The 243793-nt window shown below is 32.2% G+C and overlaps 6 protein-coding genes across 7 annotated transcripts; all 6 read right to left on the bottom strand.

The window, feature by feature from the left end:
• Positions 1–1081: 1081 nt before the first annotated feature.
• On the bottom strand, positions 1082–80037 carry LOC148283201 (uncharacterized). 2 transcript variants are annotated; one of them, XM_088223877.1, is made up of 5 exons: positions 79697–80037; positions 72403–72511; positions 10368–10539; positions 6103–6224; positions 1082–4470 (listed from the first exon to the last, which is right to left on the bottom strand). In XM_088223877.1, the coding sequence occupies exons 2-5, from the start codon at positions 72433–72435 to the stop codon at positions 3283–3285; spliced, it is 1515 nt and encodes a 504-aa protein (XP_088080003.1). In that variant the 5' UTR covers positions 72436–72511; positions 79697–80037; the 3' UTR covers positions 1082–3282. The 2 variants fall into 2 exon arrangements, with proteins under 2 accessions (XP_088080003.1, XP_088080004.1); XM_088223878.1 differs by having other exon boundaries at positions 2343–4470; positions 79897–80020.
• Positions 80038–96458: 16421 nt separating this feature from the next.
• Positions 96459–128824, bottom strand: LOC148283200 (uncharacterized). The gene is made up of 4 exons (XM_088223876.1): positions 128592–128824; positions 102635–102776; positions 101517–101648; positions 96459–97720 (listed from the first exon to the last, which is right to left on the bottom strand). The coding sequence occupies exons 1-4, from the start codon at positions 128604–128606 to the stop codon at positions 96678–96680; spliced, it is 1332 nt and encodes a 443-aa protein (XP_088080002.1). The 5' UTR covers positions 128607–128824; the 3' UTR covers positions 96459–96677.
• Positions 128825–153494: 24670 nt separating this feature from the next.
• Positions 153495–162803, bottom strand: LOC148283199 (endocuticle structural protein SgAbd-6-like). Its single transcript, XM_088223875.1, has 3 exons — positions 162777–162803; positions 160218–160336; positions 153495–153783 (listed from the first exon to the last, which is right to left on the bottom strand). The coding sequence occupies exons 1-3, from the start codon at positions 162783–162785 to the stop codon at positions 153594–153596; spliced, it is 318 nt and encodes a 105-aa protein (XP_088080001.1). The 5' UTR covers positions 162786–162803; the 3' UTR covers positions 153495–153593.
• A 13595-nt stretch (positions 162804–176398) lies between these two features.
• Positions 176399–190237, bottom strand: LOC148283198 (endocuticle structural protein SgAbd-6-like). The gene is made up of 3 exons (XM_088223874.1): positions 190187–190237; positions 185073–185188; positions 176399–179224 (listed from the first exon to the last, which is right to left on the bottom strand). Exons 1-3 carry the CDS (start codon positions 190193–190195, stop codon positions 179038–179040), a joined length of 312 nt encoding a protein of 103 aa, XP_088080000.1. The 5' UTR covers positions 190196–190237; the 3' UTR covers positions 176399–179037.
• A 1578-nt stretch (positions 190238–191815) lies between these two features.
• On the bottom strand, positions 191816–197077 carry LOC148283197 (endocuticle structural protein SgAbd-6-like). The gene is made up of 3 exons (XM_088223873.1): positions 196987–197077; positions 194101–194222; positions 191816–192878 (listed from the first exon to the last, which is right to left on the bottom strand). The coding sequence occupies exons 1-3, from the start codon at positions 196993–196995 to the stop codon at positions 192698–192700; spliced, it is 312 nt and encodes a 103-aa protein (XP_088079999.1). The 5' UTR covers positions 196996–197077; the 3' UTR covers positions 191816–192697.
• Positions 197078–208265: 11188 nt separating this feature from the next.
• Positions 208266–234884, bottom strand: LOC148283196 (uncharacterized). The gene is made up of 5 exons (XM_088223902.1): positions 234591–234884; positions 224727–224854; positions 222977–223337; positions 209884–209984; positions 208266–208538 (listed from the first exon to the last, which is right to left on the bottom strand). Exons 1-5 carry the CDS (start codon positions 234882–234884, stop codon positions 208343–208345), a joined length of 1080 nt encoding a protein of 359 aa, XP_088080028.1. The 3' UTR covers positions 208266–208342.
• Positions 234885–243793: the final 8909 nt, after the last annotated feature.

Raw genomic sequence — 243793 nt, 5'->3', positions numbered from 1 at the left:
TTTCGTACTCTCCGGGCGGATATAATAAACGTATCTGAATGGGGAAGACTAAATAAATTATTGTTCAATATTTCAAAATGCTCAGTTATGTCTTTCACCAGGGCCCACAAAACGCTTTTCTTCCGCTGTAGAATGAATGACCAGAATCCTTTGCGGATTGCGAAGATTAAAGATCTAAGCATCACTTTTGTGAGTTTCCTGACATTTCATGATCAGATCGCAACAGTTTGTAGTAGTTCGTTGAAGATGTTAGGATTCGTTTTGCTTACTGCCAGGGTTTTTGGTAGTACACGAGTACTGAGAGTTCTTTATAACTCGTTGGTGCGAAGTAGACTCGAGAGTGGCTCGATGATTTGGGGACCGTGTGAGTTGAAGTACTCTCTTATGGTGGAGAAGAAATTTCTTCGGTTTCTCTATATGAGGGTGTGCGGATATTATCCATGGCTTTATTTCACGGAGTTCCTCCAGGGTATGCTTGGTTATAGCAGTTTGAAGACTAGAAGGAATGTGTATTTAACAACGCACTTCTTTCGATTGTTGCGCGGTATTATTGACAACCCTGAAATTATGCGGAGCATTAGCTTTTATGTTCCGGATAATTACCTTAGACAGCGTCAGCATAGACTGTTTCACATTCCAACATACAGGACCAACCTGCCAATGGTTATGTTTGTTGGAAGGGCTATCTCTATGTTAAACAATATCACTTTGGACATTGACATTTTTCACGTATCTGAAGGAGTTTTTCGTTACAAGATTCTCTTACTTATTTAATATATTATTCTCTGGATATTATGTAAGATTATGTGTTTTTTTAATATTTACCTAATTTTACCTAATTATTTTAATTATTTCTTTCTATATGTATGAATTAAGATATTTCATTTTGTAATGAACATATATTTGAATAAATAAAATTGAAATTGAAAATATCTTTTTACTCATAATTATACCAGTACCTACCTATAGTAAAGAAAACAATTGTTGGGTACCTACTGATGTAAATTAGAATTTCAACAGATATTCGCGATTTTGAAATTCAATCTGAATAATTATTCATATTTAAAATGAAACACAACTATTTTATAAAAATATTTATTTTTATTAATATACAGTAGATAAACAATAAAGATTTTAACATAATATTTATGTTTTTACATACAATTGACTTATTTTAATGACTAATAAGATTTTGTAACAAGATTTCATTGAAAACATAAATACATGCTGTTATTTAGGTACCACTACCGATGTCACAATATTATATGCAATGAAAAATTATTAACAAAATCGTTTTATTTATTCATTTCGTTAGTGTAAAACAGTTCAAACTTATTGTGTGAATGTTGTCTTATTGTTGGTATAATAACCAGCCAACGTAATTAGTATAATTTTCTGGTCGGTAGTACCATACTTATAGAAATAATAAACGTAGTAATATACCTACCTTTAGTAAAAAATTGTTCTGGAATACGAATTTCTGATATTTCACACTAATTTCTAATAGGCCCAAAGTACAAGACATGACGCGGCAAAAAAAAGATGGGTATCAGGATTCGCGTTTAAAAATATAATTTTATTTAGCATTGATAAATAATTAAATCATGATTATCAAAATTATTAAGTTTAAAAAATATAGCGGGTGTTTTTAAAATTAAATTATAATGGCACCACTTTTAAACGAAAATCCATTTTAAAATTTTCTAAATATGTCTGAATTTATCCTAGGCATTATGAAGTATAAATAAATTATTAATATTATGTGACTTATAGTAGAATAAATATATTTAATTTTTAGTATGGTTAATAATCGTCTAAAAGTACTTACTAGAGAAGTGCATAGATGATACATTAATTCGTGTAATTTGAATTAAGTAGGTTTTGAAATACATAACATAGTCGGTAAATGATTACCAGTAGCGCGATTACTAACGTTATCTTCATCGGTGCATATCGAGACGGTATAAAGTAAAATCGATATTTGTGTACAAAAATGTGCATAATTGTACGAAAATTTCAAGTATATTTGTCAGTTACCCGTAATTGAACATGTTTAGAAAAAATGAATACATATTTAATTTTTCATACAGAAAACTTAATTTTACTTTGTAGATAAAAATGAAGATAAACGTTAACATCCTATTGTAATACGGGCCAAACCTTAAGTTCCCATAAGTAAGAAAAATAATTTATCCGATTAATTGAATGGTAAATATGCGCAGACACATTGAAGTTAAAGGCGCGTCGCTATAAGAAGCACGCGATTTCCATTATGAATCGGATATCTTTTTTAGTTCTCAATGTTCGATAGTTTTTATTTGTTTCTATCCTCGATATTTTTTTTCGAGAAAATATCAGATACGAAGAATGAAATGCGATTAACGAACAAACATAGGAACGGAATGGTTCCGCGCATGATTCCCGCATCGTCAGTCGTCAGCTGGTCATCTCCTACGCACTAATCGAGCCCTAAATGGTGATCTTTCGGAGGTCGAGTCGATATCATATAAAATACAGGGTTGCCATCACTGCCTATACAGTCAACAGTATTATTTGTTCAACCCCCGTCGAAATCAAACTTAACTCTATCCATAAAAGAATTCGCCGTCGTCATCGGTAAATAATTTGATGTCAAAGTCGAAATTAGATAAAGCCATTTTTTCTTCGTACCGATAAAAGACAGAATTAGCAACCCTGAATATCGCTAATCAAGACTCGAACAGATTGCGTCGCTTCGGTCCACTCGTGCTACCTACGTGCTGAGGATTTTGCGTCCCAATGGCCGCTCGATATTTCCCTCCGACCGACGAGTGTAGGAAGCATAAGGCGCGGGGGACGCAGTGATACACAAAGCAAAATGTAACAGCTAACTGATTACTGAACTCGAATCTGAGATGCGTTCTCACAATTAGATATTTCGTATACTTTTCTACTTGACAGCGCTAGATCTCAGTCGTCCGTTAGGTCATACGGTGAGTATAATCTGTACATATAAACGTAGAGTGTAGAGGAACGTGTAGAGAAGCATGTGCATATTGTTTTCTAATCATTAAATAAGAACGTGTTTCTACAAGCGAGTGTATCGTAAATTAAATGTAATTTTGAAAATTTTTCGCGTTGGTGGTTCAATGTCAAGGCGGCTGACTGCGCGACTGACAGCCATTGCAAACAACATTCCGCGTGTTATTATCTGATACGGTAGGCGTTTGTTACAAAACAGTTGTTTTCGAATGATGTAATAAATCCCTGTCAACCGCTTTCGTCAAATCAGAATAATGTCGTCTATAATGGCCTAGGATCATATGGCGTAGCGTCGAATCCCACATATCTGTTGTTTTTTCTGTGAACGAATCCCGATCCGGGAGAGGTGTTGTAATATATGACTCTCCGGATGCCGAACGGATCCACGTATCCGAAGCTGCCAGCGCGAGTATCGCTGCCGGAGTTTTCTTCTTCGTGATACTGCTTCGGTAAGTAGTACCTGAAACCGTTCTTGGTGACAGATACGCCATCGTACAGAGGATATTGCGGGTTATATCCATTCCCGATTTGGTTACCCGAGTACGATGCGGGGTCGGTGGATGGATACCCGAAGTGTGATTGTGGTTGTTGATGTCGATATTGATCGGCACGGTCGATCGGAGTACTTTGCAAACCGAATGGGTCTAAATTCAAAGTATTCGTCGAGTACAGGTTTCGGTCTCCGTAGTCGGGTCGCGTTTCATGATTAGTTTTATATGCGGCTACGGGACTAAACCCGTACTTCTTTCTGTAGTTTCCTAAAACATTCGAAGTGATCGCCACGACCGGGGCGGGAGTCGAAGAATACTGAATCAGAGGAGAGTAGGTAGACGACACCGGGGGTAAATATGTGGAGGATTGAACCAACGGTGGAGTGTACGTGGAAGACGACGGCTGCGAAGCGGGCGGTAAATACGTCGAAGATGAGACTTCTTGAGGCGCCGGCCTTTCGGTAGAAGAATAATATGCCGGGGGTTTCTGGGTATAAGACTCGGCCGCGATAGGTGCCACGGTCGGTCTGAAATCGTACTCGGGCTTCTGTGTGCTGCTCTCTATCGAGTTGTGCGAGAGGAGTACCAGCGGGGTGCTGGAAGGTGGCGGGTAGGAAGAGAAGGCGGGCGTCGAGGTGACGGGTACTCCAGTCCCATAAACGGAGACGGGGTTCGCGATAGGCCTCAAGTCATATTCTGGTTTTTCTGTTATGCTGTCTAGCGAGTTGCGCGACACGAACGGCGCCGGAGTGCTGGACGGCGGCAGGTAGGCGGAGAAGGTCGGCGCGGGAGTCACGGAGACTCCCAGTCCATTCGCCGCTGTGGGATGGACGGGAGTCAGGCGGGCAGCCGAGGGGTGTGCGGGAGTTCCCCTCGCCGGATACACGGACGATGGCCTTCCTGCCCCGACCAATATTCCTGCTTGTGGTGCTACCTTTTTGGCTGACTTGATCGCTTCCTAAAATAAAAAAAATAAAAATATACTCGTACGTATTTAGTTGTTATTGAAAATGGTGAAATTATACTGAAAAATCAATGAATAATAATGATTATTAATTAAGTTAATTATTAAATTTAATTAATTAAGTCGGCCTCGTGGTGCAGCGGTCAACGCGTTTGCCTACCATGCAAGAGGTCTCGGGTTCGATTGCCGACATGGTTGACATGAAATATTAATTTAAAGAAGTGTTTTAACACTACAATATTTCATAGTCCCTGGACTGGCACCGAAGCGTAAGCCTGATCATCTTACCTTCATGTAACAAAAATGATCAAGATACACGTCGATCGGTATACTAATACTGTGTCCTATGCACCATTAGGTGCGGAAAGATAATAATGATGATGAATAAGTTGTATAAAAAATAAAATGTTTAATTCATACAATGCAATACTTCGATTGCGTTTTACATCAAGTTAAAACGAAACAATTAATTTTAAGAATTTTTAATATTTTTAAGAACAAAATTTTCTCACATTTCACGGCCATTTAGATGCGTAATGAGTTTTTCTGGGTTATCATGCCGTGTGTTGTTCGTACTCATTTCAGACGTTTAATACATGACGCTGTAATGCTTTCCTAAACGTCGGAAAAGAGAACGATCGACACACGGCATAATAACCCGAAAAAACTCATTGTGTATATTCAGATACAAAACATTATTAATATAGTAAATCCATTGGTAATCTTTTCATTAAATGATTTATAGTCTCAAATTGAAAAAGAAATTAAGCATCAGAAATGTTATGTTTCTGTTTATATTCATAAAAGTAGGTTATTATTTTTTGTTATCTTGTACTGCAAGATGTGTAATCTTGTAGAATAAAAAAGTGTGTTCACGTCCGGAAAAGATAAAATCTAGGTAACATTTTTGCAATTAAACTCGTTTTTATTCGTGTTGTAATTTAAGTTCACTCATATTAAACACACCCATATGCACCCTATAAATCCACCCTCACACCCATGGACCCTCAAATAAGTTTTTAGTATTTTTTACTTACTTTCTTTCGTGAAGTTTAATAGATTTTTAAAATTGCATTTTTGTGCATCACGATATCGGTTTGTTTTTATGCTTACACATTTAAAATGTTTGATATACATATAATAATTGGATAATTTATATAGCACAATTTTTGTGTTATAGTAAATTGTATCTGTATTGTTTTTCCGTAAGAATCAAAACAAAATACATTAAAAATTAAGTAAACTTTATTATGTACATCTGTTTAGTAAAATAGTAGTGAAAATTAATCAATCATTCAAAATTCAAACTCATAAGAGTTTGAATTTTGAATGAATGAATGAATGAATTTTTGAATGAAAACATTTAAAAAAACAATGAAATATTGCAGCGTAAAACCATCTTAGGAAAAACTTTTCATGTCGACCTTCATAAGAATCTAACTCGGTACCTCGAGCATGGTAGGTGAAAGCTGCACTACGAGGTGGGTTTTTCTCCACTCGAATCCCCCCTTTTTTTATTCAGTATTTTTACCTGGGAGTAGCCATCGAGTTAAAAACAACTGTCGAGGGTTCGGATTCTATTTCACATTGTTATTTTAAAAAACCTAAACGAAATACGTGATTTACCTCTATGGGACGATTTTGTCCTACATACACAGTCTTCGACTTGAGGATTCTGTAGCCTTCATCGTCAGCTATATAGTCGCGCAGGCGAAGGTAGCCGTCAGCGTCAATCCACCCGTAGGAACCTGAAATTCGGAAACAGTCCATGTACTCGTATTATATATAACAGATAGTATACGACGAGCGAGAAAGGAAGGGTTGTCCAATTAATCACAAAGTAATTTATTTATTTATTTATTATTTATTTATTTATTTATTTACGGACAAAGTCCATTATAAACATTACAATTAAAAGAAATTTTTACAAAGGAATAAAAAAATATAAGGAACAGAAATAAGCAGCAAAGACAGATGATAGATTTTTTAGATTAAGTAAAAAGCATAGGCTAACTATACAGATTCTTTAGCTGATTTGTAAAGAAAGACATCCTTACACCATAATAATCAAGATCTTGATGATCGTTCACCCGCCTGATCATTCTGGGCAAAGGCGACTGTGCACCATAATTGGTCCTGTAGTGACCGAGGAAAAGCATTTCATTATTTCTTAGTCTACGGGTGGGAACGTTAAAAAGAATCTTTTGCAAAATTTCAGGGGCATCAATGAGACAGTTCATAATTTTATACATGCAGATTATATCTGCAATGCATCTGCGTTTTTCAAGACTTGATATGCTTAAAAACCTCTCCATATCAGAATATGAATAGTCTCCTCTTTCCAATCCCATCTTCCATGCAATTTTTCTTATAAAACGATGTTGAACTGATTCAAGGCGCTTAATATGAACAGCATAATGAGGGGACCAGATTACAGATGCATATTCAAGAATAGGGCGAACTAAAGAGCAATAAAGTGTTTTAAGTGTAAGCATACTTTGGAAATCAGACGTAGTTCTATTAATAAAGCCTAAAATTTTTAAGGATCTGTTTACTATATTATCAAAGTGTTCCAGAAAAGTTAGTTTATTATCTAGGATCACTCCAAGATCTCTTATAGAGGTGACAATCGAAAGAACTTGGCCATTAAGTTTATAATCAAAAATAAAAGGATGTTTACATTTATGGTATGAAATAATTTTGCATTTATCGATGTTAAGTTCCATGTTATTAGTTTTGCACCAAGTATGAAATGCATTTATGTCTTCTTGGAGTCTGACACAGTCATCAATATTTTTAATTAGCTTAAGTATCTTGTTATCGTCAGCAAAAAGCCAGAATTTTGTAAAAGAAAAAACATTAGCAGCATCATTAACAAACAGATTAAATAGAAGAGGGGCCAAGTGGGCACCCTGTGGTACACCAGAAGTTACTAGGAAGCTATTTGATATGAAGTTATTGATTTTTACACTTTGTTTTCTATGTGAGAGGTAGGATTTTAAAAACGATAAAAAGGGATCTCTAATGCCTACAGCACGAAGTTTAGCACATAAAATGTTGTGATCAACTTTGTCAAAGGCCTTGGAGAAGTCTGTATACAGTACATCAGCTTGAAGATTATTCTCGAACGCTGTAAAAATAGTATCAGTAAAAGAAAGCAAATTGGTCGTCGTTGATTTGGCTATTATAGATAATAATTTATTAGAACTACTTCCACTACTATCATCACACAATATCCCGGGTAGACAGGGAGGATAGACCGCCACACACGTCTATCCTGATATACGTTCCTAGCTACTTACATATTCATACATCCCTTCGCTTCTGTCTGCTTTTTCTTCTTCTTCTGTCTTGGTTTAACTAATCATGCCACGTCTTTCTTGGCCGTCCTCGTCCGACGTTACACTTACGTTACATTTCAGTGGCCCTTTCTTAATCTCAGCCTGTCTCAGATTTGCACTCTCGCCTAATTTTATAATTCATAGCCGTGTCATACATTGATTTCTCACACATTCACAAGAGATCCCATTTCTACCGCGTTCACACTGCTTTCATCCTTCCTCTGCCAGTTTCACGTTTCACATCCATACATTAGTGTTGGGACCGAAACTTTGTTGGGCACTGCCAGTCTAGCTTAAATTGACATAATTTATTGGAAGCATCATAATTTCCCTTCATTTTTTATATTTTTTATTCCTTCTCTTTCCTGGATCCTCTTCCCGTCTCTTTCCAAACTCATTATCCGATCCCACATTCCTCATTATTTAATAAGTATTACATTTATGTATTTTTACTCGTTATGTTTATATGGGCAAGTTTTATCTGCTCACTAAAAAACATCTGTTATATGAATTTAATTATTTTGTCTTATTTTCAAGGTAAAAATTTTGTCAAATTTTTCTTTTAACAAGCCTGTTTTTTGGTTGGCTGAAGATATTGCTTTTACCAGTAAATCCGACAAAGTGCATATACTTTTTCACAAGATCTAAATAAATAGGTCATTAGATTATAAATTATATTGTATAAACTAGTCAGCATTCTATAATATAACTTTATGCATATAAAGTATTTATAGTTGATCTGATATTCAAGATCATACAATGACGTTGTGGTTTAATGATGGCCACAAAAGAAACATAAAAAATACAAATTATTAATTACGAGATAGAGATATAACGCTTCCAACTGTACAAGTAAGTTGATGCTTTTCCCCATTTTTATGCATAACATACATACGTTATGATCAGTGGCGCTACCACCAGTTGTGGGCCCTGACATTCTCCAGAATCTGTTTCCATTCCTCCCAGTACCCTGCGGCTATTTCGTAGTCTTAACAGATGAAAGGTTAGTTACTCGAATATGAGGTTAGTGAGCTAGGGTTAAATAAAGTCTACCTATTACATTTTCCCACCACAATCTAAGAAACCCAATTGTATGGCGTATTACGCCGAAAAATACCCAGGGGTGTTGTTCTGAATCTTTTCTATCCCCCAGAGAGTGGTTACTTTGGGGATTTTTATTTTTTGCATGCGACTACACTTTGATTCCTACATTGACGAATGTTTAAAAAATCGGAAAAAAAATAATACGTTCACCGAGGTATAATTAAATAATAACGTGAATTTGAAATCGTGTTCTAAAAATCATCGAACAACACTGCTATGCAAAACACGTAGTACGACTAACTGTTTATGCCGCTTACTCTGAATTCAAAGCTGTACGTTGCGCCCTTTTACCGCCAATTACAAGAGTAGCTCCGGAACTTATGTTGAATGGAACACAAGTCGGGTTCTTAGTGCCGTATCTAGTATCTAGTGTATACATATATATATATTGAGACATATATATATATATATATATGTCTCAATAAATATGGTTCGGTCAATTCAACCTAATTCAGTGTTTTGGATAATTAGTCGCCATAATGTTCTAAATGAAAATCATCATCAATGTTTGGGTATGTCCAAATGCTTGCAGACTGGCTGGATTTCCTATCTAGGGAGTTATTCATATTTAAATTTATTTCAACAGAGAGGGAAAACATTTTTTAGAAGGGAATATGGAAGTCTAAGCATTTACAGGGCTTATGACCTGTCATTGGCTGGTATAAGTGGCCACTTTACACACTGTGTAACATTCACCATTCTGCCCATGTTTGAACATCCACATTTCCTCAAATCTTCCATCTGTTGACTTTTGTGAAGTAAAAGAGCTGAAACCTTTATCACGTGAGTGAGATTCATCCGGCTGAATCAAATCACCTACTAGGCAACGCTTGAAAACAATTTTCCAATTTTTATACTTCTTCTTTTACCACGTAGTTAATTCAACAATGTTTGAGTATGTCACAATGCTTTCAGACTGGCTGGTTTTCCTCCCTAGGGAGTTATTCATATTTAAATTTTATTACTTCACAAAAGTCAACAGATGGAAAAGTTATGAAAATGTGGATGTTCAAACATAAGCAGAATGGTGAATGATACACAGTGTGTAAAGTGGCCACTTAAACCAGCCAATGACAGGTCATAAGCTCTGTATATGCCTAGACTTCCATATTCCCCTATCAAAACTGTTTTCCCTCTCTGTTGAAATAAATTGAAAATCATCATGTTTGATTTCATGTGTACGTATTTATTTGACATTTAATCATCAGTGTAGCCTGTAGTATAAAGCAAAGTGCACCCGCATGAAAAAATAAAAAAAACCCACAAATTTACCACTTTATTGGGGGCAGAGAAGATTCAGAATAGCACCCCAGGCTTGAGAAAAATTCTGATTTTTCATCGGGATCCTATTGAAAATCGACGTCGGATTGTTGTTGATGTTGTTGACGAAGCAATGCTGGAAGTAATCAGCTAAAATATATGAAATCGTGATCAGGAGCTTGTTACCAATGACGGTCCCGTCCTGAAGCCGCTTCTCTTTGCGGTACTGTCCACTCTGGGTCTGGTAACGGAAGTAGCGCTCCGGTCCCTCGTCCGTCTGGATGTGGTACTGGCCGTCGGGGCTCCCCGCGCCCGGGGGGCTGCCCCACGAGCTCAGCGCGGGGCCCACCGTACACAGCTGAAAGCGAAAACTGATTACAAACTACACAATTTGTCGGCATATGAAATTTCTGCGCCTGATTTGGTAAAAAGCACCCGAGCGGATATTACTTGCAAGGTTTTAGGTATAATTGCAGGAAGAGACTGTGATTTAAGCTAGTTAAAATTCGTCTTTATTTCTACATACACTGAAAACACAAAATTGCAAAAAAAAACACTCCAATCAAGATTTGTTTGCTCTAGGAATAGGCCGAATATACGAAGCGTTTGGAAAGCCAGAATGATTTGTTTCGGATCCTCTATAAGCAAATGCCTGTTCTGAGGAACCGATTTGTTTCGGCAAAATACCTTTAAGTTCTTATTTTTTGCGACAGAGGGGGCAAACATTTTTGAGAAGGAAATATGGAAGTTTAGGCATTTACAGGGCTTATGACCTGTCTTAAGTGGCCTCTTTACACCCTGTAACATTCAACATTCTGACCATGTTTGTTTTGTTTGATGTTTATCCAAATTTCCTCAACTCTTCCATAAGTCGACTTTTCTGAAGTAAAGGAGCTGAAACCCTTATAATGCGGGTGAGATTCATTTCATCTACCAGGCTACGCCTGAAAAAAAAAATCCAATTTTTTATTCTTCTTCGTATACCAGTGAGATTAATCAACAATGTCCAAATATTTGTATACAGACTGGATACAAATATTTGGACATAGGTACTCAAAACATTGTTATATAAATTAAATTAAAAGAAGAAAAAACAACCTTTACTACTTAATTGTTGACCCTTTGTTCTTTCTAAAGATGCGATAATACAGTCACATTTCACTTGTACATTTTTCTGTGCATCAATTTGTGTAAATTCGACCTTGAATATGGTGACCGGAAGTTCAATAGAAAATATCGTCACGCTATATTATGAAAAGTGAAACCACAATACTACTATCGATTAAGGCAGACCGCAATTTCTCAGTGGAGTTCTAAATTAGGGCAACGCTCGCGCTGGAGGAATGTTCTCCGTTTCCTTCACTGGAGCGCGAGGCACGCACTTCAACTTGACACACATGGTCGCAGGACGCCGCTAGAATATTCCACACTATCGGACTATTCGATTTCTCTCACGTCCGCGAGGATCATGATTAGATTTCCATGACATCTGGCGTCATCACCGCGATCGACACGACTCTACGAACAAACAACGGACATATTAGCGTACGCTTTGTGTCTTCTACAAGGAAACCGATGCATCATTTCTGAATAATATTCAGGTTACGCGTTGACGCATCACATTACGTGCCGGAGTTTACCTATTTAGATAGGTCAAATAATATAAATGGTATTATTATGCGAGATTTTGACGTGACTTGCGTTCTGCGTTTTTCAATTCCGTAAAGGCATTGTAAAATTTGCAATTTTTTTGTCTTAATTCTGATGCGTAGAAGAAGACTTTACTTCGCTTTATTCGATAATAACCGTTAAAAAGAATTCAAAACCATGTATGGGATTGTATAGGACGACCATGAAACATTGTCAAACCGTGATGTTTTCGCTTCTCGCTACTGCTTAATATTCCGTGTGACAGAAGAGCGCGAACTTGGAAATTGGAACTACAGCGCGCGCTGGTGGCTGGTGTGACATGTCGACGTGTTTTCTGGTGTTTACGTTTCAATCTACGTTATGAAGAAAACCCTACAGCACTCGTAACGACCTCGAGAATCACCGCTGAACTGTTAATTGACACCGAATGCGCTTTTGGACCAATATTTGCAACACGATGACTGCTCAACGACATACACTGCCACTAAGCACTTCCCGTTAACTCGAGAAAAAATCATATAGTATTTTGAGAGGAAACGTGGTCTCACTTTTCTTCATGCAAACGTTTTCCCGTATCTTCTTCCTAGATTATGGCGCTAGAGCAATGTTTTTTTTACGCAACGTCAATATTTACCATTAGCGTCTGCATTGTTTTGCTTATTTGGTAAAATTGTTTCTTAAGCGAGCTAGGACCAACCAAAACCCCAAAAAAGGACCAAGTTTTATCTGCCGTCTTCGGACGTACAGTATACAAATATGATAAATAATTTTTAAAAACGGAATAGAGACCGGCAAAGAAAATTTCACTCTTATTCTGTTTCTTTAAAAAAAAAACAAATTGATTCAGTTTTGATGAGTGGAAAACGGGACACCGTAGCGACAGCTTTAAATCAACACAAAAAGTGCTTGGAGATATTTGTATTTTATTTATTTACTTCTCACAAAACTTTATATTTTTTATTTTTTGTATGAATACCTTACTAGACATAACCCGTATTTTCAGTACAAGAAGAGTAAATATCCCAGCCAGAGTAGTAAACAAAGCACGGAAAAGTGTCCATATCTAAGTTGGTACCGTCTCGACCTCGGCTAATTCTATTGTCTTTATGTAAGGACTCGAAGGTTGTTTCCACGCGCAGGAATACACTTTTTGTCTATTAATTTGTCACCGACTCAGACGTCAGACCGTAGATTTGCTGCAGCTAATGGTTACAGGAATAACAAGATGGGCGTTCACCGTTCACTATCGTGGGATATTTCTGAACAATGCACAATAATTTGCGTGCGTTTTACGTTCTTCATAACTTAGAAACCATTCTCTTTTATTTGTATTTTATTTTCGTACCGTCATTTTATTATTGTCCCATATAACAACTATAAAATGATTATGGTATAATAATATAGAATACTGCAGTACTAAGGGTAATTTAAAAAAATGTATTAGCGAAACCGATAGGAAGGCCTCTTGACTTTAAAACGGTTTTCGTGTATGCGGAGGACGCTGTTAGTTAAGAGACTAAAACATTCCAGAGATGAACCTCAGATAATAAACGTAATTTGAGGATGGTGTTACGATATTTTCATCTTATTCATAGAGTTAAACCATATAGAGTTTTAATTGAACACATCTATTTGACTGTATGAATAATACAGAACCAACAAAGAAACGGCTAACGAGCTGGGTTTTCTGAATGGAAACAGAAATCTTACATGAACCCTTTCCTGCCTAACGGGACTTGTAAGTCATGCTAAGTTAATTAGCCTTTATCTTAGATTTTTGGTATTTGTAATAATTTCCTATCATATTCTGCCTGATAGTTCTAGATTCATTTTCACACCAATCGGCAAAAATAATTATAGATTGCTCAAAATGGCGTCATTTATAACAATACCGGTGACATTTCGAAACGTTTGCTTTTTTGTGCTCAGTAATAACACGTTTTTTGCCAATTTTAAACTAGGTAAGTGCTTTAAACTTTATTTTATTTTTTGTTTACTTTATTTATGATGCATTTACCATATGTGTCGGAGATGCCTAAAGCAGTCGCCAAAGGACTGATGTCCTATGAACTTCAGAATCAAAAGCCCAAGTCGCCCCAGTCGTTTCTAAGACATCAGATCTGAACAATGATCATATTAAGAGAAGAAAGACGAATAATATGTCAGTTCCTAATGATGCTCGTCTATATTGGGGAAGAAAAGAGGTCGATGTGAAATGCCTAGTTCAAAGAAATTAGAATCAAAGCCTTACTCATCGTGCTCACATTGTAAAGTTAATTTATTAATTTTATATATGGCCCAAGTCAATAACTACGCATATATGAAGAAACATATATACAAAAAACTGAACAAATAGAACATAAAACTATTTATTTATTTATTTATCCAAATACATATATATTCCAAAAATAATAATAATAACGTAGCCCAAACTCTGAGGCCAAGAGCCCTGTGTTGAGTTGGGATACAACATAATGGAAAGTGGAAACACGTAAATGATTAAATAATAGCAAAAATGCGGCGGCCTCCTTAGTGTAGTGATCAAGACGCCCGACTCATAAACGCAAGGTTTCGAGTTCGATTCGCGGAACACAAAAAATAAATGTGATTTTTTTGTGAAGCTTGGGTGATCTGTACTGTAATTCACCACTGTAATTGGGCCTTTTGGCCTGTCTCGTTGTTGTAGTAAAAATATTTGAAAATACATTTCGTCTTATTCAACTGATAACTGAACCCAAATAACGACAAAACCATCTCAAGCAAAGTTTTTTGATACCTTGGACAGGAAACGATTAGATGTAGGTACACAAGTAATATTACGTACTTCTTTAAGGATGCTCGTAATATTAATGTAAAGTTGGAAATATGACTGTTTGCGGTTTTACATGACGGAGACTCGTAATTCTGCGCATACCCTCCCATTAAAACAATTTACTTCTAGAAACCTTGGCTGGTACAATACTTGTTCTATGACGTTTGACACAAATAGTAAATTATTGTCTTAGGTCTTCTATTTTCATTGAAACATACAACGAGCGTTTTACAGACTGCAACAATAATGATTACATAGCATTGTGCTGTTTTTCTAGGTAGAACAGATACGTTGCGAACTAGCAAATAAGGTTTGAAACGATCGAGTGTGTGCCTTGGGACTCTTACTTATTAAATATTTATATCGAAACGATTTTTGGGAAAAACGTCAGCACTTCAACAGTCAGAGGTACTACTACTACTACTACCATCGCGCCATTTCCCCGTAGGAGTAGGCAGAGAGAATGGACCGCCACACACGTCTATCCTGGCATACATTCCTAGTTTCTTCCACATTCATACATCTTGTCATGCATGACCTTCGGTTCTGTCTGCTTTTGACAGGCCACGTCTTCCTTGGTCGTCCTCGTCTCACGTTACCGTTCATTTTCGCCATATATACTTGTTTTGCCATTCTTTCGTTGTCCATTCGTTCTACGTGACCGAACCATCTCAGAGACCCTTTCTTAATCTTATCAATTATACTTAACTCAGATTTACACTCTCGCCTGATCTCATCATTCGTAACCCTGTCATACATTGATTTCCCACACATTCGTCGAAAAGATCGCATTTCAACCGCGTTCACTCGGCTTTCATCCTTCTTCTGCCAGTTCCATGTTTCACTTCCATACATAATTGTTGGGACTAAAACTTCGTTGTGCACTACCAGTTTAGCTTCGATTGACGTATTCTTATTTGCAATTACTGTGCTTAGTGCTCCGTTCATTTTGTTGCCCACATTGATTCTCCTTTCAACATATTTTCTACTCTTCCATCCCTTGAAAACACGCTTCCCAGATATACAAATTAAAACAATATTTATTAAGGTCATTAAAACAATATAAGTTAAGAAATTCATTTTGAATAAACAGTTAAATATTTCGTTGGACAGAAAATTGAATGCAGTTTTGCAGAAAGCAGCCAGTCCGCAATTTTGAAAACTTGAGATATTACTGGTTACGGGTGCAGTAAGGTCGATTCCATGTTTTGCTAAAAACAACCGGGCCGCTTTCATAGAAAAAACTGTAATGATCACCCTTTGAAAATAGTGGTAGTATAGATGCTAATGGGAAGATTGATGGCCCCTGAAATCTTGTTCTCTAATAAATTAAAGTGGAAGCATACGTATTTTAATTTTATAAATGCATTAATTCAAAAATGTCACCTCATACATTCAAAGTTTGAATGAGGTATCATTCAATATTAGGTTTAGCTATTTTCTGCAAAATGCGTAATTTAGGTTGTGTAGTTCGACAGACTTTAAAAAATCCATAAAATTATTTTCATAAATAATTAAATTATTTTAAAAGTAAGTGTAACAAATTCATTATATGATTCTTTATCCTCAAATAAATATAAAATAATATGTTCAACACATAATGACACGACATACATCAGAGTTTCACTAGAGCTGGCTGTTTTCAACAAAATGCACATTTTAGGTTGTGTGGTCAGCTAGACTTTAAAATCTTTAAAACTGGCCAAATACACCGTTAAATTCTTTTTTGTAATACAAAGAAAACGAATGTATGCATTATTTACCATTCGTCAAAGTTAAAAACATTCCAACTGTTGTGTAGATTTGAATATGCAGTGTTTTAACAAAAGTACTATTATCGCAGTTTTTACTTTTCTATGGCTGGTCGCTTTCCGCATAACTACGTTCTATTCGAGTTGACCGTATTCGTAGACAGACATTAGTAAAAGTCCTTCAGACCTATTTCGAACGATCGTAAAAATCAATACAGCACGATAAAATGAAAATGGATGGATGGCTTTTAATTATATTCTAAATATTTTTATATATTATATTTATTCAATGGCCGGCGATCGCACTAACTAGTAGGCACACCGCGAGAAGGATCAATCTCCACTCGATATCCTTTTGCAGGTGTTATCTTAAGAGTAGCCACTAAATGCTTGCAATATGGAATCCTCAATATAAGGGCTATATTAATAACCTAGAAATGATCCAGTTTTTTTTTTTTTTTTAATAAAATACACATTGGATTGTACTCCAAAAGCAATTCAAACTCTGGAGAACAGAAAATTGATTGCAGATCAATTATTCCTATTGAAACTTGTGAACAATGTCATAGATTGCCGTATACTTACATTGAGATATCACTCCATGGAAATCCGAGCTAAAAAGTAGTCCCCAAAGGACAGGGATTGACCAGCGGAGATTGCCAGTATTATCACGTCGACTTTGACAAGCAAAACAAGTAGTACAGGAAAAAGTACGGACTGTTTACATCGGTCTATTGTTAGTTCTATTAAGTATGTCGCTTCCTTCCGCATATGCGTCACCTTTGTTTGTCGTTTTGCTTTACGCCCAGATAACTTAGAAGGACGGAGACAGGAGATAACTTAGTAAGACGTTTTTTGACATTGAAATAGCTATTTTAAACAAGTATTGATTAAGGTAAGAACATTACTTGCCGGTACTTGAAAATAGTTTCATTGGGAATTCTTCAATAAGTTATATTTTCCTCCATCCTACTCGCTTTATCTTGCGATCCCACATCTCACGATACGCCTAATATTAAAAAGAAAAACCTCATTCAACGGTAGCGCACGCCGTCTATGGTAAGTTTGTTCGAAGTATTATTTAATTTGGTCGTTAAATTTGAAAATATCTACAAATTAATGGCTAATTTGACAATTTCGTTAAAACGTAGTTAGTATTATTGACTCTGGCAGTTATGTTAGACAGCTAAACATATCATTATAGAATCAGAAAAATAATGGAATTCTGAATTAAGCGAAATAACACCAATATTTAAATACCTGTCACCATAGAATTATGAATAGTCCAGAAACCGCATACGCGCATCAACCAAAAGACGACTAAACTACTCCTGAAGGATTAGTTTTACGTTTTAACGATTATTTTCGTTGTAGACGTCGCTCAATACGCAACTCCCGATTTGAATTCAACTATGCCGAGTTGTATCGTTTTAAAGTGTAGAAATACTGCTGAGATCAAAAAGAAACAGGAATAGATTACATTTCATGTGTAAGTAGCAAATGCATGTGTAAGTAACAAATGCATTACTTAAAACCCATCTGTCAGATTTTCAAAGAAAACGAAATGGACATTTTGTTGGTGCAGCCTGTGTAGTCAATTTTTTACGCTACTTTGCTCATCTAATGAGAGAACTAACGGAAATTGGACCTCTCGGATTAAACAACGCCGTGGTGGACATTTGAGTGACATTATCTTTTACACTTCAAATTTTATTTAACATGACATAAAAATATCCATTTTATGTAAAATAATATTTGTTTTATTTTTTAAGTTCAAAGTTCATAAATTCAATTACTCTTTTTAAATGACCCTTTACTTATCTATTCTGTTGTGTCAAACGTTTCTGCATGTACAATACAATTTTAGTGAAATGAAAAATTTTCTTTTTAAAAAGTATAATTATATTTTGTGTTATGATTATATTTTTCACGATCTGGCAACATTACGTGGCGACTGTGCGCATGCGCGTGGTGAAAGTGGTTTAAAGTTGCGTTTTTTTGGACACAGTCCGATGTATTCAAATATGATTCTACGCTCCTTCTGGACTATTCTTAATTTTATGCCTGTCACAAAAAAAAACGAAATAGTTCCATTCGATTGTAAACGGGAATTTCCCTCTTAATTAGGAGCCGATTAAATCACGATAAAGAAAATAAAATAAAAAATTATTTACATCTGGCGTAGTCAAATTTAATGGTCAGCGCGCTTGCCTACCGTTCATTGCCAACCGAGTTGTCGGGATCGATTACCGGCATCGTTGACATGAAATATTTATTTAAAAAAATGTTTTTATATAAAATATTTCACTGTTCCGGGACTGGTACCCGAAGCGTAAGATTGATCATCTTACCTCTTTGTTACAAAAATGATCAAAATACGCTGCGGTTGGTATACCATTGCAGTGCCCTACGCACCATGAGGTACGGAAATGGAATAAGGATAATGATATTATAATTAGGTATTATTATTGAAATACAAGCTTGTGATTCATTCCAAATATTAAGATTTATGGATACGATGATTCGAGGTTGACATAGAACATTATTTTTATTTAATATCGAAAATGCTCCTATAAATAAACTAACTCAATATAAGAAGTTCTATCTGTAATATCTGAGCCGGTATTACCGAATGATGATTAGATCTAATATTCCAACCAGGTAGCAGGTAGGCAGGTAGGCAGGTAGGCAGGTACCTACTCGTATGTACGAATGTTACGCAACTTGCCGTTTCGTTCTTCCGGTTTCTGGCTTTATGAATGGACAATTTAAAAATAATTCACACCATAGTAAGCTGTTTTTATTTTTTTACTTTTACCTCCAGTATTTTGTGTCGGCTGTTCTCAGGCTGATCATGAATGAGCCTGTAGTTCATGGTAGCATGTAGTAGTGTGTTTACTATCGGCGAAGGTAACACACTCTGCATATCGTCAGCATGCAAGGAAAACTGGCCAACTCAATTATTTTGCAATTTCGAGATATTTTCACCAAAAACCAAGTTCACTTATATCTCGAAGTTTGTTTACAAAATTGATAATTGCATCGATCAAGTTAGTCAATGATTGTTAAATCGGGTTTGCGGTCCTGTTGTATTATTATTATTATGGATAACTTATATGGCGCCATTTTCGTAGTATAATACCTCAAGGGCGCTCTACAAAGTGATTATAAAAATATATAAATTTGATTTTAACTTTTAAATTTAAGAAAAATAATGTACTATGTCACCACATGTTGAGAATTTATTCAAATGATTTAGAGAACAAGTGGGTTTTAAGTTTTTTTCGAAACATCACTTCACTCTCACAGTTTCGGACCTCTGCTGGGAGAGCATTCCATGCCGTAGGGCCTGCGACCGCAAATGCGCGTTCGCCGAATTTAGTGCGCTGTTTGCGTAGAGGTATAATAACTTTTACTTTCGACGTAGATGTAGCTGATCTAAGCGTACGACGTCTGTCAGCTAGTTCAGAGTTCCCTTAGATATTCTGGAGCAAAGTTGTGCGGTGACTTATACATAAGCCAACCGTTTTTGTATTCCACTCTCTGTGGAAAACGTAGCTAATGTAATTCCCGAAGTAGTGGAGTAATATGACTAAACTTAGAGATTCCAAAAATAAGTCTCGCTGCGGCATTTAATACAGACTGTAGGTGAGTTATTTTATTCATTGGTAGACCTGCGTAGATACCATTACAATAATCGACTCTAGACACTTCAAGCGCATTTAAATTGACGGGCGGCATCGACTGGCAAATTTTTGCGTATGCATTTAATCTGTCTCAGCTGGTAAAAGCATGAACTTATCGTTCTACTAATTTGAGCGTCAAGAGAAAGGTCAGAATTAGGGATGACTCTCAGTAGTTATTGTGAACTCACGGACCAAAGGTCCCAGGTTCAAATCCCACTCTACCACAATTCGATTTCCATTTTTCCATCGCAAGTTATTTACGACTTTTAGGAAATGGTCTAAAAATTTTAATATTTGAGTAAATAATAAGAATTCTAGTTTTTCTCTTTTTCCTTTAAATTTTTTTTTTTAACAATCTGCTAGAGGAAATATTGACAACATCAAAACACTTCCATTGTTATACACACATTGCTAATATTTTGTCTATGTAAAGCAAAATAAACTTAAAATCAAAAATGTGCTAAATAACAATGGGTGGTGGGTACTCTAGGTGGGTACTCTTGGGCGTATCTCCCTAATTATTATTTATTAATGTAGAATTAAATGCAACGCAAAAATATAGTTGATTTATTTATTTATAATTTTTCTATTATAAACAATAATAAATTATAAAAATAATGTGACCTCACTGGGGTAACCCGTGCCGAGGACACTTAACAATATACTTTGTTTTTGAACATATTTTTACATTTGCGAATAAACAATGAATACTAACTTAACAAACAGATATAATTAACAAAATGTTCAGACAGTTTAAAACACTACGTATTTATGTTTATAATTAATTTATGTACATCTACATTAATTATATTACAAAACGCCCATTGAAAGAACAATAACATAACATAAGGTATTCACTTGTGGAGCAGTTGATTCAATATTGGTTTGGGTGAATGAGATAATCCATTTTACTTCTACCTATCTCCGCTATCCAAATTTATACCAAAGGATGAATAAAATTGGAAAATTTGTTTGGTGAAGCTACATGTAGTATATATATAGTATATAGGGTGTTTAATATTATGAAACTACAAAGAGATAAATTGTTATACACCTACCTATATTTTAAAAAGAAAATCAACATTACGCAGTAAGATTGACAGGTTGTGAGTCATTTTCCAGAAGGGTTTTAACTTTTCCCCTTTACCTAATTCCGTCAACACGAAAATTGATAAAAGAAAGAACTGTGGTCGGTTGCATTGATAAAACTTGAAATTTATTTACATTACTAAGCTCCTTTTCCATAAAAATCGTGTGAAATTCTACATATTTATATAAAAAAACAATCATGATTCGATTATGGCCCGTTTATTTCAACAAAATAAATAAATATTTTTAAAACGTAACTTATATAACTTTTCTATTATTGATTTCGTTTTCTCACCCAATGATGCATTAGGCATTGCGTTGTCACAACAACGTGCAGGTAGATGTCGACAGTCCGGGGTCTTGAAATATTACAGTGAAAATCTTATTTGAAAATTATCACCCGTGCTGACCCCGCTGAGAATCAAAACCGAAACCTCAAGCATGATAGGTAAACGCTCTAACCAGTACACTCCGAGGCGGACTTATCTCGGCTCAGTTTCCTTTCTGGATTTTTTTACCGAGAGCAGCTGTCGACCCGAAAACTCATATCCTAAGTATGCATTTAGTTGAAAAATAAGAGCATAACATGCGATCTAATTTTTGAGTTTTTTTGTGTTATGTTTTTTATTTTATTTCAGTACTGTAGAACAGCCTTTTTTATCATATCTAGTAACACATAATAATTTTTGTTACCCACTAAGTCTAGAGACTTATTAAATCTATGGTCTAATATGATTCAGTATTATCTGAAATGGTTTTAAGTCTAGTAGGAATCTAGTTCTCACGAAAAATTGATAAACAAACTGAAAAACAACAACGTTAATTCTTATCGAATATTTATGTTATTGATTTATATTGAAAATGAAAACTTAGGTTTTCGTAAATTTTAAAAGAAAATTTTATATGGCGAATAAAGGCAAAAAAAAAAATTAATAAAAATAACAAATACAGACAACAATATCAATAATGATAAATAATGCTTTGAAACACCATTTAAAATGTTCGGGAATAATTATTGATATATATTTTAAATGGACAGAACACATCGAATATATAACACAAAAAAATAGAAAACTTGACCATATCTTCAAGTCGATACGTAACATCTTATCCCTAATCAAACTCAAACAAATATATTATATTGTTTGTTACTCAATTATAACTTATGGCATAATAGGATGGGGAGGCACTAATGAATCAATATTAAAACCTCTCGAATCTGCCCAAAATTCAATATTAAAATAATTTTTAAAAAGCCCTTCGGGTACCCCAGCGTTAAGTTGTTCGAGGAATTTGATATAGGGCAATTATATATATCTAGAATAGTTATGTTTGTAAACGCAAATTATTCTACCAAACTCCAAAAGGAACATTCCCACACTACTAGCAGTCAAACTAGAGGATGGGTCATGGGGTCTACCGCAAACTCTGTATTCGGGCAAACAAATTTCAGGTTTCTGGGCCCCAAAATATTCAAAATGTTACCCGACGTTGCAAAACCATGACCCGGATTAATTTAAATAAATTTGTAAAAAATGGTTACTGGATTTAGGGAGAAAAAAATCGGAAAACTTACAAAAAACATTCGAAAATAATAAATAGTATATTTAAATATCGTATAACTCTATAGTAAATTGACCAGTAGGTAGTCATGTTTTTGTTTATTTTTGCATAAAAATGTCTGCCTTAAAACATTTTGTACCTAGTTAGGCAGACTAGACATAATCCAGAGAAATCTATTATCTAAGTATGTATGTAGTAGATGAAGAAATTGTATTTTTTGTTAATAAACCACAATTATTATTATTATTATTGATCGCATCAAACCTCGGAAACTTGCGGATTGTCCCCGAGTGATGTGAACTGAAGCGTGGGATGTTATCGGGACTGTGTAGTAATGCGATTTTGATATTGCTTTTTTATGCTTCAGATCTTGGCTGTCAGTGAGTAAAGAGGTTTGAATGTCACCAACCAAGGCTAATTATGCATGATGTAACGATAAGCTTCACACCTACATTTGATTGATTTGTTGAGCCTTGTCACCGCGAAAACGAATCAAAATTTATTAATTATTTTTCGAAGATAATTTTTTTATAATTTCGTACTACCTTATTATAAAATATGTTGATTCATAAAAAATATGCGTGCTACACAAATTATTATTCTCCGAAATAATATGAATGTCGTATATTTTAATACTACTCAAGGTTCACTAAATTGAATTTGCCCCATAGAAGGCGTGAACTTTAACTTATCAAATAAACAAAAAATATAGTGAATCAATTACACATTATAAATTAATTGTTATTTGTCATTTCGAATGGATATTTCCGAGTGTCGAGCGTAAACACTGTTCCTTATACCTTGGGCCGTGATTTTTTTTTGATAGCGACACGAAAAACTGATTTTAAAAAGTTAGCAACTTGGCATCTTTATGGAGGAAGTTTTTTACTGATGGACAAATATATTTTTGTTTAAATTGCCCTTAACATACCATAAATACATTAGAGAATAATAAAAAGATTAGAAAAAAATTAAATTGCATAACTTTAATAATAGTCACAATAAAATATAAAAATTTTAATAAAACATACACGCATAAATATGAAAAAAAAAGGTTTTTTAACATAGATGAAAGTCTTTGTTATGACTAAAAAATAAATCACACTTTGTTATGACTATCGAGTTTCATATTTTCCATTAAATTTTTAATATTTTAATACTTTAAATTTGTTGCAACACAAGGAAAACATTTTATAGAAGGGAATATGGGAGTCTAGGCATTTACAGGGCTTATACCTTGTCATTGGCTAGTTTTAGAGGCCACTTTACACACTGTGTACCATTCACCATTCTACCTATGTTTGAAACATCCACATTTCCTCAACTCTTCCATCTGTTGACTTTTGTGAAGTAAAAGAACTGAAACCAAAATGGTGAATGTGACAGTTTGTAAAGTGGCCACTTAAACCATCCAATGACAGGTCATAAGCCCTGTAAATGCCTAGACTTCCATAGTTCCATATTCCTTTCTCTAAAATGAATGTTTTCCCTGTGTTGTGACAAATTTAGATCTGAATAATTTCCTAGGGAGGAAATGCAGCTCGTCTGCAAACATTTGGACATACTCGAAATATTTTTAATTACTTTAAGCTCATTTATTTGCCGTAATTACTCATTTTTAAATTACTGTACATATAATAATAATTTTTGAAACGTGCGAAATGATTATAATTATTTATCCGTTATAAATTTTTTACACTGGGGATATAACTCTGCAAATCCCGCAAGAAGTCTTATAAATGTAGCTTAACACGGTTTAAATTATAAAAACACCTACTTTGTACCAAGTATACAATGCGGCGAATATGCCTTAAGGTTAAACCGCACTAGAGCGGTACTGTGATTTGAATATTATTTTCACTGTTTTGCAAACAAACCGTTCTACAGCTGCGCTACACGCGCGGCACTTCATACAAAAGTTGGTCGCGCTGCGCCGCTGAAGTGCAGCGACGCTGTAGAGCAGCGACTCTGTAGTGCAGTTGGACCTTTAATATAACTACTGACAAAAAAATATTAACATGTATTTGCTTTTTTACGAACGTTTCAAAGCTGAAGATTTTCCTTTTAAACGAAAATAGGGAAGTATAGCTTTTTTTAAAAACATTTTTAAAAAAGGTCTATAAAATACTGTCCTGTACAAAAATTTTTTTTGCTAATTATAAGTAGGATGAAAAATTTGTAATTTTGAATTCCCGCAAAAACCGTGATTCCATTGGCCACGCCCCTAATACGTCACGATTCATGTTTATTTGTTCGTGGCCATTGATATTTGTGTAGAGCAATAACACGAATCTTGGCAACACAACAACCAAGGCCAAACACGTCGCGTTTTTCTACGAACGTATTTTTATTGAATTTCTTTTGTACATTTATGTATGAAAACATTTCTCCACAATATCCGTATTGATTTTAAAAATACAATTAATTATTCCAAATCCATTTCATTTATTTTTATCGGTATTCGTAGTATGTGATATTTCCCTATTACGAAGTATATATTGATAAAGATATGAGTGTCTTAGAAGCAAACTTAGGAGTCTCAGAATTTTTTTTTTTTATGCCAAAATAAACTATTTATAAAAACGTACCCACTTAAATAATAGCGTAATTATAAATCGTCTCTAAATCTTGTAAAAACAGATAATGATACTACTCGAGACCGTAAATTTAGCGATCCTTATTGAGTTGGTGAAGCATAATTAGAAATATCACAAAGAGCAACTTCAGCCCTACGGGAAATTGAAAACAATAAATGTTTTTAAAATTTGAGCATTAAATTGTACTGCAAAGTTTCCAGAAAATGTTCCAAAAAATAATAAAAAACTTTGAATGACGTCACTGGTTCATATGGATTAACCTATGATGTGAGAGTTATGGAAGATTTCCGGTTTGCTTGCCGTGGATGGACCGATGTGAAGAACTAATCGAGAATAGGTGGAAAAGAACCTCAACTTCACACGCGGAATTATTTCGGAAATACAAAACTTTAAAAATCGTAGCGCTGATAATACGGTATAAAAAAATAGAAAAAAATGATTGGCTTAGTTTGACGGTCTATTAACAAATAAAAAGTACAAAAAACCACTATACTTCCTCGTTCTTTTTTCAAAGTTTTTCGCAAATATCTCAGTAACTTTCAATGGACTTAATTAAGTTAGCTTCTAATACCCCCAATACCGGCTAAATTTAAAGGACAAAGCCCAAAGAAGAAATCGTAAAACATATCAACAGCAATCTATTTTATTTTGCGGTAGGCGACGTAGGCGATCGATATTGCAAATCGCCCACGCATTCGATCTCCGCAATAATTCTGCATACTAATTCGTGATACCATTTGGTCAGTTAATGAAGTAAGAAATTTTGAAATAAGCTACATTTTGGCCTTGCACGATTAACTCTACGTTCTTAATTATTAAATAATTACTTGGGCAAGGTCTTGTGTTTTATTTCAAGCGTTTTTAACAACCTTTTAAAGTAAGTGCACATAATTTATATTATATCACAAGTATACAAATAGAAATGTGGTCTCATCTTAGAGCAATCACCTTATAGAGTTGCCCTTGCGGAGAAAAAAGATTCTATGATTATTGACCACGAACTTAGCTACAGATTACAGCGATGCAACTGGCAGTAGGCACTTGGGTTTAAAATTGCGAGCGCTAACCGGAACCGCTCGTTACACGTCTGTTGTTAAACTTAAAACCAAACTTAAACCAAACCGAAAATTTGGGGCGCTTTTGTGGGCTTCTCTAGACTTATTACTTCGAGGGTCTCGTTCGGGGCGATGGTGGCTGTTGCTGCCTTTCCAAGCTAAAAAGCAGTATCTAGCAAATATGAAAAAATGTGTGTTTAATGCCATCTGTTAAATAATAGTAACATTTCTGAACAATTAACATTCTTTGATAAATACATGTAAAATATTTTTAAATAACGGTTTGATAAATATACAATGAAAAATAAAAAACACATGTTGTTAAATTATTTATTGAAATAATTTTCAACAAAATAATTATGAGATTACAAATGTTTAGTACATATATTTAATAATAACGTTTCTACCACTCTAATAAAGTGAAAACTCGTTTTCAGAGAGGGAGTTCGTTTTACATTTATTTTTATTTTTATGTGCCTATATATTTGCATTATATTTTATTTACACTTCAGTTTTATTATCTAAAACAGATTATTTAAAATTCGATATTATATTCTAAAAAATACACAATTTTCCACTGTTCAGGATAGGGTGGGTCTCATTTGTTTTTGAAATTTAGATTGAAACGTTTTTATATTAGCTATTGATTTTTGGAAAATTATTAAAGTTTTTTTCGCAACATACGAATAATGATTTAAAGCTACAGTTCTATAGCATCTCTGATTTAAGGGTTTCGAGACTTTTGTAAATTAGTGGTTTTTTTTTCATTGAAAGTTTGTACAATGGATGCCTTTTAAAAAATATCATTAATTGAGGGTATATTTATTTAAAACCTAAATTTTCTTAAAACTTATAAATTTTTCTGCCTTCTTGCTCGGAGCGGCAGTATAAAGCGCGCAATGAAAAATTTAGTTATGAAAACTGTATAATGTGGTCCGTGTAGTCTTCAATTTTTCAATTTCAATTAATAAATATGAAAAATACACTACAAGACCCATACCAATTGAGAAAAAACGCTTTCTTGGATTTTTCACGCAACTGGCGGAATTGAACACACGACAGCAGTGTCACAGTTGACCGTCAAACTAACTGCGCCACGGCACCTGACAAATGACGTATTTGGAGTTCTATATTATTTTCTGCATTTATTGTATTGAAAAAACAACTGTGTCCACATAAAAGCGTTGACATAGAGCTTTAGAACATTGATTAAACAGCCACACTATTACGTTTATATAGTATATGTATCGATAATCAATTATAGAAAAACTAACCAGTTATGTGTGAGAGGTTGCACTAAGGGTCGCTGCAAAAAACTGTTAAAACCTCGGAATGTTAAGTAAATACTATTATGCGAAAAAATTAAATCAAAAACAATCATTCCTTTTTTATAAATCAAGTGTATCCTAATTTCTCCATTTTAAAATAAAATATATTGCTGTAAGTTCAATGTAATTTATTATATAAATATAAAAAAAGCACTTAAAATAAAAAAAATCTGCATAATCAGTTTCATTGGATCCATGAAATCAAAGGTCATTTTTATTAAAGTTTTACCATTTTTTTTTATTAACGCAACTATCTTCATCATCATAATTCCCTTTCCGCTCCTAATGAACACTGCATCGGTACATCAATCGGAGCGTATCTTGATAAAAACAATGTTGCACGAAGATACGATGGTCAGTCTTACGCTTCAGGTACCAGTCTAGGGACTATGAAATATTCTGGTGCGAAAACACCCCTTCAAATAAATATTTCATATCAACCATGTCGGAAATTGAGCCCGAGACCTCTCGCTCGGTAGGCAAACGCGCTAACCATATAACTGCCACTCGTCTTTTATTTTCAAAATAAAATTAGAATTTACTAATACAAGTGAGGATATTGAATAGTTATGGATACACTTACTATTTTTTTTTCCAGACCTATTAAATTTGTCATCGGTAAAATATTAAGGTTTGGTTATTCGTCACGATATGATCAACAAAGAGCTAAGTGATTCCATAAATTACCCTAGGTCCGTCATCGCTATAGAATTATGGGTAAATTGTAACTATAGCGTGGCTAAAAAGAACGCGTTGTGTTTGACAAACGAGCATCGCATTAACAAAAGTAAAGTGGTCACTTTCCCGCTAATGTCACGCACACAAGAAGCACGACTTTTATCGGTCCGCAAAAAGTAACTCGATTGCCTTTCGCGTATAATACACCGCGAGATTACGTCACATCGTATTCGGCAGGTCGCTGGACTATAGAACTTGCTACATTAAACTTGTACCATTTTTTAGGCAATTTTCTGGTGAAACTGGACCGACTATATTTAATGTTATTTTAATGCTAATGGTAGCTTATCTAATCCATCAATTTGTGAAAACGCATACGCTTTAATTTCTCTTAAAAGTGACAAGGGAGTCGATTACTCACCACACTTTAAATGATAAGCAATCTCTGAAATGTATATGATCTTTTTTAATAAAAAGTTTGCCTTTGTAACATGATTATAAGTTACGATTATGATCGATCATAATGTTATGGATTAACCACCTACATAGGGCACATTTCGTATTTAGCAAGCTGTGGTAGAAATAACGTTCTCCGCAGAATGAAATATATCCAGAGTTCTGGTGCATTTGGCACTTAACCATCTCGTAAAGCCCTTGAGACCAAAATCATGTATTTTTATTGCAAAGGGTCTTTATAGAAAGCACATAAGCATAAGCTTTAACGTGTGAGAAATATTATTTTGCGTAAATCTCAGGATGTATCGTGGGAAGAATAAATGTACCAATTTTTCGTATCAAACCCACCCCTCCAAAAGTCCAAAACTTGTATTATATAAATCCATACGCAGTCTTTTGAGGAGGAATTAGAAATGTAATCTCTCGTGGTTACTACGTCCCTCTGACGTAATATTTTAATATACACGGAACCTTTAAGTGTAACAGTATAATCGCTTTTTGTAATGTCTTTTAAATAATAAAATTAATATCCAACATCTTCGTGTCTTCTCAGTTGATCTGTTGGACTTAAAATATTTATTCTCTGTGTGCTACACCACATCGGCACATAACAATAAATAAAAAAAGAACACTCGGATAAATTTAATGCAAAACTTTCTAATTACCGATAAAAATAATCTGACGTAATTTTTCCATTCTTCCCCTAGATGACATAACATTAGCATATTTATTTAAAAAAATAAAATTCTATGTACTACATGTTTACTCGGAGGTATTACAACGCTTCTAATTTATTGTTGTTGTTCAATATGTTCCGCGCAATGAATAATCATAAGATTAATTTAATACGTTTACTCCCTTTATTTATCATTTATATACCATTTCATAAAGGAAGAAGTCAAAAAATATGAACGTTCAATCATTGGCAAAATGATGAATGTTACGCAGTGTGTGTGGCCACTTAAACCAGCCTAAGCCTTAAACCAGCCAGTTTTTTAAAGTCTTTATAAAATACGAAGGAGAAATAGATAGATTTTGTAGCGAATTAAATTCTGACATATGTCACTTTTGAATCCGGACATCTAGATGCAGAGACAATGTGGATAGATGTTGTCCAGTTGCCCTATTAACATAATATAGTAGCATCTAGCCGTAAAAACATTGCCACAAAAAAAGAGGTATGTTTATTCCTTCTTTTTTATTATCTTCCTGAAGTTACGTATCGTGATATCAAAAGAACTGCCTTTGTAGTACCTCGGTAGATAAATACGGACGAGAGTTAAGCATACCATTTTGGTAATTGTGAAAAGTTATACAAAGGTCATGTTAAAGCGAGCATTTTTTGCTTTAATTGGGATTTATTTGAGTTTAAAATCGCTTTGAAGTAGCTTTTTTTTTATCACAAAAGTCTATATAAAATACAAAATAAAGCTATTTTAATTTAGTAAGGAAGACGGAGTAAAGATTAAGCGTCACTTATTGGTTGAATTTGATCATATGACGCCAGAGATGACAAGTCGGTAGACTGATGTAAATAAAGATAGTAGAGTAGTTAAGTGTACCGTTTCAGTATGTCCCGATGAAGATAGCATTTGTAATTGCCCTCAAGACCGAGTAGCTCAATCACAAATGACTATCGACGAGCTAATAAACGACGTGATGACAATTTCTCACCATGGTTGTTTATCGTATTCGCGATCACAATGCAACATCCGTGAACGCCTAATATTAAATATTAAAATATTTACGTTTCGCGACGTATAATCCTGCCACGCAATCAAATTTCACCGGTTGAAATATGGAAAATATTCAAAAACTGCTATTTTTATTTATTTATATATTATTTATCATGCTACTGATTGCATTTAGCTGGCGGTTGGCAAGCCAAATGTGAAGAAAAGCAGTCGCCATAGTAATTGTAATTTAATTTTCACTTGTTTGTATTAGACACTGCTTGAAATTGTAATCCTTGTAAATTCTATTTTACAAATTTATAAAAAATAAAAAAACAAAAGAATTTGAGATGAAAAATTTTAATAAAACATGTACCTTTTATGAAATTTATTAATAAAAAAATACTATTTTGCAAATGCAAAAGGAATATTGTATAATTTTTCAAAGCAAACGCTGATTTTTCGCCAGTGAACTGTATTTATTTACGAGGAAAACAAAAAACAAACCGACACGAGCGTTGCGTTATGACTGCGATAACTTAAGCACGTTCATTGTGATCGCTTAAATGCTTAGCGTGTTTTTAAGCGCGTCGATAGTTATTTGTGATTGAGCTGCTGGTTTAAGAACCATAAAATTGAAATGAAAAAATGTTTTCAAGTTTTGTCTAGTAAGAAAATGATTCAGTCAGTACTCTTTGCCAGTTGTAAATTAAGCGGCATTTCACATGTATGGTATGCGCGTTGCATGCGGCATGCGTCAGCCGCAGTCGGCAGCCGGCAGCCGGCAGTAGTCGGCAGGTCGCGGAGCTGAGAGATTAAATAATATTGACCAGTTCGCCCCACCTACGGTTTGTTTCGCTACTCTTTACCAAACAAGGCAAGTTGTCCGCCATGACGCAACTCTGCGCTGGCGGTGGCGCTCCGTACTGTGTCAGTCTAGAGTTATGGGTTTACAACTTAACAAAGAAACTATAACACGTGTATGTATTGCCATTAACTTGTGTATATTTAGAATAAAACGTCATCATATTAAGTTCTAATGTTACATTTTATACTAACGACAAATACCTATCTTATTAGATTCATTTCAAATTACATTTGTGTACATATTCACTAACATATTGCAGCTTTTAAGGCTGTGCCCGTGTTAAGCCATAATAGTTAATAACGACAAAATATAAAGTTAAAATAAATAATAATTACGTATGATACAATAAAAACACTTTGCTAGAATGAACCTTTCCGAAACTTCTGGATGTAGGTCCTGCAGTGCAAATGAGGAAACACCTATACACATTCTAAGTTAATGTGATGCTTTAGATTATAAAAAGAGCCTCATCCTCAGGTTAAACCTGAGAATGTTACAGAGCTCGCCCCTACCTAATAGCCCGATACTTTATGGATCTGGGCTTGGAGGGGGAGATTTAGCAAAATGTAAATTCTCGCCTTTCACACAGTAGTCAGGCTCTTTATAGACCCGGGTTTGGTGGGCGAGAACTTTTCACGGGGACGCGTCACAATAGACCTTCACAGGTCGCAGTGACGTCAGGAGCTCGCGTAGAACTGACCCCCCCACTAAAAATAAGAATAAGAATGATACAAGGCAAAAATAAAAAAAAACATTCCAAATATAAGAAATAACATTAAATATTTTTATCATAATAATAACATATGATGCGGTATTAAAAATAAAAATTGTTATCCTAATAAAAGGAAAATCAAGAAACATCAAAATATATAAATTGGAAATAAGGATAAGTATAAGAAAGGAAGGAAAGCAAAGAGGGATACGATAAATGTTTTCATTCAATGAATTAATCGTGAGAGAAAGTTTTCACTATTCCTGAACCTTAAACAACTCAGCAACCTCGTCCCCATCCATATGCAGCAGCCAATTGAAAACGCTTTTCGTAAATACGTCTGCACTTGTAGAACTCTTTATGACTGCCGGAAGACGGTTAAAGATGAAATATAAATCTCCCATAAAAACAAAGTAAAGGTGCGAATCTTTCAAAAAACGAAATTACTAATATTTTTTGCCGTCCACATGTTTATTTATTTACGCTTCAATGAAATCTTTACAAAATAAGAATAAAAGAAGTGAAAAAATTACAACAAAAAAATCTTTTTTAAAAACAAAAACGTCATTAGTAGAAATAATAAATAAATTGAGTGGAGATAATTGCGCCTCGTTGTGTAGTGGTTGGCGCATTCGCCAACAATTCAAAAAGTTCCTGGATTCGATTTCTAGCAAGGTGGACGTGAAATATTAATTTTAAAGGTACTTTAAACTTCATCATTTTATATTCTGTATAATTGAATAACCAAAGTATTGGTTTCTTACCAAGGTACTTTATTTTTATAAAATTTGCGTGTGATTAGATATATTATTAAAACAAATATTTGTTATTATTGTATCATACGTAATTATATGAATATTATGTTTCAGCGAAGGGACACAGTGTTAATCAATATCAGTGAATTGAACCCGGGCTCGATTCCTGACAGGGTCAACGTGCAATACTAATTTTAACGGTGGTTTACTGCAGTATTTCACTGTCCCTGGGATGGCCTAAAAGTGTACGTCCGATCATTTATTTATCTATTAAGGAAATCATAGTCTTTATATAAATACAAGGTACAAAAGAACAATAAAAAAAGTAAGACCAATTACAGATTTCCCTCAAGTTTATTATGAATGCAGGAGGAGAGGGGAAAAATAATTAAATTAAAAAAAGTAAAAATATGAATATTTAATAAAAAGTACATAAAAAGCAGAAGACATTGTATAGCTCCAACTCTACTTTCCTCCCTCTCTCTCTGCTTCCATGAACATTTATATTTCTTCGTAAAAATTCTCAACCAACAATAATTAATTCGATGCAGGTTGTAGATGTACATATGAATAAGTATAAATTAAGAGTTGAAATTAAAGTTAAAATTAAAATCAAAAGTAAAAGTTAAAATTAAAAAGTTAAAATTGAAAGATAAAATTAAAAGTCAAATTAGCAGTTAAAATCAAGCAGGAGATAAATTTAAAATGTCTTTAACATATCTGATAAAACTATGGTATTTACAATGTAATATGTCGATGTCACTAAAACTGTCATTATAGGTAATCTGTATTCTTCGAAGAGTGCTATTTTTCATATAATTAGTCATTGAGTTAGGAATGTCGAAGAGTACAGATTGACGAGTTCTACGGACAGGAACTCGGTATGAAATCACCTTACGTTAATGTAACAGATGCCCTATGCGCTACAGGGTGCGGATGGGAAAGTTATGGTGCGATGGGCACTATATTGTCAAAGTTAATGCGGCGTATCTCGATCATCCGCGTCAAAAAGCTAAGGTGATCAGAGTTCCGCTTCAGGTCCCGAATGAATGTTCCACTCCTTAAAAAGTGAACGTGTTTCGAACGGTATAAATATAACAATGCACCTTAATTTCATACAATTGGTATTGGCTTTGACCCTTGATTAATGATTTGAAATATAAAACAATTTATCGTTAGCAATAAATGCACGCTTAATATCAATTTACGATTTAAAAATAAATGAATGGTGGTCTACCGTGGAGTTGGGCAATATAAAATTTTCTCGTATTGCACGATCTGTTGCTACATGTAATCATTCCATAAACGTCGAGAAAAGAGCAGTTCGCTATACAACGGACAACACACTTATGGGGAAACGAATGAGGAAAGTAGAATAAAACGCGAGTAAAGTAGTTTTCTAGTAAATAATGTGTTTATCAACATGTGTTTTATGGTTTCTATACTAAGCTTTTGGACTTAAACTTATTATAATTAAAATTGTACACAATACAGCATCAACAATCTGCGAAAATAGAAACATGTTGCAATTTTTTTACTGTTATAATATTTCATCATTTCCCTTATAAATCATCAAATGTTTCGGACTCCCAAAAACAAGAATCCAGGCGACTCAGAACAGTTTTTACCATAAAGGACTTAAGATGCTTAATTAGTTGCCAAAAGAGATTAAGAATGTTGTGTCTACCGCATAGTTTCATGGGAAGGCAATGGTTTTTCTTAAAAACAAAAATTAATTCATTTAAACACTTTATATACCTATATATTCGATGTACATTTATGCACAAGGGCGGGCATATTGCCTTAAGGCACATTTCCTCCTACCTTCCCAAATCTATATGGGAAGATAGAGGTCATCGGAAAACGTTTGGATTTAATAACAATGTTTTGTTTTGCATATATACGGGTTATTAGTAAAGGTACAACTAGTTGTTCAAATTCATATTTTCTGTACGTCTATCGTAAATATAAAAACATTACATTACAAATGGAATTTATCTCGAAAATATATTATGTTGCCAGTCAAGAAACAATAAAATATTGCGGAGTAGACTGTGGAACAACCTTTGAACCGACATTTTACTGCCGGGAATCGAATCTAGGATCTCAAGCGGTAGGCGAATGCATCAGCCACTCTCCACGAGGCGCATTTATCTTCACTCGATGTTTTTTAAAGGATTTTACCTCAGCAGCCGAAAACAGTCGAGTCGAAAACAAACGTCCAGGGTTCTGGTTCTTTTTCACACACAGAACTGTTTATATGACTAGGTATATACGCACGAACAGTGAAAAATTATTATGATATTTACTTATTGAAAATTACGTATTACTCATTATTAGTGAAATATTTATGTGAAACGTGAAAAATAATACACATTTTTTCTTCCTGGCCAAACTGTGGGAGTTGGTCAATAAACTTTGCTGAATTTATGTGAAACTTACACCCAGGTTGAAAATCATTTATGCGTTTGTATGGATTTGGGATTGTCCAATAAGAATTATGTATGTGGGTTATTACTGTTTTAATTCCAGAATAATGCGGGCGTTTGGATCATGTCGTCATGATTTCAAATAAATGACCAAAAAACTTTTTGCACTATCGTGTACAATTTACAGGTATTTTACCCGTAATTATAAGATTTGTCATCACTCTCGGAATATATTTTTGAGCGGACAATTTAAAGCTTTAAGCATTGAGCTCAAAACGATGATAAATTCAAAAATTTTAAGAAATATGGATGTTAATCATAGTCATGATCCTTAATGTCGTGCAGTGTATAAAGTGACCGCTAAAATCAGCCAATGCAAACTACAGTGGTGCCTCACACAACGAACTTAATTCGTTCCAGGAGCAAGTTCGTTATGCGAAAAGTTCGTTATGTGAAACGCGTTTTCCCATAACAATACATGTTAAAAAAAATAATTCGTTCTGTAGCATAAAATATGGTAAGATGACATAAAAAAAAGATAAATTTTTTGTTATTATTTTTATTTATGTAGATACATCTAAAAACATAATGAAAAAAACACACATTTTTTAATTTTAAGAAATAATCGAATCTTGCACATCTTCATCCATTTTCCGCTTTTTGGCCGATGGTGCAGTGAAAAACCTGTCCAAAGTCGTTTGTTTCTCTCTTTTCTTCAACATCTGCCGGAAATAACGGACAAGAGTATCGGAGTACAGGTCGTTGATCCTGTTTGCTTCAGCGGAATCCGGATAGTGGGCATTGGTAAACTCCTGAACTGCTTTCCATTTGACCAGGATGTTCTTGATGTCAGCAGTTGGAATTGGTTGATTGTTTGATTGTTGCTCCTCGTTATCAGATGACGCTTCCCTTTGAGCATTGTCCTGTTGTTGGGCCAGAAGTGTTTGGAGCTCTTCAGTTGTCAGCTCTTCTTTGTGTTCCTCAATAAGCTCCTCTACATCCTCTTCAACGATTGCTGCGACACGTGCGTAAGTTAAGCGTACTGCTCAGTGACTAACGACTGCCTGCGCGGAAGGATGCAATAAATCGGCAGTGATCGTGTGAAGTGGGCGACTTCGTTGTGTGAAGCGAAGTTCGTTGTATGAAGCGAAGTTCGTTGTATGAATCGTGAAATGAACGAAAAGGAAGTTCGTTGTGTGCAGCGTTCGCTGTGCGAGGCGTTCGTTATGCGAGGCACCACTGTATGTATATGCCTAGACTTTCATATCCTATAAATTCTATCTTAAATCCTTGTCTTTACCCATATCTTAATAAAAATTCATCGAGGATCTAAATTTGGTAAAGAGTTATGAGTCGACCAGTTACGAGGTCACTGCCCCATCGGCAATCCTCAAATCGGCACTTATACTGACAAGTACTGTGATGAGGTAGTAACCTCGAAACCGGTCGATTTTTAACTCAAAACGTTTGTGCAAATTTATAAACAAAAGTTATTAAGACTGTATTTTGATAAAAAGTAAGGTAATATTACGGTTTTGTCGTTTTAAAAAGCCGGCGCCGTTCTTTCCAAAAGGCGAAATTAAAACAATGAAGAAAGTCAATATTAGATATTTATTTATTTACGGGCATTGTCCGTTTATACAATTTGACGATATGAAAAATATACACAAAAATAACTTTAAATAACCTGATGTAAATGATAATAACTTTTTCATTGGCAAATTACGTCTTTTGAAATTTAGACAAAATTTAGGTACATTGGTATTTATATAGAGGCAATGAGTTTAAGTGAAATATTTTGAAGATAATAAATTGAGCAGGAAAGTTAGAAAAAATAAGTGTTGATTAAGAAGAAAATACGAGCATTTTCAATAACACATTTTTTGATATTTTTTCTTAAATTCTAGATAAAATTGTGCCTTCGTTTTTTAATATTAAAAATACATATTGTAGATATTTTATATTATCTTGAATGCAAAATAGTTTTTTCGAGTTGCGTTTCAAAAATAGAAGCATTAAATTGCTTACAAAAGTTGAGTTGCATAAAAAAGTTACATGTGTTGAAACTTTAGTTGGCCTGTGATGATAATTTCTCGTTATCAATTAATCTCTCGTTATTGTGGTAGGTATTTGACCTGTCTATTATTGTTATACGTTTTTAGGTTCTCACGGACATCTTCAAACGGCGAAAACTGCGTTAATATTTTACACATTTCATTGTTATTTCCTCTTTTTGGGGGCAGAATGCAGAATGCAGAACCGGGTGCGTGGGTTCAATTTGGCGACCATTTTCTGCGTTACTTAACTCCGCTTATTAAGTAAGATTGCGCGAAGGCATTATGTACGTTGCGTCGAAGAATTTACCTTTTTGTGTAGGTTGCGGATTTAAACGAGAAATTTAAGTAGCTTAATGAGATTATTTAAAAAAAACGTGCGTCGAACACAAGTATTGGGTAAAACGCGTTCTATTCAAACACGTAGGTACTGTAATTTCAATAAAGATTGATTATTTGTAATTATATTAAATATATTGAAAACAAGTTTTAATTGATTTGTAGTTTTGCTAATGACACCGTTTCATTATTTAAAGATAAGGCATGGAAGGGAACATATGAGAATTCATTCATTAGACGTACCTGTAGAAATTATAACGGACTCAGTATTGATGTAGACATTTTTAACTGCACGTTGCATTTGTACAGAAAATTTCTTCATGGGGTCGATTATTTGGGATAGTTGCTGAATGTACATCTTGAGTGGTTTATGCTATGTATATGTGCCGCATGTAATGTATATGTTTGTGTATGTTTTATATGTGCGTTCATGTGTGTGCGTGGATGGCTCGGAGTGTACATTCGGTATTTTTTATTTATTTTAATTTATTACCTCCATGGAAAACGCAAATGTCAACAATTATCCTTTTTTCACTTAAAATTCTTATTTATTTTTTGTCACATTTAATGTTTATATCTTTTTAATTTATGAAAACTTAATTGGTCTTTTTATGTTAAAAAATTGTTGTTTTTAATACTGATTTTGTATGACTGTATGTTTTCTAAATAAAATAAAATAAATAAAATAAATAAAATAAATAAAATAAATAAAATAAATAAAATAAATAAAATAAATAAAATAAATAAAATAAATAAAATAAATAAAATAAATAAAATAAATAAAATAAATAAAATAAATAAAATAAATAAAATAAATAAAATAAATAAAATAAATAAAATAAATAAAATAAATAAAATAAATAAAATAAATAAAATAAATAAAATAAATAAAATAAATAAAATAAATAAAATAAATAAAATAAATAAAATAAATAAAATAAATAAAATAAATAAAATAAATAAAATAAATAAAATAAATAAAATAAATAAATAAATAAATAAATAAATAAAGCCTATAAAGGTACATACATAAATGTAATAAATATATGTATGTGTGTATGTGAGTGCTTATTCTTATTCATAGAGGTGGGGGTCAGTGCTTTTCAAGCTCCCGACGTCACTGCGACCTGTGAATATCTATTGTGACAGATCCCTGTGAATTAGTGTATTGTTTTTAATTACTTATCATTTTTTTTACATATTTTTAAATTGGATTTTAAGCCGGAGCGTTCTAAACTATCTTGACAATTTCACATCGATCGATAAGGAGGTCGATAGGTTTCCTCATTAAGGTTTTTAAAAAACCAGATATTTTTTGATAATCATTGTTCAATAAGTCCACTTATATTCACTAGACACTCGCATACATACAATACTCACACACCCATACACACCCTAAATATATACTCACCTTCACTAACATGTACAATAATAAAACGGATACACTAAATTATTTGTGACTAAAACTAGTACTTAGAGTAAATATTATTATGTTATAATAAAAGTTATACTTAACAAATTACAACAGGATCTTCAAACATAGGCAAAATGGTGAATGTTACACAGTGTGTAAAGGGGCCACTTAAACCAGCCAATGACAGGTCATAAGCCCTGTAAATGCCTAAACTCCCGTATTCCCTTATTTAAGGTATTCTCCATCCCTGTTGTTATTTGTTAATCTTAATGACTCCCGAGGGGGTGAAATCCAGTCTTTTGTCTACAAACATTTGGACAAACTCAAATATTGTAATAAAAGTATACTCATAATGTAATTGAGACACATTTAATGTATATATTTCCACCTATATATTGTAACCATTGTATGAAATTCACAATGTGTTTTGTTTTCATGAGAAAAATAAAATTTAAATTAAATAAAAGCCGAAAAATGTCTGAGTGTAGTAAAGGCATGGCTAGACACTAATTATTTAACTCTTAATAAATCTCAAACTAACTTCATTCCACTTCAAATCAGTTCTAGAAACTTTTCACAAAATGCTTATCTAAATATCAAACTACAAAATAATAATTGTCTTCAGAGTGTTCATAGTAATAACCCAGTATTGGGTAGGGCAGATAATGTCAAATACTTAACAGTAATTATTGATATAAATTTCAATCGAAAACAGCAGATATAACAAATAAACTTAAAAGCCTGACGTATATATTCTAAACAATTCGAAATATAATTCACGTAAATGAACTTTAAAAGATTTATTTTGCACAGTGCCAATCAATTTTGGAGTACGGTATAATCGGATGGGGTGGTGCGAGTGACACAGTTTTAAGTAGTGTATTTGTTGCACAAAAATCCATAGTTAAAATAATACTCAGAGTCCAGATACAGACATCTTCTGAAGAAATATCCCACAAATCACAATTTATGACACCAAAGCAATTAAACGCTAAAACAATACTCACTTACACATTAAAAAACTATTCTTACTCAAATGAAAGACCCCTACAATACATCACACACAAATTATATAATCACTAGATCCTCGACACAAAGAAAATTTAAACAAATACAAACTAATACCATAATCGGACAAAGGGATTTTAAGTATTATTCAATCAAAATCTATAACCTACTTCTACTATCTGTTAAAACAATTAGTAATGAGAAAATGTTCAAAAAGGCTTTAAAAAATGTATAGTGGAGCTAAGTAGAAGTAAAATGGATTGTCTCATTCGTCCAAACCAATATTGAATCAACTGCTCCACAAACGTATAGCTTATGTTATGTTTTTGTTCTTTCATTGAATTTGACATCATAAATAATATAGATGTACCTAAATTAATTATAAACATAAATACGTAGTGTTTGAAACTGTCTGAACATTTTGTTGATTATCTCTGTTTTTTATGTCTTCTTTGTTTATTTTCAAATGTAAAAATATTGAAATAAATAATGTAATAGAGATTAGTCTGCCCGTGGTTGGCGGATTCGATTACCATTTTTGAGGTCCGAAGTGTGGACGTGAAATATAGGTTTTGAAGGTTATTTAATCGGCGATATTTCACTATTCCTGGACAGGCACTCGAAGCTTAGGACTGATCACATCACATTTATGTAAAAGCTTATCAAAATACGCTACATTTGGTTTACGAATGGTGATATAAATTCAAAAAATATATTTAATGAAATCATCTTTTTTATATTGCGGTGAAATGAAACCTATTTTTCACTCAACAAATTAAATTCACAGGATTTAACACTAAGTATCGGTGACATCAACGTCCGCTCACGGAGAAAACCCAAAAAAAGTAACATTTTTTTTTTTATTCTGACGTGCGCACAGGCTGGCCAAATTAGAAAAATTGGATTTTTTATAAAGGCTTTTTTATAATTTTTTATACAGGAGTTCCTTTTTTATATACCTAGCTTATAATATACTAGGTTTATATTTCAAAAAGTTGATTTTTCTGCAGTTAAATATATTTAAATTTATCTAAACTATTGGGATCAGGAGGGATATATTAATGTGGACTAATCAGGAACTTCTCAGCATTTGTTCACGTGGAGAGGAAATCACTTAAAACTCTTCAAGAGAAGCCGGCCTGTTGGCAGAGGTCAACAGGCCTTCCGTTCCACTAGAGGAGTGTTCGGCATTTTGTTCCCTACTTCGGTTTATTTTACCAATTGCCTGCATTATATGTACATATGATCCTGTATGATACTACCTCTCGTGTAAATTCTTTATTACCTATCACCGATGGGATGTCGCATAGATCTTCACCCCGGCTTTTATAAGGGCTTAGGAACATATAACATATAGAATATCCGAAACAGCATGATCTTTTTCAAGCTAACCCCCATTTTACGACCTGACCGCTGCGCTTGGCTCCATAAGTAGTATCTAAATAACTATAGAACCATTTGTGGAGGTAACATGGAAGTTATTCGTTTGTTTGTGTGATCATTTTACATACTGTAAAACGATAATCATTCTACGCGTTTTGGAACATCCGTATTCCTTTAATTTTCCACTATTCTTTTTTATCGAGAAAATGAGCTGAAGTCTTTTTTGATGAGGCTGTTAATCTTATGTCTATCAATTTTGACCAAAACTATACGGGATTTGGTCCAGGACCTGTTTATAAAAAAAAAAAAATTACCAATTAAAACTAATAATATCGTCACAAGTCACAAGTCACGAGCAGCTTGCAAGCAAAAGAGAGGCATTAATTTGCTGAAATGAATGAAGTAAGTTGGTTTTCATCAGTGGATAAGTGCGGAACGGCGTAGATTATTCGATGGTCGGAATGCGATTCGAGGAATTTTGTCCGGCATTCTAAAACACGTGACAGACTGAATTAGAAGAAAATAGCGAGATAATGCAATTATTGCTACTTTTCCCATAGAATTTGAGGTGACGTAATATTTCTATAAACGATTAGAGGAACATGTGAAACTGGAATAAACTATTATGTATAATTAAAAACACAATTACAACACGGCTAATGTTAACAATGGACCGGTAAAACTGTTCAAATAAAGTAAATACAGCTTATAAATTACAAATTATCATAAGATAATTTTACAATTCATCACGAATTTTTTTAGAAATTTTATATTTGTAGCACTAACTTTTAGCTGTTAATGATTATAAAATAAATAAAAACAAATTTGTTTTCGACCATTTTTTTTCTATCGACCAGTTTCAAAACTATGAAAGCTTCTTTATCAAGGTATACTTAACTTATTAATTCTATCGTATTCTGATTTATAAATGTTTACTAAATAGATAGATCGGGTTGTGGTCCTGTGGCTAGTGTCTCGGACTCACGGACCAAAGGTCTGTGGTTCGAATCCCACTTTACCCCAACTTGATTCCCATTTTCTAATAGTGAGTTATTTACAACTCATTGAAAATGGCCCTCAAAATTAAATATTTGGGTAAATCATAAGAACGCAAATATTTCTTTTTTCTTTAAAAAAAAAAAAAAAAATTATGCTGCGTATGGAGAAATAAAATAATTAATAAATTATTTTTAATATTTTCTGCAATAACTTTGTGTGTCATTTTAAATTAATTTTAAATTAATATCATTCTAATTAATAAGATGATTCAATTAATTATTTTTTGTTACAAGCTTATTTTTTTAAACAATGTTTTAAGTATGTCGAAATGCTTACAGACTGGCTGGATTTTCTCCCTACCCGGTAAAAGAAGCAGTATAGAAAATTGGAAAATTGTTTTCAGGCGTTGCCTAGTAGGTGAATTGGTTCAGCCGGATGAATCTCACCCGCATAATAAATGTTTCAGCTCTTTTACTTCACAAAAGTCCACAGATGGAAGAATTGAGGAAATGGGGATGTTTTAACATAGGCAGAATGGTGAATGTTACACAGTGTGTAAAGTGGCCTTTTAAACTCCCATATTCCCTTCTCAAAAATGTTTTTTCTATCTTATCTGTTGCAAAAAATAAAATAATGCATTGAGTTTTTCAACAAACATTTTTTGGTGGAACTGCATTTTTAATGATTTTAATAAAAATACGTACATAGTTTTATTCTACTTTTATTTATAATTTTTTACCAGTGACCGGGTTTCGTCGTGACCGATATTGTCAGACTAGTGGGATACTAAACAAATTATGTTATATACAAGTGCAAGCAGGGTTTGTAAATCATTTTATATAGTTATGGAAAAATAAAATCATTTAAGTATTAGGTTATAACAATTTTATGAATATAAGTTTTGTTTGAATTAATATAATAAAAACTGGTGTAAATTATGACACTGAAATGAAAACTGGTGTAAAATGACGATGTCGGTCACTGATATAAATTTATAAATAAAAGTGGAATAAAACTATATACTTATTTTTATTATTATAATTTAAATACTGCATAATATAAACTTAATATAATAATTTATAAACACAAATGAGTTTATTTGATAGCGGAAGTGAAAATATTTATAACTTCATATAAAATACTACATTCATCAGCAAATCTACCAGATTATATGAATATTGAATAAGTTATTCCGGTGTTGATTCCGGGTTGATTCGATAATGCACATTGACTAATATTTGCAACAGCCTTTTAATAGTTATTTTAACAAAAAAGCTAGCCGAAATACCACTCGGTTATCTCGTAGCCTCAGTAACTTAATCTAGAATAAAAATGAATAGTCCAGAAATTCGATTAAGCTTTGAGAAAATTTATAGTTAATCCACCAGGATTCACGATGATCAGTTGGCAATGAAAAATTGTTGTACGTAATTTGGAAAAGTAATAAATTAAACGACACGACGACATCGACTGTCCGAATTCGAATGCTGACAAGATAATCGTATTCTAGCGAGAGAATTAGAAGCATTTTTTTATTTAAAAAGGAATTAATATTTTATACTCATTCCTAACTTGGTTATAGTGACGTGACTAAAAAATGTGCCCGAAGACAGCCAGTTAAAGTGACTGTCGACGTTTGCTCTCAAACGTGACCAAACGTCACGTAGGTATGGGGAAGATATATTTCTGCTTCGTAATCAGCAGCTTAAATTATTAAGAAAACATAAAATTTCTAGTGAACCAGTAAAACAGTGAACTTGAGTAAATCAAATTTGCGTGACAAAGATCGTCGTCCAATCGCGAGGTTAAGTTTCTAATTATTTTATTATTTGGCGCTTCGTGGGCGGCTTATTGTGAAGCTGCAGGTACTAAGAATAAACGTATATATTAACGTCTAAAAAAGTAATCCTTGACTCGGTTTAAGAACTGTCATTCGGAGAACTGATAGCCACTCGACACAAATGAGCGTTAAATAATAATGCAGAGTAAGATGGCGGAGGCCAAAGTTCAGCTCGTATCACGGTTAGGTATAATTATTATTTTCATGTCGACATAATAAATGCGGTTTAAGCGTACGATTGCATCAAACATTTTGTCATTAGTATGTGCATTAATGGTTTTGCATACACATATAGATCAGGGATGCACTCGTAAAATATGCAGTGTCGAAAAAAATTTTAGTTACTGGAGTAAAATATCGAGGTCAGACCGGCCTGCCTATATAGGTTGAGTTACGCACTTAGGGGAGCGGAGGGTGATGCCGTATACCTAACTTTGAACGTCGTTTTCTTGAAATCTATTCGGTGCAAAGCTAACTTTTGTGTCCCAATTTACCCTTAGTTTTATTTCACGAAAGCTTATTAATACGTGACTACCACGGAACCCTAAAAATAATGAATTAAAACTAGAAGTTTTAATAAAAAAAATTTAGGGTTCCGAGTAGTAGTAAGTACGGAATTGCCCGACACATGCATGTGATTCCGTACATCGTTCGTCTAATGTCATACATTATTGCAAGGTTAAAAAAAGCACGATTAAAGGTATTTTTAGAAATAATATTTTTTTGATTGTACCTTCTCAAAAATCTTTTCCTGCTCTGTGGCAAAAATTTAAGTCAAGTGGCGATAGCTTGGCGTAATACGAATAGTAATGGTGGAGGTGCTTTAGGGGTTGCAGCACTTGTTACTTCTCATGGCTTTAACTGGCGTCTGGCATTTAATATCGTACAGTATCACAATGACATGTCGCAATTAAAAAATATTACTTAAATCTTTTTAATAGTAAAAGTAATGAATGTAATTTATATTGATAGTAATTTTAATAATAAAAATTCGTATATAGTTTTATTCCACTTTTATTTATAATTTTTTACCAGTGACCGGGTTCCGTCGTGACCGACATCTGGACGTAACCTGGTCACTGGTTATAATTTATAAATAAAAGTGGAATAAAACTATATACGTATTTTTATTATTATAATTAATAATGCAGTTCCACCAAGAAAGGTCAGTAGAAAAACTCAATATATTATATTGATAGTGTATAATATTGTGTATTTTGTTTCTTATATTATATTTTCTTACTGTTTTGAATTGTATTAACTGATATTATGTATTGTCAGTTCATAGGAAGAAGAAGACCTGAAGTCCCTATATGCTTAAAAAGACAAGTTTATGTATCGTGCATATTGCCGGTGACAACATACGGACTAGAAACCATGTCTGCAACACAAAAAAGTAGCCAGAAATTAAAATGCACACAACGATCTATTGAAAAAACAGATGCTCGGTGTATGTCTATGAGACAGAGTAAGAAATGAAGAAATAAGGCACCGACCGGAGTCGCGGATATCATGGATCGTGCAGCGAAATTGAAATGGCAGTGGGCTGGACACTTCGCGAGGCAAAATGATGGCATGTGGACACCCAGAATAATAAAGTGGAGACCATGGGCAAACAAAAGAAGTGTTGGAAGGCCACAGAAAGGTCGACGACATTGCATTTATTGACGGCAAAACGTGGATGATGAAAGCGGGTGATGGGAAGGAATGGGGACGTTTGGAAGAGGCCGCCATCCGTCATCCAGCAGTGGAGAGAATAAGGCTGAAGAAAAAAAAGATGAAGATGTATTGTCACAAAAAAAAAAAATATGCACGATCCCAAGTAAGTTTTTTTATTATTCCTGGGAGTACAATATCTTGTTCATGTATTACAATAATGTTTTATTAATAATAAAAAAATAAAATAATAAAAAAAATATGCATCTTAAATGTTTTTGTGAAGAGAAAAAAATGTTTAAAAATTGGCAGGCATCTCAGGACTCTCAGGAGGCACCCGCAGTGTGGGTCCCAGTTAACCGTGCCACATCCGCTTGATTTGGTTGTTTCTTTGTTCCTTATAAAGTCAAACTACCGCAAAAATAAAATTCCTCCGAGGTGTTAATTATCAAAACTCATTGTTTGCTTTATTCGTGCCGCATTGTGCTCGAAGATTAGCATCCATACAGATAAATAATTAGTCATTCCTCATACAACATCGCCGTTCCCTTTTCTGCACCCAGCGGTGCATTTACCACTGCATTGGTAAACCAAATGAAACATCAACAATGTTTTGAGATTGTCCAAGTTTTTGCAGACAAGGACTGGATTAAACCCCCTTGGGCAGTGGTCGGCAAACCGCGGCTCGCGAGCCGCATGCGGCTCTTTAGTCATTCGAGTGCGGCTCGGCGCAAGTTACCCTTTTTGTTCAAATTATTTAGTCCACAGGTTCTACGGAAGAACTTATAGCACTATTGCCTTTTGAATTATTGAGGATATTGCAAATACTGTAATTCAACGCATGGAGAAGCATCATATTAAACTTGTTGAAATTATTTTGATAAATAAATAAATTATGAGCGAATTGGGAACGGTTTTTTTTCTATTTTCGAAGCAAAAAACAATCACGAGATGCTTTTTTGCATCATTCATCAAGAGGCGAATTTTTTTTAAAGATTTTTATGGATTGGTGATCAAGATTGTCAACATAGTTGTCGTTAAATCTCCTTTACATCACTAATTAAAATAATGTTTCCTTAATAACAAAGAGTAAATACGGAAATCTTCACTGCATAATAAGGTTCGTTGGCTTTGAAGAGGAAACAGTTTAAACGAAAAGAAATTTGGCTCTCTAAAGAAATTTTAACCGTCGTAATGTTGATCTTTGTCTCTTTTAACTAATGAGTTTGCCGACCACTGCCCTAAGGAGTTGTTAAAATCAACATATTGCAACAAATATGAAGAACATTTAAGAAAAGGGAATGTAGAAGTCTAGGCGCCCACAGGGCTTTTGACCTGATTTAAGTGGCCACTTTACACACTGTGTAACATTCACCCTTCCGCCTATATTTAAACATCTATATTCCTTCGATTCTTCTTTCTGTTGACGTTTGTGAATTAAGTTTCAGCTATTTAACTTCACAAACGTCAAAAGTAGTGACGTAGTGACGACGTGAGGCTACATTTTTAATTGCCTCCAAAGAACTGTACTCTATTTTTGGTAATACAGATAATCTTAGATAAGTTAGTGTTACTCCCTAGGGAGACGCATCATTTTTAGTAGATGGGTAAATGCCAAATGCATCAGGGAACTAGGTACCTACTTTACATCCTGAGTGGTGCGTTATTATCTACCGCCAGCTGATAAAATGCAACATGAACCTACGTAAGATCTATCTGTACATAACAACTGCTCTGCGAGGCCGACTTATTTTTACTCGATTTCCTCATTCAGGATTTTTACCTGAGATCAGTCATTGAGTCGAAAGGACTCGTTCAGGGTTCTGGTTCTATTTCACACACATAACTGTATTCTTCAATTGCCCGGACACAGAGGAAGTCAGTAAATATTTATTTATTTAACACTTTATGCACATATATAATGTTGAGAAAATTACAAGTACATGGATATATTGAATCTTATGATTTTATACAAAATTAAAACAATAATTAATTAAAATTTGAAAAATTAATACGAAGGATAAAGGAACAACTTAAATATTTAGAGAGTGACATTTCAATCTTGACTTAAATTTTAATAAAGAAGAGGAGTCTCTAACATAAGTGGGTAGATTATTCCACAATTGAGCAGCTACTACTGTGAAAAAGGAGGCAAGAAAATAAGTGCGATGAAAGGGTATGAAAAGGGTTCTCTCGTTACTAGAACTAAGAGTCCAGGTTGTGATAGAGGTTGGAAGAGCTCTCTCAGATATACAGGCGAAGTGGGATTATTAAAAATATTGCGAAGAAGTGATAGAATGTGACTATTTCTTTTATGCCTGATACTGAGCCAGTGTAGTACTATCTGTTTTATTTATATTTTTTAATTTAAAAGTTGAAAAGACAAACATTAATAAGCTATTGTTGAAAATGATTGTATTTGAGAACTTTTTATATTATCATAATGATTGAATGATTATAGTAAAAACTATTTTCACGGGATTGAATTATGTTGTACCTTATTCGAAGCGTAAACACGGTCTATTAAAAAGTAAGTTATACCTCGTACATATAATGGGCGCTGTCGACGTGTTGACACAACACACAACAGAACGTAATGTTTTTACTCCTGCATTAATAATAATTTAAGTTCTCACAGTGCAAAGCTGTCACTGGCCAAGGTATCTTGTCAATGTAAAACGTTTCATGGAGATTATGGGCAGAACGATTATCTACCTACTCGCCTGAGATCCGGGTATACTGTAGGTATGCTTATTTGACTTCAATATTATTCATTCATCATTCATCATTCATCATTCCTTTTCCGCACCTAATGGTGCATAGGACATTGCATTGGTACACCAATCGCAGCGTGTCTTGATCATTTTTTTCACATGAAGGTAAGATGATCAGTCTCACGCTTCAGTTACCAGTCCTGGGACTATGAAATATTTTAGTGTAAAATCATAATTTTAAATAAATATTTCTTATCAACCATATCGGGAATCGAACCCGAAACCTCTAGTATGGCAGTCAAACGCGCTGACCATTATGATGAAGAAACATTCCCTACGAAAAAAATATAAAATTGTTTGCTACGCATTCATACAGTCTATTCTGCAGTATGAAATCATAGGCTGAGGAGGAGCTTTAAAAAACATCGCTAAAATGATATGGAAAACCCTAGAAATTATCTTTCAAATTATTTTTTTAAAGAACAAGATATACCCCTAATTGACATCTAAAAGAAAGCATCCACTGTTTAAACTTTCATAGAAAAAAAACCCACTAATTTACAAAAGTCTCGAAGCCCTGGATTTCAATATAATTAAATTAAAAAAAGATGCAATATAATTGCAGCTATAAATCATTGTTCATACGTTGGGAAAAAAAACTTTAATAATTTTCCATAAATCTTAAAATCAATAGCAAATATTAAAGCGACCAGTCTCGAAGATGTCGCGAAAGCGATGAAACCGGTCACTGGATATTCCAAATTTGTGGATTAAAGTATCACTCGTGTTTTATTTATATGATAAATTACAATGAACTTCCATCAATAATTTTTACTTACAAACTTAAATGTTTTAAATATTAAAGCATTAAATTATATTAATAAAAAAGGTACGAAGGTTTAATTCACTTTTATTTATTATTTTTACCAGTGATTGGGTTTTGCCGTGACCGACATCGTCAGGCTGGTGGGAGGCTAAACAAATTTCTATTTGGATCGTTCAATAATTTTATCTGAGCAAAACAATTCAGTTAATAATACGCGTTTCTTCCCGATTATTGTATCCATTAAAATACAAACAATAACACTACTCGATCAGAATTAACGGCCGGGAATTTTGCTTTCAGAGAATCACTTAATTACTCTCGGGACCGGGGACATGGCTGTCGAAGGAACTACCAACCAGCGACCCCTGTTATAGTTTTAAAAAAATTGAATACATATAATTCAAGTTCATTTTTATTATAAAACATCATAAAATTATAAATTTTACATCAGTTTTTATTATACAGGGTGTTCATTAAACCCTGTCATATCCGAAACCACGATAATCAGTATGAGCAAAAAGACATATTGGGACATTCAAATATTTTTTTGAACGAATAAGACTTAAAAAAATAAAATATCCAAAAAAGCAAAGAGTTGCTTACTTCTGCAGGGGAGAAACGAGGGGGAGTCTGATACGCTGACGACCGTATGATCGCGCTCCTCTTACTTCTCCTCTGCAGAAGTAAACAACCATTTGGTTTTTTAGAATATTTTATTTTTAATTTTTTTTTGTTCTAAATATTTTTTTAAATATGCCAATATGTCTTCTTGTCCATACTGATCATCGTGGTTTCGGATGTGACAGGGTTTAAAAAACACCCTGTATATGTTACATTCAAACAAAATTAAAATTCATACAATTGTTATTACTTCATATTTAAATTATTTTAGTTTAAACTCTTTTATTCCTAAAATTAAAATTAATTATACTAAAAAAAACCATGATCTACAACCCCTGCTTGTACTTGCATATTTCATTTAAATTTGTTTAGTCTCCTAACAGTCTGACGATGTCGGTCACGATGAAATCCGGGCACTAGTAAAAATTGTAAATAAAAGTGGAATAAAACTATACACGTATTTTTATTGTTATAATTAAAATGCAGTTCTACCAAGAAATGTCATTAGAAAAACTCAATACATTTTTTATTTTATTAATTTTTCACGCCCATAAGGCTTTTATATACTCAAATGTTATATAAAACATGAGTAAATAAACAACATAAAATTCAAAAAATACAATATAAAGCAATAAAAGATAGAACAGTGTTTAGTAGTAAAGTTGGTGTAAAAAAAAAACATTTAAATTTTCATATATTATGTATGTATATATGAGACCCACCTTATCTTGAACTCCATACAGTAGTAAATTGTGTATATTTTAGAATATAATATCTTATTTTAAGAAGTCTGATTAATGTTAGTAAATATTAGTATAGCTATAACCACTTACGGTAAGTAGTAAAATATTTACTAACGGTCAGTGGTTTTATGCTAATATTTACTCACATCAATTCAAATGTTAGACCACAAAGTTATTACTTTGAACATAAATGATATTAAGGAATCGGTTTTAGATAATAAAAATGAAGTGAAAATAAAATATAATATGTATTGGTACCTATCTTTATAAATATAATTTATATGTACATGTGATGTCACCGTACTCCTCCTAAACGGCTTAACCGATTTACGTGAAGTTTTCAAAGAAATATATATCTTTGCGCTGAGCGTGTTCGTAGATATTTAAATCTTCAATCGAATATGTAAAAAAGAAGTTAGGAGCATAAATGTTTTATTCATCGATCTACCACGGTTGTATTCGAGGAGAATGCATGTGCAAAAATAAAGAAAGGTGTTGTTTTTTGTGTATAAAAAAAGTTTGTTTTTGAATGTTTACAAAAAGCATTTGTTTTTTGTGGATCTCAATTAGATTCTTCACTTAAATTCCTTATAATTTCTACTCAATTATCTATTTTTACTGGATTTTCAGTAATACTTAAACAATATTAAATTCAATACATTTTTAAAAATCGTATTCTCACATAAGTACACCCCTTTGTTGGTGAGACGACCGGAGTTTGACGTTTGCAAAATGAATGCCATATTTGAAAAAAATATTTATTTTATGTTTTGGAATTCAACTATAAACAAGTACCTAGGTACCTACTAATCAATGAAAAGTATTGTTCCGTGCTAATAGCAGGAATGCCAACGTTCGGACAGGACAACGTCTGTCGGGTCCACTAGTGTACCTATGTATATATAAATGAAAAATGTAAAGCGAATTCCCTCTCTTAACACAAGATTTCAAACGAGGTGGAAACGTTATTATTAATTGCGTATGTACAAAACGTTTGTAATTTTAGAATTACTTCGTAAACAATCTGTTAAATAAATAAATAAAAAAGTGATCTTTTAATATATATATATATATATTCTTATTTAAACACATTACGAGATGTAAATTAAAATCGGTACCAATTTGTTATCGTAGGTATATTTATGAATGATCTATAACTGAAGGATTACGTAATCTAGTTTGGTAATAAGATTGTAATGTTCGTTACCGATTACTTCTAACTGAAGTTCGAGTACCTAAGGCATATTTAGGTCACAAATTGAATTCTCCGTATCCTTTGTTCATTGGAAATCGACAGATAATAAAAGCTTTTCCAAGGCAACAAAACTACATAATTACATAAATACGACATACCTTTTCAAATATTAAAGAAATATATTTGAAAATATCACAAGTAAGACATAGCGTAATTAATGTTCGTATTTGGTATTTTTTCTTCTTCTTTTTGCCACATCCGCTCCTCTCTGAAGAGCGTGGACATCAGCTGACGTGTCTATGAGACCCTATCGACAGCCAGCACTCTCGCTTCTTCCAACGTCAAACCCGTATCCCCAAGTCCCGCCGAGGGCAGCCGAAAAACTGTCGTCGACGGTCTTTCAGGACGTGAGAGTCCGCGGGTATGACAATGGGCAACTCGGGTTAAGGCTCTTCTTATGCATCGGCAGCACGTGTCATTTAAGCCAATAGAATATACAACGTTACCAATGAAAACTTACTTGCGTAACCCTTGACCAAAATTTCAAAAGTTATAACAATAAATAATACCATTTTTATTTTCAGATATAATGAAACACATCAGGATGTCGATATATCGGGTTTTCTTAAAATATTTATTTATTTAAACACTTTATATACGTATACAGTTAACGTATTTAAAGTTAAGTTAATAAATTTTACATGCATTTCAATAAAATGTAAGATACAATATTATATATCTGTTACGTATTTTTACTATATGTTCGTTATTATTTTATAAAAAAAATACCTTCTGACAATAAAGTTAGAAATCGATTGTAGCTAGTCCAAACCGTATCGTATGATAACAAAATAACGGTATTACCCACTTAACTTTAAAATGTTTTATGATTTATTTTAAAAAGTCAATAGTGGTGTTTTAAAAGGTCAAGAACTATAACGCATTATCTCGGAACACTATCTAAATATTTCTCATGAGTTTCAAAATATACGATACATTTTATTAAGTAGGTATCGTTAAGTTGATTGTGCAGGATATTATTAGGACATTAGGTATTGCCAATCTAGACGTGGATAATAAATCACATTTACAAAATACTACATAGTACATATTTATATACCTATACATTTTTCGTAGCTTTAACGTTTTTATAAAATGTTGTTTATTCGAATTGATATCAAACAAATCGCTCTAATAACGCTTATAAAAGTTCGTTGTTCGTAAATTCCTGTTCAATTTAATATTTTGAAATCACGATGTATGAATAAAATTGGAATAAATAGGGTTTTTGCTAACACACGACATACATTAACGAAAGTGAAATGAATAATCGATTTTTATATATTAAAGAACTTAATAGTATAATATTTTAAATATTAGACGACAGATAGCTGACTAAATGTTTTTATTTAAGCTTTTAAATGGCAATAATATTTTTTTAAATTTTTAGGTACCCTCTAAACATACCCGTTACACCATCTTTTTTACTGTCCTGACGTTAACACTAAATGCAGCAAAAAAATCATTCAAACAGAATTTGCAATTTGCATAATGACATTATTGAAGCCAATGCGAGCGATATATTCAACTTGAATATTAATAAATTCAAAAGAAAATTAGCGACAGCATACATGCATTATGGTTGTTGGTAAGTTATGAAAGGTAAAGGCAATACAATCTTTATTTCAAATTTAGAAAGACATAGGGTAAACCAGGGTATTGTCGCCACCCCCCCGGTAATTGGCCCTCTCTTATTCAAACTCAAAAAAGATGGTTAGTAATTTTAGTATTTTAAACGTAGTACTTAAATTTATTCAGTTTAATTATATTCTTAAATACTGGCCACAATTAGTCGTTGTTATTATGATGGTATTTCTATTTAAAACTGTCTGTCAGTATGTTCTACTAAAACGTGCGAGAAATCGAGAGTTTCTTAAGATTTTTTAAGGATAGAGATGTGTTGAATTTTTATTTTCAGCAAGGAGAGTACAAAAATGAACTATGTTATGTTTTCCAGTGATCAAATACATGTTTACTAAGTTAGTTTTCTATCAAACGTGATGATTTTGGTAAGATTCTTTTGTAATGGGTGCCAACTATACAAAGAAGAAATGTACAAAATCAGAAACTGGCACTGTGCCAATAACTAACATGTTATAGCGTTATTCGTTAATATTTGAATAATTGACACATGCCAATCAGTATTTTACATGCATTATTGATATTTTGTTAATTTATAATTTGCGACAAATAAAGTGAATTATTTTAGCATTTAGTACAAAAAGGATTGGCTTATATATAAAAAGAAATACTACGAAGCAAAAAAATTTAAGACCACTTTTTAAATAGAAAGAGCATTGCTATCTTTGTCTGATTCGGATTCAGTTATGCTTTGTCTTTTTGTAATAGTATTAATCCATCCAATAATTATAAAAAATACCACGTCTTTTATTTTTTTCCATATACACGGAAACTTTAAAGGTGTCAATAACTGACAAAAATGCTGTGGCAATTAATAACTAGAGGTGCCAATAAATGAAAAAAATAGTTTATTTTCAATCGTTTTTATTTATCTTTAAAAATTGAAAGATCCCCTGAATATCAATTAAAAGTTTAAAATCAACTAACATTTGTTGATGCAAGAAAAAACGTTTATATTCAAATTATAATAGTTTAATTTACAAATAAATATCGACTCAATCAATACGCTCTAAGTGCCAATCATTGATTGTTTTACCCTAGATATTAAACCTTTAATTTTTTGTCAATTCTCCTGTAATATAACTTATGCACAAATATTGTCAATTATAAGTATGAAATCATTTTTAGTCTGGTATTAAGTATCTTTTAAACTATAACTGTATCATTGAATATATGACTGTAGATTTTACATAATTGTAAATAAAAAAATATATAAAAAGATGTTTCGCTTAAAGGAATAGGTATATTAGCCTATTTCCTCTACTGAACTGAAGGAGAAAACTCGCCAGTTTGACATAAAATAATTGACGAAAATTGAGACGGTAAAAAATTTACACAAAATATGCAATACAATGATATACATTGACCAATAATCTGTCATACACAAATATAATACCAGGCAACAACAACACTGCCATATGAAAAGTAAAGGCAAGTGCAAGATAGACAAATATACTGGATATTTATGTGGATGAATTGAATAATTTATTTGCAAAGGTCGAATTTAAAATTAATTGAATGGAATTATTTATCTATCGGTTGCCTATCTGTAACAAAAACGAAATAAAATTCATGGGTAAGTCGTTGGAAAAATACATAAAAAATAGATCGTGTTACAAAAAAGGTCATATGTCAGTGGGCGTACTAGTTTTGACCTTCGATTGAATCTAATTCATTTTACTACACAGTTCTAGTGACCGTTTAGTTGGAATACAAAACGATTTGTTTATTATTTATGCACTCACATCGGCGGGCTTAATGCCAAATGGTAGTTTCTTCTAATTGACCAATAAAGTTAAAGGTAATGATCAACATAAAATTATAAATACAATATCTTGGTTTAGTTGTACTTTTATTTAATTTTGACCAACGAGCGCTTCCGCCTAAGAAGGCATCTTCAGGACTGGTAAATTGTTTACAACATTTTGGACTTTCATAATATTTGTTACAAAGTTTGAACAGTTTTTGCAAACCAGTTGTAATCATATTTATGTTGTCTGTGTCTTAATAAGATATTTACGTGAGGTTTTTTATGAAACCAAACCTTGTAACAAATAATTGAAAAGTTCAAAATGTTGTAAGCAATTTGTCAGTCCCTTAAATGCTTTCTTAGGCGAAAGCGCTCGTTGGTCAAAATGAGACAAAAGTAAAATTAAACCGAGAAGTTTTATTGATAATTTTATTTACAACTTTACCTTAGAAGTTTTATCTAGAAAAATCTACAAAAATATCAATATAAATAAAATAAAAGGCGATATTAAAAATGAAATAATTACTAAAATAGAACTTGCAATAGTTATTCGTAAATCAATTAATATCGGGACGTATCTTCAACGAGAAAAAGGAAATAATATAAAAGCAAAAGAGGAGATACTAAAGAAGAGAAAAGAATTGTTTGTTCAGGCGGGATTTGAATAAAGCTTCTGTAGAAACATCCTTAATGTATAATGGGGATAATTTTATTTCTGTATTCCGAAAAAAAATCTCCAGGAAAAACCTATTTTCTTATTGATAGAACCATGAATAATTTAAAACGGAACCCCCGTGTGCGATGTATCCGTCGCAACGAAACGAGTGGAACAAGCTAGGAAAGAAAATGTATTAAAAAAAGAATGATTAAGAAACGTTTACGTACAAATTATCATGTTTGTTGAATGACCACTGTTTACCGACCTACGACTCAGTGATGCAGCACCACGCTCATCTCCCGAGACAGTTATTATTTTTCGTCATACATCTGCGCGGAAGTTTCTGCAGCATGACGTCATACCACGTTTGTCCGAGAATTGCGGTCGGTGGTACTAAAACCGGTGTAACAAGTTGGACATGAACATGTCCGAAGTGCAGAGCTGGGAGGAATACTCCGCATGTTTATATGGTCAGCTGCCACTTTCACTGTTGCTAGAGCGCTCGTGGTAGAGCGGTACTTCCCAGAGTTGCAGAGAGACACCTATTTAATTAGATCAACAAATGTTTACCGTAAAACATCAGGTAGGTGGCGAAAGATCAGAAAATATTACTCCGCGAAATAGGCTTTAATTAAAAATAGGGAAATATCGCATACTACGAATACCGATCAAAATATATGAGATGGATTTAGAATAATTAATTGTATTTTCGAAATCCATATGGATATTGTGTTGAGAAATGTTTTCATACTTGGGTAAAAAATAAATTTAATAAAAATACGTTGCAAGAAAAACGCGACGTGTTTAGGCTCGGTTGTTGTGACGTCAAAATTTGTGATAATGTTCTTAACAAATTTCAATGGTAAAGAACAAATAAACATGAATCGTGACATATTAGGGGCGTGGCCAATGGAATTACCGTTTTTGCAAGAATTATTACTGGATTATTTCATAGACCTTAGATACTTTTAAAAATTTTCTTGAAAAAGTGATATTTTTATGTAAACCCTTTTTATAAGTATCTAGATATATAGTACGAGCTTTCGATTTTGTAAAGAAATTAAAATATAAAAACCATAAGTTACATTGAAACCTTCTGTAATACAAAACAAAATAATAAAAAAAGAGCATTTTCCGATCAAACATACTTGATACCAAAAATACTTTGCTATGGTGGGGTTGTAATTTGTTTATAGTACTCTCCAGAACCGGAAGGATCAATGTCGTAGACTTTAGATTTATGTTTTTCAAATGAATTGATGTGGAAAAAAAGAGTACAGTGCAAAAGGAAAAAAAATATTTTAAAAGTTTCTTAAATTGTAATTTTAGCCTGCGGACGGAGTTTTTTAAAATCAGACATTTCCGGGAGAAACGCTTTATATTTTTTTGTTGTTTATACGTTGAAAGAACGTCGATTTTTACCGTAATTAATACTTATTAATAGCCACAGATAAAGTTGTTCGATCGCCGAGTCGCGAGAATGCTATTCGAATGTTGTGAATTATGTCAATAGAAAACAATTGATATGTCCCCCTTTATGCCATGGTAAAAAAAACGAATTAATTTTTACAATCGATCCACTAAAAGAAGATATTTAATTCATGGGAAATTAAATGCCAATTTAAAAACACTTAATGACAGTCGTCGTAATAATTACATAAAATAATATTATTTATCCGTCGAGATCCGTACATTATGTAAGGCATTATCGACAAAATCAAGAAAGGAGTTTTGCGTTGGCTCGGACATCTAGAACGAATGTTGTATAAAATTATAAGATTCTGTTAAAATATATCCATGTACTTGTAATTTTCTCAAACTGAACGGTTTGGGTAGGTAAAAAGAAATTGCCCTAAGGCAATATGCCCGTTCTTTTATGTATACAAATTGTACATGTATATAAAGTGTATATAAATAAATAAAAATAAAAAAACGAATGAATAGCGAAAGAACGACTGAAAAAATTGACGATGCGAATGTCGGTGGATGCAGAAATAGAGGAAGACCAAGAAAAAAATAGCATGACCAAATCCAATTAGTACTTGAAGATGGAGATGTCAAAAGTCGGAATATGTAATCGGCGCGCGAGCACGTGAAGATTTATATATGTATGTAGAGGAAGCAAGTTATGTATGCACAGGCAGAGTGATATGTAATTCAATGTATTTATTTAGATAGTTGCACGAAAAAAAAATTAACACCTTGTTATACTTTAACTAATAAACATATATACAAAAATAATTTTAAAACAAAGCAGTGTTTTCGAAATTGGGACGCTTTTCGATGACACTCTAGATCTGCCTATGTGGATGTTTGTTTTTAACAAAAATCATCGCCAACCCTCGAAACGATGCGATAGACCCAGCTTCCCTAATATCTTTAGTCAACTCATTAAACATCTTAAGGGCGTTTTATCCTCTCTGCCTACCCTTAGGGGGGAAACTGCGCTGTGGTTTGTTTGTTTGTATCCAATAAACCCTTAAAAAACATTCATTCGACCCATCATCAAAAATGCATATTATTATGATATTGCCCGCGACGACGATAAGTGGATTTCCGTTTGTAAACTCCTTTTTGGTGCTTCTCCTTTAAGTCACTTACTTGTTTTTAATTGTTTTAATTGAAATTCAGTGTAGATGCAGTATTTTTTGAGAACTTTAAAGAATTAAACTGCGTCACCCGATGTTATTTTTAATGTTTTCTTACGGTTTGAAAAATATAGCGATTTGGACGTTATTGCTAATGTTTATTTTTTTAAAAACTTGCTGCCACGTCTCCTTATTTTCATTGAGTTTGCTATTTCTCATATCTTTAATATAAGCAACAACAAAACATATCGCATGCAAAAATATACCAGCCTACCGAGGCAATATGTTTAAATCTGATTGAAGGAAAGGTGTTTGTTGGTGCAAGGTACTTATTTCAGCAAGGCAGTTAGGTAAAACTAGTTTACCTTAATAACAATAACAATAGACAGCATTTCATGTAATGTGACACCGTTTTATTAGTACATAAGCATTTTGTAATACTGTCATTTCATTTGCATTGTTTACTTATGAAATAGTTAATCAATATACAGTCATAAATTAATTACATTTTACATTATTGTTCTTTTGTACTGACATATTGTCGACTTATTTTTTTCTTTATTAAACATCACTATCGATTTGGCACGGGTTACCCACTGGGGTACACGGTATTTTTAGTGGATATTGCGTACAAAAAAAAATAAATAAAATATCCTTATTTAAGCCTGACGGTGAAGAGGGCACTGTATTGGTACACCAAATCAAGCGTATAGTAATAATAATACTTGGCTGATTTATGTAGTGCCATTTGTGTGAAAAATCACCTCAAGGGCGCTTTACAATTGTATACTGAAACTTACATTCTAACTAAACTAAAGTGACATATTATATTTTCTGATTTAAAATTGAGGGTATGTTATATCATTCTATTCAGATTATTTTATAGAAGTGAGATTTAAATTGGGATCTGAACTGACTAAGACTGTCGATGATTCGTAAGTTTGAAGGCAGTTGGTTCCAGGCAGAGGGTCCGGCAACGGCGAAAGTGCGATCTCCAATTGTGATGTTTGGGGAGCGCCGGATTTCGATAAGTTTTCCTCTTCCTGAATCAAATGCTGACCTAAGAGTAGATTATCTTCGACATGTATTTTCCCTAATATAAAGGTCCGATAGGTATTTTGGAGCCATTTCATGAAGGGATTTGAATACTGACCAGCAAAGTTTGTATTTTATTCTCTCAGGGCTTTTTAACCAGTGCAAATCTCGAAGATGTGAGGTGTGAGAATATTTTTTTACTCCCGTAATAAGCATCGCTGCTGCATTAAAAACAGATTGAAGTTTATTAGTTTGATATTTTGGGAGATTTACGTAAACTCCGTTAAAGTAATCTAGACGCAAAACGACATAAGCATTTACAAGAGCTTTAGTTGCGTCTATAGGAATATTTCTCCACACGGATTTGATCTGTCGGAGATGGAAGAAACCAGTACTTACCGTTTTATGGACCCGAGAATGAAGAGAAAAATCTGAATCTAAATGAACATCCAGTTGTTTAACATTTATACAAGGGGTAAGATCACAACCTGTGATTGAAATTGGAGATCGGTCTAAAAGACGTTGTCGCTTTTTTGTCGCTGTCAATAGAAGCTCAGTTTTAGATGGATTGAGTTTGAGTCTGTTTGATATTAGCCAATTATTGACGGTTTGGATGCATTTGAGACACGCGATTTTTCAAATTGTTTATATTTTAACAATATGTTACATGTAGATAAGGTGATCAGTCTTACGCTTCAGCCGCCAGTTTGAAGGAATCGCGTGTTAGAAATAGAGACATGCATACCCAAAAATGTTTAATTATTTTTTTACTGATAATATTTCATTGATTCCAAACTATCCAAATTTTCTTTCTTTTAAAAAACATGCACTATCCTGGATTCAAGCTAAAAATATAAACTCTTTTTTTCCATGAGTGAGTTTCGTTAGAGCGAAAGAAAACTTTTGCAAATATCTCTTTAGTAGTCCCTTCGTATGGTGCTCACCATGTGCTTTTGCCAAAGCATTATGCTCCGCTTCCGGGCGCACGCGCCACGACCTAAGTTCATTATTTATTTGGCCTATTGGGGCTCTCCCACTTTTTTTAAATGTGTATATTTGAATATTTATTATTTATGAATGATGTCAATCATAAGTAAATATTTGTTTCTATTTATACTTCAGAATTATTTTGTAAAATGTTTTTTAACATTAGGTAATTTAACTGTTGTTTTCTTTTGTATATTCGGGTAATCAGTATTAGAAAATGTTTTGTAAAAATCCTCTAAAGTTTTGAATAGTTATAATAACTAAACAAAAGATCCATTCATGATCGCTAAGCATGTAAAATGTTTTGTCCAGCAGATATTATATGATGTCAAAATGTTTCTTTATGCTATAATATCCACCTGATGATTTTTCTGTATCGAATAAGAGTAATACTATAGAGATTGTCATATGAGATAAGGATATTAGCGTATTATATTGAGCAGATACTGGGCGTATCAAATTCAACAACATGATATGATTACGAAGGGCGTTTGTGCAGCAATCATTTCCTGCTTTGAGAAGCGTCATACCTCGCATGTAGTGTAGTTTGTAGGTAAAGGAATGCTTAAAACGTTTCTATCTTTAAGGCCCGGAAACTTAGAAGCCACTAAAAAGACAAATGAATAGTTCTTGGCGTACCTTTGAGTATGGGTCAAAATAGTTTTCATTAACTCTAGGGAAAAATATTCAATATGTTGCCAGTTAAGGTTAATTATGAAGAAACAAGATATTTTCAAAGTTTTGTAAGGTACTGACGGGTTAGAGAGGGTATAGAAGGAGGAGCTTCAGGGCCGCGATTATAAACGGTATCGTCATAGGTACCTATCAAGACGGTGTAAAGTAAAATCGATATTTATGTGCCCAAATGTGTATATTTGTATAAAAAATAAAGTATCTTCGTCAATTACCTGTAATTGAACATGTTTAAAAAACAAATTGTATGCGTGTTCTGTTTTTCATACGGAAAACTTAATTTTACTCTGTTGATAAAATTGAAGCAAAACGTAAACTTTCTATTGTTATACGGACCCAGGGGTGCTATTTTGAATTTACCCCCTAGAGAATGGTTAATTTGTGGATTTTTAAAACCAAAACACTAAATTAGTTTGATTGACTAAACCGTACTAGTTTTAAATGGCGAGTACCGTGTTGTTTTGAGGCGCATCCCATCATTTATGTTTTATGTTATTTCCATGGCCAATTTTATCAGACAAGCTTTGGAGTTTTTATGTGTTATGAGTGGCTGTTGAATCTTCCATTGAAAAAAAATAATATTATTGTGATTTTTTTTTTAAAGTTTGGTCTTTTGACATTTGGTATAACAATGTAAATACGGTGCTATAAACATATCACGGAAATGAAAGAATCTTGTTAATAATATACTAAATATGTATAATTATTAAACATCTACCTACCTCTCATACACTAACATTTTCTCACACTTTCGCCGAGTGTAAAAATGAGTTTCGTACAAACATCATAATTTTAGGAATTGCCCAATATACGAGTATATGCTGTTATGACAGCTGAGAAAAAAATTACATTTGCTATTTGCAAGTTTACTTATTGTGATAAAATCATTTTTTTTATTTATTAATTTATACAAATACTACATATTACAAAAAAAATAGCGTATCCCTAACTCTATAAAACTAAGAGCCCTGTGTTGAGTTGGGATACAACTTAATAGAAATTTGAAGCATGTAAATTTTTAATTAATGGAAAAAATTTATATTAAAATGATAACATAAACATATCTTTTAATAAATATCTGGATAACACACTTAAAAGTGTATAAATTCATACAACATCTCGCAGCAGTCTCCTGTAATGGTCTTTTTCCTGAGACAAACTCCAAACTTGTACACCTCTCCTAAGAATGGCTTTCGTTTTAGAGAGCTTAATATGTTCATCCGGGACATCGAACATTCTTTGGGCCACAAAAGAAAAATTTCTCTGAGCAAAAGTCGTTTAAAAGGTTCGGTTTAATCCTCCATCCTAATATAAACCTCACTAGGTGTTTTTTAAAACAGTAAATATGTCGAACGTCATGGTCTTTGAAAGAAATGTAACTATGACTGAATGTAAGATTGTAGTAAATGGAGATAGTTTGAAACAGGTCGAAGAATTTGTATATCTGGGTAGTATGTTTACTAGAGATGGAAATATGGACAAGGATATTGAAAGGAGGGTTAGTGCCGGTAACAGAGTTAATGGTGCCTTAAAGTCTGTCGTAGCAAATAAGTGTCTATCGCAAGAGGCTAAATTAGCAGTTCATAATGGAGTTCTGGTACCAACCCTAATGTATGGAAGCGAAGCATGGAGTTGGAAAAAAAGGGACTAAAGTAGACTGAATGCTGTTGAAATGCGATCCCTCAGGCGAATGTGCGGAAAAACAATGTATGATAGGTGCCCTAATGTCGAAATTAGAGCAGAATGCAAGGCTGAGTTAAGCATTATCGACAAAATTAAGAAAGGTCTTTTGCGATGGTTCGGTCATGTGGAGCGAATGAATGATGAAAGAACGGCTAAAAAGATTTATGATGCGAATGTGTCTGGTTGTAGAAGTCGAGGAAGGCCGAGAAAGACATGGCATGATCAAGTACAACAAATTCTTGAAAGTGGTCATGTGAAAAGTCGGAATAATCGACGTGCGTGCATGAGAAGATGTATGAATGTGAAGGAAGCAAAGGAAGTGTGCCAGGACAGAGTGGTGTGGCGTTCTATCCTCTCTGCCTACCCCTCCGGGGAAATGGCGTGATGGTTAGTTAGTAGTTAGTTAGTTAGTAAATATGTTACTTAAAAAAACACTAAATATAGTATCCTTGTCCGAATTAACTACAACAACAACAAGTGTTTTTGACTCGATGGCTACATCATCATCATCAACATTATTCCCTTTCCGCACCTAATGGTGCATAGGGCATTCCATTGGTACACCAATCGCAGTGTATCTTAATCATTTTTTATTACATGAAGGTAAGATGATCAGTCTTACGCTTCAGGTACCAGTCCAGGGACGATGAAATATTCTGATGTGAAAACACCCTTTCAAATAAATATTTCATCTCAACCATGCCAGAAATCGAACCAGAGACCTCTCGCATGGTAAGCAAACGCGCTGACCACTACACCACGAGACCGGATTAACTACACAACGTTGAATATCAATACACGGACAAGATACAAAATGCTTTGTTGACTTTTGAGAAGACGTTTCGTGTCCTTAGTATTTGTCCAATATTATATTTTAAACATTTGTTTTTAAAGCAAAGTTATTATGTATGCAGAATTTATTTTACTAATTTTGTCAAGTTCGTACTTGGTCACATTCAGACGAATACATGTGTCATACAAGAGGAAATCCCAGTAGAATGCCCGTACGAGGTTTTCCTGAAATTTGAATTATTCAATACTGTGGGGTTTATAGTCCATGATCGATGACACACACGTGCTAAATCATTTTACCTGAAATAGAGGAATTACCGATGAAGCGAGTCAGCATTTCCTATAGAATCCAATACAACATATTATGGAACTCTAATAGTATTGCACATAAAAATGAGATCGTCGTCCTACAGTACATTTACATCGTTCCTACTAAAGAGATATGAAGAACAAAGGAACGTAACGTATAAAGAGACCACAGGGCGCAGTCAACGCCCAGTCAGTGCAGTTCAATGCAGTCACACAGTTCCAGCATGTAGTTCAAATGCAGTCTCTTCAACTCCTCATCACCGTAACACTCACGCGACTCAATTCATTTTTTAATCGCCTTGTAATAATTCCGCATTCAAACAGCAACTTCATGTCTTCAGTGAATCTCTAACTGGGGTAGGAGCTTCAACCCTCAACAACTAAAATCCTACAATACTAAAAACATATGACGTTCGAGAAATTTCTCTTTTACAGCCCCGAGAGTGTTCAATGTCCTGGATGAACATATTAAGTTCTCCAAAACGAAAGCCATTTTTATCTAAGGGGAGAGATTATTGCAAGAGACTGCTGAGAGACATTGTATTGATTTATAAATGTTAACTTTTAAGCGTGATGTCTAGATGTTTATTAAAATTTGTGTTTATGCAATACTTTTTATTTGTAGTATTCTTCAATATGCATGCGTTTACTTTATATTATGTTGTATTCCATCTCAACACAGGGCTCATGGCTTCATAGAGTTGAGATACGTTATTATTATTATTTTTGGAATATGTATCTTTATATGAATATTTTTTTTTAATAAGAGTGGTTCATATTTAAAACATATTATATATTTCATGTATGTCAAGATTTGCTCATATTCATTTGTAAGGTGAATCAAGTGCGAACAAAATTGCAAAGCCATTTTTTTCATATATGAATAAGCATAAAAAACAATATTTTTATTATTAAATTTATAATTTTAAATTCCCGCGAAAACGGTCCATTTCATTGGCCACGCCCCTCATACGGAACGATTCAGTAAAATTTTGTTTGTGACCGTTTAAATCGAAATAGAACATCGTCACGAATCTTGACGTCACAATGGTCAAGGTCAAACATGTCGCGTTTTAGCAGACACATATTTTTAAACAATTTGATTTCAAACGTTATGTTTGAAAACATTTATCCATATTGATTTTGAAAATTCAATTAATTTTTCTAAATCCATTTCACATATTTTTATTGATATTTCCTTATTAGTTATGTGAGAAATTGAATAAAAAATAATGTTGTTGTTTGTTATTAAAACATCTATATATTGCCTCAACACTTTAAACACATCATTATCATCATCATCAGAGCAATTTTTGCTTTCATTAAGATTTATGAAAAAAAATAATAGTTTTTAGGTGGCCACTTTTTTTCTTGAAAGCCAATTTAAAAAACGCGAGAAATAAGTGAACTCTGAAAGCGAATTATTTTTATATGTAACTGCCAGTTTTTAAACCAAACGGCTAGATGCCGCTATGTGTTAATATAGCAGCATCTAGCTGTTCGGTTGAAATATTTGGGATAATTAGATCGTATGCAAAAGATCACGCGACCTTTGAGATGAAAAATATTGCCACTATGAAAAATTAACTTAATTATAATATTTTTTCCAATCTTCCTGAAAGCAGGTATCTACATATCAATAACAACAATATGGAGATAGATAAAGATGGTCAAAAAGTTAACATTACCGTATCGGGAAATGTCAAAAGTCATTTAAAAATCAAGATCAAGCGAGTACTTTTTGCTTTAATTGTGATTTATTTAAATAAAAAAATGTTTTTAAAGTGGCTGCTTTTTATTATAGAAGCCTATTTAAAATACAAAAGAGAAATGCTTTAATTTTACGGTGTTTTTAGGGGTGTTTCTGTAAATTAATTAGTTTTACTCGATGACTTCTTTGTTATTGAAAATTTGACTTAGATATAACATTAATTAAAATGTTTGTTTGTATTAGTTCCACAGACATTTATATTTTAAAAAATACTGAATTAATGTAAAAGTTTTACTGAATCATTCATTGTTTTATAATTATCAGTAGGTAGTTTTAAGGCTTTGTGTATTTATAAAATATATTACCATAATAATGACGAAATATCGTCACTACATTATTTCCAAAATGCAAAGAACAAAAAGATACATTAACATAGTGCTACATTACTAACAACGAGTCATTATTTGTTTGAAATAGTTTTTTTTTGTACTGAGGTTTGTTCAAATATTTGTCATCTAACAAATTATACGGATATGATGTAGCTTACATTAATAATATTGCATTGAGGTTATGTTCTTTATACCTAGTTACATGCGATTTTTTTCCCAATAAACATGATTAACATCATATAGCTGTTTTTTTGCGTAGCGCTGAAGATAGTGAGATCTTCTACATATTTCAAATCAGTAGTTGTTCCAATACATGAAGGTGCTGGATATAAGACAACTGTACCTAAAAGCAGACTTTACACACTTCTGGTCGAAAAATAGGGAGAGGTCTCAGCAAAATGTCCGTACAAGGTTTTCCCAGAGCATGAATTATGTCATGCCCAAAACCTGTACGACTTTTGCTCAGAGGCGTCTCTCATTTATCGCACCGAGAGTGTTCAATATTTTGGAAGAGCGTATTAAGTTCTCAAGGACAAAAACTACTTTTAGGAGTGTAGTTAAGGACTGGATTTTCCTTAGAAGGAGGGATTTGACTGCGAAACTCCTTGATGATTTTCCGAATGTTTGAGTTTGACCATATTGATGTGCCAGATATATATATATTTGTAAATATGTATTTTTGAAAAATTATTTTTTTATGTTTCTGATCCTATATTTGTGGGTGATATACTCATGTGTCTGTGTCAACTAATTGCTAGTCCCATCTCAACACAGGACTTTTAGTCCCATCGAGTTGGGACTTATGTCTCAAATAATGTAAAATAAACTGAAGTATGTGAATAAATAAATAAAATAAATTAATAAATAAATACTAGTGTGTATAATATATATTATGTTTATTATAAATGTAGCTTTAGAACAGGTATTTGTGATTATTATTGATTGTTTTCTTTCAATTCAATTTGATGTCAAATACATATTTTGTTTTATTTTGTATTGCATTTTTAGTTTTTGCCAATAAACGCCGTATTCCGGCACTGAATCTGAAACCTGGTAACGCCTCTCTCTCATCTGATATGAAATAGGTCAGGAGAGAGTATTGTGTCTTTGGTCTGAAAGGGCCAATGTCGTATTAAATTTTTTTCTTGTAACATTTTGTAGAGGGTTGATGTCAATTTAAAGATACACATATTTAAAAATGTAATTACCATACAAAACCAAGTCATGTAAAGTATTTTAAATGTTTGACAATTATTTTTGTTTTGATGTGAACATCCGTACTGGTAAACAAAATAAAATTCTAGGAATACATCAATTAGCTTAAAATATCCCGACCTCGCATTTGACCAAAACTGTTTAACCTACCAGCTTTTATTATTTTCATTTCTATGACAGCAGGCGAGAAAAGTACAACAGGAAGAAGTCTAAATATATCTTAAGATAACTATCGGCGCGGCGGGACGTGGAATTGACGTGGGATAGGCTCTCTGCCCTCCGGGAGGCGTTCGGTGATGTCCGCATGCTCTACTTAGGAGCGGATGTGGAAAACGGAGAAAAAATTAACGGACCTTTTTTTAAAATACACTGATTTCAAAGGGTATTAAAAAATAAAACCACTTTCATTTGTGTCACATATTAATAAATTTAAAATCGTGACTGCAAAGCGGATGATAGTAAATTCGAAAAAATGTATGTTTTTATGTTTTATGATCAATAAAATAGTTGATGTAATATACGGCAGTAAAACAAAAGCGTTATATTACGAAATTGAAAGCGAATTGCAGTTTTTTCAAAAACTATTTGTGTAGAGTTTTCTTAGAAAATTATGAACAATGAATCAAATAATGTTACTTTCTAATTAGATACAGTAACGAAATTATTGATGAGTCAGTTATACGTAATTAAAGTTAACACAAAGATTATAAGAATGCTAAATCAATAAAACAAATAAAGACAATAATTATCGACAATCTTTTGAGTCTATTCAAATCTTTGTAGACAAGAACTAGATTTAACCCCCTTGGGGGTTATTAATATTATTATATTATAATCGAGATGAAGAACATTTTGCTTAAGGAAATATATAAATGATATTCATGTCTGTTTAAATATATCAACAATACTTATCGTCTATTATCATGAAGTAATAAATTAATAAATTACCGGTGTCATTTAAGCATATGGTAATATGTAAGTGTGTGAATACACGTACTTTGGTTAAAAAATGTATAATATTATAAATGTATGTTCCAAATAAATATTAATATGATAAATATTAATAAAAACGAGTAATACGTTTTTTTCTACGGGTGATTATTAAACTCGTACCTTCTTCCTGCATAAATATACTATCTCACTGTGAACAATCATGCTACTTTATTTGTTATTAATTCAAACCAGTACAAGGTGCATAAGTAGAGATTTAATATGTTCACACCATTTTTATTCTAGACTACTCGAATATTTTCACCGTAAAGTATTATTTTCTCTTAATGAGTTTTTAAAAAAAGCAGAGAATTTAGAATTAATTTTTTTATTAAAAAAAAACCATTTATACTAGCCTTCTTATAGCTTGCTCAAATATTTCAATTTCGGCGACCATTTTCGACGAGTTTGACTATTAGAAAATGGAAATCAAGTTAAGGTAGAGTAGAGTGGAAGATTCGAACCTCGGACCTCTGATCCGCGATTCCGCAATACTAGCCACGGGACCACGACCCGATTCAAAATTGTCTTTCGGGAATTTGTTTTTCATGGAGAATTATTACGATTAACTTAAGAATATTTTAGTACATTGGGAAAAAATTAATTCGCCGAATGCCTTGGCTTTATAAAAAAATTAAATAAACACTATGGCAATAAAAAAAAAGTTTTTATCGCGGGAGTTCATTCAAATGTACACGGAATCTAAGGTTTATTTATTTCCATACCTACCGAAATTAAATATAGAGGTAATTTTTCTTAAAAATGGTAAAAAGCCGTAATTACTGGCGCGCGTGCATGATAAGATGTATGAATTCGGGAGGAAGCGAGGTTGGTATGCAAACACAAAGTAATATGGCGTTCTATCCTCCGTGTCTACCCCTACGGGGAAACGGCGTGTTAGTTTTTTTTTCTAAATAAAGGTTGTCTTAATAATCCTACGTAGTCGGCATTAGATATAAAAGATATTTTTTTTAGTTTTTATCCATCGTCCGGTGGGTTTAATTGTTTTGGATCCAATTCCTGGGTACGTATTCTTTTGGAAAAGTAAAAATTATCTTCAATGGTATCTATCTATAATGAAAAATCATATTTTCTTGTTTGAAAAAGAGAATATGTTTTTACAACCTTTTTTCCTAAACATGTTCAATTACCGGTTACCTTCGAAGATACTTGAATTTTCATACAAATATACACACTTTCCTACATAAATATCTATATTAGTTTATTCCGTCTCAGTATATACCGATGAAAATAGCCGTTCATAATCGCGGCCCTGACGTCTTTATAAATTAAATTAAAGGCATGTTTTAATAAACATTTTTCATCAGAACTGCAAACCTAAAATGCATCTCTTTTTTACTACTTTTCTTCTATACTTCACTGTTTTACCATAAATATTTTGTTCTTTTTTTACTAAACATTACTTTTACTATGTTTAACCATAGCGATTAACTTAATGTTTTCTAAATAATATATAACTTTTCATTTAACTTTAATTTTGTACAAATTGACAACGGCCGTTAGTTATAATAATAAATAAACACAATATTGTAAAATAATAACACTAATAACATGTTTCTGGAATTTTGCTGATTTGTTATTAGTTTAAGAAACTATTTTCGTAAGAAACGAAAGTTACTAATTTTTAAAAATATACTACTAAAAAAAAAGAATAATTCCTTTTATTCACAGAGAACACTGAATATTTTTAAAATCCACCGAAATTAATTCAGATATGAAAGGGTTAAATCTCGATCACAAGTCAAATGTATAAATTATTTGCCACCCATGTGTACAAATATTATGTATTTATGTAGATATGCTACATTTATGTAACGGTGTAAAGTTTGCATACTTGTCACCTTTCTTTGAGAAAGTAGGATACTATTTCGAATTGTAGCATCATAGTAATATTTAGAAAGCAAAAGTGATACGTCTATTGCTTCGTAATATTTATCAATATGTAAAATAGGTGAGCGATTTCAATTAAACAGACATCATACTACGTCACAACTCCACGGAAATTTTATTTCGCGATGTATTCCTTAACATCCGCATTTCTTCAAATCTTTCATCTGTTGACTTTTAGGTGAGATTCATCTGGCTAAATTATTCACGTACTAGGGAATGTCTTAAAATACTTTTCAATTTTTATACTCTTCTCAGACCAACTGATTTGATCAAAAATATTTGTCCAAATGTTTGTAGACTAAGACTGGATTGTATGTACTTGGGAGTTATCAAAATTGATATTTATTATTTGAGACATAAATTCACTTACTGACTGCATAATAAATGTAAACAAGGAATGTCTTGAACAAGTAAAAGAATTTAAGTATCCGGGAAGCATATTTTCAAGAGATAGAAGAGTAGAAAAAGATGCTGAAAGGAGAGTGAATGCGGGCAACAAAATGAACGGCGCACCAAGCCCAGTAATTACTAATAAAAACATGTCAATCGTCGCTAAACTGGCAGTGCACAACGGAATTTCTGTCCCAATGGATGGAAGTGAAACACGAAACTGGCAGAGGAAGGATAAAAGCCGAGTGAATGCGGTTGAAATGTGATCTCTTGATCGAATGTGGAGGAAATCGATGTATGACAGGATTACGAATGATGAAATCAGGCGAGAGTGTAAATCTGAGTTAAGTTTAATTGATAAGATTAAAAAAGGGTCTCTGCGATGGTTCGGTCACGTAGAACGAATGGACGACGAAAGCATGGCAAAACAAGTATATATGGCAAAAATGCACGGTAAAGTGAGACGTGTACGACCAAGGAATACGTGGCATGGTCAGATAAACCAAAATCTTAAGTCTGGTCATCTCAAAAGCAGACAGAACCGAAGGGCATGTATGACAAGATGTATGAATGCGGAAAAAGCTAGGAACATATGCCAGGATAGACGTGTGTGGCGGTTCATTCTCTCCGCCTACCTCTAAAGGGATATGGCGTGATGGTAGTAGTAGTAGTAACACAGATTAATATTTTCGAGAAGAGAATTGAAGAAATATTGATGTTCAAACAAAGACAATATGCCAAATGTTACACTGCGTGTAAATTATAATTTTGAACGGTTGATGATAAGTTATTAGCCCTGTCAATTTCCAGACTTATTAATGAATCTAGTTTGGCAATCAACTCTGGCATTTTGGAGTTCTTCAATTACAGTCCATTTTCCAACTAAGTCAAACGTATTTCGGTAGTCTATAAAAGCTAAATGTAGTGTTATGTTGTATTTCGTTGACTTTTCTATGAGTCGTTGCATTGAATAGATATGGTCTCTGGTCCCGAAGCCTTTGAAAAAGTCTGTTTGTTCTACAGGTTGATAGGAATAAAGTTTTTTTGTTAATCGATCAGTTTGAATTTTTGTTAACAATTTATAAAGGTGCGACAGTAGATTAATTGGCCTTTAATTTTCGAAATTGTGACTACCGCCTTTCGAAAACAATAATTTGATTTCTGCATTTTGCCAAAAATCGGGTACTTTTCCTTTTTTAAATATTTATCTAGAAATATTTAAGGCGTTCAGTTAGTTTACTACCTCCTAATTTTAATTTTGTCTCCATCTGGGGCTTTATTATTCGTCATATATTTCAGGGATTTTAAATTTCGTAGTTCTCGATTTCTTGCGATTCGTACTTTCTCCGACCTTCGTTTCTCCGGCCACTCACAAACTGTGTAGCATTTCCGCCTATGGTTAAACATCCACATTTCTCTAATGAATAGAATGATGAGTTTTATATAGTGTGTAAAGTGAATTATTTATAACTCCGTAAACATTTTAATATTTGAGTAACTTTTTTATAAAAAAAAGCAAACTTACCATTGTACAGAATACGATATAAAGATGTCCCATGGTTGTTTTTGAATTTTTCACAAGACTGGAAAATGAAAATATGTTCTCCAATACAGCAGAGTTTTAGAGCCCAAACCTGAAATCATTATCAAATCATTAAGGAATTGTGAATGAGGATATTCAGTGCTACGGGGATATAAAAATATTTTCTTAGACGCGGTAAAAATTATAGCATTTAATTGTTAGGCGAAGTTTCTTGAAAACGTATTAAAAAAAAATCAAAATACGTTTTCATAAATATTATCTACTTTAAAACGTCAGGGGTTCTGGTCATCCACTCTTTAGAATAGCCATTCAATTATGTGTTTTTAAGCGTATTTTCAAATGTACGGGGTTCTCTTTTTAAATGTCAGCTCAACATACCGACGACAACTCGTGACGTCACAGACGGAGTAATAAAAAATGATCAAATTAAAAAAATCGTGGCGGTTGTAAAATAAAACATAAAAATAAAAGATACAGTTATAATGGTGTAATAACTTATATTTACATATAATTTACTAATTAAAAATACTTGGTACACTTCCACTTACACGACCACTTAGCGCTTTCACCGTCTAATGGGTATCTTCAGACTGGTAAACATTATACATTTAGGACATTTTTGTAGGAAATTTTACATGTCTGACATACAAGTTATTACATCATTACAATGGAATTCCATCAAGAATTGTCAATAAATAATTTTAATCAAATACTGTTATAAGTTTTACTAAATTGATAATAATAAATAAATGCTGATTTAATTCATGCATTTGTGTCTAGGCAGATAAAGAACGCAGTTCAGAACCCTGGACAGGTGTTTCCGCCCGGATAGCTGCTTTCGGGCAAAAATCCAGAATAAAAAAAATGAGTAGAGATAATGCCGCCTATCGTTTCCGAGGTCCTGGGTTCAATTACTGGCAGGTTAGATGTGAAATATTGATATTAAACTTTGTTTCAACTACAGCATTTTATCGATCTTGGACTGGAAGCTCAAAGTCTGATCGGCTTTCCTTCGAGTAACAGATGATCTTAGTACGTTGCATTCGGTTTACTAATGCAATGCCGTATTGATTTTGGTTAAACTCTCATAACGGTTGAGATCAGTGTTTTTGGTCATAGAATTAGTAAGTTGATGTATTTAATGTTTAATTATGTACACACATCCGCTCCTAAGTGGAGCGAGTGGACATCACCAGTTGCCTCCAGGAGACCCTATCGCCAGCCATCACTTTTGCCCCCTCCTTCATCAATCTAGCGCCCCTTGGTTCCGCCGAATAAAGTAGAAAGATCGTCATCGACGGCCTTCCAGGACGGCGGTTTGGAACAGGCAACTTGAGGCATGCGTAGCACGTGTCCAAGCCATGTCCACTGCCGCATTCTTAAGTCGATATGTTAAACGAATTTAACTGATTAGACACAAAATAATCAACATTTTATCAGGGACTATGAAATCAAATATTTCTCAAACAAATAATAATTAAAAATGTAATAAAAATAAAATAAATTTATTTCGCTTAATGATTTCTAAATAAATAAATATCGTAAATTAAAGAATGTAAATGGATTATACCCATGGAGAAAGGAGAAAAAAAAGAAATAATAAATAAATAAAACTAAATACAATTTAGGATTTTATTTTCTCAATCAATATGAAAGTATGAACGATTAGGCAACACAATATTATTTTGTGAACAAATCTGTCGATCAAATCTAGGATTGCTTAATATAATAAAGACTTAAAATAACTGGGTTATTTCTTTAATTGAAAGTATTAATAAATTATGAAAGTTCCGTCCCCGAAAAATATTTGGTAAAAAACGACATAAGGCATCGGTTGATGTAATCGACTTTTTGTCCATGTAAAGGAATATGAAAGTGAAACGTCACGTAACTGTACGAGTGCACAGCGAAGGGTAAACTGGGGCTTACATCAATTAATTAATGCACTGTATAGACTCCCGTGTCCTGGTGGAATGAAAAATAAAGTTTTTTTATTTTTATTATTATTTTACACAGAACACCTAGGGATCGAAGGGAATCGAACCTGGAACCTTTCGGGCGTGAGTCAAGTATCTTAACCCATACACCATGGAGAGTTCTGTATGTGTACCTAATCGCAATAATTTCAGATGTTTTTTTCTGCGTTACTATATAACCTCCTGTTGAAACCTGTTGTTGTATACAAAGATTTGGAAACACCCCTTTCAAATGTTATTTATGTATTTGTTTGCTATTTTTTTCTAAAAGGAGAGAGAAAAAACGAATTGATAGAATATTATATTTATAATTATATAACGTGATTAATAATAACTAACAATTGATATTTATACCCTTGTCAACACTCGATGGTGTATGGGGCACTGCTTTGGAAGGTACACTAAATGCGGCAAATATCGATCATCTGTTAAACGAAGGTAAGGTGATCAACCTTATGCTTCAGGTGACAGTCTAGGAACATTAAATATTTCAGTGTAGAACCACCTTTCTAATCAATATTTCACAACTAATAATATTTTTATATTAAATAAATGTAATGTAGAAAATAAAACTGGGTACGTAAAAATAAAAATAAATAATTGAGTAGGAGTGTTGTTTTTTTCTTTTTATTTTAACAAAATACTCGACTTAGTGGACAGTTTATTTAGTTTGTTTAACCATCACGACCCCATTTCCTCTAACAACATTTATCAACAAAAAAAAACAAGTAGTAAAAATAATCTCTCCAATGACTTGTGATAGTTTAAAAATTCTTGTCTCGTAAGCTTTCGTTATTATTGCAAATGGCAAACGAGTTTGTCGAACGATAAAAAATACTTACGTAAAATGTTTTTTATACGAAAGTGCACTAAAATGGTAGTTTTTTTGGCGCTTTGCATTGGATAATAAATTATGACATACAATCGTTGACATTTAACGTATTCGTAAAAAAATATAAAATTTATAAAATGTGGTCGGTAAAATTAAGTCAACTAAAAAAAACTCCACAACTATTTAGCCGACTACTTGAAAAATTTATTTGGAGACAAATTTAAAATCAACATTAAAAAGTACATGATGACTACACTGACCAAATGAGACATAACTTTAATTGACCTAATAATATGTCATGTTTATATAACCCTAACAGGTTTTTAAAATTATGAAAGAGCGCAAAAAAAACATGTTTTTTGTATTTATATAATAGGTATAAATAGATTTTTGTCTTAACGTGAATTTCAGGTAGGTCATTACAATTACATGTATATGTTTATTAAATAGATGGTTATCGACATTCAGTTGCAAATATTTTGTACAATGGAAAAATAATACGTAGATACGTATTTAAAAAAAACAACATTTTCTTTGTTATTCCCAATGTATTTCTTTACGAATGATATAATATTACAGTTGTTTCGATAGAATTCGATAACAAATTGAAATTGTAGGAATCATATCACATTTTTAATTGATTTATTTTCACATCGCTGTATTTTTGTTTCTTAATAAAGCTGTAAATCAAAATCAGTTAAAGTGTGACTTTTTATTTCATATTACGTCTCGCACGTTTTTATGATTTAAGAAGATTGCGGTCCCGCGGTAGTGTGGCGGACTCCGGATCGAGAGGTCCGAGGTTCAAGCCCCGCTCTACCACAATTTGTTTCCCATTTTCAACGCTGTTGTTTACGACTATTATGAAACGACCCTTAAATTAAAATAATTGGGTAAATTAAATGTACGCTTCTTGAAAAAAAATACTACCTGCCTACCCATTATACGAATTTCTTAATAAAATGAATATGATCAGCGATTAGGTACCGAGTAATGATTATAATTTATATAAAAATGTGAACACGATGAGTTTTCATTTGTAAAACATAATTGTTATAAAATCAAGTTCTGTAGGCTATTAATTGTAGGCAACGACGCCCCGCATTAAATTAATTTTTGGGATTGATGTTACTCGCCATTAAGAATAATAAAATTTAACGCACAGCAATAATGTTATTAGTATTTTGATTAGATTTTTTTAAAACGTGTTGATTAAAAATCTGTTGTTATCACTTTAGCTTTAATTTATAGATTAATTAAACTATTGTGTTCAGCGATTTACGGGTGGGATGTAGAATAATGCGATAACTTCAATTTTAGAGATGACTGTTTCTGACCATGACCCATCGTCATTTTTGATCTGATTTTTAACCTATTTAGTATTTATACTTAACTTTGTGGGTTACTTAAATTAGTTATTTTACAATGAAAGGACAAACATCTTAATATATGCGGAGAAGTTGAACTGGACTGAAAAGTATTTGGTCTTAGTGGGTAACTTTAGTCATAAGTAGCTTTAAATATATTTAATACCTACTGCAGCACTGAAACTGAACCAAAAAAGGGTAAAATTTGAAATGGGATTATAAACGCATAGAATTAAGAATAATCTAGAAACCGCATATGCACTTCAAACAGAAGGCGACTAAACTACTCTTAAAAAAGCAGTTTTACGTTTTGACCCATTAGTTTCTTTGTAGACGTCGCTTAGTACGCAACTCCCGACTTGAATTTTAATATGCCGTGATGTGTCGTTTAAAAGTGTAGAAATGCTGCTGGGATCAACAAGAAACATGATGGGATCACATTTCATATGTAATTAGGAAATGAATGTGTAAGTACCAAATGCATTACTCAATTTTTAAATTATTTTTTCACCTTTCAGATTGTCAAAGAAAACAAAAAATTGATATTTTATTAGTGTTGCCAGGGTAGTCTATTTTTTACGCTACTTTTTTTATAAGTAAGAACATCGGTTTTCATTGATTAAGTGGAATTTTAGCTTAAACTTATTACATCAGAAATAAAAAAATAGTTCATAAGATGATTTTTATTTTTCTACTTAAGTACCTTGAATTATATGACTATATAATTCAAGGTACTTAATCATTCAATCCATCTAACCTTCACATTCGTTTGAAAATACCCTAACAAGGCGAAACAATTGTTACGAAGTTTTTGTTTTTATGTTTTTATAATAAATAATATTTGATGTTTTAAAGATAATGTCGTTGAAATTACCTCCACGGCGTTGTTTAATACGAGGTCTATTTTTTATTAGTTCTTGCATTAGATGAGCAAAGTAGGGTAACAAAAATTTACTACCCTAGCAACACTAACGAAATTTCCATTTTGTTTCATCGACAATCTGACAGATGGAAAAATAATTCATTTTTTAAGTAGTGCATTTGCTACTTAAACATTCGCTTGCTAATTACACATGAAATGTGATACCATCCTGTTTTTTTAAGATCCTAGCAGTATTTCTCTACTTTAAAAGGACACAATACGGCATACTTGAATTCAAATCAGGAGTTGCGTACTGAGCGACGTCTACAAAGAAACTAATGGGTCGAAACGTAAACCTACTCATTTATGAGTAGTTTAGTCGCCTTCTGTTTGATGTGCGTATGCGGTTTCTGGACTATGCTTAATTCTATGGTTGTGACGATAAAGCAATTGGATTTATGATAAATATAATATATTGAGAACACAAATCGGAACAAAATTGATACAATAATAACTAACATATTTTTTTTTATTTTCTGTACGGACACGTTAAACAAGGAGGTACCGCGTTTGGTTTTCGTTGAGATCACAATAATTCATTTTAATATTTTTCACGCCTGGGTGTCCTTTTCGTTTCAACAGAAAAACACAATTATCGTATTTGTTACTGAAAAGTTTAATATGATGTTATTCTTATGGATTTGCATGAATAGTGGGTGTACTATGTGGGTTATTGCAAACCGTGGGTTTTCTGGAAATAATATATTACTATTAGTTACTAAAACCAGAAATATATTCATTATGATGTAATTCTCGATTCAGCAACACAAAGCTGGAGTATTTCAATGTTACATTATTTAAAAAAATATTCACTCGAAATGAAATAAATGATTCATGATATTGTTCAATCAGGGTAAATCGAATTCTTAAACGCCTCTGTTATTATTTCTAGTCGAAATGTTATCTCGATCGCCAATTATTGGTGACGGGTTAATTGATTGTTTGAATAAAGTTAATGTCAGCATATTACGTAGACTTTTTAAAAAGTTTATTCCGAAAAAGAACACTCGCTGCTGTCGGACAAAAGAGAAATATAAGTGTTTACAAAATGAATCATGTGACGTTTTTTTATTTATTTCGTCTGATTTAAACGTTTCGCTGGCAGTTTTTGTTTACTAAATACCAGAATTGCACTGTAGTTCGAACTGATTTCTGGGATTTCCCAAACATGATATAGTAATCATATTTTTAACATTTTTTAAAATTATTTTTTTACGCCCATAAGGCTTTTACATACATGGAAGTTATATAAAACATGAATATATAAACAAGATAAAATAAAGTATTAGTGTTAAGAAGTATAGTTGGTATAAAAATAAAAAGATGTGTATAAACCAATATAAATTTAAAAAAATACAAAATAAAGAAGTAAAATATAGAACTGTGTTTAGAAGTTAGTTGGTTTAAAAAAATAAAATAATGTCGATTCTTTTTTTTCCTTGACGGTAAATATAATACAATTATGGGAGAAAAATTGGAGAAAAACAAACTGTTTGAAAAACGTATTTAAAATAAAAAACCTCAAACAAAAATGTTTTTTTAAGCAAAATCACCTTTTGAAAACGAACAGATTTAGAAATGAGGACAATATCAATGATTATACTTTAAAATGTTACATGTGTACGCGGTTGTTGTATAAATAATTTGATAGTCCTAGATTTTTAAAGATCTGTATAATAAGCTCGATTTACTATACATAAATGATTTTTTTATCTGTAAAGTATTCTTGAGTAGAACAAACAAACAAACAATAATTTTGATAAAATAATAACCAAATATTTTTACTGCAAGGCCTTTGTTTCATTTATTGGAATGTTTATTTTTAACAGTACCTTGCTACCCATGTATTTTTGACCAAACATTATTTCATCATCATCATTTCCTTTCCGCACCTCATGGTGCATAGCGCACGGAATTGGTATACCAATCGCAGCGTATCTTGATCATTTTTATTGCATGAAGGTAAGATGATCAGTTTTACGCTGAAGCGTAAGCTGACCTGAAGGTCAAATCAACCATGTCGGGAATCGAACCACGAGGCTGACTAAATTATATAGTGTTTGATTAATCAATGAATGTTAAGAATAATTATTAGACATTTTAGTTACGGTAAGTTGTTTAGTAATGTATTGTTGCGAGTAAATGTTAAAATGGCTAATTACATTAAATTAATACATACTTTGATTTGCGAATTTTAAAAATCGAAATATTCGTTCGATAATCGTAAGATGATCCGTCAGATCACGTCAACAACCGACGCCTATCGAAAAATTTAAGCAAGATTCAATATTTTCCTATTTTTTCTAAGGTAAATAATAGTTTTTTCACATGTTATAGAAAAGGATTGATCATGCAAGATAAAAAAGTAAAATAACACACATGTCTGCAGGAAATATCACACTTTTAATTCATCGTTTGCACTCATTGATCTGTCAAAATTCGCGCGCCGGTTAAAAATAGCATTGCGTTAGGAAATCACCACACGCGGCATCCACAGCGCCTGACGGACTACTGATTACTGATTACGAAACTGGCGACAAAGTGATACCGGCAGTCGAACTCCCGCCAAAGCGAAGCGCGCGATTAGCCGAGATCCCTCCCACGGGTTGCGAGCAGCGAGTAGCGAGTTGAGAGTTGCAACCTCCCGCGCGACTTCTCGGGCCGCAGTCAGCCCAGTCGGGAGGACCGCACGGCGTTTCGTTTCGTGCAAGCTGAGACGCTAGAAATTCACTTTTGCACTCTCGAATGATGCTGTCATGGACGTATCAACGTAACAAAGTCAAACTTAATAAGAGCCACGTTGCAAGAACCACAAGCTCAGGAGGTTGCTGACTACTTTCCTCGGAGAAATTGGTCGCTGAGAGTCTGAGGGGTTGATGGTGGCTGTTAGATGGCCAATACATGTTCTAATTTAAATTGTTAAAATATATTTTTAGTTTTTTACTGATTTAATTTTTAAGATCCTCGTGACTTTTTAATTTGCTTTAACAATGTATTATTTTTTTATTACATCTTTTACTTTATTTTTTAATATGTTTTTTTTCTCTTTCTACTCGGTATTTTGCTATGTTTTTTTTTTTAAATATGCTTTTTGCTATAAACATACATTCATTTTTTTACTATGACTTTAAATATGTTTCTTACTATGTATTCTGTTTTTAATTTGCATTTTACTGAGTTTCAAAATATTTTTATATACATATTTATATATTTTTAATATTTTTTAAATTATGTTTTCACTACATTTTTACTATGTTTTTAGTATGTTTTTACTACATTTTTTACCATATTTTTACTGCATTTTTTACTTTGTCCTCTATCTTTATGACCGTTTCTTTATATAGATCAATGTTTTTTAGATTTTTTTACTGTCTTAGAACGGGGTAAATAACTCTTGTTAGGCAGTCAAAGTAACTTTGTATAAACTATAATTTTGTGTATGTAATATAATGATAATAAATAAATAAAATAAAGTTGGGTGACCAAAACAAACGTCGACTAATGGGTTCATCCGAAAGTATTAACATACTTATGTGATTACTATTTGATTTATTCTCTCATTATCTCGCCACAATCGAGGTTGTATTTTGAGATTTAAGTGTTTGTTTTGGTTCCGTTTCTTTGAAAGCTATGCATTTTTTTTTCTAGCAACAAATTTTAATTATGAAACGTGCTCATCGGGGGCGTGCGGTAGGATTTTTTAGAGAAGCAATTAATATATAAGTAATTGGTACATAGTAATATACACTGCTCTTAAGAAATTAAAGACAAACTAAATACCATATACATATTATCAGAAATAATAACAATAATTCCAAATATCTAGTAATCAATTGTGATAACAAATCAACCAACTTCACTTCATAAACTATAATAAATAGCAGTGAAGTATTTTGTGGCGTTATATTTTATTTGACTAAAATGCAGTGAAACCAAAATAGAGATTATCTTGTTAAAAAACATGACTTTTCAACTAAAAATAATTGCTCATTATTTGAATCCAAAAAATTAATATTTGAGGTAGATTACAAACTTTTTTCTTATACCAAATCAACATTTTATTGATGTTATGTTTGGATTGAATTCTACATTTTATTTTGTATTCCTATTCTACCACAAAATAATAATGTTATGTTTAGCGCCAAAATACCAAAATCGTATCTGTGCTGCGCGGCGTTGCGTCCGCATCGCATCTAAACTACGAACATGAAAAATAATGTAATGGTATATTTCAATTGCTTAGTGAGAATTTTAGTCTGCGACTGCTCGCGGATCGAACGTTCAGTAGCGATTATTAATACAATTATCATTACATTATTTGTTCATAGTTATCTAAATGTTAGGTTTTATGACTGATGATTATTTTATTAAACATGCTATTTTATAAACATTATTTGGCTGAATTTAGGGGAACCAACGGTTCCATGCATTCTATGAACGGACTGCATATGGTGCTCATATACGAGTATATAATATAAAAGTACATATAAATTCAGTAACTAATTTAGTAGGTCACCTTTTTAAAAAAAAAGTTTGAGATTTAAAAAAAAACCGTTGAAACATGTTTTTACATTTTTTTATAATATAAACATGTACTTTTATCTAGATTTTAATTTAATGAGAATATTTATTTCAGTGAACAACATATCACGTAATTTTTGAAAAAAACATATTTCAAATAAATTTTGTGAAATGAAACACATCGTACGAGTGGGTTTCAAAACCTTTTAGAATGTTTAGCGTCGAGCGTAAAACGAAACACTGTGCGCCGGCGAGGGTCAGCAGAACCAGAAGCAGAGCGAAAGTCCGTCCATCCGCGTCCCCATCATCTACCAGTGTATAGACTGTGCGGCGCAAGGGTCGCTAACTATATTAGACCCGAGATCGACTTTTTTCTGTCCAGTGTCCGTGTTGGCACTGCGATTGCAGCGTGTCTAGATCATTTTAGTTAAATAGAAGATATGGTGAACAGTCTTACGCTTCAGGAAACCAATCAAAGGGTTATGACAATATCATAGTGTAAAAACAAATATTTCACGTTGAATCTTTGTCGGGGTCTGAATCCTGTCGGATTAAAAATTTGGACCCCGATGATTCGAAAATACTCGTATAGGGCACTGGTTATATTTCAAATTCAGTACTGTATTTTTTTAATATTTCCGTATGTTTAATTTAAATTCTATTTTCACAAATGAAAGCATTGAAAATGACCCCATAAAATTATCAAACTTGACAAATTCAAAATATTTAACTTAAATAAGTTGAATTGAAAAAAAATGCAATATCGTACATTTTGAAATGAAGAAAAAATATCATAAAATTTAAGCCTTTCCACTTAGAAAAAAAGTGACATTTCCTCAAGAAAAATTGCAGTGATAAAGTAAAATCACTCAACAGGAAAAAGCCAAGAACCGTTGATGAACCACAAAGCTACATCTAAGGTACCCCGTGACCAGCTCAAAGATTTTGGTTTTCATGTATCACCAGTTACAGTCAGAAGAAGGTTCTTTGAAAGTAGTCTAAAAGGATATCGTCCAAGAAAGAAACAAGATTACGCCAACAATGGCGTAACAGCAGCAAAAAACTACTATTTAAATAAAGGACTTAAGGTTTTAAGAATTGGATAATAGAAGACAGGAAAAACGTACAATACGTATAATTGATACCTAAATAATATGATTTTGAAAAAAACGTTTTTGTGTATTTTACATATTTTTATAGAAGTCATTCTGAAAAATGTTTGAGGATATCAAATATTTGAATATAAAACCATTATAAAACGTATGAAAATACATCCTTTTCAATGAAAATGAATCATATTTTTTAATGCACAATGTATATTTAATTATTTGTTATGCTTCAGTGACGAATGCATCTTTTCAAAATTGAAAGAGAGTAGCCAACACATTTGAAGAAAACCAGAGGAGGCGTTCAAAGCAGATTGTCTCAAGCAAACTGTAAAACATCCAACCGCTGTTATGGTGTGGGGTGTTATATCTGTTCATGGTTCAGGTAGACTATATATTGTAAAAGAAAACACGAATCATGTGCAGTACATAAAAGTATTAAAAAGTAAGCTTTTACCTCTAATCAAATAAATGGATGGTACCCATAGGGGGACGGTATTTTATGCAAGACGGGGGCTCTCCATCATAAAGCGGAAAATACAACATTTTTATCACAACATTTTTAGCAAATAAAGACGTCAAAACATTACCGCGACCAGATAATAGTCCAAACATGAATCTCATTGAAAAGCCATGGGCAGTAGTTAAAAACAAAAAGAGAGCATTACCAGTAATCTGAAACATTAAAACTTTGTAATAGCACCCCGATATCCACAATTACTGTAAAACTCTTATTTTAAGTATGCCCAAAAGGATGAAAATGTTAATTAATAATAAAGGGATGCATTAAAAGCAATATTAAATTATTACACATGGATTTGTGCCATTTTTCTATATATATATAACCTATATATTATAACCTCTTTTTGCCTTATATGCCCGTCGATATCAACCGCGACCGGTTGGCCACCGTTGCTGTATCGGGTAGCAATAGGAAGCCGCTCCGTACTGTCGCATGCCGCATGCCGCACGCCGCGTCGTCGGACGTCGGACGTCGGACAGTCACGGACGATAGTGAAAGTAAACCTTTGTTTTCTATACACTGCAGGAATGTACGTACTACTGTTGACTGGAATGGACAAAGAGAGCCATTTGTTTGTTTTGTTCAATAAATTTCATTTTGATTTCTGTCATTAGTTTCGCCAAATAAACATGCGCACATGTTCCTGTTGCACATACCAACACTATATTTTATTACGCCCGAGTGGAGAAATCCACAATCCTAACAACCAATTAATATATGACTATCTAAGCATTTACAAGGATTATAACCAAACATCGATGAAGCTCGCAACCCATCAAGCCACTTCTTCCGAGAAGGCGCACGCACAGAGGAGGAAGACGTTAAAATGCAGAATTGCGACATGGAATGTAAGGGGACGCTTGGGGGAAAAGATGAACGAACTGTGAGATGCGATGAAGTTATAATGTATTATGCTATCCCATTGAATCATATATAAATTTATTGTATTTTCGCATGTGCATATATATTGTGTATGTATATGTGTATATATATGTTATGTATATGTATGGATATGTGTGTATATATGTATGTATGTGTATATGTATGTATGTAGTATATTTAATAGTCTTGATATATTTAACACTCCATTCAATATGTACAGAAGAGAATTAATTGGCTTGATTCATGCTCTTCATTCATAATTCATTTAATCATTAAATCAAATGCAATTTTCCGCTCTCACTTTCCTTCAATCATCCTTTACCACTCCTTATCAATTTCCTTCTTTTCCTTTCCACTATCTCCTTGTTTTATCCATATTTATCTTATTTTAATATATAGTATATTTATTATTTATATAGTTTAAACTTCAAGCCGTCGTCGCTTTATTACAGTATTATTTAGTGAATACATATAATTGGATGGCAGGCCCTACTATGTATACATTTTATATGGTTTTTAAAAAAATATATTCATTTAACCTGTACATCTGTCTGTATTCGAAATAAATAAAATAAAATAAAATAAATAAAATGTATGCTATATATTTATATATTTAATTGTATTTTTACATATAATGTAAACTGTAATATTTTTTTTTCTTTTCTTCTCTTTTGGGCTATAACTGTTTTTCTATTTCTTCAATATTATTTTTATTCATAGGAAACATATTCGAAAACCATATTTGCCGCAACAAATCGGTTTCTTAGAACAGGCATTTGCCCATATAGGAACCGATTGCAACATTAGGCATACTAATATTTCTGGCTTGCCGACCCTTCATATACTGAGCCTACTCCTAGTACAAGCAGAATTTGCAAGAGTGTTTTTTGTTCCATTTTTGTAACAATGTATGTATAAAGTAATAAATAAAAAAATAAAAAAATGTGTGTTATGGAAAGCTCAAAAAGGAGAAGCGGTTCGATAGAGCGCGGTGACGCTCTAGTTCTTCGGTACGGGGGGATTTTGTCGGCTGCATTTTTGTCACCCAGAACAATATAATATTTGCAAGAGGATGTCTTTTTAAGTCTATAGTACAAGAGAATAGGCTCAAGGGTGGAATGCGGAAATTATAGAGCAATCAGCCTTAGGAGCGCTGTTGGCAAAACGAATGGACGAATTCATATTGAGAGAGTGACAAGAGTTACTAAGGATAGAGTGTGGGATATGGTTTTATGAATAGAAAAGGATACATGGATCAAATATTTGTTTTACGAAATACTATTTTGCAAAAAGCATTGACAGAGATAAATTATGAAAGGTGTTATCGGAGTATGGAGTGAACGGAAATCTGAGATGTAGAGCGAATGGACAGCAAAAGATCGAGTAAAAAGATTATCTCACGCGAATGTTGATGGATGCAGAAATAGAGGAAGACCGAGAAAGACATGGCATGACCAAATCCAACCAACGTTTCAAGATGGACATCTCAATAGTCGGAATAATCGAGGCGCGTGCATAAGAAGATGTATGAATGGAAGCGAGATCCGAATGCAAAGACAGAGAAGTATAGCGTTCTATCCTCTCTGCGTAGCCTTGCGGGGAAATGGCGTAATGGTTTGTTTGTATAACCAGTCAATGTCAGGACGCGATCACTTTACATACTGTGTAACATTATCCATTCTGCTTAAACATTCATATTTCTTTAATTCTTCCTTATGTTGATTTTTGTAAAGTAAAAAACCTGAAGCCCATATTATGGGTAAAATTCATCCGAACCATTAATTTGTTCTTCTTATATTGGTTATCAACAATGTTTTCAATAACTACAATTTTAACGATAAAATAAAAAACAATATTTCAGGAAACTGAAAATCTTTGTAGACAAATTATACGGGATTGACATCAAAAATAAATTCAATTTTAATTTAATTATAATTAATTTAGAAATAAAATTCTAATTTAAGTTAAAATAAAATTCAAAATTAAAATTAAAATTAAATTAAAAATTAAAATTAACATTTAAATTTAAATTTAAACTTAAATTAAAATATTAATTTAAATAAAATACAATATTAATTTAATTAAAATTAAGATAAAGTTTTGTTCAAATATTACATGTTTTTCCAACAGAAGTGAATATGAAATTCTAGGCATTTACAGAGCTTATGACCTTTAATCAGTTGGGTTAAGTAGTTCGATTCAAATATCAAAGTGGATCAAGATTTCAGGGCCGTATCAAAATGTTAAGTAAATATATTACAGGCTACCGACGCGACGAAGAGACTTTACATTTTCTTTGTAATTTTTATTTATATACATAAAAAAAAAAAAAACAATATTCAAAAGATAATGTTGTCTAATCGCGGCCCTGGACGCTAGTAAACGCTATGTTTATCGGTATATGTCAAGACGGTATAAAGTGAAATCGATATATAAATAAGAAAATGTGTTTTTTATGTGTATGAAAATTTAAAGTATCTTCTTTGGTAACCTGTAATTAAACGTGCTTCGAAAAAAAGTATTCATATTATACTCGTATATCGCACGCAGAAAAGTTAATTTAACTTTGTAGATAAAATGGAAGACAAATGTTTACTTTCTATTGTAAATCAGGCTCAGGGCTGATATTCCAAACGCAGTTAAAGAGCAGTATAGCGCGATTTTACGCACTAAATACCCGCTATAGCGCGCTGTAAATGCGTCCGGAATACCAGCCCAGGTCTTTAATTTCCGCCTTTATTTATTTAAATCTTAAAGTAGGGCACACATATCATACATATTGTTATGTGGGTTCTAATAATAACATTGCAAATATATTTAATTTATAAATTGTTTATCACATATGTCTTGACCATTATTTTTAATTTTGATATGTTTTTTTCTTCATAAATATTTTTTTCCATTTCGTAATACTTTTTAATTGCTTTAAATAAAATTGAATTTTGTGACTTTGCCTTTTTCCTAAATGGAAGTCTAATTTTGTTCTTTTCTCTAGTATTGCGATCGTGTTCATGCTGGTTCCGATCAATTTTTTTCCAAAATTCTGTTTTTTTATTAGAGTTTATAATTTTATGAAAAAATATCATTGTATTGTAAAATATTCCACAGCTCTATCGTTAAAAAATATCCAATATTGAGAAAATGAATATTCTTCTCTAAATTCGAGTAAGTGATTTGTACTATTTATTCATTGATAGCTTATAAAGTCTCATACTACAATGCAAACGTCAAGCGTGTTAAAGCGTGTGTATGTGTATGTGTAAAGATACATGTATACATAATTTGAATGAAAAAAGGAGGCGGCAATAATCATAAATACATAAAACAATTATATGTACGTACCAATTGACAGTGCCAAAATCCAGGTCCTCCCACAAGCGAAAAAGTGAACTCCTCTGAACTTGGAACGTCAGAACAAATAACACGGAAATATTTTCATTGCCAGAGAAGCCTACATACACTCGGAACAATGCAGTTACTAGGCTTCTGGTAATTTTCCTAATCGTTCCATCGAGGAAACACTGAACCGAAGCTGGGAAAACACCAATAAACAAAGGATCATAGAAACTTCGCTTCTCGGTCATCTATTTCTTGTATTTTGTTATTTACTGAGGTTGAGATACAAAAAAATTATCATGTTTGTTTAAATGAATCACCATCGCTATGGTTCCCTTTCCGCATCTAATGGTACATAGGGCGCTGTATTAATACTCCGAACACATCACATCTTGATCATTTTTGTTACACGAAGGTAAGATGATCAGCATTACGCTTCAATTGCCAGTCCTGGGACTACGAAATATTCCAGAGTGAAAAAAAACTTTTTCATGTCAACCATGTCGGGATTCGAACCTGAGACCGCATGCGATGCGAATATACGAACGAGAGAGTAATCGACAGTATCTCGAGTATGGTCAAACGTTCGTAGACATGGCTTGAAATCATTAAGTTTGAAATCTATTGCAAAAATGAGGGAAAACATTTTGGATCCACGGGCTATATAAATCCCTAGGGATCTATAAGTCTAGACTTCTATATTCCCTCACTGTAATGGGCATACTCGAGATATTGTTAATTCAACAAGCTTGTGTAAAGGGAAGTATGAAAGCGGATAAGTGGTTTTAGACGTTTCCTAGCAGGTAAAATAGTTCAGGCAGATGAATCTCAGATACATAATCAGAGTTTTAGCTCATTTTCTTCACACGGTTCAATAGATGAAAGAGTTAAGTGCATGCGAATGTTTAAAATAATATTGGTTAAGTCAATTTTTGTAGCGGTTGTCTCGATCATTTTATTTTCGGGTCATTCCCAAATGATCTTTAACCCTACGGTAAAATCAGTTTTTCAACATTATTTGTTTACATATAGTTTTTTAATATCACTCACTCGATTGAAAGCAATCGCAACAGAGAGTGAAAATATTTTTGAGGTGGATATATGGAAGTCTAGGCACACCCGTCATCGGCTAGTCCAAGCGGCCACAGCTCACCCTGTGACATTCACCATTCTGCCGATTTCCAAAGACTCGATGATGAAAAGATCGAGAAAACAGCTAAAAATCTGTTTTCAACAATATTATTACAAGTACTATTATAAATTTCGTTTAATTTCTGATATCAATAAAAAATATCAACTGAGTTCGTTACTTCTAGGAATAACTTGCGCGGAACCATAATGAACCGGAAAAGTGGCGCGGCTTTGGTCGTGCGACACGTTCTCGCAATAATAACTCGGATTAAGTTTACGATTAAATAACTTCTTTATTTATCGCCATCTGATAAAGGATGTTTCGTGTGTTCAAGAAGAATCCCGTTACACAAAGGATATTTTTAGTTAATGTGTCTGCTCTGTTACATAAGTTCGACGAACCGAGGTGAGCGTCGCGTCGCGTCGTTGGGTTAGTGTAAGAGTAACGCGTAGGATGTTGCCAAGGATCAGACGCCATGTTTTCTTAACACGGAACGCACCATTTATGGGAGGACTTAAGTCCCTCGATACAGTGAGAAATATTCCAACAAATGTATATGTCTCATTGCAGTAGTGGTTTTTTTCTCACTGGCTATTTCCGCGTCAAGATTAATCGTCCTGATCACATCCCACGCTGATTCGATACGATTACAATTGTTTTATTATTACACTACTATATAAATAAATACGTATTTAAAAAAAAAACAAGGCCATACCTAAAATTTGTAAAAATAAAACAAAAAAAATGAATACGAAGCAGTAGCGAACATTTATTTTCTCAGATTCAACAAATATTAGGTGCATATATATATGTAGCTATGTATATATATATATAACTATTATGTGGCTTGATTTGTTTATATATTTTTAATGGGTTTCAGTTTTATTTACTTGTTTGTTTATTTGTTTTTCAACAATATTTTGAGTTTGCCTAAATTTTCGTAGACAAGGACTGAATTCAACCCCTTAGGGAGCTGTTAATATTAATATATTACAAAAGGCTTGGAGAACATTTTGAGGAAGGGAATATATAAGTCTAGGCATCCACAGAGCTTATGACCTGTCATTGGCTGGTTTAAGCGACCACTTTATACACTGTGTAACATTAACCATTCTGCGTATATTTGAACATCTGTATTTCTTAGACTCTTCCATTTGTTGACGTTTGTGTAGTTAAAGAGCTGAAACCTTTATTGTTGCAGGTGTTCATTTGATTTAATTTTTTCACCTACATACTACACCCGCAACAATAAAGGCATAAAAAAAACATGCTTCAGGTCGTAGGTTCGATTCCTGGATGGGTGAACGTGAAGTATTGATTTTGAAGGTGGTATTACCCCACACTGTAATGTTTTATAGTTCCTGGACTGGCAACTGAAGCGTAAGGACTTATCTTTGTACCTGATCAAGATACGCCGCAAGTAAAGTATCATATCAGTGCTCTATGCACCACTGGGTGCGCATAGGGAAATCATAAGCATCGACTTATCACAAAATTCTTACAGATGCAATTCTGTAACTGACCAGCGTAAAATATGTTATTATGTTAAATAATTAATTTAAAAATTGCCGACAGAATTTTTAGGGAAATAATAAAATTTGACGTTTGGTTATTTTAAAATAACCGAGATTCGTTTTTTAATTTTGAATCTTTAAAAAACAATAATCAGTTGTTTAAAACTCATTATGTTTAAGTGTGAGTTTGGATTTTTTTTCCGCATGAATTTTTTTTTCCATGTTACGTTTTTAATTGCTTTAAGCTTGTATAAAATTGAATTTTGTGACTTAGCTTTTATCCTAGATGGGATGAGTCTGATTTTTACCCTTTTTCTGGAGTTGTGAACATGTCCATGTTGGCTTGGATAATTTTTTTATCATTTAGGTATCCTATATCATCTGTATGTTTTTACTTATGAAATAATACTATAATTTTACTTAGATAATACTCACCTTCGCTAAGAATTATAATGCAACATTACATTATGAAAATATTTTATATAATTAAAAAAAGTTAGTTTACAAACATTTATAAGTAAATCATTGATTTTGAGAAAGCTTTTGATTCTGTATAGATATGGGCAGTAATGTAAGGTTTAGATAATTGTAGAGTGGATCACAGGTACTCAGAACTCCCAAAAAACATATATAATAATGCCACCTCTATTGTACAGCTCCATGAACCGAGCGGAAAGTTCCGCATAAGAAGAGGAGTAAGACAGGGTAATACAATATTCCCCAAATTATTTACACTAGCTCTGGAAGATATCTTCAAAACCTTTGACTGGATCAACAAGGGTATTAAATCATTGGCAATCTCAGATTCGCGGATGATATAGTCCTATTTGCTAAAGATGAGAAAGAACTCGAAAACGTGATAAACGAAGTTAATACAGCATCCCTGAAAATAGGCTTAAAAATGAATGCTTCAAAAACTAAAGAAATGAGTGATGCCAACCAATCATGTAACATCTTAGTAAATGGACAAATCATTGAAAAGATTGATAGTTATATATACTTAGAACACGAAAATAAGGCGAGGTTTAACACGGGATGCCTTTGGTAAGCTCTCATATATCCTAAAATCTCCAAAGTATTCACATTACTTAAAGAAGAAACTTTTTGATGCTTGTGTTCTCCCTGTATTGACATATTTTTACACAAATTATCAGTGACCCAGAGAGCCATGGAAAGGAGAATGCTGGGTATTTCGTTGAGAGACAGAAATACCAATACATGGATTAGAGCGAGAACAAAGGTCACCGATGTGGTCCATAGGGCTACCAACCAGAAATGGAGCTGGGCTGGTCATATAGAGAATCACAGACTCTAGATGGACCAAAAAAGTCCTGGAATGGCGACCCAGAACGGGTAGAAGAAGTGTCGGCAGGCCTCAGACAAGGTGGTCTGATGACATAAGACGAGTTGCAGGAAGTGGTTGGATGCAGTTGGCTCAGAATAGGGAAATATGGAGACTGAAGGGGGAGGCCTATGTAAACCATTGAACAAGAGACGGCTGATGATGATGATGATGATAAGTAAATAGTAAAATACAAATATTTTTTATTAAAAGTACATTTAAAAATATATTTGAAGATCGTATCCATCTCTGTTCGCACTTCCCATCTTTCAAAGAACAACGTGACAAAAAAACTTGACCTATTAGCTCCAAGTGTATCGATGTAATATTTTGTAATCACTGTAAAAATAAAATAGCATAGATAAAAAAGTAGTTCAGTATACCTTGAAAAAAAAGCTTGCGAAGCTTTGAAATCGGTCGGTAGAAAAAAAATGTGGTGAAAAACAAAGACTTTTTTATATTTATTTTATTAGTAAAAATAGTTTTAAAAATACGTGTATTACTAGTTGTTCAGGAAGTTTATTTTTTAATTTGCCAACAGAAACATATAAATTCACTGTAATCCGGATAATCGGGTTAACTGTTTTTTCAGTTAAAGAAACTAATTGTTTAACAGTCACTCAATCCGACAAATCGAACAGTTTAATCTTATTATGACAGGAGTTTTTTTATGATTTGGATCAGTGAATTCCTTCGTATTTCGAATGTAGTTCATTTTGATTTTATGTCGTCTGAATTATTGAGACAACTAAGACAGCTTGTACATTTTAACTCGAGTAAAAACAGAATTTTAGATACATTTCTGTCGCTCGGGGCTTTGAACCGATTTACGATAAGGACGGAGAAGCAGAATTCATTCAAGCGAGAGAATAACACTTTTTATTATTACTTGGTTACAATTATTGTAAATTTAATTATTTCAATGACTTTAGTAGTATGCGCATTAAAACTTACGTCAATATGTGTCTTTTAATAATCAAAAAAAAAAAAAGGCGTAACTACTTACTTCATCAAAAAAAAAAATATATATTATTCCGAAATTATGTAGGTATCAACTACTAAAAATTCAAACTATTTAAAAAAAAGTTGTTTAAAAATAAAATATGTGAAAATTTATACCAATTTTTTATTTATTTAGTTATATACATATTGTTTTAAGTTGTAACCCTCTCTTTTGTGTTATTCTTGTCTGTATGTTATTTTTTTGTTTATCTTGTAATTTATGTACATTTATATACGACATATTATTTTTGGTAGCAGTATGTTATTTCGTTGTAATTTTAAAATATGCCATGTAACTTAACTAGGCTAGTGGTGGCCAAACGCGACGCATTGAACGATCACGGGTGGCGCATTGCATTCTTGTGGCCATCATTTTAAAATAGCAGCTATGACGTAAATGAATTAATTGAATTCCGTGATTGGGGTATTCATTTTCCTCTCATAAACGAAGCAGTTCCTATCCTATCTTTATTTTACAACCCTAAACGTGAACGTAATAAGGTAAAAAAAAATCGAGTTGTATGGCGCATCTGACCTTGTATGTGAAAAAATTAGCGCATGGTATACAAAATGCTGGCCACCACTGTTCTAGGCCGATATTATCATGTTTTGATTGAAAGCCTCAATAATGACAATAAGCTGAATAAGCTGGCCACCACTGTTCTAGGCCGATATTAACAAGTTTTGATTGAAAGCCTCAATAATGACAATAAGCTGAATAAGCTGGCCACCACTGTTCTAGGCCGATATTAACAAGATTTGATTGAAAGCCTCAATAATGACAATAAGCTGAATAAGCTGGCCTCCACTGTTCTAGGCCGATATTAACAAGTTTTGATTGAAACCCTCAATAATGACAATAAGCTGAATAAGCTGGCCACCACTGTTCTAGGCCGATATTATTATAAGTTTTGATTGAAAGCCTTAAAAATGACAATAAGCTGAATAAAAAAATGATAACTTGTCAGATTGAAACGCAAAACAAAATGTTTTGAAAAATACCTTTGCCTAGTAAATATTATGATAAATTATATCCAATCACATTTATGTAGGGCGGGGGGAGAATTTACAATATTTTATGTTTAATTTAAAATGCGCAAAAACCACCAGAAGGACGAACAAAATCGATTGAAATAGATTAATTAATTACCACCTGTTGTTTTAATATTCATTAATATCCCTCTTGCGTAAAACATGAAATAAAAAATCAATATTTTGTATAATCTAATAAATAATCCAAATATTATTAAACGAAATAACCTTAAAGTAATAACTAACCTATGGCTAATAGAGAAATAGAGTCGCCCATATGGAGAAGAAACATGAAATGATTATTCTCCGCGAAGTTAGCTACAGATTACAGCAATACAACGGGCCGTAGGTACTAGGGTCGAGAATTGTGAGCGCAAACCGAAACCGTCCGTTAAACGACACGTTTGTTGTTAAACCAAGAGCCAAATAAAAAAAATGGAACCAAAGTTCTATGCAATAGAGCTTAAGGGCTTCTCTATAGTCCTTAAAATATAGCTCGATTAGAATGAGCTGTCATTGTCACGGCTGTGTCAAACTAATTTCATTAGTGATGGGAAATTACTGATCACTGATGAATCGATTTTATCAGTTTTTTCATGCAATCATGAAACTCTGTTTCCGAAAATTGATACGAGTATAAAAACGCAAAAACAAGCCTATTATAGTATGTTTAACACAATTATTCACCAACAAATAAGACATTTATCCTTTTTTCATGAACAACAATTATATGAATTATTTTTTTATTCGATCAATTTACATTGATCAATTTGTCCCATCTCTAACGTTTTTGCAAAATGATGTAACCTTGTAAGAACGTCGTTAATAATTAGGTTTGTTTTAGTTTTTTTTGTTTTAAAGCTGATTTTATATATTTATGTTGATTTACGTGTGAAGCATTGGATTAAAAAAAAAATGAACACGCCAGATACGAATGATTCTTCGTGTGTCAATATAAATAACTACTCAGACGTCACTACCAAGTTATGTCGTCACTTTTTCTGACAAACGTCATTCTAATCAAGCTACATTTTAAGGACTATAGTAGATTGAACGTAGTTATACAAAAAGCAGCCAGCCATATAAAAGAGTAACTGAGATAAAAGCAATTTTGTGAAATGTGTAAATTTTCGAAATGTTTTGACTTTAACAAATGATAAACAATGAATACACAAGTTTTTTTTTCATATTACACAGTCTTGTTTGTTAAAAATTCTTATCTTATTATGACCAGTTTTAATAATTTTTAAATAAAAATAAGATTTTTCTAGTGATGTGGGTGTTTTCTGCAAATTAAGAAATGCTTTTTTTTGTAATCGACACCAAGTTCAGAAGGTGATTAATACAGTTTTTTGTCCGAAAGCGGTTTAGCTGTTTTTAGCAGAACATAGAATTGACCTTAATGCTCCCAATTACATCAATATCTCATTTTTCAAAACTGTGGACTGGCTGTTTTCTGCATAACTACGTTCAATTATTACTCTTAGGTAATAACGTATTATTTCGAAGTCATTAACATTTTAGCGACATCTTCTTTTTTCAGTGTGAGCGACAAAATATACAAACTAGTAAATGTACAGTAAGAATAATCGAAGTCACAGGCCCTGTTAATAGAAATAAATTTAAACGTATCTCAATAGATGGCGCTCGAAAGCTTTTAGAGGTTTTTCCATTTACTTTTCACAATTTTTTTTTTATTCTTATTCTTCCAAGTAGGGCTCAGTGCCATAATATTATAAGCTTCCGAGGTCATTGCGACCTATGAAGATCTATTGTGACGGTTTTCACACTATCAAGCATTAAAAATAGTAGAAATCGACTAAGTTTTTGTTAAAATATAATTTCTTATACGTGATGCCATCCTCGCCAGAATTATAATATTTTCAGATTGATAAACAATATTCTGTAGGTAATAAAAATAGTTGACGTTTTCTATTCAAGTAACTAAATGACTTAAAAATTCCTTTATTTCTCTTTCTAATAATTTTCACATTTTAAATCGTTATTATGTTTAACAGTAGATATTGAATACATATATTTTATATCATGTAAACCGTTAATTATTTTCTCATTAAAAACAACAACTAGTAAATGTAAATTCAGATAAAATGGCTTACAGCGCTTTCATGGTGCATTATATTGAATTATTTAAGATTTCCCGGCAGAAAGGTAAAAAAAATATACTGTCTTCACTTAGTAAATTAATAAACAGATAGACACATTCTTAAAAGAAAATAAAAAAATACTAAAATTAAAAATAAATGCTCACTAAACTTTTTAATAATATAAAAATAAATTGCCCACGCTCAGACGCTGAAGTCTTTGTGGGCATTTTTTCCAATTTATAATGCATTTTTCTGAAGTGTATTTTTGCAATTATATTTCTATGTAAATAATATATGTATGGAAAAATAAAAAAATGGAATGCGAAAATGTATCTTTGTACATTATAATAAAATGTCATCATTTAAATTTGAAAAGCGAGAGGAACTTATCGGTATTTTATATTGGTATCAGGTATAATTAGTTATGGGGAAACAAAACACCGGTAGATAGTTTAAAAATATAAAATGTAATAAATAATGAAATTAACTTAATGATACTTTCAAAACGATATCGTTTACATAAATATCTGTTATATTCCGTGGGTACAGCATAAATGTATTTATTAATAAACAGAAAAAATCAACAAATCAAAGAGTGAATGCAATGAGGCGATGAGAGAATAAAACGATAGATAAATGTGTAGATAATATTGTGTTTTGTTTTATCACTGCTGATTTAAATAATGATATTTTGGCACATAAAACCACGTAAACTCATATCCCTTCAAACCGTATTCTTCATTTTTCTCGGTTTCTTCCTTCGGAGTTTCGATATCGGATATTCTCACAGTTTTTATCTTGGGATGGAATCCGGTACTGTCTGCCACGTAACTGACTTTGGTAGCTAATCCGTTTCTGTGGTTAACATAGTACTCCCCTATTTTAACTCCGCTGGCGTATCCCTCTTCGTGATGGCTGTGAAAACCGACTGTATAGTTGAATTTGTACAGAATACCGACCATGTCGTCTTCCGTTACTCCCGCGGGTAGTCCGGGATTCTCCCCCGGCTTGAGACTCTGACCGGCTTCTACGGCTGCGGGGTTCACGGGACGCATCTGGGCGGATATAAGTATAGGGTTGAAGTTCGGCGAGCCGGCGACGTCATTCGGTGCGACAGAGTACGACGGGCTTTGCGTGGATGGGCCGGTCTGTTGATCGATAAGCTGATTCTGGTAAGCGGGATCGACTGGGCTTTGGCTTTCTGGCTGGAAATTCGATGTTAGCGGATATGATGGATTTTGAGCGAAAGAAGAATCCTGTGGATAAGCTGGATTTTGAGGATTTACCGAATTCTGCGGGTATGCTGGGTTTTGTGACAGGGGTTGATTCTGTTGGTACCGATCATTGTTTTGGTCTTGAGGATATTGAGAGTTGACTGCAGCCGCTTGGTTATTGGCCGGGGATTGTCGGGGAGGCGCTTCGAGATTTTGGGAAGGATTCAGTGGTCGATTGTAATTTGGCGGAGGGTTGGGAGGTGGGGGTCGAGTTGTGCTCGGAATACTGCAATGGGAGCATGCCCCTATCGGTAACGGCGACGGTGTGGTAAGAATCGCTGGTCGTGGTGTAGAATATGATGCGGATTGTTCGTAAGATGGTTTTACTGCTACAGAAGGAGAGGAAGGTCCGGAGACAACTGGAGAAAGAGAAGGTGACAGTGGAGGAAGCGTTGATGTGAGTACAAGTAGAGGTCGTGGAGTGACTTCGGGAGCTAGAAACAAAAAAAACAAGTGTTATTTTTTATACATGAATAATAACGAACGGTTTATAAAGATAAAAAAAAAAATTGCAGAGTAAATTCAAGAATATGGTAAGCTATTGTACAAGTATCTTTGAAATGTTCTATTATATACCATAAATGAAAAATAATGTATTTGTGATGTTTTTCTAGGTTGCTGTGCCGTGTATTATTTCTCTAGTGTTGTGTATTCATTCTCCAGGGCTGATCAGCCGAGACGGTGGACATTGTAACGTTTTCCGAAACTTCGGCAAGAAGGAAATATGATACATGGGACAACAACTCAAAAAAACATCACAAATATCTAAAACCCCATGAAAATTTACTCGCTTTTAATATATTGTGATTTGAGTTGTTAACATAATATCAAAAAGGTGATTAAAAATGCAATAAAGTAATAAAATTGTCGCTGGGAACTAATATTTTTGTAGATCTATCCACGTAATTAGCTGTATCAATGGATATTACCAATATTTTAGTATTAGAAAATTATGACCTTCTAAAGTTCCCTTCTCATTTGTCAACTTTGCGCATCGTGGGGTAGTGGGTAGCGCATTTAATTCAGGTTGCATAATTATTTACCGTAGGTCGTTATTGTATGTGGGTACCGTCTAGGATACCTCCTCAGATAAGTCCTCAGATGCAGTGTGCGGTGCGTGGTCAAGCTACACCAGTTTGGGGACCATGAAATATTGCGCCTTTTAAATAAATGTTACTTGCAGAGAATCGGACATGGGATCTTACGCATGGCGGGCAAACGTTCTAATCACGCGAATGTAGATATCATAGTGCACTAACACAGATTTGGTTTGGTATAAGCAGACTTTTCAAGTGTTTGACGATTCAATCAAGCGCTTTGCAATTCAGTAGGCCAGAAATGTTCACAAGGTATATTTTGCAATAGGTACTATAAATTGAAAACGTCGTTCTAAAAACATGAAATGTCGAAAAATTTCCAAAATGATTTTATTCGATTTTATCATTCTCTGTCTATGAGTCCATACAATCGCTTTTTCCAAGTATAAAAAAATAATCTATGGGTACTTTAAATTAGCTGTTAAAAAAACAACAATAATTGTCCATATTTATTTGTTAGAATGAACAAAAACATCCTTTAATTTAATAACATTTTGATTGTGCTTTAATTATGTAATTCAACACCGAGCACACGGGGCAGTCTTTATTTTTGTGTGGAGTTTTGTTTCGTCACACTGCTATGTTTAAGCATCCACTTTTCCTCAACTCTTTCTTCTGTTGACTATTGTGAAGTGAAAGAGCTGAAACTTTTATCAGGTGGGAAATATTGTTTTCAGGCGTTGCCTAGTAGGTGGAATGGTTCAGGCTGATGAATCTCATCTTGTTTGACAGTTCAAAAGGTGTTCGAGATAGTGCTGGATAATCGGAATTACGTTTTTCAGTGTTTACTGAATATTTTGACAAACCAAAATATGGAGAGTTCAATACTATTCAAGTTTCTGAAAAATCGCTTTTTTATTTCAGCGATTAATAATAAAAAAAAAATATGATTTGCACTGAAAACCACAAAGGTCTAAATATTGTCTAAAAATAGCAAACGTAACACTGATATTTTATTTAAAATTTAAATATACATTCAATAATAAATTATAACATTTTCAAGTTCTATACACCTTGCCGACCACATACCGCATCAAAGGACATAAGTCTCCCTGGTGGTGCCCACATACACGGAAAAATTGCTTATTGCCGAACGAGAAAAACTGCCCGAAAGAGCTCTGTATAATCCGGTAGCCTTAAAATTTTTGTGCTGAAAGAAAGTAATCCAGAAGTACATAATATGCACATCATTATATTGAGAAAAAGGGGGAAGTGAATCCTTTACTGACTGGTATTAAATTAATCAGACATAATCTATTCGCCAAAATGATTCAAATTCTTTCGAAAAGTCCTGCCTGAAGGGGAATATTTTCATTGCAATAGTGATATCATTAAAAAAAGCTATTAATAACTTTTTTATATTCAGATGAGACATTCCTGAAGTTGAGAGTAGACGGACGCCACCAATAACAGAGGAACGCTTTTTTTAAAAGTGAAAATTCATGAATCGTCGCTGGATCTTTAGATCCAATGGGGATAAGCCCATTAGAACCGGGAGTGCATCCGTCGAGCTTGTCCTATATGCTCTAGAAAGAGCCAGGAGAGGTTTTCCTTGTCAACTTAGAATAATTCAATTAAATTGAAATAATTCACCTAAAATATTTTTACTCACATCGGTGTGCCCAACAGTCAGCTGCATAGCACACAATACCTTAGAAAATGGTTGTATCATAGATCGTTGAAGTTTCAAAAGATAAACCCAAGCTGCTCTAGCTAAGCGTGCAACTTTATGGAAAGCCATCTTTCTTAAATTCACAGCTTTCCCTAGCACGAAAAAACAGACTTGTTTTAAGAATTATACTAAGGTTTGAAACTGGATTTGAAGCTCGAATAGAAGAGTCCAGGAATTTGACGGAAAGAGAAACACACCAGACCGCCTTTTAATAGTAAAATTTGAATTTTTAAGGAGCAAAACTTTATTGGTTTCGAATACCTCAATCGGCTACATTATTTGATGCATTGACTGTGTCACGCTCCAGAGATCTACGGCTATTGCCCTTAATCAAAATACATCCAGAAGTTCGAGAAAATCATCGAACAGTAGATTCTACAAAGGTGGTCCTAAAACAGAGTCTCGAAGACACCCACATAAAATCTAAATAATAAAATCATTGGCCATCCAGTTCTGTACAGTGTATTTAAAGTAAATCTATTATTTTATTTCATTAAAACACTTTAAAACACATTAAAACCACGAAAACCATAGTAAAACCGTAGTGTTCAGTTTACATACTCTCCTAAAAAATTGTCCGTTTGTGACATTTGAGGTTTTTAAAACAAGGTCTTCAATATTATCTATTTACCATAATTTACATGCGCGACAGTGGCATTGAGACACGAAGAAGGATTGCGGAAGCATAATAAAACAACCAAATAAAGCTCAGTATTTTGCGTTTTGATTCAAAAAGGATCATTATTTGTAAATGTATTATGTCACCGATTACATTAAAGCTTCGGACAAGCGGCTGACAATTGTTTATTACTCATACCGTGCTGTCGCAAATGAGTACTTAACGAAGAATTTCGCAAATATTTTGGGTTTATTGTCGATAGCGACATGTATTTATTTAATTACGTTTTACATCAAAATACATAATGATGCAGGACACGATATAATATGAACATTGAGGATTATGTGATATACGATGGACATTTTTGTACAGTTCCATTCACTATGAAGACCACGGTTCTGTGCGTGAAATAGAATCAGAACATTCGACAAGTTTTCGGACTAGGTGGCTACTGTCATTTAAAAATCCTGAAAAAATCCCAGCAAGAACTCTAAGGTCAAATGCGATTTTTCTCAAGCCTGGGTATTCCGCGTTGTAATACACCACCATTGTTCTCCAGCCTGTTCAGGTTTAACAAATATTAAAATAGAAATAAATCACGTTTGAAGAAACATTTCCCATTTCTTCCTTGAATACTCTTCTCCTCCCCTTTGAATATTTAGATACTAAATATTTTTTTTTAATGTAAGAATAATTTTGTACAAAAAGGCAAATGAAATAAGCATGGATAAAATTTCGCCTTTTAAATTCAGGTTCTTTTGCATCGCAATCCGACAGCAAGTTCTATTAAAAAAAACCTTCCCTTACAGAATTTGATTATAAATTGTTTAATAAATACTTACAAGGCCCGAGGCGTATGTTTTTCATCGATATTATCTTGAAATTTCCATTTTCATCTGTTGCATAAACAGTCACGTGATATACTCCATCTGCCGTGATGAATCCAAACTCTCCCATTATGAGTCCATTTTCATCTGAAAAAAAAACGATTGTTACAACCGTTTTATTGTAAAAATCCTCAAATGGAATAAATGACAATTTTTTTTTTCATCTATTGATATGAAAATATAAAATTGCATTAAAAGTTGTGCTCATAGAAAGGACATTCTTTAAAACACGTTGGTACCTATTTCTACATTTGTAAACCAGATGCAGCTTGTTTCATCAATTTGTTAAACTATGAAGGTGAGGTGAGTCCCGCAATTCACTTGCCAGTACAAAAACAATGAACTGTTTTACATTAAATAAGCTTCAAAATCATTATTTCCCGTCCACCATGCCAGGATCGAACCCAGGATCTCAAGAATGTTAGGCGAACACGTCGAACAACACGACGAGGTGGATTTGTCTCCACTTGATTCCTTTATTCGGGATTTTCACCTAAAATAGTCATAGGTTTTATTTCACAAACATAACTGTATTATTAAGCCAGCTGGATAAAAAAATAGGTTTAGTGAATTGTAAGGCTTTGATTCTGAATAATTTATTCCTCGCTTAGTTATATCATTGAATACCCATGTTCAGTTAAAGTTAATTAAGTGGCAGTCATCACTTGAAAATTCAAGTTTCAATTAATAATATGAATCTTGGTGATAAATTTTCTGTCATCATTTCATAGTCATTGTGAGCTGTCAGGAAATGGTTTATCATTATAGAATAATAATTATTATTATTTAATATTTCCTTTCATATTTTACAATGCCATCATCATTACCTTCGTTATCGAGCATCGGAATCGTGTTTTGTTGATTTGTTAATCATTTATCTCGGATAATATTAAAAAATGAATTGAGATTCATGGATGTTCATGGCTAATTATGCAACTAATAGGCAATTTTTATTGATTAGGATACTTTGTAAGAGATTTCAACTACTTTCCTTATTCGACGGCTCCACTGACAGCAAGTTCAAATGGCGAAATGTAAGTTTTACTTTTATTTACAGAAATTGATAAAAATACCTTTTTTCTCCCTTCTATGTTGCTGTCCTTCAATATTAAAACCGAATTCGTAAGGTCGATCTTCGTCGGTATATTTAGATTTAGCCAGAATATTTATCGGTACTACTTGAAGAAAAATGAATATAACGGCGAAAAGGTGCATCTGAAAACAGTTAGTTATTTAATATATTATGATAGATTAAATTATAATACATTTTATTTCATTTCACAAAACACTCTGTTATGGGATAAGTTGACTTTATTTTGGAGCATAAAGTTATAAACTAAACACAATAATGAATAATCTAGTTACTGACAGCAGTTTGAGGGGATGATGTACGATGGGAGAGCTTATTTACATCATGTGAGCTGGGCTTTTTTGATGCTTGCAGTTAGATGAAAAATTACTTAACTTAGTGTTATAAATGCAAAAGACTTGCGATGGTTTATTACGTCAAAATAAAGACTGCAACATATTATCTCGCCAGGAATAGAACCCGATATCATTTTCAAAAAGCCAGTGGCGATGTTTGAAAAATTGCATCACCGGATTCATTTTTTCCTCGACAAGACGGCGTTTGACTAAATATACATAGAACAAATTATTGAAGCAGATATAAAACTGATTGAAACACTCGATTAAGTATTTATAATAATAATAATAATAATAATAATTTATTATAGAAATAAAAGACGAGTTATAATTTAATCCACAAATTCGGAATATCCAGTGACCGGCTATATCGCTTTCGCGATATCTTCGCGAAAAATAATAATCATTGTTTATTAACAAAAATAACAACTTCAGTATCTACTTCATATTTATTTATTTAACACTTTATATATGTACATATACAATATATAAACATATAAGGGCGGGCATATTGCCTTAAGGCAATTTCTTTCTACCTACCCAAACCGTTCAGTTTGAGAAAATTACAAATACATGGACACATTGAATCTTACAATTTTATACAAAAATTGTATATTACATACAAACTTAGGTAATAGATTTCTCTGGATCATGTCTAGTCTGCCTAACTAGGTACAACCTGTTTTAAGGCAGACATTTTTATGCAAAATAAACAATAACCTTACTACTTACTAGTTAATTTATTATACAGTTATACAATATTAATTTATACCATTTAATAATGTTTTTGAGTAAATTTTTCTATTTTTCTCTACCTAAACCCAGTAACCAATTTTTCATCAATTTGTTTAATTAAATTCTGGTCGTGGTTTTGCAATATATATTAATATTGAATGTTTTGCAAGGCATCAGGTTCTCGGCGTCCTAAATGTTCACTGCTGACTGTTCGTCGGCAGTTCGTGTCAGAACTACAGGACACGAACCTGACTCGGGAAGATGCACTGGAGCTGGCAGCTGACAGAGATGCTTGGAAGGTCTTGGTGGATATCGCATGCTTCAACTAGGGAGCGGACATGGAATGATGACGATGATGATTAACTATGGTTACTTTTGGTTTTGTTGGATTTTGGTTTTGTGAATAGAATAACGATGCTTCGTCGTCATATATTAATGGATTGTCATATGTTTTTCATAGCGATCTTGAAAACATACATTAATCCATTGCAAAAATTCTTATTGACAATTATAACTGATTTCTCCCTTATACCACGTCAGTGAAGCCGCAGGTAAAATCTAATAATACATAGGTATATTGAAATTCGTATAAGTTCATAACGGCAGTAAAATATTAACGGTATTTCTAATTAATGTTTAAATAAAAAACAGTTGCTAAAGTTTATTGCACTTGCGCGAACATTATGAATAACATAATTTATGGAAGTCTCTTTGGTTTGTGAATTATAACGATATAAAAAAGTGTGTAGTGAATTGCTAAAGGTGTGTTTCTTTTTTGTCAAAAATCACGTTTTTCAAGGTCGGATTAGTTATTACACTAAACATAAAATAATAATAATTTCCACAAATTAGCAGGTTGCAGAGTTCGATTACCCAATGGCGGCACAGACGAAATTAATTGCTTAAAATGCATTTGCCATATAAAAATATGTCAATCAAGTTAGACTCGCAGTGCACAATTAAGTTTTAGTACCGATACTTACGTACGAAAGTGACATGGAACTGGTGACTGGATTGTGTGAATGTGTAAAAAATTGACGTACAACAGAGTTACGAATGATAAACCGATAATATTTGATAATATTAAAAAAGTCCAATCAATAAGTTAAGTGGTTCTTTTTATTATTTTTTTGTTTGTTAGTCAATATATTTTCCGAAAACCGGAAATCTATCACAACACTCTAACACTGGTTGATTTAGAAGAATTTGTAACGTCATTTCAACTAGTTAATTTAAAAAAAAAAATTGTTTGTTTCAAACATTTAAAAGAAACTTCGCCGTATAATTAAATGCTCTAATTTTTACCGCGTGTATGAAAATAATTTTTACATCCAATTTCCCGTATCACTGAACTTCCTTTTTGAAATAGATGGTTTGGTTGTGTGGAATTAATGGATGATGAAATAATGATATGAAAATACATAATATATATTTTTCAAATGGAGTTGATTTAGCTAAATAGTTACATATGATAGGTAAAATTTAATAAAAAACAAGTGTTCTTATTATAATTTTAATGCATGTTGGTTTAATTGGTGCCCTGACAAAGAGACGGGTACGCCTCGAAACCAGTAGATATTGGAACGTCGGTAATTGGTTATATATAAATATTTAATAACATTTAGTAAAATGTTTGACCACAAATTTAATGCTTTAAATATTAATAATATAATTTTAAATGGAAAATAAATAACCACAAATTTAGCACTTCAAGTACTAAAAAAAAACATATAAGCTTTTTTTGTAGAAAAAAGTTTACTCTAGTGAGAACTGACACCATTTTGTTTTTGCAACAATCGATCAACATTAAAAAAAACCTATTTACCTACCAAAGATTTTCGATACCTGTTATTAAAATGAACATACGAATAAAGGAGAACTAAATAATCTAATATTATTTTACTCCGTTGCTTTACTCCAACCAGAGCCTAAAATTTAGAATGAAACCAGTTTTTATTCAGCCATTTTTTGTTGGATAATTTAATAGATTTTTACAAATCTTACGCCATAAGTATAAAAATAGAAACTAGTTTATTTCAAAGAAATATTTTTTGCCGAGAAAAAAAATCGGAGCAGTTACGCATACTGACAATATGTAGCTTGTGGTGTTCTCTGACAAATTTTAATATATTTTTTAATGTATACGTCTAAAAAGCTTATTACAAAAATATGAAAAATAAAAATAATGGAAAAATACAGAAAATATTTTGAAATAAACAAAGCGAAAATACTTGAATGAAGCGTGAAAAAAATCCGAGTGTTCCTGTGGGGGAACCGGAAATAACCCGGCTAAAATTCTATAAACACGAAGAAAAATACGTCATTATGATTGCCATGGAGTGTTTATAAAAATGTTACGTAATATTTTGAGTTTTCTGCGATACACTTTTTCAGACAATTCTGTTGCGAGAGAATGCTGTATGACAGCGGTGGACATCCGGTCGATCGCGACAAGGCAAAAAAATAAGTAAAAAGGTCAAAGAAATACGAAGGCTTTCACAATTTTTTTAGCCATCTACATAGTAATATTGCATTTGTCACAAAACGGATTTTCAATCAGGTAAAGGAGAGGTAAATCTGACGATTGGCTGAAATAGAACCAGAAGGGATCCTAGGCCCTAGACGGCCTAGATTTACATTTTTGACTCCTTGAGGGCAAAGGTTCATATCCTGGCGAAGTCGATGCAAAACATTTTATTTTATCAAGAAAAAAATCATAGACACCGGAAACGTAAGATTTTAACCCCAACTTTTATACAACAGAAATGATCCTAGATACGCTGCAATAGGAGTTTTGATTCAGTGCCCTATGTACCATTAGGTGCGGATAAGGGAATGATGATAGGTAGATAACACTAGATCCTGACTGGATAGTGAAAAGTAGATCTCGGGTCTAATCAGGTTGGCCAAGTCTACCATATAACATCACGCTGCTCTCGCTGTGACACGTTGAGCAGCGCTGATCTAAATCTCACTATGCGTTTGCAGAGCGATACAGCGGAAAGACGGGAGGGGGAATGCATGTAAAATGTTAAGCATGAAATCCGGAGTTTTTTGGTTATGGTTGGAAAAATACGACTAAATAGCAAAAATCACACGTGCGAAATAACCAATATATAAAAGATTATTAAACTGAAGAGCAAAGAATTGTAATTTAGGCTGTTTGCACGGGTGGAAAGCAAAGACAAAAGGGAATTTTTATTGAAAGTTGTGGAAAAAAATATTTTTGATAGTTTTGATACAATCTTAACATAATCTGGTAGGATTATTCGAATAATTAAATTAATGTGATGATTAACTGGAAAAATATTTTAAATAGTATGCTCCTGGGGGACTCTAGTATCCCTTCTTACGCCCCGATAAGTTGTGCATGCACGTTTAGCGTCACTTAAATTCTATTTTGTTTACATTTTTATTGAATTGTTTTTTTTTGTATTTCAATTGTCTTCAGCCCAGTTATACGATTTATACTTATTTCAAAATACGTTTTTCCTTTAAGTTCTTAGAACTATATAAAAAACCATCAGTTGATCTTTTTGATGGTCTTCATTGTAAAAATCAGCTATTATTCCGAAAACACTAAGCAGGGACTGAATGAAATAGTAACTTGTAGTTTATTTTATTTTATTCTAACGATTACTAGAATGCTTTATTAACATATTTTTAAGAATTTTAATACGTATACTCGTTTAACTACTCCCAATAACATTTAAATAAAATATAATGGTTATTGTTTGTTTGGGTAATTATGTATGTGTTTAGTGCCGACGTATGTGAGATAAGTTACCGATAGCGTGACCAACTGTCCTGTATTTTTCAGGAAGTCCCGTATTTGACAACTAATTTTAACTGTCCCTTATTTTAATAATAAGAATACGGGACCATATATTGTCCTGTATTTTTGTACTTGACACCGCATTTACAACAAATATACGTAATTTACTAATTTCAAATGTCATATTTTGTCACGAGCGTTTCGGCCCCTCATGAATAAAAATGTTAATTATAATTTGTATTAGATTGAGTTTTTCTATTGACATTTCTTGGTGACACTGCATTTTAATTATAATAATAAAAATACGTTTTTAAAAATGGAATAAAACTGTCCATTTCTATTTGTAAATTTTTACCAATGACCGGGTTTCGTCATGGCCGACATCGTCAGACTGGCGGGAGCCTAAACAAATTTGGGAATTTTCGTTTTTAGAGAATCACTTAATTATCCCCAGGGACATAGCTGTCAATGGAACTATCGACCGGCTGCCCCAGTTATAGTTTTAATACAATTTAAAGACATGTAATTCAAATACATTTTCATTATAAAACTTCGTTAAATTATAAAATTTTCACCGGCTTTTATTATATACATTCAAACAAAACTTAAATTCATACAATTGTTATTACTTTAAACTTAAATTATTTTAATTTTAATTTTAACTCTTTTATTTCCATGATTATATAAAATCATGATTAACAACCCCTAATTCCACTTGTATATAACATATACATTTGTTTAGTCTCCCACCAGTCTGACGATGTAGGTCACGACGAAACCCGGTCACTGGTTTAAAATTTATACATAAAAATGCAATAAAACTATATACGTATTTTTATTATTATAATCATAATTTGTATACTAAAATGTTTATATGATCGAAATAATCATCAACTTTATATGATACCGAATTAAAAAAGCGCAAAAAATTTTGAAGAATTCGATTGATGAGATATCCAAGATTGTCGTATCAAAATATAACATTTTCAAACAGCAGCCTTTTTGCTTATGAGGACAATATACATAATAAATGCGTAAATTTTGATGGTATAGTGGCGATCTTCAAATAAATTTTTTTTTATAAGGTTAAAAGGCCGACATTTTACCATAAGAAGACCCACTATTAGTTAATAAATCAAAAGTTCGCCTGAATTCGAAGTATTGAAATCGAAAATATTGCTGCTGTAAACGATAGTGATATCGAAAACCCGGGAACATCAATTCGGCATCGTTCACAACAACTTCAAATATCACGCAGAACCACGTAGCAAATTTCGACAAAAGACCTCCACCTTTACCCATACAAGATTCAGCTCACTCAGGAGCTCAAACCAGCAGACCATGCACAGCGCCGGCGCGCCGTCCAGGGCCCCGATCACAATAGGAAGTTAACAGAGTTATCTTCGACTGTCTATAGAGAAACATCGATATTTGTGCACGAAAATGAGTAAATCAGCATGAAAATTTAAAGTATCTTCATCTGGAACCTATAATTTAACATAATGAACATGTTTAAAAAAAGAAAATGTATGCATATTCAACTTTAAAAAATATTAATTTTACTTTGTAGATAAAATTCAAGACTTTCCATTAAAATTGGGGCTCTGGAGGGCCGTCGATGACGATCTTTCGACTTTATTCGGTGGAACTAAGGGCCACTAAATTGACGTGAGAGGAGACGAGCGTGCTGGCTGGCGATAGGGTCTCCCGGAGGCAACTGGTGATGTCCACATGATCCACATAGGAACGGATGTGGAAAAGAAGAAAATACATTTTCTAATGCGTTAAACTAGTTAACTAATATGGTCCTTCCATTTGAAGTTTTGGTCTGTATACACCGAGATATTCAATTTTATCCGTTGTTTGAGTTTGGGATACTTTACAATTTTATGAAATGCATATGTTCTTTTGTAATAAATAAATCATTTAAGCACTCCTTTTTTACGACCCATAATTTTATTACCTTCGTTAAATGTAGGATACAGTTATATGAAATAACTTTTTTATGTTAACCTATATTATTTATTATTCCATTCTTAAATTTTTATATATTAAGTGAGTATTAAAAAAGTTTTTAAACACATTTCAGGTCTATTAAAAAATCTCATCCGGTTTTGTATAATTTGTTCTGTTTAATTTCAAGGCAATCGGCGACATTAAGATGGAAATAAAATCTTCGAGCTTTAGATACGAGTATTGCTACTTGACTGTTGCCGGGAAACAATGCTTTTCATAAATTACAAAATAATATAACCGATATTTAAAATTGGTCGTGACATCAGATAATTCTAAAGAATATTTGTTTTCCTTTCGAGGAATGCTTAAGTTTTATTTTTGTGTACGAGTATCTTCAAATGTTTGTAGACAAAGTCTGGATTCCACCCATTTATTAACTACAATAAATTTGAGGGTTAATTAATTTTTTCTCTGCTTGGGCGAATGAAAAATACAGTTCTATGTACGAAAAAGAACCAGAATCCGCCAGATAAAAATCGTGAAAGAAGAAATTGTGTGGAGATAAGTACACCTCGTAGTGTGGCGGGTGGCGGGTGGCCTAGCATACTTCAGGTCTCGAGTTCGGTTCCTGAGAAGGTCGACATAAAATAGTTGTTTAGAGGTGGTTTTACTCGACACCTGAAAAGTGAGACGGATCACTTTTAATAAACCATGCATTTGGTGTACGAATCCACTGCCTTATGCACCACATGGTGCGAATATGGACAAGATGATGATGATATTATGACTGCCGTCTTACGGAAAAAAGTCATAACTATATTAGTTCAGTATAAATCTGAAATCTACGAGAAAAGACAAACATTTGTATGTACAATACATAAGTAACAAAGTCAAAAGGTTTTTACTAACACGAAAGTGTTACAAAATAAATATCCTTGTCCATAAAGGTACGACAAGATTGGATCTTCACTTACCACAAAACACTGGTTCCCTCAAAATTGACTTCGGTGTAGTTACTGTCTTTTTTCTTATGACGGAAGATGTAATCTAGCAGATAAAAAACAAATCCCTAACTGTCACAATACACCACCCACCACCGGCTTATACAGTCGCCCATAGGGACAAAAACCATTATTTTATTATCAATCACGAAGTTAGCGCAGTTAACAGCGATACATCGGGCCGTCGGTAGTCAGGTCGAGAAACCGGCCGTTACACGTTTGCTGTCAAACCAAAAACCAAGCAAAAAAAATTGAACTTTGTTGTTCTATGCAAACCATCCCTATACGCAGGAGCAAATTATTACTCTGGGACAAAACCAAACTCCGCCCGCTAAAAACTGCCACTTGTACGGACTGTAGGTTTGTTACTTACTGAACACGTGTTTACTACACTATATAGGCATAGTTATGTCATGCATATTATTTAGATTTAAGGGCCATTCTGTTGGAAACGTGTCGTGTGGGACCCAAACAAAACTGATATACTATTATGTACTTACAATCTACAACACACATACAAATCAGGTTTTTATAAGTTCAGACACAGGCTCAGACGTATGTATTTATTAAGTTAAACGACGCAAGAAAACTTCACTGAAGAGGGTGTTTGACTAACTCATCACTTCATTCTGGTTTTTTTTACCTGCACAACCTCGTATCCACAAATTTATTTTTATTATATTCAACATTGCTTCAGAATACAGTTCGATGGTAGTAGCTACTGCTTGCAGCGCGCATTATACGTATACGCGGATTTAGTAAAAAAATATACTTAATATTTTACTTACGCAGTATTTATTTATTCGTTTACATAATCCGTTTACAAAAACAGATAAATATGCATATTCGGATTATAGGTCAAGTGAGCGTATAGATTATATCTATAGTTTGAAATTCCGTATCGTCTCGTAACCAGTCTAACAAGGGTTGGTGACCCGTACTTAGACCGGCAGCAGAGACGAAGGAGCATATGAGGCAAGTGAGGCCAAGCCTCACTAAGAACTCATTGCTTTTCACCAGTTCCTAATATGTATTTTAATTCGCACTATTTCAATACATTATGAAGATAAAAACTAGCAACCAATGAAAACATTCTTAAAGATGCCTACAACTATAGCCCGTACTGTGTTATTCACTTACTTACTTTTTGTGTACTTAACATTTACGCATATTATACTAGAACATGTATAAAGGGTACTTAAAGACCAACATCACTCGTCGTACTGTAAAAACGTGCTAAGTGCCGCAAGTAAAAACTTCATTTTTTTATAATTTTTTTTATTTGAAAATTTATTTTTAAACCCTTACGGATTATTACATTCATTTTACATAAAATAATATATACATTTTTCATTCATACTCTGTTGTTCAAAATAATATTTTTTACTTCTTTTGAAAAGTTTGTCTGAGTCTTTTGTTTAGTTTAATCTGGTAGTTTATTGTATAATTTCAGTCCCTGATTCATTAGTCTTGATTGTCCTTGTCTTGTTTTAGAAAGTTGTATATGGTATTTGTCTGATATTCTCGTATTATGTCCATGTTGACTACAATTTTTTACAAGTTTTAGTTCTTCGTCTACAATTACATTAGTGGCTAATTTATGGATAAATTTTAATAATTCTAGTTGAAAGAGTTCAGTTATATTTAATTGTTTAGTTTAATATGACCTTCCCTATTTAACTGCAAAAGTTCTCTAGTTGCAGTTAAATAGGGAAGGTCATATACTAACTTTAATATTTTATTTTGTTGTCTTTGTAGCCTGTTTATGTCATTTTGATATCCTGCTCCCCATATTAGTTGCGTAAAACATATTTTAGATTTTACATAGGCTTCATACATTAGAATTTTTTCCGTTTTTGGAAAAAAAAATTGATTTAAAAAAAAGACTCGATAATGTCGCCACTTTGCTAATTAAATTGTAGATATGAATTGTCCATGTTAATTGTCTGTCTATTGTTAGTCCTAAGTATTTAACATGTTAAGAGGTGCAAGAGGTGCGAGACTGTGAAAGTGAAGTGATGTTTCGGAAAAAACTTAAAACCCACTTGTTCTCTAAATCATTTGAATAAATCCGTAGCACGTGACAGCAAAATAAATTATTTTAATTAAATTACAAATTTAAAGCTTCAATTAAATTAACTTAACAATAGAATCACCATGTAAAGCGCCCTTGAGGTATTTTATTACGAAAATGGCGCTATATAAGTTATCCACAATAAATAAATAAATAAATAATTCGCGCTATGCTTTAGTTTTGCTTATAAATAACTAACATAAGCTAAAATAACACAAAACAGGTAATTACAGTTTTTGAAACGAGCTAAATACATCTTTACTGCCATTGCTTTAGGTTAAATTTTGAATCCGCGGGATGACATATACGTAAATATTAAGCCAACTGAAGGTGTTTTTTTTTAAAATTCTACATGAAAAGTCATTTCTACTAATAGTAAGATTGTATCTTTTATAGGATATCTTTAAATTCAAAGAAAAAAAAATAACACTTTAAACTACGAGAATTTAAACAGAAACAGTAAGAGTTTTTTTTGCCATTTTTTTTGTTTTCCTTCATAGTCATCGATTTCTCAGGCTCCCTCTTGACCAATGGCGTAAATAAACGAGGTCAGCACTCTGTTTAGCTTGACAAAACCACCACGTTTCCATATTATAGGGTTGTATGACAAATTAATGTTGTTGTCCAATGTAGTAGTGTTGCCTTCGTACTAAAGACGTGTTGACCATTCTCTGTTCATCTCTACTAATAAAATGGTTATGATTTTTTTTTGTATATTTGATACTATTAAAATGTATACCCGCCACCGCTCTAACGACATATTGTTGGCGAACATCCAACACATGTTATTTCGAATGATCAGGTTTTTAGTCAGTATATTCGGATAGCGTTTAGATTATTTATATTATTTTATGTATATTTAATCGACAAGTGTTATTTTTTTTCATGCGTAAAAATGCATTGATTGAACATGCAGAAAGCAGCTAGTCCACATAAAAAAAAGAGATATTGGTGTTATCGGGTGCATCAAGGTCAATTCTAAAAAACAGCTAGACCGCTTTCATACAAGAAACTGCAATAATCACACTGTGAAAATAGATTCGATCTCAAAAACGGCATTTCTTATTTTACAAAAAAACGCCTACAGAAAAACTGTTTACCCTGAAATAGTAGCCGAAACGTCGGAACAAATCCAACATACACGGTATCACAAAAAACGAAACATATTTAAAACAAAGTTGTTTAATTTTAATTTTAACCACAATAATTTCATCCTTCATACAACAATGACTAAATTTTCGTCCATTATTTCATCCAGCAATATGTTATGTGCATGGTATTCTGATTTTAATTTAAATAATGTTTTTAGTAATAATACTCTATTGGTCCCGAACCTTGACACAGGACAAAAGTCTTATGGAGTTGGGTCTACGAACGAGTTGATGTAATAAAAATATCATTATTTTCTCCATAAATTTGCAATACTGTATGCAGTTTAATTTGTGCTGTTATTTCGTATTTGGAAAAATACAGTGTTTATATAATTAAACAATGTTTAATTTAAAAACTGTAAAACGCTTTCTTAATTTCACGCGTACGTTATTATTTAAAAAATTGATCGGTATTGGATAGTTTTCTAGTCAGTAGCTAAAATACATGTTTTGAAGCAAAAATGAATATTTAAAAAACGCTTTAAAGTGAGGTAAGAGGTTCTAGTGAAAAAACAATATTTCAGACAATCCGGTTTGTGAGAGCATTGCGTTGCATTCAATAAATCCTAGGTCAATTTAAATTCATGCTAAACACTTTAGATTGCCTAAATTCTAACACCATACCCAATGTTAACGCTTTTAAATAATGTGCAATAGAAAAGATATAGTGATTGAATACTTATACAAAAATAAAATAGTCAAGGAGAAATGATGCATATTGGAAAACGCAAATTTACTCATTGTTAGCGATTATTTTAAATATTTTATATTAATGTTCGACTATTTTTCAATATTTCCCAATCAAAAATCGACGTTTCAAGGGAATAAAAATACACAGTTTCAATGAAAACTATTGTATAATCGTGTTTCGGATGGTATTTTTATAAGAAAATAACATTTGAGACATTTATTTAATATTCATGGGAATATAAAATTTAATTATATTTAAAAAAAAAATATTTCAATGATGTTGCCCTCGAGTTACTGACTATATTATATATTATAATTCTAAACTCTTACATATTATTATTCTAAAAGTGATTGAATGAGTTTGTCATGTACAGGCCCGTTTCACACGTATCGTGCCAATCCACTCGGTCAGGTAAAATTAGGGTGGGTGGATACTTATGTATTATTTTATTTTTTGGTTTCATTTATTTAAACTTATGAAATTAGAAATTCTTTCTAACATCATAAGTTTAAATTTTGTCACGAAATTTTTGTTTTTATATTTTTTATATTTGTAAAAATAAAATTAAGTGTTCAGTAGACTCAAGTAAGTGTTTGATTTCTAATATTATAAGTTTAAGTATGCAGTTCTACAAAATAAACATTAAATCAATCAATCAATGTATGTATTTAGTTTCTACTCGCGGGTGAAAATTTTGCTAAAAAAAATCAAGTGGAGATTAGTCGGCCTCATGGCGTACTGGTTTGTGTTTTTACCTGCCGATTGATAAATTAAATATTTAAAAAAATAATTATTAATAAGTCATTTAATATTAATAGACTTTAATGAAAGTGAATTAGATAAACCGACAATTAAATATAATTAACGTGAATACATAGAGTTCTCTCCAATGTTTTTGGAAGGAGACTCATTAAAAGATGTATCTCTTTTGTTTTTTTTATTTATTCATACAAATACATACATATTACAAAAAAATAAAATTAAAACGTATCCCAAACTCTATGAGGCCAAGGGCCCTGTGTTGAGTTGGGATACAACATAACGGAAAGTGGAAGCCTGTACATAATTAAATTCTAGCAAAAATAAATACTATTACATAAACATACATATATTTTAAAGGGCTTATTATGAATAATATTTTGAGCTTGTTCAAATTTTTGTAGACAAGGACTGGATTTAACTCTATAGGGAGCTGTTGCTGTGGAAGAACATTTTCATGTCAGCTTTTCAGTATGCATGCCGGCCAGCCAATGACAGGTCTTAAGCCCTGTAGATGCCTAGACGTCATATTACCTTCTCTAAAATGTTTGTTATCCCTGTTTTAGTATGTTAATAGTAACTGTTTATTTTAAACCGTGGCTTCTGTATGGTGCAGCTGTAAAAGCTCTTTATAAAATTTTCCTTATATCATGTGAAAGGATAAATTACACAATTTTGAAAGCAGCTCTAGCAAAATTAGTTTAGTCAACATATTTGGTATTTATCAGACGAGTCTTGTTCTATTACTCTTTGATGATGAAGTAGACATACAAATCAAAATCAAAATTGTAGAAAATTTAGCCTGAGAGAATCTGCAAATGAAAATGAAATATATTCCCCTTTGTGCAGAATTGAATAGACCATTTCATAGAAAATTTAATTTTATCCTAATAACCATTCTTTGATTCTCAATTCGTTATATACATTTCCTAATTCAATCTTATTTTCATTTCAGTAAAAAAAATGGACGACTTTGTTTTAACCAAAAGCGGAGATTTGTTCTCTTCCCTGATGATGGACGGTATTTTAATTCAAAAACACCCTTTGACATGGACGAGCGACACCTCACATTTAAAAGTTCAAGAATAGTTTTGGAGTTAAAAGCTGTGTGACAGTGTTGCAGGGGTGTCGAATTCATACAAGATTTTAATGGACGAAAAAATACAAAAAATAATTCTAAAAGTTATACTGAAAAAACCGTCTACTTTTCCCTCTGTTTAAAAAAAGGATTTGGTTATAAAATCATAACTTTAAAATAATTGTTTATTTCAAATTCATAAAGACATCATAAATAGTATCCTTTCTACGTCACAAAACGTAAGTACGCGACCTACAACTGGTAACATCATTATTCCAAATTAAAAACAACAATATTACAACATCAATAATAATATTTCCTCTGCAAATATAAATTTACAGAGGAAATATTTTTCTTTGATGAAATAAACAAAAGAAATGAAAAGTGCAGTCGGGAATTAGGAATACAACACATTTAAGACAGAAGTGAAAAGCTCTATTTATAATTATTTATTTAATATTTATTATTAAATATTTTTTAGTATTATATTTTCTCAATTTTTAAAGTTGTTTAATTTTTTATTTATTATTTTGTTTTGCATTTTTTTGTTTCTTTTTTATGTTTTTTTGTAAACTTGCCAAACACAAGAGCCAGACTCTTTTTTGGCAAGTTCAAATGTTTATAGATAAGCTCAATAAAAATCAAATCGATTTGTTTTGCTAAATAAAGGACACCTAATAAACATGTTTTAGACAATATTATGGTTCTATAACTTAAATTACGTGTAATTGTTTTTTGTCAATACATCAAAGATCTTCATTAAAACAGACGAAAAAACTGCCGGTCGAAAGTCAACCATATCTATAGAAGTAAAATCTTCATTAGGAAATAACAAACAATATCTGCAATCGGCACGCTATTTTAGTAGAAAATAACCGCAACTGGGTTAAAGATATAAAATATAGCGTACTTTTTTCTAGGGAGAAATAAGCTGGAATAAACGACTAGTTCTTTCCTTTATTCGAAACGGGTTAGCGTAATATCGATATTTTATTTATTTTTTGAGAGTAATAAAAGCGATGGCGGTAATTTATAAATAAAAACATAAAATCTGAAGAAGATATACTAGTTAAGCAACGCGCAACGTTCAGTTGTAGGTATATTCATTATACATTTGACTGTTTGTCGATTAAAATCATAATTAATCATTCTTAAAGGTGCAGTTCACAATATATTGTATCTAGCGCCTTGAACCGAGTGTCACGATCCCTTTATTGGTTTCATTGGCATAATCCTGGCATTCTGCTACGCCCGCGCTCGCGCTGGCTCGGCGTTAACAGTGTAAATTTGCCGGCTGACAAGTACGAATCGCTGTATAATGCTGCATTATATATTGCAGGTTTAGATGTTGTCTGATAAGTAGTGATTAGTGACAACAAGATTTTCAGCAGAAGCCGAAGCTTATTTAAATAGGTTGAAAGTCACTTCTAAATGGATTTACATATAAGTTTTGTTCTTCAATGTACACCAATGCTGAATCAACTGCTCCACAACTGTATGGCTTATGTTAGGTTTTTGTTATTTTCATTGTGTGTTTTGTAATATAAATAATATAAATGTACATAAATACCTTGTTTTTAAAACTGTCTGAATATTTGTTAATTATGTTTGTTTTTTAAGTTAGTCTTCTTTGTTTATTTTCAAATTTATTTATTTATTTTACATAAACGGCAGAAATTGCCTTTAACATATATTGAACATAAATATGAAAAAAAAATACATATATAGAATAATATTGCGAGAGAAAAAAAGAAATCAGACTCGTTTTATAACTATCAAGTCCAGAACCAAATATATCAGCCTTGTCCTCATACTGATTGCCATATCTATGGAGCCTAGGGATAGGCGAGTGCATGTGATAGTTGGTTCTAGAACTTGCAGAACAAAAAGGAGATCTGTGGCGGGTATGTCGACCAGGTACACGGAAACACACCAACTCCAGCAAATCTGGATAGTCAATTAATGAATTGATCACCTTAAAAAGTAATATTAGGTCAGTTAGGATTCTTCTATCAGAAAGTCTTAAAAGATTTGCTGAAGACAACAATTGATTATAATTAAATAAAGCAGCAGGAATATGAAGTAAATGTAATTTTAAAAAAAAACTAAATTGTTATGTGTCCTCGGCACGGGAAACCCCAGTGAGGTCACATTATTTTTATTATTAATTATAGTTTGGAAGCGAAAAATATGAATAAATAAATAAATAAAAATAAATAATAACTTTAATAATACAACTATAAAGGAATTACAGAAATATAAATATGAAAGAACTTTAAACTACTATAGTCAACAAAAAATCACAATCACAAAATCAATTAAGTTTTTATATTTTATGTTGGACTATGGCAAAACGATAACTAATTATTTGAATGGACAACTATCCTATTTCTCTAATTGTGTTACTTTTTTTAATATATGAAGCGTAATGTATATAAAAGTAAGCCGAAAGATACTGTAGGTCGCAGATCACGCGGCCGAGTCATGAGCCATAAGATGTACCGGAGTACAGCCGAACGTAAACCGACACATCCCGACCGCAGGTTTCAGCTGAGCCGATGTTTCACTCACTACTGATAAGGCCCTGTAATATCCCCGCTAACCTTTCAGCCAGCGAAAGGTTACCTCTGTAATTTAAGGATTTATTATTGTCATTGAGAATAATATATTCAATAATTTTGTGTGTAAAAACTGTTATTTTTAACAATGTTATAATAATAAGTATTTTCATTTGTTGTCGATTTTTGAGAGGTTAAAAGCGGTAACGTTTTTTCAAGCTGTATAAATAACTAGAAAATTTGTGGTCCTTTTATTACGTTCCGCAGTGCTATATCTCTATCTTTTTTTTCTTAATACTTAAAGTTAAGAGTAATTTGAGTAGCTGTTTATGTTCATATTAAACGCGCCGAGGAAACGAAGCCGCAACTCCATTCTCTAAACATAAATGAACGCTGCGCTTCTATCTAGTATTTACTTACCCACCCGTTACCTGGTACATATAATTTTATGATTTTCAACTGTATTCGATTTGTTCCAACATATAATTATTAGCAAAATTCAAAAAATAACTATCAATTCGTTCAACTTAAAAAATATACTTAAAAGTTTTACGTAACTAAAATATAATTACTTTTAGACCGGCAGATTAGGTATCTGGGATCTTAATAAAGACTTAGTATCGAACAAAATTTTGTTGTAATTATTCAAAGATAATAAATTGAACATGAAAGTGGCCGAAGCAACATGTTTTTTTTTTGTTTACGAAAAAAAATACAAGCATTTTAAATCACATCCATTTTTGTGACATTTTCCTTTATTTCTAAGTAAAATTATGCCGTCGGTAATACTTTAAAAAATATATTTATTAAAATATTTTAGTTGAAACCTTTTCTTTATATAATTGTTTTCTCTTTTTTTTTTAAAGAAGATAATTCTGGTTGAAATATTTAATTTATTAACGTTTTTATGACCCTTACTTAAACCTGCCCTTATCGGTATCATCAATTTATTGAAACAAATTTTCGTTCGATTCTTAGTCTTTATTGAGATCCCAGACACCTTAGTTTAGTCTAAATTTGATATGGCGTAATTTGCAGTTCTGAAAGTAATTATATTTTAGTTACATAAAACTTTCAAGTACATTTAAATAAAAATATACTTTTAAAAATAATTGTTGTAATAATTATTGCGCGATTAAAAAATAACATCCTTATTTTGCGTGCGTTTTACCAGACAACAGCCTTAAACCAGTAAATGACAGGTCCTGCGATAAATGATAAGCCCCGTCAATGCCAAGACTTCCATCCCCCTTTCAAAAATGTTTTTCCTCTCTGTTGCAAAAAAAAAAACCTTCTGCGCGTCCTCCGAGTGAGATCTGTGTCCCGTTGTTCAGAATGAACATCTCCTAATAATTAATTATTTTTTCAATCAAACATTTGTTGTTAATATCAACATTGATTATGTAGGTGCATCCTCCAAAAAATCTTTAAGCAAATATTTCAACCGTCATAATATTTTTTTTAGAAATTCCAGCATTGATCGGTGTGTCATTTCCAAATTGAAGGATGCTTAAAGAGAACCTTGTTGACTTTTGTCAACCACCAACAGTGAGGAAGCAAAACTATCAGTGAGACAAGCGGCAGGTACAATTTAACAACGTACGAGGCGCGAGAGTGAATGGGTACAGTGGTCTCGCGTTATGAGAAGCCGCCTCGTATTTAACACGGCTAGTAAGAAACGACTGTTACATGGTAAAAGATCCGGCCATTCAGGCCTCGGTCGATAACGTTATTTTTTTATTTATTTTACAGAAACAAACAGTCGACAATGATATAAGAAATGCAGTTTAAAGACAGTCCAGTGAAGTTTCTAAATAAAAATCATACATATTAAATTGTGGTACAACAAAAAAGTGTGTTTGGGTGTAATTTGATGATTTTCGGACTTTCAGAATAGGGAAATATCACATACTATGAATACCGAAAAAAATGGATTGAGAATAATTCATTGTATTTTCAAAATCAATATGGATATTGGGGAAAAATATTTTCATACATAAATGTAAAAAAGAAATTCAGTAAACATGCTTTCGTAGAAAAACGCGACGTGTTTTGTCAAGATTTGTGAAATGGTTCTACGCAAATTTCAATGGCAGGAATAAATAAACATTAAACGTGACGTATTAGGGGCGTGGCCAATGGAATCACCGTTTTTAAGTATTTCTTATGCCACTAATAATTATTAGCAAAAAATATTTTTTACTGGACAGTATTTCATAGACCTTTATTAGTTTGAAAATGTAAAAAAAAGTGATATTTCTCTATTAACGCAGCTTTGGGCGCTTACTACTAATTTTTTGTCGTTGTAGCAGTCGAAACGTAATAAAGAACAATGATCAACATCATCATTTTCCATGTTCGCTCCCTAGCTAGAGCATATGGTGTCCACAAACAGGTTCCGTGCATCTCTATCGACTTCCCGAGTCAGGTTCACGTCCCGCAGTTTTGACATGAACTGCCGACAAACAGTCAGAACTCAGAACTCGATCCCTTGTAAATTAGGCAAAGGTGGTTAAGGCTCTAAAAATGACTAAAATGAAATAATACAGAATCTGTTTTGTAAAATAATAACAGTCAGCGGTCACCGATTGTTACATCATTAACATTATTATTACATTATTTATCATTATAATTGCACATTTTTTTATCGGACTAATGTTTTTTTGTAGGTGTATCTAAACGGTCTGTTCAGAAAATTGCTCGCGAGGCTTCTTCAACAAAAATAACAACTCCTAGAAATAATCGGGTTGTGGTCCTGTGGCTAGTGTCTCGGACTCACGGACCAAAGGTCTGTGGTTCGAATCCCACTCTATCCCAACTTGAATCCATTTTCTAATAGTGAGTTATTTACAACTCGTTGAAAATGGCCCTCAAAATTAAATATTTGAGTAAATTATAAGAATGCAAACATTTTTTTTACTAAAAAACAAAAAAACAAAAAGAAAAAAAACATCATAATTGACAGCATTGATTGTATACACAAAAAGTTAAGGAGTTTTATGTAGTAACCAAGGAAGTACCTACCATTTCTAAACTTCATATTGATCTGAGAAACGATATTAATTTTGAAGAAAGCCATAAAAATCTAAATATGACTCTTCCGGAAACGAACTGAATATTCTTTACTAATTAAATTTTTTACACTATCCTGTATTTTGTGCACATAAATAATATAATTAAATTTAAAGAAACCGAAAGCTTTAGTTATTTTCTAGAGATGAATTTTCTTAGCTAAAGGCATTTTTAGATATATTCATAGAACTTCCATAAGATACGTCTTTAATTCAATATACATTGTGCATACACATATATTTTTTAATGCCCAAAATTCCATACGATATCTGGAAACATTTAAGGCGGGAATCGCGCCATCTTATACTTGTGGATCTGTATATCTGATTATTTTTTTACGTTATCTTCTTTGGAATTTTATGTTTACTTTTTTTTCTGGATTGTTATTCTATTACATCAAATGTCATTATAATTTAATTAATTTTGCCATGTATTTTTTATTGTTAATTATTATGGCTTAACACGGGCACAGTCTAAAAAGCTTGAATGAGTATATGTAAACGAGTGTGATTTTGAATGAATAAATAAATTGTTAATTGGAAAGAATAAGTCCGTAAATAATAAATAAGTAAATGACGTGCGGACGCGAAAGAAGAAAAATATTTGTATACTAAATTTTCGCGGCGGTTTTATATCGCCGGCCTACTATACCGGCACCAGCGCGACTATAGCAGTGGTCGGCAAACTCATCAGTCAAAAGAGCCAAAGATCAGCATTACGGCGATCAAGATTTCTTTTGAGATCCAAATTTGTTTTCGTTAAACTGTTTCCTCTTCAAAGCCAACGAACCTTATTATGCAGTGAAGATCTCCGTATTTACTCTCTGTCATTGATGAAACATTCTTTAAGTTAGCGACGTAAAGGAGATTTAACGACAAATTATTGTATTGACAATCTTGTTCATCAAATCCACAACATTAGAAAATTTTCGCCTTTTGATGAATGTAATGGTGAAAAAGCATCTCGTGATTAATTTTTGCTTCGAAAATAGAAAAAAAAACCGTTTTTACTTCGGTCATAATTTTAGCTCCATATGTTGAAATCGAAATAATTTCATCAACTAATGTTAGTAAATATTAGTATAAAACCACTAACCGAATGTTTTAGTCTACCGGTTTCGAGACGAACCCGTCTCTTCGTCATTAGTAAAAATTAACCAATCGGATAACTCCACTGCCCCCCCTCCCTCTCAATTCCCTACCAATTCTTCAATATAGGATTAATTTTTTTTTAATAAAGCTTAGTACATGTTGAGACATGGTGGAGTTCACATCCTTATAAATCTTCACGTAATTTTTGTATTTTTTGGAAATACTTTATATATACTACGGTGATGGTGAAGCTGGAGGTGAATTTTAGTATTTGCATGTTGGCGTTTTGAGTGTCCTGACAAAGAGACAGGTTCGTCTCGAAACCGGTAAACTAAAAAAGTCGGTAAGTAGTTATATACTAATATAAAATAACATTAGTTAAAATGTTTTTCCACAAAGTTAATGCTTTAAACATAAATAATAATTTCATCAAGTTTAATATGATGCTTCTCCATGCATTAGATTACGGTATTTGCAATATCCTAAATAATTCAAAAAGTCATAGTCCTAGAAATTCTTTTATAGAACCAGTAGACTAAATGATTTGAACAAAAAGTGTAACTTGCGCTGAACCACCGGCTCGCGAGCCGCGGTTTGCCGACCACTGGACCATGGAATGGTTACGTCGGGAGGGACGCATGTATAGTATAATAATATACTTGTATTACGTAAAGGCCAAGGTCGTCACATCCTGGAGTGATTTTGTTGACAGTTGCTTTCATTTGTTTGAAAAAGATCTTATTACCCGACAAACGTTAATTATTTTAACAATCTGTCAAATTAAATTTTATTTTAAACTTTAAGTTTGATACACCAACATTGTGGTTATGCATTACACAATAATAAAAAAACACTATTTTAAAACCAGTTATTATGTATTTCATGACCGATTGGTTTTTGACCTGCTAGTGCTCTTTTATCAAGGCATAATTGATCGTAGTTATGCAGATAGCAGCCAGTCAACTATTTTGAAAAATTCAAGACGCTCACTAATATTGGCTATACCTCCAATCGTGACGTCCACCAGTGACCTATATAATGCGCGAAAGAATCAAAATATTCACGTACCTGGATCACGCACGACAAGGTATGGTCTAAGGTCTCTGCTGTACCTTGCTTGTAGTGAGTACAACAGGCTACCGGACTCCTATAGAACGCCAAATATAAACGCCAAAAAAAATTTAGGTTTAAGTTTCTTCTTTTTCCTCGGATATTTCTTTCTTACTGCATGTAAATATTTAATATAAATTTATATTATAATTTGTTTTAATTTCTTTGGATTTTATACTTAATTTTCTATCTTATTTCAGTTTTATGTACATATTATTACTTACTATATTATTATTATTACCATACCTTTATGTAAATATTATTCGGTCCCAAAAAAATGTATGATTTAATAAAAAAAAACAAATAGGTAAAAAAATAAAAAAACATATATATGTGGTATCAAAAAGTCGATTATACGTTCTGTTTCATACAAAAAACGGTAATAATCACCTTCTAAAAATAGTTTTGATTACAAAAACGGCATTTCTCCATTTGCACTGGAAACATCTTACGGTATAAATGCTGACGGTAAGATTAATGCCTCACGAAATCTTGTCCTTGTAAGTATTTTAATATTATAAATTAATTTATTTAAAAATACCTGCAATAAAAATGCATGTTATAACAAAGAATGTCACCTCATACATTCAATGTTTGAATGACGTATCGTTCAATATTGGATCTAGCTGTTTCCTGTAAAATGCATATTGCGTATAATTCATCATCATCGTTCCCTTTCCGTACCTAATGGTGCATAGGGCACTGCATTGGTACACCGATCGCAGCGTATCTTGATCATTTTTGTTACTTGAAGGTAAGATGATCAGTCTTACGCTTCAGGTACCAGTCCAGGGACTATGAAATATTCTAGTGTGAAAACACCCATTTGATAAATATTTCACATCAATTTCACACGAGGCCGACAAAATATATGCGTATAATTAAGTTATTATAACAAATAAATGAGTGATTTTTTACAATTTAGTACTCTAATACAACTAAAAACATAACATGTTTAATACATAATAACACAACATCCATTACAGTTTTACGGCTGGCTGTTTTCTGCAAAATGCACATCTTAGGTTTTGTTGTCAGCCATACTTTAAAATCAAGAAAAAGGGTCAAATGCACGATAAAATTATTTTTTGTCAAATTTATACAAATGTTCGTATTTCTTTTGCACACGCAGGTTTTTTACATCTCTTTTACACTCGCAACTCTTTTACTTCACAAAAGTCAACAGATAGAAGAGTTAAAGAAACGTGGATGTTCAAACATAGGCAGAATGGTAAATGTTACACAGTGTGTAAAGTGGCCACTGAAACCAGCCAATAACCGGTTATATGTGTCAGGTCATACTTTAAACTTACCATTAGTGCCAAGCAGGAGGACAATAAATGACCTCATGTTTATTTATTAATTATTGAATAATAAAACAGATTGCCCCGAACTGTTAACTTTAATAAACTTTCTAGTTCCACATAGACCAACAAGACTTTAATTTTTTTTATTTTATTTAATTTTTTTTGCTTTTTTACAATAAACATAATAATAAAACAGAGTATTGAAAAAATAATGCATAATTACATATCAATGAAATACATATTAATAGAAACATAGTAAACGAAAAATTCCCACAAAGATATGGCCTGTTCGTGGGTATACAAGAAAATGTTAATGAATTTTTGCTCCTATAGTAAATAATGGACAGTTATAATATTTTTGAATAACATAAGAAAGAAAAAATAAAATATTCTGAAAAAGATAATATGGTATTTTTTTATAGTAATTAAAGAAGGAAATAAAAATTATTAAAAAAAACACAAAAATATTCCTTATTATTAAGGGGCAACAAAATAAATCATAGAAAAAAAGAGTTCATATTTTTAGTTTGAATCCAGGATAGTGCATGTTTTTTAAAAGAAGGAAAATAATTTAATTTAATAACTTAATTTTTTGTTTTACAGTCATCATCATGGTACTAATTATTCATTGAATTCACCGATTATTCGCATGCAGCGACTTGCAAATCAATACAGTGATGATTTAGATTTATTTTATACCACGCCGCTGATGATCAATTCCTGTGTTTTTAAAAATAATTAACAATTGAAAATTCGAACAATGATAGTTCTTCACTTTTTGTTTTAATTCTTTACATTTGTGTGGATAGTTATTTTTTGAAATTATTATTGTTTAATATCAATATTTATATTAAACTGTGAAGTAAACTTTTAAACTTTCTTTTTAAAGCACTTTCTTTTTTTTCCTCTTCCTCTTTTTTAAAAACTGCTATTTTCTTTTATTTACCTTTCTTTTATAAATGTAAATATTTATATTTGTTACAGATGTTACAGATTGGCGGCCTCCGTGGTGTAGTGGTCAAGACGCTTGACTCACGCTCGGAAGGTTCCGGGTTCGATTCCCGGTGAGAACACAAAAATCAAAATGAATTTTTCTCAAGCCTGGGTGTTCTGTGATGTAATTCACCACTGTAATTGGGCCTACTGGCCCGTAGTGGTGCAAAAATAAATGAAATGAAAAGATGTTTTTTTTTTTATTCACATATCCTGTTTACCATTGTATACATTTCTTTATGTTTTTGTTATTTTTTTAAATATTATGTTATTTTTTGTTGTATTTTTTTTCACTGGTTTTATTGTAATTATGTAAAAGGTTCATGGAATCTTAAAAAAAATAAAAAAATAAGCCCTGTAAAAGTCTAGACACTCATATTCACTTCTCAAAAATGTTCTCCCCCTCTGTTGCAACAAATTTGAGTGTTCGCATTATTTATCATTAGTAAAAGTTTAAAAAATCTATCTGTTGTGTAGATTTGATTATTCACTCTTTTCACAAAAGTGCAATTATCTGAGTTTCACTTTTCTATGGCCGGCTGCTGAATGTCGCACTTGAATGTTATTTAATTAAACGTAGGTATTCAGAAAGTATAATGTTTTTTTAACTTTAATAAATAATGCATTTATTTTTTTTTTTTCGAAATAAAACAAAAAAATTAAGTATGTATTTGACTGGTTTGAATGATTTTTAAAGTCCGGCTGGCTATAAAACCTGAGATGTGCATTTTGCAGAAAACAGCCAACCGTAAAACTCTAATGTATGTTGTGCTATCATGTATTGAAAATAATATTTTATATATATATTAGATTACTTAATTAATTTTTTGTAATAACTTCATTATGTGAAGACATTTTGATGATTTTCAAATTGATTGCAATTAATGCAAATTATTGAATTTTAATCCCCCGCTAAAAAGAAAGTAGCAGCACATAAATCGGTCGGTCAATAAATAAATAACAAGTCGTTAAAAAAAACGTTTCGTTTTACCAACTAATTCCATAATTTGAAACTACTGTAATAGATAAATTGCATAAGTTTTGCTCAGAGAGCTTCGTTCTTAGTTATATAGACTTAAAACCGGTTTCATCGCTCTCGCGACAACTACAGACTGGTATTTTTTTATTTAGCAAGAAATTTCGCTATCTAAATATATATATATAGAGAGAGAGAGGGTGGAAGAGGGGCGACAGCCCTGAATATATTTTTTTACAACACTAACTATAATAATTACCCTGACGTAATATGAGGTGGTTATCAAATATTCAATCGTGTAGAAATGAACACATTCGTCATCTGTTTCAATGGTAAACATGAATTTTTATGGCGTTAAAAGTTCTCTAATAAATCATTTTAGGGCCTTAGTAGAAATTCAAAGATTCCGCTTTTTTGATATATACTTCTTTATACAAATATTGTAATACAATGCATTGGTTAATAATAATTGTAGCCGTAAAAACGTAAGGTTTTAGCAAAAAAAATAATAAAATATACTTAAAATATTTACACGCAAAAGTATATTATGTGTACTTATTTATTATTTTTTTCGATGTTTTCCGTAATTTGCTACCAACTTTGCTTGGCAGTACGCTGTTCTTTAATACAAAATGTATTATTAGAAAATTACTCATTTATTTAATTCCGCAATACGTCCAAAGGGCATTTACAAAAATAACAAACTAAGGTAAGTACGAACATGGTAGGTAATTTGTAATAAATAAAAACAATAAGTTTTTTTAAAAGATGCGTAGGAACCAAAAAAGCATACTGGAAAGCAAAAAAAAATACAAATCATAGTGACAAAAGAGAGAAAAATGTGAATATAAAAGTAAATGCAAACATAATATTAGTTACTATATTACAATTATTTTATTTTTATTTAATAAATATTAAAAATAACGAAAAGAAAAAAAGAATGCACACATCTAGTTTAAAATTTTCATAAATATAATCATAGAACATTTTTTTAACAATAAAGAGAAAAACATAAAGTATTAAATGAGAAAATAAAAGAAGAGCATCGTTAAAAGGTTGGGATGAGGAAAAAAATGAAGGAGAGGAATTTTCAAATTATAATAATTTAATATTGTGATCCCTTTAAAATTTAACCTCATAAAGTAAAATTGAAACAGATAGTATAAATATTATACTATCATCGATATATCGAAATAGTTGTATTTATTTATAAATGTGTATTGTTTTAAATGGATAAAAATCGAACGAGAGTTTTTAAAAAAAAATCATTTTGCTTACCGCGAGTTTGAGCATTTTTATTTTATAATTGTGTCGAATTATAAACGTTTTTAAATTCACCTAGTTTTAACACTATTGAACACTTTTTATTTGTACTGCCGTGTGGTTAAATAAAACGGCACACCCTGGACGCGATTCGTTAGATTCACACTATTTTGAAATATTGGCAATTGGCACCCAATTCGGAGCGTCGCGTCGCGTCCAAGACGTAAATTAATTATGAATTGGGTAAATACTTGATTTCGACTTATATCACTTGTATAAAAGTAAGTGGACCGGGGCTTAACGTGCCTTGAATTTGGCGAACAGGGTCAAAGAGTCAATGTCATCAGTGTTGTAATATCAACATAAACATGTAAACAATGATCTTTTCTACTCGGTGACTGAAAATTGTTTGTGGCCAACATTTGACTAAAGCTCAATCGGTGCCTCGATGTCTTGATAAAATATGTTCACATACCTTCACGTACGATAAATTGTCGTGTACCTTTATGACCCTTTCTTTAAAAAAAAGGAAGATTTATGTTATTTCTTTGTGGGTTCACGATGCCCTGCGCTCTTTTTTCGCGTTTCTTGTTCCGAAGTTTATTTTATTTTAAATAAACAGGACGTTCATGAATTAAAAAATATTTGAAGTTCGCCAAAAGATTGATGGTAATTTTATTTTGTTCAAGAAGATCGAAATTAGAATTTTTAATGTGACCGCTTCAATTGCAAAGACGAATTAAAAATAAAATAATCTTCAAAAAGCAGTCGAAATAATTGAAAAAAAAATACTATCCTTTTTAGGATTTTAAACTTTTTTTTCTAAGTATTATGTTTTAAAAAAAAATTCTAATTCATGAGTAGTACAGAAGAAACATACTTTATTATTTTTCAAAGTTTTGCATATATAGAGATAAATAAATATATTAAATATCTATATCCGGTAAAATAATAATACTTACATAAATAAGTCGTCTCTGAATATTGTATATATCTACTCTTCAAAAGTTCAGAGAACCTTCTTCAACGTTGTAAACTTTTAATACGTCATAGAAATATATTTTTAAAATATGCCAGTGGGAAAAAAAACAATTCATCTATAAATATAAAAAATATGATTTTTTTAAATTTTTAAAAAAATCATGTTTTTTATATTTTCCTTAAAAAATTAGCATTATGGAAGGAAAGTGCAGTTTTTATTAGGTTATTCTGTGTAGATAAATAGATTTTTCGGTTCGATTTAGGGCGAGTTTCATAGGGTAACTCTGGAGCATATAAGGTAATTTAGTGGATTCTTTTTCGTAATTCAGGTTATTTGATTACATACATTTGACTTGTGAATCCGAATTGAAATAGTTTAAATGATTGAGAGAAGTGTCAATTCGACGGGGCAAACTGACATTCAATTCTCTAAACATGATTTTTACATCGACTCCACCTGAACTGTGGATCTTACCCACTGGGATCACACTCCTTTTGTACTACTTCGAGCATTCAGTGCACTGGACCCACACAAATTATTCTCAGAACTGACAAGATAGTCGAGCATCTGGATAGTCAGAATATGGCGAGGTTTGCCAGGTACGCTGAGAAAATGTTGTTGCTCTGATGCAGGATCCACAATTCTCGGTAGGGACTTTTTTTGAGCGAATTTCTCGGTATATTGAAGATATTATCAGCAGTCACTGGAGAAATTATATTTATTTTTATTACTTCTACTGCTTAAGTATTTTATGTTTTTCATCCCAAGAACATCATTGAGCATCTCTTGACCAATTAAGTATCATGTCTCTCAAAAAAATAATTTGGTTTGCATTAGAACTAAGTTTGATGCAACAGAAAAGGGAAATATTTTGAGAAGGAATATGGAAGTGGCCCCTTTACAAACTGTGTAATATTTACCATTCTGCCACTTGAATAGCAGATCGTAAGCCCTGTAAATGCCTAGACTTCCATATTCCTATCTCAAAATGTTTTCCCTCTCTGTTGCAACAAGTTAATTTCTAAATAATTCCCTAGGGAGGAAAGCCTGTATGCAAACATTTGAACATACTCAAAACATTGATGCTATATTACACACATTGAATATAATGTCCGTTTACCCTGTTTATTGCTGGCCGTTTGCCCCGGGAGGTAAAATGTTTTGTTTCTATTGTGAAAAAAAGATGTTACTAGATGTATCAGTTTAATCGCCGTGTAGAGTCACGCAGACATGCCATTTATCTGATCACAACATAATCTGAACAAATTCAAAACTTTGGTAAAACAATATTTTCAGTTGAAGTTTTAAAAATATCGCAAAATATTATATTGTGAACACTCACCTACTACAGCTCAGTACCTCAGTTGCCTCAGTTGTTCTAACTCCCATAAGAAACAATTAATAAAAAAAATAATGGTAAATATCTATATCTTCACCATCGCAACAAAATATCACGACAGGCATTTTAATAAGCAACCGTTACATGCACTAATTAGGTTATGAAAATATTTTGTGTTGTGAGAAAAATAGTTGAAAAAAGAGGAAGGAAATTAAGGGAGGGGCATGAGTTTAATAGATATGGGACTACCATTACAATGGAACTTCGTTTAACGGGTTATATTGAAAAGTTGTTTGATTTCTTATAATATTCCTCGTGGTAAACTTTTTTTAAATCCAATTAGGTTTTTCCAAAACCCAATTTTTTTAATGAATTTATTTTTATGAACAAATAACAATTACGTTGGAAGAACATCAAGAAATTTTGATATTCGTGTTAAAGAACATACGAGGTGTCTTCACATTAATAATTTCTCTGACTTCGCAAATCACCTAATCAATTTAAATAATGACTTTAATAAAAATACAGGACAAAAAATATTACATACAAATAATAAAGGGTTAAAAGTAAACAATATGGAAATATTTCATATTAGGAAAGCTTTAAAAAATAATGTTCGTTTGATCAATAATCAAACAACTTTTCAATATAGTCCTTTATACGATGTTCCACTGTAATGGTCACCCTATTAAACCTATTAAGCTTACCCCCTCCTTCCAACCCCTCTACCTTTTTTCAACTATTTGAATGTTCAAATATTAAAATGTTCTCTATCTCTGTTGTTATTTGTTAATCTTAATGACTCCCTAAGCGGTGAAATCCAGTCTTTTGGCTACAAGCATTTGGACAAACTCAAAATATTGTAATTAATTTTAAGTTTAAAAACGCTTATTTCTCGGTCTGGAATCCCTTCCACAAACCAATACATTTTCCGTTCAAAAAAGTTGAGATAAAAACAAATTTTACCTACGAAGCTATACGTACCTGACACGAACAAGGAAATCGGCTGGGTAGGAGAGGGGGGAGGGTTATTGTGGAAGGGATGCTAGACCGAGAAATTAAAGATTAAACGCATTTTCAAATTATAAAAATAAAAAACAAAAAATATTAGAATTAAAAAAAAAACCATCAAGAATGTTCCTTTGAATTTTTGCAATCTGGTCTTGAAATACCGGGTATAAGTAGCCTAGACATACCTACTTATTACTATTAAAGTAAAACACTTAAGACTTGTCGTAATTCACCCCATATCGCGGGTAATTAACACCACTGAAACGGGTAAATCGTATTTATGTGATTTATTCTCCCGCTGTGTACTGTACATGTTCTGTTATTGAATTGTTGATTGAATCTATCGACTAAGTAGGTAGTTAGTAGTTGGCATGGAATAATTTAATAAATTACATCCGTTTCCATCACGAATTTTCTCGACATTACGACCTCTGATGAATTCAATATGAACACGATTGATTTTGTCACACATAACCCCATAATTTTATGTAGAATATGTAATATTATTATCTTTTTTATCGCAAAAAACAGTTCCTTTGAAAAATATACATTTAAGTGCACTTTAAAAGTATTGTACATGTCTAGACGAATGAATAAGACTATCTATTTGTGGAACGGAGATTAAGAATTCGTTTTTCATTTCCATAATAAATTACAGGTGTTGTAATGAATTCAATTCGTGCGTGAATTAGCTACTGGGTCGTCTCGCACATTTGCTTTGTTTCCGAACCTGCAAAAGGAAATCAGATCCGGCAACACTACAGTCCGGTATTCTCTCTTGCAAAAGATTCGCTGACGACGGAGTTTAATATACAAGATGTGATCCTGTAATTTCGGCAATGCGTGCTTCGAAACGTAAGTTTATTTTAATCTACCCCTCCGGCAATATAAATAGCTGAATAACTAATTAAATACAAAAATTCCCGTAAGGTGTTCGAAGTTCATATGGGTTTAAACTGTCAGTAGGGTCGTAGTGAGTCACATCTTGCTGAAGGGTTTGATTCTATAAAATGCTGCAAACGCTCAGTTGCATTCTACCGGCAACACTACAGACTGGTCCAATTCGTTAGCGTCCACGTCACGAACCCTGGGCAATGAATGGGATCACACTCATAACGGTGTGATCACAGCAGATAACGAGAGGATGAAAGGCGAGTTTCTGGCGCCTCCAAACCAGAACCAACCAGCTAAGGGAAGGTAGCCCCGACAGAAAAATCCACCAGAGAAAGCAACGGAAAACCCTTCTGGTTCTGTTTTCCCAGGAATCACTACGGGAAGTACATTCATTTGTCCTGGCTGCGGAATAAAAGACCAGCGCATGACCGAGATGTTTTCGCTGTAGTGATCGCCAACGTCGGGGGGACCTGACAAGGCACCTCATGAAGAAGTTTAAAGTAATTAAACCTAGGTTTGAGTCATGGGTTATCACTTTTAGGAACAATTAATAGCTACTTACGAACCTGGAAAGCCCTAAATTTCTTCAGTTTTAAACCTAATTCGGCAGTGATTAATCGTTTTCTAGGAGTGTCCTTATTTTATTAAAGCAAAATGTCTACGAGTCTAAGAGTTTCATTAGAAAAAAAACCAGTTATTGTTCTATTATCTAAAAAATACTTTACTAATTGTGATAAAGCAAAGAAAATACAGTGCCACGAATCGATTATGAGGAGATTTCTGAAAAAAAAATCAAAGAAAGTGGGACAATAAATCGAAAAGTGGGCATAGGATTACGCTGCACTTTAAAACGTGATGATTGTGTTCTTAAAAAATATCAATGGACAGAGAATGATTAGGAAAGAGTTGTATTATATTTTGAACCGGGTTGTGGTCCCGGGGTAGGATTGTGGACTCGGGGACCAAAGGTTCCAGGTTCAAATCCCACTCTACCACAACTCGATTTCCATTTTTCTAGCACAAGTTATTTACGGCTTTTAGGAAATGGTCTAAAAATTTAAATACTTGAGTAAATAATAAGAACTCAAGTATTTCTCTTTAAAAAAAAATCTGTAGAATCTGAATTTAATTTGATTAGTCTACATGTATTACGTATACATACTTAATACATACATTAAATACAAACATTAAAGCTTAGAGGTATTTTATCGACGGATCAATTAAAGACAGTTTATTATGCTCTAGTACCGTCAATCATTCAATATGCAATAGTTGGATGGGGGGGGGCTTATAACGATCATCTTAGACCCTTAAAAATTCTACAAAAAAAAATCATTAAAATAATACTTTATAAACCATCCTTGTTCTCAACTACCGAACTGTTCAAAGAATTTAATATTTTAAGAGTGGAGGATATCTACGGAAAGTGCTGTATGCTCCAGGTGCATAAGGAGAGCCTCCCATCGGACCGTATTACGGGAAGGTTAAGAACAGGATGCCTCACTCTACCGAGAATTAAAACTACCACGGCCAAACATCATTATACTTACATAGGACGGAAGGTTTTCAATAATTTACCACAAAATCTATGTCAAGAAATAAATTACGGAAAATTTAAGGATAAATTAAAGAAAAGCTTCTTGACATAATTAACATTAACTGTATTTTGAAAAAAGAGATGTGTGATAATATGTGCCCGTGTTTATAAGTTTTGTGTTTTTATTTTATATTTTTTAGTGTAATATTTTCTCAATTTTTAAAATTGTTTAATTTTTTATTTATTTAATTATATTGTTTTGCATTTTATGTTTTCTTTTTATGTTATTTTGTAAACTTGACAAACACTAGAGCTAGACTCTTTTTGGCAAGTTCAACCTTAAATGTTCCATTTTTCTACTGAATGTATTGTTTATTTATTGCTAATAAAGGTTTTAATTAAAAAAAAATAAAAAATGTAAGTATACGTGTAAGCATAAAACGACAAATCCTACGTTCAACTGTGTAACTGAAAATAGTAAATTTTACAGGAGAACGTTTTAAAGATTTTTTAAAAATCAACTAGTGATATTTCACTGTTCTTACGTATTAAAGCTGTGATATTTGGCAAAACGCTCTTAATTGAGTTATTTAATAAGATAAAAAATAAATGTTCTTTCTGAGATCACTAGTTTTTGTTTTATCACACATACACACTTATACTTTGCTACGGAACCTGTCAGCAATACTATAAGTCGCTGATACAGGCTTATTCAATGGGATTCATTGAAATGTTTCACGAGTATCTGCCTAGTTACATAGTTTTACTCTGAACATCATTTTGAACTACACAGCCTTTACCAAAAAATTGTAATAAAATACGGTTTTTATTTGTTTATGTATCGCTGTCACAACATTAATATTAGATCATTTTCATTATTTTGATAAGTATACCCGTGTTTTTAAATTTTTTCAAATTTTTGACGGAGCCTGATCGCATTCTCTAGCTGTCCTAAGTAGAACTGAGCGACGGGCAGATCTCCGTCGCCCGCACCGCGCCGCATTACCCCCGCGTAATAGTCTGTAGCTGACACTTAGTTAGTTATTCATCGGATTTTATTTTAGATATGTGCAGTTAAACACTTATACGTGTAAAAAAACATGTTCCAACGATTTTTTATATTTTTTTAATATCTGATATTAAAGTTTCAAAGGTGTAGATTTCAAAAATGCAACAGTCGTATAACCGTGGATGAGGCAGTTACACAGTTGTACGTAGATGTGCCGAAAATTGGAAAGGGTGTTAGAATGGAATGGATATAATTAAATATCAAAGTTCTATTTTGTAAGGGTTCGGCTGTTTATGTTGCCGGAGGTTTATATTACAATTGATCATTTGTTCCAAGATTACAATTTTCTAACGTAAGGTTACCTTTTCTAGAATTTCTCGAATATATATTTTTTTGTCCGTTAGAAGACTTTTTAATTGTCTGGGACCAATTTTGTATTTATAGGTTGTGGTTGGAAGAGAAGATTTTATACGGTTGATTTTTGTCCGGCTAGCAATCAGTACCATGTAGATGATCCTATGAGCATCTACATGCGTAGGGAAGGCTAGAACATTTACGTGTTACAGTGAAAACCCAGAAATTTTAAATAAAGCATTATATATCGTACACTATTATACAGTGCGCGGTGATAATCCATTTCTGACTGATCGGTGCTCATTAGACCATTCATTAAATGGATAGCCACGTAAATTGAACCAAAAAGACCTTTTCGAATGTTTAAAAATGATTTTTTTTGCATATTTCCGAAAGCCCTGCTTGTCAGCCAGTAATAACTACTTGATATTGAACAGAGATAGTTGTAAAAACCAGTTTCATAAATTTACAATTCAATGTATTATATATTTAAAACAACCTAAATAAGATTTTTTAAGGAGGAACTTAAGCCCAACGGGAAATTAAATACATATTTTTTCTTACTAACGGTAAAAATAAGAGCATTAAGTTATACGCTAAAGTTTATTGAAAATGTACAAAAAAATATTTTAACCTAAACGAACTACTATGAACGACGTCACTAGTTCATATTAATCAACCGATGATAAGAGAGTTGTGGAAGGTTTCCGGTTTACTTACCGTCAACGGACTTATTGGTAGAACTGATCGAGAAGAAGCGGAAGAGAACTTGAAACGTCACACGTGGAGTAATTTCAGAAACACAAAACCTCAAAAAATCATAGCGCTGATAGTACGGATACATAAAAATAATATATCTTTTTTTGCTTAGTTTAAAAGTCTATTAACAAACAAATAAAAATTTGAAAACCACTTAACTTCCTCATTGTAGGAGCGTACAAAAAAATAAGAAAAAGGAGAAAACTTGCAGGAATTAGGAATGGCTTTAAAAGAAAAAGTACATATAATATCAATACATGGCATTATTGCATATAAGCCATTCGGTATTTAAAAAAAAAAGATTAGAACTTTCTTTTAAGAAGTGTTTAGGTATTTCACTGTAAATTTTCGGAATTATATAATTTTAGACATATTTGTTTCTAAATCTGTAAGCCTTTATTTTGTATAAGTATTGTACATGAGTATACTGTTTCTTATAAGTACTTTATGACCGATATCTGGTTACAAATTTAAGGCACGAAATAACATTAACGGACAGGTACCAGGGACTCTTTTATTTTGAAGAGTTCAGGTTCATCTTCCCTACCAATTCTAGCAAATATGAATTAATTTAAAAGCAGAGTTAAAAAAATTAACCGATACTAGCAAATAAATTGAAATAAAAAGGGGACAAAAAGCTGCCTCTTAAATACCCTAAATAAACGTTATCCCCGCTTCAGAAATCAATAAAATAGTTTTTATCTACAAATACATTTTACATTATTCTAATCTTTATTTATATAATTCCACTGTACGTGTAATGTCAATGAACTTCTAAATGGCTTAACCGATTTACGTGTGGTTTTCAGGGAAATGTAGATCTTTACGCTGCGCGTGTTCGAAAATATTACAATTTTCAAACGAATCTCAATAAAAAAAGTTAGAAGCATAAATCTTTTTTTCATCGACCTACCAGGGTTGCATTCAGCGAGAATGCACATACAAGAAAATTAAAGGATGTTGTTTTTTCGTGATTAAAAAAAAAATGTTTTTGTATATTTACAAACGAAATTCGCTTTTTATGGATCCCAATCAGATTCTTTCCTAACATTCTTTATAATTTTTTCCCATTTATTTCTTTTTACTGGATTTTTGGTAATACTAAAATAATATTAACTGACATTAAATACATTTTTGAAAATCGCATTCATGAATAAAGTGCACCCCTGTTGGTGAGAAGAACCGAGTTTGACATTTGCAAAAATAATTCTATATTTGAAAATGAATTATTTTGTAAGCCAATGTTCTGGCAGGACAACGTCTGTCGGGTCCGCTAGCATATTTATAAAAATAAACTAATCTCTGCTTGAACTAACCTTTATTATATATTTGGTTTCTGATAATCGCCCGATAAAAATAGTTCTTAAAAAAAATGTAATGATAATATATCGTCTCTTCATTAAAGGTGTTAGTTGGAGGTACTCGTGGGTGCCGCATGCCTGGATTATTATTAATGGACATTATTAAGCTTCTGTGCGATGTGAGTACAGCTGGATTTGTGTCACGAAATTAATCACCTTGGGTCATCTTTTGAACAAAATGCTTATTATCCAGTTGATGTTTAATAGGGAGGTTTATTTATTGAACTGAGAACAATTTATTTATTAAAAAAAATATCACAATCGTGTTTTCTTTTTTTAATAAAGGAGTTGCCTATGTTTTGCCTTCCTTATAATGTACAAGGCTTATATTAAATGTAAAAGGAATGTCCTTCTAACGATCACAATTATGTACATTGTACATACAGGGGTAGGCGCTAGAAGTGTTACCAACTTCACACTGCTGTAGCAACCAAACGGCTTACGACAGTGTGCTCATGTTTTGACACGTATTAGTCTGTTATATTGTTAATAATAATACCAAAGCGTATTGTTTTACGTCACAGCATAAAAAGTTATTGAAATAAAATTAAAACTCAACAGTGTTATTGTTCTGCATTTGACTGGTTGCTATTATTAATGAGCTACGACATTTACATGTGAACAAAATGTTTGTGTATCGGACCATTTTATGTTACAATGATACTGGTAGCTTAAGAAAACTCCACAGAGGTGGACATCCAAAAACAGCAACATCGATGGAAATGGTTCGAAAGGTGAAGGCCAGAATTAAACGTAATCCAAGACAAAACGCAGTTTAATTAGCGAAAAATCTGAATGTGTGCTCGTAGCATAGGGCGCGTATCAAAAAGAAGCCCTACAGAATACAAAAAGTACGCCTGTACCAAAGGCAATTCAAGTTAGTGGCGAGCTAGAAAATTTGGTCTTTTCTGATGATTTTTTTTATACGGTTCAGATTGCTGAACATACATACATATTGATGTAAACAAACAAAACGATCGTGTATGACTACCGTGCAAATTATAAGACAATTTAGACCAGCGAATTGCTCTACGAAAGCAAGCGCCTGCATCAGTGATGGTTTGGGTCGCGGTAACTGCCGTAGGACGCTCACCAATCGTTTTCATTGAACTATGTATAATGTATTTATATGGTGATATGTATGTTGTTAAAGTGTTATACATGTATTCGTCCCAACTCAACACATGACTTTGGTTCCATGGAGTTGAGATTTGTGTCTCAATAAATGTTACATAAATACATTTTGAATGAAATAAATAAAATACATATTTTTACCGCTGCCGTACCATTATTAAAGTAAAGCGAGTATTAGCGTTATGTTTTCAAAGAATTTTTTAATTTATTACTGTTAAATAGTTCAAAAACGATGCTTAACTACAGTAACCCCCGAACTGACAGTATTTGGATCGTTTTATATTTATTTATTTATTTTTGCACCACAACAGGCCAGGAGGCCCAATTACAGTGGTGAATTACATCACAGAACACCCAGGCTTGAGAAAAATCTCATTTTTATTTTCCGTATTCTCACCGGGAATCGAACCCGGAACCTTCCGTGCATGAGTCAAGCGTCTTGACCACTACACCACGGAGGCCGCTTTATCAAATTTTTTGTTGATACAAGACGCTTTATCATAAAATTAAAATATTGATGAATTCAACATTGAATTTGAAGTTTTATTGGCATTAATAATAAGACCATTGTCGTGAGCCCAATTTGACGATTGATTGAACTAATTCCGAAGTATCTCTTGAGATTTTAAAGGGTTTTTTTCACTGGAAAGGACCAGAAGTGTGTCGTCTGCAAATATAAATCTGCTAGATTATTTAAAAACATCACAAATTATTGATACATAAATTACGTACAATACCAGACCCAGTATAGATATCTGTAAGACAACCTTGATAAAAATACCCTTGCTGAAATTTGAAAGAAAAAATCTCATTTTCCTCGCCATTTAAAATTATAATAAAAAAAAAAACGTTCCCGATCTTCTTGATTATACAAATTATTAATTTCTCATAATATCAAAATTGGAAACTGTGCTTCTTTGATTATCAATTGATTGAATATCTTTCGTATTCATATCTTTTCACATTTATCAAAACGAGAGGAAATGTTTCCTTAAAACGTACCGCAATTCTTATGTTTTAAGAGGAAAATGTATTTTGTATAGCAAATATGATTTTGTAAGTAGTGAATAATCAGTAACACATTTAAAAGTTCGAACGAAAGTAATTTCGACAATATTTGCATGATCCCGGATGTTTTAAAGTTGCGTGGAGCTCTTTTATGGAGCATCGAAAAATTGATTCGGCCAAGTTTATGAACAGGTTTTCCCATTAAATTTATGTATTTTTGACACATTTTTTCAACGGTTTTAGCAGAATAATGTTCAATTATACATTTACGTTGGGTTGTTGTATAGTTCTAGCTTTGGATAATATCAAGTTACAATAAATACTTTAAATATAAACTTTATATTTGAAGACAAAAGGACTTGATTTATTAGTTTCATTGGCAGTATTCTGATAAAATAAAATAGGAAAGAATTCATTCGTAGAGTATACCTTGAGAAAGAAGCTTGTTTAGTTTTGAATCCGGTGGGTGGAAAAAAATAGTGGTTAAAAACAGAGTGTTTTGTTTTATTTTATTTTAATGAATAAACACAAAGTTAGTGCTTCAAATTCTAATATAAAGAAAACATTTGTTTGGTTATTTTTATTTCTTATAATGAATCTTTTTTTAAATTTATCCATCTCAAATTATGCTTCCTATCCTTAAATGACAAAAATACTCGATAAATTAGTTCCATATGTGTATTATACGAGTAATACTGATGGAATAGGATTCATTAGTATAGTATACCTTGATGAAGAAGCTTTTGTAACTTTGAAACCGATCGGTGTAATAATTGTATAGCGATTGTAATAAATACTTTTTTATGTTATCATAATAATGCCTTTTGAAATAATATCGGCATTCTATTATTCATTCAGATTATCAGTAAACTGTCAGGTTAAAAAAAAAAAACAATACCAATCGCATGGATGCGGGACGTGCACTGCCACCGCCGCACCGCGCTCCATCGCCGACTGTTCCAGTGTGGTGCTGGGGACCCCAACTACAGTACCGCCACTGTACTCCCCACTGTCACCATACAAAACAATACATAATTAATACGATTGATGTTAGTTGACGATTCTCGGTAGAATCCCATTACAATTAATAAAACGGACACTACTCTACCAGGATTATTATTCGTGTATTTTAAAGCTTGATCGTGATAAACGTTCGATAAATACATGGCTCCGACACCAAGAGGCTGAAGTTGATATAACATCCTTTTCCTTATCATTTACAAACAACAATACACTACCAAGCTACTGCAAATAAATAATATTTTCGTAATTTCAGCATATGTTAATTTGGTTTTTATTTTATTTTATAATATTATAAATGTTAAAATATTTGGCTGGGGGGGTTGAATTGACATCCTTATGAGTCTATTAAGTCTAAGAGGGTTATAAAAAGGAACGGTGCAAGGACGCAACCTTGACGAACTCCGGTGGTGACCTCAAACCAATCTGTGACAACATCGTTGATTCCGATTCGACATTCGCTATTTGAGTGAAGGGCTTTGATAAGTTCTACTAGTTTTATAGGCACCCCATATGCTTCTATTATTTTCCAGAGTGTGGGTCTGTGCAAAGGCGTAACAAGGTATAATCACGAGGCGTGTAAAAATTAAACTTTTAATTATTACATATTATAGATGGAGAAAATTTTGGAGATGGGAATATCTAGAATTTTAGGCATCTACAGGGCTTATGGCGTGTCGTTGATTGGTTTAAGTGTTCATTTTACACAGTGTGGAACATTCACCATTCTGCCTATATTTTAACACATATATTCCTTCTCTAAAATGTTCTCCATCTCTGTTGTGATATGTTATTATTGACAGCTCCCTAGAGGGTTAAATCCAGTCTAAAAAAATTTGGACTAACTTAAAACATTGTTCATAGTTTTAATCTTGGTGTGGGGTAAAATGATCCCCGAACGGTAGCAATGTCCTTAATTAAATCATAGGTGACTTTTTATTGCAACATTTTACAGTCTTAGGATTGGCTACTGAAGCGTAATACTTCATGTATTGTAAAAACGGATGATGTGTTTTATGGACAGTTATAATTATATTTTTATTTCGATCGTGTTTTTTTATTGAGCATGTTTAATTCGGTATATTTATGAGAATAGGTATATGAAATTATTTGAAAAATATTAAATGTTTAAACACTGTTATGTTATTCAGATGTTTTAGATAACACACGTTTTATGGAAATTATTTTAATGTCAAACAAATAAAATGTTTATTTAATTATATTCTGTCAGAATTCGCGGCAAAATTGCGTCCATGCGACATTAATTGGATGTACATACATTTTTAATTTCACATTTGAAAAATGTTTGATTAAGTACCTATAAATTAAAGTTCAGCTTATCTAAAAAAAATATGTAGTAGTAAGTAAAAGTTATAATATGAATAATGAAAATTATCATAGCTATTGACACATTTGTAAGTTTTTCTTTTGTTTCGTCTAGTTATTATATTTTTTTTATGTAACTAAAATATTTATTTATTTTAAATATGTATATACGAAAATGGCCCAAAACTGTGAGTAGGGGAGAGTGGGGTAATGGCGAATACCTAAGAGAAAAACGAATAAAACGTATAAATCGAAACTTGTTTGTTTTAAATAAACTTTGGTATTTTCTAGATAAGATTTAAAAAACATACGAAATTGAATGCAAAATATAAAGATACTCTGAAAAATTCGTTATTTTTTATCTCGGAAATGGGATTTTTGATCACTGATTTTCTTTATTACTTATAGCGTTGGGAAAAACATTTTAGTGATTTTACCTGTAGGAAGTATAAGAAGCAATGGCTACATGTAAAATCAGGCAATGACGAATATTAACGTTGTCGGCAAAAATCACATAGAAACCCTTTTGAACAGCTTTTATTTACTGCTTCATTTTTCATGAGCCTGTGATGGGCGTATCAAGCACATTATCCAATCTTCAGTGGGGGGATTATCTTATTTTTCAGAACAGAATAAAGAGAAAATCTCTTCATTTTCTTAAACTGTATTTTCGTCTATTCACAACTTTAAATTTTTAATGGCATTCTAATTTTCACTCATTTTAAAAGCCACTGGTTTCCTTTTTATTGAGTGGTCTTGACTCCTTTCTGATTTTCCTTTTTGTCCTATTTGTTTACGCTTTTTGTCTTATACATAGTTTGATTTTTACAATGCATAATAATATCATATTTCAGTCATTCTAATGTATTTACGTAATGGCATGTAAAAAAATAATTATTTTTCAGTTACTTTTGTACACTAGGGGAAATGGCGAACTATTGCCATTGCCCCAGGAAAAACATCATCTTAGACCATCAAATATTATATAAAAAAATATTTTTAAATCAACATTGTCAATTTTGATTTCATTTAAAACTATTTGAATCAGTGGGTAAGTGATAGCTCCTTGTATAAAATTGAAAAATACTTTACTACATTAGTTACAGAAATACCACCATCTAAAAAGGTGATAAATATAACAAAGTTTTAAAAGAAAATATACAACGGTTTACCCTGAACGGCGTGCGAGACTTCCGTTTACGAAATGCATTTCAGTATTGAAGAGAAAAGCGGCTTTCATATGGGGTGGTTCGTGCGAGAGTGGCGGTATCGAAATCTTCTAGAAAACCATCGTTGGGAGTTACCCGCAGTTCGCCATTACCCCACTCTCCCCTACCTACATTAGTTAGTTAGTAGGAAGTCCGTATAACGCAAACAATGGGAAATAACAATTTAAGGTATCTCAGGTGTGTTCTACACCTTTGTGTAAAATTTAATTACAGTTATAAAATGTACCATTATTCAAATATCAGAAAAGTTTAGCTATTAAATGTATTTGTAGTATTTTATATCAAATTATTAAAGAAACTTTGGCTCTCCAATAACAAAACTTTGTAAAAAACAGAATAAAATAAAATAAAACAAAATTAATAGCATACCAATGCCTATTTCACTACAATAATAGTATTCATGTTATTTTTTATTTTTTTTAAAGATAAAAAAATAATACACAAGTTCTTATTATTCACTGAAAGATTGAAATATTCAGACCATTTTCCGAAAAATGGAAGTCGAGTTGTAGTACAGTAGGATTTGAGTCTCGGACCTTTGGCCCGTGAGTCCACAATACTACCACAGATACATTATTATATGTAAGAACAGAGAAAATAATCTCTACACTTAAATTCATTTACAAGTTAAAAAGTGGACCACTTTAAGTGACAAGTCGAAGGATAAAGGATGCAACAAGCATTTCCAAGATTTCCGGCTTCCTTAGTGTGATGTGATGTGAGACTGGCTAGAACTCAAAACATCCTGTTTTACAGAGGCTTGGAAGTGTTCAATCATTGGCCAGCAAGTTTCTGGGAAGCTAAAAATTTCTCAACATTTAGTTGACAAATAGATCTTCCTATTTGAATGCCCTGTCCAGTAACCCCAACGTTGGCAATGACTCTGGCGAGTGTCTCTCCGTCCCGTGCTGCCCGGAAAATCGACTCCACGGATATTACGCAGCTAAGACATCAGTCTTCTTCTAGCCCCTCGGCGGCCCTCAATCTTACCCTTCAAATATAAATGTAGCATTATGTGCCCCAGATTTTTGATTATTTTTTTATTTAATATAATTTTATACAAAGTTACAACATGTTAACAAAAAGAAATACATAATAAAGCAAAAGTACAGAAACAAAAAAACTAAACGAAATACCACACCAAAAAAGAAGCAACCTCTTGTGCTTGCTGTGGGATTACAATATTAATAATTTAATATATACCTTTATTTATTTTAAAAAATAAATAAAGGCGTATAAAACATTTTTTATAAATAAGTGCATATACATATGCATGCAAATGAGTATGCATGCGCACGCATGTATAATTACACACACATATTCACGCACACGCACACGCACACGCACACGCACACGCACACGCACACGCACACGCACACGCACACGCACACGCACACGCACACGCACACGCACACGCACACGCACACGCACACGCACACGCACACGCACACTCACTCACACGCACATACACATTCATCGACATACATAATATAACACGATGAAGAAAATTATCAAAAAAAGGTTTTCAAGTAACTTAACAAAATAACTTCAAGTACTGTAGAAAAAAACATTGAAATAAAAACAAAAACAAAAAAACATTTTTGCTTAGTTTTAAAATAAACAACTTAAATATGATTTAAATGTTTAAAATCAACATTAAAGGAAGGAGGTTGATGTACAAATATTTTACCTTTAGTTTGAATTTTGAAAAGACATTGATAATTTTTACGTCGTCGGGCAAATTGTTATAGAAATTTATTCGCTGATATACGTAACTTTTTTCAAAATGTTTAGTTTTAAATTTTAGCATATTATTATAATATAGTAGATGTATTTTTTTATGAACTTTTACAGTTGTTAAGGGTTCTTTGTTTGTTCTAGACTTGAGTTCGTTATCAGGAGTGTCTAAAGCACTTTGCGATGTAATGACATCTCAAATGTTCGCTTTCAGAGTCCAAGTCTCGCAGCCACACAACAAGAAGAGAGAGCTCATGGTTGCTTTAATTCTGCATTAAATTTTTACATCTGGGTCCAGGGTTTTTGTTAGAATGCTGCCCAGGTGCTTGTCCACTTTTTAAATACTACTATCCATTAATTGGAAGAAAAAATATATGAGAATATATATGTTCATACTTAATGTGTATAACTAGGTAAGAAAGCGTTTATTGTTTAAAACTAAATAAACATAAAATATTTTTAAACACATTTTCGAAACACTTTTCAAGTAAGGTTCCAATTTTGATTTTTAATGGTAGTAATATCCTTTTAATGGTCCTGTCAAAATACCTCAACCGATCGTCTATTTTTTACACCCTGAAAATTTAAAGTAGACGTACAGCGTTTTGTTACAGAATAGACAGAGCGCCTAGTCCCAAGAGCCATTAAAATATTCATAAGATTTAGTCCAGAAATATTTGTAATTTCCGCAATAAAAACGTATTTATTGCGATCGTAAATTATAAAAAACTTTTGTTGTGATTTTAAAGTGTTATCGTACTAATAATCTGCGTTTCGAAGACATGTTTTGATAAAAATAGTTATAATTTTATTATTACATTGAAAATAACAGAAGGTCAACAATGTTCATAAATATGTTTTACTATAATATACAATCCCAATTGTTACGTTTTGTTTATTTTGTTTTACAAAGTATTTTGGTAGGTTCAAGTATAATAAGAATGCAAGGTTTCAAGTTTAGGTAAGTTCAGGGTTAGGAGTAACTGGATAACTTGCAGTACGAGCCGATTTCAGGAAGTCTCTAGTAAAAAAAATACATAAATTAAATGAAATATTTCCAATCGATTGCCACTATCCGGTATTCACGAAACGTGGGCGGTTTTATCGATTGTACATTATATTAACTATGCATCTATTCAATGGTACCTGTTTAGGTTTTAATTTTAATTGTGATTTGATTTACTTGCAGGAGGAACTTACCTACGTATATAATTAAGTCGAAATACGCTTTGGAATATTAAAAAATAAGGAGAGCTTTTATAATTACTGATAATGAGTTTGAAGCATTATGGACCGAAAATAATAAACGAAATTTATGAAAGATGGATGGATAAAAAAAATGGCTCTTTTACTACACAGAAATTAACCGTTTGACTGATTTCAAGATTGTACAAATCCACAAGACAAAGTAAAATTGAATTAGTGTGGATTAATTTTTACCGCATTCTTATTTGTTTTTAGTGACTAATTTCAATTAAAAACCCTGAAAAAGGAATTCGAGTAGAGATTAGTAACGTGCCTGCGGATTTATCCGATCTTCTGTTTTTGGCTATTAAAAATGTAAGAAACGTGGATGTTCAAACACATGCAGTATGGTGAATTTTTCACAGTTTGTAAAGTGGCAGCTTAAACAAGCCTATGAGAGGGAGAACTTGTAAATCCACAAAAAAATAATTAAGTCCCCTTTCTTAAGATTAAATAAAAAAAGATTCCTTTTCTACAGCGAAGAATCCATGGATTACAATTTATAACTAACTAGCGGACCCGACAGACGTTATCCTGCTTGAACGTTGGCTCGCCTGCTATTACCTTGGAAAAGGTCTTTTCATTGATAAGTACCTAGCTACTTGTTTATGGTTGAATTCCAAAACATAAAATAATTCATTTTGAAATATAGAATTCTTTTTACAAATGTCAAACTCGGCTCTGCTTACCAACAGGGGCGCACTTTATTAATAAATGCATTTTTAAAAATGTATTTAGTGTCGGTTAATATTATTTTCGTATTAGCAAAAATCCAGTAAAAAATAAATAAATGGGAAGAAATTTTAAGAAATGTTAGGAATGAATCTAATCGGGATCCATAAAAAGCGAAAGTTGTTTGTAATCATTCAAAAACAAACTTATTTTAAACATAAAAAAACTCTTTTCATTTTTTTTGTAAATGCATTCTCGTCGAATTCAACCCTGATAGGTTGATGAAAATACCCGTTTAACCCGTTAAGGAAAAGTTCAGTGACATCACACGTACAGAGGAATTATATATATATATATAAAGATAATAAAAAACACTGAAAATACTTATTTAAATAGGAATAAACAGCCCGCTAAGTCTCTATTTAAGAGGCTTGTCAGCAGGTGAAAAATTGAATATGGAAGGTACATACACTCCATAAAAATCAGACCAATTGAGAAAAAAATTCCTTGGAGTTTTTCTTGCAGTTAACAGTTGGCGGGAATCGCAAAATCAGTTTCACAGTAAGCTGTTTTATCAACTGCGCCATGGCACCACCTTTTTATTATTTCAAGGTTTGTTTTCAAACATCATTCGCAACCTTTATTATTTGACATTTCACCCCTATGTGGCACTGCGCCAGCACACTAATGTAATAAGAGTACTATAAGGAGGTCCACTCCGAGAAAACTATTTAAATTATATTTTAATATTATCGTTGCTGGGAATCAAATCTGGGCCCGTTTTACAATAGTGTTTTACAATGTCGTCTTCAATTTTATCAACAAAATAAAACAAGCTTTTCTGTATACAGATAAAATGTATACAACCGACGAAGATACTTTAAATTTTTATACAAATAAACATATTTTCATACTTAATCATCGAATTTACTTTATACCATCTCGATTATCGTAAGTGTATAGTATACAAACACTTACTGCAATTAATTTTTTGTTATTTATAATTATTAATCTTAATTTGTTAGTACCATTTTTTTTTTAATATTTACAATTTACTTTTGAATTTTTCTCATTTTCTTTATATTCCCACTGTTTTTTTAGGCATATTTTTACCTTAGTATTAATGTATCAATGTCCATATTTTTCTCTTTTTCATTGGGCAAATTTTTACTTCTGATTTTTTATTGCAGTATATTTTTTTGGTTTCTTCATGTCTTTAAAAAAAATTGCGTTGTTTATTTTTAAAATTATTACTCTGTTTGTACTTACCTGTATTATTTTTGTAAATGCCCCTTGTAAAATTTAATATGTTCCGATGAAGATAAAGCTTGAAGTGAAGAGATACGATATATTTTTTTTCCTTCATATTATTATTATAATTAATTCTTTTCAATGATAATTTATGGTGTCGTTCTTAATCTTATAAATATAAATATTTATCCTTTCGAGACCCCACTCTTTAAAACAAACTTTAATTTATAAAATAATTATTTGGAGGTGTTGGTACAAATTAGATACGGTAATTAGGAAGTTCAGTGGTTTTAAAAAAAATAGTTATCAATCAGACTATTCAACTTTAAAAAAAATATATATTATCGCATTATCAGCGCTATGATAAAGTTTTATGTTTCTGAAAATACTCCACTTGGACGTCTCCAGTTCACTTACGCTTATTTTCTGTCAGTTCTGCCGATTGGTCCGTTGACGTACCGTAAAGTGGAAATCTTTCGCAACTCTATTATCATCGGTTGATGCATATGAACTAGTGACGTCACTTGAAGTAGTTCGTTTTTATTAAAATGTATTTAAAAAAATTATACGTTTTTATGAAACCTTGCCGTACAATTTAATGCCGTAATTCTTCTTTGTAAGAAAACCTTTTTTAAATCAAATTTTTCGTTAGAATTAATATTTTATCCTGCCGTTACTTGGCCAATTTTACCTTTTCTGGCGGTGCTTGTTGATAAATTTAGAACAGAGATGAACGAGTATTAGTTAGCTAGATAAAAAGTTTCTCTAAACAGTATTCTGGTTTTAGATTTGTTAGATAGATGGCGCTAGGAACTAACCAGAATTTTTATTTATATCATTAATTAAAATTTATATGTGTTATTAAATCTTATTTGTACATGAATTTATTAATATTTAATACGTAAACTTATATTTTGTCCAATACCGTATTTTGTAAATGCCTCAACAAAGAAAAAAACAACGTAAGTAGGTACTAGTCAGTCTGCAAATAAAATTAAAATAATGTTTTTTTTCAGAAAGTACCCGTGAAATCTCAAATAAAAGTTTTCTAATTTGCTACTGTATCTTTACCCATTTTCTAGAGTTATAATATATTGGTACTAGTCAGTCTGCAAATAAAATTAAAATAATGTTTTTTTTCAGAAAGTACCCGTGAAATCTCAAATAAAAGTTTTCTAATTTGCTACTGTATCTTTACCCATTTTCTAGAGTTATAATATATGCTTATCATGAAAGTAAAACGTGATTACGAATATAATTACAAACTCAACAATATCTTTCATAAAATTAAAACTGTAACTTATTTAAACAAGTATAAAAAATAAAAAATAGTGTTTATTTTATCAAAATAACGTCATTACAATTTTGGGGGAGAACTCATCTCATCGAAGGTTGATACAAAACTGATACTGTTCAATAAAATAATCGTGTAACACTAATAGCAACCTTTTTATTCTAAAATGATTTGTCGTAAAGAGTAACGGAGTGAATGCCAATGTACATTTAGTGAGCATATTATATTATCTGTTCTGTGTGTGAAATATAACCAGAAACCTGGACAAGTGTTTTTGACTCGATGGCTACTCCCAGCTAAAAATCCTGAAAAAGAAAATTGAGCGGGGATATGTCGGCCTCGTTGCTTAACGGATGGCGCATCCACCTTTCCTGCTTGAGGTCTCGTGTTCGATTGCTGTCAGGATCGACATGAAATATTGGTTATGAAGGTGGTTTAATATTACAATATTTTAGGGTCCCTGGAATGGTGCTAGAAGCGTAGGACAAATGTAGCATCTTCTTACAATAGTGTTATGATATGGCGATGATTATATTGAAGATAAATAATTTAGTTATGAAAGAAATTGAAAAAAAATATTGTAAACAGTGCAATAAATCCTATTGAGGTAAGTTTTTGAAGATATTTATTTAGCTCGGTTCGGCCCAAATAATAATATATTTGCCCACGTTGGAAATGAACCTGAAATTGGACACCGGCCGAAACATCCCAAAACCCAACGCAACGGGGTGAATTTTTTTAATTTCAAGTACTCAGTTACCAGAAAAATAATTATGCTCTTAATAAACCCCAAACAAATTTTTCTTTCTCCTCAGTTGTGAATAACAACTGTTATCATTTGTGTGATGTGTTTTCAACTAGTTGAGCCGTTTTTAATTCACGTTTTATTGTTTTTTTCACATATTTTCATTGACTCTTAAAATATTATGGTAAATAATTCCTTTGCACGCGGTGATGTAACATCGTGTTATCACAAAGAAATGAAGGAATATTCTAAAGTTCAAGCACTTGAAAAAAAAACATGGAGATATTCTATTTCATAATGCCTTTTCAATAATTTAAAAAAATAAACATGTAAATTAGCCCTTTTATAGCAAAATAAATAAAAATTCATAAATGCGCCAGTCATTTTACACGCGTGCATCTCCCATTACTGTCAATAACCGACTGAATCAATTTCACACAAACAACGGCCACATAACACCGTCTCTGTTTTCCCTGTTACAAATTATTTATTTGTGCTCTCTCTTAAGATGTATTACTGTATTGACGTCGCATTCATTCTTCGCGTTGCTACGTAATTCCTTGCTGGGATATATTTTTTTAAATATTCAAATCCATCAGAGTTACACAAATTTTACTTTCCAAATTCATTGTGAAAATGTCGATTTGAAGATTGCAAAAAACCAACTTCATAATGTAAAAAAGAGAGATATTTCAAGTTTTGTCTCGTATGTAGACTAGTGTGACATCACAGCCACACAAGAGTTAAAACGAAAACACATGCATACCTAGCTTTATTATTTTAAGATAATAAAGCGACTCAAAGTAAAAAAAATAATGATTGCATTGATTGCATTTTCTGAGCTTCAATCATGAACTACTCAGAAAAGTAAGCTGAAGTTGTCTGTATGGTTTGAAATTTTAAGTTGTCATCATTATTAACGTAGGGTGCTATCGTCATATTTTCAAACAACTGTACTTTTTATACCTAATAGGAATTGAGATTACACCAAAATAATTATAATACTTAATCTTTTTACGGAATATGATTTCTGCATTTGAATTGAAGCTAGGTAACAACTATACTAACAAAAAAAGTTTATTTTATCGAAACACTTAACAACCGGATCCTGTTAGCGCCAACCGAATAACAGCGCGTTAACAATGTTATATAAATGCTTTTGAAGAAAAAAAAATATGGACACGTGTTACAATGCATAACTTTTTTTAAAAATAAAAATAAACAAATATTCTTAGCTCCGAATAAAAATAAATAAAAACTTTTGAATCTTTGTAAGTGCCATATTTGAATACTTAAAGGCTGATTATGAAATTAGTCAGAATTCCGGAATCGTGCAGTATTTTTTAAAATTTCAGAGTGGTCAAAATAAATCATGTTCATTTATTCTAATAATTATTCATTTCTAATTTTTATCTTTTTGTAAACTATGTATGTTAAAAAAAAACTTTTGTATAACTGGCCGATATTTTTTTTGTGACAATGTATGTAAATTAAAGAAAAAAATATAGAAATTTTCTGAGAAGCAGATATTTCACTTATATTTTTTCATTTACTTTCTTTTACATTTATTTTATTGAAGATAATTTAAATTATTGTATTAAGTGTAAACAATTTTTTTGGTATCTGCATGAGTTTCTTACACTAACATACAAAGAAATTGGCAATATTTGTGTACATACTGTTTCTTTACGTAAAAAATTATATTATATAAACATATTTTCTGAAGTTTTTGGCTAATCGTCGATTTGAAGTTCGCTATAGATGGCGCCGTAAATGTTTGAACAAAATATGTTATAATATCTGTCATAAAAGCTGCAGTACACACTTTGAATGTAAACAAACCGGCTTGTGGTCCCGTTGTAGTGATGTGGAATCACGGATCAAAGTTCTGAGGTTCAAATCCCACTCTAGTGCAACTCGATTACCATTTCCCGGCACAAATTATTTACGACTTGCAGAAAAAGGTCTAAAAAGTGCGATAAGATATCAGATTAATGTATACCTTTAAAAATTGCGTTGTAATATATTACAATGTTGTACCTCATTCACATGAGTTAGTATAATAAATACACAAGCACGTTCGTTACATATTCTACACGTTACTTAGTATCTTCTTATACCCGAAGCGCAAGACTAATCAGCTACATTAGTGTAGGTAATCGATTAATTAACTTCATTTTCCATCAATAAATTGTATAAAATGATAATGTTTTGATTTAATTTAATGAAATATTTTATTTTGTTCTTGTCTTTTTTGTTTCTGTTCATTAGTTTTTTGTGTTATTTATATTCTACAAAGGACACTTAATTTATAATTTAAGAGCATTTTAGAATTAGAGATTCCAGTTTGAAAAATGTATTTTTAAAACAGCATTTTACATACCTACCTTGTTTTATAGAAAATCTTAAAATATTTTTTATAGGTACTGTTCAGCTTATGTTTATGTGTGCGTAACAAAAAGTTTTCAAATAAAATATTTCAATCAAACCAGCAAGTACTAACACATTGTTAAAGACTATTAAATATTCGAAGGCATTGTACATTTATGTTTTTTCCCATGGAGTATAATTTAACGGGAACATTTAGTCAAACGTTTAAAAAGTCGAAATCTTCTGTTTACCAAATCATTTAAAAGCAACTTTTGTTTTTGCACCCCAATGTCCAGAATGCGTAGATAAGTCAATTGGTCACACTACTTGGAATTCTTTGGGATAGATCTTCCAGCTTTTCGTTAATTTGTTCGCCACTAAAACAATGTTGGATGAAGATAGATTGGCATGGTTTAGCTCAAAGTTTTATATGTTTATCGTGTTCATGAATATATGGTAAACCATTATTTTATTACCCTCGTTTGACTTAGATACAGAGTTTTATTTTCTTTTTGTTCAGTTTCTTTGTACACGTGTTTCTTCAAATAACTGTTGTAATTGGCTTAGGCCCTACATATAATGAATAAATAAATAAATAAAGCATCATCAAATAGTTTTTTATGACAAAATAAAAAAATTCATATAGATGACGTGTTTTATTTTGGATGTATAATAATAAATAAATAGTTTGCATGTTGAAGTGGTTCGGAAGAGAACTGAAAAGGCGCTGTGCCTCCTCGTTACGCGTGCGGTAGGTGAGCCCCGGTAGGCTGGAAGCCGTTCTCGTCAGCGATGTAGGAGAGGGTGTACTGCTGGCCATCATCAGCCACCCAGGATATGGTTCCTCTGACCACCAGCGACTCGTTTTCTGTTCCTGCATTCTTTAGCTCCGCTTGCTCTTGCTTGGAAGTACCATCACTGGTTTCAAAACTAGAAATGAAAAGTAAGAATGTGTTATAGTTCTCGTTCAAAAAATGTCGGATGGTATTATATTTTGGGACAACTAATATATATTTCAAATATTTATGACTTATCGCAGTACAATTTTAAAAGAAAAATCATTAAGTATGCTAACGACATTGGACCTTTCTATAAAAATCAAACTGACGTATTGACAAACAATGACATATACGAAGACCTTATTATGTTGACTAAATTGACAAACACAAACTTGCTTACACTTAGTGAAAAAAAAGTAATATTATTCATTTTTAATTTAAAAAAAATTTACATAAAATAGATGCCTACATAAATGATGACCGATTTATTTAAATTGAACATGTTAATACTTAAAACTAACTTAAGACAGACAATTGACATGTATAGTTCAAATCAATAATTTACTAAGTAAAGTGGTGACATTGTCGAGTATTTTTTTCTAAATCAAAAACTTTGTTCCAAAAACAGATAAAATAAAAATTTTTGAAGCCTATGTAAAAACTAAAATATGTTACTCAACTACTATGGAAGGAAGGAAGGAAGACTATTTACTTTAGTAGTAATTCGTAATTTTTAATAGTAATTCGATTTATGTAACTTTTCAGATATTATTTGAAATAGAAAATAATGACCTTTTCTACTGGCTCCGTACCTAATATGGAATATATTTGTACTGTCGGTCATCGCATGTAAGTTAGCGAATATTAACTCCGTGCGACCGCATGCAACTTTACTCCTCGTTCTAATACTAAATAATATTTACCGAAGAAAGTGAATTTGTATTCTCGTTTCAATACTAGTTATATAATATTTGTTCAGAATACTATAGCGGTGGTTTTCAAACAGCGAGTTAGTGTGGAAATTAAAAAAAAAGTTAAACTCATTAAAATAACTATGAGGAAAAAACAGCTAAAACAGCTAAAACAATAAATTTATGTTTTTAGAAAATTTTGTGTATCTTAGAATTTCAATTTTGTCTGGACTTAATATTTTATTTTTGTCATTAGCCTGTTAGATATGCGATGTGTGTAAGTAGCAGATTGTGGTGGATTCTGAGGTTTTGCCAGGTTTTGGGTTAATCGTCAGTCAAATCCATCACACCGATTACAGCCATCACACATTTCGGCGTTAATTTTCTATTGTAAAGTTCATAGCTAGTTATCGATGGAAACGTTTTTTTAGGTTTCCATAAAAATGTACAGTTTTCAAAAAAAAATATTTTACTGACTTAAATAATAAAAACAAAAATAAAATGAGAACACCCCCAGATTGGGCTAAATTTTATTTGGCCGGCCAACAAATACAAACGCATTATTTAAGTAAAACATAGCATTATAAACATGTTTTATTACTAAACCAAAATTCAAGTCAATTTGACTGTATTTCACGTCAACATGCAAGAATTGCGCTGTGTTCGCTTATAAACAAATAAATGAACAACAGGTTTTTAAATATAAGCAAATAATTAATTTAATAAGGATGATTACATTTCAGTGACAACTTTGCATAGATTCGATGATAGAATAAATTACGGTTGATCTTTTGGAGAGGATAGTTTCGTAACATTATGAATAGGTACAAGTAATTATTTCTCATAGTTAAATTATGACAGTTATTTGTATATTACCACAAATTTAGGTCGTGGTAATTCATTAAATTATATATTTGCATATATTCTGAAACCTTTTAGCTGGAAACTCGTTTTTCAAATTGCAAATTAAACCTATCATTAGCAATAGGTTATTGATGATTTATGCCATAGGATTACGTCACATTTAAGCATCATAAAGTTGACCAAAAAACAATTTGTTCAAAAATATATTTTAGTCTTTTTTTAATAAAAAATAACGTATAAAGTTATAATTTAATAGCCGAATACTTTCTGTGGAATATAACGTCAGAGGCATTTTAAAATGCTGTTAAGGACACAGCGTGATTTTTTAAAGAGATGGGAAAATTAAAAAAAAAAATGGTGTTTCTTTTTTATGTTAATACATTTTGTTGACAACTAGAAGACAAACGTCTTACAATATCAGTTACACCTGCTGCGACAAGAAAAGTCACTATACCGGTACGCAACCTGCGCACTAAATTCCCAGAACTGGGCCCTGTGGCATAGAATGCTCTCTCAGGGGTGCTATTCTGAATTGCTTTTTTTCATGACACTATTGAAATTGTATCCAAAATTGATTTGATTTTTTTATTAAAATTGAATAATCAACTAAGCCTCTTTTTCAAAGGATTACCAGTCGGTTATAAAGAGAGAATATGGAAGGAAGTTACACTATAGGTGTTATGACACATTAAGACGAATTGAGGAAAAAACACTTTTTTTCCTCTTGCAAACAGCGGGAATGGAACCCGCGAGCCCAGTTTTATAGTGGCCATGTAACCAGCTGCGCCATGGCACCTGTTCGTAAATTTAGAGAAAAGTACAATAATAATAATATTTTATTTTTTTGTTGGGAAGAAATTTTTTTTTTTTGATTTACCCAAGTATGTAATTACGTGGGCCATTTTCAACGAGTTGTAAATAACTCACGATTATAAAATAGGAATCAAGTAGAGGTAGAGTGGGATTTGAAACACGGACTTTTGAGCCGTGAGTCCGAGACATTAGCTGGAAGACCACAACCCGCTTCTATATATATATATTTTTCGTAAATCTATAGAAAGATTATTTGTGATCTCAATTTCCAGTTTTGATAATAAAAATAATATACCTAGAAGAAAAAACACAAAAAGGTTCACTAAATAAAGCGTATCTTGATCATTGTTGTTACATAAATGTAAGATGATCAATATTACGCTTCAGATGTCAGTCTAGGAATACATCTTTAAAAAATAATTAAATTTAAGACCTCTTGCATTGTAAACACACGCGCTGACCATTAACTAGACTACGAAGTGGACAAAAATGTTTTTTAAATACAAAACAAAATAATAATAGAGAAATGTTTATCTATCATTAATAATATTATGCAATACTGTTAATGGGACGAGTTATAATGTTACATGTTAACCAAACAGTGGGGTATCGTAATTCGTTACTAACCTTTCCGAGCCTAAACGCGAAAATATCCGCGAGTTCCTGAGCGGGGTACCAGGAATACCCTAGATTAAATGCTATTAATACGAGTTAAAAAAACTTATCATGATTGTCATGGTAGTGTTTATAAAAGCTGTTTCATTATGTTTCGAGTTTTCTGCGAAATTGATTAATTTATTTAGAAATCTGGATTTTCGTAGTTATGGCTGTAAAAAGCGACCAAATAGCAAAAAGCGCACGTTCAAACTGACCAACATTTCAAAGATTGTTAAACTGAAGAGCGATGGATTGTAATGATTGCTGTTTGCACGGGGCAAGTGAAGACAATTTTTTTTTTTTTTTTAATAACTCGGCAGATTTAAAAAAAAAAAAATTGATATATTCTTAACATTGTAGCGTAGGATACAAAAAATAAATCAATAAACAAAAAAGTTTAAAAAAAAAATATTCTACCTGGGGGACCCTAGAGACCCCATCTAATCCCGGAAGGGCTACTCTCGTACATAGTTATAGAGTTATTTACTTGACATCTCTGTAGACGACACGTGACCCCACGTGATCCAACGACATATGACGTAACACTTGGAATGTCAAATAAAATCAATATGCTCTCAGAGAAAATTCCTTGTTAAATATTTTATTAATTCCTACAGCAAACAAGGTTGACTAAATAACATTAATTTATTTTTTCTCACTGGGTTTGAATATTCCAAATCAACTGAATACGTGTATTTCAAGTTTGATAAATATTGCCACAGATATGGAGAACATTTAAGGAAGTGAATAAAATACAGAAGTTTTGACATTTACTGAGTTTATGACTTGTCTTTTTTACTAAACAGAATATTTTTTGAGTGCTTATGCTTCAATCGAACATTTAAATTACTGAACTATTTTCAAAAGAAAAAAGTCGTAAAAAAACACAAGCAAACCGGAAAAAAAGTTGTGGCACAGAGGTATTCGAACCTCGACCTCCTGATCTGAAGTCCGCAACACTATCTCCGGATTACAATCTGTCTGTTATTGGCGCATGTAAGTGATCATCTTACGCACTGTGAAGCATTCACTATTCTGCCTGATTGAAAATAAATTTGCATTAAATGATTTTTTATTATTAGAAGGAAAGGAGCTGAAATCTTAAATGACGTAAATGAGGTTGTATCAAAAAATATCACCAATTTTTCTAACATTTTTATTTTTTTGTAAACGATATAATACTGATTTGATTTCAACAAAATTTTGGAACAAAAATCTATAAACGCTACAATGAACGTACCAATGTATCTAGTAAATATGTTTTAAATTGGTAATTGACTGAACAGAAAGCATAGACTAGAAAATCGATAGATATTTCAAAAGATATGGAGAATTTCCTTGAAAGTGCAATAAATAAGTCAAGGCAATTTTATGACTACCAGTCTGTCGATCGTCGGTACTGGTCACTTTGCACACTCTCCATTCACCATTCTGATTATGTTTGAACAGAAAAGTTTCTTTAATTTTTGGTTGGAGGGTTGAAAGAAATAATTGTCGCTAAACATACCAACTTAAAATAGTAATACATACAAACATAAATATTATTCAACTTGCCTTACGCGAGGGTTTCTAGTCAGACATTCAGTGGGAATAAAAACATTGAAATGTGATTTTTTATTAGCCATAGGCCAATTTAGCAATTTCATACGGATCTGATTGTTGAAATCCGCATGGCACGGTAAAATTATAATTAAAACTTTGAAGTTCTCATTCTGAGTGCTGGGCTGACTCGAAGTTTTACATATCCATATTGAAAAGATTTCACAAATCAAATATATTTAGCCAAAATCTCAAATAATATTGAATACGAGTATTTAAGAACTTCACACAGTTAATATTCAATACAAACATGTTTTTAAATCCATACATTTAATATGTCATTCATAAAATAAACATAAAACAGAAGAATCACACTAAGTATATAACCTGTTCTGAGATTGCTAGCAACCATACTTGCAATTTATAATATTCTAATAATTAATAATTACAAACCATTACACGAGTATATTAAGAGGATCTGAAGTCTGGTCATGTCAAAAGTAGGCAGAACCGAAGGGCATGTATGACAAGATGTCTGAATGTGGAAGAAGCTAGAAATGTATGCCAGGATAGACGTGTGTGGCGGTCCATTCTCTCTGCCTACCCCTAAGGGGAAATGGCGTGATGGTAGTAGAAGTAATATAAGTAATTTTATTTTTTATCGTTTAACGAGATTTAAAATTGTTTAATTTTTTTTTATTGATACGTATCGTTTTCTTCGTTTTTTTACAGGCTTTAAGCCTTGAGCTGTGAGAATGTTTTGTCATTTCTATTACTAAATTATTTATTTATTTATCAATATTTTTAATACTGGTAATATAATTTTTATATTTTTTACCCTTTTTAGACTTCTTAATTTGTAAATAAATGTTTAGTATTTATTTGTTAAAATACTTTATTTTACTTACAATTCTACTTACATATATGCAGATTACGTCAAAATCAATTATGTTCAGGGGAGCCATTTTAGTGTTTTTCTAGAGTCCAATTGCTTCTTAAAGATCAGATTTTTTAAGTAGGTGGTTGATAATTGCATTATATGTACGTCACTTTCAACTTTAATGTAAAGTATAAACGTATTTCAAAAGCATTATCACTTTTAAATAAATATTGCAAAATTTTGCGGATAATCATTTTTGTTTCATTCATTAAGAGAGGTATTATTTTATTTTATAACATTTTTAATATTTATAAAGGTCAAATAAACACAGAAATACAAAATAAATGAAAAGAACAAATTATTAAAAAGTGTTACGTAATAATATAAGGAATAAATTTTATTAATTAACTTTTTATAAAAATTAACTATATCTGTCAAATAGAAAACGTATACTAACTTACTAACTACTAACTAATAACTACTAACTACTATCTACTAACTCTAACTAACTCTCCACTGGTGACATCACCTACAAGTCAAATCGACTAACTGTTACTTAGTTAATTATTTGGATCTCAAATTTACTAATAAAAGTGACTATGTGTGTTGGTCAGTTTAACTTGTCAAAAATCTGTGAGCTTCTATCAAATGGTCATATATTTTACAAACTATTTTTTTTCGGAGTGTCAGATTGACTTGACATTTTTACCAGTCAAGCATTATGCTAATACGATGTCAAAAAGCCAATAATCTCAATTTAGAAGTTTTTGCAAATGTTCACTTTTACTTGTATAACCACGATATTATTGTATCAGCACCTAAAATGTAAAAGACACTAAGTGCCGTTCATTTCAAAATAATAATAATAAAAAAATACTCTGTAGTATGTTTTATAGCACTATTTTAATAAAAGAAACTTACGCATAGTTGTATCCACCGAGTCCAATATTATCATTTTCGTATTTGAGGATCACGGCGTCCTTGGAGGGCCCCTGGGGAGCCGCTGTCGCCAAGACGAAGAGGCCAACGAAAACTAATAACTAAAATAAATTACAAAAAATTATATTTTACGTTATTTATCTGCAAGTACAATTGAACTTAGTTATGCAGAAAGCAGCCAGCCATTGAAAAGTTAAACTGAGATGATAGCACTTTTATGAAAACAGTGAATAATCAAATCAACACAACAGCTGGAATGTGTTTGACTTTGACAAATGGTAAACAATGAGTTCTTAAGTTCTTTTTATATTACAATCAAGAATCTAATTATCTATTTGACTGGTTTTAATGATTTTTAAAGTACTGTATGATTTTTCTAGTGATGTGGGTGTTTTCTGCAAATTGAGAAATGGCATTTTTGTGATCGGCACTATTTTCAGAAGGCGATTGTTACCGTTTTTTGTATGAAAGCGTCTGGCTGTTTTTAGCAGAACATAGAAATGACCTTACGGCACCCGACAACTCCAATATCTTATTTTTTCAAAATCGTTGTTTGGCTGCATTCTGCATAACTACGTTCAATTGATAGTGTCTATGGACCAGTGTAGTTGCTTCATCCGCAAAAAACATAAATTGTAAAAAAAAGAATATTTTGAGCAAAATTTTAGTATGTAACATATTCATTTCGGACATTCGACGGATTTAAAATCCACGTTACCACAAACTGTAGAAATGAAACGTGTACAAATAAAGTTATATTCTTTCATAAAAAGACATTCCATGAATAAGTGTTATAAAATATACATTTAAATATTATCGGAATAATCGAAATAAAAGTATGAATGTAGAGGAAGCGAGATATGTGTGCAAAGATAGAGTGATATGGCGTTCTATCTTCTCTGCCTACCTTTACGGGGAACCAGCGTATTGGTTAGTTTGATTATTTTTTGTTAAGAAATTATTGAAATCAGCATTTTTAAAGTTGGTTTTTTTTTTTCAACATTAACATTTATCAATTCTAATAAATAACTAAAAACAATGCAATAAAAATTCAATCTCGAATTCAACAAAAAGTATTATGAAATTCGAGTCTTTTAAAATGCTTTAATTTCATTTAAAAAACCATAAACTTTAGTTCGTTTCCTGTTTAAATCGTTACAAAAATTTAACTTAAATACTTCGTCTTTGTACGAAGACCAACGAAGTTTGTTTGGTTTTCATTTCTAAAAGGCGTAATCTGCCGGTCGAAATGTAATTGTATATTTTTTGTACAAAAGTTATTTTAAAAACAATTATTTTTTTCTAATGTTTATTAGGCGCCATTTCGTAACAACAGCGCTGCGTTTGAAAATGGCAAAATCGTGTGATTTCCTTACTGTTTATCAACTGCCTTAAACGACGTTAGAACTCCATGTGCCTTGTTCTGTGATGAGATAAAATATCAACTAAATACATAGTAATACAGCATTAATTTATTTTATGCATAATATTTACATTTTCAAATGAACAACTTGATTCCATTGTCCACAAATACAATGATCAATAAGTCTAATTGCCATCAAAAAGTGAATAACGGGGGTGGGTTGTACGCGTGCATGACCACTGAACATGTATTCAGGAGAGGATCGAGTCAAGTGGGTAAAAGAAAAACAAGTAGTATGTGGAGTTATATGGTATTCAATGCAATAGTTTATGTAAAAGTAAAAGATGATCATAGTAAAAGATGTAACTGAACGTAACTTTCCATTTTTATTTTGTATGCCTCTATTTCACTTTCGCACCATAGATTTCATAATAGTATTTCTAGATTTAGTAGACGCACACAAAGGCCATGCCTATGTGTGATTTTTTTGTTTGAATAAACATAGTGATATATATAATAAGAGATATACCAAAATGTAAAAAATATATAATAATAATATAAAGAAGGTATTTTGATATCGTTGGAATATTTCAAAATCTCTAATAATTGGCCCCAAAATTAAAATATTCGCTAACACTTATTTTTCATTTTAAAAAATACACCGCGATTGCTGAACCAATGTAGTGCCGTAAACAGCTTAAGGGAACGATGATGATGATGATACATATCAAACAAATGTCTAATTATTTACTGACTCACGCGGAATAAGTGTAAGACCAATATTATAAATGTGAATAGATAAATCTGAACACAGCAATGCATTATTAATTAATAATAATAATTTATCAAAATCGGTAGACATATCGGCGACCTCCGTGGTGTAATGGCTAAGATTTGACTCTCCCACGGAAGGTTCCGGGTTCGATTCCCGGTAACAAAACACAAATATTTCATTTGATTTTTATTAAGCCTGGTGTGTTGTGATGCAAACGAAAATTGATTCACTGATTTTCAACAAAATAAATACGTAGTTTAATAATACTTATTTGACATGGAAAATGACACAGTCAGTGCAACAAATATTAAATTTAAAATTAGTTTTGGATAAAGATGCGACGCGTTATTTTGTTAGGAGTTATATGAATTGATTCTGCTTTCTACGTATGAATTAAACTTACTGTATTCATGATGATTTGGGGCTGAAGTAAGCTGAAGTACAAATGACCATCTTCTTTAGACTCACCAATTTATACCTGCTCATTTTTCTATGACTAAGTATTCGCACCACCAACCAGTCTAAAGGCACCGAGTAAAAATAATAAACATTAAAATTAAAATTATTTTTTTATTCTTTTTAATATCCAAATAAAAGTGAATCAACCGTATCATCCCTTTATCTGAACCCGATGGTGCATCGGTCACTAAAACGCAGCGCAACTCACGGACGAATTTATAACTGACTGATTTGTTATATCTCAAATGTTAAACATAATTTCGTTTTCACTTTTGATGAAGTGTCTCAAAATACGAAGGTGTTTAAATAAACTTTTGTCTCGTGCAAACCAATCACATTTTTCAAGTGATCTTTGTATAAATAATATTTCTACGTTAAATGTTAAAAGGAATATTCTGTGTACCGCAAATGCTATGATAATATTTCGTGTTTGTTGATATTATTCCTTTCCTCTTGAGTAATTACTGTTATTCATTATATTTATGAAATAAAAAACTCTCGTAAAGGCTATTAAATTGCAATAAAATAATTATTTTTATGGGTTTGGAGTACGTAAGTATGAATCCTCCTCATGCATAATGCTAAAAAAAACTTATCTATATATTACTATAAAATCCATTGTTACCGAATTACTCACCTATTTGCTACTGATGTTCTTATTTGGGAAACATATATTTTTATCAAATCGATCTCTAATATTGTAAAATATTGAAAAACAGTAGAATTCCAACATAATTTCAATTAATTGCTGTAGGGTAGACTGAGGCTATTCGGATCAGGCGGGTTATTCGGATCAAGCTAATAAAATAGGCTGTATCTCGTCTATTGTTACTACATAACAATGAAAAAAATAAACGTAGGACCGCCATTTATTGGATGCTGTAATAAAAAAATTACCGGTATTACAGTTTGCGTGGTTTGACAGCTAAAAATCGATCTTAGTTAAGACAAAACAAGTTAGGTATCATCTGCGTTCTAAGTGTATTTTTGCGAAGATAAGCAATGTAGTAATATTGAAATATTATATATTTCTATTTAAATGCACAGTAAAAATAATAAATATGAAGTTAAAATGAATTAATTTGATTTTAATGTTTTTTTTTTAGAAAATATAAGTTTCTAACGCAAAGCAGATAAAAAATGATCTCTCCGAAAACCGCACAAAATCACAATTCAGAGGAAAAACTACCTCACTGCTGATCCGAATCACTACATATAATGTGGTGGTTCGTATCAGTGAAGAGGTTTGCAGGATTCTTTTAATTATTATTTTTGTGTATTTTACGTGATTATCGATAAAAATATCTAATGTAAAAACGTCTAACATTTTATATGTTTTGTTTTTTGTTTTTTAAGGAAATATTGAATGTGATCCGAATAACTTTGGTCTACCCTATATATTGATGTCCATCTCAGCCAACAGACCAACAGTTGGCAGTAAACAGTTACCGTAACTTCTTTACAACAACGTCACACTGACTGACTAATCAAAACGAACGGTGGAAGAGAAGGACAATAGCGCGCGTAGACAGAATTATTATTTTGCGAATCGCAGTATGTTTTTGTCTCAATTTGAAAATAAAATCTGAATGCGATTCGGATATTCGGAGTTCGGATAGTTGGAGGTTTACTGTATTGTTTTACACCTTCATTTTATGAAGGAATAAGTTTTACTTTAACGTCAAAATCACGCGTTTTCCGTAGTGAGTAAATTTGTACGAGTAGTTTGTTATACAAAAGAAAATGGATTCATTGCATTTTTCTCGGATAGATAAATTTGTGTTGATATATTGTCTTTATGAACCGTAAGCGTGACTAACTATTGTCTTTTAAAAGCTCATCATTACATGCTTATTTAATTGAACTACAATAATTTATATAAATTATTTTAGTTTTTTTATATAAAATATAAGCGAAATTCCATTAAAATATAAATTATGTAAAGTTTTATTTCAACAGACGCAGTTGGCAAGACGGCCAACTGTGAAACTGGCGTCGCGGGTTCAATTTGCGCCAGTTGTAAGAAAAAATCTAAGAAGTATTTTTTTCTCAATTGATCTGGGTGTTGTGGTATATTTTTCATTACCTCATTCCATATCCCCTCTATTCCACCTGCTGACAAGCCTCAAAATAGAGGCTTAGCTGGTTATTCCTTAAAAAAAGAGTAATTTTTCATAATTTAAATATATATCAAGATAGTGCTACATAAAAATAATATAATTATTTATCATTTTTTTGGAATCCTCTTTTTTTTAATTAATTTATTTTTATTTATTGGGGATATCAACAGTAATACATGTAACAAAAATATAACAAATAAAATATACAGAGAATAAAACTAATGACAGATATCCACAGATATACATTAAATACACGTACAATACATACTAGTGTGTTTGTGTGAGTGTAAGTGAGTGAGAGGGTGGGTGTTATATTGGAATGAGGGTGGACATGTGTGTAAATATTGCACAAGTGTCAAGTGTCGAAAATATAAATAAATATAAAATATTAAGAATTAGAGATAAAATAAAATAAGATAAAATAAGATATTATTATTGAAACTAAGTATAAGGCAAAAAATTATGTTTTAAGACGCGCATTTTAAATGTTATTTTTTTACAATCAAATGGATCAATAAGGGGAAAGTTCAAATTATATTCACTAGCAAAACGTATAAGTGAAGAGTTTTGGGCATAGTTCGTACGAACTGCTGGCACATGAAATAGAGAGCTCGACATGTGGACGGGTGCGGTAGCCGGGGACATTTAATGATAACTCCGACAAAAGAGCCGGACTATCAAGGCGTCCACTAAGTATGTCATGAAGCACCCCTATGTCCAACAGTAGACGGCGATCTTCTAAAGTAAGCAAGTGGTGTTTTTTGCAGGAAAACATATAATTGAGATCGGTATACCTGCATCTCCAGTTAAGATGTCTAAGAAATGTCCATTGAATTTTCTCAAACTTTTCTTTATGTGTGACATATTGTGGAGACCAAACAGAAGAGGCATACTCGAGCAAACTGCGAACATGAGCAAAGTAGACCATTTTAATACACGCGATATCTTTAAATACCTGACATGTACGAAGTACAAAACCAAGGTTTCTATGTGTACGGGTTTCTATATGTCATCGAAGTGATTCTCAAATGTAAGTTTGCTATCAAGAATAACACCCAGATCGCGTACGGTATCAACTCTCTGTACAGGTTGGTTTTCTAATATATTAATAAATGGGATGGGATGTCGACCTGGCGAAAAAGAAATAGAAATATGGCGAAATAGAAAAATGTCAGAATTTAATGAGACTTAAAAATTTACTTATTTCCTCAACTCTTCGATCTGTCGATTTCGGTAAAGCAAAAAAGATGATACACGTTAATCTGCATTTTTACTGCATTTATAACTTAGTAACCACCTTGATTTATCGTCGACCAAAATCTATAGTTTTTATTTCGCTTAAAATACCTTTTCGATAACTATTTTTTAATAAACATTTAAGGTGACATAGGGTCAAAGCACCAATGAATGACCGTTTAAGGTTCAGCTTGTAGTGAAATCCACATTAAATGTATAAATTTCATTATTTAAGCGTACAAAATAAAAGAAAACAATAAAAAACCCATTATATTTTCTAAGTTCTTTTACTCTTTTATTCAAATACGAGTATTACAATTATAATTAATATTACTCTAAAAAAAGAGCAGAATCACCAGTGAATGACCACAACTACCCTAGTAAAAATAAAACTCAGATTTAGTTACATCATAACATTATAAAACACTCTAACACATTAGAATATGGATATATTCAAAGAATTGCATAAAAATAGCATCAAATAAAACACTTACCACACCTTTCCTTATAAAAACACTATCAATCTCAGAACAATAACGGAAAGACGCACAATTACCTTTTGACAACTCACAGTTCAAAACTGATAGATTTGTTTCTTACCAAAAGATGTGTCCGCCTACTGTTTTTGTCATAGTTTCTAGTGTTAAAAGTTTTTTGACTGGACACATGTAGCAATTCTTATTATATTGTGTTTTATTAACCAATGGTCATTTACTGATGCTTTGACCCTACAATAATACGTAATGCATACTAGTATTATATATTATAAACGAAAACTCGTTTTCTAATATGATTTTTGTTGTTATTTTATATAAGTATGATTATTGAAATTTATTTCTGCATATGATTATTAACTGACGCCTCTGAAAATCAAATTGTAGCTCTGTTATTGTGTGATTGAAAGTTCGGTAAGAATTTTTTTTTAATTCACCCAAACTACACATAACGGTTTTTTTTATACTACCCTTTGATAAGCATTAAATATTCTCATTAAGATAAGTACTTATAGAAAACATAGCAAAATTACAGGTCAGTAACTAGCGCCATTCATTTGGTATCTTCTCATTAAATCCGTCGGTGACAGAAATCAATAAACTAATCTATTTTCATGGGATACAAAGCGGACTGAATTTAAAATACTTGTTTATTATTTTATAGCAAACACCTGCAAATTATTATTATTTTAGTTGTTTGCCGGCATAATAATGTATATTTAAAAAAATGGTAATTTTGTAAAGAGGGACAATATGGTTTATTTATTTTTATAATTGAAAAATTTTTGACTTAATTTGGAAGTCAGTGCCTTCCCAATTTCATTTTTTATCAATGTTTCTTATTCTTCTTGCGATGGCTTGTCATTGTCAGATCAGACCGACGTTGGCGAACTCAACAGGGAAAGCATCTCGCTCCTGCGCTACTCTTATATTACGCAGCCAGGACAACTGCTTTTTAAATGTACTTGCCATAGGGATTCCTCGGAAAAGATGACCAGAGTGGTTTCCAGTTGCTTTCTCCGGTGGATTTTTTGGTCGGGGTTTACTTCCCTTATCTCATCGGTTTTGGGTTTGTGGCGCCAGAAACTCGCCTTTCATCCTCTCGTTATCTGCTGTCATGGGTGTAATCTTATTGCCCTGGGTTTATGATGCGGACGTTAACGAGTTGGACTAGTCAGTAGTGTTGCCGGTGGACTGAGCATTATTTGCGTTTTATAAATCACACCCTCTAGCAAGATGTGACTCACTGCTTCCCCGCTGACAGCTCGAATCCCTTATAAGCACATATTAAATTAAAATATGTAAAGCTATAACTTTGTGATTTTGACTTGTAAAATAGTATCACTGCGTAATAAGGTTATAATATTTATAATACCGCCCCAAAGTTAAATAATATGATATAAATTTTATATTTGAAATCAAATCAAAAACAAAGACGGAAACTAACAAATTAATTTTTATATTCTGCTTCCACAATAAATAAAGCTAACCCACCATAGCAATGGAGGCGGATTCTTTTTATAACTGTCAATTTTTCTAAACAATTATCTAATTCTCTGACATTAAACATTAAACCTGCATTTTATCCAACTAATTTAGGAACGTTGTTGAAAAATCACAAAGACAAAGTCCAAATACCAATTAAATTGTAATGATTTTGATTCAATCTACATTGGGAAAACTAGAAGAAACTTTAATATTAGAGTAAAAAAACACTTAAGGTGCCTAAACAATAATATTTTTCGTAAACCAACTGATAGAAAATAATTATAATTTCAATAGACACTGGATTAAAAGTTCTTCATGTGGAAATTAAAATATTAAAATTCAACAGCTTGGATATCTTAAAAATCAAAAAAGCGATTCATAATAAGAATAAAAATATAAAAAATCAAATTACAAATATATTCTTTAGTCTATTCCTGTCTAGTTTTGAGCGTATCCATCTCAAATAACACTTCCCATCCATACAAAAATGATTCCAGACATAGAGATGTAAAACACCGAACGCGTGTAAGCAGATAAGGATTAACGGTTAAAATGCCCGACTTCCATACGAAAAGTTACCTTCAAAATTAACTAGAGAATACTGTTTCAATTTCTAAGCATATCTTTAATTTAGTCAGTTTTTTATCCGACCGTAAGTGTAAGTGGTGAATTAAAATCTTAACGCGTGAACGATTTTAAAAAGTCAATAATTTTTCAACGCAAGTAACACTAATGGCCTAAATACAGTCGATTTAATAAATAAACACCTTATGACTGAGCTCGCGTTTTCATATGAATAATTTTGATGTATGAAGCGAAGCGCATACAAAAAAATGCCAAATATGAAGAATCATTTCTTAACTCGGGAAGCGCTCAAACGATATTTGTTCATGGCGTTTTGTTTCTTATTATCGAATATTTGTTGAAATTCTGCATAAATGTCGCAATACGCCGCAGACTGTCCGATACCACTTTTACTTTCGTATCACATACTTAAAGAGGTGAATATTGTATTGTATGCTATGCATGATAAATACGAAAGTGTCCGGGCGAAATAAAGAATACAGAGTAGTTAGCGCAACAGTCACCGAGTGTTTGTTCGCCTGCAGTAGAAAAGAGCATTCCATACTATTAGAATAATGACAGATAACAAATTCATGATATTTTCTGAGGTAAGATAATTGGTTTTTGTTATTTTTAAAATATTTTTTTTTATAGTGAAACATTGTTTAATCTGTTCCGAATTTTAGATAATATTAGAGTAGAATTATGAATACAGATACTGACGCAGCGAATAATGGCCAGTTCAGTACATTTTAATGATAAAACAAATATTTTACCAGTTGAAAAAATACAAAAATTAATTTTAAAAGTTATTTTGAAAAATCCGTCCACTTTTCCCACTGTTCAATTATTAAGAAAAATTAAGGTTTTAGATATGAAATTGCTCCATAAAAAGAATTGTTTGCTTCAAATACGTGAAGATAAAATAAATAGTAGTATTTCTAGGTCTCAAAACGTAAGTACGCGACCTAGAACAGGTGGTAATATCTTAATTACTAAATTAAAAACAACTACTGCACAACATCATTTTACTTACAGTGGCATATTTTTCTTTAATGATATGAACAAAGATAATAAAAATTACAGTCAGGAATACAATATATTTAAGAAAGAAGTAAAAAATTACATCTACAATTCTTCTTTATGTAACAATGATTGAAAACATCGTTTACATCTTTTTTGTAATTTATAAATGTTATTTTCAAAATATTATTGATTAAAATAAAATAATCTATTGTAAGACGTCACTCCCCATTATGTACCCAAGAATTGTTTATTTATTTTACGTATTGGGAAACGTTAATGTAAATATATGTATTTTATTAATGTAAAAAAATGTATTTAGTTGTAATATTGTATTTTAATTTTTAATTAAAATATAAAAAAATTGAAAAACAAATATTTACTGATTTAGATAAAATTATCAATAAAACTTATTGTTTTTTTTCTTTAATGAATAACTCGCCAAGCCTCTATTTAGAGGCTTGTCAGCAGGTGGGATAGAGGGGATATGGAAGGAGGTAATGTAAAATACACCACAACACCCAGACCATTCGAGAGAAAAATCTTTCTTGGATTTCTTTCTTGCAACAGGCGAGAATCGAACCCGCGACGCCAATTTCAAAGTTGACCGTCTAACTAACTGCACCACGGCACCTGTCTAATTTCACTTTTATTTCATTTGATCAAAGAGCGAAACTAGATAATTTGGTAAAATTAAATTATATGGGAAATAAAATTTTCAAAAAAGATTTGTAAAAGTAGATATGTTTAAAAAAAAAGTATGCCTCCTTTTTCAAATTAAGTGTAGGGTATCGCACCCGTCGGCAACATGGCAAAAAGCGACCGCAAGGCGATCCACGATCATTCGCTTAAATATTTTTACATTCTCTCGAATGACAATGGACCACCTCGCTGTCACCACTCACCATATCTCCCACAAGTACGATAAAAATTATTGTAATATTTATTAAAAACACGTGTTTTCACATTTTTAATTACCTTGTCCAAGAATCACATCGCCACAGCTCATGAAAACCTCTGTAGTGGTTTCATATCCTTAGAGTATCGCTGCCTTTTTGTTGGCTACTCTCAGCAAGGATTTTTGTGCTTTCATTAATGGCTCTAGTGTGGTTTTACTTGTTCTTTCCCACCGTATTATAACGTGATTGATAATTTATTGTGTTAAAGAATAGTATTCCTTAATATTTATTTTTGTTACAATATTTGAGTTTGTCCAAGTGTTTTTCCAAAATTCTCTATCCCTGTTGTAATTTGTTAATCTTAATGACTCCCGAGGGGGTGAAATCTAGTATTTTGTCTACAAACATTTGGACAAACTTAAATATTGTAATAAAACCGACTGGTCCAAGAAGAAGTTTAAAAATTGGAAAATAGTTTTCAGGCGTTGTCTAGTATGTGAAATTATTCAGTCAGATGAATCTCTTCAAAACAATAAAGGTTCAGCTCTTTAATTTCTCTTAAATCAACAAATGGAATAAATGAAGAAATGTGGATGTTACACATTGTGTAAAATGGCCACTTAAACCAGCCAATGACAGGTCATAAGCCCTGTAAATGCCTAGACTTCCAAATTCCCTTCTTAAGGTATTCTCCATCCCTGTTATAATTTGTTAATTATTTGTGTGTTTAGAATATTTCTGATGTTTAATGAATATATGATTTTCATTAGCTCGGTTTCTTTGTGTAAGTTCCACCTTAAGTAACAGTCAATACGTGCACCTAGATATTTATTAATTCTTTTTATTAATACTGCTTACTCGTACAAGCGTTACTACTACCCATTTTAAATTACGCTGAAATTACTTCGATGACTGATTAAAGCTGCGAGCAACTCGATTAACTTAAACGATTTCAGAATACATGCATAAGGTATATTTTTGATCTTGTGAAACATCACCACATTTCTGACTATCGTAGGTAACTGAAATGGCTCAAAGTTAGACAGCGGAGAGACTATCACTCCTTCTCACTTCTTTTCTACTAAAGATCATAGTCTTAACGCTCCTTTATACCTTCGAGAAAAATTTCAATGTTTATCAGTTCATGGTTTACCTCTTCTTTCTAACTCTTAAATCACCCTCTCCCATCCACAATTCCTCTTTCTTCTCTAACTCGTATAGTGTCCATGTGGCTCGACTGTGGAATCATCTCCCATCCACTATCAAAGATGTACAGTATCTTTGTTTAAATCCCGTCTCAAGAAACATTCCTTAATCTCTCCTCCTTTCCTCTATCCTATTTCCTCTTTATTCCTTTTTCCCATTGAGTAATAGTAGTGATTTAAGGTTTTTATATACAAATAAAGTTATGTATATTTTTGTATATCTTTAGATTATTTTATTTTATTTTTTATTGAATATGGTTTGCAACTTGAATTATAAAAATAAAACTTTTATTTTATTGATTGGTTGGAAGAAATTGCCATTTGGCAATAAGCCCGTTAATGTACAATTAACATTATGTACAAAAAGTCTAATAAAATATTTTATTTTGTTTACCTTTTATATAGTTTGGCAGTCACAGTCTCCGTTTCTTATACGATACACGAATGAACTTAGGAAACAAAAGCATGACATACTAAGAGATCGGTAGATACTTTGTATGAAATAGAAGCATGAACGACTGTCTTTGACACTCAGTTAAAACATCCTGAAAAGGAAAATCGTTTACAGATTAGCTCGTTTTGCGGTGTACGTATTTACTAGTTGGTGCATTTGCCTACCACATAGTTCCCGGGCTGACGTGAAATATTACATTATATTATAGTTACACCTAAAGCGTGAGTTTGATCATCTCGCCTTTATGTATATAACAAATTGGTAGTCAGATGGCAGAGGGGACCACCTAAAATTTTTAATTTTTCTACAGTTTCAATAAATATTTTAGTGAATACACAGAAAAAATAGCAGCATAATTAAATATAAAATATGACTCGACAGACGTTGTCCTGCCCAAACGTTGGCTTGCCTTGGAAACAGACTATTTATTGATAAGTAGGTACCTAGGAACTTGTTTGTGATGAAATTCCAAAACTAAAAATTATAAATATTCAAATATTGAATTTAAGGAACCTAGGAACGTAATAACTTGTTTATGGTTGAATTCCAAAATATAAAATAAATATTTTATATTATATTATAATTTTTTTTGCAAACGTCAAACTTCGGTCTTCTCACCAACAATCTTCTGGGAAATCATCAACTGAGCCAACCATGAGTATCAACCGAAGACGTCGCATATCGAGTTCCATCTGCGGATTTTATTTTGTAAAATCAACATTATTTCATATTACGGCAAGAAGGAAACAATCAAGAATCTATTTCAGTTGTCATTATTATTGTTACGAATATTTATTTCTTAGATAAATTAATTGTCAACCCTTTATTCATATCAGCTAGGCAGAGTTCAGAATTTTTATATTAATTATTCTTGTTACATTTGTAGAGAATTGCTTCTTTTATTAAAATTTTGTATTTCACTAACGAGTTGTTTATTTCATAAAATCCAGATCTTTAAGTCATATTTGTTCCATTTTACAGTTAGGTATTTTAAATATAACGTTTTTGATTCCGTTCATAAAATTAAATTTACACAACATAATCGTATTCTTTTGGAGAATTCTCATGTTCTTGCCGATTGAGTGAAACAGGTGAAAGGTAAGCTGTTTGTAGGTACTTTATTTGGTTATATGCATTATTCTTCTAAATCTTAATTGCTTATTAGTTTGTGATAACCTACTTCTATAATGTCGCCCAACTGGGACCAAATAATTTATTTCAACCTCTTATAAACACTGACCCTTCACAATATATAAAGATTATGTACAAACATTTGACTTTTTGTTTTTCAATTTCGATTCTCTTATGACACATTATGTCCATTGTTCATTGTAAGTTTAAAATTATTTTTAGTCTAGTATTAAGTACATATATTATATTATAACATTATCATTGTGTATATGACTCTAGATGTCAATAAATAAAAAAATTAAAAATTGCCATCGCTTCATTTATATTGTTTTTTATACCGAAGCTTAGATGATAAGTATAGAATAAGTTCTTTGAGGAGGTCATAAAAAGTCCAACCGTTATTTTACTGGCGAGTTTACCCATGGCTGGAGTGCAAGAATCAGGAGGCTATTTGATTTCCGACTCCGTCAGAAACCCATGGACTGTGGATCCTACATTTCGGAAGAGGACCTTACTTTACCAGAAATCATGCGAGTAAATCATCATCAATGATATTTAAATCGACGCAACTAAAAAGTTAAAAGTCACGTACGAATTTTAAATGTAGATATCAAAACTCCGTGGATGTTAAAAATAATTTGACTAACCTGACCTTTAATGTTATCACTGCCATTAGAATTTGCATTACCAACATCATACACAACAAGTAAAAAATCAAATACTCGTTTTTAAATACCGTACTTTCAAAAGTCACACTTACTCATTTACCAAGGATATTTTTTAAGTAGAGAATTCAGTGTATTTTGACAGGTATCTAGGTTATTCAGTGAGATGGTTTTGACATAACCGACACCTTAAGAGGGCCTTAATTTGTTGCAACAGAGAGAAAAAAAATGTGAAGAGAGTATGGAAGTCTAGGCATTTACAGGGCTTATGACCTGTCATTGGCTGGCACTAAAAAAAATTTTTTTTTCACCTATTATAATTTATTTTTTGCATTTACAATAGGTAAAAAATAATAAAAAATAATAAGTAAAAAATATCCAAAACACTATTATATAAACACAAAAAAATCCACAAAGGCATGGCCTGTGTGTAGGTATACATTTTATTTTTTATTGAAATAAAGGCTACTGAAACAAAAGATATCAATAAGTTAAAAAATGAGTGGTGATATAAGAACACAATTTTTTAGTCACTATAAATGAGACAATTATAGTAAAGGTGTATTTTAATCATTAAAAAAAGAAGGTTTTAATCCGTTGTTTTTTATTCATAATTTTAACAAAAATTTTTATCGAAATATGCGAAATATATTCAAATAATTCCCGATTCGGGATTTACAATAAGGAATTTCAAATAAACTATCCAATCTTTGACTAGATCTATAAAAATTTTTAGGAAATACATGTTGGCGCATAAAAACATACAGATTTCTCGAAGCTTCAAAAGTTCAGCTTCCTGAAATAATTAGTTTGAGGGAAAAGTTGAATTTTTGTGAAGTATAATTTTAATAATTAGTTTTTGTACGATTTCTAAAGGCTTTATTCATTCACCATTCTGCCTGTTTAAACATCCACATTTCCTCAACTGTTTCATCTGTTGACTTTTGTGAAGATTACTTCTCTATTAAGAGATGAAACCTTTACCACGTGGTTGAGATTCATTGACATTTCATCTGTTGACTTTTGTGAAGATTACTTCTCTATTAAGATATGAAACCTTTACCATGTGGCTGAGATTCATTTTAAAGGGGAACGCGGTCTGACTTCTTCTTCTGACTCTTTGAAAAAACGTATTTCCGTATTTTCTCCCTAGATTATAGCACGAGATCAGTGATTTTTTACACACAATAGATATTTACCACTGGCGTACCTCTATCGTTTTGTTATTTTAAAAATAGTTTATTGTATGATCTAGGACTATCCGTCGTACGGTATACAAACACGATAAATATTTTTGAAAAACGCAAAAGGCACCGACACATTCTGACAATCTTACTAAAAAAAAACAACAAAATCGGTGTAGTTTTGGGGTGTGGAAAACGGGACTGCAAAACTTCGAATATAGTAATGCATAATCAGTCCGTATGCATTTGTCTTTTTCGCACAGTATCGTTGAGGCATTTGGGAGAGAGTTACAAAAAAAAATGTTTGAACAAAAATTATTTATAAATATTACCTTCCACCAAATATTCCTCAAAAAATTGACAAGCATACGAGGTTTTGTATAATGCAGGGAAATAATATGTAAAAATCTTAGAGCAATACTATTTAGACCCAAGGATATACAGCCTTTTCCCAGATTCATGAAAGTGTGGTGGAATTGCCAGGCTGAGGAAGTTGACTGCATTTTTGATCTGTATTGGTCGGAGGGAGTCAGATAAATTGTTGTCCGATAAAAAAGGACGAAAGTTAATTTCTTGTTTTATTGGTAATGACTTAAGATTTTGGTTTATTGGTATATTTATTATTTACTTTTAAATCTGGAAGTAGAGCACACATAAACTTATTCTTATGTGCCCTAGTAATAATACTGTTTATACGTGTATCTCATTTATAAATAATGTTTTAAGTATTATATCCTAACTTTAAGAAAAACTATCAAAATTTATCATATAAGTAAATGGTATTTATGACAAAAATAACTTTTAAAAATACATTTTTTACTGCCTTAGAACGGAAAAGCTATCCCTAGTTAGAAAGTTTAGATTACTCACCAGCAAAAAAAATAAAATGTATGTATTACTACTAAATTAACTCATATTTTAGAAAAACTTTGTACAGCATTTTCATTATTTTATTTTTTATTTTATTTTATTTTTTACATTTTATATATTTATTTCGTTTCACAGAAAACAATATTAGGACCCCGAATACAACGGAAAATTTGGACACTGACATTTTCGTTTAAAAAACAAGGATAACGGAAGGTAATTATGCTAACTTCGTATTAATATTGGGGTTTAGCTTCATTTCATTTAAAGTTCTCGTTCATAATCATAAATGATCAAAACATTTTCAAATACATGTTACCCATAAACACACTTAAAAAGTGTATGATAAAATTCAAAATTTCGTTTGAAAAAATCGATTTTATTTATTTGACACTTTATATACTCGTACTTATACAATTTATGCACATATAAGGGCGGGCATATTACCTTGAGGCAATTTTTTCCTACCTACCCAAACCGTTCAGTTTGAGAAAATTACAAGTACATGGACATATCTGTGTTATTATGCAGAATCTTATAATTTTATACAAAAATTTAAAACGAAAAATTAACTTTAAAAAAATACACTATACTATAAAGAAAGAAAAGGAAAGGTGATGGGAAAGTAAGAGAAGAGAGAGAAAGGAACAATTCAAACATTTAGATAGTAACATTACATTATTGATTTAAATGTAAATAAAGAAGGGGCGTCTCTAACATTAGTGGACAACAGAATGTAATTCTGCTAACATCCCGTTATAATCGGGATTCAACTACATCTCATTAAAAGTTCTTGTTCATAATCATAAATGGTATTAATATTTTCTTAAAGTATATATATTAGGAAGTTTACAGTATGCAAAGCGAACACAACAAAATCACACGTTAAAAAAAGTAATACCAATAACGCAATGGTATAACGCATTCATAAAAATTACAGACTGTGTGTGCATGTGCAAAAGAAAATATGGATGTGTTTGTGCGTTGATTATTTTTAATTTAACTTAAAACAAACAGGTGATAAGCTCTGTAAAAGCCTTGACTTCAACACTCCCCAAAAATATCTTCTTCTTGATTGATATATCTTTTAAATAATTATTTCCTACGTCTCTGTTGAAATACTCGTATCTTTTGATTACTAATCTACTATTGTTACTTTTCTAATTATTTTATTAATTAATTTAAATATTTTATTCATTATGATTCACAAACAATAAACAGTACATATGAAATTTGTATAATAATCATAATTACAATATTTGAGTTTGTCTAAATGTTCGTAGACAAAAGACTGGATTTCACTCCCTCGGGAGTCATTATGATTAACAAATTACAACAGGGATGGAGAATACCTCAAATAAGGGACCTGGGATAAGGGCCACTTAAACCCGCCAATGACAGGTCATAATCCTTGTAAATGCCTAGACTTCCATATTCCCTTATTTAAGGTTTTTTCCATCCCTGTTGTAATTTGTTAATTATAAATTGTTGTTTGAGATATTGTTTATCAATTAAATGTGAACACAGCATGCACAAATAAAGAGAAAAAAAAGTTTAATATCGATTTTCTTTTAAATTGGCTAGCTTAATTAAATTCTATGATTTTTATAAAAAGTATTACAATCTATAGTATTACTAACAGGTTATTTAAAATAATTTATCCTAACTCACATAAGTGACTATTTGATTTTATAAATTGCGTTACAGTTTTCCTATAATTGTTGAATGTATCGTTAAAGATATCAATATCAGCATTACTTTCTACATTATTTTACAATCTTAACACACCTGATAATGCACTAAAGTGCGCCATATTATTAATAAAGATTGGAAGATAAAATGTTGTGTATGATCTCAATCTCCGACTGGGGACATTCTCTAAACAAAATGTAGAATCAACATTACAATGAATTATTTTATAAAGATATATCACGTCTAAAATCTGTCTCTTAATTCCATTTTATCTAGATCAGAATCTTCTGGCGCTGATCATAAGACTGAAGGGTTCTGCCAAGGCCACATTTAAATGTTAGGATGCGAAGAAATTTTTTAACCTAGATTTAATGAAATTAATGTGAGTTATGTAATGTGGTGGCCAGACTACAGATCCAAATTCCAAATAACTACGAACTAATGAGTTGTATAAACAAATTATCGATAATACAGATTTAAAAGGTTTACATATTCTGAATATAACTAACATCTTTAGGGCTTTTTCTTTTCTATTATTAAAATGTGTGGAAAATATAAAGCTGTAGTCAAAAGTTATTCCTAGATCTCGAACCGTGTTAACTGAATGAATGCTCATATTGTTAATACTGTTAATACTATCTTTTGTTGTTCATTATTGTTAAAGTATTGAAAGATATTCCTTATTTTATCTTTATTATCGATAAAATTTGCGATATACTCGCCGGAGTGCATTATTTAATATAAAATAAAATAGTATATATTATGCTATATAATAGATTAAATCTTTTTCATTTATGACATTTTCAGCAGTATCGGGTTTCGCCTTGACCAACATCGTCAGACTGGCTGAATAACAATTTTATCTGACGGGAGACTAATCAAATTTATTTATTAATTTGTCCGACGATGTCGGTCATGAGTCACGATGAAACCCGGTCACTGGCAAATATTTTATAAATAAAAGTTTTATAAACTAAATAAAGTATTTTTCTTAAAATAACCATAACATAAAATCATGTTAATTACATACAAAATAGAATGCGATTTTTCTCAAACTCGGGAGCCGTGTGGTGTAAATCACCACGCTAATTTAGTCTTTTGCTTGGTGGTAAAAAAAAAAAAAAAAATTACTGATGCAATAATTATGATTGATTTCAGTAAAATTTTACGTCCATTAGAATGATTATTTAGGTAAATGGAGTCCCTGCGGCTGGAATCCATTCTCGTCAGCGACGTAGTTGACAGTATACTGCTGACCATCGTCTCCCACCCAGGAGTAGGAACCCCTGACTGTCAGGATTTCGTTTTCACTTCCAGGATCCATCACCTGCGCCACCTCTCGTCTGGAGATTCCGTCGCTGGTTTCAAAACTAAAATAAACTCTTTATTTGTTCATTTGGAAATATTAACGATTAATACAATGTTGACCTTCTGAGTTACATTAATTGATTGATTCTGAAATCAGAACGAAATGTGTGATCTTTCCATTGACTTGACACACTTGTAAGCAAATTAAATTAACAGTTATCTCTATTTTAATTTTGATTGAATTACAACAAAATGTTTTTAATTTAAGTATTTCAAACTTGAAACTTTTTTTATAGTAATACAAATTTTACTTTGTATTGGGAATATTTTTTTTTTTAGTTTCCATTGTAGGTATATAAATGCCTATTTTTTCGGTAAATGTTTAAACATGCACATCTATTTCGTACTTTTATTTTAGTAATATACATTTATATACATTATTTTTGTAAAAAAAGGGATAATTTTGTGTTTGTTCTACTTTTATTTTCAATGTCGAAATTTTACTTTTATATTTTGTGTTATATTTTTAATCACGCATCACATGGTGGTTACATTATTTTTATGTAATTGCGAATATTTTTTGTTGTTGTTAATATTGTGTATATTACGGCCTCGTGGTGTAATGGTCAGCGCGTTTGTCTACCATGCAAGAGGTCTCGGGTTCGATTCCCGACACGGTTGATATGAAATATTTATGTAAAAAGGTGTTTTCACACTAGTCCCTGGACTGGTACCTGAAGCGTAAGACTGATAACCTTACCTTCATGTAACAAATTTGATCGAGATATGATGCGATTGGTGTACCAATCCAGTGCCATATGCACCATTAGATGCGGAAAGGGAATGATGATGTGTATAATATGTATATGCCCATGTAAATGTTTACAATGCGTGTATAGTATTTATAATATCTACTGGGTTTGATTTGATCAAGTCAATTTGAAAAGCGTATCAGGGCCCCGATTAAAATAAAATTTGTACGGAGTTTTATTTAACTGTCTAAAAAACAAAATGGTTTTATCTATACAAAAATGAGTACATTTCCATGAAATGAATATCTATGTCAGAAATATATTAACTCAAGACAAAATCCGGACTTTTGGTTTTTTGGTTTAAGTTTACAAGGATTTAAACGAGCACTAAATAAATAGTCCAGATCTTGTCTCGATGTCCCTTTTATTTTTAATGCTTCTTTTCTTTAACAATATTTTGAGTTTGTCCAAATTTTTGTAGACAAGGACTGGATTCAACTCCCTGGGGAGCTATTTATATTAACATATTACAATAGAGATGAAGAAAATTTAAACCAGCCAATGACAGGTCGTACGCCCTGTAGATGCCTAGACTTATATATTACCTTCTCTTAAATGTTCTTCTTTTCTTTTTTAAAGATGTTTTTAGCTATTCTTTTATTATTTTATTAATACCTTTTAAATTTCAGAGTAATAATGCGTTACCTAGAGAGAAGCCTTATCACCATGAACGCCATAGAACGCAAGCGATGTTGGTGTGTTGGTTAGCAACCATTTTGTTTTGTTTGACAACAAACACATAACGGTTCTGTCAGATGTTTTTGTCGGTGTGTTTGGCTTTGTTTGTAAATTACTTGAATATTTAAGTAACAATAAATAAAAATCGACTATGGTGAATTGCAGTATGTTTGGTTGCAGCAGTAGGAGGGTCAAAGTTGTTAAAGGAGTCAGTTTTCACAGGTAATTGATTTTGAATATTTTCTCATGATTTACATTAATTTTTGGTATTTATTTTCCCGACTTGTGTATTATGTTGCTCAAAAACTATCATTATATCAACATATTTACTTCAGATACTATTTTTTCTCAATTTTGGGGAAAAATTTGTGAATTAAAGTATGTTTACTGTTGGTAATGACAGTTGATTAAAGGCAATATGTCAGGCCCGCACTAGGTATCCATGTAAAGTTTGAGTCTTTATCGAGTAGAGGTTGATAAAAAATTTACTCGAAAAGAGCAACGTCAACCTTTAAACCGCATCTTAAATGACATGTCCAAATTTCAGGCCACCACGACTCGCTGTTTCGGAGATGTGACGGACAAACAAACAAACTCAACACCAGACTTTGGTTCTGGGATTTATGTCTCAATAAATGTAACACAAGTATAAAGTGGAAGTGGCAGCCTCCGTGGTGTCTTGACTCACACGGAAAGGTTACGGGTTCAATTCCCGATGAGAACACAAAAAAAAGCGTTCTCAAGCCTGGGTGTTCTGTGGTGTAACCCACTGTAATTGGGCCTCCTGGCCTGTTGTGGTGCAAAAATAAATAAATAAATAATTAAATAAATAAATAAAAAAATAAACACTCACATGTATTTTCAGTTTTATAAAATAAATAACCCTGCAATTATAAATACACAGGTACATATTTAAAAGTATTTACAAAGCAAATTAATATCCATTTGGCAATTCTCGACCTGAGTGCGGCCCATTGTTTTGCTGCGAACTGTAGCTAACTTAATATCCAATAGTCATAGAATGTTTTTTTTACGTTTAGGCTCCTCGATAGCTTGGCGCATTATTACTCTGAGCTTTGAATTTTATAAAAGGGCAATGTTCGTTAGTAAATAAATAAATAGAACATTATTTTTGGTACGTGTACTTGTACAAATCTGGATTTTCTCCCAAGGGGGAGTAGGTATATATTTTTATTTATATCCCTACAGAGATGAGGTAGAATTTTTTCAAATTCAGGATTATGGATATTCGAGTGGAGTGATATTCGTGGATGTTTTCTCAAATTCATAACATAAATACAAAAATCAAAAATGTTACCTGGTGTGGATATTCGCTAATAAGCGGAATGGGGAATGTTGTAGTACTTAAAGTGGCCACTTAACTCAGCCAATAACAGGTCATAAGCCCTGTAAACGCTCGAATATCCATAATCCTGAATTTGAAAAAATTCTACCTCATCTCTGTAGGGATATAAATAAAAATAAATAGAAATCTATAATCGATGATGTTTTAAAAAACGTTAATCGAAAATTAAAATTTTAACGGAAACAATTCGATTTTACATTAAAGACAATAAAAAATGACTCTGTGATCTCCCATTGCAATGTAATCGGTGTCCAAATCTCTTATTCCAATAACGCCATGCATCTATTACCTGCGTACCTAATCCAAATTTCAGAAAATATATGTGTATTGTCAGAGTTTTGATATCTTTAATTTATCAGTAGCATGGTCGACAACCTCATGTATTATATAAGTAGGTATGTGCATGAACTAAAATTTTATATTTTTATTTAATAAATGTTTCCCTTGTTATTAGGTCGGTGGAATTTTCTTCTTTATCCATGTTTGCGAATACTCATCTAACATTAACAAATATTATAACCCTTGACAGATATTGCGATGCCTAATTAAAATGGAATCCCGAACGATTAACGCATTATAATATACATTGGAACTGCGAAATTGAAATGCCACGGTATACTTACTCGTATATTTTATATTACCTGGCTTTAGAAGAAATTATAATAATACACAAATACACCTTATGTATCAAATTCATTTTGTATAGAGTGTGTTTTTTTGTAGGTGACCGTTTTTTTTTAAAGGAATAACCCGCTAAATCTCTAATTAAGAGGCTTATCAGAAATTAATGAGAGGATTTGAACGAAATTTATGAATAATCCACTATCCCACCCAGCCCAATTGGGAAAAAATCTTGGTTGGAATTGTTTCTAGCAACTGGCGGGAATCGAACCCGCGACGCACAGTTGGAAGTTTAACCAACTGAGCCATGACATAAATGTCATTTTTATACTCTTCTTAATTTAATAGTGACAGTTTAAAAAATATATTTATTAGTACTCTATAACAATACTCAACGCCTTGCACTCGAACAACGCCAACGCTTGCAAATTGTGGAGAAATGTTTAAAAATCAGTCTTCAGTTTGCCAAACGTATAAATAGGGGTTTTCGTGAAACCCAAATTTTCTGCTATTTTAGAAGTGGTCCGGTTAATTGGCTTCCGGGTCAATGAAGTTAAAAAACAAAGTTAATAACTCAAAGCCGAAATCCGTCCATCAAAGCAAGAGGTAGCGTGCGGTTAACAGATAATTACTCTTTCGAAGCAGTCGACCTTACTGTTTTGGCTCTCGGTCTCACGAAATGGTATGAGGAAACACCAGAAATAAAGACACGCTTTTCGGCGGGCTACAGAACATATTTCTCTTCGCTGCCAGTGTTTAGATCCGGAAACATCCATAGGAAAACGAAAATTACCCCGTTCTAGACCATTATTTGGACTGTATCGGCCTATGGATGCGAGGCACTGACACTGACCGTAAAGTATGCTGAAAAGATGGACATGTTTGAAAATAGAGTTCTTCGCCGAATCCGTGGTACGACGAAAGATGGAGAAGAGTGGCGCATTAAGCAAAATGTCGAGTTGAATGGAATATGTGAAGCGCCTAGTATCTCAACCCACATTAAACAGCTCAAGTTGAGATGGGGTGGACACGTTTAAAGAATGCAAAATGCGTAAGTATCTAAAAAATCCTGACTGGACATCCAAGGAGTAAAAGAAGGATCGGAAGGCCCAGACTGAGGTAGGAGGATGACGTAAAAAAGGATGCAGCGCAGCTTCTACAAGTTGCAAATTGGGAAATGGCTGCTGAGGACAGGCGGAGCTGGAGGCAAAAGTTGAAGGAGGCCGAGGCTCGATTTGAGCTGTAGCGCCATCGCTGAAGAAGAAAAAGAAATGGCTTCCACGTTCCTGTGATTCAACGCCATTAGATTATTACCTATGAAGCTGCGTTGAGTCTATGGTCTACGGAATCAAACCAACAATCTCGAAGCATCGGAAGCTAGTATAACACGCACCATTGCGGAAATAATACCGTATTGGTTGGAAAAAAGGGTATAAAATTATACCTATATAGTACATTTTTGTCGGTTATTCTTTATAAAACAATAAAAACTCATTCCAGCAAAAGTTTCCTTATATAATTTCAATTTAAAGGTGTAAAACGAATAAAAAACAGGCGATACCTGACCTTGGCGAACATTAATTAGAAACAAAATATGTATTATTTTGAAAGGAGTAGAGGCTTAATTTTGTTTTTTAAGCTCTTTTGTAAAATAAATAATCAAATTAGAATATTAACAACTTAAATGATGATCAAAATACTTAAAACACGCAATTAATGAACCGCATACAGGAAACGTAACCTCGCCTTAGTGTAGGCACGTATATACGATGAAATTATTTAATCAATACTAATTATCATCATCATCACCATTCCCCTATCTGCACATCTTAGTACTACAATTGCTACGTATCTGGACTTTACTATTACATTCATGTGCCCGTCCAACGATTAAATACTTCAGTGAAGAACCAACATTATAACCAATATTTCATGTCTACCCCTCCGGGATTGAACCTAGGACGTATGGTGAGTGAACGCGCCAATCACTACACTACGGGAGGGAATTACCCCCACTCGATTTAAATTTTCAGTCGAGAACACTCGTCCAGGCTTGCGGTTTTATTTGGCACACAAAAATGTATTCCATATCCACTCGATAAGCACTTTCCATCAAACTTTTTATCTTTTATGGTTTTAAAAAGAGGTGTTAAAGCAAATTAAAAACCTAAAATAATATATAGTATAGTAAGTAATTTTACTATGAAAATATTTGTTTCTGTAAAGTATACTAGTATACACTGTTCAATTCGTAATATTATTGGGTATCAATGTTTTGCTTTTTCTAATCAATTAATTGGCTGGCGTGGGAACCAGATCTTGACACTTTATAACGATAATAAGGAGTGTATTTTAAAATTATTGTGTTAATTAAAAAAAAAAACAAAGGTGATTTGAGAAACCATTTTTTGTTAATGTATTCAGTAAACTCACTCAAAACTGTATCCCCCGAAGCCAGTTTCTTCAATATCGTATTTTAGTATATGAGCATCAGGCTTCTTCGGCGGGGCAGCATACGATATGGTTATGAGAAGACCAAAAACAAATAGCTGGAACAAAGTAAACAGGTCTTAACTTTACTATCAATAACTAGTGACTTAATTATAACCTATGGCATAATAGGATGGGGAGGCACTTATAACTCAATATTAAAACCTCTCGAGTCTGCTCAAAAATCTATTATCAAAATAATTTTTAAAAAGCCCTTCAGGCACTCTAGCGTCAAGTTGTTCGAAGAATTCGATATATTAGATATAAGGCAATTATATATATCTAGAATAAGTATGTTTGTGAGAGCAAATTATTCTACCAAATCCCAAAAGGAACACTCCCACACTACCAGAAGTCAAACTAAAGGATGGGTCGTGGGGTCAACCGCAAACTCTGAATTTGGGAAAAGAAATTTTAGGTTTCTGGGCCCCAAAATATTCAATATATTACCCAAACATTAAAAAAACCACGGCCTGAATTCTATTAAATAAATTTGTAATAAAATTCTTACTGGATTTAGGTAGAGAAAAATCGGAAAACTTACTAAAAAACATTCAAAAATAATAAATGGTAAATTTATTGTATAACTATATAATAAATTAACCTGTAGATAGTCATGTTATTGTTTATTTTTGCAAAAAAATGTCTACCTTAAAACAGCGTCTCAGCGTGAGCCATTCCTTTTTTAATTATTAAATAGTTTAAAGCACATATATATGGTATGACCTGACCATGAAAAGAAAAGAAAATAATAATAAAAGAAAAACCAAATTAACATTTACTGAAATTACGAAAAAATAATTTATTTGCAGTATGCATTTTTTTAAAAAAGAATGTGTCTATCTGCTCATTCCATATTAATTCAAGACCTCAAACCTACTCTAAACTGTACCAGTGATCTAATGTTTTGTATTTAAAAGCACTTACTTAATTTGAATTTCTGTGTTAGTTTTTTTATTTTTATTTCAGTAGGCCCAAATTTTACATTGGTAGGTACGTAATATCAAGTGATCCCTTTCTTAATCGAAAACCACATCGCACGCTTCTGTTTGATACCTGCGTATGACGAACATCAAAGATTTGAAATAATTTATGTAAATATTCATTAAAATGTTATTTCTCGTAGGCTTCTACACAGCGCAATTTCAGTCCTTTCAGTATTATTAAAAAGGTTGTCTTAAGTGTTTTTATAGTACGTTGATCTTAGAATGAATTCGATAATAAATAAATATATAAGTAATTAGTATTTCAAGCCTAAGACTGATCACTTTATATTGCTCTAGCAAAATTCCTCTAGCGAAATATGCTGCATTTAGTTAATAATGCAGTGCCCTATCCACCAACAAGTATGGATTAGGATTTGAATCATCATGTGATTTAAACGACGTGCGTCGCGTTGTATTTAGTATTTAATCTGCGTTAGTAAAATAATAAACTTAATCAACGCTAGTGATGTTTTTTTGGGTTGTTGTAACGTGGTACTCTTCGTTTTGATGACGTTTTGTGCAGCGTTACAGTGTCCATCATCTGGGCTTTTGTAGAATTTGACGCATACAGAACCACAGTAATCCAGAAAAAAACATCAAAAGTAATTTAATTACTGAAAACTTGATGAATCAACCAACGCCGATTGTTTGTTTAAAATATGTTTTGTTATTTGTAATCAAAGTGTTTCGAAGGTTGTTTTGGGCGTTGGAAGTATTATAAAAACAAAAAATTGCTCAAGCTGTTTGGTCGGTCTCTGAGAATTTTTTGCCACTCTGTTTTTATAAAGTTACCGAAATTAATAATATGCACGTATATTTTATATAGATGGCGCTGTAAACGAAGAACGGTGTCATTCGAAAATACACGCAACCTTTAAAATGAATCGAGAAAATACAAAAAAATAGCTTAAAGCTCGCGCTAAAAGATGTCGTCAATTTTGAGAGGCTCGTAAAAAAATGTATGATTTGGGAAAGTTATAAATATTTTTTTTCATAAAATAGTTATTGAGATTAAGAAGTAATTATTTTTTAAATCCTTTATTATTTATAAGCTTTTTTAGAGAAATTAGTTAGGTAATACATTAGTTTTGCCGTTTATCAATAAGAATTTTCGCCATGCTTGTATCGACCGCCGGTCCCCTAACTATAACTATGAAAAACATGTGACGATCTGGATATCTATGGCGACATAGCATCGTTATTCTGTTTATAAATCTATAATCCTACTACAAAACCAAAATGAAAAGCAAACCAAAATAACCATAGATATAATAAGTCAAAAATAGAAATTTAAAGAATTAATTTCACATTAATTAGTATTTACACCACCTTACCGCCTACTCATTCTTAAAAAAGTTGCTAATTGTTAATATTATATATTTTCATGGTATTTTTTTATTATTCGGGATTGAAAAATAAGTATTTTGCTTCTAACTTCTTCTGCTATACCCATGCAAAAAAAATTGTCAATCGGTCGCTTCGTTAAGACGTGAAGGAAACACAAACAAACGTACAAACACACTTGTCTTATTAGTATGGATGGATTTATAAGCATTTCTTTTTCGCATCTAACAGTGCATAGAGAACTACATTTTCATTCGAACCGCCAATTATTAATGATCGGCATGAAGTTTAGATGATCAGTCTTACGCTTCAGGCGCCACTCCGGGGACTATGAAATATATTTTGATTATGATAATATCAAACATTTAAAGATTCTTGTTTTTGTACGATAAAGAGTAAATGTTGTATGCAAAAGCTACACAGGATGACTTCGCTGGGCGAGTCATGTCGCAAGTATGGAGGACAGCTGACCATCTGAATAACAAACATACAGAGGAGATAGATAATAGTCCCCTTATATGGAAGGCGAAGTGTCTGGAGACCTGAGGCGAGGTGGTCGGATTGCGAGGAGAGGAACAACGCCCCAAGTAAACAGGTTCGGATTTAGTAAGGTCAGAAATTTATTTAACGCGACTTTATACGCTTTTATAATAAAATTCCCAAAATATCTTGATCTTGACAAAAAAAAAGAAAATTTAAAAAACCCTCGTGAATCTTGCACCCAGCAGGATAATACTCCAAACCAAATTCAATGAGCAGATATCTAGGACAAATTTGAGAAAAAATGATTTTTTCTATGGCGCATGTTAATTGTCGTAACACCGTTGTCTCTGGTCACGCAGACAATTTTAATTTTTCTTATACTAAATACAGAAAATTCCTTATTGGCGTCGGCATTGATAGTACGCCCATTTAGAAATACGAACATGTCTGTAAATATATATTAATTATTTGTTATTTTCAATTATAGTTTTCGAATCAAATATGTTTGATGCAAAAACATAAATATATATTATGTATGCAATTACCAACTTTTTATTCCAAATTTAAAAAAAATATTATTTTTTTTACAAAAAAATAGTAAACAAAAAATCCCACAAAGGCATGGCCTGTTCGCGGGTATACAAAAAAATGTTAATGAATTTTTGCTCCTATAATAAATAGACAGTTATAATATTTATGTGTAACATAAGAAAGAGAGAATAAAATATTCTTCAAAAGATTATGTGGTATTTTTTTTATAGTAATTAAAAAAGGAAATAAAAAATATTTTAAAAAAACATATAAATTTGAAAATTGATTTTATATTGTGCTGTAGAAAACGTATATTGACTATTTTTACCACAGACATATTAAATACCCTATTCAGTGGTTTTTACCACTTTCATTTCTATGTACTCTTATTTTCCTTATGCATTTTAGAACTGTTATTTATTTCCCAAATAAATCAAAACGACCTTTTAAAACATTGAAGTCTTTTTTTAAAAAACACGGCCTCCGTGGTGAAGTGGTTAAGATGCTTGACTCACAAACGGAAGGTTTCGGGTTCGATTCACTGTGAGAACATAAAAAATAATTGTGATTTTTCACAGGTCTGCGTATTCGGCGCTTGTAATTTACCGCTGTAATCGGGCATCCTGGGCTATTGTGGTGCAAAAAAAAAACAGGTGCTTAATGTTCGTCCATCCAGAACCTAATAATTGTGTTAAAATTTGGAGATCACTGTATAATATCAATGTGTATGTGTATTCATTTAGTTTTTTTAAATTTAATTTAAATTTTAATAAAATATTTTTAGAAATTCACATTTAAAAAGTTTAAAATTAATATCGACATCGGGATCATGAGAGATACAGGTGGAGTTAGAGACGGGGTGGAAAGAAGCTTTTTGGACATAGCCAGAATCTCAATTGCTTTTTATCCGGGAGTGTTAAGATTATGATAATGATCAGAAGCAATTTCCCACTAATTCAATCGGTAATAATGTTTGGCTCGGTATTTACCGATTAATTAGTATGCAGCAAGGAGAAATGCAGCTTTATTTTACACTTTGGAAATCAATCTTATATAAAATGATCAGTTGCTCAATCACAAATAACTATCGACGTGTTTGACAACATGCATTTTAGCGATCACAATGAGCAATAATGATCATGCTTTAGTTATCGCAATGACAAATCAATGCGCGTGTAATCTCTAAATCAACGCTCGTGTCGGTTTGTTTTTTGTTTTCCTAAATAAATACAGTTCACGGGCAAAAAATCAGTGCTTACTATAAAAAATAACACTATATATTGCATTTGCAAAATAGTAAAGAGTATCCAATACAAAAAAGTGAAAATTTAGATACAATTACTATGGCGACTGCTCTTTTTGACATTTGGCTTGCCAAACGCTGGTAAAATGCAATAAATAGCGTGATAAATAATAAAAAAATAAATATAAATAGCAGTTTTGGAATATTTTCCATATTTGCACCGGTGAAATTCAAATATGTGAATGCGCAGCAGGATTATACGTCGCGAACCGTAAATATTTTGACATTTAATATTAGGTGTTCACAGATGTTGAATTGTGATTGCGAATACGATAAACAACCATGGTGAGAAATTTTTATCACGTCGCTTATTAGCGCGTTGATAATTATGTGTGCTTGAGCTACAGAAGTAGTTACAGATTTATTTCAAAAAGCACGTTACATTAATTATTAAACAAAACGATGCAAACCGAAATCATGGTGATATTGTGGATTGCAGAATGTGTATTCCTCCGACTGTCCTACGCCACACTGTTAATTTTAAAACTTACCCGCCTCTCATTTATACCACAGTTTCAACAATAAAAGTGTAACGAAATTGTAAGGACGCAATCTTTTCCATATATTTTATGGTGCGATTTCGTAAAATTATTCCTGTCTGGAAATTCGTTTACTGATCATTGTGTCCTATTGCGTCACAGAGCATCGCAACTCTCGAGAAATGAGACAAACTTGCGACACGCGCATTTACACCGACACATTCAATAAGACAAAGTCATAAACACTTTCAATTTCTAGATATTCGCAAGTTAAATGAAAAAACACGACAGAGCTCTTTATACGGCTCGAGTGACTATTTTCGGATACTTACATATTTAAAAGATTGCCTACAACCCTCTTAGTAATTTTTGTCTCATGAAGATCTTGAAGAAGATAAGTATTCTTGATATCTCAAAGGGCATGTTTATATTACTTCGTTCAAATACCTGGTAACCTAACAAGGGCTATTGCGTCTCTGTTTGGACAGCACAGCATGTGTGAAGGTGAATGGGTCATCACCTCGTGGTTTAACATTCCTAAAGGAATCAAACGGGGATGTGTAATGTCACCATTGTTGTTAAACATATACATCGATAACTGTAAGAAAGAACTGAAAGATTTAAGAATGGGAGTAAAAATGGGTGGTATAACTGTAAACTGTCTTCTGTATGTGGATGATGCTGTGCTTCTTGCTAGCAGCAAAGAAGACCCGCAATTCTTGGTAACAAAAGTCTACGATGTATGCAAGAAAAGCGATTTGCTTATGAATGTTGATAAATCGAAAGTGATGGTTTTTGAAAGGGATGAAAATGTAACTAAATGTAAAATCACTGTGAACGAAGATATTCTGAATCAGGTAAAAAAAATCGTATATCTGGGAAGTATGTTTACTAGGGATGGAAAGACCGAGAAAGATATTGAAAGGAGGGTGAGAGTCGGGAACAGGGTGAACGGTGCACTGAAACCTACTTTGGCAAACAAATGTTAATCGCAGGAGGCTAAACTAGCAGTTCACAATGGAGTTCTAGTGCCAGTTCTAATGTAAGGAGCGAAGTTTGGAATTGGAAAAATGATGATGAAAGTAGGTTAAATGCAGTCGAAAAGCAATCCCTCAGGCGAATGTGTGATAAATCGATGTATGATAGGTGCACACATGTCGAGATCCGTGAACTGTGTAAGGCTGAGATATCTATTATCGACAGAATCAAGAAAGGGGTGCTGCGTTGGTTTGTACATGTAGAGCGAATGGACAACGAAAGAATGGCTAAAAGGATCTACGATGTGAATGTTGATGGATGCAGTAAACGAGGGAGGCCGAGAAAGACGTGGCACTATCAAGTCCATCAAATACTTGAAGATGGACATGTCAAAGGTAGAAATAATCGGCGTGCGTGCATAAGAAGATGTGTGAATGTAGAGGAAGCGAGGTCTGAGTGATATGGCGTTACAATTCTTAATACTACACAACAAAGATCCAAATACATCACGAGGCAGAAAAAAATAATTTACATATAAGAGCTTTTTTTTAATGTAAAAAATAAATCCAGTTTTTTACCGGGGAAGATTTAAATATCGTATGGCAAAACATAACATACGACGTAACATAATATTTTCTGAAGTATTATAATAACGATGTAATATAAATTTGTATAACGATGCTGGATTTTAATTCAAAAATATTTCACCTCGCTACCTAAATAATGGTGTCCGCAAATACAGCAGTACATCTGTATTAGAGAAAGCACGAATATATAACACACAACAAGGAAGATAGAGACGCTGTTCTGTAGACGGCGATGTTCGAAACAAATTCAGTCGGCTCATGGCGGTGATGGGGGTCGCACGCGTGAATTATGAGCGACGAATTCATGATTTATATATTTTTTTGCTGTAACAGGGCTAAATTACATGTTTATTTTTATAAATTACGGAAAAGGAATTATTAAACTGCATGTATCATTGTTTTTTTTTTAAATGTCTTCAGAATTGTCCGTCTTTTGCTCGTGAAAACACGATGTTACATCATTGCGCGCAAAGGGATTATTTACAACATTCTTTTAAGAGTTAAACAATATCCACAGACTACAAATACAAGCACAAAAAATCATCTCATATTAAATTAACGGTTTGTTTATTTATTTATTTTATTTTCATAAATGTCAACAGGGCATAATATAACCGGTAAACACTTTTTTGGCTTCGACAATACGTTCAAAGTCAAAATAACTTATCGATTGCATATTTATATGTTCATTAATTTTGCGGTGGGTAAACCGTTTTCCTGACAATTTACGGACATTTTGAAAATAATTTTATTGAATAATGGAAATAATTATAAAAAATAAACTCAATTTTACATTTCAAGTGGGTGTAGTTATGGTACTGGAAATTTACTTCGCTACCTCAAAGATCTACATATGTATATAGATTTTAAGAAGGAACTATTCTGGCCCTGAGACCCGTTTGATTATGGGTCTGAACCCTTTGTTGTCCGCACTAAAGGTCATTTCATATCTGGAGCCATCCTGAGCGGTCCAAGAAACTGCTCCCTTGACAGCGAGTGCGTTACTTTCATCGTTACTTCCCTCTTCTCTGCGTGATGTTCCATCACTGGAATCAAACCTGCAATAATAGTAACATAATAGATAATAATAATTAGTATAAGTCTTTGACGCAATTCGTTTTTTCTGTATTTTTTTATGAATATATTATTTTACCATACAAAAAATACACAGTGTGCAGAAATAAATACTTCAAATAATAAACAGTTAGTAGATAAAATAAACATAAAAAGTTTTTATGGATATATCGTCACTTAAACGGCAACATGACTTATTATTTTTTTGCACTTTACAGGAAAGACAAAAAACTTAATAAAATAAGCGTCACGTTGTCTAGAAAATTTTGATAAGTCATGTTTATATGAGACAATTTGTGGCGCCTCTAGTGGGAGTTTGTCAAAACTGAGTAGGCATGTCGATTCAGAAGGCTACAAAGCTTTTTACATACATATCTCAATCTGGTAAAACCATGAGATTGGTCATGTTGCCGCTTAAGCGACGATATGTTATAATTAACACAGTGGTTTCATACGATGAACACGCTAACATATTGTGCAAAATATAAATCATTAAAGGGCATATAAAAGTAAGAAAGTTTGAAAACTATTTTAGTAAAATGGACAGGGAGGTACATCTTTATTCATCCATACATTGAACAAAAAAATACAAAATATAATTAAATCCAGTTAAAGTCAAAAAAATACTTTCGTAATGTTAAAAATAACAATTAAAAAAATATGTAATATGTATTCACCAAATTGACGAAGAGGTAGAAAAAAAAAGTTTATAGAAAGCAAAGTAAATCCTAAAATATTTAAATTTAAAAAAAAAGTTTATCAAAACTACGTTGTAATTTATGTGAGAACTTAACAAACTGAATGATTAATTTAAAACGCTTAGTGGAATGGCTTTTACAATTAAAAAAAAAAAAACAAAAGTATTCCGCACTTTTGTATTTTTTGCTGTTGGATATTTGAAATAAAAAAATATCAAAACAAATATTTTTTTTATTAAAATTAAAATGGCGTTGAAAAAGGGTAAAAATAAGTTTCACCTATGTATGGTAAAAAAGGTATTTTTTTTGTAACTTCTTGTTTTAAATAAAAGCGTGACATTAATGGATTTATTATAATCATTTTCTATGCTTGAGCAATTTGCATAGCCATGGGTTTATGTTAAGAAACAATTTAACATTTATAAAAAAAATACGTATTTCGGTATATAAATAAAATTTTAGTTTGTAAAAACGTGAACTTGTGTAATAAATAAACATGAAATCATACCCAAAACGATAATTGTTAGTTGGTCCTCGCACAAATTCGTAATTATTTACTACGGCATTCTTCGAATTGTCATCTTCTGTTAGAACAAATGTAACTAATACCGTTGAAAATATTAAGATAATCTGGAAAAAAGAAATATCTTCTTAAAAAAACGAGGATAGAACGCCACAGCACACTGTTTAACCATAGAGACTTTGCTTTCTCTACATTTACAAGTTTTTTGATTAAAATAACGCGTTTAACAGTAAGCCATCAGGCGGACTAATCTTCACTCCATTATTTTTTGCAAGATTTTTATTCGAGTGAAACCACAAAATAAATTCAAACAATGTTTTTAGAATGTCCAAATGCTTGCGGACTGACTGGATTTCCCTCCCTAGGGAGTTACTTAGATCTGAATTTGCTATGACAGAGAGGGAAAATATTTTTGAGAAAGGAATATGGAAATCTAGGCATTTGCAGAGCTTATGACCTGTCATTCCTTTTTAAAAAACTCCCAATAGAGGAAATCCAGCCAGTCTGCGAGCATTTGGACATACTCAAAATATTGTTGAATTAACTAATTGGTAAAATAAGAAGTACAAAAATTGGAATATTGTTTTCTGTAGGTGAATTAGTTCTGCCGGATGAAACTCGCCCACATGATAAAGGTTTCGGCTCTTTTAGTTTACAAAAGTCAACAGATAGAAGAGTTGAGGAAATATAAATGTTCAAATATTGGCAGAATGGTGAATGTTACACACTGTGTAAAGTGGCCACTGAAACCAGTCAATAACAGGTCATTAGCCTTGTTAATGCTCCTTTCTCAAAAATGTTATCCCTGCAACAAATTTAGATCTAAATTAAAACTCCGTAAGGGGTGAAATCCATTATTTTGTCCACAAGAATTTGGACAAACTCAAAATATTGCAACTAAACCCACTGGTCCAAAAAGTACGTGTATATATGTACATTTGAAAATAGTTTTCAAGCGCTGCGTGAAATAATTCAATCAAATTAATCTTTTCGCGGTAGTACGTGTTCCAGCTTTTTAACTTGGCTAATATTAACAGATGAAAGAATTAAAGAAATATGGATGTGTCAATATAGGAAAACTGGTGAACTAAGTAGCCATAGTGTGTAAAGTCGCCTCATAAAAAAAAACAACCTAATCGTAACTTTCTATTTTTATTTTATGTCTTAATTTCACTTTATATTTCACGTAGATTTTATAATAGATTCTTAATTTAGTATACCCGCGCACTAGCCATGCCTATGAGGGATATTTTTATTTTAATAAACATAGTGATATAGATAATAAGAAATGTTCTAATATGAAAACAAGTAAACCAGCCAATAACAGGTCAAAAGGCACGTAAATGCCTAGACTTCCATATTACCTTATTAGAAATTTTCGCCTTCTCAGTAAATCCACCCCAATTATAAAAACACGATAACGTGCGGCGTGGATTTGTACAACAGATGTAAAATGGCTAAAGTCAGTCAGAATAAAGCGGGATGGTGTGTGTGGTACAATGAACTCCAAAATATTTTCCATTACTAAGTTTTCTTTAATAAAAAAAACTTGTAATCAGACGTAACATGCTTTTTTTTTCTTAACAATTATGTGCCTGCATTTAATACTATACAACTGTTTAGAAATACACCCTGGCTTTGTGATTCCTTTGATTTATTATTTCATTATTATATTAACCATTTATTTAAAGACTTTTTATTTTTAAATTTTTACGTTTTTAAATATTTGAAAGTTCCTTAAAGCTTCCTTAATACTTCGAACGCATGTTTTCATTTATTATATTTATATTTATTAACGTTTATCGAAATATTTTTTGCATAGCCTAAATTACAAGAATACTAGGCTCTACCTCTATTATAGAAGCTCGTTAGCAGGTGCAAAAGAGCAGAAATTGAAGGAAGTTATGAAAAATGATTCACCGTATAGCTGATTTAGAAAATATTTTCTTGGATTTTTCTCTTACAACTGGCGAGAATTGAACCCATGACGCCAGCTTTACAGTTGTCCGTCTAACCAGCCGCGCCACTGCGCCGGAATCTATCTTCGTTCGTAAATATTGATGCTATTTGTAATATAAAACTAAATCGATTTTAGAAACGAAAAAAAAAGTTTATTCGATAAATTCTTGGAATCTGAAAAACTATAATCAGATGAATCTCACTGCATCAAAAAAGGTTTCAGCTCTTTTACTTCACAAAAATCAACAGACGGATGAATTGATGAAATTTTTATTTTTAAATATACGCAGAGTTGTGAATATTTCACAACGCAAAGTGTCCACTTAAACGAGCCGGTAACGGGTCATCAGAGCCGGACCTACCATCGGGATAGTTTGCACAAAGAACCAGACTCATGCTTACAAGGGAGGGGAGGGGAAAACAATATGCTCGTGTTTAATTACAAACGTCACGAGCCCTGTATATGCCTAAAATTCCACATTCCCTTCTCTAAAATGTTCTCCATCTCTGTAGTGATATGTTAATATTATTTCTCTGTTAAAATCTTACAAATATCATTGTTAAAGTAAGCATCAAATTACAAGTAGTTTATAATTCTACACGAATTAATATTGTCTACATACTTAAGTTTGTGGAAACAATAAACCTCGATCATTACCCCCGATTTCGCACTTTACATTTTGTCCATTATAAAATGTGATTTTACCATTCAATGAAGAGGGTAATAATATTTTACTGCCACATAACTCTTTAATTCTGATGTTAAATATCTCACATTACATATTTTTTCCGGGGTATGCTTTTCTAGTAGTTTCATTAAAGTCTATATTCTATAATTTGCAAACAGGTGGCGACATTTAAAAAAAACACTACCCCCTATCAAGTTGTTAATACCTAATTGTTTGTACTCACAAAATTCATCGTTGATGTTGATATATATATATTTTAAAAAGTAAACTTATTTGGTAACTACAACAACCCCGTTGGAGAGATAACACTGAACTGTGATATTATAGTCTCTGATTTATTTATAAATATTAAATCCAAATGATATATCACATTATGTGTGCTGGTATAATATATTATTTTTACATATGGTGTCATCTTGAGGATTCTCGCTAACTGAAGATATGTTTTATTTTTGTCTGCAAATCGGCGCAACCAATCAATGTTTTTTTATGGCTGGCCTTGTCTAACAACCAATAGGGCGGGCATTCGGGCATATTGTTGTACCTACAGGTTAATATTAGGTAATCAATTACGAAAAGAATCATTTTTTTATTATCTGCCTGGCATAAACTATTAATATATGTGTTTAAGTCCCCCGACAAGTAATCGATTGTTAGTAACTTATTTGTTCTACAAAATTTATAATAATAATAATAAAAAAATATTATAAACAATATATTTTAATGACTTATTGTTACAAGTAGGGCAGTGGTTTTTGTTTTATAATCTGATTAAGATACTATCTATAACCTGATATTTAAGATACCAAGATTAAATTCAGACTGACGTGAAAGCCAGTTGCAAAAAAAAAAATATGTAATAATTGTTACGTTTTTTGTAAAAATGGGCAAAATGTCTCATTTTACTTACGTTTTCAATCAAAAAGATTTGCTAATTTTGACAAAAACGCGATTTCCGAAACTTATTTAAATTTTAAAAAGTCGGTGTAATTGGAGCATATTCTGTTAGTTCTAAATAAAAGACTCATTTCTCGATGTTCCTGAAATCTTTTAAAAAAATCCTCTAAGCATTCCCAATCGCAGGCTTAGGAGTAATGCGATACTATTCTAGTCATCACAGTTCTAATTGGTCGTGGTCAGGTCATTCAGTCGCTTTTGTCCAGTGATCAGGCTGGTGAATACTATGACTGGCGAGAAGTATAACATAAATATAAATGTTTTTTTTATTTTGGTTGATTTGTTTTTGATTTTGAATCTTGTAATAGGGCAAACACAAACATATTCTTATGTGTGCCTTAATAATAACAATGTACGAGTAAATATATTTCATAAGTTGTTAAATACATTTCTTAACCTTTTCTTTAAACTTTGAATTTTTTTATAATAAATGTTTTTTCCCATGTCATAATATTTTATTATCTATATATATAAAAGGTTAATTCGTAAGTGTGTCTATATATATAAAAGGTCAATTCGTATGTGTGTCTTTGATAGACTGAATAACTAATGGACCGATTTACGTGCGGTTTTCAGTGAAATGTAAATTCTCGCCATGAGTATATTTATAATTCTTTAAATCTTCAATTTATTAAGTAGAAAGAAAGTTAGGATATAAATGTTTTTTTCGCCGTTACCAGGGCTGCATTTGGTAAGATCTTATTTTTTGGGAATAGAAAAATATTTATATATGTCTACAAGCAACATTAGTTTTTTATGAATCCCAGTCAGATTCTTTCCTTAAACTCGTTTAATTTCCACCCATTTATTTCATTTTATAGATTTTCAGTTAATTAAAAATAATATGTTATACAACAACAACAACAAACCATCACGCCGTTTCCCCGTAGGGGTAGGCAGAGAGGATAGAACGCCATAACACTCTATCTTGGCATACAGACCTCGCTTCCTCTACATTCATACATCTTCTCATGCACGCACGCCGATTATTCCTACTTTTGACATGTCCATCTTCAAGTATTTGATGGACTTGATCGATATCGAGATCGATTGATAATATTTTATTGTTATCGAAAACATTTTTGACTTTGTGGTATGACATTTTACACTTATTTGTGTATAAATTTGTATAAACTACTTTAATTTTATTTTTAATTACACTTCGACCGGTTTCGAGGTAACTACCTCATCGTCAGTTAGTTAAATTCCTGACGATGAGGTAGTAACCAAAAGCATAATTTCAGAAAATGGGTGGTGGAAAGACTTATTCCAAATTTATCAGAACCATCTATTATTGTTATGGATAACGCACCTTATCATTCCATAATTGTTAACAAAGCACCAACATCGGCAACAAAAATTAATGATTTCAAATATTGGCTGTTAGAAAATAACACCCCCTTTGATCCATCATTAAGGAAACCTTCATTGTTAATATTGGTTTGACAACACAAGCCAGAGCCCATATATGAAATAGATTAATTACTAGGAGAACATGGTCACACCGTGGTAAGGCTTCCACCTTATCACTGTGACTTGAATCCCATATAGAATTAATATGGGCTTTGGCAAAACGAAAAGTTGCTCAAAGAAACACAGGAAATGGAAACAATATAAAGGAACTGACTGAAAATGCATTTAATGACATAAGCTCCGAAAACTGGAGAAATTGTTGCCAACATGTAGAAAAAATTTAAAAAAAGTATTATGAGGATGGAAACACCTTGTATGGAAATATTGCTGACTTGATAATTCAAGTAAATAACGGTGACAGCGACACCTGCGACACGGAAGATGAAGCTGAACTCAGTTTTATAGACGAAGATCCATTTTTGGGTGTTGAGTTTTTAGATTCTGAATCTGATTCTCAATGAGATTTAAATATGTTTTTTATCTATATATATATATTATAAAGAAGAGTGTCCGTCAGTCTGTACGTTTGTATTCTATACAAATCTTTAAAACACGAGGAATGTCACCGTCTACATGAAACCACCTTATATTATATTTAAAGTTACATGTAATTATTTTTTTTCTACCAACTTGTGTTAAAAAACATTAACAATTCTATCTTTACTGTATGTTTCGATAATAAAAATATTTTACTATTAAGTTACGTTTGTATGTTATTTATTTATTTCATTTAATTTTGAGATCAGTGGGTACCTATCTATATTGCAATGAAAAAATATTTTTGTGTAATTAATTTTTTACAAAATTGTAGGATACCCAGCTTTACATTTCCAGCAAGTGTTTTATTTTTAGTATTGCCATTTAAACAACAGTGGCGCCCTCCCTTATTTTCTACTCTTTATTGACTGACTGTAAATATTGAACAGTTTAAATATTATATATTAGGATAGTAAATGTACAAAAGTGATAAATAATGTTAGAATAAGTATAGATGTAAATATTAGACTATGTTTTTCATAAATTAAATTAAAAAAATATTTAAAAATATAAAAAATAAACGAATGTTTGCATTATTTATCAAAGTAAAACACATTCTAACTGTTGTGTAGATTCAATTATTTACTCTTTTAACAAAAGTGCTATTTCTCAGCTTCACATTTCTATGGCTGGCCGATTTCTGCATAACAACGTCCGATTTGTCTTATATCTATGTCTTTGCCATTGCTTTTGTTCTACAGCGAGTTATTCTGTTTTTCATTCCAACTTGAAGAAGTAAATAAATTATAAGTGTATTGATTCCGACAAACATATTCATATTTATACTTCTGTAAATGCGATGCGCGATCGGGTACTTAATAATATTAGGTGCAGTGAAGAGTATACATTAGTTTACTATGCATGTCTAGAGCCAGAGAAACGTGATTTGAGAGGTAATGAAAGGTTAATGGTTTGCGTTTTACTCAACTTGAACGTTAAAAGACACTACGTACCAAAATTATTTTTTACCATTTCAAGGCATGTGATTGTATAACGATGATTTCATTTAAGGTCGTTTAGTTTTTTAAATAATTTAATGAACTTTGTAAATTTATTATAAATCCGTATGGTAAATATAATGTGATCATATTTTTTTTCTGCCAGCAATATTAATATAGTTTTACTTGTATTTAATAATGGCCTTGGTAACGAAGAAAACATGTTTCGACATAAACTCCATCTTTCGAATTCCTTAGCTATATAGTTTTAACGGCAACGCGAGAAATTAAAATTAATTTTATTAAAATTATTAACTCTTATTTCACAGGTCATAAATGACAGACTGTTACATTTATTCCTGTGATGTTTACCCTCCGCATATATTAATTATCATTTAAATTTTTCTTTCTTACTGTCAAATATTTGGGCCGTAACATAAGGGAATGCAGCCTATATCGTGCCACCGCCTAAATTGTACCACATCGCGTATTGAAGTAACGGTTGAAATTGACTAAAATATTTAACTTTTCTCAAAATAAACAAACGCGCTACTTACTTTATGCCTTATAACCGCAAACAGGTGAAAACGTGATACGAAAGAAAGCGACCGTTTGATGCAATTGTTAAGGTTTTTCGTAAGGATCCTTGCTAAATATCATACGGTTATATAGGTAGTGCATACGCATACGTGAGTTCTGAAGTGAATATTTCAAAGCAATTTGTTTTTTTTTTCAGAATTTAAATACATAACACGACGAAAAGACGATATGGAAAATGGAATGCCGAAAAAAAAGAATGCATTAGATTTTATTTAAGAGCAAATAAGTTTCCAATTTTTACATATAGTCCCTATAAAAATGAACTACCACCGATTAAAAAAAAACTTAATAATGCCAAAAATAAACTAAAAAAAAAACAGTTTTAGGAAAATGAAGTAAGATAAAAATAAATATGAACAATGAGGGGTAAGAAAATAAATAAACCTACTTTTAATGAAGTCAAGAATGTATCCATAATGAATGGGACTGTTTTATAAACAAGGAAACTGTAATACAAGAAACGGTGTAATGTGGTCTTTGCAAAAAGTATTCGTACTGAAAATTTATTTATTTACTCATACAAAAAACAAATTACAAAAAAAAAATAACGTATCCCCTATAAAATGTGTTAAAAACATTTTAAAAAAGCATTGCGTTATTTAGGCATGTTTCGATTCAAACAGATTATTATAACGGACAAATAATATTTTTTTGTACTCTACTAAATATTTAATTTTAATAATTGTAAGGTGTTTTTCACACTTTTTATTTTACTTGTCTATAATATTTTTGAAATATTCAGGGTCTATAAACAATAAAAAAGATGCACTAATTCTTTAATTCCAATTAAGTCTCATTATATACTTACGATTCGATCCATGAGCTATTTAAGCCATTAAAAAAGCTCTTTCTTATCTTAGTAGAGATATAGAAAAAAATGCTGAAAGTCAAACTATATATGCTTTATAAAAGACGTTTAAAAAAGAAGTGCGTACGAATGTTTGAGTAAACATACTGTTCGAGCAATCTATTTTTCTATGGTCCATTTACATTTATCATACCTACGCTGTGTTTGGGGTTTTGCAACTAAGCGCAAAATTTCAAAGGTGCAGGTTATTCAGAATAGAGCGATCAGAAACGTGTTTCATTTACCGTGTGATACTCATGTAAGGGACATTTATTTGGAAACAAAAATCATGCCTTTTAGCGTGCTTTCCTATTTCGAGATAACTAGCACTGTCATTAATACAACTCTCGAGTACCAGTACACAGTACCAATAGAGACATCCATCAGTACACAGTACAGTACTCGATCAAAAAATAATATTTATATTGGATCTGTGAAGTCTACAAAGTTTTGTATTAGATCTTTACAATACATGGGTTTCAAGGAATTTAATAAATTGCCACAAAAAATTAAAGTACCTATTTAAAAATACAGAAACCGGACATGCGAACTAAAGAATTATTTTTTGCTGAGGTATTTTGAATAAATAATGTTATTTGATCCAGAGAATGCGCATCTTGAACATCTAAATTTAAATATTTTACCGTTCTGCTTGTATATGTAATTTTTAATGATTTTTATGCTTTTTCATACTTTTTTAGCTTGTATTATAATTATGTAATTTTAAAACGCTTTTAATCTTTTTTTAACCTGCATTGGGTACATATATTTTGTTAATTATAAAAACTGTTTTCATTTTTGTAATTTTTAATATTTGCACTCTCATACTTGTTCAACTTGTAAATATACATACATGTAATTTTCAAGCTTTTTATATTTTTAATTTTTCTCTTTTTTTTATATATTATATTATGTATATATAATTTTGAATTCATTTCCGTACCTTGTATTATGTTTTTTTGTAATTTTTTGACACTTTTTTATCCCCTTTTAATTTGTAGTGCATCGTAATTTTTGTTCTGCTATTGTAAATAATGTTATAGTTTAAATTAAAAAAATGTTTGTAAACAAATATTGTTACCTGCATGCCCCTAAACGAGTTTTTTTACAAAAACTCTTTGGGTTTATTGTGTAAAATTATGTGGAAAATATGTTTTCAATTTATTTATTTGTTTTAATTTTAGACACACTAAAATATTTTATCAAAAAATGTTCGGTCACTTGCACATCAGAAAAGGTTTATCAAAGATTTAAATGGACTATACACAGAAAAACATAACGTACAGAACGTTAACTCTGTTCCCACTAAACTATTTAGTGTAGGTATTACACATTATTCTCCATAACAGTATATGCATGCGTTTTTTTGCGAAACGTAAGCGTGACACATCTTCCAGTATTAATAATTAATGTTTATTTTATGTCCATGCATATTTTTGACATAATTTATTTGCAACGATCTCTACAATCCGATAAAATAAATGGTGGCATCAGAAGCGGAACAATAAATCAACTTGATTTTTGTTTTGCAACCATTATCTGTATTGTGATTTTAAGAGTGTACAGTTGAATAATATTTCAATTATTTGTTCCAAATGAACAACACATAATGAATTCTAAATTTGTTGAAACAGAGAGGGAAAACACTTTTGAGGGGGGAATATGACAGTTTAGGCATTTACAGAGCTTATGACCTGTCATTGGCTGGTTTAAGAGGCCAATTTACACACTGTGTAACATTCACCATTCTGCCTATTTTTAAACATCCGCATTTCGTCAACTCTTCCATCTGTTGCCTTTTGTGAAGTAAAAGAACTGAAACCTTTATCAATGGGTGAGATTCATCCGTCTGAACCACTTCACATTCTAGGCAACGCCTGAAAACAATTTCTAATCATTTTACTTCTTTATATATCAGTTATTTAAATCAACATGATTAAGGTTTCACTACATGGACAATGTCCGTTAATAAATAAATAAATTACATTTTACATTATAGGTTAGCTTTGGTTTTTAAAGCGTTCATTTTGAGTCCAAATTCTTCACATGTATTATTTACCTTATTTATTTTTTAACGGAGTTAGTCCATTCAAAAAATGGCAAAGGCAAATCCTTAAAATATATTCTTATTATTATTATTTGTGGTAGGAGTCAGTGCTATGCAAGCTCCTGACGTCACTGCGACCTGTGAAGATCTATTGTGACTGTCTATCTACTCCTGGTCTATAAAGAGCCAGGCTACTGTGTGGAAGGCGAAAGTTTGCATTTTGTCAAATCTCCCTAAGCTCCTAGAGCTATTTAACATCCTCTGGTTTAACCAGTGGTTCCTCGAGAATCAGGCTCCTTTTATGATATAAAGCATCACATTCACAAAAAATGTGTGTACTTGTTTCCTCATCTGCACTGCAGAACCTACATTTAGAAGTTTCAGAAAGGTTCGTTCTAGCAAAGTGTTTGTTTAATCTAGCTCTAGTTATAACCATCACTTGATTACTTATTTATTTATTTTAATTTCTTTGGAATTTTTACAACTTTTACATAAAACAATAACTAGAAATACATTAACAATACTAGAGTCAATTAAAAAAATCCACTGTAAATCTAATAATACATAATAGATAAGAGAAAGAGTTAACGTAATTGTATGTGTGTGACGTTTGTATTCATGTGTGTGTATGTGAATGCATGTGTGTGTGAATGAATGAGGGAGAGTGTGCGGAGAGTTACGGCTGAAGCAAAACTTTGCGTGTTAATGTGCAATTGAAATAAAATACAAATTTAGAATATTCAAGTTAGGACAAAAAAATAAATGATAACTGCTACCTAAAGACAAGATCTAGTCTATCTTAGTGATTGTTTAAATCTAAAAAGACTCACGCCAAAAAAGTCCAGATCTTGTCACGAGTTTACAATGCGACACAATCGGGACATTGGAACTTGCCGACCAGTTGCTGTAGAAAATCAGCAGTATCAGCTATAATGGCAGTCTCATCAGCGTATCTTTATTATTGATTACTTTACTCTTATTAGATTTTAATTCCCGCGTCAACACCTTGCGAGGCCTCTCTTAAAACAAATTTGGAGTATGAGTTAAAAAGCATTGGCAAAAGTATGCAAACTTGCCTTACACCTTTCTGGAGCTCAATCACAGATGGCTATCGACATGCTAAAAAACGTGCTAAGTATTTGAGCAATCACCACGAACAATCATGAACACGCTGAAGTTAAAGCGGTCGCGTTGCAAAACGCCATAGATAAGTTCCTGTGCGAGATTCAACCAATCCTCTTGAACTGACCGAAGTTGAATTTCGTTTTGCAACGCGACCGCTTTAACTTCAGCGTGTTCATGATTGTTCGTGGTGATCGCTCAAATACTTAGCACGTTTTTTAGCATGTCGATAGCCATCTGTGATTGAGCTCCTGGATATGTAAGTTATCAGTTTTAATGCCGTTAATACGGACGTGTGCAGTTGGATTTCAATAGGTGATAATCCTCATATCTTTTCCATTCAACCCAATTTTGTTGAGAAGGTCTAACAACTTGTCGAGTCTCACATTATCGAATGCCTTCTCATATTTGATAAAATACATAAAGGAATCTCTTTTTTGGTCAAGATATTTTGGGGTTAGCATTTGAATGAAAAAAAGCGCCTCTCTTGCGTCAAAACCAGTGCGAAAACCAAACTGCGTCTCACTAATGTGCATATAGACCTTTCTCCTAAGCCCGTTGTGCAAGATTCGTAAAAATATCCTAAGAACTGGCTCATTAAACTAATCAATCTGTTATCGTTACATGACTAAGGATTTGTTTTTTTAGGCTGTGTGATGAATTCTGATGGTATCTGTTCTGTGTCATATATTTTGCTAAAACATTTAAGCGGAAGATTAACGCCGCTTGAATCCAAGTGTTTTTAAATAGTTCCCTCGTTAGGTCCGGACCTGTTGCTTTGCCATGTTTTACTTATGGAATTGCCTTTTCTTACGCGTACTCGTAAAAAGTGTTCCTAGACTATTATAATTCTATGGATTCTGGATTCAATTAAATAAAACAATTTAATTGAATAAATTGGTTCATAATCACCAGAGAAGGTTTATTTTATGTTATAAAATAAAAGAAAGAAGCGCTTTTCCTTTTTTTTCCAGATATAATATTACAACATTACCGAGTGTTTCTTCAGACGTGATTTAAGAAGAGATCACATATAAAAATCTCATAAGGTAAAGGTGAGGTGATTCCACAAAAGAAACACATGGACTGTGAATATTTTATTGAGAAATTATGAATAAATTACTGAAAATTTAAAATTCTCTGTGTCCAAGTGGGTAAAGAATACAGTTCTGTGTAGGAATTAGAACCAGAACCCTAGACGAGTGCGTTCGACTCGATAACTGTTCTCGGGTGAAAATCCCGAATAAGGAAATCTATGGTATTTCAGGACGGATGAAGATAAAGCTCTGTGTTTGTGAAATAGAACTAGTAACCTTGACGGGTATTTCGCTAGCTACTGTAATTTGAATCCCAAAAAAAATCCCAAAAACCGAAAACGAGTGGAGAAAATTTGGATGGTGCATTCGCCTATTGAGGTCCTGGGTCTGATTCCTGGGAGGGTGGACATGAAATATTCTTTCACAAGCTTGTTTTACACTATGATATTTCAATGTCTAGCACCTAAAGCCTAAGACCGATCACCCTACCTTCACGCTGCATTTAATGTTCCGATTCAGTGCCTTATGCACAACTGTTTTATTATTTGCGTTCATATTTAATAGCTAATTTATTATTTGAGGAAGAGAGAGTACCTGTGTTATTATCATATAAAACGTCTAATTGTCTCGTGTTTTTACAAAACATTACCTGTAATAACATGTTTTTTCTTCTGTATTACAAATCTCATAGATACGCGTTTGAAGGGAAAGTAATAATTATTTTTTGTTACAATAATATAAGTATTATGAAGTATAAAGTTCACAAATTACTTAAGTAACAGTCGATTTTCGTATAAACGTGAAAGTTATCCAAAAACATACATTTGTTTAATTATGTTAAATCAATGATGTTCCTTTGTTGTGAATTGCGATATAGAAACACAATTTTTCCATCTAAAGATTTTCTAAAGATTTTAAAATCTATGTAAATACCATTTCAATGACATATTCAAATTAAAATCTAAATATATCAACTATAATACCATCTTTTTTTTTAAATTTTCTTAGATACTTTCATACATTTAAAAACTCCATTACTCTTTTTTTATAGATTTTTAAAAATGGTTTTCCCTTCACAATATCAGCTTTAAAATATGATATTATGTTTTGAGTACATTTTTTTTTTGTCATAAGTTAATAGGTTTAAAATTATAATAATAAATGCATTAAGCTAATGATTGGAATACCATCATTGTTTGTCGTGTTATGTTCGAAATTTTGATTCAATTTATTGCAGAAAGAAAGGAGACATAAATATAACGCAAACATATCCGACTCAGTCCCATCGCATTAAATAAAATAAATATTACTGAACTCTTAAAACTAGAATCCTTCAAATTTATTAATAAATCAGCCATTAATGTAATTGTTGACCAAGAACTTATAAACCTGGGACTGAAGTTATGCAATAAACTACTAAATAAAACTAAACAAAAGGCTCGGACAACCTAAACAAAAGATGAACAATAAAATATAGATTTGAATGTATATTTCAAACGATCTGTAGTATCTACACGGCACGATTAAAATTATATAAATTGGATAGATTTTTACTGTATCATTATTAATTCACTAACCAGTACACCGTGAAGCCGACTAATTTCCACACTATTTTTTTTTTGCAAGATCTGTAGCTGAAAGTAGCCACTAAATAAATAAAAATAATAAAAGACAATGCAATAAAAAATAAATGCACCCTAATTTTACCGTGTCATATGGATTTGTACGTCAGGTGTTTAATCGAATTTATTTATTACAAAGATGGTCTTTTAAAGCAATATGTCATTTGAAAAATTTGCAGTATGTGTGATTTTTTTTTAAATGATTGAATTTGGAGAAAAAAACAAGAATATAATATATCTATCTACATTTAATTAAGTAGAATTTGAGCGCTCATAAGCTCAGTAAATGCCTGCATATTCCCTTATCAAACTGCTCTACATCTAAGTTGTAATATCTTTCAAAAATTCAATAAATAAAAAATATATTCAAAGAAACTGAACCACTTTTTCTTAAAAAATACTTTATTGTGTTTTTTTATATTTTTGTACATGCTCAGTTATGGTCCATGGTCGGTCAGATTAAAACGTGGTTTTCGGAATATGGTCTCCAACAGGTCTGAAGCCATTTTCGTCAGCAGTGTATGTGACAGTGTAGGTGACTCCATCAGGTCCAAGGTACTGGAAGTTGCCGGAAACCGATAAAGCTTCAGCATCTGTTCCAGGATTATTCAATTGCCCCACTTCTGACCGATATGTTCCGTCGCTTGTTTGAAATCTAAAAATGGAATTAAAATTAAAAATTTGAAAAACAAGTATGGTCTCATATTTTTATGCCCACGTTACATTAAATGAAGCAGCATTTACTTTGTCTAATTCCCTATTACATTTTTGAATTATTTTTTTTAACGTTCGTTTTACCTAAAAGAGGCAAAGTTAAAAAATGTTGCGTTTGAGTCAAACTGGACAAAATTATTTGCATGAAGAAATAAGATAAAAAAACTCATTTTGACCATACTATTTATTTTTTAATTTAACTTGTTTGGGTGCAACCGGCCCGAAGTTACTTTTACGCCCGAAAAATAAAACGAGTTGCACAATCGCATTGTGTTGACTAAAGTCTTAAGAACGATACAGACGTCGAAGACATGCGGTCCGCCCTGGTCCGCCGACGAATCATTGGATCTTCCGCGTAGTGTGCCCGATACTCGTAATAGTAAATCGACGCAATAAAATGTATAGGCGTTTTGCCGCGGAACATCGACGACGGAATTTCCGCTGAGTGTGGCGCTAGCTTTAGGGTCTCTTGATTTAGAAATTTATTTCGTTAAACCATTGGAGTCTCTGACTGTATTAATAATAAAATACAAATGCAGTTTACTTTTCAACTTCTTTTTAGACACCGGTTTCACAAAAAAATATTGACATCCTTATTTTTACTATCCCACGTCTGCTCCATAAATAGAGCATATGGCGTCGAAAATTTGTCCCTGGGTTTCTTTGTCGGCAGTCTCTCTAGCATAACGTCCACAGGCATATGAACTGTCAGAAGCAGATGTCCAGAACAAGAGAAACTAAAGCCACGTAAAAAGGATAAACCTGGTTTGTTTAATCGAACCCAATTTCAGTTTTGTTTACAACGTGAATTAAAAATCATTTATATCATCGTTTCCGTATCCGCACCCAATAGTACACTCCAATTGCAGTGAATCTTGATCACTTTATAAGTGAAGACAATGATCGGTCTCACTCTTCAGATTCAGTCCGGAAATCATGAAAAAATGTACCGAAAATCATTTACAGAAACCTATATATTCCATGTTGACTGTGCCAGGAATCGAACCCGAGACCTAAAGATAAATGCTCTAACGAGTACTTTTCAGAGACTCATCTTCGATCGATTTCCTTTTTCTTGAGAGCATCACCAAATCGGAAACACTCGTCCAAGGTATCGATTCTCCCTCACAGAGAACTATATTTGTCATACCGCCTGCGCCGCCTGGACACTGGATAATTGATGAAATATAATGATGTGCTATCCTCATTTTCGCTTCGACCTTGTTTCTTTTTTACCATTTGGGCTCACCCAAAGCTAGCAACAGAATTTGAAGTTCAACACTTACACAAAATTATATGAATCTATATTGTGCTCGCTGTCGTAACGTAAAATCTCGACGGGTGGCGCTGCTAGTGAAGACACCGCCAAAAGTGATAAAACGAACACCTAAAAATAAAAAAACAAAAAGGGTTAGTATACTTATTTTCCAAGTCCTATGTCAATACAATATCTCTGAAAAATCTCTAGGCTTGAGTGGGTAAATAACATTAATACGTGCTATAAATAAAATGGATAAACCCTGTTCTACTGCACTGAATGTTTTTTTTAATCAATTTGAAACAAACGAAAAGTTTCGAGCGATGCTATCGCAAAAAAAATAAACCGTTTAAATTTTATTAAGGATTTTTCAGTTAAACAAAATCGACATAATGTTATTGGCATTTTCAAAATAAATTTTTAAAATGAATAAGTTTTTACGATTTACAAGAGAAGTAAATGAATTTAAAGAATTATATATCATGTCCAATGAATCGAATTAGTTTTGGTACTTGTAAAGTACACACTTCTTCTATAATTCTTTTAAACGTCATAACTAGCTGCTTTTAACCTTAAACTGCATTTCTTTAGCTTTTTTTTAAAAAACCAACTTAACTTCCAAACACAGTTCTATATTTTATCACTTTATATTGTATTTTTAAAAATTTAAGTTGTTTATATACTCATCTTCTTTTTTTATACCAACGTTACTTCTAAACACTGTTCTATCTTTTGTTGCTTTAAATACAATAGTATTTTTTTATTTAATGTTGTTTATATACTCATATTTTATATAAATTTCAAGTATGTAAAAGCCTTATGGGCGGGAAAAATTAATAAAAATATACAAAAAAATAACCAATTAAAATGAAATTCCTAAATTATAGCAACATGCGTATTTAGTATTCCAATAAATATTTGATATGTCCTTATTTTTAAATCTAATTTTATAACAAAATCTATTAATTAATTCAATAAGTACGATTGTTCTTTAATAAAATAGTATAATTTCTAGTGTTTATTTTAAAATATTTAGTGCATTCAATCAGTGAAAAAGTAATTATTATTGTTTTTGGAAAACTTATTTAAAAAGTTACAAAAAACGATTTTATTTACCAATTTCATTTTGATATCAACCTTTAAATAGAACTCACAAAACTAATGCTTGACGACTAATTTATAAATGGCTTAAAACATTATTTTTCGTTTACTTTTTATAGAAACCGTTATATTGTGAAAGAATTTATTTACATACCTACCTAAGTTAGGCAACAGAGTAGAAATTAATTGTGAATATTTCCCGAAGATGTATCACAGAATATTTATTAGGTGCTTACCTATGAAATTTCCGTTTTGTATAGAGATATTAAATACATTTTTTTTGTATTAAAATTATATCGTCTATGCAACCGTAATAATATATCATGCAAACATATATTTTTTTCGCGATGTTTTTGTGATTTACCGCCATTTTGTGAAATGTCATAACACTGAAAAATCGTTGGGTTTGTATTTTTCCGATTAAATTCACCACTTAAGAATAAGAGGGTCTGCTTCAAATCATCCTTCTTCTTACTTAAATGATAATATTGAGAGGGCGGATGTAACTGGTGCACAATCTCAAAGATCAACAGTTACAATGGGTGTAGCATAAGGTTCTATATTAGGACCTTTCCTATTCCTTGGCTATATTAATGAACTACCTCATCTTAATAATAACAATAAATACTACAATCTTATGATTATTAATAAGAATAGGCAAAATGGTGAATGTTACACAGTGTGTAAAGTGGCCACTTAAACTAGCCAACGACAGGTTATAAGCCCTGTAGATGCCTAGACTTCCATATTCCCTTTTCCAAGGTATTCTCCATCCCTATTATAATTTGTTAATCTTTATGACTCCCGAGAGGGTGAAATCCAGTATTTTGTCTACAAACATTTGGACAAACTCAAATATTGTATTATCCATAATTATTTTCATGAAAATATCTTATAAAAGTAGAAAGGCTCTAAAGCAAAAAAAAAACAGTTTGTAATTCCTACGCGAACGATTGTTAGTTCGTAAAAACAATTTCATAGGTAAGCACCTAATATTATAATAATAATTCTTAAAGCCAGTCTATGATCTATTTTCAGCCAGGCGCAGTCGAGGACATAAAGCTGAATTTATTTGACAATTATTTAAATTTGTGTGTAAGCTGGGAAACGTACATTTCTGGCGCAAGTGCCTTTTACCATATAAAATATAACAGTATAATAAGTTTAGCTAATCGAAAAAAAACAATAACAAAACATGGCCATATAAAAAGTAATTGAACAAGAAGAATCGAGTTGTGGTCCCGTGGCTAGTGTTGCGGACTCACGGGCCAGAGGTCCGAGGTTCAAATCCCATTCTACCCCAACTTGATTTTCATTTTCCAATAGTGCAGTTATTTACAACTCGTTAAAAATGGCCACCAACATTTTAATATTTGGGTAAATTATTAAAACGCTAATATTTCTTTTTACATTAATAAAAATTTAAGAAGAAAAATATATATAATCATAATTATATATTACAATGAAGGCGTGCAACACTTTAAGAGAAAATATAGACATCTAAGCATTTACAGGACACATGACCTGTTATTAACTGGTCTTTGAGTGATATCATAACACGCTGGGTAAAATTTAGTATTCTGGTTTAAATTAAGAAAGTTTTATTTTAATAATTTAGTGGAATCTCACTCGCATAAATGTTTTAGATTTTATTACAAAAATCAATGGAAGAACTGAAAAACAGGATATTTGAATATACAGGCTGTTTTCAAACTCTGTCACATCCGAAACCACGATGATCAGTATGGGCAAGAAGACATATTAACATATTCAAAAAAATATTTAGAACGAAGAAATTTTTTAAAATTAAATATTAAAAAAAACAAATGGTTTCTTACTTCTGCGGGGGAGAAGCGAGGGCGAAATTTATTCATGGAGTTGATTATTTGGGATAATTGCTGAATGTACATCTTGAGTGGTTTATAATATATGTAACGCATGTTATGTATGTGTTTCTGTGGTTTTATATATGTATGAGTGTATGAGTGTATACGTTCATGTATGTGTGCATGCATGACTCTGAGTGTGCATTCGCTATTTTTATTTATTACTAATAATATCTTCCATGGAAAACGCAAATGCTTACGATTATTTTTTCTCACTTAAGTTTTATTATTTATTTGTTTTTTGTGACTTTTAATGTTTACTTAATTTTTTTTTTAATATTGGTCTTTCGATGTTAGAAAATCGGTGTTTTTAATATTTATTATGTATGAGAATGTATGTTTTTCTGAATAAAAAATTATATAAATATTGATACTTACAAAAAATTAAATCTACGATCTAGTAAATGGTCGGTCATTATTTTGTATCTTTCTCAAAAATATTCTCCATCTCAGTTCGAATAATACATGTTTATGTTTTACCTACTCGAAGATATAAGCAAGTATCATATTAACTTTTTATTATATAAATAAAAGACGAGTGATACTTTAATCCACAAATTTGTAATATCAATTGACCGGTTTCATAGCTTTCGCGACATCTTCGAGACTGGTATCTTTATTAAGGAGTTCAATGTATTTATACAAAACAAAGGTAAGGATATATAATTAAAAATAATATGAAAGTAAATTAAAAAAAGTAATTTTTATTTCAAGGATCATTATCAATTTTTTTTCGGGTTAACAATGAGTTGATATTATGTTATTTTAATGAGTTTAAGTATTTTATTTTTAGTGTCCCATCCTTCGTGAGTGTAATTTTTGCCAATTATGATTTCTGAAAAACAAAGGGTAAAACGTCATTAGTAAAAATATATTACAATGGGTAAATTAATGGAGAATGCACGTGTGCTATCTGTTTATTAAGTAATTCTACGTTGGGTTATTTTTTTGATCTATTAATTTCGAGAATTTCTAGTTTGTCAAATTTATGGCCTTTAGGTACAATATTAATTATTTTTTAAGTCAAAGGAATGTTTATTTTCTATTTAAATTATCTTAATTATTAAACCATGATTATATGTGCTCTTTGATGCGTGTTTTAAAGGCTCTACCCGTTTGGCCTACGTAGCATGTATTTTTACAGTCGTTACAATTAAGAAAGTAAGTTCCTGAGTTGGAAAATTAATCTTTTTGTTTTTAGTTTTAACCAACAAATTACCTAAAAAAATATTATTGTAAATGGCTGCGGTGTCCCAAATTCGTGGATTAAAGTATCACTGGTCTTTTATTTATATAATAAATTACAATGAACTTCCATCAAGAATTTTCACTTACAAACTTAAATGTTTCATGAATTTATTGAATAGAGACATCTATATATACGGAATTATACTATTTTATTACATATTGTATTTCTCAGGACCGAGCAGAATATTCAGCGAGTCTCACGTGGTCTTCAGTATTGGTATAATCAAATATCCATATTTTTTTGTTACCGGTATAAACTTACTGTAGAACTAAAATTATTTGAACTTTGACTATCCGAATCACTTTCAGAATTTCAGAAAAAAAATATTAAGACGATAACGTACTGCGATTCGCAAACTTGGCTGCCCGAAAACAGATGATGAAAGTCAAATAGTTCACTTCGACCTGGGATGTTCAGGAAGCAATGACTTTAATTTACAGTACAGTAAGTACACACAGTACTAATTTACAACACTTGTAACTACGCTTAACATGTAAAAGCATTGCCTTTTCATGTAAATAATGAAAGGTCATTTTTTGTTTTCAATTATTCATTTTCATTTTCATCATACATACAGTAATTCATTGAAATATACCCCCTTTTCAGAAAATAATTATCTGAACGGGGTCCAGTTCCAATTGATTCGGATGATAGGAATTCAACTGTAGATTTTATTATGTATTATGTTAAATTATTCAAGAAAATAAATATGTTACTAGAATATTATTTTTCATAATAAAACTTAGAATATCAAAACAATATTTGTACCGATAAAATATCAACCAATAGTTGTTATTTACATTTTTTTTTAAATCCAAGTAATGTGATGCAGGGTTACGGTTGCGTTTTATACTTCCATGAAAAATACATTTATTCGTTATTAATTTTCATCCATAAATCGACAAAGGGGTAGTAACAAATACAAATACATTTAACCAATAATGCCATATACATAAAGTAAGAGATAAAAAAATATTAAATTACCAATAAGAATGACAACGGTTTAAAAACTCATAGTACAATGTAAATGCGTTTATAATATTTCAATGAGCTACCAGAACCAATAAAATAAGTAAATATTCAATAAAATAATTAAATAATGGAAGGCGAACGCACTGACTGTTGGACTACCAGAAGACACCAAAAGGTCTATGGTTCGATTCCGACATGAACGACATAATATACATATTTCTTAAAGTGTATTTTCTCTAAAATATTTCAGAGTCCCTAGACTGTCACCCGAAGCGTTAGACTGATTATCTTACTTTCGTGTAACAAAAATGATCAAAGTACTTTGCGGGTAGTGTACCAATTAATAAAATAGTAATATAGTAAAAATACCTTTATTAATATTTAAAGCATTAACTTTGTGGTCAAACATTTTACTAAATAATATTAAATATTTGTATATAACAACTTACTGACTTTTCTATGTCTACCGGTTTTGAGACGTACCCGTCTCTTCGTCAGAACACCAATCAAACCAACATGCAAACCAACATGCAAAACCCACTTTGCACCTTCACCATAGCTGTTGCACAAAAATATAAAACCAACACGACATGCATTTTAATAATCACATGCACTGATTAGGACAAACATGCACTGATTAAATTAAAATATTAAAATATTCTATGTTGTTTAAGAAACGGTTAAAAAAAGGTAGATATGATGGAGGGAGGGGGTTAACTTAATAGGTTCAATAGTATAGTGGGTTTTGCATGTTGGTTTGCATGTTGGTTTAATTGGTGTCCTGGCGAAGAGACGGGTACCTCTCAAAACCGGTAGACGTAGAAAAGTCAGTAAGTGGTTAAATACAAATATTTAATAGCATTAAGTAAAATTTATTTATTTTTGTTTTAAAAAATATCACATTTACGTGGCACAAAATAATAAAATATGCAATGTTTACATTACAGAAAATATGTATCTATTATCCCTTATAGTGTAGTACAATGTACTATGTATATTTCCAAAGTTAGTTGCATCTATCTATGTAGGTAAACCCGTAGCAAGATAAATGCAAGTTGTCTGTGGTACTTGAATAATTCAATTGTTTTGAACTTAACCGAGGTTCAACTTTTTTTTCTTAACATATGTATAAACCTCACTCTATATTTCATTTACGGCTACATGTTGTAAGTAATTAACCCCTGGTCTCACCACAACACCATTAAATTTTATATGATGCGTTGTACTTTACAATGATCTATTTAGATAAAAATAGTGAACAATATTTTAAATGAAACAACACATTTTAATTCATCAGTCTTTTTATTTGAATACAAAATATAGTTTATGTATCTAAATTTCATTATCTATCGTACATAGCTAAAAATACCTTAAATACATTCAAATATAATATTAGTATTAAAAATAAACTTTTAACTTAATTTATTAGTAAGAACTTATATGATATGCAATACCGAATTAAGTACTGAAATTCGGTCAAAAGCTCAAGGCCTCGATTACAAAAATACGGTAAGAGATTTATCGGTGTTTCGAAATGGTAAACTAAAATTTTATTTTCGAATATAGGAGTTGATAAGTATCGAACGCCAGTATGTCCACCCAATTTTTTTTTTTTGCTTGTTCTACAAAATATGGAGAAAAAAAATATGATCATTCCAGTACGGTTCAAATTAAAACATGTCCTCATTATTACAAAAAAACTCTGTTTCAATTCAGAAGCTAGAAGGTACACATGGACTTTGTGGCGGGTCGTTGTACATATGCATTTTCGAAGGTACGTTGATTGATACCATGTAAAAAGTAACTGATAAAAGTAATGCAAATCATGAACAATAAATTAATCAATAAAGATATTAGTTTTTTGTGCCTTTAAGGATAAATACGTTGAACTAAATGTTCAGGAAATAAAATTTTGTTATTATGCGATTCCCAAAACATATTGTTTTTTATCCAAATAAGATAATTTCAATCAATAAAGAACTTTCAATGTAAAATAATAAATATTTTAATAACAATAGTACATATTCCAATGGCGAATCTGGGATAACTGATGTTTTTTGAGTTAAAATAAATAGGACTTCAGAAATTTATTCCAAATGTTTGCAGACAGGGAGTTATTTAGATCTAAATTTGTTGCAACAGAGGGAAAACATTTTTAAGAAGGGAGTATGGAAGTCTTACAATTTACAGGGCGAGCAAATGACAGGTCATAAGCCATTTAAATGCCTAGACTTCCAGATTCCTTTCTCAAAAATGTTTTTCCTCGGTTACAAGAAATTTAAATTTAAAAAAGTATTTTTATGAGGAAAGTGGACTTCGGTGTTTTATTCACAAATAAAATATTAAAGCTTATTACGATGATTTCAGCATTTTTAACTTCAAAACGCCAAAATTTAGACCCCTATGTTTTATCCTCTGAGCTACAGATATTATTAAGGACATTATTATTATTACACGACATACCGCACATTAAGGATATATATAATGTTTTATAAATGCGTAACATTACGATAAATCTAAAAACATTAAAAAATAACAATAAACATAGATTTTGCCCAAAACTATACCATTTACAAGCATCGATAAATATTTTCTAATGAAAATTTTTTAAAAGATTTTAATAAATATTAAATATAATGTACAAAATAACAGAGAACAAAAAATATCGGATCAATATCAGCTTAAGCTCCTGCTAACCTAATTATAACTAATAACAAATATAATTACGATGTTTTCAAATGTAATTTACAAATACGAACCTGTCTCGTTTTGTTCGTAGAAATAAAATTATATTTATGTAGTTTTAAGGCTTTATTTACATTAAAACTTGTCGCAACAGAGAGGGAAAACATTTTTGAGAAAGGAATATGGAAGCCTAGGCATTTACAGTTCATACGATCTGTCGTTGGCTGGTTTAAGTGGCCACTTTACACACTGTGTAACATTCACCACTCTGCCCATTAAACATCCACATTTCCGTAACTCTTCCGTCTGTTGACTTTTGTGAAGTAAAAGAGTTGAAACCTTTATTATGTGGGTGAAATTCATCCAATTGAACAATTTTACCACTAGGCAAAGCTTGAAATATTTTTTAAAATTTTTACACTTCTTATACTGTTAGTTAAACCAATAATATTTTGAGAAGGTACGTCCAAATATGTGTAGGCAGGCTGGATTTCAAACCTTGGGAGTTATTAAGATTTCAATTTGTTGCAACAGAGAGGGAAAGCATTTTTGAGAGGGTAATATGGAAGTATAGGCATTTACAGGGCTTATGACCTGTCATTTTCTGGTTTAAGTGGACACTTTACTCACTGTGTAAAATTCACCATTCTGCCTATGTTTAAATGATTTTCTTACTATATAATAGTAAAAAAACGATTTTGAAGTAAAATATTTATGGCTTTTTACAATTTAGTCTTAAACGTAATGACTAATGACTGAGAAAATACATATTAAAAATTGTGGCATTGACTCTGAACTTCTTCGGAGTAGTCAGATTCTGCCGCGGCACGGCTAAAATACTGCTAATTATCTAGGAATTTGTACAAATATTTACATATATCTACACTTGCTTATATTATAATTAGTTTTTTGGGGATTTTCAGCAATGTTAAATCAGATTTCTCACAAAAATAGTTTAATGAATTGGCTTCGACAAAGTTAGGTCAAAAGTCACAACTGTATTGCCATAACATTATGACTTTTTATTTAAAGTGATTTTACTTTAATAAGACTTATAAAAAGACGTAATATTACAAATACAGTTGAAATCATGATATAACGTATAACATAGGCGAAATACTTACCATTAAAAGTCCAATAAGAGTGATGATGAAATTAATAAATTTGGTATTACTTTTAAGTCGTTATAAATTAAACAGGCTGTTTCTATACTAAACGTTAAACTATTTCACCTTCGAGACTATATTCAAACATTCAATAAATAGTTACTATGTAAAATCCTCAAAAGGCTATCGATTATTTTTTTAGTGGGTAATATAATATTTTTACATTTATGTATTTGATATAAATTGAAAGTAGTTATGCAGAAAGAAGTCAGCCATAGAAAAATTATACTAAGAAAATAGCACTTTTGTGGAAAGAGTGAATTTTTAAATCTACACAACAGTTTTGATGTTTTTTTACTTTGGCTAATGATAAATGACGCATACATTCGTTTTCTTTATAATAATAAATAGAATTTAACCGTGTATACCTATGACCAGTTTTAATGATTTTTAAGACTTGCTGACCACACAACCTAAGATTTGCATTTTGCAGAAAATACGAAGCCCTCTTAAAGCTCTAATGATTATGTATTGAACATATTATTTTATATTTATGTGATGGTACTTGATTTTAAATAATCATTCAATCAATTAAATAATTCATTGAATGAATTTTTAGGATTTTTTTTAGTCTGGCCAACCACGCAACCTAAAATATAGATTTTGCAGAAAACAGCCTGATTTTATATTGAATATTAAATCATACCTCATTCAAACTTTGAATGTATCATATAATACTCGTGTTTTTTTTTATTACGTGTATTTTTAAATCAATGAATTTGTATAGTTGCAATTCTGGAGTATTTATCCACTTAAATTTATTTGAGAGAACAAGATTTCTGAAGGCATTAATCTTTTTTAAAAAAATTATTTAACTTTTTGTACATAATGTTATTTGTACATTGGCGGGCTTATTGCGAAATGGAAATTTCATCCAACCAACCAATGTAATAATAGTTTTATTTTTATAATTCAAGTTGCAAAACATGTTCCATAGAAATTAAGGACTAAAAAGCTAAAGATGTATAAAAATAAAAATAAACGTAATCGTTTATAAATTACCTTAAATCAATACTATTACTCAATGGAAAAAGGAAAAAAGAGGAAAAAGGAAAGGAGGAGACATTAAGGAAGAGAAAGGAGATGTTTCTTCAGACGTGATTCAAAAAGAGATAGTATAGTAACATATTTGATGGTGGATGGGAGATGATTCCACAGTCAAGCCGCATGGACACTATGAGTTAGAGAAGAAAGAGGAATTGTGGATGAGAGTATTTTGAGAATTAGAACGAAGAGAACTGCTAAGCGTTCTTAATCTTATTATTATCTAATTCTTAATCTTCCCATAAGCATCAATTCCTCAAAAAAATTCTAGTGCTGTGGGTGTTTTCTGCGAATTGAGAAATGAAATCAAGACTTTTTCCTGACGGTGATAGTAACAGTTTTTTGTATGTAAGTAGCCTGGATGCTTTTAGCGGAACAGGGAATTGACTTTTATTACCCGATAACACCAATATCTCATTTATTCGATATTGTTGACTGGCTGCTTTCTTTATAACTACGTTCAATTTATCCTCACTTAAATAAATAAGTTGTGTGGGTTTGTTATTCGGAAAGCTTAAAGAGCGCACAATATTTACTATGATTATCTAGAAAACAGTTGACCTTCCTTACACTTCATCAGGGCCATGATGTGAATGGTTCACAAGGTCATCTTCTCTTCGGGTACAAAGTCCATTAAGATTTCAACACTCACCGAGAGCGTTATCAATGACAAGGCGAATTCGAATTTTATTTTATAAATAAATAAATAAATTATCCAGTTCCTAGGAGTGATCCCACAAGTCCCGGAGGAAGTCCATATCTAGTGTCCAAAACTTCATCCGCATTTGAGGGATCCAAACTTTTCTAAAATGAATAGAAATACATATTGAATTGGAAATTGTCAATTATTAATTAAAACCATTTGTTAACTAAGTGATTTGTCATCGAATTATTTATAAAACACTTTCCAGCATTTATATGCGGGAGATCTGTATTTTAATTGTTGGCTGTATATTTTTATTTTTGTATTTTATTCACAATTTAACATTTATTGAGACACAAATCTCAGAGTTCAGTGGAGTGCGTTCGATATAGGTACATAAGCGGTGCCTACCCTACTAGAATTTCATTAAAACAATAACTAAAAACAGTATAAAACATGCGAGTTAGTATTTGTAAAATTTGAAAAATGCGCCATATATACATACTTTGATTAAGTGCTGTATCGTACCGATCGGCCAGGGTCGGCAGAGGCACTAACTAAAAATGCTTATTTTGTTCATATTGCAGTAGCTGTTTACATGAACAAAACGTGTAAGTGGGGGGTTTTTTTTCCAGTTGTTATTACGCGTGTATGGGTAAGTTTTTAGGCAGTGCTTTTCATGAACAAACAAATACGTTACTGACATCTAGCGTTTTTTTTCCAATTATTATTTGATAAAAGATGGTCAAAGATCAAATGTCAAATAAGAAACCTAAATGCTTCAAATCAATTTATTCCATACAATCGAGAATATGGTCCACGTTTATTTTGTTAATAAAAAAATGAAATGGAGTCCTTTGATTTGACACCAAAGAAAGTATTTACCACAGTCTCTTAAGAGTTAACGAGCTATAAATAACTCTTAGAAATTTGGTATCAAGTTGGAGCAGAGTGTGGTTCGAACCTAGAACCGTGCGACCGCGACACTTTACGGTGGCCTTCATGGTGTAGTGGTCAAGACTCTTGACCTACAAACGGAAGGTTCCGGGTTCAATTAACGAGAGAACACAAAAAAAGGGATTTTTCTCAAGCCTGGGTGGTCTACGCTGTAATTCACCACTGTAATTGCCCCCCCTAGCCTGCTGTGATGCAAAAAAAATATTTGTGAAAACTTCATTCACAAATTTGTCGAATTCGACACTAGCCACAGAATTACAACCCGATTCAATATAATGTCAGATTGAAAACAATAAAGACATGTATTTACACTTCGTTTAAAAAATCCAAAATTGTACGTTTGTATTTTTATTGTGTAAAACTTTCTTTATAATAAGAAAAGTTGTAACGCGAAATTCGGAAATAAATATCGAACTGGCAGGCTATCGGAGTGTTACATTCTAGGACATTCGACAACTGTTTTATCTGCCCGACGGGCCTCTGTTGATCGGACCTTTGGGCCTCGGTTGATTAGGATCTCGGTAAGGATTAGGGTAAGAAATTAAAATAGGAAAGTGAAGAATCTGTTATATTATAATAACAGTAAGCTGTCGTCGTCTGTAACATGTTAGTAAATCGGTCTTTCCGCCCTTAATGAATTTGTCCTCATAACCTTATTGAAGCGGCCATGTTTACGAATTGTAATTGAAAAGGTCAAGAAATTGAAAAATACTCTCATGGCTTGAAAAAAATGTTTGGTAAATGCTATTGTAATAACTATACAAAAATAGAGAGATAATATTATTATAATCTATTTCTCCCCCGCGGCGTGCCGCGTGCACTGGACGCACGTGCAAAATGCAAAACGCAAATGGCTAATAAGTTTTACACCTTTATGATAGTTGTAGTTGCACATAAATATAAAAACCAACGTGCTGATAGGACACGCACTGTTAGTAGCTAACACTAACATGCACTGATTGATAATCACATAAGTGTAATCAGTGTCATGTCGAAAAGACGCGTACGTCTGAATCGGGTTGAATCGGATTGTGGTCCTGTGGCTAGTGTCTCGGACTCACGGACCAAAGTTCCGTGGTTCGAATCCTACTCTACCCCAACTTGATTTCCATTTTCTAATAGTGAGTTATTTTACAACTCGTTGAAAATTGCCCTCAAAATTAAATATTTGGTGAATCATAAGAACGCAAAAATTTATTTAAAAAAAAAAAGGCTTGAAATCGGTAGACATAGAAATATCGGTAAGTGGATACAATTGTTTACAAACATATAATTACATGCTTAACTAAAGAAATAATGATTTAAATTCTAAGCGTATTGTGTCATATTCCAAATTTGTATAATAATTCATTTCTACCAAGTGTTTTCAGAAACAGATTTTAATGTCTTTTTAAAAATAAAAAAAATAATGAACTTACAGCTGCCGGTGTTGTCCCATCGTATTCCGTCGTTTCTTGGGGAGAAGTTGTAGTAGTCTCGAGAGAAGAGACAGTGGTAGTTGTGGACGGTTGCGTCGAAGTTCGCAATGTGTTCTCATCTTCAGGAAATACAAAGCTATCGTTGTCATCATCGTCATCGTATTGATTCAGTACATTAGCAGTCGGTTCGTCGAGTCGAGGGTGATAACCGTTTTCATCTGCAGTGTAAACGACTCTATAATACTTTCCATCAGAATCGAAGTAAGAGAATTCTCCTTCAGTAATGAGGCTTGCTGTACCATCTGGAAATGTTTTAAGGTACCCTATTTCTCTTCTCGTAGTTCCAAAAGATGTCTGATATCTGAAAATAATATACGTAGTATTAAAAATATTGTAATTAAATACATGGGTATTAAATATTCGTGGATCAAGTCCGCGTTTCTATCTCTTTTTTTTTACATAATGAAGTTGTATTTTTTCCACGTCGGATTTAGTCAAATTTGTATACTACGCTGGATTTTAAAACAAAAAATAAAAAATATATAAATAATGAATGCCCGCCAATACAGCAATACATCTGTATAAAAGAGAGCGCAAGTATTCGCCCTATTGGGCTCATAACAAGGAAGACAGAGACGCTATTCTGTGTCCAGTGTTTGTGTGAAATAGATTCAGTCGGTTATTGACAGTGATGGAGGACGCACGTATGTAAAATGAGTGACGTATTTATGATTTATAATTATTGACAAGACTTAAATATTTTTATCAATTATGGAAAAGAAATTATTAAACATCATGTCTCCATATCTAAACTATAGAATATTCCGTCTTTTGCTTGTGGTAACACGACGTTACATCACCGTGCGCAAAGAAATTATTTACCAGTCTTTTAAGCGATAACATAATTGTATCCTTTAATTTTTTCTATAGATTGCAATACATTGATTGATTTGACATCTATTTTTTTTTTTTTAAGAAATATTTGCGTTAGTATGATTTACCCAAATATTTTATTTTTAGGGCCATTTTCAACGAGTTGTAAACAACTCACTATTAGAAAATGGGATCAAGTTGGGGTTTAGTGGGTTTTGAACCAGCGCGCGCGGTCGCAACATCCTAAACGCGCACGGATAGGACAGTAGGAAAATGTTGTATTTTCCCATTGTCCTGTCCTGCACGTTTAAGGCTGTTCACGGAGCTAGGACGAGAAAATATTATAATGTCCATTGTATTGTCCTCTTGTAAACTTAACTTTATGGTCAGTGCGGCGTGATGCACATGCAATATTTATTTATAAAGATGTTTTTACATAAGTATATTTACATTTTTATTTTTTTGCACCACAACAGCCAGGAGGCCTAATTACAGTGGTGAATCACATCACAGAGCACCCAGGCTTGAAAAGAATCACATTTTAATTTTTGTGTTCTCACCGGGAATCGAACCCGGAACCTTCGGAGGATTTAGTAGTCCTTGGACTGGCATCTGAAGCCCGGGACTGATTAGCTTATCGTGATGTAAAAAACAAATAATAATCGAGAATAACGACGCGGTTGGCGTAACAATGCAGTGCCCAATAGAACGGTAATGATGATGGCGATGGTAATAATAATTATTGTAAATAAATTTTTAGTAGATTTGAAATGCATGTAAAATTTTAAAATTTAACCCAAATTTGAATGTCAAGGAACAAATGATGATTTACGAGGGTTTGGTGATTAAGTATAATTATGTAATAGCTGCTACTCACGCGAATCCGTACCCATCTGGTCTCCACGAGTCTACTTTAATGTTGACGATGGATTCCTCCCGGCGGTCAATGTGCCTCGCTCTGCAACCTGATCTGCTTGAGACGATTACCGCTATCATCAAAGCAATCTGGAAGGAAACATATTTTATATTTTTTAGTATTGCAACTTTTCAGTTCGTAAGATTTGTGTTCAGAGACCACGGGTCTGGTCTTGGACTCCCTTAAGCGACCACCGACCATAAGCGAATTTGTTATCTGTGCATTGTGCAATAGTTGGTTTTATTGCAATTTTCTTTTTTCATAGATTTTAAATGTTTTTTTATTGCATGTTTTTTTTTTTAATTTGATTTACCGTGTATTTTTAAGTGATGTTTTTGTTATGTAAATATGGTGATATTATGTAAAAGTTTCATACATAATCAAAATAATTGACCAAATAAGAAGTCAAAATCTGCTATTTATAAAATCTTCTAAGAGCAACTTTTGTTTTTATGCCCCAATGTCCAGAATGCGTAGATTAGTCAATTCATCACTCGACTTGGAATTCTTTGGGATAGATCTTCCGGCTTTTCGTAAATCTCTTCGCGACTAAACAGTGTGGGATGAAGTTAGATCATGGTTTAGCTCGAAGTCTTATGTCTTTCGTTTTAATGAATATATTGTTTTGCCCTTGTTTGTCTTTGCTACACAGTTTCTTGCATTTATGTAACTGTTGTAATTGGCTTAGGCCGTATATAAAAAAATAAAAAATATATTCGTCTCAACTCAACACAGCACTTTGGTTTCATAGAGTTGGGACTTGTGTCTCAATAAATGTTAAATGAATGTATTGTGAATAAATATTTTTTATTTTTTTCGCTTTCTTAGTTTTTACCCTTTTCGTAATTTTCTTCATAGTTATGATAACCTTGTACTTAAATAATATTACTATGTATTCTGTTTATGTAAAATCACTAAAATAAAATAAATATGCCCACCGGTTTCAGAACCCGACTGTTCCTCAATCAAGGCTTAATAATAAACTAACATTAAATAATTATTTATATCACTACAGAGATGGGTAGAATTTTTGTTTCAAGATTATGGATATTCGAGCGTTTACAGGGCTTATGACCTGTCATAGGTTGGGTTCAAGTGGCCACTTTTATGTAGAATTCTACAACATTCCCCATTCCGCTTATTAGCGAATATCCATATCGGTGACATTTTTGATTTTTGTATATATGTCATAATATACCTACTCCCCCTTGGGATAAAACCCAGAATTGTGTGTGTATAAATATGTAAATATATATACACATACCAAAAATAATATTGTGTAAAACAAGATCTGGTCAAAAATTGAGTAAAAATAAATTGCAGAGTCATCTGCAGGCGATTACTAGTAATTAATTTAACTCGGATAGAGTCTTAGCTACATAAATAAAGTAATTTGCTTTAATACTTAACCTCAATATCAAATACATAGATGGCGCTCTAAACGCGCTAGCGAAAGCTTTCCTTGTTTCATGACATATATACAAAAACCAAAAATGTCACCGATATGGATATTCGCTAATAAGCGGAATGGGGAATGTTGTAGAATTCTACATAAAAGTGGCCACTTGAACCCAACCTATGACAGGTCATAAGCCCTGTAAACGCTCGAATATCCATAATCTTGAAACAAAAATTTTACCCATCTCTGTAGTGATATAAATAATAATATACCTACTCCCCCTTGGGATAAAACCCAGAATTGTGTGTGTATAAATATGTAAATATATATACACATACCAAAAATAATATTGTGTAAAACAAGATCTGGTCAAAAATTAAGTAAAAATAAATTGCAGAGTCATCTGCAGGGGATTACTAATAATTAATTTAACTCGGATAGAGTCTTAGCTACATAAATAAAGTAATTTGCTTTAATACTTAACCTCAATATCAAATACATAGATGGCGCTCCAAACGCGCTAGCGAAAGCTTTCCTTGTTTCATGACTTATATACAAAAACCAAAAATGTCACCGATATGGATATTCGCTAATAAGCGGAATGGGGAATGTTGTAGAATTCTACATAAAAGTGGCCACTTGAACCCAACCTATGACAGGTCATAAGCCCTGTAAACGCTCGAATATCCATAATCTTGAAACAAAAATTCTACCCATCTCTGTAGTGATATAAATAATAATATACCTACTCCCCCTTGGGATAAAACCCAGAATTGTGTGTGTATAAATATGTAAATATATATACACATACCAAAAATAATATTGTGTAAAACAAGATCTGGTCAAAAATTAAGTAAAAATAAATTGCAGAGTCATCTGCAGGGGATTACTAATAATTAATTTAACTCGGATAGAGTCTTAGCTACATAAATAAAGTAATTTGCTTTAATACTTAACCTCAATATCAAATACATAGATGGCGCTCCAAACGCGCTAGCGAAAGCTTTCCTTGTTTCATGACTTATATACAAAAACCAAAAATGTCACCGATATGGATATTCGCTAATAAGCGGAATGGGGAATGTTGTAGAATTCTACATAAAAGTGGCCACTTGAACCCAACCTATGACAGGTCATAAGCCCTGTAAACGCTCGAATATCCATAATCTTGAAACAAAAATTCTACCCATCTCTGTAGTGATATAAATAATAATATACCTACTCCCCCTTGGGATAAAACCCAGAATTGTGTGTGTATAAATATGTAAATATATATACACATACCAAAAATAATATTGTGTAACATTAAATGTTCTCAATCTTTCTAATAACACGTAGATACCTAAAATACATTTGTTTACATGTGTTCAATGTTTTATCATAAGCCCAGGCTGCAGGTTCTCAGAAAAAGAATCAAGTGAAGGCGTAGCGGCGCGGATTAAGTAGGTAAAGCTAGGGTTTCCTAGGACAGCGGTGCCCGTATTTTAACAGCCGTACTGAACGGTTCACTAGGAAACCCTAGCTTAACAGGTATTGCATCAAATTATATTTTTAATAGTTAAGCATTTTTATTAAAGGATTTATTTAAATCATTTATTTAGTTCAGATTATTATTGGCAGCCTTGCAAATTTATAATTTCGAGTAATGAGGAAGTTAAGTGGTTTATTTGTCAAAAGGCTATTTATTATTATTTTATTTTTTTAAAGTTTTATTCATTTTTACAAATCAGTAACATACATAATTGTATTTTTGTTTCCGCAAAGCTGAAGATTGTCTGCGGGTTATATTACTTTAAAAAATATATATAAGTAAGTACATAGTTTAATTATAAATGAAGAATAAAATATATTTATATGCACACCTTCACTTGCTGTTTTTAATATATTTTTTAATGAATTTAGGTTTTTTTCCTCACGATTTTCAGCTGGTATTAAATTGTACAGTTTTGGTACTACACTCCCCATTGTTCTATCTCCATAGTAGTTTTTCTGTCGTGGTACCGTCAGCTGCTGAGCCGATACTTGTCGGGTCACGATCTGGTGGGTTACTTTGGATTTAAAACTGCAATCGAGGAAATGATCTGTCATTATCTTATATTGACACTTTTTGTTAATTGTTAATTATTAAACCAAGCCTTCATTTTTATACATCGTACTATCAGCGCTACGATTTTTAAAAGCTTTGTATTTCTGAAATTACTCCGCATGTGGCATCAGAGGTTTTCTTTCATTTTTTTTAGTCAATTCTTCCGATTGGTCCGTTGATGGTAAGTAAACCGGATATATTTCATAGCTCTCTAATCATTGGTTGATTCATTTGAGAACATAAAATTTAAAGTGTGATTTTTCCTAAGCCAGGGTGTTGTCATTGACACATTTCTGGTCATGCGGTTACAAGAGGCGATCCTGGTAGAATGCTCGTACGAAGTTTTCCTGTAATTTGGATTTTTTAATACCAAAAACACGTACGATTTTCGCTCGGAGAAGTTTCTCTTTTGTGGGTCCAACAGTGTTCAATGTCCTAGATGGACATTTGATGTTCTCTAAAACGATCGCCATTTTTAGGAGAGGTGCCCAAGTTTGGATTTTGTCTAATGAAAGAGACCACTGCAGGAGACTGCTGCAAGAAATTGCGCGTGTTCTACAGATGTTTGTTGAAATTTATGTTTTTGTAATAATTTTTATTTGTAGTGACCTTTATTAATATGGATGCTTCCACTTGATATTTTGTTGTATCCCAACTCAACAGAGGGCTCTTGGCCTCATAGAGTTAGAGATACACCTTTTTTTCGTTAGATGTATATTTTTATGAATAAATAAATAAAATAAAATAAAATTTAAAAAATGAATAAAACACCTTTACCCTTTTGTTTTACTTTTGACGCTCATTTTAAAATTAAAAAAAACAGAACTAATATGAATTTAATTTATAAATGAATTGAAAATAAACGCGATCGTTTATTTTCAAATCCTGTATTTTTTTATGATGATCATTTGAAACCGGTAGAAACAAATTGCCTACTTGTTAAATGCGGAAAAGTTGAGATAATATTGCGGTGACACACAACTCCAAGATGAAATGCGATATTTCGCAATGCTTAGCAATCTTAGCATTTGCGTGTGGGAGAAATCGAATATTATATTTTATGCCCTTGCCTCGGTTTGAATGAGTATTGTTATGTATAAATTGAGTATTAAGTTTCTGAATATCAATTTTGTGATAATAGCCACTGATGTATAGTAAACAGAAACATAAGTTTCTTACTAGCTGCATTTCAGATTCGGCAAATTGAAATAAAAAATTCAACGATTTTGATAAAAATCTCAATAAAATTCAGAGGTTAGTTTTGATTTGTTTAACTTGACAAACGTGCGCTTTTGCTTAAAAAGGCATCTTCAAGACTGGTATTTTTTTTACAACAATTTCAACTTTGATACTATTTTATTTTTTACAAGGTTTTTGGGAGATAAGAAGATTAAGTTAGTATTTTCCGACTACATGAATATAAACATCTAGTTTGCCAAAGGGCGCATTTTTATGTTAGGAAAGTTTGTTATACCTTGAAACCGGTTGACGTATAATTTAATAGTTAATGTGGTTTATATAAATTTATAAATAATAATTATTATTAAAAATGAAATTTCATTGAAACAATCGAAATTGTCGTGGTTTTATTAAAGTTATTTATTTATTTCACTGTTTTGACAATATACAGAGGTTATTTATAAAGCGGTTGGTATGTAGTAGTTATGCTGAATTGAAAAATGTAAATAATGAATCTAAGAAGAGGGTGAAATAAGATGTGTGTAAACGAAAGAAATTGTTGAAGGAAAGCGAGGGAATCAAAATAAACGAGAATATCCAAGAAAATAAAAAATATATTCTGGAAAGCGGTAAATGAAAAAGATGGAAAAATGGTGACGAATGATATTAGAATAAAAACGAAATGGAAGGAATACTTCGAGGAGGTGAATTAAACACACATAGGAAATATAGGCTTTTCGACACCTTCTCAGGTAAGTTTAAATACAAATGATGGAACGACAGACATAAGTATGGAAGAAATAAGAAATATATCCAAAATCGCAAGGTTTTGATAATGTTGCCACAGAGTTTATAAAGGGTGACGGTGAAATAAGTTTTGTATAGCTGCACAAGCTTTTGAACCGATGTTTAGAGGAAGAATTCACTCCTCCAGAATGGATATGTGCTGTTGTTATACCTCCATACCAGGGAAAAGGTTCAAGGGTGGAATGGGAAAATTATAGAGCAATCGGCCCTTTGAACGCTTTTGGCAAAATGAATGGAAGAATTCTGATTGAGAGAGTAAAAAAAGTTACTAAGGATAGAGTGTGGGATGTATACAGAGTGGTTTTATGAATGAAAGAGGATGTGTGGATCAAATATTTGTTTTACAAAATATGACAGAAAAAAAATCTTCCTAAAAACCCAAAGCTTTTCTGCTCATTTGTCGATCTGCAAAAAGCGTTGGATAGAGTTGACAGAGATAAATTATGGAGGAGTCATTGGAGTATGGAGTGAACGGAAATCTGACACGGGCTAATGCTTCCCTGTGTAAGGACAGCACAGCATGTGATTTGACATTCCCAAAGGAGTCAAACGAGGATGTGTGATGTCACCATGTCTGTTTAACGTATATATCGATAACTTTATGTTTCTGTACATTGCGTAAGGCTAAGATAAGCATAATGGACAAAATCAAGAAAGGAACTCTGCGTTGGCTTGGATATGTAGAGCGAATGAACAGCGAAAGGACAGCTAAACAGATTAATGATGCTTATGTTGATAGATGCCAAGATATAGGAAGACCATGACATGACCAAATTCAATAAATATTTGAATAATTGGCACCCGTGCATGTTTAGGTGTATGAATAAAAGGAAGCGAGATCTGAGTGATATGGCGTTTTTTCGTCTCTGCCTACCCTTAAGGACAAACGGCGTGATTGTTGATATGTTTATTTATTTCAGGTCCAGACTATCTATGGATTTCCAGAGTTTAGGCAGGACGGTTTTAGTGACATGGTTTTTTTTTAATTGATGATAATTTCTGCATCTTATGGTGCATAGGTCACTGCATTGGTACACCAATGGCAGCGTATCTTGATCATTTTTATTGTATGAAGGTAAGATGGTCAGTATTACGTTTCAGGCACCAATCCAGGGACTATGAAATATTCTAGTGTAAAAATACCCTTTTATCAAAATAAATTCAGTTTTCAGTCGGTTGATGACAGTGACGAGGGACACATGCGCGTTATATGAGCGGCGTATTTATATTTTTAAATTTATTTGCTATAACGGGGCTAAACTATATATATTTATTTGCATAAATTTTGGAAAGAAAATTATAAAACAGTATGTCTCCAAGTTTTTTTTTTCAAATGTCTGAACTTTAGAATATTCCGTCTTTTACTAGTGGTAACAAGATGTTACATCACCGCACACAAAGGGATTATTTACCACAGTCTTTTAAGAGTTAAAACAAACAAAAGATTATAACAAATTCATAAGAATTCATAGTGTTATAAGGAAAATAAAATACCATAAAAGCATTTAAGTTCGGCCTTATGGTAAATTATAGCATTAAATACATCAATGTTTTGAGTACGTCCAAATGCTTGCAGACTGGCTGAATTTCCTTCCTAGTGAGTTATTTATATTTGAATTTGTTGCTAGAGAGAGGGAAAACATTTTTTGGGAATATGAAAGTCTGGACATTTACAGGGCATATGACCTGTCATTGGCTGGTTTAAGTGGCCACTTTACACACTATAAAATTCACCATTCTGCCTATGTTAAAACATTCTACTCTTTCATTTGTCGACTTTTGTAAAGTAAAAGAGCTGAAACCTTTATCATGCGGGTGAGATTCATCCGGCTAAACCAATTAACCTACTAGGCAACGCCTGAAAAAAATTTTCCAATTTTTATATTTCTTCTTTTACCAGGTAGTTAATACAACAATGTTTTGAGTGTGTCAAAATGCTTGCAGACTGGCGGCATTTACAGGGCTTATGACCTGTCATTGGCTGGTTTGAGTGGCCACTTCTAAGTCCTGTAAATGCTTAGACTTCCATATTCCTTCTCAAAAACGTTTTTCCTCTATGTTGCAACAAATTTAAACTCATGTCCAAATTTATACATTTTTATGGCCGAACATAAGAGTATAACAGCAAACAAGTAACTTTGAAAGCGAGCAAAAAAACGTTTTAAATTAACCCAATTATTTAGCTACAGAACTCAAATTTATCGAAATAGGTTATCATTTACAGATCATTAATTTCATCTTTGTAACCACATTGGAGTAATTGGTACAAATAACATAAATATCCCAGATATATATCTTGAACTATTAAAGATAGAACATTTAAGAGAAGGTAATATAGAAGTCTAGGCATCTACAGGGTTTATGACCTGTCAATGGCTGGCTTAAGTGGCCATTTTACACACTGTGTAACATTCATCATTCTGCCCATATTCGAACATCTATATTCCTTCAATTCTTTCAACTGTTGATGTTTGTGAAGTTAAAGAGCTGTAACCTTTATTTATGCGGGTGAGATTCATCTAATTGAATTATTTCACCTACTTACTAGGCAACGCTGAAAAATTTTTTTTTTCAATTTCTATACTTTTTCATGGAGCAGGTGGATTTATCAACAATATTTGAGTTCGACCATATTTTTCTATATTACCTTCTCTTAAATGTTCTTTATCTCTGATGTAATGTGTTCATATAAACAGCTCCCAAGGAGTTGAATCCAGTCCTTGTCTACAAAAATTTGGACAAACTGAAAATATTGTTATTATAGATAGGATAAAAATGAGTCTACTTATACTACTAGAACTAACTTTTACAGTTTGTACCACTCGATTAATGATAGAAATGAGTCTACTTATACTACTAGAACTAACTTTTACAATTTGTACCACTCGATGAATGATAGAAATGAGTCTATTTTTACTACTAGAACTAACTTTTACAATTTGTACCACTCGATGAATGATAGAAATGAGTCTACTTATACTACTAGAACTAACTTTTACAATTTGTACCACTCGACGAATGATAGAAATGAGTCTACTTATAATACTAGAACTAACTTTTACAATTTGTACCACTCGATGAATGATAAAAATGAGTATTCTTGTATAACTGATACCATATTGTTCTATTCATGCCTATTAAAGTATGCCGTAAATGCGTATACTTATTTTATTAAAACCAAAGGTATTTATTTACGTTTTGAGTAGTCGTATGAGTGTACTGTCAATACCGCCGATGCAGGCAAACACTATGAACATTTTCTTATATAAATCCAAAATTAATTAAAAAAAACTGTGATAGTCTTATGTCAGCCCATCAATGATAAATATATGAAAAAAATATACAACAAGGCCCTGATTACAATGGGAAATTAACATTTATCTTCAATTTTATCTACAAAGTAAAATGAAGTTTTCTGTAAGAAAAGTAGAATATGCGTACATTTTTTTCTTTTAAATGTACATGTTCAATATAAGTTACCGAAGACGATTCTTTAAATGTTCATGCAAATATACTTATTTTCGTACACAAATACCGATTTTTCTCTATAGCCAGTCGAAGATAACTCTGTAATTACTTCTCATTGTAATTAGGGCCCTGGTTTCATTTAGTTTTCTATCAGGTCAACGGCAAAATTTTACTGTCAACAAATAATTAATAACACAGAAATGTTTCATAGTAACTGGACTAGAAACTTGCGAGTAGTGATATAATGATTACCTTGCTGACATTTACAATTGAACGCAGTTATGCAGAAAGCAGCCAGCCATAGAAAAGTGAAACGGAGATAATAGCACTTTTATGAAAAGAGTGAATAATCAAATCTACACAACAGTTGGATTTTTTTTGACTTTGACAAATGATAGACAACAAATACATTTAAATTTTCATATTACAAACGAAAATCTAATTATGAAATTTGACCAGTTTTAATGATTTTTAAAATACTGTGAGATTTTTCTGACAATTGAGAAATCGACATATTTTCAGAAGGTGATTATTACAGTTTTTTTGTTTGAAAGCTGTTTGACTGTTTTTGGCAGAACATAGAATTGACGTTACTGCACCAGATAACACATTTTTTTAAAAATTGTATATTGGCTGCTTTCTGCATAACTACGTTCAATTATGGCGGTACGCTTTAACTGTACCAGTGCAGTGCCCTATGGACCATTCGGTTAAGATAAAATTAAAAGAAGAAAGGAAAGGGAAATGAATTGTTTTCAAGGATAAATACACACATTTATACCTCTGCACGAACTGAAAATAACTTAAATTAATTCACTGTCCGTTTATGACGGCATTAACCTTCGAAATCGGATAACACCAAGTTTGATCAAAAAACTTCACTGACCTTTATACGAGTAAACATGGCTCGGCGATGAAATGTCACTGGGTTTATTTCGAGCACGAGGTACACTTCACCAGAAAGATGAATGAAAAGTTCCGAATGTCGACTGAGGCGCCGACGGACGCGGAGTACTTTATATAAAGCAAGAAGCGAACGTGCCCCGTGCGGCTGGAGCCGGGCGGGCGGGAATCCCGCGGCGAGTGCAGCTCGGCCGGTGGATTCGCTTCGGCGGAAGTCGGGAGAGAACCCAATCGCGCACGAGCCGATGGAAGAAACGAATTTACGCTCGGCACACATCTGCGGAATGGCGAGAATCAGAACAATGGACGCCAGGATTTTTTATCAACTCTAGGAAGTGGTTTTTAACAAAACAATGACGCTTCCAATGCAGGATACTCATTAAATATTGGTTTCCGTGTTTTGTGTTTTACATCAGATTTGCTAAAACTTTTCTCACGTCTTAAACCTTCAAAACTACGGCACACATCACAGTTGTTCGCTTTTCTATTAAGTCCATTTTTGACACAGTACCGTAAATACTGATTTGGTAATACAGAAAGTTACTTTTTTTAGTTGGCCTCGTGGTGTAACGGTCAGCGCGTTCTACTACCACGTAAGAGGTCTCGGGTTCGATTCCCGACATTGGTATGAAATATTTATTTAAAATAGTGTTTTCGCACTAGAATATATCATAGTCTCTAGACTGGTACCTGAAGCGTAAGACCGATCATCTTACCTTCATATAACAAAAAACTAGCGTCAATATGTAAATGTTATCAAATAACTTAATTTGGTAAATGGGGTCTTGAACTCCAACCGTCTATGCGCTCAGTAGCTGCATGACTTTTTGTAATCTAACTTCTATTTTTATAAATTTGTTTTTTATTTCGTTTTTTAAAATATCACTTAAACTCTAAACTTCTATAAATTAAAAAAAGTAAATAAGGGCTAGATTTTTTATTGTCCATGTGCTCTCTAGCTGCAAGACGTGCTGTAATCTAGCTCCGATACATCAGAATTGTAATATACCATAATTGGAGACGAGATCCCAACCGTCTATGCGCTCTGTAGCTGCAAGACGTGCTGGGATATTCATTTTTTGTACAGCGCCCTTGGAGCAATTTTTATAAAAATGGCGCTTTATAATTTAAACAAATTTTTTTTTTTATATAGGAGTTGCTTTATTATTAACCTTGCTTATAATATACAAGGTTTATATTTCAAAAAGTGGATTTTTCTGCAATTAAATATTTAAAAATTTATCTAAGCTATTGGCATCAGGAGGGATATATTAATGTGGGCTAATCAGGAACTTCTCAACATTTGCTCACGTGGAGAGGAAACTACTTAAAACTCTTCAAGAGAAGCCGGCCCGTTGGCAGTAGTCAACAGGCCTTCCGTTCCACTAGAGGAGTGTTCGGCATTTGATTCCCTATTTTGGTTTATTTTACCAATTGCCTGCACTATATTGCAGGGGCAAATGCTCCTTATAATCGATTACATGCAGCTTACCATATTTTTTTGACATCGAAAGTAATGTTTTATGTTACAGTATTATTAGAAAAAAACACATCACCAAAAAAATATATTACTTTTCTTGGGTAAGTAAATTTATATTATATTCCTTTATTCCATACAGCGACCAGTTGCGCCTCTATTGGCCAAAATTATTACTACTGGATTACACGAGATTACTCTGCTGACTTAAAAACACTCATTTAAATACGTCTTAAACCTAAAATTTTAGATCTTTTTCGAAAAATTACACTTCCGATTACAGTAAAATCCTGCAGCTTTCATTAAATCAATTTAGTTAATACCTTTTTATAAGGGCTAGTAATTTTTTTAAATACATCAATTTGACTAACGACAGTCTAAGGGAGGTGACAATATACGCACTCGTTGTGTGTGAGAAAGAGATAACGAATATATTTTGGATGTCTTAACACAGAAGTTACAATAATAAGTAACTAATTGATCATACTTTTGTTTCGGTGGTTTGAAAGTAAATTTGATTTAAAATAAATTGATATTTTGATACTTTAATCGAAACGAATTGATATTTTAATCCATAATATAGTATAAATCCTTTAGTGGGTTTTAAAAAACAAAGATTCGCTAATTGTAATTCGTTTTTGTGCATACGATGACAATTGAATATTGTAGGTTATTCTTCAGTATCCATTTAAACTTTAAAAATTAAGTTAGAGTTTTGATAAAAACGTGCAATTATGTTTTTTTAAATAGTGTTTTTAAATCAAATGTTTGTGTTACATTAGAAAATATTTTTACTAAAACATTTAGCCACTGGAGTAATTTGTTATGGATTATTTATCAATTATAAAAAGACTTGTTTTTTATGTGCCATACATTTTATCAGAATTTTCGTAGCTTACCAATTTAAAAACTCACCGCTCGTTACTGGTATATTGATCATGTATGATACTACCTCTCGTGTGAGTTTTTTATTACCTATCACATATGGGATGTCGCATAGATCTTCACCCAGGCTTCTGCATCGCGCCTCCAGCTGTTGTCTTTGAAAACTGAAAAAGAGGCAATGCATCAACATGTGAGGGACATCTTGAAGAGTTTCATCGTCGCATGGGCAGCTGTCGATCTCGCTTTATAAATTATAAATATATCTTAAAAATTAAATGTTATGACTTTAGGAAGAAAAGAAAAGTTGGCGGCCTTTGTGCTTTAGTGGTTAAGACGCTCAGGTCTCGTGCGAAAAGTGACGGATTCAATCCCCGGCGGGGTTTTCTGTACTGTAATTCACCGCTATAATTGGTCCCCTGGCCTGTTGGGGTGCAAAAAAAAACATTTATTATGAAAATTACCCACGGACACAATTGGTAATTCATCGTATCCGGATTTCAGCACGATTTGAATGACTTGCATAAACTATATTTAGAGCTCTTAACGTTAAAATTATAATCACCCCGAACTTCCTCTATCGAAATTGTGTTAATTAGTCATCAAGGAAAAATAAAAATAAAAATATCTTGAATGAAATTTCACGATCATCCGAAATTGGGCGGGAATTCCGAGTATCCGAAACTAAACTGATTAATAAAAGAAGCTGTTTAATCATGAGGAAAACAAATACCAGCGGCAACGCTAATCACGCCATGTCCGAGTGGTTCAGCAAAAAATAAGTTATATAGGATTTAAATTCTTACAAACAGGATTTAAAGTAGAATTATGTCTCGTAGATTTAACTATTGTTAGTACATAACTTATTTCTGCAATCTACTTTTGTATGGTATCCGTTCTTTGTGATAAAGTATTGTTTATAAAAACCTTTAATAAACATAAATATTATTATTCGATTATTATAAATTTGAAAAGGAGTATATTTTTTTATTTATATTATTACAATAATAATACATTTTAAAAAGAAAACAAAGTATTCAAACATATTTTGTCCCGATAAACAAATAAATAATATTTTGTCATCGGGTTTAGTTTTAATTAAGAATCAAATAAAAGAGAACAAACAAAATAATGTATACATATAAAATTATGAACATATATTATTTTTTTTGTTTTTGATGCTTTGAAAAATTATAAATATTATTAAGAAGATAAAAAAGAAAAAAATTCAACAAAACTAGATAAAATGGTTTAAAATATATTTTTTTTAAAGTAGGAAAATAGAGAAAAGTTATACAATTACAATTAAAGGAAAGCCATTTAATTGAATATATTTTAAACATATGAAAAAATATATATACATATATAAATAGTGTGTGCTCATAAATGTAATCAAAACAAGATAAAAAATAAAAATAATACAAAAATTCAAAATACTCATAAAAATTAAGATCTAAAAAATGTAAATAAAATAAGAAAGACATATTAAAAAAGGTTAATTTAAGAAAATAACAAAAATGTATTCATTGAGAGACTAAAATACTGAGTTAAAGAATGTTTTACAAAAATAATAAATCAGTAAAGGAATTTTCTGTTTACTGTAATAAAAACATTATTTTATTTTCGATTGTAGAATAATTAATTCAAATCTCTTACCTATTTTCGGATGGGCAGAGTGATTTTTTTATATTTTTTATTTGTATTTAATGTTCTGGGCACAGTGCTATATTGTTATGATATAAAAAAATGTTAAAAATATATAAAACCTAACACAGTAAAAATAACTTAGAATATCACTATTCCATGTCCGCTCCCTAGTTTGAGCATACGGTGTCCACAAAGAGCCTCCATGCAACTCTATTGGCTGGCAACTCCTGCGCGTCCTCACGAGTCAGGTTCACGCCCCGTAGTTCTGACATAAACAGCCAACTTACAGTCAGTAGACGACGTCCGAAACGTCGAGAACCTGATGCCTTGTAAAGTAGGCATGCGTGGTTAAGACTCTCAGGAGGCATCCGCAGTTTATGGCCCAGCCAACCGTATCGCCTCCGCTTGATGACAGTTGTCACCGGAGTTTGCTTCGTCCGTCCTCTTATTACTTCATTCCATACAAAGTCAAACCACCGCTCACCCAAAATTCTTCTAAAACACATATTCTCAAAACTCAGTAGTTTGTTGTTTTGGGCCCTAGTGAGGTGCCACGACTCGAATAGTTGTTATGGACTATACAGGCGTTGTATAGGTACGCGCCCTTGAGATAATTTTCACAAAAATGACACTATATAAATCATCCAACCATAACGTACACAAAACAATAATATATAATAATTCGTCACACAAACTAGAATTCTTCGGGATAGATCTTCCGGCTTTTCGTAGATCTCTTCGCAACTAAAACAGTGGGGAATAAAGATAAATTGGCATGGTTTAGATCAAAGTCTAATATGTTTATCGTGTTTATGAATAAATTGTTTACCATTATTTTATTGCCCTTATTTGCCATTTCTAGATAGTTTCATGTTCTTTTTAACTGTTTTTATTGACTTAAGGTCTAACCGCACTACGGCGGCGCGGCGCTTCGTTTCCTTAACCTTCTACAACCTCCAACTGCAGTAGCGCGGCAATACGCGTCATTATATCACTCATTAGCATTTTGAGTCTCAAACGATACGGACGAATCTTATGAAAAAATTATCAGAGTTATTAAATCACGCAGCTAAGAACGAGAGAATTTAACACTATTCATCATCATCATCTCCATATCCACAATCGATGGTGCACAGGGCACAGCATTGGAACATTTTTGGTCTTGGGAAATATGACCACATTTCTGATTATCGTAGGCAACTGAAATGGCTGAAAATTAGACAGCGGAGAGACTATTACTCCCTCTCATTTCTGTTCAATGTACTTCATAGTCCTAACGCTCCAATATACCTGCGTGAAAAATTTCAACGCTTATCAGTTCATGGTTTACCTCTTCGTTCTAATTCTCAAGGCACTCTCTCAATACCCATCCACAATTCCTCTTTCTTCTCTAACTCATATAGTGTCCATGCGGCTCGACTGTGGAATCATCTCCTGTCCACCATCGAAGATGTTACTACATTATCTCTGTTTAAATCACGTCTGAAGAAACATCTCCTTTCTCTTCCTTAATCTCTCCTCCTTTCCTTTTTCCTCTTTTTTCATTTTTCCCATCAAGTGATAGTTTTGATTTAAGTTAACTTATAAACAAATACTTTTATTTCTATTTTTATATATCTTTGGCTTTTTAATCTTTTTTTCCTATTGAATATGTTCTGTAACTTGAATTATAAAAATAAAAGTTTTAGTTTATTGGTTGGTTGGAAGAAATTGCCATTTGGCAATAAGCCCGCCAATATACAAATAACATTTTGTACAAAAAGTTAAATAAATAAATAAAATTGATGTATGGAAAAACACCAAAGCGGTGTTTACCAATAAAACCATTGGCAAAAATAATTAATATTAAAATTGGGTTTTTAACTAAGGATGCCGATAGTGATAAATAATCATACACGTGCGTTTTGGGAAATTTTGAAAGCTAAAGTAAATTCCTTGCAACTAGCCACGGTTAAATACTTGGGTTTTTGCACTTATTAACAAAGGTCAATAAAACACGACTCCGTACAACGAAGTAAATCCCGAAATTCTTCCAAGGGACCGGACTTAATCCTACCCCATCATAAAATGTAAAACTTCCCGTCTCCGGAATGTGAGAAACTTTGCTCGGATTATCTGCATGCCGAAAGATGCATAGGGCACTAACACGGTCGACAGATATTCCGGTCGCTCATATGTATGGAGGCAAGATGGTCAGCTTACGCTTCAGGTTCCGGTCCAGGAACCTCTATCAACCATCAACCACGAAGCGAAATTATAAATAAATTATATCTCAATATCTATGTTTGTATTTAAGTTGATTTAATTAAATAAGTGTAAGTTAATTATAAGTATTATTATAGTTTTGTTGGATATAAGTTTAGATGTAAGATTTGTGTAGTAATAAGGGTTGAAAAAGGACAACATTCTAATTGTGCTATATGTGTGAGGGGGAAAGGAGACAGACACGATCGGGTGGGTCTATAAAATGGGCCACAGCCCTTAAGTTTTTTTTAGTTGAGTGGCAGGTCTCCGGACCTCCGAAGTTTTTTCAGTTGAGGGAAGACAGTCGAGGGAGTTTTTTAGTCGGGAGAAGAAAGTCGCGAAACTCGTTGCGGGACAAGTACTCGGACTTGTCCCAGCCCTTCGTTTGATCTCCGAAGTTCTCTGGTCCAGTCTGCCAGCTTTCACCACGTGGCCGCCTGCAGCCATGTCCAAGGCGTCCGCCTACTGCCAGCGAAAGAACCATCTCCGTGCCCCTTGCCGCCCCTCAAGAACGACGCTTCATCAGCGCACATCGTGATGACGTACCCCACGCGTCGTCCCCAGACGTCCGCCTACGTTGTGCCGACCAACACGACGTCACCCACGCGTTAACTGCGACGTTAACTGCGCCCTCGCCGCAGCTGGACGCTGCCGCCGCAAACAACTCCGCCTGCAACACGCAGCCTCACGCGTCGTCGACAAGACGTCCGCCTACGCGCTAACCACGCATCCCCGCCGCAGCTGGATGCTGCCGCCGCAAACAACAACTCCGCCTGCCACACGCAGCCTCACGCGTCGTCGACAAGACGTCCGCCTACGCGCTAACCTCGCATCCCCGCCGCAGCTGGACGCTGCCGCCGCAAACAACTCCGCCTGCAACACGCAGCCTCACGCGTCGTCGACAAGACGTCCGCCTACGCGCTAACCGTGCGCCCTCGCCGCAGCTGGACGCTGCCGCCGCAAACAACTCCGCCTGCAACACGCAGCTCCACGCGTCGTCCACAGACACGACGCTGCCTACGCGCTAACCGCGCGCCCTCGCCGCAGCTAGATGCTGCTGCCTCCAGATCGTTTTTTTGGTAGTATTAAGTTTAGTTATAAGTCCGTAGTATTAAGAATTAACTTAAGACCTTTATTTGTTAAAAGACTATAAAACCTACATGGGAATTCGATCAAGCACTCTTTCATTATTATATACCCCTTCCTCTCAACATAATATTACAAGGCAATCTAGTTAATTTTAACTTAAATTCTTTTAATTATTAGGATAAACTTTAGAACTAAATGAAACAACGGAAATCCTATATTTCTAGTGTGTTAAAATTATTAAAAAAAACACCAAATGCACTTGATTTCCTTTTTAGGATTTATACCTGAGAGTAGCCACAAAAAGACTCGCGCAAGGTTTTTTAAAAAAAAATGTTTTATGAGTTCCAAAAATTTTCAGGCAAGCTGGAAGCGTCTCTATTTTTTGAGAAAAATGCGTCTTGTGCGGCATAGGGATAAATAATTTTTATGTTATGTAGATTTATAAATGAATTTATGTTAGGTTTATTTGATTCATAGTATTATACTAGAAAGTAAATTTAAATTACCTTTGTACCAACTACTATTACATATAAATAAATCAAAAAGATAAATTAAAGGTTCTGGTCCTATTTCAGACACATAACTGTAATTTTTATCCTCCTGGACATAGGCAAAACCAATCTTAAAATAGATCCCAAGAGCTTTTCGTATAAAAAAGAAAAAAAAATACCAGGTAATTAATATTGTAAAACGAGTAAACACGGATTTTATTTCTAGCTCGTCAGTACTTGAATACAGAATCAGATTTATAAGCATAATAAAATAAATAAATAAATAACTCTAAAATCAAAAATTAATTAATGCTATTTGCAGATGTACTTTCCATGTACTTTATTTTATCTCTAGACTTTCAAAATTAATTGTTGCTGTAAATACAATACTATAATATACGTATTTCTCGTATATAGGTAATTTATTTATATATTTTATAATTGCGTCGCTTCGGAACGACCTTGAGAACCATTAAGTGCAGTCAATGATAATAAAGCTTAAGCCGTTTTTGTTTGTGTATTACTAACTCAGACCTCAATTGTATGTTTATTGGCCATAAAAACATTCGCGACGTTGGAAAGACAAAAAATCATAAAAGGAACCAGCAGCTCAAATACAAATAACTATCGACGTGCTTAATCTCTAAGTCAACGCTCGTGTCGGTTTGTTTTTTTTTCCTCGTAAATAAATATAGTTCACTGGTAAAAAATTGTCGTTTACTATAAAAAAATAATACAAAGCATTTGCAAAAAAGTAAGTGGCATCTAACACAAAAAAGTGAAAATTGAATTACAATTACTATGGTGACTGCTTTTCTTGACATTTGACTTGCCAACCGCCGCACGCCGGCTAAATGCAATAAAAATCATGGTACATAATAAATAAGTAAATAAAAAATAGCAGTTTTTGAATATTTTCTATATTTACACAGGTGAAATTCAAATATGTGATTGCGCAGCAGGATTATACGTCACGTAACTAAAATATTTTGACATTTAATATTAGGTGTTCACGGATGTTTTATTGTGATAGCGAATACGATAAACAACCCTGGTGATTTTTTTTTATCTCATCGCTTTTTAGCACGTCGATAGATATTTGTGATTGAGCTACAGGGCCCGTACTAGAATGGGAAATTAACACTTATATCTTTAACAGTTAACATTTTTATTGATTGTTGAGCGGTATTATCGATAATTTTGAGATAAATATAAATAATAAATGACCAGAAACGAACGTCAAATGTTAAGGATCTGAGCGTTAGATTTGTAAGCACCCTGACATTTCGTGAACACATAGAGACAATCAGTGGTAATGCATTAAATATGTTAGGATTTGTTCTGCGTACTGCCAAG

The sequence above is a fragment of the Micrasema longulum genome, unplaced genomic scaffold, assembly GCF_059751315.1.
Source record: "Micrasema longulum isolate JH-2025_06_02 unplaced genomic scaffold, ASM5975131v1 h1tg000253l, whole genome shotgun sequence".
Taxonomy (NCBI): domain Eukaryota; kingdom Metazoa; phylum Arthropoda; class Insecta; order Trichoptera; family Brachycentridae; genus Micrasema; species Micrasema longulum.
This window is presented reverse-complemented; position numbering and strand designations above follow the sequence as displayed.

Coding starts and splice junctions, on each gene's coding strand:
- LOC148283201 (XM_088223877.1), bottom strand. CDS start 72,435: ATGGGACATCTTTATATCGTATTCTGTACAATG. Junction 10,540..72,402: donor ATATCGTATTCTGTACAATG/GTAAGTTTGCTT, acceptor TTTCGCTTTCAG/CTGTGTACGGTGGGCCCCGC. Junction 4,471..6,102: donor GACAAAATCGTCCCATAGAG/GTAAATCACGTA, acceptor TTTTTATTTTAG/GAAGCGATCAAGTCAGCCAA.
- LOC148283200 (XM_088223876.1), bottom strand. Junction 101,649..102,634: donor ACATAGAAGGGAGAAAAAAG/GTATTTTTATCA, acceptor TTTTTTTTTCAG/ATGAAAATGGACTCATAATG. Junction 97,721..101,516: donor AAACATACGCCTCGGGCCTT/GTAAGTATTTAT, acceptor TTTTGTTTCTAG/CTCCCGAAGTCACTCCACGA.
- LOC148283199 (XM_088223875.1), bottom strand. Junction 153,784..160,217: donor CTCGGTGGATACAACTATGC/GTAAGTTTCTTT, acceptor TTTCATTTCTAG/TTTTGAAACCAGTGATGGTA.
- LOC148283198 (XM_088223874.1), bottom strand. Junction 179,225..185,072: donor TTCGGGGGATACAGTTTTGA/GTGAGTTTACTG, acceptor AGTTTATTTTAG/TTTTGAAACCAGCGACGGAA.
- LOC148283197 (XM_088223873.1), bottom strand. Junction 192,879..194,100: donor ACTAACAATTATCGTTTTGG/GTATGATTTCAT, acceptor CTATTATTGCAG/GTTTGATTCCAGTGATGGAA.
- LOC148283196 (XM_088223902.1), bottom strand. CDS start 234,884: ATGTGTGCCGAGCGTAAATTCGTTTCTTCCATCGGCTCGTGCGCGATT. Junction 209,985..222,976: donor ATGGGACAACACCGGCAGCT/GTAAGTTCATTA, acceptor TTTTATTTTTAG/GTGTTCGTTTTATCACTTTT. Junction 208,539..209,883: donor ATAGATTCATATAATTTTGT/GTAAGTGTTGAA, acceptor TTCCATTTTTAG/ATTTCAAACAAGCGACGGAA.